Raw genomic sequence first — 288,358 nt, 5'->3', positions numbered from 1 at the left:
TTTACAAACAGTTCTCCCCCCGTCGGAGATGCTCGACAATCACCGGGTGCCAGGAAGTAATCACCAGCCAGGAAACGGTGTTTGACAGCTGAGGTCGCGAATAGCGGCATGGGTAGGGCACTCGCACGCCCCCCCTACCTGCAACTGCAAAATCATGTATATATATGTGATTTTGCGTACCCGTTCCACCCTGTAGCAGTACTTCCGCTATATGGCGGTTGGGAAGCAGTTAAAGATCCAGTAGATCTTTAGACTTGCTATTATGCCTGTCTGTCCTCTTCTCCCCTTTTACTTTAAGCCGCTATAGGTAATGCAAATACAGAACATTACCGTAATGTCACCAAAGCCCTACTAAAGCTATCTCTATATTAAATCTAATAAATTTTACTAAAACAAAGATCAATATATAGTTTAGCTTTCAATTAGCATTACTGAATATTCTACTTAATATTGTTAATTCCAAACCTATTTATAAAGAAAAATGTTGTATTGGATACCATGACCACGTAATACTGTACTCCTAAACGTAAAGGAATAGTAGGGCTCTTTTGGCCTGTATGTCACAGGGGAGAACTTTATTCTGCACTTCTGTGACCTGTATGAATATAAATGTTTTTTTTTTTTCAAAACTCGAACTTCTCTTTTAATAAGTATATGAATGGTTTATTCTGTATTTTCAGAAAAAAATGGAATTTAACCACTCTATACAAAATGAAAAAAGTAAAGTTCTGACTTTAGATATAGTTTGAGCAATGTTTTTAATAAAGGCAGTAAAGAGCAGAATTGTACATGATCAATTTGTTTTTGTGAATTATGCTACCACAGGTATTAGGCAGCAGTCTGAAGATACAGATGATATCCAGTCTAATGTTCATTATCTCAGAAAGTTCATGGAAAGATAACTCGTGTGAAAGATCTTTTGTATATTCAATACTACTGTGGAAAAGAACAGACAGTGCAGAAAGTGTGCTGCTAGCACTAAGACAGATGAATCCAATAACCTGTAACCAGATAAACAAAATAAGCCAGTGCACAAAAATCAAGCCTGTATAAGCATTCAATATTTATTTGGTTTAGGGAAGTAAAAGAAAACCATTGGAAAAATATAATATTTTTATATATGTGAATATGTCACCATTTGTCATTAATTTGGATTAAAGCAATGACCAATAATAAAATAAAAACATAAATACTGTATGCATGTGGCATAAAAAATAAAGAGATGCAGCTAAGAAAAAAAAAAATCACAAAAACTGCAGAAAGCAGAGAAGAGGGCAGACCATTCACTCAGACTCCTAAGACTAACATGCTCCTGGGGGTCACCCTCTTTTTCTTGGAGGTAGGGCGTGGTCAATTAGGAATGGATTAGGGTGTGGCTGGATAACATTGGCATGATCTGGCTATTGTGCAATATGTATACAATGATTTAATGTTTTAACACTAAATAAGAGCTAGTTGTAATTATGGACCTTAAAAGGAAAAAATACAGCAAATACAATAATAATATGATAACATAAGCAATTGCAGCACAAGCTTTATTGTATTTTTAGCGCTCACCCCCTCAAGGGCTGAGTTTTTTTTGGTCCCCCAAAGCCCTGCATGGCCAGGCAACATGCATTTTCCACATTTCACACAGAGTCAGTAGAACAGTCCTTGAGCTTGCTTTATTTTTGTTTTGATTAGGGCTCATGTACACTGCAGTACAACTGTCTATTTAGAGAGCACTGATGTCCCCTTTGGTGTACCTCCTCAGACCCCAGAGGAATCCTTCCTCTTTCACCCAGCTGTCCTGGGCAAGGGATTCCAAGATCTGCAATTAAGTAGTCCCGGATGAGAACTAGTTGGGTATTGCACCTTACCACCCTCACCCTTCTGTGGTCCAGGGAGTGTAGAAGTACTCACACTCTCCTGTCATGTAGCTTGGTGGGTTGCAGCTGCTTTTAGGCCTTATGCTGGGCTAGCTCCATTCCTGCTGACAGGATATCCTCCCTAGGAGACAGTGGTACAGTGGAGATCCTTCCATCCAGCATCAGCCTGTAGGTAGGCTCCCCTACTGGGGCCCCCTCCCAGGCTTCACACTCAAGCACCTTCTTTCAGTCCATTTTCAACATGGACACAACAACTTCCCTGCTGCACAGGCTCTGCTACACTTAAGGGTTGTTCTCAGCCACCATGCCTCCTGCCTGGGGACTGACCAAGTTCCTCTAAACAAGCAAATCTAGGCTTCCTCCCCTCCTCTGCCCCTCTTCTAGAAAGTCCTTCAAGTTTCTAGAAGGGTGGGAAGGCTCCAGAAACCTTGACCTGTAGAGCCCCCCAACCTGTACTGAGGTGACCTCTCTACCTCACTCCTAGGCTGACTCATCCCAAGCTTCCAACAAGCCTCTGACTCACAAAAATCCTATCTAGCTAAAATAGAGTGTGATACATATTTTAAAGTGGAACTAAATGTACAAAATAAAAAAATTACAAACAAGCAGGCATTTTATTGCAGAAGAGACAATAATGAAGCAGTTTCTCCCATTCAGAATCAGTATCCAAAGGACATAGTGGAACAAACAGTCTTTTCTTCAGAGCAGATACAAGTAAGAATCTGCACCAAAATTTGTTAAAATCCCTGCAATCCCAGAACAGTCTGTAGAGAAGAACCCTGATCTGCTATGTATAGCAAGGCTTTCTGCAATGATGTGTTGAGATTACATGAATAATGTGGTGACGAGCATTTCTCCCAGGTGTTGTGAAACTGAGGTGTGGCCAAATAATATTCTTTCAGTGACCGGTTCAGAGACAGAACATACTTCCCCAGCTGTATGTATGGTGTTGATTCTGCATCACCTTTACCAGTGCATCTCCAGGTGTTGGGACACCCCTGTCTTGTTGAATGAAGTTGCAGCATCTGGAAGCTTCAAGTTGGAAAAGTTTTGTTCTACATCAAAAAGGATGCCTCCCACAAAGACCAGAATGGGGGATGCAGGGGGGCACATTCCCAGGGTGCAGTGTTGTAATGTAGGGGAGCACCATGCGGTGAGCTGTGCTTTCCTCATTACATGGCTGAGAACACACATCAGGGAGGTCCCATGACATGACAAACCTGATTGGCAGACCTGGAGTGGGAATCTAGCTACATAACATGATCAGGCTTGCACAGAAAGGGGGGCGGGAAGATCAGTTTGCCATCCTTACCCTGGGCACTGTATGACCTTGTCCCAGCACTGCTATACGATATGCACCAAAACAAATATTTTTGATGGCACAATGGTTTAAAAAATAGCATGTCTCCTTCTTGCAAAATGAGCAGTAAAGTGTCCTCAGTACCTAACTTTCATTCTGGTCTTGAGTGGTAATGATGTTTACCGATGTGTACCCAATAATTGTCATATGAGCTGTATCCATACAACCAATTTATTTGTCCTGGGACTTCATATGAGCTGTGATGTCATTTCTGAAGCCACAGGAAGTGAGAGAGAGAATACATGAGTAGGGCCAGATTTAGACCTTGGGGGGGCCCGGGGCACTTCAAGTTTGGGGGCCCCTCACATACAGAGCTGGTTTACATTCTCAATGACAGTCACACATTTTTCAAAATGCATAACACAACGTCATTCTAAAGTCATGTGTGCACACACACAAAGTCATAGGAGACCTTCCTTAAATGCATAAGCGCTCTAGGTGTGGTTTGCTTCAGCTGCCAAAATTTGTTTTTAAAAATGATACAAGATACCAGCCCAGAGTAAAACATGTACAGATGATGGTTGGCAAAAATTTACTTCCCAGGATACATTTAGAGCGATACTAAAGGCTTACATTTTTTTTTTCTTAAATAACATATGTCTAAACTTACCTGCTGTGTGCAATGGTTTTGTACAGAGCAGCCTGGATCCTCCTATTTTCATGCATAGAATGCATGAAGGTAAAAAACCTTGAGGCTTTGCAAATTCTGTAAAAAAAAGTCATTTTTATGATATATTTTACATTATTTTATTATTATAAATTTGTTATGATATTATATATTTTTTATTGTTTTATATTCTTTTTGTCCCCTTCTGTCAGAGGGCCCAGGGCAATTGTCCCTTTTGCCCTCCTACATATCCGGCATCGTACATGAGGCAGAACTGTGGCACATAATCTGCAGCACAGCAGTCTGTAAATCAGCCTTTCACCACATTTTAACATGGAGGAACCCTTAAACTTTCTGGTCTCAAGGAACCCCTGCTAAAAACTACTAGATCTACAGTTTACAGTACCTTAGTGTGATGGTCACTGGTAACAATGCTCCTTACATTTGTGGTCTTTGGGAAGAATCCCCCACTTACAGATAATGTAAAAGTTCACTGTTGTCAATGGTTATTTATCTGAGAGGCATACATTGCTTATTACTCAAGGAACCCTTAGCAACCTCTGGAGGAACCCTGGTTGAGGAAGGCTGCTCTAAATTTGACTGACACCATCATACTATATGAAGCCCACGTATAGGGTGAGTGGACCACAGGAAAATGCATATTGCTTTATAAACCTATTGTCGGGTTATAACATTCTTGTAAAAGGTTTTCAGTTGTATACTTAGCCGCCTGGCTGGCATTGCCCATTAATTTTGTAGGAAAATGTGAAATATAGAATACTTCATTTATATTCTCAATTTCTTTTTGCTGTTGAATACATTTATTGAGACTTCCCATAAATAGAAATTTTCTAGTCATTTAGGCAAGTGCGAAGAGACAAATGTTGATGTGAAAAATGATGAAAAGGAATAATATGATATAATAATACTTTATAAGCTTTTCATTTGTTTTAAAAAAAATCCAATTACTATATCTCCCCTAATATGATTTGTATGGCATGTATCATCTGTTAAACAAGTGAGGATAATGATGATAATGGGACAATTTATAATCCTCAGCATCTGCCTAGCACAGACAAGCCCAACAATATAGATAGTCTTTAATATTAAATCACACAGTCCAAAATGGTTTTCCTTTGTTAAAAAAGTAATTATAATGCCAGTCCATTATGTACTATCACATGCTTTCTTCTTTGGAGATACAACAAAACTGATATTTCAGGAAGATGAACACTTGTCACACTGTGAGCAGTAATAATAGATTTCATTAAAGTTATTTGGGTTTTTGCGCATCTCAGATTTTCTGTATGACTGAGTTTAATAAACTGCCGGTTTTATTAGCAACAAAGTATAGGAGCTGTTTTAGTCTTGTGAAAAGTAATATTTGCGTTCTCTCTGCTGTTACTAATGTATTTCAGCTGGTAATATCCCAGAAGAATCGGTGCTTCCAGCTGCAGTATAAATTGCCCGGTAGGATATAACCATAGAGGGTGCAGAAGTTTCAGATTGGCATGTTAGGACTTCGCTACTCCCATGTTTTTCTCACATACTGCACATTATGAATGGTATTTCACATCTACTACATGCTCATCCCAATGGTCAAGCTTGCCAAAAGATGCTCACAGGCTATTGCCTAAGCAAGCTGGTTAAATGAAGCCTCTACAGAGAAAATGCAAAGGCTGCCATTGCTGAAATCTATCAAAAATGCTAGTTGTTTAGTAATTATACTAATCCAAATGCTTCAATACATTCTGAGTCATTGGCCCATAACAATCATATTCTGCAGATCAGTTGTATATTGCTTTTGTTTGTGGTTTGTTTCAAAGCAGTGATTCGGAAAGTATAGAGGTGAGGAACATCAAGGTAACTAGAATTTTTAGAAAGAGGTCACCAAAGATAGTGATTAAATGCCTTTCATTTTATAATTACTTTTAAAGTGTATGTCAAGGCAGAATAATTAAAAAAAACATATGCAGTACATTTCTTTTAAACATGCAAATTTCCCTATGTGTTATCCCTTTATAAACCCCGTCATTACAGAAAAATACTTGTTGATTTGCCAGAATTGTCCTCAGCTGCTAATTTCCTCTTGTGTAATGACACCACGTGCAATTTTATCTGGACTGAACCTGGTAAGCTTGATGTTAGCTCTGTCCGTTATTCTGTTGTTAAACTGCGGAATCTCAGTCTTTCTCCTTAAGGCACTAATTGTTCTGTGGTGCTAGATAAGACCTGGGAGGACTTTTTCAGAAAACCCAGGAAGTGAGTACAGAACAGATCTGAATTTCTGACAAGATCAACAGGTATTTTATGCACTTAAAGTAAAAATAAAGGTTAAATGTTAACATTTGTGGTAGAAGAGGGGATGGGGGGAATTCATACTAGGAGCTAGGAGAGGGGGAGGGGATTTGTGTTAGAAGAGGGTATTAGTGGAAAAAATTGTGCTTGGAGGGGGGATTGGGAGAGGTTGTGCTAGGAGGGGGGAAAATTGTGCTAAGAGGGGGGATTGGGATGGGTTGTGCTAGGAGGGGGGAAATTGTGCTAGGAAGGGGGATTGGGAGGGGTTGTGCTAAGAGGGGGGGATTTGAGTGGGGAGGAAGGATATGAGCTGGGAAGGGTAATTTGGAGGGGGTGGTGCTAGGAGGAGGGATTTAGGGGGATTTATTTTAGGGTGGAAAATTTGAGAGGAAAGAGGATGTGTGCTAGGAGGGGTGAAGTAGAACTACAGGTGAAGTTTTATTTTTTTGGGGGGCGGGTGTAAGTAGCTGGCCTAGGGCACAAAATAGTCTAGCACCAACCCTGGCTCTGGGTGAACATATAGAGAGAGGAAGCAGGGGGCACAATCTAATTGTAATATAAAATGTACTTATTGGAGTGAAAGACAATTGGCAACTTACACAAACAATTAAATTAGAGCTTCTGGTGGTAATCTTCAGCATAGCAGGGCACCTTGGTGCAAGCGAGCACACTAGATGGGCTGGTGGGTAACCTGTATTGCCAAGCAGACTAAGTGCAGTAAATTACAGGCAGGTACATGTAAATTAGCAACTCACATGGTACGTAAGAAATGGTACTTTAGTACTTTGTATATATCAACACAGTCAGCAGTTGGCTCTGGCATGTGGAGCATGAAGTCTCTTCTGTAAAACCTTGTTGTCCACAAGTAGGGCCAAAAACCGGATGTCATGGAGAAAACATGACATCCTTTGCTCTACCATTAGGTTTAAGTTTTACATCCAAGCACAGTTCACTAGATTTCTTACACAGTACACCACCACTCCCAACTCTCAAATTCAAAATTTGTTACTGTAAGTTCCAATGAGCCTTGTCATCCCACTGCTACATATATAAGTAGACCTGACACATGAGAAGAGGGTTTGGCTTGAGAAAGAGGCTTGGACAGCCTAGCAACATGTAGTCCTGCCCCCATGCTGTCAATTCCAGTCTAGCCTGCATCCCAAAGAAGTCCGGAGGCCATATTTTTGGTTTCTGCTTCCTCCATGACATCTGATTTTTGGCCCTATTTGTGGACATCAATGCTGCAAGTTTTACAAAACAGCCTCCGTGCTCAACATGCCACAGCCAGCTACATGTACTTAATACTGCCTTTAATTTACTGCACTTAGTCTGGTGCCCCCTGGTGTGTCTTCCTGGCTCTACAGGTTACCCACCAGCCCACCTAGTGTGTTCACTTGTATGTCTAAAATCTCTTAGATATTCTCACAATGTCCAAAATCTGATTTGTATCCTAGTGTAGACTTCTGAAAAAACCAGTGAGCCAATAGCGCAGGAAGGAAATGGCACCTTTAGGTTTCCATATTGTATTGAATTTTACAGAACATTACAATACTGCAGATTGAAAAGGAAAGGTAATTTTTAACCACTTTACGGCTAGCTCATTGTAGCTTTACTGCTACAGGGCAGCTGCTCTGTGCAGAATCACATATATATACTTGATTGTGCATTTCCGGGTAGGGGGCATGCACCCCCGCCTGGCTGTGCTGTAATTCCTCACACTGCATGCCATTTACCAGGTGGCGGCCGGTGATCAGCTCTGAGACTTATAGAACACAGCTCTGCCAGAGTAAACAACACAGATCTGTGTTCAGTGACAGGTGATCTAAATTGATTTTTTATTCCCTGAAAAGCAGGGATGCTTGACCCACCATTTCTAGTATAAAAATAAATACAAATTCCAGTATATATCATATACTTTGTAGAAGCTGAAACTTTTACACAAACATATCAATATACACTTACTGGGATTTTTTTCCCCAAAGACATGTAGCAGAATACATTTTGGTCAACATTTTATTGAGATTTCATTTTTGTTTTATGGGATATGTTTTATAGCAAAAAGGAAAAAATATTGTTTTTTTTCTTTTTTTCAAACTTGTTGGTCTTTCTATTGTATAATAAAAAATCCAGAGGTGATCAAATACCACCAAAAGAAAGCTCTATTTGTGTGAAAATTTGTTTTTATAAATTGCATTTGGGTACAGCTTTGCATGATTGCACAGTTGGCAGTTACTGTAAATGGCCTTATCATGAAAGGGGTAAAGCTTCCGCAGGGTGATGGTCAATAACATTATATTGCAATATGTCTTGTATAGCAATTGTATATGCTATATTATTTTTTTATCACCTGTATTTTTTTTCCCACAAAACTTTGAAGGTCCTAAACCATCCACGTTTAAAGCAACCACAGGCATTTCCAGGCAATTTCAGGTTTTTAGGAACATCTCAGGAGGCCTAGAACCTGAGGTAAACTGAAGTGTTAGGTTTAAATTTATTCTGTTTACTGCCGTGTAAATATTATTTAAACCCAAGAACAAAAATGTTATACTGTCACTGTTTACTAGTCTATATTTATGGCATTTCCTTTTGTTAGGCTTTTTGCTTTATTTTCACCTGGTGATCCTGCCAACAACTTCTTGTCTATGGAGGACAGAGTTGTCACCCTAAGCTGCTATACTGATTTGGATTGCTGATCCCCTGCCTCTCTCCTCATCTCCTCATCTCCATAACACAGGGAGATGGTGTCCTGTAGCCCACAGAGAGAACTGAGAATAACTGTAGGCAGAGACAAAGAGCACAGGAAGTTATCTGCTCACTAGATTTCTGATATGATCAAAAGATGTTTTTCTGAGCTCATTAAACACATTGAACAAAACACATTTTGCTGAAGCCTAGAGCCCCTGAGCAGCTGTTATGATCCGCCCGGCGGTGTCCCTAGCAGCCCACAGCGCAGAGTTCCTCAGGTCGCGGGGTCTAAGTCCCAATCTGCTATTCACCAGGGCCCCTGATGGTGGGGATGGACTTGGCGCAGACTGAGACCAGACTGAAACCAGGGGTTAATCAGGAGAAGTCAGCAGGGTGAGGTACAATGCAGAGGTTGGCAACGGAATAATCACAGGATCAGGAACAGAGCAGATAAGACCAAACGGCAATTTTGACATACCTCTGTTCTGTTTAAATAGCCCGCCCTGCGCTGTCATTGGTGCCAGGCGTGTGTCCGCGAGTGTGCATGCGCAGCCATCGGCGCAGCCGTGCTCATCCAGGTCCCGTCCCCCGCCGGCTAGAGCGTGTCGGTGTTCTGCGCATGCGCCGCCCGGCGTGATGCTGCAGAACACTCGCGCCCTGACAGCAGCTGTAAATCTTTAGGCTGTCAGCAGATCGGCTTCTACAAATTCAGCACAGTGCCAAATAATAGAGAACAACTGAGCATGAGCAGTGTATTGCCGAATTTTAGACAGTATAGATACCTTTTTTTTACATAGCTACAGTATACCTGCAAAAGGGGCCAGCATGAAGTGATCTAGCAGGACTTCATTTTCTCACTAAAGTTCCACTTTAACAAAGAAAATAAGAGAAGTTCATTGTTAGGGTTTACATACATTTTTAACTGCTGTCATCTACTTCCCAGTGGGATTTGTTGGCTCATGGCTTGTAATGACTGACAGCATATTCTGATGATGAGCTCTGATTTTTCATTTACTTGTCCTTGTGCATTGTTCTGGCTGGAGTAGTATTTACTGAATAGATGCTCTTTACTGATTAATGGACATCCGTTGTCTTTGTCAGATATTGACTGGCATTTAGTTGAAGCAGTGGCATGTTGTAGCTTTTGTGATAGAAGTATGGACAGAATAGATTTTACAGCTGTAAATATTGAAGCTAAATAATTATATTGTGTCTTTGATAAAAAAAAATAGGCTATAGCCTTTGATGGATGTTGCTATTAGGGTGGCTGTCCACTATACAACTGCTGTCAGCAAAATAGGTAACATTCTTTTCTAAAATCAGGCAGGGACAAAAAAATTGTGTCAATGGACAGATTCAAAATCTAGGTGTCTCAATGGATTTCAAGGACCGCCATATGCTGAAACCGGGGATTACCTCCAGTACACAAATTATAGGAGATCCATACTGGTTGAATTGAAATTATACAATGGTTTGTTAATTCTGGAACCAGCAATCAATTATTTCCATGAAGAATTAGACTTTCCTTTGTAAACATCGGATGGTAGATCATGTAGATCATGGGGGGGGGGGGGGGTGTATTGGGGTTAACAGTAAGATTGTAAGATTGTGAAACCTATCTGTTACTTTATCAGCTGAGGGTCTTATTAATGATACCTATTCCAAGGTCAGTTATAACACAAATAAAGTGCAGAATGGTACATTATAAACCCCATACTTACTGGGAAATTAACATAGTATGCAAAGCTCTTATTTATTCTGCTACAGTGAGCGGAGAGTGACGTGATTCATTTTCATTAGACACATTAATTATTATGCCTGATTGTGTTCTCTTAGAATAAATAAGGATAAGTGTTGTCTGAAGTGGAGCTAACTATTCCTTCGCCCACCTATGTTAAAGTTGTACGGCGTTCATTCTTCTACATAAACAAAAGCTTTGCTTACAATAAAGTGCTAAAAAAATAACTGAAGTCTTTAACAAAAATCAGTAATGTGTTCTCCGTAATGATTGTGGATTAATGAATTGCAAGGTACATTTCTGGTTGTTTAGATTTAGCTCCAACTCATGATACAGATAATTGAAAGTTTTATTAAATGTTTTAAATTAAAATGACAAGCATGTTATACTCACCTGATCTGTGCAGTGGTATTGCACAGAGTGGCCCCGAACCTCCTCTTCTGGGGTCCCCCGCAGGAACTCTTGGCTTCTCCTCTTCTGTGTCTGCCCCCCAGAAAGCACTATGGTGACAGACATGCAGGCTTGCTCCCGAACTGTAATACAATAATAATAAGTGTTGCTATTATATAAATCAGATAAAGTAATCAAAAATCATTCACAAAAATATTTTCAAAAGATAATGTATAAAAAAAGTCCTCAGCGAGTGAAAAGGGTATGAATCCCGTTGAAAAACAAATACAGTAATTTAAAACTAAATGTAAGGAAAATATTTGTCCGCAGTAAGTAAATTTAAGGTGTTAGTCCACTTCAGAAGAGAAACACTCTGCAACTTCTATCTTCCTCCATCAGTGTCACCTGCTACCACAGTGAGGATAAGATGCAGGCTTACTAGATTCAAAGACCCCCCCCCCCGCCCATTCAGAGTGGTCATAGTGCGCTCTAACTGCTCAACCTCAATGGCAACTCTCCATACCGATCCCAATACTGTTCACCAGTATCGCTCCTCTGATGTATGGTAAGCTCAGCACAAGTAAGTATATCCATGCAAAATAAGCAGATAAACCCTTCTAGTAATGTAAACAGCATACAACATTTTATGGGTATTTATTGGGCATAAAACCCTTAAAGACATAATCAGGCATGCGCATATCAGTGTATTCACCAACCCACCCGAAATATAAAAAAACCTATGCCTTTGTAAGCAGGTTGAAATGCTGGTTAGTGAGACAGATGCTGCTCAGCCAGGAGGGAAAACACAAATCCTTTTCCCGCACTTTCTGCTGGGCTCTGACTCTCTCCCTGTACTGTTAATAAAAGGTGGGAGAGCTCTGCCCAGACCAATAGAGTCTGCTGCATGGGAAAGAAGACACAAGATGTAGGAGAGTGTCCCTGTTCCTGATTTCAGAAAAACTACTACTTGCCTGTGTCCAGGAGCCTCCTGTGATGTAGGGGGATTGCTGAGACTTGCAGACCACCCTGAAGACACCACTTCTGGAGATCTCTCACTATAGACACTGCCATCATAGACTATTGCCTGTGCAGATACACTGGCACAATCACAAACCTGGGTTTGGGATTAGGAACATTCTTTATGAAATTAGTATACTGAGAGTTTTCAGTAAAGCTTTTGAAACTTTGTCCTTGCCTGGTCTGAAGCTACTAAACTGCTAGTAACCGGCACATTCTCCATTTAGTTTATATCATGGGTTGAGTTAAAGTACATTCGGATATGAAGACAGCAAGTGGTTACCAAGGGTAATGGAGGTTTAACAGTCAATACAAGCAGCCTGTCATGAAGAAGGTACCTGTGACAGGTGGGACAGCCTCTTGTAGCAAGGGAGTTGTTGTTGGAATTAACAGAGCACGCATGGAGTCAGTGATAGGTGCTCAGCAGGACTCTCAGCCCTGTCCTAGGGCATTGTTGACCATGGTTCAGTAAAGGTATCTTATGTGCTAGGCGAGTGACTCTTCCTAAGTGACTAGAGTAGCTCAGAAGAACCCACCCCGGGGTAGGGCTCCCATGTGACCCACACTTGGCACCCAACGAGGAGGGGAACATGGAGGGAGTGCCACCCAGGGGCAGACTGACAACTCATGGGGCCCCCAGGCAATAGGGGATCATGGGGCCTCTGTGTCCTTGCCCAAACTCAAAAAAGCCTATGAAAAAGGTACCAGGGGCATCTCATGGGGCCGCCTACTGACCCCGGGCCCTCGGGCAGCGCCAGAGTTTCCAAATGGTCAGTCCGCCCCTGGTGCCACCTACACCTTGAGTTCTGCTCAAGCACCAGGAAGAGATCAAATACACAAAATGAATGCAGCTCTGCGTTAATGAATGCATTATGTTTTTTTTTAAATGTAAGTACCTGAATTTGATTTGGTATCAGCCTCTTGCAATCGCTGTACAGCAGAGGTTAGACTGATAAAAGGGAGCCAGTCCATTGTTCTATATTGTAAGAGGCAAAATCAGAATGACAGATATATGAGCTCATCAGCCTACTACTTGTCTTTTCACTCTACAGCAGTTGTCTCCAAACTTTCAAAACAAAGTGCCAGTTGACTGCCCTTCAAATTTTAGGGAGGCTGGACTGTGGCCAGTGGGAAAGGAAAATGCTGTGGCATCAGTGGGAGTATACAGTGCCATAGGCTTGGTGGGCAGTTGGAGTAAAAAAAATTACATCATTGGTTTGATTGGGAGGAATAGTGCCCCATAATTGGTGTCAGTGGGAGAATTAGTTCCCCATCTCTGGTATCAATGAGAGGAATAGTACTCCATTGTTGGTGTCAGTGGGAGGAATAGTGCCCCGTCTTTGGTGCCAGTGGGAAGAATAGTGCCCCATCTTTGGTGTCAGTGTGAAGAATAGTGCCCCGTCTTTGGTGTCAGTGGAATAAAGTATAAAGGCAAACAGAGCCATATCCAGCCCATGGGTCACAGTTTGGAGGCCCCTGCTCTATAGTCACAGGCTGTGGGAGGGACATGGAAAAACAGCAGAAAAAAAAATTAGGTCTCCTATACTGCCAGACAGGGCTGTGGTGTAGGACAGAGCTGTGTAAATCTTAGAACTGGATGAGAAATACAATACTTCAGCAAATAAACCAGTTCTCATATACATTGAATCTGGTGCAGCTGATCGTTTTACCTATAAAAAATCTGCGCACGAGCCATGACGAAGAAGAAGAAGGAGAAAGAAGATTTGTATCTGAAATGGATACATTGTTGCAACCACAAGACTTTTTCATGTAAAATATAATAGCAGAGCTCTCTGCAAGGGACAGAAGTAATTACGGGGTTAAATGCTGTCCGTAGACGGGACGAAAATCGGCTGATTTTTTTACCGTTGGTGGTAACGTCGGCGGATCGAACAACCAATTTTTTTTTTTTTTTTTTTTTAAACGGACGGTTTTTTCCCCGTCTATGGCCTGCTTGGCAATAAAATCTGGAAACTGATTGGTTTCTGTACAGAGTTGAACAAGAATCTGTATTCACAATCATCCAATCATGTGCAAGGCAAAATCCTGTATTTTTTATTTTCTCTGTACATGATCAAAACAAAAAGATTTTAAAAAATATTTTACTATTTGTTAATATAATAATTAATAAGATTTTTTTCATGATGTATCTGAAAATTAGCAATATTAAAACATATGTACACAAAAATTAGGTCTCCTATACTGCAGTACACAGTATCATTGGTTTTTGTATAAAAGTGCTGGATATGATTCCAAACTAAGTATTTGTTCCTTTTTTATTTGAGAAAGAGAGAGACTCCTAGGGCAGCACAAAATCTAAATACACCACTGGCTAAGGCTGTTGGGACTTGTAGTCTCTCATCCACAGATGACTGTGAATGAGTGATGCGCATGCAAGGGGGTAGAAGATCCACCACTAGCTGTCAAAGCAGGCATCGGGGAAGAGCAGGGCCTGGTCTGATGTTACATGTTACACCCTGAATGTGGTTGTAACGTAACATGTTACGAAAGGTGAACTTATCCTTTAATGAAATGTCTGTGTGACATTTTAATAACGTTCGTTTAAAACTAAAAAAAAAAAAACATAGGTGTGAATCAGTAAAAACTCCATTTGTATTATGGAAAAAAAATCAAATAGTAAATATATTTTTCATGTGAAAGATTTGCAGTATTGTAGTGGAATTCTTTTACTCCTATTAATTTACTGGTCCGGTATTCGATATTTTTTCCAGTACACATTGGGATTGATTTTTGAAACGGATACTTTTTAGTTCAATAATTTTAATTGATTTACTCATAAAGGCAAATACTAAGAATATTCAATTGACACTCAATAAATACTATTGCATAACACAATGAACATCAGCTATATGTACACCAAATACAAACATGATTTATTGTACAGTATTGTAGCATATATATCATATAAAGCATTGAGCAAACTGCTGGCGCTATATAAATCCTGTATAATAATAATATAATAATATATCTTTTCACATACAGTTGGCATATGAACTCACGTCTAATGACTCCCAATCAAAAGTTTGTAAAACTGGTTGGAGAAAAGTCAAACGCCACAAAAAACAGAAACAAAACAAAAACAGAATAACATAGAAAACGTCAAACACATATAAGAGTACAGCGTGCGTGATGTAAAACCCTCTACATTTAGCTAGATAGGATTTTTTGGCTGGGCATGGTGACTACAGCAATTCTCAAATGTTGCAGAGCTTGGGTAGAGGTGTGCAGTGTGGGATGAAAGATTGAAGAAGGCTGGAATGTGGAGCCTGGGAGGGGACCCCAGGGAGGGAAGCCTACCTACAGGAAAGTCGCTGGAGAAGAGGTTCTCCACTGCCTCAACATCTCCTGAAGCAGGGAAGGAGCTAGCCCAGCATAAGACCTGAAGGCAGCCACCAACCCACCAAGCTAACAGGAGAGGACAATGTGAGTTCTCTTACACCCCCTGGGCTGAATAAGAGAGAGGGCATTCAGGTGCAATAGCCAAATAGCTTTTCATCTGGGACTGTTCAATCAGCAGTTCTTGGGCCCCCTTGCTCAGGGATACCCAGCTGGGCGAAGAGAAGGAATTAGTCAAAAGCTCCTGTGAATGGCTGTAAAGGGCTGGAAACAGGCATGCATAGTGGAACCCAGATGTATGCGAAATTGCAGGCGGATAGGCCAAGCCTTGCTGCTCCTATATACGAAATCGGATATAACTGCAGAAAAAATTAAACAAGAGTGCACTGTCCTAGCGCATTATCCCAGATACCAGTTTATTGAATTGTAATTAAAATATACTCAAACGAGGTGACAAATCGCATAAGATATGACAGTCACTGGATGCATGCTCCATATAGCATGTCATGGATGGCGCTTCTTTTACATCGGGGCTCTCGGTGCTATATGGAGCATGCATCCAGTGACTGTCATATGTTATGCGATTTGTCACCTCTTGTTTGTGAGTATATTTTAATTACAATTCAATAAACTGGTATTTTGTGCTCGTTTCATTTTTTCTGAAGAGAAGGAATCATCCAGGGTCTGAGGAGGAACATTAGAAAGCCTTTAGTGTTCTTCAAGTAGAGACTGTTGCTATCTACAGTTCCTGGGGCATCCCATATAACCCTAGACCCCATCCAAGTTTCACCCCTTAATGAAAACTGCAAAAGCAATCTCAAGAACTGTTTATTGATGCCAGTGTGCAGATTGTGGAAAATGCATGTTGCCTGCAGAGCATAGGGGAACCAAAATCAAATCCAGCTGCCCCTAAGGGGTAGTGCTCAGGGGTGGACTGACAACTCATGGGGCTCCCGAGCAATAGGGGATCATGAGGCCACCGTGTTCTTGTCCACACCCAAAAAGCCTATGAAAAAGCCAATGAAAGGTACCAGGGGCATCTCATGGGGCCCCCTACTGACTCTGGGCCCGAGTACTCAAATGGTCAGTCTGCCCCTGGTAGTGCTACAACTATAAGGAAGAGTTTACCAGAGACATCTAACTAGGTATCACCTATAGACCATTTCAATGCCCAGGGGTGATGTTAAAGGACTCCCATTTAGCCCAATGTTTGTGGATTTTAGTGGCTTGGTGCAAGAGATAAGCCATATATTTCTCAATCTTGTAGCATAGGGATACTTTTTTTTTTAACTTCCAATGCACTACGAATTCATTTGATTTCCATTTTCTAGTTACAGAAAGCCTGGCTGCAAATAGAATATGCAGCGTAATAGGAAGGGAATCTGCAGGGATTTTGTTCAGTTCCTATATTTAGGAGACCAAGCTCTACGTTGGGTTTTAGGATCACACCTGTGACTAATGAGAGTCATTTAAATATTGGCTTCCAGAAACTGCGAAGATGAGGGCAGGACCACAGTATATGCATCAAGATACCGTCTAATCCACAACCCCTCCAACAGGCATTGCTTGCTGAGTCAACAAAGTAAGGGCTCGTGTACACTGCAGCTGCTAAACTGAAGTTTACGAGCAGTTGTGCAGTTTTTTCAGTAGCCCCTGAACTCTCCTTTATGTTTTCCTATGTGTCCATGTACACATAGTCGTTTACAGTAGTTTACAGGCAGTTGAGGTTACAGGCACTTTTTTGAAAGCACAAAAATGGCATTCAGGAGTAGAGTTTACTCGCGTGTCAAACACCAAATACTTGTAACCGCGTGTGAACGCATTCATGCGCGTTTGCGTTTAGACGCGTTTTTAGGCTGGTCCATATCCAGATGCTGTCCAGTACCTTTTTTCTTCATCAAAAATGCATGCGAAGCGTTTTCCATGTATTCAAATGGACCTAGTACACCAGTGCAGTCAGTTCCAGGTTTCACGTGCAGGAAAAGAATGGTAGAACGTGCTGCATTGTCTCTGCACAGAACTGTACTGGAACACATCAAAACACAGCAAGAAAGCACAAGGAGTGTTGTGTGCATTGCAGAATGCATCCAGAGGCATTACAGGTATTACAGCACTATGTAGCTCCTCCCACAGTGCCAAGCATGGTTCACCAGCCACTTTTGCTACAGTTGCAACACCCATCAGAAAGTAGTGCTCTCTCTGCTTCTGCTCTCTCTGTCTCACAAAATGTCTGAAATAGTTAATTATTTACTATTTGTCAGTGCATTCTGGGTCTCCTGAGGTTATCTTTTAAAAACGCTTCTAAAGCAAACACGCATAAACACGGTAGGTAAACACGGCTAAACTGAAGTTTTTAACCTATGTTTTCTAACAGTTTCCAGAATTCAGAAAAGTTTTTCAAACGCCCCGTGTACATGAGCCCTAAGCCACTTTGCAGGGGGTCATATACCACTGCAGGTGGATTTTTTGGGATATCTCTCAATAGGTGAGACATTTTGAGTAGGCATAGCCACAGGTAATAGCACTTTTGCACTGAGAAACAGTAAAGGACACACAAAGTTCTGGTTTTTATTTAATTAATGGGTTGAACTTCCTGAAAACTAGTTTAGACTACAAAATGTTGTAAATAGTGATACAGTAAGAAAGCCATTTCTTGCTTGTGAAAGCATCTGATCACACCGATCTTGGTTTGATTAGATGCTTTTAAGGGCAAAGGAGAGATCTGGGGCCTAACAGACTCCAGATTTCTCCACCTGTCACTGCTCCAGTCATAAGGGATGCTGTTCATCCTTTGTGATAATCATACAGTGATCAGAAAAAAAATTAACGAGACAGTGTAAAAATAAATAAATAGTAAAATTAAAAATTTTTTAAAGCGCCCCATCCCCTCGTGCTTGCACACAAAGTTGAACATATACAGTCATGGCCGAAATTGTTGGCACCCTTGATATTTTTCCTGAAAATCAAGTATTTCACACAAAAAAGGTATTGCATTAACACATGTTTTGCTATACACATGTTTATTCCCTTTGTATGTATTGGAACAAATATAAAACAGAGGCAGAAAAGCAAATATGACATAATGTCACACAAAACCCCAAAAATGGGCTGGACAAAAGTATTGGCACCCTTAACTTAATATTTGGTTGCACACCCTTTGGAAAACATAACTGAAATCAGTCGCTTCCTATAACCATCAATAAGCTTCTGACACCTCTCACCCGGAATTTTGGACCACTCTTCCTTTGCAAACAGCTCCAGGTCTCTCTTATTGGAAGGACACCTTTTCCCAACAGCAATTTTAAGATCTCTCCACAGGTGTTCAATGGGATTTAGATCTGGGCTCATTGCTGGCCACTTCAGAACTCTCCAGCGCTTCTTTGCCATCCATTTCTGAGTGCTTTTTGACGTATGTTTGGGGTCATTGTCCTGCTGGAAGACCCAGGATCTTGGACGCAAACCCAGCTTTCTGACACTGGGCCCTACAGTGCGACCCAAAATCCTTTGGTAATCCTCAGATTTCATGATGCCTTGCACACAGTCAAGGCACCCAGTGCCAGAGGCAGCAAAACAACCCCAAAACATCATTGAACCTCCACCATATTTTACCGTAGGTACTGTGTTTTGTTCTTTGTAGGCCTCATTCCGTTTTCGGTAAACAGTAGAATGATGTGCTTTACCGAAAAGCTCTATCTTGGTCTCATTTGTCCACAAGACGTTTTCCCAGAAGGCTTTTGGCTTACTCAAGTACATTTTGGCAAACTGTAGTCTTGCTTTTTTATGTCTCTGTGTCAGCAGTGGGGTCCTCCTGGGTCTCCTGCCATAGCGTTTCATTTCATTTAAATGTCGACGGATAGTTCGCGCTGACACTGATGCTCCCTGAGCCTGCAGGACAGCTTGAATGTCTTTGGAACATGTTTGGGGCTGCTTATCCACCATCCGGACTATTCTGCGTTGCAATCTTTCATCAATTTTCCTCATCCGTCCACGACCAGGGAGATTAGCTACAGTGCCATGGGTTGCAAACTTCTTGATAATGTTGCGCACTGTGGACAAAGGCAAATCTAGTTCTCTGGAGATGGACTTGTAACCTTGAGATTGTTGATATTTTGCCACAATTTTGGTTCTCAGGTCCTCAGACAGTTCTCGTCTCCTCTTTCTGTTGTCCATGCTTAGTGTGGCACAGACAGACACACAATGCAAAGGTTAAGTGAACGTCTCTCCTTTTTATCTGCTTTCAGGTGTGATTTCTATATTGCCCACACCTGTTACTTGCCCCAGGTGAGTTTACAGGAGCATCACATGCTTGTAACATTCTTATTTATCCGCAGTTGTGAAAGGGTGCCAATACTTTTGTCCAGCCAATTTTTGGAGGTTTGTGTGACATTATGTCGAATTTGCTTTCTTTCCTCCCTTTTTTTGTTTTGTCCCAATACACACAAAGGGAATAAACATGTGTATAGCAAAACATGTGTTAATGCAATACGTTTCGTGAGAAATACATGATTTCCTGGAGAAATATCAAGGGTGCCAACAATTTCGGCCATGACTGTACGTAGGTCGTGCATGCATATTCAAACAGTGTTTTCAGCACACATGTGAGGTATTGCTGTGAATGGTATAATGAGAGCAATAATTCTAGCACCAGACTGCCTATGTAACTCTAAACTGGCAACCTTCAAAGGCTTTTAAAGAGTCGCCTATGGAGATTTTTAAGTATTGTAGTTTGTCACCATGTCATGGGGTGTACAATATTAAAGAGTGACATGTTAGGTATCAATTTACTCGGTCTAACATCATATTTTACCAAACAATTGGGTATTCTTTTGTGTTTGGTGTATTAAAATTCATTTAATGTGTATTTAAAAAAGAAAAAAGCTCTTAAAAAAACGGTGCACAAATAGTGTGTGACACAACAAATTGCAACACCCACCATTTCATTTTCTAGGGCCTCTAAAAAACATACTGTGTAATGTTTGATGTTTTAAACGGCTACAGCGCAGTTGTCCAGTTCTGGGAGGGCGTCATGTGACATCCTCCCAAAACATGCGCCCTGTGTAACCCCAGCACTGATTATTAGTGCCCTAATTCAGTGCAGCCCCAAAAGTGACCACCAGTGGTGTCCATCAGTGCCACCCAGCAGTGCCGCCCAGCAGTTCGCCCATCAGTTCCATAAGTCAGTGCTGCCAGTCAGTGACCATCATTGCTGCCTATCAGTGTCGGATATCAGTGCAACCTCATCAGTGACTCATCAATTCCCACCAGTGCTGCCTCATCAGTGCAGCCTATAAGTACCCATCAGTGCTGCCTATCAGTGTCCATCAGTGCTGCCTATCAGTGCAGTCACATCAATGCATATCAGTAAAGGAGAGAATTTATCTAACTGCAAAATGTTATAATAGAAACTTTTTTTCATTTATAGTGTAGAAAATAAAAAACCCAGTGGTGATTAAATACTACCAAAAGAAAGCTCTATGTATGTGAAAAAAATGATAAAAATGCCATATTGGTACAGTGCTGAATGACCGCAAAACTGTCATTCAAAGTGCAACAACACTGAAAGCTGAAAATTGGCCTGGGCAGGAAGGGGGTAAAAGTGCCCAGAAGGCAAATGGTTAAGTAATTTTCTAGACAAAAAAATGTTGATTTTTACATGTGGGAGAGAAGTGTCAGAAAAGCTTGGGGCTGAAGCAAACACAATGTTCTGTGCAGTTCTACTCTTCATCATTTGTTTTAAAAAAAAAACTACTCAGCAACATCGTATTGACAGCAGTTATGCTTCATTCCTATTATCTGTGTATGAACTGTCCACCTGGGAGTTTCTGTTCACTGGATATTTGCTGCTTACAATCACATGTACGACTCTAGAAGACACAATATACTATAGCATGCATATGGCAGTGATATATAAATGCTAAAAAAAAAAGAATAATCACATTATTGCATCTGTATCCACGGAACTATCCATCTAACATTTATCACACATTTTGTTGTAATAATGACTGTTAAAGGAACCATAGCAGTAGTTCAAACTCTATACTGGGTACTACTAGTAATAAACCTACTATTACTAGAAATTCAAATAAATAGAGAAGAAAGTAGACAGGTAGCTCAGCATGTGTCCCCTTTAGTAAGATACAACGTAGGAGCAGGGCCCTATTAATCCTTTTATTAAGTGTTCTTGCATGGCAGACCACTTACTGTCATCTCACGTATATATTCTTATTATTATAGCCGAATTTACCACCCTAACTCCTCCCACAGTTTTTACACTACATAGACAGTAATATACCGAAACGTGCGGATTGTTCCCGATTGGTGTGCTGTTACTTTGTGGAACGTTTTGCCGAATGGTTCACAAAATATCACCGTTTTTGTGGTGAAATTGGTCCCATAGGAATGAATGTCAGAATGTTCAAAACTAGAGTGGGAGCTGACAAAAGCTAGAGTGGGAGCTGAAAAATCAGGACATGATTTCTAAACTGCCATCACTCCATTTTCAAGCCCACCTACACAAATCTTATATCAAAACGTTCAGCTATCCCGGCTGCCACTAAACATGTCCACGGCTAAGCCATAGTCCTGATAGTTTTCACAAAATGACCATTTATTTGCAACTCATGCCGCCCATTGACATTCATTGAAACTCCACTCTAGCCACCTCAAATTTGAAGGGCAATTTCTAAACTGCGACTGTGCCTTCATTTTTAATATTTCAGAGACATACTATGCATCAAAATGTAGGTCTAGGTCTTGTGATTCTCACAATATAAAGCTCTTCACTGTAGGATTTATAGTTTTTAAAACTACGACCATTTGAAGATGCCAGTGAAGTGAGCAATTTGGAGCGTTTTTTTTTAACCGCTCTTCTCTGCCCTATTTCAAATCTATTTTTGAATTTATGACAGTTTGGCCAGCTTCTGGTTAAAGGTTTGGAAATAAGTTTTCTACAGTAGAGAGTATTTGAGGTGTTCCAACTAGCTACATTTATGAAAAGAAATTAGACTTTTCACAGTTACTCCATCCACTCCAACCACACAACAGTTACTCAAGCCACTCCACCCAGTTACTCCACCCACTCCAGTTGTAGACTACTGGTGGAGGCAAGAACACGTCACACAATTTCCCCAGAAATTGTAGCTTTTCTAGTTTTCTATTGTATTTTAACTCTACTGTCTCCCTTCATATTGTAAAGCGCTGAGCAAACTGTTGGCACTATATAAATCCTGTATAATAATAATAATAATAATAATAACACAAAAAAAGTTTGTCTCTTCCTGAAAAGGTACTTATTTACATGTTTCCATGCAGTAAAACTTCTGCATTTTGCTGCATTAAAATGCATTTCAAGTAGAAATCCAACTCTTTCCTATGAGGCTGGTTGACATCCATGCTCGGCAGTTTACTGTGTTTTAATTGGGGAACTTCATGATTCAATCCATACCATCATATGTGGGTTACCATACATGCTGCAATGTGCACAGAACAGTGTGAATCCAGCCTTAAACATGGTTTCCAAACTTGTATCCAAACTTGTCTTAAAGTGTTATTAAACCCACAACAGTAAAATCAATCTGTATATGCAGTAAAGCATGCTTGTTATACTCACTGTGGAACCTAAGGGGCTAATCTTTTGCACTGTGTAAAAAAGCTGTTTGATCCTGTCTTCTCTGATCCTCCCCCTTCTTCTAATGTCCCCAGTCCATCTGCTGATAGAACAGAGCCTCAGGGGCAAGCTGCACATGCTCAGTTTGATGTGTATTGCTAGAGAGGTTTTTTTTTTCTTGGGAGAGTGCATGCGAACAGCACGGGGCCAATTAGCACTGTACAGACAGAGTCGGTGGTAATGTAGCCTCATAGGACAATCAGGAGAGAATGAAAACTCCTCCTACAAGCTTTAACCAGTGCTCTGCTGGACACTGATAGAAGTCACAAGATTGCTCTAACTCCTGATGAGAAAAGGTATTTAGCAGTTTATATTTACTAAAATAATTGCACTTCCATGTTCTGTGTACTGTGGGAGACCAGATATAATGAATGCAGGGTCCTGGGTTTAGTAACACTTTAAAGTCTTAAAGGCCAAGAAAATGTTTTTTTAACCATTTCAAGTCCGGACACTTTCACCCCCTTACAGGCCAATTTTCAACTTTCAGTGCTATCACGCTTTGAATGACAATTGCGCGGTCGTACAACACTGTGCTCATATGAATTTTTTAGCATTTTTTTGAGACAGATAAAACTTTCTTTTGGTGGTATTTATTCACCACTGGGATTTTTCTTTTTTTTGTTATATAAATGAAAAAGTCCAAAAATTTTAAAGAAAAAGTGTTTTTCTTATTAAAGTTTGCAAATTAATAATCTTTCTTCATATATCTTGGACAAAATGTATTTATCTTTTTAGTAAAAAAAAAATAACCCAAATTAATTGATAACCAAAAATTCAAATTTGTAAAAAAATTTTTACATTTCTATTTTTTTTATATTCTTATTTTTTTTTTTTAAACATACTGTCACCCTAGCAGTACAGTGTCACCATATTGACATTAAACTACTTTTGGGGGGTGATGAAGATTTTTTTTTTCTTTTTTTTTTCACTGATTGCTTTTACACCCGTGAAGGCTGTAATAGCAATCATTTCTCCTTCTCTCTGGCTGCATTCCTGCAGCCATTGAGAAATACTGTGAGAGCTGTGATTGCTCACAGCTTGTCACATGGTACAAGGCTGTTTTGAATATCCTTGTACCATATGATCTATGTGATCAGCAATGATGTCAGGAAGTGACATCTTGTTTACTACTATTCATGTGATCACCGATTGGCCAATCAGTGATCACATGAATCGGGACCTCACACAGAGGTACCGTACAGCGATCTGTGTTCTGCTGTGTCCTCCTCCCAGGGAGCGCACACAGGCAATGGATGCGGGAGGGATGTTTAGAAACGCCCACCCGCATTGGCAGCGCTCCCGTCTGGCCGTTTATCTGCATGGGCCGGAAGGAAAGCAGTTAATAACAAACATGTTATATTTATCTATCAATGGTATTGCACAAAACAGCCCCAAACCGCCTCTTCTGGGATCTCCTGTTGACACTCTTGGCTTGACCTCTTCTTTGTGCTCCACCATAGGAAGCCACTTACTATGGGGGTGCACATGGGTGCTCACTCTCGAGCTGGGCTGTATGTGTTCATAGATTCACACAGCCCGGCTCAGCTCCTCCCCACTCCGCTCTCTGCTAACAGGATTTGATTGATAGCAGAAGGAGCCAATGGAGGCTACTGCCTCTCTGTTCTATGAATACAGGGAGAGAGCAGCTAGAGAATGGTACAGAGTAAGGTCTCCGGTAAGTATTGGGGGTGGGGGGGTATACAAATACTGGGACAGTTTTTACTTTAATGCAGGGAATGCATTAAGGTAAAAATGCCCTTTCTTTAGAACCACTTTAACCAATGTATAAAACATTAAATAACTGAATTGCCAATCATTTGTTGCTTTTCACTGCCCAACACCAATGTCTGTTTATTCCCCACAATTACAAAGCACATTTGCTGTCTGGGTTTATCATTTACTGTCGTTCTCTAACATGTTTCCCATTCTTCAATGAAAAATGTAAACCTCGGTAATGTTCACTGTACTTAAAATGTGACAAAGTAACATTACTCTATAAGGAATGTTCGGCACTCAACAGTAAATCAATGATTCCCTGTGGGGCCCACACTGCTCTAATGTCTGAGCTCTCTGCACACAATCCATTCAGTGGGGTTAATTTACTAAAGGAATTAAGCATGTTCACTTCGTAAAGTACAGTTGTGTTCAAAAGTTTGCATACCCTGGCGGAAATCATTAAATTTTGACATTGATATTACAAAAATGACTGATCATGCCAAAAAGCTGTCTTTTATTTAAGGATAGTGATCCTATGAAGCCATTTATTATCACATAGTTGTTTGGCTCCTTTTTAAATCATAATGATAACATAAAACACACGAATAGCGTGATCAAAAGTCTACATACCCTGTAATGTTTGGCCTTGGTAAAGACACACAGGGTGACACACAGGTTACCATGGCAATTAAAGGTTAATTTCCCACATCTGTGGCTTTTTATATTGCAGTTGGTCTCTGTATAAATAGTCAATAAGTTTGTTAGCTCTCATGTGGATGCATTGAGCAGGCTAGATACTGAGTCATGGAGAGAGGAAAAGAACTGTCAAAAGTCCAGTGTAGCAAGGTAATGGAACTTTATAAAGATGGAAAAGGATATAAAAAGATATCCACAGCTTTGAATATGTCAGTCAGTACTATTCAATCACTAAAAAGGGGAAAATCTGGAGATCTCTTGATACCAAACCAAGGTCAGGTAGACCAAGAAAGATTACAGCCATAACTTCCAAAGAATTGTTCTGGATAGAAAGAAAACCCCACAGGTAACCTCTGGAGAAATACAGGCTGCTCTGGTAAAATATGGTGTGGTTGTTTCAAGGTGCACAATACGATGATACTTTAACAAAAATTAGCTGCATGGTTGAGTTGCCAGAAAGAAGCCTTTTCTGAGCCATGCCACAAAAAGCAGAATATGTCCCACAGCACCTTGACATGTCTCACAGCTACTGACACACTGCAATCTGGAGTGACGATACCAAAATAGATCTGTTTGTAGAGGGGTCAACAAGGCCTATAGCGACAAGAATACCATCTCCATTGTGAAGCATGGTGGTGGCGTTCTAAAAGGTATGGGGAATCTTGTGAAAATGTATGGCAAGCATCAGGAAATACTGGCAGACAATTTGCATTCTTCTGCACAAAAGGTGTACATGGGATGCGCTTGGACTTTCCAGCTCAACAATGACCCTACGTACAAGGCCAATTTGACCTTCCAGTTGTTGCAGCTAAAAAGGTTAAAGTTCTGAACTGGCCATCACAGTCTCCTGACCTTAATATAATCGAGCCACGTTGGGGAGATCTCAAACCCGCATTTCATGCAAGAACAAAGACTTTGCATGAGCTGGAGGTATTTGGCCAAGACGGATGGGCAGCTATACCACCTGCAAGAATTTGGGACCTTACAAAAAACTGCACACTCTCATTGATGCTAAAGGGAGCATTACACAGTATTAGGAAGTAAGGGGATGCAGACTTTTGAACAGAGGACATTTCATTTATTTACTTGTTGCCATGTTTTGTTTTATGATTGTGCCATTCTGTTATGACCTACAGTTGAGTATGATTCCCATAAGAAATAAAAGGAATGTGTTTTGCCTGCTCACTTGTGTTTTCTTTAAAAATGGTACATACTGTATATTACCAATTCTCCAAGGGTATGTAATATTTTGAACACAACTGTAAATGTTCATTTAACCCCTTCCTGCCTAAGGGTAAAACAAATCTTAACATCTAAGCACAATTTTGCAACATGTGTTAGCAAAGCCGTACGTATCATCACAACTGCTTTCTGTATCCAGGTGGATTATACCTTGTTTTTTCAGGACAAATTGAGCTTTCAGTTGGTGGTAAATGGTAATGGATATCTCCTGATTTTTTATTATCACCAAAGGAAAACTGGCCCAAAATAGTAAAAAAAAACCCAACCCTTTAAAAAAAAAAAAAAATTAGCTGTATATTTCTTGCCACTACCATAACCTGCCACCAAAGAACAACCCAAAATAATTTTTCCTGCTCCTGACGATCGCAGCGACACCACATGTGTGTATGTTAATTGTTGTTTGTACCCATAGTACAGCCCAGAAACAATAGTGAGCAATTTGCTTTTTTATTATCCTGCCACGGACACCAATTTAAAAATTAAAAAAAAAACCTGACAAAAAAAAAACTGACCCTGACCTTGACCCAGACACTAACCCTAGCACAGACCTAGCTCAAACCTTGATCTAGGTATTTTTTGTTTAATTTTTTATTGTTATATTTATTTATTTACATTCTTGTTTTTTTTCTCTCTGAAAGGACAGAGAGAGATACAATGTATATGTATATGTCCTTCATTCAGAGAGAGAAAACAAGGGGGCGGGCTTCACAGTGACTGATTACTGTGATAGCCAATCAGAGGCTATCACAGCGATCAGGTGACTCGGAATCGGGAGTTCCGCATTCCCGATTGTTAGAACGGAACCGAGGGCTCTCAGTGACACCCAGTCTTTGTACAGGGAGTGCGTTCTCCCAGCAGAAAGACAGGTTCTCAAATTAGTGGCCCCACAGAAAAAAGCCCAGTTCTGTGAGGCCGCTAATTTGCGTGTGTTCGGCGTCAAGGGGTTAACTTAGTGAAAAATCTGTGAACCAATCACGCAAAGCCAATGGTGTAAAGAACGGCTCCAGTTTACCGTATTACATTGCATTTTTTGACAGCATTAGAACACTTTTTACAGCAACTTCAGATTTAAATGGAAAGGTTACTTTTAATAGGATTAAATTGTAAAATGGCTGGTGTGGCAATTTTATATGCTATATGATTTTTTTTATGAATTGGAATTCCCCTTTAATATGCAACTAAGCCTACAGTTCATATATACTCTAACCATATAATTATGTAGTCAACAAAATCTACTTGAAAATATCTCCTAACTGATGTAAAAACATTTAACTAAAATTGAATTAAATGTTATTTTATGGGTGTTGATGCAAGCAGGTAAAGAAGAGGGTTGGCATTGCTCTCCATAGAAAATAAAATGTTTTAGTCAATTTTCTGGCTACCACACAGAGGTATCCGAGGTTGTTTCCTATCCTACTCACATTATCAAGAATGCATTCTGTTTACTGATATTTCATATTTCTGGGAACATTCTGTGACCCTCCCATTCTCACTCACAGATTATGAGCACTTATTTTTAAGGCCTCTGCAGCAACACTTTCCTAACATTCAGATTACCTGCCTAAACATCTCCCCCCCACTCCCCCCCCGGGTAAGTGACATCACCAGGAAAACCCAACAAGGCTGGTATGGGGCCATTGATAAGGAGAGCCTGGTACTTGCAAGAGCAGGAGAGGGCCTACTACACTTCTTATAGGCTTGGTGAAGCTAGAAGAAAGGAGAGTTCCTGGGCACTGTAATATGTCTGGATGTGATAATTCTATGTTAAAGGTCAATTTTTTGCTTTGTTAGATTACACTATGCTATTAATCCAGACAAACACTTACAGTAAATACAGAAATGATATAAAAATATAAGGGAGCTGTTTTATCTTCCAAAGCAGTTGAATTTTTGTCCATCCATTCCCTAGACCCCTTCACACAGCACAGTCCAGTCTGGTAGGAGGCATCCTGTTTTTATCCCTGCTGCCCTTTACTAACTCATATAGGTCATCTCCCCACTAGGAATAAATTTTCCATGAATTGGCAAACAAACTGGCTATTTTTGGCCAGTTCGCCGCCCACACCCCCGGCCAGGAGCGGACTGACAACTCATGGGGCCCCCGGGCAATAGGGGATCATGGGGCCCCTGTGCCCTTGCCCAAATTCAAAAAAGCCTATGAAAAAGGTACCAGGGGCATCTCATGGGGCCCCCTACTGACCCCGGGCCCTCGGGCAGTACCCGAGTTTCCAAATGGTCAGTCCGCCCCTGCCCCCGGCTGATATTTGTAACCAAATCTCAGCTGAAAATCTGTCAAAATGACAGACTATTACATCTGCAAAATGACAGATCCCTGGCTGGCTTCTGTTTGTGAAAAAACTGGCTGGGGATCTATTGTTTACCAATGGTAGCACTACCTCTTCTAAATGACAGATCCCCATTCAACATCTGATTATAAACAAACTGGTTGGGGATCTGTTATTTAGCGATGGTAGCACTACATCTGCTAAATGACAGATCCCCATCAGACACCTAATTGTAAATAACATGGCTGGGGATCTGTTATTTAGTGGTGGTCACAGAAGTGTGGCTAAATGACAGATCCCTGGCTGAATTCTGTTTGTAAACAAACCGGCCCGGGATCCTGGGTAATATCATTGGCCAAATATGGTCATGACGCTCCAGTGCTATTCATGAACTATACCACATCAAATGCACTTAACATTGAGAGGGTACCTTACACAGGGTGACAAAGCCTCCACTTGCTTGAAAGGTACTTTGTTGATGGGCTACTGCCACTAAATGACAGACCCCCTGATTTGCTTACACACAGAAGCTGGCAGGAGATCTGTCATTTTGCAGCAGTAGTGCTACTGTTGATGAATTACAGGTACCTAGCCACTGTTGGAAACAATATCAGCTTTGAAGGAGTTGATCGTGCCACTGCACAACTTCTCTTGCAGGCCTAAAGCATCCCCAAATCATGTTACTTTAAGGATTTGTGGATTTTTAATGTTGTCCTTTTAAGCCGTATTAAAAGACCTCCTACCCACTAAACGGTACTTTCAAAAACATGTTTTGCATTGATTCAGGTCCCGCATGTCCAACTTTAAAAAAACATTGCAAATAAGCCTTGAAAAATACCCGAAAAAAACAACAAGATGCTTCTTACATAGATTTTATTGGGATTCGCCATTGATTTCCTGCTGGATTTGGTGAATGTCCAGCTTTTCTCAGTTTGCTTATCCCTGAATTGATGAAGAGACTTCATAGCGAATGCATAGCTGTTCAATAAAGTAAAATAAAAGTCAGATACCTCATTATCATTAGACAAAACATGAACAAACATTTATTAGGGAAGTTCTGGTGCTCCATCCAGTAAGAATATTTAACAGACCACAAATAATAAAAGTATAATTTCATTATTACATAAAGTAAAATAACACTATATATATATATATATAAACTCAGTAATGAAACTAACTGAAACTACACCCCACCCAGGTGGCTATCTTCAAGTACTATTACATATACTCATACCTTTTTTCAATATCTCCTGCAGATCTTATCTCCATCAGACAAAAGATTCTAGTGTTTTATTCTTATTATACTTGTATTTTGGCACTTACAAGCAAACTAACAAAGATGCTATTAGATTTATGCATTGTGTTGCTAAGAAAGAAGTGATGGTTTTCTTTTGCATGGAATATATAACACAGCAGGACACCTGCGCCAGAAGCCTCTGATGGAAGCAATTGTTCTCTGACACCACAGCTAGAAGATAGTTCTAGGTGCAGCACAACTACATTGCTGCTATGTGGTATGGAAGTTAGTAAATTCATGTTTCCAGCAGAGGCTTTTCAGATAAGTATTTTTCTACATAATGAATTTGCTTTTCTGGATTAGCTTGCGCTTGTCATGATTTTACAATAATAAATTGCACTCCGCAAGCATACTAATGTATTATGCTAATAATTAAATCACTAAGTGCTTTTTTATGGTTTTGTATTTATTAGCTTGGAAAACAAATGAAGGCAATTATATAAATTATGTTTATGTGTATTTTTCTTAAAAGTAAAAGATGAGATTATACGTAAAAGTTGACTGCATCAGTGAAGAAATAACTATTTCAGAAACTGAGGTTTTTTTATGTTTACACTATCAGACTAGGTTAGCAACACTAAACTCTATGAATAAAGCACAAAAAGTCAAAAGCTAACAGGAAGGGCTCCAGGGGAGTGATTGCTGGCTGTCATTTATGGAGCTAGTTGTCAGGAGTCATGGCAATAAGGCACTATGCAAACTATTGGCACTATATAAACCCTGTATAATACAGCATACCCAGCATTACCTAACAAATTTAGCAAACTATTGGCACTATATGAACCCTGTATAATATAGCATTACCTAACAAATTTAGCATAATAATATACAAGGGTTTTCAAGTCAAACCAGTACTTTTAATTGTACAGGTATAAAAAGGGATGCTAGCGTGGCAGTACTACACGCAGTAGTAAGTGGCAAGTGTGTCCTATTACGGATAGGCAGTGCACATGTCATGGGCCAGTCCAGAGACCGTTAATCAAGATGGCAGATAACAGTGTTGGTGTGTGCATGGAACAGCATGTGGTGATCAAGTATCTTGTAAACGAAGGTGTAAAACTCACGGATTTCTGAAGAAGACTTCAAGCACAGTCAGGGGTGTATTTACCACAAGGCAAACAAGGAATTTGCCTAGGGCGGCATTTTTCAGGGGGGCAGCACCACCCCCCTGGAAGAAGGGATAGAAGAGGGGACACATGCAGCTTGGGGACCAGGTGGGAACTGAGAGAAGCTGCGGGCTGCTTCTCGGGTATGTCCAGAGCTGTGAGGGTAAGTGTCTTTCTCTCTCTCACTGGGAGGGGAGTGGCCGGTGTATGGGGACGATGATAGTGGAAGGCTCTCTCGGGTGGGGTGGGGGGGGGGCAGGGGTGTTGTTGGTCAATGTCAGGCTCTCTCCGGGGGGGGGGGCAATTTTGTGTTGCCTAGAGCAGCACAAAATCTAAATACGCCACTGAGCACAGTACGGTGATGAAACCCTCAGCCACTGTAAGACATTTGAATGGTGTACATGTTCCATACGTCCCTCAGTTGCAATCTAGGCTGTGGTGGTTCCCAGCCCACAGCAGTCATTTCTGTGAACATTCAGCGCATGGAACACATAATCCTTGATGATTGATGCATGACCTGTGAGTAAATTGACAGACAAATCTTTCTGTGGGAACGGTGAACACGATGATGACATAGTGAAGCAGGCTGTTCAAGGATGGTTCAGGCGTACTGACAAATATTTCTATGCCGAAGCTTTCCAGGCATTACTGAAATGCTGGGATAAGTGTAGAAATGTAGCAGGGGAGTATGACAAAAAATAAATAAGTTTCCACTTCTTGAAATGTGTTCTTTTATTATATAAAATCAAAAGTTCTGGTTTGACTTGAATGCCCCCGTAAAAATAGGATAATATTTGGAACACAGGCCTAAATCTAAAGAAGTTTTTTTATAAAATATAAAAATATTTTTTAGTGTAAAAAAAAGTGTGAATTTTGGATATGTGAAAGACACAATATAGGATTGATTTACTTAAAGCCAATATTCTGTTTTTTTTTTTTAAAGAGTAGTGACGGAGGGGAAGCTCTACTGACTTCCATGTGTAAGCAAATATTTTTTCATTTTCCTTTTATGTGATTAGGCATTTTTTGTAAAGTGAAATTTCACCACATTATCTAAACTCTGGGAAAAATTCTCTATAAACTTGTAATGTCCCATGCAAATAGTCTATTTGCGTTTAGTAAATCAACCCCAATATGTCCATTATTCAGCTTGGTACATTAAATTTAATACCCCCTTAAATAATGTAACTTGTTTACAGATGCATGTAATGTCAATTGCAAACTTGTGCTGGAAAGCAGAGAAAACTTACCAAGATCCAACCTCCTGGTCATTAAAACTCTTCCCAAACTTCCATTAAAGGCTCCATCTCACTTGTCAGTAGCTCAGCTTCACCTGCATTTAGCAGTGGAAAGTGAACTGTCTCAATTTCACACTTTACACCCCAGTCACATCAAACCCGACTTTGAAATCAGTGAAGTCGCACGATTTCAAAGTCGGGTGAATTGCCGATTTCAGGTGCGAATTGCAAGACATCTGACACAGATATCTATGCAAATTGCCCCAAAAGTAGTACATGCACTACTTTAGAAATGACCGCTCTAATTGCAGACAATAGGGTGTGGCTTGGCATGCGATTTGCAAAACGCATGGCATGCAAATCGCAAGCCAATTCACATCAATTGTGACTGGGGTGTAAATGCCCACTTTAACATCTGATGATATCTGATAAATCAGTGGCAAAATATGTACGGTAAATGCACACATAGCTTGCAAGCACAAACCATTGCATCCATGTTGCATTCGCTTATGATGTATTTAAAAGGGAAAACATTTTTGGTAATCAGATTTAATTGAAAAAAATTAGCAAAGACTATTTAAAATAAGAGATGCAAATTAATTTCAGCCTTTAGTGAATGAGGCCAATTGGGTTACACTATTTGAGACGCTTACAAAGTAAAACAGAAGCCAAGGGTTGATGTGGAATCTGATTGGATTGTCAAGATGCATGCAAGGCATGATGTCTTTTTTTTTTTTTCAATAATGTCCATAGCAGTGTCATTTCCCATTAGGCCTGGAGATGCATTGGAGAACTTACAGATCAACTCCTACATAATGGCACCCAAGAGTTGGAATCTAAGTTTGCATTTACCCTATCCGAAATCTTAAAAACTCTATGCTCGGAGACCACAATGAACAATACTGTGAAAATAATAATTCCGAGTGACTGCAGCCCTCTAAGATACACACAGACTGGTATTTACTAGTATTACGTAACAACTTGTATAGCACTATCACTTTCTAATAAAATAACCAGTGTTTATCAAATAAAGTTCAACAAAAATCCCCAAAATTTGTGCAATCAGTTGCAGTATCTGTACACAAAATATGTGAAATAACCACCAAAACCTTCAACTGCTTAACAGCAGAACGCTTAATATCTTGAGGTCATATGAGCTTGCCCTTTATCAAGGAGTGAAGAATGGTGTACATTTAAGTGGTACAGCAAGGTCCTCTACTTCTCTATTAGCATGAGAAACTCGGCTAAATTCATACACAGTGGAGAAAAGAGGACAAGTTGCATATCCACAAGTGTGATACCACTATTATATTAAATTCCTGCTATGAACATTAATAAACTCACAAAGGATTTGTGCAAACAGTGCAAAATCAAAACCAAAATGCCCAGGCTATTATCCCTCTGATAGCACGTACTGTGATGTGTTCCAACACCAACCATGACCAATAAGCCACTTACCGGAAGCTGAGATCCTTTAATTAAAAGTGTGTCTAATATACTTATCACTCATTATATGGTAAGTTGTAAGATGCAAACTAGTAATCTTCATAATGGCTCCAGACTGTGGTAGCAAGCTCCTAGGATCCTGTAGGCCTTGTCTTCCAGCATTTTGTTGTTGCCTTCCATTGTGTTCTGTGCATATGCCCTTAGGCACAAGTAGCCACAGAAGCTCCTTCCCCGCCAGCAGCTCCTTCACTGGCAGAAAAAGTCAACGTTACCAAACAGGAATAAAAGGGCAAACTGTTTTTTTCTTATTTAATGTATTTTAATTATTTAATTAATCCCACAAAAGTTGTTTATTAAAACAATATAAAATACTGTAGCACTACCCCCTTAGGAGTTGCTGAGGTTTTGGGTCACCCTACAGTTCTGCACAGCACTGCAACACACAGTTCCACACCACTTACATTCAGGACTCAGCAACCAGTGCATTAGAGGGATTTCAACTTGGATAAGGTAATGGGTGTACAGGATGTGATTTACAGCAAAATAGTTTCTTCTGGAAATCTAGCCAGCATCTCCTGTAGTACCACCCCAGACCCTAGCTTCTCCTTATTCAGCTGTTCTACTTGAATCCTTCAGCAAGGGATCTGGTGTCTGCCATGTACAAAGTGAAACAGTCCAGGGTGGCAGGCTAATCCAGCTTCCCACTAGAGTGCCTCCTTCCCCTCTCTAGCCCAGGGGGTGCAGGTCTACTCACTCAGTCCTTCTCCTGTGTTGCTGGTGGGTCGGTGGCTGCTACCAGGCCTTTTAGCTGGGCTGCTCCTTCCCTGCTACACAGGCCATCCTCGCTCTGGGGGCCGGTGAAGGTCTGAGCTTTCCTCCTTCCAAGCTCCACTGCCTGTAGGTGAGCCCCTCTCCATCTGGGCCCCCTCCCAGGCTCCTCTCTCCAGCCTCACTCCACTTCGACCTGAACTCTACCGCTTGTGAACTGGCTTAAAGGCTGTCTTGGCCCCTTGCAAAGCCTCCTGTTGGGGATTGGCCATGATCCTCCAAGAGCATGGACTAGCCACTCCTCAGATCCACCCACTGCTTCTTGACCTTTCTCCATAGTTCTAGAGCAGGGGGAAGAGGGCTGGTCTGCAGAGCCTCTCAGCTCTGATCACAATTTGACCCCTGCTAGCTATCACACCCAGGCTTCTACTCAGCCCTAACAACTGGACTCTAGCTCCCCCTAGCTGATGAGTAGGGTGCTACATTAGAGTTACTAAAGAAGCAGAGAATATGCACATTGCAAACTGAGAAGGGAATTTACTAAGGCTGGAGCAGACAGAATATGGATCCGCTGTGCATGGCAACCAAACAGCTTCTATCTTTCATTTTCAAAGCTTAGCTGAGCAAGATGAAGCTAGAAGCTGATTGGTTTCTAAGTACAGCTGCTCCAGGTTTAGTAAATTATCCCCTAAATGTCCATTTAGCTTTGTGAATAAGGAGAAGCTTCATTCTTTTCAATTCCTTTACTCATTGTTGGATATTCAAGTTATTCTCTTAGTTAAAGTAAATATTCACTAAGCAAGGTTAATATTTTCTGCTATTTTAGTAAATGAATCCCATAGTATGATTTGTCTCACATAAAATACAGAATACAGTAAGTCCCCTATATACAAACGTGTGTTTGTGAAAGTTGTGAACTTTCAAAGATGCGAACATGTGTTCACATGTGAAATTATGTAAAGTTGGTTACACACACCCAGCAGGCTGAAAGATAAAAAAAACTGGCAGATCACCATACCAACACAAGCAACGCTGGTTCGGTGATCTCCCTCATGGTGCCTTTGTGTTCTGAAAGGAGTACTCTCCCCACCAGGACACACTGATCAGCACTCACAGACATTTTCTTCAAGCACTGATCTTTGTTGGACTTAAGCTGGATACACACTGTGGGAATATCAGTTCATCAGGAACAGGCCAACATTTGGACCATGTGTACAGTTGTCCTACTAACAGAAGCCGATCTAAGGACCAGCTTTTGTAAAACGGACATGCCGGAAAATCAGCACCTGATCCACGCTCGCAGGCAATTGCTGCAAGCGCTGATTAGTGTGCTCTGGTGGGAAGGGGGGTGGGGGACGGGAGTCCACCCTGTCATAACACAAATGCACTGTGGGAGAGATCGCTGAACTAACATCTCTTAGTTAGTATGGCAATCTCTCTGTTTTTTTTTTTCCTTCAGCCCGCTGGGTTGAACGAAAGAAAAAACTGAATGTGTGTACCTGATGTTATGAACAACTTAGATTTACGAACGCACTCCCAGAATGGAGCTTGTTTGTAAGCAGGGGACTAACTGTTATATTATTCTATTTGTATAAAATTGTATTATTATTTTCTTTGACACATATTTTGCCTCTACAGCAGCTGTCATCTACGTGAAGCTAGTGAAATGTTATTTTTCCTACTAAAATAAAGAATATATGATTTGTGAGCATGGCCATTATATGCTTCAGAAAAAATTGAACAAATATATTACATTTGGTCTCTTTTATTTAAAGTTTTCAGCCCAGCACAATATGCAATCTTTTTCTGGATGAAATAATGCCACCTTTGAGAATGAAATGATAGAAATTCAGCACCTGTGATCTAATAACACCTACAATGGAAAAACTCATTTTGATCACTAAACTTAATTTAAAAATGACATAATTGAACGAAAGAGTCGGTATATAATATGTGTTTTGCACTTATGAACACAATGTAATAGATAAATCTAATTATATTAAGAAGTACACCTATTTAAGAAAAAACTCATATAGATAAAATGTCATTGAAACTATAACATTTGTATATCTGCTGAGAAAGTTCACAATTTGCATATCTTAAAGAGGAGCTTAATAAGAAGCTGACTGCATGGAATGAGTGCAATTTCAGGAAAGGCACAACTGTTTTTATGAAAGGTTCATGTCTTACATCGCCAATTTGTGTGTGCAAACCTTTATTTTAGCATCACACAGTGGGGCAGTTTTACCCCGTATATTGCGCCAGACAAAAATAAAATCAACACAGAAGTATAAAGGATCAACATAAACAAGTTCTTGCCTGGGGAGATGGGGCTCATTGAGTTTGAGTGACAACATAAAACTTAGTTCTCAGAGCTTTTGTCAGGATCTGGACCTGGGACTACTGCGGTGTCTCGCTGTGGCTTTAATCCCTGTGGACCCGTGGACATTCCTGCTTTATGCCTTGTCTCTGTTGAACCTAGAATTATTTGCTCCTCCCATGAACTTCCATTTTAAGCCATGTCCTTACACTTCCTGTTTGTCAAATTAGTGTGCTTTCTCCAGTCGATATTTTGCTCCTTGCATACCTGATGATGTCCTTATCTTCACTACCACTCCTTATCAGTTGGCTTGTTCACTGCATTGACTGTGCTTCAGCTGGATCATGTCCAGATACTACTCGTTACCCACCTTTTGGCTTGTTCACCAGCTTTGCTTCCTCCTAATCTCATCCAGCTACTACTTGTCACTGAGCCATTTGGCATGATCCTTCATTATGCTACTGCTTGTTCCCTATCTGCTTCATCTGCTACATGACCCCCGCTTGCTCACTTCCTGTTGGATCAGTCTAGTCCAGAGGACCACAACCTGGCATTAGCATGTTGCGAAACCCAGATCCACCAACCATCAGAGCTCTAGTGAAGACCAGCTAGTGCTTTGACCCCAAGCCTCAAGTGAGCCCATGTCATCTGCTAGGGCCCACATAGAAGAAAAATATATTTTAAATATATTTTAAAAATATTCTTCCCAAATATATTGACATATATTTGAAATACTAAAATGTTGTCTGTATTCAATATATTTCAAAATCTCTCTCTCTCTCTATTATATATATATATATATATATATATATATATATATATATATATATGTTTGTTTGTTGAAATGCGTTTTTTATATATTACAAAATATAAGAAAAACATTTTTTTTTAAATTTTCAAATATACCGTATGTCTTTAAAAATTCATTTAATCTACATTTTTGGAGTGCATTTACAAATATATGTAAAAATATATGTTAAAATGACTTTTTTATATACTAAAAAAAATCTGAAAAATATATTTAAAAAATATATATTTTTCAAAATATTTTTCATATATTTTATAATATATAAAAAATGCATTTCAACATACCATCTATATATATATACATATATATATATATATATATATATATATATATAGATAGATATATTGAAATATATTTTGAAATATATTGAATATAGCCAAAATGTTAGTATTACAAATATATGTCAATATATTTGGGAAGAATATTTTAAAAAATATATTTAAAATATATTTTTCTTCCATGTGGGAGGGATCTGCTTGTGTATTCTTCCAGCTGACTACTGCATGTACCGCTCTACTGCTGGATCCACTAGCCCAAAAGTCTAATGGTAGCTTGCCTTTCCCTGTTTTTGTGCAATCAAATTGTTTTGAATCCTGATAATTTTAGCTTAACTGGCAACTTCCCTCGTTAGGCTTTTTTTGTGTGTATGAAGGAGCAGTGTTGTCACCCTAGAAAGTGCCCCTCCCGTGCAGTACAAGCCTACTTGCCAATGCACATTTAGTTTGATAGATGCTTGATTGAATACTGTTAAATGCGGATACAGCAACAGGACTGCTCCCAGCTCTACCTAGATTGGATGGCCACATTTTTAAGTACGGACATGTACCTGCAGTGTTCACAAATTGGTAGGTGAGAAACTACGAAACTCTGCATAGTGCAATGCAAACAAATAGCAAATACGCAACATTATAAGATCCTTACAAATAGCTATATTAATTATTTCATGCATACATAACTTTTTATCATGAGTTTAATTATACTTTAAATATGATATACAGTAGTGTATATACTACAGCCAAAATGCTAAGAAATTTAGATACTTTTTGTGTATATTTCCTCTGCTCCTAATGCAAAATCTTTAGTTTGATTCAAATTGCAATCTGCAATTTATGCGGTATTAAATATCTTTAAATAATATGTATCTTCTGGCCTCATTTCAATATTTTATTACGTTGTGACATATTCTTTTGCTGGAAGGAATAAATTCATTTGTCATGTTTTAATAAAACATTCAGATTCTCCAATCCAGGATATTATTTTTTATTGTATCACTGCACTGCTCCAGTTCGGGATTCTATCCTAATTTTGAGTTGGCAGCTAGATCTTATTTTTATTTTCCTAAACCAGCACCCTGTGTTTCCCTGGTAGTGGTAATAGTGGATTATGCATGTTGCTATGGAGATGAAAGAAGCACCAATCAATTTTTAAAAATGTGAGACATTCAGTTTATAATCATTCTTCTCATTCTTGGGGAAGCAAATGCATACTCTCCCTAGACGAAAGAGAAAGGTTATGTGGAAGCGGTAAGAGATCCATGAAAATAAAGCAGGACTTCGATAATATTTGTATAGGTCTGCATTTTATTTCTTTCTTGCTAGCCCTATCATGGGAATCAGCGAAGACGGATCACAAGGGGCATGATTGCGGAACTAATCAGTATTATTCTCTTTTCATTATGGAAGGGTCAGAAATGTTCCTGATGACAATCACTCAGGTAGGAGCAAATCAGTGTACAGTTTTAGTCGACTCTTCTGGAGCAAAAGTCAAATATATCTCAGTGATGAGTCCATGATAGCATACTGTGAATACAATCAACACAGAAGATTCCCTTGAAACTATCAATTTTTCCCAGGACAGTTTGGATATGCTGGACTGCTGCAACTGAAGCAGATAAGACCCACAATAATTGGCCACCATTCACTATAATTGGCCACCATTTGTGGAGATAATACATTAATTTAACTAGAGAAGCTGGTTTTAGATCTGTTATTTGGCTGTCAGTTTCCAAATCAGTATGTATTACAATCCTAAAATGTTAACAGCGAGCGCTCTGTAGGTGGATAGCAGCTAGTACACTAAAGGAAATCACACAAACCTTAAAAATACCATAAACCAAAATAAAGTGCAGCGCTAAAAAGTATAGATAATAAAATAAAATAAATGATCGATAAAATAAAATCGACAATAAAATCGACCATAAAAGTTTGTTCAAATATAAGATATAAAATCATCCACTTAATAAGATGAAATATATGGCACAAATGGATGCATAAATAAATCTTCCACACCAGCAGATCCTTCCAAAGCCTGCGACAGATAATATATGGCAAAAATGCGCACTCACCAGCTGCACATAGGAAATGCGCATATAAATCACCACATGATGGGGACTGCAGCATACAGATGGTGGGCTTCCCTCAAAGCCAAAAAGTCATCAGGTTTTTGGGTGTAGTAATGGTCTGCCAAATCCAGAGGTCTCCCTTACGATGACTGGGTGGACAGCCTGGATACAGGGCTCCCTCCTCTGAACGTGGATGTGAAGGTGATTCTGTAAATTCAATCAGCTCCTCCAAAGGAGCCAAAAAAGGGGGTGCCAAGAGTGTAGTATTTCAAACATTTATTGGAGTAACTAATAAGTAAATAAAGGGTAGAGGTACAGTACAAATGTAAATGAAATGCAGAGTACTGCAGCACTGACTCTATAGGAAAATGGCTGCCGGACCTCCTCGTGGTCACGCCGGGAGATTACATCACACGCTGTCAGCTCCTCCTGAGGCCTTTCGTGCTAAGGCACATCGTCAGAGGGGTAAGCTAACAGCTGTGTGACTGAGGTCTAGTGAATTAAATAGCGAGAATGGCGTATGCGCATTACCGCACTGCCATTTTTGCGGAGAACTCTAAACTGCGCATGCGCGCTTTCTGAAATGCCATTTTGCCATGGATCGGTTTTGAAGTAAGGTGTACCCCATGAAGCTGTGCAGAAAGTGCCGTAAGCTGCAAAGCAAAATGATGGCACTGTCCCCAGGGGAATGTTACATGGCAGTAACAATGTCTGCCACCATGAAAATGCAAAATAAGGTACAGATGTAAATCCTCATCAGCAAAATATGACGAATAGATAAATGAGGGTAAATCATAATGATTATTAAACATATTATGTTATTTATAAGAACTAATACAATAAATAACCACGGCATATAGGGCGTACAGAATTGGCAATCACCATTCCCAAGCAACCATGTTTTGGAGATCTCAGAACTGCGCATGCGTGCTTACAAAGAAGCCATTTTGCCATGGATCAATATATTACTATGAATTCAATCAAATATATGAGGCAAAAAATGACTCAGTGCCCAAGGGGACATATAACGATGAATGCTTTACGTAGCCAGGAGCAACATAAAGAGAGGGGAGGGTATATAAGAGCCTCAAGCCAGCTCCAAGATAAATGTAAAACCCCAAGGACAGAGATTATATTGTGATCTCTTTATGAAATCAGGTATAAAAATCATTATTATTATCCATGGCATCCAAGGCGCTCCGATAAGGCACAGTTTTTAAACGTTCAAAGTTGTACAAAAATTAGAATAGAATGTAAAATAAAATAAAAATACTCAATACATATAGGTCAAAATTAATCTAAAAATTCCTGTAAAATCCTTTTAGACATGTATAAAAGGATTAATATATGAGATTACAGTCATGAAAAAAGGGGGGTTAATATCACAATCATGTGTAAAAGAATTAATATATGGGATCATAAAAATAATAGTAATAGTATGAATCATAAAAATGAATAAAACTGTAAATATAACAATTCTTCATATCGATAAAAAATGTATCGACGATAAAAATGGTAAAAATAATGATAAATATGATCAAACCACTCCGGACGCAAAGTGGTATACTGAACAGACACAATTAAACATAAAAACTCTAAAACCAGAGATCAACGGCAAGTTCTAGCACAAAAGATATATCATCTAACTACTCGGACTATGGATAAAAAATTTAATAATTTAAGATTAAGATGGTATATAGACTCAAGATCATGTAAAACCACACTAGAGCCATAAAAGTAATATATGTCATTAATCAGAAACTGTTCAATTGTTAGCGATAAAACAATTGACGTCAATTTCAATGTTATGTCCCAGTGGGTGTAAAGTATCTAACTCATACACCCATCTGGTTTCAGCTTGTGATACAGCTCTCATCTTGTTCATGCCTCTCCAGTGGGGAGAAATACAATCAATGCCTAAAAACTTGAGGGAGGAGGGATCCTTATTATGAAATAACCGATAATGGTTAGAAAGGGAATATTCCCTATATCTCTAGTTGATATTAGTGACATGCTCACGTAGGCGATCACGCAATTTCCTTATTGTGCGGCCTACGTATTGCTTTTGGCATCCCTAAAATATATAAAGATCCTGTCAAACCGCCTGGACGACCAATTATTAGTGGGATCGGGTCTCTTAGCTCTAAGATCGGAGAATATATAGATTTCTTCCTTCAGCCTCTAGTCACGCAAACACCATCTTATTTGCGTGACACGAAACAAGTGCTTAATGAAGTCAGTAATATTACAATGCTTCCAAGCACCTATTTAGTAACAGCGGACGTAACCTCCCTTTATACAAATATTAATCACACAGACGGAATGGAGGCAGCAGATTTTTATCTAGCACATTATAGCACTTTATCTACTACACAGAGGCACTTTATCTTGAATCTGTTGGAATTTGCAATGAACCACAACTATTTTTGGTTCAACAAATCTTATTATTTACAAGTTAAAGGTGTTGCAATGGGGGCTAAATTTGCCCCCAGTCTGGCCAACCTATTTATGTCCCAATGGGAAGAAGACCTAATATATGCGAGGGACTGGCCAGAGCTAGTAATGTATAAAAGATATATCGATGACATCCTCCTCCTATGGAATGGAGAGGAAGATACGCTCATCAACTTTTTTTCCACTTTGAACAATAATAACCTTAATATTAATCTCACCTATACATATAGACAACAAGAAATACATTTCCTTGACCTTACTCTCATCAATTATAATGGAAAAATTGTGACCAAGTCATTCTTTAAGTCAACTGACAGGAATAATTATATTCCAACTGGAAGTTGCCATCATCCGAACTGGCTGGGTAATATCCCAAAGGGCCAGTTTATGTGTAATAGACGCAACTGCACAGATGTTGACACATATTATTCCCAAGCTGAGATTTTGAGAAAGAGGTTCTTGGAGAAAAGTTATGAGAACTCGGTTTTAGAGAATACTATCTAAATAGTTGCCCGATTAGACAGAAATCAGACGCTACAAAATACACCTAAACCGCTACAAACGAAAACTTGTCCCTTTTGTGACCACATTCTCAACCCAATTTAGACAGATTGGGAAGATTATTCATAACAATTGGGATATTCTAAAGATTAATCCCATATTAGGGAAGGTCTTACCCAACAAACCAGACATTGTCTTTCGAAAGGCAACGACAATCAGACATCAGATTGCACCTAATGTGGTAGACCCCCCGCAAAATATTACGCTTTTTAGAGCTCTCAAAAGGCTTTCACCCCTTTAACAGGTGTGTGATCTGTAAATGTAATGGTATCAGAAAACGTAGGCTAGATACATTTGAATAATTTGTTACTGGAAAATCATATAACATCAAGCAGTTTATTTCATGTGAAAGCAGATATGTAGTATACCTACTGGAGTGTCCATGCCAAAAGCAATATGTAGGCCACACAATAAGGAAATTGTGTGATCGCCTACATAAGCATGTCACTAATATCAAGAAGGGATATAGGGAACATTCCCTTTCTAACCATTATCGGTTATTTTATAATAAGGATCCCTCCTCCCTCAAGTTTGTAGGCATTGATTGTATTTCTCCCCACTGGAGAGGCATGGACAAGATGAGAGCTGTATCACAAGCCGAAACCAGATGGGTGTATGTTGTTTTATCGCTAACAATTGAACAGTTTCTGATTAATGACATATATTACTTTTATGGCTCTAGTGTGGTTTTACATGATCTTGAGTCTATATACCATCTTAATCTTAAATTATTAAATTTTTTATCCATGGTCCGAGTAGTTAGATGATATATCTTTTGTGCTAGAACTTGCCGTTAATCTCTGGTTTTAGGGTTTTTATGTTTATTGTGTCTGTTTAGTATACCACTTTGCGTCCAGAGTGGTTTGATCATATTATCATTATTTTTACCATTTTTATGGTCGATACATTTTTATCGATATGGAGAATTGTTATATTTACAATTTCATTCATTTTTATGATTCATACTATAACTATTATTTTTATGGTCCCATATATTAATTCTTTTACACATGATTGTGATATTAATCCCCCTTTTTACATGACTGTAATCTCATATATTAATCCTTTTATACATGTCTAAAAGGATTTTACAGGAATTTTTAGATTAATTTTCACCTATTTGTATTGAGTATTTTTATTTTATTTTACATTCTATTCTAATTTTTGTACAACTTTGAACGTTTAAAAACTGTGCCTTATCGGAGCGCCTTGGATGCCGTGGATAATAATAATGATTTTTATACCTGATTTCATAAAGAGATCACAATATAATCTCTGTCCTTGGGGTTTTACATTCATCTTGGAGCTGGCTGAGGCTCTTATATACCCTCCCCTCTCTATATGTTGCTCCTGGCTACGTAAAGCATTCATCGTTATATGTCCCCTTGGGCACTGAGTCATTTTTTGCCTCATATATTTGATTGAATTCATAGTAATATATTGATCCACGGCAAAATGGCTTCTTTGTAAGCACGCATGCGCAGTTCCGAGATCTCCAAAACATGGTTGCTTGGGAATGGTGATTGCCAATTCTGTACGCCCTATATGCCGTAGTTATGTATTGTATTAGTTCTTATAAACAACATAATATGTTATTTAATAATCGTTATGATTTACCCTCATTTATCTTTTCTTCATATTTTGCTGATGAGGATTTACATCCGTACCTTATTTTGCATTTTCATGGCTGTAAACATTGTTACTGCCATGTAATTTTCCCCTGGGGACAGTGCCATCATTTTTGCAGCTTTGCAGCTTATGGCACTTTCTACACAGCTTCATGGGGTACACCTTACTTCAAAACCGATCCATGGCAAAATGGCATTTCAGAAAGCGTGCATGTGCAGTTTGGAGTTCTCCACGAAAATGGCAGTGCGGTAATGCGCATGCGCCACTCTCGCTATTTAAGTCACTAGACATCAGTCACACGGCTGTTAGCTTACCCCTCTGATGATGTGCCTTAGCACGAAAGGCCTCAGGAGGAGCTGACAGCGTGTGACGTCATAAACTGCCGTGACCACAAGGAGGTCCGTCGGCCATTTTCCTATAGAGTCAGTGCTGCAGTACTCTACATTTCATTTACATTCGTACTGTACCTCTACCCTTTATTTACTTATGAGTTACTCCAATAAATGTTTGAAATACTACACTCTTGGCACCCCCTTTTTTTGGCTCCTTTGGAGGAGCTGATTGAATTTACAGAATCACCTTCACATCCACGTCCAGAGGAGGGAGCCCTGTATCCAGGCTGTCCACCCAGTCATCGTAAGGGAGACCTCTGGATTTGGCAGACCATTACTACACCCAAAAACCTGAAGACTTTTTGGCTTTGAGGGAAGCCCACCATCTGTATGCTGCATTCCTCATCATGTGGTGATTTTCTGCGCATTTCCTATGTGCAGCTGGTGAGTGCGCATTTTTGCCATTTATTATCTGTCGCAGGCTTTGGAAGGATCTGCTGGTGTGGAAGAGTTATTTATGCATCCGTTTGTGCCATATATTTCATCTTATTAAGTGGACGATTTTATATCTTATATTTGAACAAACTTTTATGGTCGATTTTATTGTCGATTTTATTTTATCAATTTATTTATTTTATTATCTTTACTTTTTAGCGCTGCGCTTTATTGTATTACAATACTATTGACTAAGATACACACATACAAGCTTTACTAATAAGAATGATCAAATTGCCAGCAACCAAAAGAATCTAATTAGAGCTCCCCTTTCATCGATCTGGTTACAAAAAAATTTGCATTAGATTGGTTGCTATGTTTTATCAGATGTTGCCTACCATCATTTTTCTTTGTTCTATGAGAGTTATATTTTGTCCAAGTTCTGGACAAAATATGCCACTTAAGAGATAATAGATACAATTCTGCTCCGTTTTAAGAGCTTTTCATTGATTTTCTTGTATCTGTACTCTGTTTTAAAACAACTCTCCTTTACTACCTGGAATCTCATGGCAAAGTGACTGTATCCTGCATTACCTGTATCTTCTATCGTTTGAATGAGAGCGATAAACACAGAGAATGAGGAAGCGTGTCAGTTATGGTCAGTAGATACAGGGCAGAAACAGCAGGTCAGTATATCCGCTTGCCCTCCAGAAGATTTTACCCCCTTCATGACCAGGCCATTTTTTTGCTATTTAGCACTTTGTAGCTTTAACTGACAATTGTGCAGTCATGCAACACTGTACCTAAATGAAATTTATATAATTTTTTTCACAGGAATAGAACTTTCTTTTGGTGGTATTTGATCACCACTAAGTTTTTTATTATATAGGTAAAATGCTACAAACCCTATCCAATAAATAAAATGTAAAAAAAAAATTTCTTCATAAAATTTAGGCCAAAATGTATTCTTTTACATATTGTTTTGGTAAAAAAAATTCCAGTAAGTGTATATTGACTGAGGAGTGTCACCATAGACTTGAATGGGAGGCTTCAAGTCCGCCTGACTTGCCATGAGGCATCAATTTTGCCGCGACGCTAAAGCTTCAGTGTGAGCAGCACTGTGTGCTGCTATGTGTAGAATTTTCATAGGCATTTGAGGAGCATTAAAAATGCTTCCCTAACGCCTGTCTTAACGCCTGCTAACAAAGCTAGTGACTGTACTAATGACACTGACTGGGAAGGGATTAACCTCTAGGAGCAATCAAAGGGTTAACTGTGTGCCTAACAGTTCTTGATGCATTCAATGTGTGCTGTTTTTACTAAGGGATGTGCTGGTTTTTATTCCCTGATTAGCAGGGAAACAAAAACGGCCACATCTCCGCTGACAGGACAGAGCTCTGTGTTGTTTACATCCACATAGCTCTGTCCTGGCTTCCTCTTTGTCAATCAGTGGGTCTTGGCCATCAATTATTAGCAGGGACCCACTGATTGGCTTGTGCTGTGACTAATCACAGCACAGCCAGGGTGGTGGGAGCACGTGTCCCCTACCTGGAAGAGCTGGATTATACATTAGATACATGATCCAGTGCAGGAGAGCCCCTCTGCCACTGTACTCCTATGTGAGGTGGCTGGCAAGCGCATATACAAAGGGTGAAGCAGTAGGTGAGTGGACACATGGAATGACACTGGGTTAGGATATGCAGGAGGATGAAGTAGCAGGGGAGCAGATAAGATGAGTGGACACGTGGGGAAGGAGCAGGTGGTGGTTCAGGCACAAATAAGATGAACAGGCACGTGTAGGGAAGGAAGAGCAGGGGAGCATATAGAAGTTTGGGCTCAAATAAGATGAGCAGGGGAGCAATCAAAGATTCAGACACAGCTGAGAGAGGTAGACACGTGTAGGGAAGGAGCAGGGGAGCAGAAAAAGATTCAACCACAGATTTGAGGAGAGAACACAAGTGAAAGATTCAGGCACATTTGAGAGAGGCAGACATATGGGGGAAAGTAGAGAACAGGTTCAGGCATAGAAGAATGGTGAGAACACAGGTGAGGAAGCAGCAGGCATGCAGACAGAGTTTCAGATACAGATAAGTAAAACAGAAGTGAAGCAGACATACATGAGGCAGCAGCAGGTGAGCAGATGGAGGTTCACGTATAGATGAGAGAAGAAGACATATGGGGAAGCAGCAGGTGAGCAGATGGAGGTTCACGTATAGATGAGAGAAGAAGACATATGGGGAAGCAGCAGGTGAGCAGACGGAGGTTCACGTACAGATGAGAGAAGAAGACATATGGGAAGCAGCAGGTGAGCAGATGGAGGTTCACGTACAGATGAGAGAAGAAGACATATGGGAAGCAGCAGGTGAGCAGACGGAGGTTCACGTACAGATGAGAGAAGAAGACATATGGGAAGCAGCAGGTGAGCAGATGGAGGTTCACGTATAGATGAGAGAAGAAGATATATGGGGAAGCAGCAGGTGAGCAGATGGAGATTCATGTATAGATGAGAGAAGAAGACATATGGGGAAGCAGCAGGTGAGCAGATGGAGGTTCACGTATAGATGAGAGAAGAAGACATATGGGGAAGCAGCAGGTGAGCAGATGGAAGTTCATGTATAGATGAGAGAAGAAGACATATTGGAAGCAGCAGGTGAGCAGATGGAGGTTCACGTATAGATGAGAGAAGAAGACATATGGGGAAGCAGCAGGTGAGCAGATGGAAGTTCACGTATAGATGAGAGAAGAAGACATATGGGGAAGCAGCATGTGAGCAGACAGAGGGTCATGTACAGCTGAAAGAACCATAAAACGTAGGGAAACAGCAGGTAAGCTGACAGAGACCTGACAACAGATAAGAGAAACACAGCAATGCTGCTGGGAAGCCAGAAGTTCAGGAAAAGTTTAGGGGATCAAACATGGGGGAAGCAGCAGATACATAAACAAGATTGGACACCAACAAAAAAAGTAGAAGAGATGACACCAAATAAAAAAATAGTTTAAAAATACGTTTAATTAGCCAAACATCTTATAATCTGAAGTAATAGTCAATGTGATTTTAAACCATAGTGTAACTTATGCTTTTTTTTTCTTCAAAATTTAGTCTAATGTAAATTTGTTAAAAGATATGTGGGCAAAAGAGTGACGTAAAATAAATATATACTACTATCTTGACATAGGAGTGGCTATATTAGTAGCATTGGGCCAGTGTGTGCATCATACCACAAATTCATCGGAAAGATTGAGATGACAGTTTACCTAGTATTGGATATAGGAATGGATGAATTGACAAATCAAGTAGCAACAAAATGAGACTGATTTACTAAGGAAGTGGAAAGATGTGTGAGAGGATTTACTTAAATTATTATTCCTATACAGGATTTAGATAGCGCCAACAGTTTGCACAGCGCTTTACAAAATAAAGGGGGACAGTATAATTACAATACAGTTCAATACAGAAGGAATAGGAGGTCCCTGCTCATGGAGCTTACCAGATAAAGGAAGCTGGAGATGGTACAAAAGGTAATAGCTGCAGGGGATGATCTGATGGAGGTGGAGGTATGGCTTTTGAGGTGGAGGTGGAGGTGGGGTAGGCTTCCCTGAATAAATAAGTTTTCAAGGATCGCCTAAAGGCAGACAGGGTAGGAGCTGACCAGACATACTGAGGTAGGGAGTTCTAGAGGATGGAAGATGTTCTGGAAAAGTCCTGGAGGCAAGCATGGGAGGAGGTAAGAAGGGAGCTAGAGAGCAGGTTGTCTTGGGAGGAGCAGAGAGGACGATTTGGGCGATAGCTGCAGATGAGGTTGGTGATATAGCTGGAGGCAATTTTGTGGACGGCTTTGTATTTTGTGGTTAATATTTAGAATTTTATATGTTGGACTTGTGGAAGCCAGTGAAGAGATTGGCAGAGAGGTGCAGCAGTCATAGATCGGTTAGTAAGGTGTATAATTATCAGGTTTTGTAAAAAGCATCTTCACATGATTGGGTATTCAGATGATCAGGAATTTACATTCCACGAAGTGGAATAGCACATTTTTTTCATTGAAGACTCAAGTCTATAGTAAATCAGCCTAATTGATGAATAGTCCCTGGTCTAACTGAATACTTAGGAACCAATGTTTAAAAAGTGTGCAATAAGAAACTGTATTTTTAGCATTAGAAGAATCCTTACTGCATTTTCTGTACAAAAAGATTTCATTGAGGAATAGGCATATGGCATGAAATCCGAATAAAATCACAATACATAGATCTTAGAAAGATCCTTGATTCATTTTCAAACCTGGGCTACAAAGTGTCAGTTTAGAAACTGGATGGTTGTTATGGGAAACATGAAAATATTTCATTTGTCTTTCTTAGAAGTTAATGTTTTATCACAAAAGATAAAAAGATCTCTCCCTGACGTACACCTGGTAATTACGAATAAGCTGTGCTAAAGGGAAGTTTGACTACAGAATACATTATGTACAGTACACTGAAAATATGGCAATGAGAGATCCAAGAAATGTCACATCCATTAATTGCTTTTATATTCTGCCTTTTAACTGAACCCCACATTATTTGTTATTCAAAAAGAATATGGAAAAATATTTAATTTATCTTTCAAATGGATATTCCTGCTGCTCCTTTATTTTATATGAATTCCTTCACCCTGATGAAGTGCTGTACCGACATTAGCTGTGTCATTTCTATGCATCGTTTCTGTGCCCAAAACCCATGAGTCAAGCATGTTCATATTATCCTTGAGAATGTCAATTTAGATTTTCTAAGAAAAAAACTGCTAACTGTAAGTTGCAATGCGTCATTATCCATCCAAATATGTTTTCCAAAGGTATGAATTTCAAAATAACATAAAATAAGATGTAAAAAATGCAAAATGCATTAAGGAAGCACTTATTTTATTTGCAATGTTTATTATACATATAATTGTTTATCGGGGGTGCAAAACCTGTGGCCTGTGGAGCCCTCTGATGTGGCCCTCGGAGTCCTCTGATGTGGCCCTTGACCTCAAACCAGGGAAGCGCACTTGTATTATCAAAGAGTGCACTACACCCATAAGGTATAATATAATTCTATGGCCAAATGCAGCTAACCTGCAGCTGCACTGCACTGCACCCGGTGTGCAGGTAAACCGCAGTGCATCATTGTGAAAGCAGCCATTGGACAGTAAAGGCTCATTTACATTTGTTGTTAAAGGACAGTAAAACCCCACAGTTTAGAGGTATTTTTATCACATCGTTCCTAACCACAGATATAAAGTAGCATCAGGGGCCGCGATGGTGACCCGGCCCCATGCTCCAGGGGGCCCTTGTGGCCTCCCTGTCACATTCTGTTTTACATTTTTTTATTTTATTGTGGCCCGTGACTGGTTACCAAACCACTTAAGTGTCCCTCACTCTTTAAAGGTTGAGAACCCCTGATCTAAGTTTTAGATGCGGTTTTTATATTTTCACATGCTTGGTCTTTTTTTTATTTTTCCAATCGTATCAAAGCTGAAATTTAGGCAGATGTCAAACTTGCAAATTAACATGATAGCAAACCCTCTTTTAGGCACTTTCAGCTGCTGATTTAATCACTCACTGAGCATATCGCTTTTTTTATCTTTTAATCCTTGCCTATCTCCCTGTTTTAGCTTGTACCATGACTGCTGTCCCAGGCATCTTGTTTCAAGATGGCTCCTTTCCCTTGCAGCACCCTATGGAGCCACCCTTGCATGCAGGGACTAGGATTCTGTCTACCCGTGTGCATCTCACTGTGTGCATCAATAGAAAGACACAGCCCTGTAGCCTAGGATGGCAAAGCATGCCCCTGCTTCCCCTCCCTTCTTCAAACTAATAAACTTGTGCTGAAGACCACACTAGACTGATTGTATTAGTCACTAGTCCTGCATGGATATTTGTGTGGGTGGGCAACAAAAAGGACGAAATGTCTTCTGGTGGATATCGCCCAATGGTGAATGAAGGTGATAGGCCCTCTTGGGGATTGGGTTGCTACCTTTTCTGTGCAACCTTTCAGTCATTGCAGCATGTAGACTTGGCTATAAAAGAAAGTGGTGTCCAGAGAATTACAAGTGCTAAAGTATGGTATGGTTCATAGACATTTATTAAAAAGTAGCAACATGTACATCAAACCAATGCATTTCAAGGGAATAGACTGCCCCTTCTTCAGGGCTGTTGGTGCATACTATTTGGTGGGAGTGATTCCCATAAATTGGGAAGTTAGATCGAGACTTTAGAAACGAGGATGGCAGAATGCCGGATGCCTATGCAACTAAAGTATCTTTTTTGGTATATATTTACAATATTAGGGATGTGGCACTTAAACACAGATTTTAATATCAAATCACTCATGTAAGAGTTATCATGGGAAAAAGGTGTCTCCACTGAAGGTTTATCACCAATCCTTGTTTCCACGACAACCCAAAAAATGTCAATATCCAATTGTCACAGGGACAGAAAGTGAGGTGAAATCTTCCGGGCAAAGACAGCAAAACAAACATTACAGGGGTGTTAACCCTTCCCTATACTATCCAAAAAACTTTAAAATATTTTTTTTGGATGGAGATACATTTAAAAAATTGTACCTGTTCCAACTTCCATACAAATTCAAATTAAGAACATACCTACAGACCCTATCGTGTTCATAACCCGGGGATTGTCTGTACTTAAAACACATGTACACCAGACTCAACATGGATTGATAAAATGGAGCAGCTATCCATGCAACCACAAACGTAATAAATATGTTGCAACACTAATAGCCTTTCCTAATGAGTATAGAGATACACTATTACCATTGAGAAATCCTTTTTTTCTGAAGAATAAAGATTGCTTATCTTTAATGTTTTTCTGTGTAGATAATACTCTTAGCTTTGACGTACAGGATTTTTGAACAGACCGTGGAGGCTTGGGAGCATGGTAGCAAATCCTAAGCATACTATTGTTCATGTCAGTGGGTATGTAGGATAAATTGGAATTAAACTCTCCATCCTTGAGAGTAATGGTTACATCAATAAACCATCACTCAGATTTTAAATGTAGCTTCAATACAATGCTAGCGATTCCTCTGTCGCCAGACTTCTTCAGGATAAATAGTAAAACGTTTCTGAGTTGCAATGATTATTACTTAAACATTACACGTTTTATCAATGAACAAAAAAAATTTGAAAAAAAATATGTTAAAAACATTGTAGAATGTGACAATACATATTTGCTCGGGTGTTTTGGTTTTCCTCTCTCCTTTTTGTGGCTTTTCGTTGCTTGATTTCTATAAATCCCATTTCTGCTGCCTTTTGCCTTATCTTTGTCTATGCTATGTTCCCTCTTTGCTTACGTACCTTTTACGTATTATCCAACTTTTGTTTCCATTTCTTTCAGAATTGCTCAGGGTTGATCCAATATCTTGAATATGTCGCTTTTTTAATCTTCATCACTGGCATGAAATCCATCTGTTTTTAAGCTCCTACAAAAATGGTAATATTTCCATTCATTAGCTTGCCCACAAAGAAATATTATTTGTTTTTTGCTGCTAAAGTATTCTATCTTTTGTTGCTGGGATAAATAAATTGAAAAACAGAGCATATTGCAGGACTTTTCTTGACCTTTCAACAAATTACACATAAAGTTTAAATTAAAATGAATCTCTTTATTAATACACACTGTATAATCACACACATTAAAATGTTCATTTTAAAAACAATGATATACATGTAGCACCAGTCAAGAATTATCACTACTCCCTTACAGGGACCAAGCCCAAATGCCAGTTTACTAAATCACTGATAAAGCAATATGCGAAACATGTCAAATGAGGCCCCCCCATTACCATTTGACCAGTAGGAGACTATCACAAGTCCTCAATAAATGGACTGTAAATGCAATACCTATGGTGATCATGTTAATTGGCATTTGGGTTTAGCCTCTGTAAGGGTGTCATGGTAATTCTTGACTGTTGCTATATATCATTTTTTTAATATGGAAATTTGAATCATGTGTGATTATATGTATTAATAATAGGCATGTGCATGCCGGAAATTTTTGTTTCCTTTCAGGTGCATTAGTTCATTGAAGAATTTTGTTTTGTCATATTTATGTTGAAGCGATTAGTTTTTGAGATACATTTTGTTATATTCACCATTTCTTTCGTATATTCGTTGGTCTGTGTGGATTAAAAAAAAATACCAGTTTTTTTTTTAAGATTGCTATATATTTCAGATGAATTAATTATTCATATATTAAAACTATTTGGAAGAAATCAATATTTTCAGATGCAAAAAATTAAATAAATGCAAAATTTGGCGGTACCAAATTTTTCAAACCTAAGAATTGCATTAGACTGTGGAACTAAACTCACTGACTGTGACAATTACAAATTCAATTAAAATCACAATTTATTTGACTCCGAATTATCAGTCTAATATTGAAAATTGAATTCAGTTCCCCATGGGCCTGATCACCTACTACCTTATTATCCAAATGAAACAAATGCATTTGTTAATTTAGTTATAACTGTTTTTTGTTTTCATTTACATTCATTACTATGTCCATTAAGAGATTCACATACAGTACATCCGAACCTCTGAAAATCACATTTTCAGATGAAAATCGGTTCATTACGAAACAAAATGCACATATCTAATTAACAAAGAGATTCATTTTTAATTCAAACTCTGTGTATAGTTTGTTAATATAGTGTTAATATGTGGTTACACCCCTTTAGCACCTGATGGATAAATGCATGCACTAGCTGTTGGGATTTGAGCACAGGGATCTCTTGTTTGTTGTATTGTTGGGTCAGTAGCCAGACCTGAACCTTGTAGCTCTCCCCATTGTGTCTTTTCCCCTATGCTAGCATTGTGTCCACAGTAGCATTTGTGTAGGCAGAGCAGAGTAGGACTGGCCATAGAGGGATTACTTTGACGCAGTTGGCCAGCTTAAGCATGTATTGCAATATGTGTGAACAAAATATCCCTATTTATTGCATAGTCTGCATGAAAGGGTATATACCAGTGTGCAGAGGGTCCTCAGAATTTCTAGTTTGTTAAGAGTTCACACCTAAAAAGTCCCACAATATGTTGTTTTTCAAGTTTTTTACTTTGGGATGCAGTATGAGTTCTGACCCTCTGGGCTACTTTTTATCTTGGCATGAATACCTGATAAGTTCAAACTGATCACATGGATCAGATATAGTAAAAAGGATAGTGAGCGCTCTCTTAAATGTCAGCAGCTAGAACACTATAGGCAACCACAATGCCTCAAAATATATCAATAATTTTAAAACAACAGAGTGCAGCGCTTAGCAAAGTAAAAAAGTCACTAAATAAATGTCCACAGTAGTTCACTGTATAAATGCGAATTCCCACGGCTCCGTCTAATAACAGAAATGCGCACTCACCGGAAACGCATGGGTTATGCGCATGTGTGATCATGCATCACAAGCAATGGGTACATCAGAGGTCAGGCAGCCAGGCATCTCCCTCACGGTGGGTCCTCACAGACTCTTAGCTCAGGTACAGGGGTCCCTTTAAGATCAGCCCGGCGTTCCTTGTGAAAGAACTTCCTCTCAGGATGGCAAGGGTGTTTATTTCTGTGGGGATGATAGCTCCAAACAGGAGCCCCAGAACACAAATGCCAAAGATAGTGTAGTATGTCCAAAGTAAATATTTATTCATTTAAAACATATAGCAGGGCAGTATGCATGTCAAACTTCATATAAACAGTAAGCAGCAATACTGACCCCTTAGTAATGATGGCCGCCGGGCCTCCTCGTGGCTCCGGCGGTGGAATGACGTCACGCTCTGCGCAGCTCCTCCTTAGGCCTTTCGTGCTAGAGGCACATCATCAGAGGGGAGGCTGCCTTTTTTATATATCTTTTATAAAACAACAATTCAGGCCAATCTCTGGCAAAAATAAGGTCCTCCTCCCAATGGGCCATAAACAAGTTTGCCAAGCTGGGGGCAAACTTTGCCCCCATTGCCACGCCTCTAATCTGCAGGTAATATTTTTTATTGAACCAAAAATAGTTCCGGAACATCGCAAATTCCAATAGGTCTAAAATGAAACCCTTCTGGGTAGTATGTAGGGAGCTGTAATGTGTCAAGAAAAAATCAGCTGCTTCCATGCCATCATTATGATTGCATATGATGATATTCGAGTATAAGGAAGCAACATCAGCTGTTACTAAAAAAGTATCAGGAGAAGTAATTATGGTGCTAACCTCATTTAAGACCTGTTTAGTGTCTTTTAAATATGCTGCAGTTTGCAAGACAAGTGGCTGGAGAAAAAAGTCCACATATTCACCAATCCTAGAACATAAAGAGCCAATGCCACTTATTATTGGCCTCCCCGGTGGTTTTACAGGGTCTTTATGGACCTTCGGCAATATGTATAGGACTGGTAGTTTGGGTGCTGTTGGACATAAGAAGGCTTTTTCTTTTTTATTTAAAATACCTTCCTTATACCCTTTATTGATGATAATTTTGAGAGAACGTTTATACTCTATTTTGGGATCCTTGAGTAAGCGAACATATGTAGTATTGTCACTCAAAATATGGTTGACCTCATTAATATAGTCCTCCTTATTGAGAACAACCACGCCACCACCCTTGTCAGCTGGTCTAATTACCAAATTATTTCTTTCTAGTAATAATTTAATAGCTTTAGCATCACCTGATCTGTCAGAAGATCTTTTATATGGTAATTCTGTTAACTCTTTCAAGACCTTATCTCTGAATAAATTCACGTATGTGTGGGTTTGTGGAGGAGGATTATAAGTAGACGCATTATGCAGGTAGGAATGGGTATATTTATCAATAGGGGCAACCTTAATGATAGGGTTACTCGCAAAATACCTTTTCAGGGATAATTGTCGTGCAAACTTGTGTATATCCATAGGTTTCAAATTTATTCAAATTTTTTGATGGGGCATATTTCAATCCTTTATCTAGCAAGTGAAGCGCTTTCTCTGTAACACTAGTTCCACTAAGGTTAAAAATACCTTGTGTCTTTACACCCTCCTTTTCTTGGGGGTGTCCATTTGTTCTCTTTCCCCCTCTCTTTCCCCTTCGGTGTCTCTTCTTTTCCGTGTGGTACTTACCCCTAAAAAAGGCTGCCGTGGATAATTTGTTGTTTGTTGGTAATGATCCGGATTATGTTGCTGGTTATAATAATAATCCGAATTAGGTGGTGCCCTAAAATTGTTGTTGTAAGGTGTGTTACTATACCTATTGTTATTGTGATTGGCTGGCCTTGACTGAGAATTAGTCTGTTTAGGTTGATGGTAAGTACCTTTATTGGGATTTTTAACCTTTTTATTGTTTCTGGGAGATGAATATTGTTTCTTATTTTGCCCTTTATACTGTTGAGGTTGGTATTGATCATAATTGTAAAGGCCAGGGGGGTAGTTATTCCCATACGGCCTATCCCGTTCATTATAAGGATGAGAGTGATGATTTCTAGATGGAGTATTAGTAGTATTTGGATACCAACGAAAATCTCGTGATCCAACATTGTCATCATGAATATTCTGTAAAGGTTCAAACCTGTTAGAGGTAGGTAGATCATAATGCTGATAATTACATTCTCCCGTATTAGATCTACTTTGATTTTTATTTGGTCCCATCAAAGGGGGTACATGATTAGGGACCAGTGGGTTAACAGGATCACTCTGTTTCTGCCAGTCAAAGACCATTTTATCAGAGTAATCCTTATAATCTCTCCCTCTGATGATGTGCCTCTAGCATGAAAGGCCTAAGGAGGAGCTGCGCAGAGCGTGACGTCATTCCACCGCCGGAGCCACGAGGAGGCCCGGCGGCCATCATTACTAAGGGGTCAGTATTGCTGCTTACTGTTTATATGAAGTTTGACATGCATACTGCCCTGCTATATGTTTTAAATGAATAAATATTTACTTTGGACATACTACACTATCTTTGGCATTTGTGTTCTGGGGCTCCTGTTTGGAGCTATCATCCCCACAGAAATAAACACCCTTGCCATCCTGAGAGGAAGTTCTTTCACAAGGAACGCCGGGCTGATCTTAAAGGGACCCCTGTACCTGAGCTAAGAGTCTGTGAGGACCCACCATGAGGGAGATGCCTGGCTGCCTGACCTCTGATGTACCCATTGCTTGTGATGCATGATCACACATGTGCATAACCCATGCGTTTCCGGTGAGTGCGCATTTCTGTTATTAGACGGAGCCGTGGGAATTCGCATTTATACAGTGAACTACTGTGGACATTTATTTAGTGACTTTTTTACTTTGCTAAGCGCTGCACTCTGTTGTTTTAAAATTATTGACATGGATCAGATATGACTGTACAGTAAATATGCCCTGAATTTGGTAATCATACAGATTGTCTAGGATACCTTGTTACTTACATCACCAACCAAAGTAAATGCAGTCTTTATAGCTGCGTATGGAGTGATAAGTTAGCATATTTATTTTGCTTGCCCCCCATAACTGATTTGCTTGAAAAATCAGATGACCTCAGCTGTACTATCAAAAGCTATAAAAAAAATTACCCAGGTTGCATGTGTATGGGGGGGGAGAGACATGTACATGCAGTGTCGAAGCGGAAAGGGGTGCTTTTTATATACAGTATTTATTTCAGGTGCTTATATAGCACCATCAATTTACGCATCGCTTTACATATACAGGTGAAACTCGAAAAATTAGAATATCGTGCAAAAGTTCATTTATTTAAGTAATGCAACTTAAAAGGTGAAACTAATATATGAAATAAACTCGAAAAATTAGAATATCGTGCAAACGTTCATTTATTTCAGTAATGCAACTTAAAAAGGTGAAATTAATATATGAGATAGACTCATTACATGCAAAGCAAGATAGTTCAAGCCGTAATATATCATAATTGTGATGATTATGGCTTACAGCTCAAGAAAACCCCAAATCCACAATCTCAGAAAATTAGAATATAGTGAAGGAGCAATATTCTCGGCTCAAAGTGTCCCATTCTAATCAGCTAATTAAGCCATAATACCTGCAAAGGGTTCCTGAGCCTTTAAATGGTCTCTCAGTCTGGTTCAGTAGGAATCACAATCATGGGAAAGACTGCTGACCTGACAGTTGTGCAGAAAACCATCATTGACACCCTCCATAAGGAGGGAAAGCCTCAAAAGGTAATTGCAAAAGAAGTTGGATGTTCCCAAAATTGTTGCATCAAAGCACATTAATAGAAAGTTATGTGGAAGGGAAAAGTGTGGAAGAAAAAGGTGCACAAGCAGCAGGGATGACCGCAGCCTGGAGAGGATTGTCAGGAAAAGGCCATTCAAAAGTGTTGGGGACTTTCACAAGGAGTGGACTGAGGCTGGAGTCAGTGCATCAAGAGCCACCACACACAGACGGATCCTGGACATGGGCTTCAAATGTCGTATTCCTCTTGTCAAGCCGCTCCTGAACAATAAACAACGTCAGAAGCGTCTTACCTGGGCTAAAGAAAAACAGACCTGGTCTGTTGCTCAGTGGTCCAAAGTCCTCTTTTCTGATGAGAGCAACTTTTACATCTCATTTGAAAACCAAGGACAGAGTTTGAAGGAAGAATAGAGAGGCACACACTGCAAGATGCTTGAAGTCCAGTGTGAAGTCTCCACAGTCTGTTGATTTGGGGAGCCATGTCATCTGCTGGTGTTGGTCCACTGTGCTTCATTAGGTCCAGGGTCAACGCAGCCGTCTACCAGGAGATTTTGGAGCACTTCATGCTTCCTTCTGCAGACGAGCTTTATGGGGATGCTGACTTCTCCAGAAGGACTTGGCACCTGCCCACACTGCCAAAAGCACCAAAACCTGGTTCAATGACCGTGGGATTACTGTGATTGGCCAGCAAACTCGCCTGACCTGAACCCCATAGAGAATCTATGGGGCATTGCCAAGAGAAAGATGATTGACATGAGACCGAACAATGCAGAAGAGCTGAAGGCCGCTATTGAAGCATCCTGGTCTTCCATAACACCTCAGCAGTGCCACAGGCTGATAGCTTCCATGCCACGCCGCATTGAGGCAGTAATTGCTACAAAAGGGGCCCAAACCAGATACTGAGTACATATGCATGCTTATACTTTTCAGTGGTCTGATATTGTTCTATGTACAATCCTTGTTTTATTGATTGCATGTAATATTCTAATTTTCTGAGATTGTGGATTTGGGGTTTTCATGAGCTGTAAGCCATAATCATCACAATTATGACAAATCACGGCTTGAACTATCTTGCTTTGCATGTAATGAGTCTATCTCATATATTAATTTCACCTTTTTAAGTTGCATTACTGAAATAAATGAACGTTTGCACGATATTAAAATTTTTCGAGTTTCACCTGTATATTGTACATTCACAACAGTTCCTAACCCTCAAGGGGCGTACAATCTAAGGTCCCTGACTTACATTCATACACATACTAGGGCCAATTTAGACAGGATCCAGCATGTCTTTGGAGTGTGGAAGAAAACCGGAGTAGCCGGAGGAAACCCACGCAGGCACAGGGAGAACGTGCAAACTCCAAGCAGGTTGTGAGGTGGCTGGGATTCAAACCAAGGACCCTAGTACTGCCAGGCGGAAGTGCTAACCATTTAGTCACTGTACTGCCCATGGAGCCATGAGCTGAGAGATGGGCCTACAGGTGACATGGTGGTAGTAATAACTCATTAGTGAGAAAAGAGGTAGATGTGCAGCTGTGAGAGGGGGATAAAAAGACCAAGAAGAGGTGAGAGCATAGAGATACAGTGCAGTGAGGTGTGGGGGGTACAGGCAAGAAGTAAGGGCAGGGGTAAGCATGCACTTGTGCAGTTGTCAAAGGAGGTTGTAGGCGCAGTAGGTGCACAGAAAGGAGGCTAATGGTGTAACGGGTCCTGAGAAGAGGGTGGGGGAAGTGCAGACACAAAGGGTGGTAAGGGAAGGGGAGCAGCAGGTGCGTTGGTTGCTGAGAGAAGCAGAGTGTTTGCATGGTGAGTGGTAAGAAGGGGGCTGCAGGTAATTTGGGTGCTGAAAGAAGGGAGTGTAGGTGTGGTGAGAGAAGGGGGCTGGTGAAGGACATATATCCGCAAGTGCAGTGGATGCTGAGGGAACGCGGGCTGCAGATACAGTGAAGTAAATATAACTGCAGGCATTGTTAGGTGATAGTGGAGGAGGGAGATTGTTGATATTGCTGGAAGGCAGCTTGTGTTTTAGTAGAGAAAGAGGATGGCTGACATTGCAAGGGGGGGGGGGGTTTGCTGACAGTATGGGAAGGGAGTGGCTGACACTGTGAAACTCTGACTGTTGTTGGACTCATGGTTAAAATGTTGTTGGACTCAGGGGCAGACTGTTGTGTGGCTCAAGGGCAGACTGTTGTTGGACTCAGGGGCAGACTGTTGTTGGACTCAGGGGTAGACTGTTGTTGGACTCAGGGGTAGACTGTTGTTGGACTCAGGAGCAGACTGTTGTTGGACTCAGGGGTAGACTGTTGTTGGACTCAGGGGCAGACTGTTGTTGGACTCAGGGGTAGACTGTTGTTTGGCTCAGGGGCAGACTGTTGTTTGGCTCAGGGGCAGACTGTTGTTTGTCTCAGGGGCAGACTGTTGTTTGGCTCAGGGGCAGACTGTTGTTTGGCTCAGGGGCAGACTGTTGTTGGACTCAGGGGCAGACTGTTGTTGGACTCAGGGGCAGACTGTTGTTGGACTCGGGCAGACTGTTGTTGGACTCAGGGGCAGACTGTTGTTGGACTCAGGAGCAGACTGTTGTTTGGCTCAGGGGCAGACTGTTGTTTGGCTCAGGAGCAGACTGTTGTGTGGCTCAGGGGCAGACTGTTGTTGGACTCAGGGGCAGACTGTTGTTGGACTCAGGGGCAGACTGTTGTTGGACTCGGGCAGACTGTTGTTGGACTCAGGGGCAGACTGTTGTTGGACTCAGGAGCAGACTGTTGTTTGGCTCAGGGGCAGACTGTTGTTTGGCTCAGGAGCAGACTGTTGTGTGGCTCAGGGGCAGACTGTTGTGTGGCTCAGGGGCAGACTGTTGTGTGGCTCAGGGGCAGACTGTTGTTGGACTCAGGGGCAGACTGTTGTTGGACTCGGGCAGACTGTTGTTGGACTCAGGGGCAGACTGTTGTTGGACTCAGGAGCAGACTGTTGTTTGGCTCAGGGGCAGACTGTTGTTTGGCTCAGGAGCAGACTGTTGTGTGGCTCAGGGGCAGACTGTTGTGTGGCTCAGGGGCAGACTGTTGTTTGGCTCAGGAGCAGACTGTTGTTTGGCTCAGGGGCAGACTGTTGTGTGGCTCAGGAGCAGACTGTTGTTTGGCTCAGGAGCAGACTGTTGTGTGGCTCAGGGGCAGACTGTTGTTTGGCTCAGGGGCAGACTGTTGTGTGACTCAGGGGCAGACTGTTGTGTGACTCAGGGGCAGACTGTTGTGTGACTCAGGGGCAGACTGTTGTGTGACTCAGGGGCAGACTATTGTTGGACTCAGGGGCAGACTGTTGTTGGACTCAGGGGCAGACTGTTGTTGGACTCAGGGGCAGACTGTTGTAGGACTCAGAGGCAATCTGTTGTGGGACTCAGTGGCAGACGGTTGAGAGACTGCTCCCGTTGTTCCTTTCAGCCTCCTGCATCCCCTACTGTTCCAATCAAGTAGCCCAAGGAAATACAGTATCTCTGGGGACTTGTAGGGGCACAGTGCAGGCCTTGAGAGAACTGCAGAGGGCTCGTGGAACCAGAAAGCCAGGCACATTTGAAGGGGTGACTGATCAGGGAGTTGCACTGGACGTTTCTTACAATCATTGGCCAATAGAGAGGAAGAAGGAACAATCCCCAAGTGGAACAAAAAAAACTCTGATCAAGGCATTATTCTCAATGGAAAGGTGAAACTGCTGAAAAAATAAAATCCTATTTGGCTTTTATATTTTAATGGAATCAAAGCGGTGAATAATGATTAATTACAATAAAAAGAAAAGTGATTGAAAATGTTATTTATGTCCTGGCTGAATTGTAATATTTCATAAATTAATAGCCATATAAAAATACATCGATTTTACATCCACTTTTGACCTTTAAATATAAATTGGCTGATAGTTTAGAACATACCTAAGTCTAAGGAAATAAGATAAATACCTTTTACATATTTGATGGCTATACTGCCCTTTTTTACATTATATAATTAGCCAAAATCACAATTTATTGAAACCTCATTGGACACTGTATAGGTCATTGGTGTCCTTCCTGCAGCCCAGGAACCACATGTGGTCTTTTGCTACTTATTGTGCTGCTCTTGGACCCTGACAAACAGAAGTCAGTTTTCCTGCTTTATTGGCCTTATAGTGCTTATTCAGGCCAGTAAATGAAAATAATTTATTGAGTTAGCATCTCCAATTTAAGTGGTTTATGTTTTTATTTTGGAACCTTACCGCTCCATTTGCAAATGTTTTTGAGAAAAGCTTGTACAGACCTTTGAGGTCATGTGAGAATCAGTGGATGATACTGATAATGGAGGACTATCCTCATTCTCACAAGATACATTTTGAGGACCTTTATTTAACTGGCTAGAGCTGAAGTGCCCAGTGATTATGCCCTCAGTACCTCAGCTGGATCAAATTCACTTGGCAGTCTACGTATGTATGTATGCTAACTTGTTCTTATTAGGATCTGTACTGGAATAAACAAAAACAAACAGCAACGTGCATGGCTATGTCAGTATAACAATTCAATTTTATAAAGTTAAAACAGCATCCACTTACATAACAAAGGATGAAATCCAGCCAAGTCATGAAGTAGCATATCAGTTCATGGGGAAGCTGTGTAACAGCAACAGGGTACTGTACTGTATAGCTCAGTAGGGACTGGAGGATGATGGCCGGAGAGAGCAGCAGGGACCAGAGCAGCTGCAACAAGAAGACAGCTGAAAGAACAGTTGGATGGTCTTTTATAGTGTGGGGGACTCTGGGACAGCATGTTTCTGGGCATAATATGATAATTTCTCAAGCCTGTTCTGTCCTGTTACCCTTGAAGAAGTCATATGGTATTGTGACGAAACTTGTAAGTGTGGAGCCTAGTGGCATCGCAATGTAAAATCGGAATTGACTGGAATAGATTCTCTGAGAGAGGTGAAGCATGATGATGGTTTTCTGATTTTATTTGAAGCTGATGGAACAAGGGTGGAGTATTAAAGCTGTACCTAATTTTAACATCTGAAAAGAAGGGGAAGTGTGATAATGCATCTGGAGATATCCTAAGGTGTGATGGTAGAGTTGGAGACACCCAGAGGAGATGACTGTAACCCCTTAAAGGGGAAAGCACACAGTGACCTATTTATTGTATAGGTCAAATAAATCAGGTTGTGGTACACCAGAGGGGTTATAAACACAAGAAGGAGACACTATTCATGGGAATGGGGTCTTTATTGAAAGGACTTTATTATATAGTAATAAGTGGACGTTGCACATGTTATACACAAAAAATTGGCTAAAGATTATTATGTACATTTATTTATGTGATCGGTAGAATTGTAATGACTGTACAGACATGTGGGATGATTTATGTTTTTATGTGCAGCACTTATTAACGTACATTCATATAATATGTAATTAAAAAACAATGTGCGCTATCAAACTAGTGAATAAGCTAATAAATAGAGTTGCTGCAATAACACTTAAAAGGTGACCCCACACTTAAAACATACATAAATAGTGTTGCACTAACCAGGGGCGAACTGACCATTCGAGCATTCGGGCTCTGCCCGAGGGCCCTGGGTCAGTAGGGGCCCCATAAAATGCCCCTGGTACCTTTCATTGGCTTTTTCGGGTGTTGGCAAGGACACAGGGGCCCCATGATTCCCTATTGCCCGGGGGCCCCATGAGTTGTCAGTCTGTCCCTGGCGCTAACACACATAAACATAATAGTTCATAAACAGATTCAAACGTGATAGTTCAATCACAATATGAAATATAAATGCTCTAGATGGCAGCAGCGATCTGATGACAGGCACCCCTTCAATGACAATATAAACAGGACACTTCACAGCTTATCTCCACATACAGAAAGAACAGAGGACATCTCCAATAGTGTAATACTGTTTTAATTCCACATAAAATAATTCCAGAGTGTCACTCACATGATAGAAGCAGTAACAGCGATTTGCAAGTCAAAACTCCGGCTCCGTAAAAATTCGGCAATGATGTCACTAGGCTCCGCCCCTACCCGTTACGCCACCAACCACGTGACTTCGTCGAACCCATATATATTTTTAGGTGGAGGAACACTAAGTCAAGGTGAAGCACTGTGTTTTTCAAATAGACTATTTATCTGGAGCACATCATAGTGATTCTTCACCATTCAAGCACCTTATTTGATTTTCACCATTCAAGCACTTTATATTTATATTTCATATTTTGATTGAACTATCACGTTTGAATCTGTTTATGGACTATTATGTTTATATGAGTTAGCGCAACATTATTTACAGTTGCAAGAAAAAGTATGTGAACCCCTTGGGATTACGTGGAGTTTTGCATGCATTGGGCATAAAATGTGCTCTGAACGTCGTCTAAGTCACAACAATAGAAGAACACAGTCTGCTGAACATAATACTACACAAACATTAGATGTTGCCATGGTTTAATTGCACATAACATGTAAACATTCACAGTGCAGGGAGGAAAAAGTATGTGAACCTTTGGACTTAACCTCCCTGGCGGTATGATTATTTCAGATTTTTGGTGCTGAAAGCGGTACCATTTTTTTGCATGGAAATATGTATTTTTTTTATTGTAGGCTGTAATTTTTAGGAAAAACTCACTGAAATCTGTCCGAACAAGAGTCTAGTAAACATCCCGGGTATGATAAAATTTGAAACACAAAATCATAAATTATAATTTAATAAATAATCATAAAAATAATATAAAAATAATAAAAAATTTAATTCAATAATATAATCAAACCAAAAACACTGAAATGTGAAATAGAGCGCCAAGTTCGCACATTGCTGAGCTCAGTCGCAAAATCGTTTTCAGTTTCTGATGACGAATTTCCCCCACGAATCATTATCACTCAATTCTGTAAGTGGTTCTGATTTACTATCGCTGTTCTCTAGCTGATCTAAACCGCTTTTGACCTAAAGGGACACTTTTTGGACGCCATGGACATTTCTCAGTTTCCAGGCAGAAAGAACAGACAAAATGCAGGCAGGGCGCAGGACAAAGCACTAGGGACAATATGTATGTGAAATTGGTTGAAACAGCAATGTTTTACTGTGTAAAATGAAAAAAAAAAAAAAGACATTTTTTAAAATTTTTAAATTTCCCGCCGCCGGCGCCCGTACGTCCCGACGTCACAGGGACAGGACACAGAAGCCGGATGCCGGCATCGGCCGGAGGAGATGGCCGGGGACGCTGCAGGGGACACATCGTGGGAGCGCAGGGTAAGGTAAGTGAAGAACACATGCCGGAGCAGCGCCGCATGGTATTCCCGAGTGTAGCTCGGGGTTACCGCTTTTGGTACTGAAATGTTACCCCGAGCTACACTCGGGAATACCGCCAAGGAGGTTAATAACTGGTTGACCCTCCTTTGGCAGCAATAACCTCAACCAAACATTTCCTGTAGTTGCAGATCAGACCTGCACAACGATCTGGAGTAATTTTGGACCACTCCTCTTCACAAAACTGTTTCAGTGTAGCAATATTCTTGGGATGTCTGGTGTGAATCGCTCTCTTAAGGTCTCTCGGGTTGAGGTCAGGACTCTGACTGGGCCACTCCAGAAGGCGTATTCTGTGCTGTTGCAGCCATTGTTTTGTTGAATTACTTGTATGCTTTGGGTCATTGTCCTGTTGCATCACCCATCCTCTGCGGAGCTTCAGTTGGCGGACAGATGGTCGTACGTTTTCCTGCAAAATGTCTTGATAAACTCTGGAATTCATTTTCCCATCAATGACAACAATCCATCCAGGCCCTGAGGCAGCAAAGCAGCCCCAAACCATGATGCTCCCTCCACCATGTTTTACAGTGGGGATGAGGTTTTGATGTTGGTGTGCTGTGCCTTTTTTTCTCCACACATAGTGTTGTGTGTTCTTCCCAAACAACTCAATCTTGGTTTCATCTGTCCACAGTATATTTTGCCAGTAGTGCTGTGGAACATCCAGGTGCTCTTTTGCAAACTTCAAACGTGCTGCAATATTCTTTTTGGACAGCAATGGCTTCCTCCGTGGTGTCCTCCCATGTACTCCATTCTTGTTTAATGTTTTCCTTATTGTAGATGTGTCAACAAAAATGTTAGCATGTGCCAGAGATTTCTGTAGGTCTTTAGCTGACACTCTGGGATTCTTCTTTACCTCATGCAGCATTCTGCGCTGTGCTCTTGCAGTCATTTTTACAGGACGATCGCGCCTAGGGAGAGTAGCAACAGTGCTAAACTTTCTCCATTTGTAGACAGTCTGTCTTACCGTGGACACATGAACATCAAGGCTTTTGGAGATACTTTTGTAACCCTTTCCAGCTTCATGCAAGTCAACAATTCTTGATCGTAGGTCTTCTGAGAGCTCTTTTCTGTGAGGCATGGTTCACATCAGGCAGTGCTTCTTGAAACCAGTAAACCCAAAACAGGTGTGTGTTTTTTAAGGGCAGGACAGCTGTCAGCAACACATCCAATATCATCACACTGATTGGAGTCAAGGTTGGCTCACTCCTGGCTCCAATTAGCTCTGGGAGAAGTCATTAAGCTAGGGCCTCACATACTTTTTCCTCCCTGCACTGTGAATGTTTACATGTTCTGTGCAATTAAACCATGGCAACATCTAATGTTTGTGTAGTATTATGTTCAGCAGACTGTGTTCTTCTATTGTTCTTCTATTGTTGTGACTTAGACGACGTTCAGAGCACATTTTATGATCAATTCATGCAAAACTCCACATAATCCCAAGGGGTTCACATACTTTTTCTTACAACTGTATGTATGTTTTACATTCATATAATATGTGCCCAGTCTCTTACTGTCCCCTGTAGCATGCCTGCAGTATTTGATGGTCTCCTGTAGCATGCCCAAGTCTTCACTTTCTAATCAATTACTATAGCATGTTTATATAGTTAGTCTTTCTGAAATAAGACAAATGTCCAGAGGAAGGCAAAAACAAACACAGCAAAGCATGATCCAATTTGCTCCTGCTGGGAAAGAATTCCTTCCTGATCCCCTGAGAGGCAATCGGATATTCCCTGGATCAACTTTACCTATAAATGCTAGTATCCAGTTATATTATGTGTATCTAGGAAAGAATCCAGGCCTTTTTAAAAGTAATCCACTGAGCCGGCCAGAATCAACTCTTGAGGGAGTCTATTCCTCATTTTCACAGCTCTTACTGTGAAGAAACCTTTCCATGTTTGAAGATTAAATCTCTTTTCCTCCAGATGTAAAGAGTGCCCCCTTGTCCTCTGTGATGACCTCAGGGTGAATAATTCCACACCGAGTTCACTATATGAACCACTGATGTATTTATACATGTTGATCATATCACCCCTTAATCTCCTCTTCTCGAGAATAAATTCAGTTCCTCTAATCTTTCCTCATAGCTGAGCTCCTCCATGCCTCTTATCAGTTTGGTTGCCCTTCTCTGTACTTTCTCCAGTTCCCCAATGTTCTTTTTGTGAATTGGTGCCCAAAACTCAACTGCATATTCCAGATGAGGTCTTACTAATGATTTGTACCGGGGTAATATGATATCTCTCTCTCTGGAGTCTATACCTCTTTTAGTATGAGAGGGTTTTGCTCGCTTTAGAAGCCGCAGCTTGGCATTGCATGTCATTATTAAGCTTGTGATCTACCAGAACTCCCAGCTCCTTCTCCACCATTGATTCCCCCAGTTGTACCCCCCCTAGTATGTCTGATGCATGCATATTCTTAGCCCCCAAGTGCAGAACCTTACATTTATCAACATTAAACCTCATTTGCCACATAGTTGCCCAATTAAACAGTGCATTGAAGTCGGCTTGTAAATTGAAAACATCCTGTAAGGACGTTACTCCACTGCACAGCTTGGTGTCAACTGCAAAGACTGCTTTCAGTCTTTAACTATCTACTGCAGCATTCCCAGTCTCTGGCAGTTTTCTATAGCATTTTACACTTTGTCTGTTACATGTGCAGCCATATTCACGAATGTCTCTTTAAATTTAGTCTGCATGCCTGTAGTCAGCTAATGTCAATTTATATTTTGTCTTATTCAGCTCCTCCTAAGCCCAGCCTGGTTGTCAGCTTTCCTTCTGTCAGTAGGTGGTACTGTCATCTTTGGCATTAGTGTGGCATCCCACTGTGGGTCTGGGTTATGAATATTCAAATCCTTTCCCAGCCAACAACTAGCAACTTCTTTGCTATTGGAGCATTATGGGAAAGGGTCTAAATATTTGGGGTAAGCTGATGCAAGCTCTCTTGCCCCCAGGCTCTGGTCTGAGAATGGTGCATGTGATGGAGGTACTTCTTTAGACCTGCCTGTATGAGAAGCCTGCATGAGAAGGCATTGAACTTAGGCCTGTAGCTGTTTTTATCAGGATACAGGATAGCATCCCAGAGAAGCAGGTAACTCTCATGGAGAAGACAGGACACAGGATAGAGTGCCAGAGAAGGATCCCACTGGAGGTCTTTTGCACTGGAACCTGTGACTAGGAGCCAATTGACTCTACTAAATAAAGATGGTTGCTGTTGTCATTGTCTATGGAAGAATTCTAAACACAGGAACACAGCCAGTGCAAGGGGCAGGCAGGAGGAGCACAGTGGCATCATGTAAGGTGGGGGGGGAGGGGGTGTGCTGCAAGGAGATTGGGGGGGGGGGGATTTGTGTTGGGAGGGGAATTCTGGGAGTGGCAGGGGAATTGTTCTCAGAGGGGAAATTTGGAAGGGGGTGGTGCTAGGAGTGGTGATGTATGATGATTTGTGTTGGGAGGGTGATGGGGGAAGAGGATTTGTGCTACAATAGATGATATTGTAGAGAGGGGAGGGGAATTGTGCTAGGAGGGATGATTGGGGGTGTTTGTGCTTGGAAGGGGATTTTTTTTGGGGGGGGGTGGCTTTGTGCTAGGAGGGGTTATTGGGGGAAAATTTGTGCTTTGAGAGGGGATTTGGAGTGAGGGGGAGAGGATGTGTACTCAAATGGGAGATTTGAGAGGTAAAGGATTTGTGCTAAAAAGGGTGATTTTTTTTGGGGGGGGAGCAATATTTGTGCTGGTGGATTTGGGGTATGGGGGTAAAGGTTTGTGCTGGGAGGAGAGATATCAGCGAGGGGGCAAATTTGTACTGGGAGGAGGGGTTATTTATGCTTAAGGGGTAAGCATGCAGATTAGTGCTCAATTTTTTTTGGGGGGGGATTGTTACTGACACATAATGCACATACATCTTGGGGGGTGGGAAGCAGTTTGGCATGTTCACCCTCGGCTCTAGATGACCTTGTCCCGGTATTGCACAGGAGTGTTGGATTCAATTTAAAGGTCCTTTTTTGACATGTAATGTACCGGAGCTCTGCTTTAATCTCTCTCATGGTGTTGTGAGTAATAAACTCCCTTTTTGCTTCACCTAAAAAGGTCTGGCACTGATCTGTTCACCTTTCCTTGATTGCCTGAGACCTACACCTCTGGTGGTGCCTCCAGGGATCTAGGGAGGGCTACATATGCAATGATGTCAGGGACCACACTTGAGGCCCCTTTTCATCAAATAAGTTGACCACCACTGGTAAGCAATCCTAGGAATAAAACAAAAAAATATGTAATATTAAAATGGATGGTCTGAAAAATTGAAAATGAAATTGTTTTTGGTTTCCAATCTACATGAAAATATTGATGGAACAGGTTATTCTAACAGGTAATATGAAATTACATAACAGTTGCATTCATAAACTCAATCCAGTATGCCTTTCATCATTCACTATTCCCATACCTTTCCATTTATTAACCTGTACTGTAGAAAAAAGAATGACTTTCAAACAAAAGCCTCTTTTTCTATTATGGCGAAATTAGCTTTGCATTCAAATGACTTTTTCAATCAGTGAATTGGCATCAAGAGGCATAAATTTCTAAATGTTTCAATAAAGCTGCCTTCATCACATAAGTGATAAAAAATGACCTTTTGGACAAATAATGAAAGAAAGTTGAATAAAAATATTGGAGGAATTCATTTCAGTTTAATTTAAGCACCTTATTCAGCCTTTTGTGATGAACGGAACCCGTTCTTAAGGAACTAAAACGATTAAATGTTTAAGGCGGGTGACAAGTGACAAGAGTTTTGAAAGAGATAGTTATAGCAAGTGATCTGGTCATTGTTTAACCAGTTTTATATATATATATATATATACATATACACTGTCTTTTTTTTTTGTAAATATTTTATTATAGTTTTTCAAAAATACCATTTCCATTTTCAAAAACTAGAAAAAAAACCCCACCTTATTATAATACTCATATTTGTCTAACAATATATCAAATTGTTGACAATGCTCCTAGTATATTTTTTTCCCCTTTCCCTTTCCCTCCCTCCTCTCCCATATCCCATGCCTCCCCAGCCCTTAAGCCCTTCCCCGCAGCCCTAATTAATTTCTTTCTACTCGTTCTAAAAGAATATTACTTTAGTATTATTTTTATCCTCCATGACTTTTTCTCTTTTTTTTTTTTATTTTTATTCCCTACTCCTTCCCTAGTACATGTATTCTAGGTATGAACTTGACCTTTTAAAATTTTCCCACTTTTCCCATCTTCTACAGAAAATCTCCATCCTGTCTTCCTCCATGTGGTATAGTTCTTCCAATTTATAAATCCTCTCCACCCTTTCTATCCAATCTTTTACACTCTGTGCTTGTTGTTTTTTCCAAAACTTAGATATTAAACCCTTCGCGGCATTCGGATAGTACACTAATCTGATTTTTTTATTTTTTTTATATTTTTTTACTGAAAGCTCAGAACTATAAAGGAGACAAATGTCTGGTTTCTTTGAAATATTAACCTCTGTTATTTCCTGTATTAAGTTTAATATGCTTCCCCAGAACTTTTGTATTTCATGACACTCCCACCACAAGTGAAACATTGTGCCTCTATTCCCACATCCCCGCCAACATAAAGGTGAATTATTTTCACTTATCCTATGCAACACTCGGTGTGATGTACCATCTTGTCAAAAATTTATAGTTCATTTCTACCTCCTTCATATTTACATTTCCATGAATTAAACTATACATTTTCTTCTGTTTTTTTTCTCGTCAATTATTACTCCTAAATCCCTCTCCCATTTTTCTATATATTGTGGCCTTATATCCCTACTTAAACCAGTGAGTATCTTATATATTTTAGAAGTCCCATGCTTCCCATCTCCTCGGGTTTCTAATAGGTGCTTAAAAGGATTCCAGTCCTCTTTTTTATTGGTTTTGGAAGATTTCCTACAAAGTGTTTCAACTGAAAATAATGCCATACATCCATTTTTGTGAAAATCTTTCTTTCTTTCCAATTCCCTAAGTGAGCATATTTCCCCTCCCTTCATTATATCTTTTAATTGTGCTTCTTTCTTCTTTATCCACATCCCCGTGATACTTCTTTGCCTGGAGGGAAAAACTTTGTGTTCGCTAGGGGCATTAACAGTGAATTCAATTCCCATCCCATCTGTTTGTGTAAAGCATCCCAAACTCTAAATACATTACGTGTAAATAAACTTGTGTTATCTACTAATCCACGGTACTGAGGAGGCAAAAAAATATTTCTACATAAATCTGTACAGCTTAATGTGCTTCTCATGTAGCATTTGTTTATCTCTAGTTAGGTTTATATTTAATATCTCTGTTTTAGTTGGATTCATTTTTAAATTTGACATCTCACCATATTCTTTTAAACATTTCATTAAGTTTGGCAGTGTTATCCTTGGGTTTCCTACATAGAACAGCATATCATCTGCATAAGCTGCCACCTTATGCTCCAACTCTCCTACCCAAATTCCATTTATGTCTATATTATTCCTTATGGTGGCCAGGGAGGACTCCAAAGACAATACATAGAACAATGGAGACAGAGGACATCGCTGTCTTGTTCTGTTCTGCATCCCCATATATTCTGACAGATCCCCATTTACCATAATTGCGGCTGAGGGTTTACTATATAATTTCCTTATCCATTCTCTCATTCTAGGGCCCACTCCCAAAACTCCCAAGGTGTCTAACATATATCCTCAATTGATTCTATCAAATGCTTTCTTAGCATCTATCGAGAGTATAAACGCAGGAGTTTCCTCCTTCCTACTTTTTTGTATGAGAAACTGAGATCTTAATCCGTTATCTCTACCCTCCCTCCCTGGGACAAACCCAACTTGGTCCATATGTATCCACTTCGGCATTAAATCTCTCAACCTGTTTGCTAATACTTTTGCATATAATTTAGTGTGTGTATTTAATAGAGATATCGGTCTATAACTTGCACAATGGGTATCTTCTTTACGTATAAGGACAACATGAGCTTGCAGGGATTCCTTCCTCATTTCCATCACCCCTCCCAGGGCATTCATATATATCCTCAAATTTTGGTATTAATATTTCTTCGTATTTCTTATAATACCTTACTGTACACCCATCAGGGCCCAGGCTCTTCCCAGCTACCGTACTTTTTAATGCTATTTGTATTTCTCCTTGTGTGATTTCTATTTCCAAAGATTTTAATTGTTCTTCACTTAGTTTCGGTAATCCCACCTTTTTTATATATGCCTGTCTTCTTTCTATTTTTCTTATCTCATCTTCTCCTTTAGTACCATGTGGCATTATATTATATAACTTATTATAATATTCTTTAAACACTTTTGCTATATCTTTAGTTGAGTATACTAGTTCTCCTTTGTCATCTCTTATTTTCTCTATAAAGTTCCTAGTTTTTTTTTCCTTTGGGCCCTCATTAAGTATTTTCCTGGACGATCTCCCCATCTATATCTTTCACTTATCATTTTATTAAAGGATCTCCTCTTATCCTCTTTCAATAAATTATTTAATTCTTCTCTTTTAAATATTATTTTTTGCATCCCCTCTTTTGTTATTTTATTTTTATGCATCTGCTCTAGATTGCCGAGTTCTCTAAGGAGTGTATTTACTTTTTCCCTTCTTTCCCTCTTCTTCTTAACTCCTATCGCTATTAGGATTCCTCTAATATAGGCCTTATGAGCTTCCCACACAGTAGCCGCCGACACTTCCTCAGAATCATTTTCCTTAAAAAAATGGATTTATTTCCTTCTTAATTTTCAAATCCATCTCTTGGTCCTGAAGAAGTGTCTCATTTAGCCCTATAATCTCCCTCCACTCTGCTCATTTCCCCATAGTAATTTTATTGTAACAGGAGCATGATCAGAAATCGCCATGGTTTCAATATTTACTTTAACTATAGACTCAATAAGTCAATGATCCAACAGTATGTGATCCAGTCTCGAGTACATCTTATGTACCTGAGAATAATATGTGTAGTCTCTATCTTTCACATGCCTAACTCTCCATGCATCTATCAGTTGACATTGATATAGCATTTTTTTTAGATTTTTCAAAGACCTACTACTTTCTCTATGTACCGATGAGGTCACATCCGTCTGTGGATCCATACAAAAATTAAAGCCTCCTGCCACAATCAAACCACCTTTTTTGAAAACCATTAATTTTCTCAGAGTGTTTTTCAAAAATATCTCCGGTTTCTTATTTGGACAATAAATGTTTGCTAGTGTGCATTCTATTTCCTGTAATCTTCCTTTCAAGAACAAAAATCTCCCTTCAGGATCTGCCCATCTTTTCTCCAACATAAACCTTATATTTGTCGCAAATCCTATTGCCACTCCCTTTGCTCGTTTAACTGGAGAATCTGCATAGAACCATTCTGGGTAATGCCTAGACTGTAACTTCACATTTGTTTCTTGTACTAGATGAGTCTCTTGTAAAAACACCACCGAGGAACATCTATGTTGAAGCTCTGTAAGGATCCTAAATCTTTTCGCAGGACTATTTAAACCTCTCCCGTTATATGTTACGAAGTGAGTCTCTTCTATTTTTCCCTTTTTATCTCCTCCTTTCATCCCTCTTCACCCTCCTCCTCTCTCTCCCTCATATCTTCCCCTTCGTTCAAAAAAGGTTTTTTTAAACTAATGTACCTCCAACTAGCCCACTTATTCTAAGGCTGCAAAAGAGTCCCAGGCTGACTATTCCCTCCCAAAAACCTTCTCCCTCCCTCCCATCCTCCCATCCCAACTCCCCACCCACCCATCCCCTACCCTCCTTCCCCCCCTCCCCTTTTATGCTACTTTCTTGCCTATAAATCATTTGTGGCCCTAACCCCACCTTTGATTCAGATTTAGAGTGAAGCTCTGACCATGTACGTCCCATCAGAATTCTACCTAAACCTCCGTGTGTCCCGCCTAACTCAGAAAAACAGGAAAAGTGAAGGAAAAAAAAAACCAAAAGAGAGACAAAAACAAAAAAAGAGAAAATAATAATAATAAATATTATAGAAAGAAAGATAAAGAGAGAGAAAAAAAAAGAAAAAACAAAACCAAAATCCTAAGAGGGAGTCAGCAATAGGTCCTATTTACCATCTCTCTATTCCCTATTCCTTCTTGACACAACCTGCCACCCCTCCTTTCCTTTAGCCCATACCTCCCCTTCTTCTACTTCCCACCCAGGAATTTCTATTTTCTGTAAATCAAGTCTCTCACAAAAGTCACTTAGGTCTTCCGGATGTCTCAATCTTGCTGAACGACCATTTTTCCATCCATTCAAACATGCCGGGAATCCCCAACTGTATCGAATATTCTGTTTTCTCATCTGTTCTAATAATGGTTTCAGAGACCTCCTTCTTTTCAATGTTTCTGCTGCTAAATCAGCAAAAATCTTTATATTTATTTATCCATATTTTATCACAGTTCTTCCTTTTATCTTCTTCCAGATCTCTTCTTTATCTCGATAATTATGAAATTGCACAATTACATCTCTCATATTTTCTTTTCTACCTTCTTGTTGATGTCTTCCTATTCTATATACTCTGTTCATTTTAAGAGTCTCCAATGTAGGTCTGTCCATTATAGTGTTAAGCATTTTCCTTATTATTCCCATTAGATCTTCTTCTTGGGAGATCTCTGGAAGGCCTCGAATCCTTAGGTTACATCTCCTATCCCTATTCTCCTGATCTTCTATTTTGTATAGCAGATTTCTTTTGTTCTTTTCTCATTTCTATCATCTTTTTTCTAACTTCTGGATAATTTGGGCATGTTTATCCACCTTTTCTTCTGCCTCCTCCACTCTGTACAATATTTACCCCAAATCTTTGTGAATTTCCGCCATTTCTTGTTTTATAGATTTCTCCAGTCTTTTAAACATTTCTGCTATTTCTGGTTAGTGGGCATCTGTGAGTTCTTATCTTGTTCTACATTTTCCATCCCCACTCCTTCTTCCTTTTGTTGACTGCTATTAGCTGTTCCTAGGGATAGTCTGGAGTTATCAGCTCAGGAAAAACGTAGGTGTTGGGAGCTGAGAGCCCTCACATCGGGCTCTCACTCCACTCCATGGTCAGGCTCCTCCTCCCAACTCCCCTATATATACTTTCTTGATTGTATTAAAATGTGTTTTTTTTTACTAATAGTTTACATCATAGATTCTTAACTCCATATACTATATTCTTTCCTGGCTGTATTGCATATCATGTGAAGGGTGCTACAGGTTTCAAAAAATCTAATACGATTTGAAGATTTATGGTCTTATGATCTCCATATATACATGACAATAATAATAATAAATATACATAGCAATTTGAAAGGGCAATCAAAGTTTTGATTCCATTATATGTGAAAACTCTAATACCTAAGGTATTTTGATCTAAGGGGATTTGATCAACCATATGATTGCAAGACAGGAGTAAATATTATCTTTTAACACCCTAATTATTTGCTGGTTGCTCTGACGTTAATGACCTATGCTTCTGAAAATACTAGTTCTCTGATAGCAGTGCTAGTCTGGTAGCTTCATAGCTTTTAGGTTGGCCATACTTGAACAAAACTCGGCCAGTTTGGCAGGGACTGGCCGAATTTCAATCAGTGTGTGACCATTCCAGCTCCACAGATTTCATTGACCAGTTCCCTACCGCACTATAGGCAAAAGACGGCTACAAAGCAGTTGGTTATTTCTGGGAGGACGTCCATGGACATCCACCCAGAACCTAACCCCCTGTGTGCCCTCTGGGGCGTGCACCACGCATGATCTGATCACGTGTCCAGGTAAAGGGACAATCAAAATGCCAGTTATCGGCAGTCCTCGCCTCAAGCTGACAGCGCGTGAGGACAGGAGAGCCAGTAAGCGGCATTTCTCAGGGAGACATCTACACTGATCAGTGTAGCCTCATCAGTACGGCCAATAGTGCCCATCATTGCTGGCTATCAATGCCTCCTCAGTGCTGGCTATCAGTGCCTCCTCAGTGCTGACTGTCTTTGTCCATCAGTGCTGGCTGTCAGTGCCCATCAGTGCTGCCTATAAGTGCCTCCTCATTAGTGCACATCAGTGAAAGAGGAAAATCACAAAACTTTATAACAGAAACTAATAAAATTTCTTGTGTTCCAAATTTTTGGTCTTTTTTCGTTTGTTCACCAAAATATAAAAACCCCAAAGGTGATTAAATACCACCAAAATAAAGCTCTATTTGTCTGAAAAAATGATACAAATTTTGTTTGTGCACCATGTTGCATGATCGAGCAATTGTCATTCAAACTGCAACAGCTCTGAAAGCTGAAATTTAGCCTGGGCAGGAAGGGGGTAAAAGTGCCTGGTAGGCAAAATGGTTAACGTGTTCAAAATGTTTATCAATCAGAGGATGCAACCATTTAGCTTCAGCCACTGATCAATGTATTCTGATAATGTCCTGAGAAGGGATAGGAGATTTGTGTGGATGAAAAAACTCACTACGTATGGCCAGAAAAAAATTAAACCAGATAAATCTTACTGCTCGAAAGTTCTTCACCAAGACTTTGCTGCAAGTACCAAATCAGTGACTCAACATATTGATACTAGAGGATCAGCAACAATCTGTCAACACAAGCCACCCCATATTTCTTTACTGGTAATTTTTGTTCTTATTTGAATTCTCCTTTATGAATAGTAGAAAGAATGTATGCAGCTGTTTAAATTGGGGTGGGGGTTAGTAAGTACCTTATAAGTAAATCTCCTTAATTTTGCTTATTTTGATTTGTGTAATCTCCCAAATTTTCAGGAAAAAAATAAACCGGAAATGACATTTCTATCTAAAATCTTTATTTGGTACACAGACATTATGAATAGAGATCCACATGAAAAAAACAAACATTTTTATTAACTTATAATGTTAAGCACGCCAGAGTCTTCATATTCTGGGATTTGTAAGAATGATGTGCTGTACCCCAGAGTATCATTAAACAGTGGAAAATATAATTTAAAGATTAAAAAGATTACGCAGCCCTGAAAGAAAGGGCATAGAATATAAACCAAGATTAAGAGTGTAGCCTGCTGATAAACTGCTCCTGCAAAAGATCGTCTCGTGAACGCTTTTTCCTGAAAAACACAAATTAAAAGCAGAATGAGATCCCAAATTCAAGTGCATACAGATATTTCATATTAATATGGATTTTATTCTAAAAAATAAAACTGACCTTCCCAAGAGTTTGGTTTCAAATGTACTAATATACTAAATATAAAGTGATAGAAAAACAAATTCACATTACCATTTGAGTACTAGCCTGGATATACCCCTTCATTACCAGGCCGATTTTCAATTTTCAGTGCTGTGATAGTTTGCCTGACAATTACTCAGTCCTACATAACTGTACCAAAATTTATTTTTTATCCTTTTTTTTTTTTAGACAGAATTTTATTTAGGTAATATTTAATAAGCACAGTTTGTATTTTTTATTTTATAAAGAAAAAAGGACCAATGACTGAAAAAAATTAGGTTCTGACTACCTTATGCATTTCTCAAGGCCCTAAAATGTCAAGACATTACAAACACCCCCTAGCTTGTTTCGTTCAGGTTAGTTTAGTTAAGACATAGAGTATACAGTACAGAATAAACACTTTACTCCTGCGCTAGGAAAGGACTCAGTAGACCCAATAGGAATGTTCTGGAATTTTCTGGAATATGCACTGCTTGCTGCCCTCAACAGACCGGGGTGGTCCGAATACACTGAATACAACTGGAGAGACAGAAAAAGGGCGCACCGACCTAGTGCATTATTATTTAAAATAATTTATTAACGAAACAAAAATAGGTATCATACTCACAATGGACATAATAACACAGCCATGTCAAACTGAACAAGATGTATGATCCAAACAACATCTGAGTCCATACGATGGAACCCTGGATGACCAACTGGCTAACGCATTTCGAAGACACAACCTCTTTCTCAGAGCCAACCTGAGGAAGAGGTTGTGTCCTCGAAACGCGTTAGACAGTCTTTAATAAATTATTTTAAATGATAATGCACTAGGTCGTGTGCCCGTTTTCTGTCTCTCCATTTGTATACAGTACAGAATAGAGTCTTACTTTGAATGTTGGTTGGCAATGGTGTTTGCCCCCTTAAATGTTGGTGGTGAGTGCTCCATGCCTGTTTTATGGTCAATGTGCCCCTGTGTGCCCACTTTTCATTGATGGTCAATGCAAGGCGTGTTACTTAAAGCGGTAGTAAACTCTGCTTTTGAAGTTGTACCTACGGGAAAGCCTATAAAAAGGCTAACCTCTAGGTGCAGTGAATATCTCCTAAACTTGCGGTGTTTAGGAGATATTCACACTGGATGCAGCCAGTGACGTTAAAAGCACATCTTCTCTGAAAGGAAGGCATACCCATGCTGTCCCTTCAGAGTTGTGTGCCGTAAACAGTGACTCCTGTGTGCATGCACGGCAGTGATGGACTGGAGCCAGCAAACTCAGGAAGACTGGGAGAAGATGGAAGACCTGGCAGCGGTGACAGCACACCACTGGAGGGCCTTCTTCCAAGGTAAGTATTTCATAATTTGCTAGTATGCAATGCATAATAGCACATTTTGTCATTGCCTTTCAGGGGATTTATTTTTTTATTTTTTTTAATGCCAAGATGTACTACCGCTTTAAGTAGGATTGGCAGCAGAGGCATAAAGGGAAGGGTTAGTTTACATTTGTGATCACTGAGATTGCCCATCACAGCAATCACTAGGCACAGATCCACTCTGGTTGTCCCTGTGCATTTTGCCTGTGATTTTTCCATGTCCAATACCATATGGAAGAAAAATATATTTGAAATATATTTTAAAAATATTCTTCCCAAATATATTGACATATATTTTATTACAAAATATATGAAAAATATTTTTAAAAGTACATTTCAAATATACTGTATGTCTTTTTTAAATATTTTAAATATATTCTTCAGACTTTTTTAAACATATAAAAAAGTCATTTTAACATATATATTATACATATATTTGTAAATGCATTCCAAAAATGTAGACTTGTATTTTTAAAAACATACACTATATTTGAAATGTACTTTTAAAAATATTTTTCATATATTTTGTAATAAAAAAGCACTTCAACATGCAGTGTGTGTATATATATATATATATATATATATATATATATATATATATATATATATAAAAAATATATTGAATATGGCCAAAATTGTAGCATTTCAAATATATGGCAATATATTTGGGACCAATATTTTTAATGTATATTGTATATTTCAAATATATTTTTCTTCCATATGGGATCAGTGCAATCACAGGCATTGTACGGGTTCAGTACACAGAGCACCAATTTTAACAGTGCTCCAGAAATAAACATCCATCCACCCATCCTTTTTGCAATGGTATATCACTGCTCTTGCCTCATATACATCATGGTCAAAGCCAAAATATATTTCTATAATACTGAAAAGCCAGGAAATGCATATGTTGACAACATGGCAATTTACAAAAATAAAGTAGAACGTTAGATCAATTACAAATTAATGATATACTAAATCTAATAACATTACAACTTATTAACTATTTGCTGAAGCCTAAATTAAAATAATTTGTAACAATGAATCACTTCAAAAATATGTTTCCCAAAGGCCCGATGCACACTATAGCATGTAGCAACTGTATTACCCTCAATACACTTGAGTTGTAAAGCGCCATGACACACAGATGTTAACTCACAGATGTATGTGTTTCCACGGTTTATCGCATTCCTATGCAGCCTAATGGGCTGCTTTATTGAAGCATGCCTTAATGCACAGTAACATTTTTCCTTTAACGAACGTTCATTAATAGAATGCATTATGTCCAACTTGTTTTCTACTGCCATACATTACTCAGGAGTCTTATGGGTTGATTTACTACAAGAGTAGAGATGGTCCACTTAGCTTAGTAAATATTGTGGAATTCAGTTAACCACTTGTCCTCCAGAGGATTTACCTTCCTTCCTTATCAGGCCATTTTTTGTGATAAGGCGCTGCGTTACTTTAACTGACAATTGTGCGGTCATACAATGCTGCACCCAAATGAAATTTATGTCCTTTTTTTCACACAAATTGAGCTTTCTTTTGGTGGTATTTGGTCCCCTGTGCATTTTTTATTTTTTGTGCTATAAACAATAAAAAGACAGACAATTTTAGGCCAAAATGTATTCTGCTATGTCTTTGCTAAAAAGAAATCCCAATATGTGTAAATTAATTGGTTTACGTGAAAGTTATACATATGGTAGTATATATACTGAAAATTTTATACTAGTAAAGGCGGCAATCAGCGACTTATAGCAGCACTGTGGGACTGCAGTGGGCATTCTGACACTGGAGAGGAACTAATTGTCACTCACATCCCCAGTGTCACTAATACAGTGATCAGTGCTAATAAAAAGCACTAACACTGTACTAATGACACTTATTGCACAGTAACATATGTACTAATGACACTGGGCAGGAAGGGGTAACATCGGGGGTGATCAAAGGGTTAACTGTGTGCTGTGCGTGTTTTACTGTGTAAACACGCTGCTTAGTATTGCTCTGCATAGCAGATTAATACAAAGCAGCGTACTGGAGCTGACGGGAGAGAGATCTGTATTGTTTGCATACAGACCTCTCCCCTGTCAGAGTTCCTCGGCGATCGTTCGGTGCTAGCAGGGAATCTCCAGTCGGGACCCGATGATCGACAGCTGTAGCCGACAAAGGCGGCGCGGGTAGTGCGCATGCCTGGCCCCTACCCGGAAAAACAAAATCACATATATATACATACATGATTTTGTGCAGTCCTGCTGCCCTGTAGCAGTAGTTCTGCTATAGGGTGGTCGGGAAGCGGTTAAACTGTAGCAGGCATCAGAGTTTTCAAATAAAATGCAGGGCTACTAACATTGTATTGTACACGGTGAGGCAAGCTTGCAACTGTGAAGAAAAAGAGGGAATACCACCAGAGGTAGGTGGGGTAGCCTTATATTAAGCTCAAAGACTCACCTACAGTAAAGGTGTGGGTGTAAACCTAGCATAATGCACATAACAAGAAATAGTAGTTGTATAGTGCAAACTACCAAAGTAGGTAATAATCACCCAGGCAATGTGGCTCTCGTGTAAAACCACATATTTATTGATCCCATTACAGGGAAAAAGAGTGATATTTGCTGACAGTGAAACACACGACCACTGAACATTTAATTAAAAACAATACAAAGGAAGCAATCCGGATTGCAATGCGTTTACTATAGGAAATGTCGCATTGGACAATAGTGAGATTATACAGCGCTGGTATGTTCCATAAGGAACAGTTGCTAAGCAAACAGGTCATAACATATAGCCATCAGTATGGAATAAATAATTTGGAATCAAAGCTCATTATAAAGCAATTGTAATCTGCAGCTAAATATATATAATGACTTGTAAAGACTAAATCGTCCCGGTTAGGTGGAGAACAAACAAATTTTCCCTTTGTAGAGCATGGAAAAAACAGTGGTCTCAAATGAAGGCCGGATATGTATCCAAAGGAATTGAGATATTTACATGGAGTTATGCAGTGTTGAAGATATGTCATAATGTCCCATGTATGATAATGGAGATCATCTTCAGTGTTGGGCCAGTGAAAGCCAAATATATATCCAGAAAGAGCATAACCATAAACATGGATTTATACAGTGTTGAAGTATGTCATACTGTCCTGATGGATACTGAAAAACAAAGTAGGCATTTCTACAACTGCTAAATATACTGTTTAATATAGTATATTATTCCACTTAAAGTCTAGTGCACAGGTGTCAAACTGGTGGCCCTCCAGCTGTTGCCAAACTACAAATCCCATGAGGCATTGCAAGATTGACAGATACAAGCATGACTTTCAAAGTCAGAGGTATGATGGGACTTGTAGTTTCGCAACAGCTGGAGGGCCACCAAATTGACATCCCTGGTCTAGGGGGTTGTATAAGATCCTCTATTACTTACATAACTCACCACTGTAGCAGGCATCAGAGTTTTCACGTAAAATGCAGGGCTACTAAAACTGGATTGTACATAGTGAAGCAAGCCTGCAACTGTGGCCTGGGGCAGTTTACAGGGAAGGCTGAGACTGACTGGTTGCACAAAAGGTTATACATACCTGCTCTGTACAATGGTATTGCACAGAAAGGTCGCTTTCATCTTCTTCTGCCAGTACGTAGTGGCACCATCTGCTCCTCCCTCTTTTGGGTGCCTCTCCACTCTCTCCTCACAAGAGTTTGACTTACAACAACAGTATCCCATGACTCCATTGTACTCAGTGTCTCCTGTGAAATTAGGAAGTCAGGGGAGGGGGGCTGGAGCCAGAGACAGTTCTGGAGGGGTGACATGGAGCCAAGTAACTGTTTAGGGACAGAGGGTGGCAGGAAAGGTAGGTGGGGAGGTACAGCATGGTGCGGGCAGTAAATGTACAGAGTCTGGTTGTATCAAATCTTGAAACTTAGAATAAAAGAGAAGTATGGGAATTTTTTTTTAATCATACCTAGTTGGATGCTGCATCTGTCCCCTGCCAGCTCTAAGGGTGATTACTAGGGGCGATCACGTGACCGCAGAACACTGAGTTTTCACTGCTGCTGCCCCCCAGCGCTCACTGGAGTTCTGGGCTGTGGAGGGGGAGTGAGCTGCTGGCTCAGGCTCTCAGTGGCTCAGCCAGGTACCGCTCCAGACTCTGGGGTGGATCTTGACCATATGGCCTGCTGTTAGCTGAAATCGGGTCACAGGAGTGCAGAACGAACTGCACTCCTGTGATCCATAGGAGACGTACAGCCAAAAGGAACTTTAACTGTACTTCTCTTTTAAGCAAAGTGCCAATGTTACAAACCCCCTAGCAGTAGAGCACTGCTTAGGGAGATAACTCACAATTAAAAGTAGTCACAGATAGGGCTAAGGAGAGCTGCTGACAGCGTCTAAATAGAGTGTAAGATGCGGCCTGGCCGATCTGGTCTTATGAGGGGTGACTTCTGACAGGTTAGCAAGTCCCTAGCCTTTCCCTCCTCATCAGGAACCTTTCCCCACAGCTAGTTGTCCTTGACAAGCAGGGTCTCTCTCCCTACACTATCCACTCGCAAAATGCGTGCCAAAACCTGGAGGCAGGGGCTTTACTAGACCCTGCTAACTCAAGATGGCCTCCCAGGTTTACATGGCTAGAGCATAGCCAACTGGAACGCTCCTCCACTTGACCCATGAAACCATAGAGAAACCATAGAGAAACCATGTTTCCCTTGGACTTCCTCTCCAGGCTGTTGTACCACTCCAGTTGAGCACCACCTACAGTGAAAACAGACTGCACCTGCCTCCAGGTAGGTGGGCATTTTTTACCTTCAGAGAATGCATTTAGGTCAAAAACCTTAAGACTTTAGTACCACTTTATCTCTGCTGAAGTCAGACTAAAATAAGATTCTGAGTGTTTTTGTTGTTTTAGGAAGTATCTTTCCTCCGAAGCAGTGACAACATTACATACTGAAGTTTTGGCTCTGGTGCAGGCTTAACAGCTACTGCTGTTTACCATACCTTTTTTAATAGAAATTCTTTAGGAAGACAGAATGGTACAATAGTATATTTCACAGTTACCATAGATTTTGTTGGCATTCTTAAAATGTATATACAGTAAATAGAAAATCAAGAATTTTGATAACGCCTATAGATTTATCTATTTACTTCCTTCCATTTTTCTGAGTAATTTAGTTAAGAAACCAGGTAGAGTCATTCTGAACAGGATGGTGTAACATTTGTAACTGAGAGAGAAGTTTCATAAATGGAAGAAACCCTAAAGCTGAACTCCACACGAATGTATCTCTGAATTCAATAATACATCATTAAATGTATTTTTTATGCAAAGTAAGTAGCTGCATTTGACTCTGACAGTCTCTTCTATAAAGCAACTCGGACTAAGGGAAAGAGAAGCAGCGCAGGGAACCAGTGAGTTGTCCTGCATTGTTGGAGCATATATTGACATATATTTGAAATGCTACAATTTTGGCCATATTCAATATATTTCAAAATATATTTCAATAAATATATACATACTGTATGTTGAAATGCGTTTTTATTATGATCTCTGAAAACCTATCTCTGCAGGGAAGCCTATCCTGCCTATCCAGCTAATAATGGAATCTTCTACTCTTCCTACCAGTCCATCCCCCACAGTTACTACCTTTTGTACCACTAGCCCCTCCCTCCTAGATGGTAAGCTCCAAGGAGCAAGGCCCTCCTATCCATCTTGTATTGAACTGTATTGTTGCTGTAATGTCTCCCTATATATTGTAAAGTGCTGTACAAACTGTTGGCACTATATAAATCCTGTATAATAATAATAATTACAAAATATGAAAAATATTCTTAAAAATGCATTTCAAATATACTGTATGTCTTTAAAAATACAAATCTACATTTTTGGAATGCATTTACAAATATATGTAAAAATATATCTTAAAATAACTTTATGTTAACAAAATCTAAAGAATATATTTAAAAAAATATATATTTTTAAAAATATTTTTTTTCACAGATGTATACAATCAAGCACCTAGGCATGCAGACTGCTTCTACAAACATTTGTGAAAGAATGGGTCGCTCTCAGGAACTCAGTGAATTCAAGCGTGGTACCGTGATAGGTTGCCACCTGTGCAATAAGTCCATCCATGAAATTTCCTTGCTACTAAATATTCCACGGTCAACTGACTGTTAGTGGTATAACAAAGTGGAAGCAACTGGACACAACAGCAATTCAGCCACAAAGTGGTAGGCCATGTAAAATGACAGAGCGGGGTCAGAGCATACTGAAGTGCACACTGTGGAAAAGTGCCAACTGTCTGCAGAATCAAAAGCTAAAGACCCCCAAGCTTTGTGTGGCCTTCAGATTAGCACAACAATAGTGCGTTGAAAGCTTCATGGAATGGGTTTCCATGGGTGAGCAGTTGCATCCATGCCTTACATCACCAAGTGCAATGCGAAGAGTCTATGCAGTAAAATCACACCGCCACTGGACTCTAGAGCAGTGGAGACATGTACTCTGGAGTGATGAATCACACTTCTCTGTTTGGCAATCCGATGGACGTGTCTGGGTTTGGTGGTTGCCAGGAGAATGGTACTTGCCTGACTGCATTGTGCAAGTGTAAAGTTTGGTGGAGGGGGGATTATGGTGTGGGTTGTTTTTCAGGGGTTGGGCTTGGTCCCTTAGTTCCAGTGAAGGGAACTCTTAAGTTGTCAGCATACCAATACATTTTGGATGATTTCATGCTCCCAACTTTGTGGGAACAGTTTGGGGATGGCCCCTTCCTGTTCCAACATGACTGAGCACCAGCGCACAAACCAAGGTCCATAAAGACATAGATGAGTGAATTTGAGGTGGAGGAATTTGACTGGCCTGCACAGGGTCCTGATCTCAACCCAGTAGAACACCTTTGGGATGAATTAGAGCGGAGACTGCAAGCCAGACCTTCTCCTCCGACATCAATGCCTGTCCTCACAAAGGCGCTTCTGGAAGAATGGTCAAACCTTTCCATAGACACCCTCCTAAACCTTGTGGACGGCCTTCCCAGAAGAGTTGAAGCTGTTTTAGCTGCAAAAGGGTGGGCCAACTCAATATTAATTCATACAGACTAAGACTGGGATGCCATTAAAGTTCATGTGCATCTAAAGGCAGGCGCCCCAATACTTTTGGCAACATAGTGTATCTTAGTTATAAAAAGCCAACAAGAGCATGTACATACAGTGTATATATATATATATATATATATATATATATGAAACATAAAAATATTGATATGGAAGAAACATATTTGAAGTTACCATAAAAATAATTACAAATGTAAATAAAAAAATTGGATCACCGTAAAGATAGGGTATTGGACCCGTATATCAGAAATACATCTAGTATTACAGTAGTTGTTATAACTTATCTCATGACATCTAAATAAAAATGTATCAATTAAGTGCCTGTATATTAGCCTTAACAGTTCTTGGGAACCCTTCCTTCCTGCTCCTTTCTATGTCTTCTGTCACTATACAAACACTCTGCACTGATTCAGGACCAATTAGACACAGCCTACTGACCACCCCTTGCAAAGGCGACAAACTGTCCTTCCTTATGGAAGTCTGGCCCTGCTCAAGATGGTCAGCATTTTGGAGGAGTAAAAAAGACTTTAAAAATTGCAGATTTTACACTCCCAGATGATCCCTCTTTCTGCCTATGTTATAACTCCTGTATCTCACTGAATACTTACAGTAGATTGATTTTTTGCCATTTTAATGCTGCCAAAACCTGCTCAAACCTTTCCCTAAAGGGGAAAAACTCACAACCCCATCCCTGTCCATGTGGGTTACAAAGTTGGAGTAAATAAACACAATGGAAAACTTAGTGCTCTCTTTACAAAACAAACATGATCTTTATTTGAAAACTTGGATCTATTAGAATGCATTGTGTTTCCAAGATGAAGGTAAATCCCTTGTTGACAGGCATGGGCTGAACATTTTTATTCTCACTGTCCTGTGGTCTCAGAGGTTTCTCCTTGTTCTTTACTTTTTAACTTTTCTATACTTTTATACTTTATACTATTTCTTTAGTTGTTTGCTTGTTTTGCATTGTTCTTCTTTTAACCACCCCCCTCCCCCAACCCACGCGCACACACACACACTTTATTCCCTGCTGTGTTCATAAATTAGAAGTTTCTTTCACTTATAATTGAAAAATCTTCTGATTCCTGAAATGCAATGCTGTTGGTTGATGTTTACTAGTGGAGGTCACAATGGAGTTATGAAACAATTCGCAGTCATTATCTTGTGGTGTTTTTGTTGCTATTTGTGATGTTTTGAATTCTTTTTTTGTTCACAAACTATTTATTGAAAAATAGATATAAATTCAGTACAAAGTATTCTGACAATGTACAAGAAAGAATATACATCAGAAACACGAATGCAAAACTTAAAAAAAAAAAAAATAGAAAACAATTTAGAAGCACAATGAGAGTATTTAAAACTGCAAGATTGTCATAACCATGCATCAGATATATGAGTTAACAGAGAATCGCCAAAAGGCACTTATCTAATAGACTGTAATATGATGAACATATAAAGAGAGGAGAAAAATCAGATTAGGGTAGAAGCATCTGACGGTGGGTAGTCCACCTGTCCCATTTAAGAGAAAACAGGTGCAACTGATTGTAAAGGAAATTTGTAAACCCTGTATAAAATTGAATTCTATTTTGTATGTTTTGCCTATGTATTTTACACTGCACTCATTGTGCACACGGCACTATTAGTGTTTTGATTATGTTTTCATTCCTTCAATTGGCAGATTTTTTGTGTTCAAAGGAACAAAATAGTGTATACCTTCTGCGCTAAGGAAGTGTACAGCAACTCAAAAAAATAAATATTAATTGAATAAATAAAATAAATGGCGGCCGCTAACACCCACACTTATTACCCAAAGTGAAAATAAGTAAATGACAAAATAATGGTGTAGCGCTCAAAAACAATGAATAAATATTATGTATATATAAATATAACATACAAAATAATAAAAACTATAATATTAATGTCTCTAGAGTGATCACTTAATAATAGCTTGATCCCTCTCGGAATCAAATAGGTGATAAACCAAAGTGCAAGAGATCTCTGATTAATCTCTCAATAGTGCCTTGATCCCTACAGGGATCCAAACGTGAAAAAAACAAAGTAAAATAGTGATAATAAATAGACCTGTGATATACTACAATAAATGTGTACACAGCTACCCCGATCCTAAATTTAGGATCAATGCCTAATCATAAAAAACAGTGAAACCAAACAAGTGATCAGGATGTTACTGATCAAACACAAACAGTGATTAAGTGATCCCAGTACTGGGGGATAAATCATACAAAATGAAGTGAACAGTGCTTCAAAAAGAATATAGAGCAGGGGTCTCTAAACGTTATAAGCAAAGGGCCAGTTTTCTGTCTTTCAGGCTTTTGGGGGCCAGACTGTGGCCAATGGGAGTAGAAAATGCCTCAACAGCAATGCCTCATCATTAATTTTAATGGAAGGAATATTGCCTTATTGTTGATATCAATGAGAAGAACTACACTGTTGATGTAAGTAGGGGGAATGGTTCTCCATCATTGGTGTCAGTTGGTGGATTAGTGCCAATGGCCAGATAAAGGCAAGAAAGAGACCACATCTGGCTCCTGATCTGCAGTTTGGAGACCACTGGTATAGAGGATCCTTTCCATTAACATGATAGCAACTCTTCTGACTCCACTACGAGACCATAAACTTTATCTCCAGCGATGTATACAGCTATACGACATGGTGTTGAACTATCTCTTGCATTAGATCAGACAGTTTAACTCAATGAATAAACTCACATGTTGAGGAAGTCAGATGAGGAAACCATTCGAATGTTCCGTTTAATGGAGGATAATCATATGTAGAAAAACGTTAATGTTGTAAGCCTCATGGAAAGATGCATACAGGTAGACAGGATACAGTGGAATGACTACAGAGAGAGGCAGGGGGGAGGGGTATACACAAGTACAGTGAGAGAAAGAGCTCAGCTTAGACAGAAGGACACAGCTTAAAGACACAGAGCAATAATAAACAAGTGATGGTCACAGAGAAATAATAATAAATCAAATAGTGTAACACAACACTGCCCATCTGAAATCTTTAGATTTCATAACTTCAATATATATATATTCGATAAGTCCAAGTCTGATGAATGTCTTGGAATCTGTAACAAGAAACATGCAACAAGCAAACAGAAACATAAGTTCAACTGGATGGCAGAACAGGTAGTAATCCAACATGGGACATCTTCAGAGAATACAAGTTCCAAGTAAATAAAACCCTGTTTAGCAGCAATGTACTCCCTGCCATGCCAATAGCATGGCAGAGTGGTTTCATAAGTCAGTCACCTGGCAAAAGGAGTACTAACTCTGCAATTGGTCAAACAAAAAGTTAGTGTTGATCCTCCCATGGTTACCTTGACCTCTACCTTGTAATCATCACTGGGCATAACTTTAGTAATAAGACCCATAGGCCATTCATTCTGACAAACTTACTTGTCCTTTAGGAGAATGAGATCTCCATCCTTGATATTAGGCTTAGATGTTTGCCACTTTTGACAACCTTGAAGATGATGAAGATACTCCTTCCTCCAGTGATGCCAAAACAGATTGGCTAGATGTTGCACCTGTTTCCATTGATGCCTGTAGATATTCTTGGAGTAAATTTCACTTGAAGTTATTGCAGCAGTTCCAATTTTTTGAGTAAAAAGCAAAGCTGGAATAAGGATCACTGGAGCATCAGGATCTGGAGATACCGGCACTAAAGGTCTTGCATTCACTATAGCAGACACTTCAGCAAGAAAGGTAGACAGTCTATTGGGTTAGTAGTAATTTAAGATTCTGCAACATGGAATCAAGAATTCTTTGTGCTACCTCTAATCATTGGTTCCCAGGATCCTCCCATGTGTGAAGTACGTCAAGGGTTAAGCAACCAAGTACATCCATTGTTGGCCAGGAAATTGTCTAATTGCAACTCTTTACATGCTCCAACAAAGTTGGTACCACAGTCGGATCTCAGTTGCTCAACTGGTCCTCTAACAGAGAAGAATATTGGGTGAGAAGCACACCCAGAAAGGAGCCTGACCATGGCTTGGTGCGGGAGCTCGATGTGAGGGCTCCTGACTCCCAAGCACCTCCAATGTACTGCCGAGAAGGGGAGAGATGTGTGGGAAGCCCTGGAGAGACTAGCCGGGGAGAGGGGGTTTTCCTGGTGGGGTGCGTGGACCGAGGACCTCTGGGAATGGCGACCATCGCGGCAGGTCTTCCTGTGCTCTTGGCCCGGCTCTGTGTGTTCCCCAGAGCTCAGTGGACGCCGGGCGATCAGGTGATCTGCAGCAAGGGAGCTCTGGGAGGCAGAGGAACCAGCTGGTGTTTCTTGGAGCAGGGGAGACGCCGGCTCTCTTCCTCCTGCACACAGGACCGTGGCAGATGGAGACACGCTGAAACGACCTGGGTGACCCCCCCTCTGCAATCCACTCATTGTGTGAAGGGAATGTCAAGTGCACTGTTCCCCAGAAGAGAGTACCTGGAGCCGCCTCGCCCCTCACTTGGAGTAAAAAAAGAGATGTCCTAAAGTGCAGGAAAGTCTATTAGAGAAGTTCAATCTCTATAAAAACCAGAGATCTCACATGGGGGAGAAGTATTCCTGTTTCGAGTGCAGGAAATTTTTTTCATGTAAGTCCTATTTTTATATATACCAGTGATAATACAAGAGGGAGTAGCCATACCTTTGTTCGAGTGCGGGAAATGTTTTTCACAGAAGTCCAGCCTGCATATATATCAGAGACCTCACATGAGGAAGATGCTATATTCCTGTTTTAAGTGCAGGAAATGTTTTCTCAGATAAGTCTAGACTTTACATATATCAGAGATCTTACACAGGTGAAAAGCCATTTATCTGCCCTGAGTGCGGGAAATACTTTTCAGTGAAGCCCAGTCTTCACACACATCAGAAATCTTACACGGAGGAGAAATTGTATACCTGTTCGGAGTGCAGAAAATGTTTTTCAGAGAAGCCCTTTTCTTCATAAAAAGCCGTATTGGGGACAAGAGGGTGAGTGAGAGCGGCAAAAGTACTGAGATTAATATATTGCATGGGAACTGAACTGTATGTATTGAACTATATGTTGAAACTGAGGAGGGGTTCACCCAGGGGGTCTTAGAGGAAAATCAGAAGGACGACAATGTAAAACAGATAAAGAGTTAGAAGAAGAGGACCCAGGTAGATGAGTCTGGGAGTGGGGGGAGAGAAAAAGGAAGAAAAGAACTGAGAGGGGGATACCCATGGAAAACAACACATTTTGATATCAAATCAAAAATAGAGCCCCCCCAAAACCAGAACTGCAGAAAATTGAAAAAGTCCCTGACAGCATGAAAAACAAAGTATCAAAAGGGAGGAGGGCCTAAGGCTTCCCAAACAGGGTTAATTAAAAAATATATATCCTCACAGGAGAAACAGACTCCAGAGAGACAACAGGGAATAAGTGTAAGAGGTGAGAGTGAAACCGGCGGGGAATGTTCCAGACTAAATCACATAAATATCCTCCTGCGCTCTTATGGTAAGCAGTAAATTAAGCTAGGAAGCAGCCAGCATCTGTCCCATACCAAACAAAGGCAATATGAATAAAATATAAAAGTTGATGCAGCGCTAAAAAAAAAACTATACCTAAATAAAATACATAACCAGAATGTATATATATGTATTTAAATGATCCAAAACCACCTGGGGATAAGCAGAAAACAGTGGCCCTTAATAGGCTGATAATAGTGGTTAAGTGCAGGGTAAAGTGTCCAAAGTTCATATATCTACAGGGGTGCAGGTGAATCACAGCACACTTCAAAAACGTGATCCCAGGCAGTCTTGCTGCAATGGCCTCTCACCTCCACTCTATGACCCTACAGGGCCACAAAGCGTACTGTAGATCACCTCGGAATCCTCCAATTCAGGGACTCTTTTGATAGGTTGGTATCACATGAACAAGGACACAATTCCTCCAGACCAGTAGGTAAACGGAAAACCCTCTCCTCCGATGTTACAACCGCTCATAGGCTCATAAATGAGGAGATAAACACAGTCCTCATAGTGTATTACCGCTTTATTTGTAAATAGGCAGCAAATATCCAAACAAGGAAAAAGGTAATCCACTTACATGGCAAACAGCTTGTATGGAGATGGCAATACAATGCTGGGTGTACAGCAGGATCAAAAAGGTGCACCAAGATGGCGTCACGCCGGAAGTGCGTCACCACGCTATTGCCGGCGACGCGTTGCGTCACGTAACTCGTGACTTCATCAGGACAGCGTGATTGGCCGGCAGCACTTCCTTATAAAGGCCAGGAACTGCACCCATCAAGACCACAGTGGGCGGTGCGATCGCGGCCATATTCTAATGGTCCAGTGTGCAGAGAACCTGTACAGCCATATTAATGTAGTCCAATGAGGACAGACCTTCTCCCATTAGGTCTAGCAATCCCAGTGAGGTAATAAACTAAAATAAACAAGCACCACAAGTCAATAACTCTTTATAATAACCGCATTAATCATAGAGAGACTCATATAAAAAAATATATATAGATGTGGAAAACCACATGCTTTAATGATGGATAAAAAAGATAAAACGAGCATATCCATATAGTAATATATAGCTTGCCCTATAAAATATCATACAAAAATTGTATGAACTAAAATATGTAAATGATAAAATATAAAATATAAAAAAATATATATTAATTAATTACTAAATTAATTAATCAATAGAAGAAAAACGCTCCTTTGTAATCCTGCATGAACTCTTTGCATCAAGTACTATAGCACACAATATATCAACATAGGAAATATTATTGGTCACTGATAAAACAGTTCAAGTCGAACTCAATATTGAGTCCCATCGGAGCAAATGTATCCATGAGAAAAATATATTTAGATTCTATCTGACTTAAAGATCTCACTTTGTGGGACCCTCTCCAATGTTTCTTGTATTTTTCAACTCCCCAGAATTTAAGACCAGAAGGGTCTTGATTATGGTGTAGCCGAAAATGATTGGATAAACAATGTTTCGGGAAACCCTTTTTTATATTCTGGACATGTTCTCTCAACCGAACCCATAAGGGTCTTTTTGTCCTTCCCACATATTGCAAGCCACATCCGCATTGGAGAACATATATGACCCCCTCCGTTCTACAAGATATAAAGTCCTTAACTTGGAAAGACCTACCATTACTAGTAGCTGCAAAGGAACTCAATCTAGTGTTCGAGCCCCTAGTGGCTCTGCAGGCATAACAGATCTTACACGGGAAAAACCCTTTTTGATCAAGAAACGTAGCCTTAGAACTTTTAGTAGGGGGGTCCAATACACTACGAACCAATTTGGACCTAAGGGAAGGAGCCTTCCTATATATAAATTTGGGTGTAGCCGGTAACAATTTTGAAAGAATGGGGTCAGTTATTAGAATCGGCCAATAACGTCTAAATACACTTTCTATCTGTTTGTAATTGCTGGTAAAGTCCAGAATAATTGCCGTATGGTCCCCCAAGTCTTCTGTCTTGGGTTTATCTACAAGGAAATCACTCCTCATCATTGTTCCCACTTCTGCGATCTTATTTTTAATCATTTCTCTAGAATAACCTTTGCTACAAAATCTCTCTTCCATAATGTTGGCTTGCTCATAATATTCCTTGATATCTGTGCAATTCCTTCTAAGTCTGACCAGCTGTCCTTTCGGGATATTCATCAGCCAAGGAGGAAAATGGCAACTATCTAGTGGAATGTAACCATTCCGATCTACTTTTTTGAAGAAAGTTTTAGTATGAAGATTATTATCCCTCACCGAGATGCACAAATCCAAGTAATTAATGGAAGTGCCACTTATTTCCCACGAGAGCTTGATGCATTTATCATTACTATTTAACTGATTTAGAAAAGACAATAAATCAGATTCCAGTCCATCCCAGATAATGATAACATCGTCAATAAACCTTTTGTAAAGGAGTAGTTGTTTAGGGGGATTCTGATACAGACTATCCCTGGGAATAGCTAACAGTGGTCAACATATGGAAGAAGTGGATATGGATAAAGTAGAAGAACAAGAGGAGAGCTCCCAGATGCCTACTAAAGCAGAAATGTTTAAAGGACTTGAAAGATCCCTAAAACAGGAATTGGCAAAATTACACAAAGACCTGGGGCAAATATTATCAAGGGTGGGGGAGACAGAAGAAAAACTAGATAAACATGCCCAAATCATACAGAAATTAGAAAAACGGGCGATGGAAATAAGAAAAGAACAAAGAAATCTGTTATATAAATTGGAAGACCAGGACAATAGGGATAGGAGATGCAATCTAAGGATACGAGGCTTTCCAGAGATCTCCCAAGGAGAAGATTTGACGCGAATAGTAATGAGAATGCTGAATACTATAATGGATAGAACTATAACAGAGCCTCTCAAAATGGAAGGAGTATATAGAATGGGAAAATACATACAAGAAGATAGAAAGGAAAAGCCAAGAGATGTAATAGTGTAATTCCATAATTTTCGGGATAAAGAAGAGCTTTGGAAGAAGATAAAAGGAAGACCAATAATAAAATATGGAGAAATAAATATACAGATCTTTGCTGATTTAGCAGCAGAAACATTAATAAGAAGGAGAACTTTGAAACCGTTATTGGTACAGATGAGAAAATAGAATGTTCGATATAGCTGGGGGTTTCCAGCTTGTTTGATCGGATGGAGAAATGGACGTTCAGCAAGACTGAGATTCCCCCGAAGATCTGAGAGACTTTTGTGAGAGACTTGATATACAGAAAATAAATAACCCTGGTCGGGAGGAAGAAGGAGAGATGTGGGTTATGGAAAATGAGAGGAGGCAGGTAGCGCTAAGGAGAAATAGAGAGTAAGAATAGTAAAGATAAATAAGAAGGGAGAGTGGGGGTTCTCTCCTTTTTTTTTCTCTCTCTCCCTCCATTGCTGCCTCTCTCATGATCTTTAAAGTTTACTAGAGTATGGCACGACACGGAGGATGAGACACGCTTATTGGGGAAAAGTTCATGGTCAGAGCTTCACCTTAAAAGCTGAATCAAACGTGGGGTTGGGACCACAAATGATTCATAGGCAAAATGTAAGCCTAAAGGGAGATGGGGGGGGGGTGCAGGAGGGTATGGGGTGGGGATAGGTAATTTAAGACTCTGCAAAATAGTGGGAGAAACATCAGTCTGGAGAAATCCTAGAGATCAAAGGGGAAGATGTGGAGGAAAGAGGAAGAGTGAAGAGATGGGGAAGATAGGAGTGGAGAGGAGAAGAATGTAAGAGATTTACTTAGTGACTTATAATATTAAAGGGTTAAATAGCCCTGGGAAGAGATTTGGGATTTTTAAAGAAATTGAACATAGATTTTCTTCAGTGTTTTTTTTTACAGGAGACACATTTGGTGCAAGAATCAAATGTGAAATTAAATTCCAGATATTATCCAATGTGGTTTTTTGCTGATTCCCCAATTAAACATTGCAAGGGAGTGGCAATAGGTTTTGCGAAAAATATAAGGTTTAAGCTGGAAGACAGATTGGTAGATCCGGAAGGGAGATTTCTGTTTCTGAAGGGAAAATTACAGGAAATAGACTGTACATTAGCAAATATTTATTGCCTGACAGTACTCAATTGTTTTTGCCCGAATAAGAAACCGGAGGTATTCCTAAAAAATACTCTGAGGAAGTTAATGGATTTCAAAAAGGCAATTTAATTGTGGCAGGTGATTTCAATCTCTGCATGGATCCTCAGATGGATATGACGTCCCCTGTGCAGAGAGATGGTAGTAGGTCTCTGAAATCCTTGAAAAAAATGATATACCAATGTCAACTTGTAGATATATGGAGAATTAAGCACATGAAGGACAGATACTATACGTTTTATTCTCATGCACATGAGATGTATTCAAGACTGGATTATATATTGCAGGACCATCGACTCATCGAGTCTCTGGTCAAAGTAAAAGTAGAAGTGATGTGAATATCGGACCATGCCCCTGTCACAATGCAATTATTATGGGGAAATGAGAAGATCAGGGAGAAATTAGGGAGGTTAAATGAGACACTTCTCCAGGATTCAGAGGTGGATCAAAGAATTAAAAAAGAAATAGGAGCAATTTTTTGAGGAAAATGATTCTGGGGAAGTGTCCGTAGCAACAGTGTGGGAGGCTCATAAGGCCTATATTAGAGGAATCCTGATAGCGATTGGAGCAAAAAAGAAGAGGGAAAGAAGGGAAAAAATAAACACGCTTCTTAGTGAACTCTGTGAGTTAGAGCAGATACATAAACAAAGTAACAAAAGAGATTATGCCAAGGGTAATAAAAGAGAAAAATTAAATACATTTATGGAAGAAGATAAGAGAAGAGTGTTCAATAAAATGATAAGTGAGAGATAGAGATGGGGAGATAGGCCAGGAAAGTATTTAATAAGGGCTCAGAGAAAAAAAAAAATCTAGGAACTATATAGAGAAAATAAGAGACCACAAAGGATAATGTATCCAACTAAAGATATAGCTAAAGTGTTTAAAGAATATTATAATAAGCTATATAATATTATCTCCCACAGCTCCATAAGTAAAGATGAAGTAGGAAAAATAGAAAAAAGACAAACATACTTAAAAAAGGCAGGATTACCAAAATTAAGTAAGGAGCAATTAAAATCCCTAGAATCAGCAATAACGCAAGAGGAAATACACTTAGCATTAAAGACCACTATAGCTGGGAAAAGTCCATGACCTGATGGATACACAGTGAGATATTATAAAAAATATAAAGAATTATTAGTACTGAGACTGAGGATATATATGAATGCATTGGGAGGAGAGATGAAAATGAGGAGGGACTCCCTACAAGCCCATGAAGTTCTCATACATAGGGAAGGTAAAGATGATACTCACTGTTCAAGTTACAGACCGATTTCCTTATTAAACACAGATACCAAACTATATGCAAAAGTTCTGGCAAACAGGTTAAAAGACCTAATGTCGGAATGGATACACATAGACTAAGTAGGCTTTGTCCCAGGGAGAGAGGGTAGAGAACGGACTGAGATCTCTGTTTCTTGTAAAAAAAAGTAGGAAAGAGAAAATCCCTGTGGTGGTACTCTCTATCAATGCTGAAAAGGCATTTGATAGAGTAGATTGGGGATATATTTTGGATACATTGGAAGTATTGGGGATGGGACATAGAATGAGAGAGTGGATAAGGAAATTATATAGTCAACCTTCTGCAGCAATCATGGTTAATGAGGAATTGTCTAAGTAATTTGGGATGCAGAACGGAACTAGACAGGGATGCATTTTGTCTCCATTGCTATACGTTTTATCATTGGAATCTCTTTTGACTACAATAAGGAATAATATAGATATAAAAGGAATTTGGATAGGAAGCACGGAGCATAAGGTGGCAGCTTATGCAGATGACATGCTGTTCTATGTGGGTAACCCAAGGAAAACATTGCCAAATTTAATGAAATCACTGAAAGAATATGGGGAGATGTCAAATTTAAAAATTAACCCAACAAAAACAGAAATTTTAAACATAAATATTCCAAATAGAAAAATAGGTAACAGGGGGGATTTCCCTTTGTTTGGAGAGAAAAAGAATTGAAATATCTAGGAATAAAATTAACTGTATCCTTCAAGAACTTGTATAAATTGAAAAATATCCCATTGTTAAATGAGATCAGGGATGAACTAAGGAAATTAGGAGGGGGAACCCTGTCATGGATAGGTCGTATAAATTTGATAAAAATGGTGATTGTTCCGCAAATGATTATATAAAGTTCAATTGATACCAATTAAACTGCCAGAGGTATACTTTAGATCAATTAAAAAATGTTAATAAGATTTATTTGGAGGAATAAAAAAACAAGAATAAGCCAGGAAATTCTATGTAGAAATAAAGAGAAAGGAGGATTGGGAGTCCCAGATTTAAAAAGATATTATAACTCGTAATAATGGCGAGAATTTTTGACTGGACATATAATGCAGAGGGGAAAAGCTGGGTTAAAATAGAAAATATACTAAGTAATACTAAATTAAGTGGAATTGTATGGTTACATCCACAATACAGATGATTAGCAAGACAGTACAAGCTTGTTCACATTTAATGTTTTAAGAGTTTGGGATGTTTTACACAAACAGATGGGATGGGAATTTAATTCATTGTTAATGCCCTTAAAGTCCACAGAGTTTTTCCCCCCGGGTAAAGAAGGTATCACAGGGAAGTGGATTAAGAAGGAAGATGTACAATTAAGGGATATAATGGTGGGGGAGGAAATATTATCACTTAAGGAATTGGAAAAAAAAGAAGTTTTTACGAGAATGGATGAGTGGCGTTATTTTTAGAGATGAGCGAAGTATTCAAAAATTCGATTCGACTGATTCGGCGAATTCGTAGAAAAATTTCGATTCGAGTCGAATATATTCGCTGTGAATTTAACTTAAAAAAGGGCGTTTCTAGGCTTCAGAGAGACTTAATATTAGTGCTGAACACTGTACCTTTAATTTAAATGCCCTTGGAGTCTGCTGGGGAAGAGAAATAATACTGTCAGGCAGTATGACATGCAGATGAGTGCCGTCGATCTTAGAATCACCGCACACTTCACTCATTTGGCCAGTCACGGGGCCAAAACCAGAGTGTGGAGCCACAGTGTGGCGGTGGAGGCAGCAGCAATGGGAGGCCATACAGCACCCTATGACAAAAATGGAAACCACCAGCAGTGTGAGGAGACCTGAAAGTGGCACATGGCAGAGTGTGGCGATAGAGACAGCAGCAATGGGAGGCCGTACAGGGACCCATGACACACTCTGGACCTGGCAGCAGCATGAGGAGGCGGTACAGGGGCCCATGGCAGATTACGGGCCTGGCAGCAGCATGAGGAGTCGGTACGGGGGCCCATGGCAGATTACAGGCCTGGCAGAAGCAATGGGAGGCCGTACAGGGACCCATGACACAATCTGGACCTGGCAGCAGCATGGGGAGGCGGTACAGGGGCCCATGACAGATTACGGGCCTGGCAGCAGCATTTGGAGTCGGTACGGGGGCCCATGACACACTCTGGACCTGGCAGCAGCATGAGGAGGCGGTACAGGGGCGCATGACAGATTACGAGCCTGGCAGCAGCAACTTGGACAGGAGGACGTTCAGTTTCTGCACCGTCTGGTGCGTGCTCGCAAACTGTTGTCTCTTGGAAACGGATTCCAAGAAAGACTGCTGACGGAATCCGTGAAGAGGAGTAGCAGGAGAAGGAGCATCTGAACGAGCGGAATATGCCAACAAGCGACAACAGGGGCCCATGACAGATTACGGGCCTGGCAGCAGCATGAGGAGTCGGTACGGGGGCCCATGGCAGATTAGGGGCCTGGCAGCAGCTATGGGAGGCCCGTAATCTGCCAGCACCCTATGACAAAAAATGGAACCCACCAGCAGTGTGAGGAGACCTGAAAGTGGCACATGGCAGAGTGTGGCGATGGAGACAGCAGCAATGGGAGGCCGTACAGGGACCCATGAGAGACTCTGGACCTGGCAGCAGCATGAGGAGGCGGTATAGGGGCCCATGGCAGATTAGGGGCCTGGCAGCAGCTATGGGAGGCCCGTAATCTGCCAGCACCCTATGACAAAAAATGGAATACACCAGCAGTGTGAGGAGACCTGAAAGTGGCACATGGCAGAGTGTGGCGATGGAGACAGCAGCAATGGGAGGCCGTACAGGGACCCATGAGAGACTCTGGACCTGGCAGCAGCATGAGGAGGCGGTATATAGGGGCCCATGGCAGATTAGGGGCCTGGCAGCAGCTATGGGAGGCCCGTAATCTGCCAGCACCGTATGTCAAAAAATTCAACACACCAGCAGTGTGTGAGGAGACCTGAAAGTGGCACATGGCAGAGTGTGGCGATGGAGACAGCAGCAATGGGAGGCCGTACAGGGACCCATGACAGACTCTGGACCTGGCAGCAGCATGAGGAGGCAGTATATAGGGGCCTATGGCAGATTAGGGGCCTGGCAGCAGCTATAGGAGGCCCGTAATCTGCCAGCACCCTATGTCAAAAAATTCTACACACCAGCAGTGTGTGAGGAGACCTGAAAGTGGCACATGGCAGAGTGTGGCGATGGAGACAGCAGCAATGGGAGGCCGTACAGGGACCCATGAGAGACTCTGGACCTGGCAGCAGCATGAGGAGGCGGTATATAGGGGCCTATGGCAGATTAGGGGCCTGGCAGCAGCTATAGGAGGCCCGTAATCTGCCAGCACCCTATGTCAAAAAATTCTACACACCAGCAGTGTGTGAGGAGACCTGAAAGTGGCACATGGCAGAGTGTGGCGATGGAGACAGCAGCAATGGGAGGCCGTACAGGGACCCATGAGAGACTCTGGACCTGGCAGCAGCATGAGGAGGCGGTATATAGGGGCCCATGGCAGATTAGGGGCCTGGCAGCAGCTATAGGAGGCCCGTAATCTGCCAGCACCCTATGTCAAAAAATTCAACACACCAGCAGTGTGTGAGGAGACCTGAAAGTGGCACATGGCAGAGTGTGGCGATGGAGACAGCAGCAATGGGAGGCCGTACAGGGACCCATGAGAGACTCTGGACTTGGCAGCAGCATGAGGAGGCGGTATATAGGGGCCCATGGCAGATTAGGGGCCTGGCAGCAGCTATAGGAGGCCCATAATCTGCCAGCACCCTATGTCAAAAAATTCAACACACCAGCAGTGTGTGAGGAGACCTCAAAGTGGCACATATTTGAGGCATGATTCATGGCGGATTTAGTCAGTTGTGTCAGGAACTGGTGGTTTGAAATCCAGACTAATCCACGCCTGATTCATTTTCACAAACGTGAGTCTCTCCACACTTTGGGTGGACAGACGTGTCCTCCGCGGAGTTACAATACCTCCTGCCGCACTAAACACGCGCTCCGATGCCACGCTACTGGCCAGGCATGACAGCCTTTCAAGGGCAAATTCAGCTAGTTGGGGCCATAGGTCAAGTTTCGTTGCCCAGTAGTCAAGGGCATTGTCTACCTCGGTTGGCAGGGTGCTGTCCAAGTAGGCCCAAGCCTGTTGTTTGAGGTCCTGCTCCAGGTCCACCTGATGCTGCTGCTGCTGCGGCTGGTTAGTAGTTTCCTCACTGCGCTGGTGAAGAAAGCTACTCATCATCGACTGCAGACTGAGTCAGCCGCTGCTGGTGGAGCTGCCACTGCTCCTACCACCCCACCCCTCCTTTGCTGCCATGGCAGCGGAACGCAAGCGCACAGGGCCCACAGTGTCTGAGGATGGACGTTGGCGCACAAAGGCAGAGACCAACTGACTACATAGGTGGTTTTTATAGTACGTTATTTTGGCCTCCCTCTCAGCAGGTGTGAAAAAGGCCACCATTTTTGAACGGTAGCGAGGGTCCAACAAGGTGGACAGCCAAAAGTCATCCCTCTGTCTGATGGTTCTTATTCGGCTGTCGCTACGCAAGCAACCGAGCATGCTATGGGCCATTTGTGCCAAGGAATGCGAGGGACTCCCTACCTCCATCTCCACAGCATACTGCCACGGTGCGTCTGGGTCCTCTGTCTCCTCCTCCTCTACCAGATGCTCCTGCTCCTCCACTCCTGTCTGCTGAGTGGAAAAACCACCCATTTCACTCAATAATTCCTGAGCACCAATGTCCTCCTCTACCTCCTCCTCTTCTTCCTGTCCTGCCCCCACAGGGTTCATGTGGCGTTGAGATCTGTGCGCCACGTCTACCGCACCCTGACCAGCCATTGTTAACAGCATTTGTTCCAGGACGTGCAACAGAGGAATGACGTCGTTCATCCCATAGTCCTGCCGACTCACGAATAGCGTGGCCTCCTCAAAGGGCCTGAGCAAGCGGCAGGTGTCACGCATGAGCTGCCAATGGCTGACATCGAAGTTACACAGGGGAGTACCTTTATCCGCTTGTAACATCAGGAAATCGGTGATGGCCTTTCGCTGTTCGTAAAGGCGGTCTACCATGTGTAGGGTTGAATTCCACCTTGTTGCAACGTCACAGATCAGGCGATGCTGTGGAATTCCGTTCTGCCGCTGCAGCTCAAGGAGGGTGTGCTTTGTGGTGTAGGAATGGCTGAAATGCATGCAAGGTTTACGTGACATTTTAAGGATGTCTTGCAGTGGGATGGTGGATTTTAGGAACCGCTTGACAACCAGATTGAACACGTGAGCCATGCATGGCGCATGGCACAACCTTCCTTGACGCAGAGCAGACACCATGTTCTTTCCGTTGTCGGTCAACATGGTTCCGATTTTCAGTTTGCGCGGAGACAGCCATCTGTTGATTTCTCTGTTCATTACACTGAGAAGTTCCTCCCCTGTGTGACTACGTTCGCCTGGACCTGGCAGCAGCATGAGGAGGCGGTATAGGGGCCCATGGCAGATTAGGGGCCTGGCAGCAGCTATGGGAGGCCCGTAATCTGCCAGCACCCTATGTCAAAAAAATTGAACACACCAGCAGTGTGTGAGGAGACCTGAAAGTGGCACATGGCAGAGTGTGGCGATGGAGACAGCAGCAATGGGAGGCCGTACAGGGACCCATGAGAGACTCTGGACTTCGCAGCAGCATGAGGAGGCGGTATAGGGGCCCATGGAAGATTAGGGGCCTGGCAGCAGCTATGGGAGGCCCGTAATCTGCCAGCACCCTATGTCAAAAAAATTGAACACACCAGCAGTGTGTGAGGAGACCTGAAAGTGGCACATGGCAGAGTGTGGCGATGGAGACAGCAGCAATGGGAGGCCGTACAGGGACCCATGAGAGACTCTGGACTTCGCAGCAGCATGAGGAGGCGGTATAGGGGCCCATGGCAGATTAGGGGCCTGGCAGCAGCTATGGGAGGCCCGTAATCTGCCAGCACCCTATGTCAAAAAAATTGAACACACCAGCAGTGTGTGAGGAGACCTGAAAGTGGCACATGGCAGAGTGTGGCGATGGAGACAGCAGCAATGGGAGGCCGTACAGGGACCCATGAGAGACTCTGGACTTCGCAGCAGCATGAGGAGGCGGTATAGGGGCCCATGGCAGATTAGGGGCCTGGCAGCAGCTATGGGAGGCCCGTAATCTGCCAGCACCCTATGTCAAAAAAATTGAACACACCAGCAGTGTGTGAGGAGACCTGAAAGTGGCACATGGCATGAGACACTGTGGACCTGGCAGCAGCATGAGGAGGCGGTACAGGGGCCCATGGCAGATTAGGGGCCTGGCAGCAGCTATGGGAGGCCCGTAATCTGCCAGCACCCTATGACAAAAAATGGAACACACCAGCAGTGTGTGAGGAGACCTGAAAGTGGCACATGGCTGAGTGTGGCGATGGAGACAACCCACCGACTGTTTTGCTCGCTGCCAAGCTGCCACCCTCTTCTCCTGATGATGCGGAAGCAATAGCCTGATGACGACGAGGCTGCCAAGTGCGATCAGCCTCATCATCATCAATTAGGGTCTCCGCCTCACTACTAGCCCCCTCGGCTGCGTGTGGGTCAGGAGACAGACCTGTCTCTAGACCGGCTACCGAGCCACTCTCCTCGCCACTACTTCTTCGCCTGGCTGCTGAAGAGGCGGATGTCTCCCCCCGTTCCTGACCGCCCTCTGTTAGCTCTTCCTCACTGTACTGGATGACACCGGGAGCACTGGCCTCTGGCTGCGAATAGTGCTGCCTCGACCCCTTCCTCTGCTGCCACGTCTGCTCGCTCCTAAAACATTGCCTCCTCTGCCACTCCTCTGCATGTTGTCTGACATACTCTTTAATTAAACGATTATGTGTCCCTGAGTAACAATTCTGTGTCCCTGAGTAACAATTCTGTGTCTGTGCGAGTAACAATTCTGTGGCCCTAAGTAACAGTTCTGTGGCCCTCAGTAACAATTCTGTGTCCCTGATTAACGTTTCTGTGGCCCCAAGTAACAGTTCTGTGGCCCTCAGTAACAATTCTGTGTCTGTGCGAGTAACAATTCTGTGTCTGTGCGAGAAACAATTCTGTGGCCCTAAGTAACAGTTCTGTGGCCCTCAGTAACAGTTCTGTTTCCCTGAGTAACAATTCTGTGTCTGTGCGAGTAAGAATTCTGTGTCTGTGCGAGTAACAATTCTGTGGCCCTAAGTAACAGTTCTGTGGCCCTCAGTAACAGTTCTGTGGCCCTGAGTAACAATTCTGTGTCTGTGCGAGTAACAATTCTGTGTCTGTGCGAGTAACAATTCTGTCTGTGCGAGTAACAATTCTGTGGCCCTAAGTAACGGTTCTGTGGCCCTCAGTAACAGTTCTGTGTCCCTGTGTAACAATTCGGTGTCTGTGCGAGTAACAATTCTGTGGCCCTAAGTAACAGTTCTGTGGCCCTCAGTAACAATTCTGTGTCCCTGATTAACGTTTCTGTGGCCCCAAGTAACAGTTCTGTGGCCCTCAGTAACAATTCTGTGTCTGTGCGAGTAACAATTCTGTGTCTGTGCGAGTAACAATTCTGTGGCCCTAAGTAACGGTTCTGTGGCCCTCAGTAACAGTTCTGTGTCCCTGTGTAACAATTCTGTGTCTGTGCGAGTAACAATTCTGTGGCCCTAAGTAACAGTTCTGTGGCCCTCAGTAACAGTTCTGTGTCTGTGCGAGTAACAATTCTGTGTCTGTGCGAGTAACAATTCTGTGGCCCTAAGTAACAGTTCTGTGGCCTTCAGTAACAATTCTGTGTCTGTGCGAGTAACAATTCTGTGTCTGTGCGAGTAACAATTCTGTGGCCCTAAGTAAAGTTTCTGTGGCCCTAAGTAACAATTCTCTGGCACTCAGTAACAATTCTGTCTGTCCCTGAGTAACAATTCTCTGGCACTCAGTAACAATTCTGTCTGTCCCTGAGTAAAAATTCTGTGGCCCTAAGTAAAGTTTCTGGGGCCCTGAGTAACAATTATCTGGCACTCAGTAACAATTCTGTCTGTCCCTGAGTAACAATTCTCTGGCACTCAGTAACAATTCTGTCTGTCCCTGAGTAAAAATTCTGTGGCCCTAATTAAAGTTTCTGTGGCCCTAAGTAACAATTCTCTGGCACTCAGTAACAATTCTGTCTGTCCCTGAGTAACAATTCTCTGGCACTCGGTAACAATTCTGTCTGTCCCTGAGTAACAATTCTCTGGCACTCAGTAACAATTCTGTCTGTCCCTGAGTAAAAATTCTGTGGCCCTAATTAAAGTTTCTGTGGCCCTAAGTAACAATTCTCTGGCACTCAGTAACAATTCTGTCTGTCCCTGAGTAACAATTCTCTGGCACTCCGTAACAATTCTGTCTGTCCCTGAGTAACAATTCTCTGGCACTCAGTAACAATTCTGTCTGTCCCTGAGTAACAATTCTCTGGCACTCCGTAACAATTCTGTCTGTCCCTGAGTAACAATTCTCTGGCACTCAGTAACAATTCTGTCTGTCCCTGAGTAAAAATTCTGTGGCCCTAAGTAAAGTTTCTGTGGCCCTGAGTAACAATTCTCTGGCACTCCGTAACAATTCTGTCTGTCCCTGAGTATGAATTCCGTGGCCCTAACTAGCGTTTCTTTGTCCCTAAGTAACAGTTCTGTGGCCCTGAGTAACAATTCTGTGTCTGTGCGAGTAACAATTCTGTGGCCCTAAGTAACAGTTCTGTGGCCCTCAGTAACAGTTCTGTGTCTGTGCGAGTAACAATTCTGTGTCTGTGCGAGTAACAATTCTGTGGCCCTAAGTAAAGTTTCTGTGGCCCTCAGTAACAGTTCTGTGTCTGTGCGAGTAACAATTCTGTGTCTGTGCGAGTAACAATTCTGTGGCCCTAAGTAAAGTTTCTGTGGCCCTAAGTAACAATTCTCTGGCACTCAGTAACAATTCTGTCTGTCCCTGAGTAACAATTCTCTGGCACTCAGTAACAATTCTGTCTGTCCCTGAGTAAAAATTCTGTGGCCCTAAGTAAAGTTTCTGTGGCCCTGAGTAACAATTCTCTGGCACTCCGTAACAATTCTGTCTGTCCCTGAGTATGAATTCCGTGGCCCTAACTAGCGTTTCTTTGTCCCTAAGTAACAGTTCTGTGGCCCTGAGTAACAATTCTGTGTCTGTGCGAGTAACAATTCTGTGGCCCTAAGTAACAGTTCTGTGGCCCTCAGTAACAGTTCTGTGTCTGTGCGAGTAACAATTCTGTGTCTGTGCGAGTAACAATTCTGTGGCCCTAAGTAAAGTTTCTGTGGCCCTCAGTAACAGTTCTGTGTCTGTGCGAGTAACAATTCTGTGTCTGTGCGAGTAACAATTCTGTGGCCCTAAGTAAAGTTTCTGTGGCCCTAAGTAACAATTCTCTGGCACTCAGTAACAATTCTGTCTGTCCCTGAGTAACAATTCTCTGGCACTCCGTAACAATTCTGTCTGTCCCTGAGTAACAATTCTCTGGCACTCAGTAACAATTCTGTCTGTCCCTGAGTAACAATTCTCTGGCACTCCGTAACAATTCTGTCTGTCCCTGAGTAACAATTCTCTGGCACTCAGTAACAATTCTGTCTGTCCCTGAGTAAAAATTCTGTGGCCCTAAGTAAAGTTTCTGTGGCCCAGAGTAACAATTCTCTGGCACTCCGTAACAATTCTGTCTGTCCCTGAGTATGAATTCTGTGGCCCTAACTAGCGTTTCTTTGTCCCTAAGTAACAGTTCTGTGGCCCTGAGTAACAATTCTGTGTCTGTGCGAGTAACAATTCTGTGGCCCTAAGTAACAGTTCTGTGGCCCTCAGTAACAGTTCTGTGTCTGTGCGAGTAACAATTCTGTGTCTGTGCGAGTAACAATTCTGTGGCCCTAAGTAACAGTTCTGTGGCCTTCAGTAACAATTCTGTGTCTGTGCGAGTAACAATTCTGTGTCTGTGCGAGTAACAATTCTGTGGCCCTAAGTAAAGTTTCTGTGGCCCTAAGTAACAATTCTCTGGCACTCAGTAACAATTCTGTCTGTCCCTGAGTAACAATTCTCTGGCACTCAGTAACAATTCTGTCTGTCCCTGAGTAAAAATTCTGTGGCCCTAAGTAAAGTTTCTGGGGCCCTGAGTAACAATTCTCTGGCACTCAGTAACAATTCTGTCTGTCCCTGAGTAACAATTCTCTGGCACTCAGTAACAATTCTGTCTGTCCCTGAGTAAAAATTCTGTGGCCCTAAGTAAAGTTTCTGTGGCCCTAAGTAACAATTCTCTGGCACTCAGTAACAATTCTGTCTGTCCCTGAGTAACAATTCTCTGGCACTCAGTAACAATTCTGTCTGTCCCTGAGTAAAAATTCTGTGGCCCTAATTAAAGTTTCTGTGGCCCTAAGTAACAATTCTCTGGCACTCAGTAACAATTCTGTCTGTCCCTGAGTAACAATTCTCTGGCACTCAGTAACAATTCTGTCTGTCCCTGAGTAACAATTCTGTGGCCCTAATAACGTTTCTGTGGCCCTGAGTAACAATTCTCTGGCACTCAGTAACAATTCTGTCTGTCCCTGAGTAACAATTCTGTGGCCCTAATAACGTTTCTGTGGCCCTAAGTAACAATTCTCTGGCACTGAGTAACAATTCTGTCTGTCCCTGATTATGAATTCTGTGGCCCTAACTAGCGTTTCTTTGTCCCTAAATAACGATTCTGTGGCCCTCATTAACAAGTCTGTGTCCCTGAGTAATGGTTCTCTGTCCCTAAGTAACTTTTCTCTGTCCCCAATTATCGTTTCTGTGGCCCTAACTCTGTCCCTGTCCCTAGTACAGAGCGGTCTGCCTCTGTTCAATAACTGCAGGCAAATGAAGAATTCCAAAATGGCCGCTATTTATAGCTCGACCATTACACAGTGCTGACTGGCTGGCTGCTGATTGGCTGATGCGATCACATGTAGTTGAGGAATGCATTATGGGTCAGCGCGCCTTGTCTGCGCGCCTTCCCAGACATCCCCGCTCCGTCGCCGCACATGTCAGCCGCCATTTTCTGAAAAATTTCGATTCGCGCGTCCGAATTAGGCTATTTTTCGGATTCGGCACGAATCGAAATTTTTCCGATATTCGACTCGAATTCCACTTCGGATACTTCGATTCGCTCATCTCTAGTTATTTTCAATTGAAACATTTTATAGGAAAGCTTCCAAAGCCTTTAAGAATAAGAGAGGATTGGAATCCTTTTGAGCACTTATTAGGTACACAGGGAGGTGGGAAACACGGAACCTCTAAAATATATAAGATTCTCACTGATATAAACGCAGATATAAGTCCTCCATATATAGAAAAATGGTAAAGAGAAAAAGGAGTAACAATAGATGCGGAAAAACAGAGGAAAATGTATAGAATAATCCACGGAAATATAAAAATGCAGGAGGTAGAAATTAATTATAAGTGTTTGGCAAGATGGTATATCACACCGAGTGTAGCACACATATTGAGTGGAGATAATTCACCTTTATGTTGGCGTGGATGTAGTGGCACAATGTATCACATTTGGTGGGAGTGTTCTAAAAAGAGTATTGGGGGAAAATAGTAAGCTTGATTCAGAAAATTACAGAGGTTGATATTCTACTAGACCCAGAGATTTGCCTTTTTCATAGTACTAAGCTTTCAGTTAAAAAATACAAAGAATCCAGGTTTATTGTACTATTTGAATGCAGCAAAGGGACTGATACCCAAGCACTGGAGGAGACAGGAGGTGCCGAAAATAAAAGACTGGGTGGATAGGGTGGATCAAATATGTAAATTGAAGGAACTTTATCATTTGAATGAAGATAAGATGGAGAATCACCATACAAGATGGAACAAATGGGAGGAATTCAAAAAGTCAAGACTAGCCTTAGAGGTTATGGGGGATTAACATAGAATAATATGGAAACATATTTTGTTCTTCTTTTATAGGGATTACGATCTCCAGAAATAAACAGGAAAATGCAGAGCAGAAGGGGTTAGGGGTTGGATGGGGGGAATGTGTGGTATATAGGTTGGGGGAGGGGGGGGGGAAGGGATGAAACAATAAAAGTTTTGATAATATGCTAAGGTTTTAATGAGTATGTTTGTATAACTTGTTTATCTGAAAAATTTATAAATATTTTAAAAAAAACAAAAAACAGAAGAATATTCATAGGGAACAGATGAAGGAAGAAGAATCCATAGACTCAAACACCTCTACATGCATCGCTTGGATGCTAAGAAAGGTAAACAATACAGCCCACCTTTTACGATTAGCAGCTCCACCACGAGTTCTCACAGTGATGACAGACCATGGACCAAAAAATGTCTGCTCCAACAAAGGTGAAGGGTGGATCTGTATTTAGGCGATCAGCTGGGAGACTCGTCATTTGTTGCTGTTGATGTCTTCCTCTTAACTTATGACACTTGACACACCTGAAGAACAGGGAGGAGATGGACCTTTTCATACCAACAACCCACAAGCCGGCTGATCTGATAGCATGTTCTGTAAACTGACGGCCTTGGTGTTGCACCCAATCATGGTGGTGACGAACCAGAAGAGTAGCAACATGATGTCGGCATGGTATGATTATAGGATTCTGTTCTTTGCTGCGTAGGTCAGATTTCCCTATATGTCCATCAACTCTCAGTAGCTGATTGCCGTCAACTACAGGGTTTAGATTGAAGAGTGAACTGTTTTTGGAATACTCAGTTCCATTTCTGATTCTTTCAAATTCCTCCTGATACACCTCTTGTGATACAATGACCTCTTCTGCGTGTGCCATATCTTCTGCTGTAGGACATCCAGAACAAAATGTGCCAGCCATGACTCTCTGATGTAGAGTTCTTTGCAAAGCAATGAGCAATGTGAATTAGGATTAGCAATAGCTCTTACAGCAGATGACCAGGCAGAAAAATGCTCAAAACAGTGTGACTGCAGTCTCTATTTTGTACTCACAGAAGTGTGGAGCAAGATGTTCACAGTTCTTATTTCCTTATCTTCAGGACTTACTAGTCCATAGGTGTCATCAGTAAGGAGTGAGGAGGAGCTATCATACAAAAACCTTGGAGGAGAAAGCCATAAGCTGTTCTGAAGAGCTGCTGAAGACACGGCTCTGGTCCCACAGTAAAACTGTTTTGTTTGGTTGCATATATAACCAAGCACTACCTTACTGTCTGTACAAAAGGTGAAAGAATCAATTATAGTGTCCATATCACTTTGTATAACTTTGGCAATTTCTACTGCTATCACAGCCGCACAGAGTTCAAGTCTTGGTATGGTATGTGTAGGTTTGGGAGTGAGTTTTGCCTTGCCTAGAACAAAACTACAGTGTGATTCTCCATTAATCCCAGAGGTCTTTAAATAGGCTACTGCAGCAATAGCTTCAATTGATGCATCAAAGAAAATATGAATCTCTCTATGGTCAGCAGTTGAAATGGAAATTGGAACACAACGTGAAATCTGAAGTTTTTCTAATGACCTCAAAGAACATCTCCAACTTTCGCACTTGTGTTGTTTCTCGCCAGGTAAAAGAGTATCCCAGTCTACGTTCTCAGTAGATAACTGTCTTAGCAGAATCTTACCTTGAATGGTAACTGGAGCAATGAAACCCAGTGGATCATAGATGTTGTTCACCACTGACAAGACTGCTCTCTTAGTGAAGGGTTTGTCACAAGTTGACACTTGGAAGGTGAATGCAAACCCAAACTTCATTATATGGGAGGCACATCTGTACCTAAATCAAGGTTTTTTAGACTAGTGGCATAGTTCTCAGAGGGAAAAGCATTCATAAGTTCCTGGCTGTTAGATATAATCTTGTGAAGGTTTGCTACAGACAGCATTTCCTTTGTTCTGGTGAGAAGATTGATTGCTTCTTTAGCAGATGGAAAGGACATAGAGGTTTCTTTCAACAAATTGGCATGCATCGGATCCAAACTCCTTTTCTCCAGCCTGAGCCATTCTCCTTATCCCGTAAGTTGCCACTGCAGGGGAAGGACTGTTACCAAAGACATGTACCTTTATTCGATATTCTATCACTTCCTTGTTGATGTCATTGTCTTTGTGCCATAGAATCCTGAGGTAGTCTCTGTTGTCTTCTTTGACAATGAACCAGTGAAACATTTGTTGAATTTTGGCCATTACTGTTATGGGCTCTTGTCTGAAGCGGATCAGGACTCATATTAGACTGTTGTTCAAGTTGGGTCCAGTAAGGAGCATGTCGTTAAGAGAAACACCTTCATGCTGAGCGCTGGAGTCAAAGACAACTCTGATTTGGTCTGGTTTGCGTGGGTGATACACGCCAAAGGATGGAAGGTACCAGCATTCTTCTCCCTCCTTTAGTGGGGGTGCAAGCTCCGCATGATCTCTATCAAATATATTTTGCATAAAGTCCACAAAGTGCCTTTGCATCGATGGTTTCCTGCTTAAGTTGCGATTTAAGGAGGAGAATCTACTGACCTGCTGCAAGTTGTTGGGCAATCTCTCTCTTGGGAGATGAAAAGGTAGGGGTGCTACCCAGTTATTGGAGTAGTTTTAAAAGAACTCATTGTCCATTACTCTGATAAATTGTCTTCCATTGAAGGAGCCAGTATATCATCTTCACTGGTTGTATTAAACACTGTAGAGCTGAGGTCGTCGTCATAGGGAGAGAAAGGGCTTGTTACCTGAGACACTATGTCGCTATTAGCAGCTGGCTATCTTCTCTCTCACCCAGTAGTGATGTGGGCATGTGGGCATGGCTCAGTAAGTGTTTCGGCCATTTGGCAGAATATTTGTCTTTAATGCTGAAACGTTGTTAGGTCTCTTCATTTTGCTTATACAGACGTTGTCTATGATGACCCAACCTAGATCTGTGCGCTGGGCAAATGGGGCATCTGGGGCTCGACTGACTTGTCTGTGTACCTTGTGAACCCTTAGAATGTCTCTTCCTAACAGAAGAAGGATCTGAGAATCTTTGTCAAGCGGTGGTATCTCACTTGCTATTACCCTCAGGTGAAGGTGATGGAAGGCAGCAGCTGGTGTAGGGATTTCTGGTTGCACTCAACAAGTTTAGGTAGGAGTAATTGCAGGTTATCTTTGAGAGGAGACACCATGAGCCCTTCTTCTAAAAACCTCTATAGTTCCTCTACAAGTACCCATGGTGTAAGGATGAGCGTCACCCTTTATTTCAAATAGATTGAACTTTTCGGATCTTGCAAGTGATCTATTGCTCTGATCATCTAAGATCGCATGCACCTTTAGAGTCTTTTCTGGTTGATTTTTGTGGTATATGTTCACCAGACATATCTTAGCACACAACTTATCACAGCGGTCTTCCCCACAAATTTCAGTGCAGGATGAAGAAATGATGGTGGAATCAGGCACTTGATCTGTATTCTCCCTGGACCTGGGAGGAGAGTTAACAGATTGTGCAGAGCTGGGCTCAAGTGGATGGAGGATTTCCACATGTTCTTCTGAGCCATACTCTATGCACTGGATGGACACATTACAGGCCTTAGAAAAATGTTCGGTAGAAGCACAACACTTGAAACATACCCCGAATGTCTTTACAAGCCTCCTTACGCTCTTCAAGAGACCTTTCCCTAAAGCCGAAGCATTTTTTGAGGTGGTGCAGCTGCTTGTGAATAGGACACTCTTGGTTAGGGTTTTTAATCCTCCTACTCTGTTTATTTGCAGCCACAATGGTGGTAGGAGTGGGGAGGATGTCAGTCTTTTTCACGGATACTGGGTCTCTACGGTTCCTATAGTTGGCCTGAAGACTGGTACTCTTAGGAAAGGATGATAAGAGACTGTACTCACCATAGGAAAAACTTGGGCCATTCTTGATCTCTGCAATGTTTCTGATGAATTCGCAGAAGAAAGGGAATAGAGGGAAAGAAACATTGTTCTGTTTTTTGTATGATTACCCTAGTGCAGACCATTGTTCTTGCAAACCATATGGAAGCTAGGAGACGATTGGGTTTACCCCTCTGGCAGTGTCCAGGTAACTGAGTCCAGGTAGTTTTGGGTCTGTCTTGGCTAGCTGAAGCTCAAGAAGAAGGTCACTCAGTTTCTGGAACTCCTTGTTGTCCTTATCAGATATCTTTGGGAAAGTTTCCAGACGCATGAACAGAGCATTTTCTATAGCTTCTGGACTGCCATAACTTTGCTCTAATCGATCCCATGCAGCTGTGAGGCCTGCTGTAGGTTTATCCATAAAAACTGATCTTAATGGCTTGACACGTGCAGGAGATAAAGGACCAAGCCATCTGATCAGCAGATAAAATTCTTCAGCAACTGTAATGCCAAGATCATTGATTGCAGTTCTGAAAGCACATTTCCAACTTCTGCAGTTTTCAGGTTGGTCATCAAAACTTGTAAGACCAGTTTTTGTGAGCTCTCTGTGAAGTATGTACCTCACAAACTCTGCTGTCTGTTGTTTCTGACTTTATGTAAAATGTTGTTGGCTGAACGGTGCTGCTTGCACTATCTTTGGAATCACTGTTATAAGACATAGGGAAATATGGTGCAACAGATGCATTTAAGCGAGTTTCTTGCTTGAAGTCAGTTGCACCAATGGTACATTTATTTAAGGCTGTACTGATGACAGGAGATTGATGACTTGTTTGCAGCTTGCTCTGATGCTCTGTGACGTATGAAGGAAGGTTAGGTAGATGGGCAGGAAAGGTGTTGGAGTGATTTTGCATGCAGGAAGTTGCTGGAACTTCTTTAACTTGATGGTTAAAAGAGGTCTCTATGTTGTCAGGAGCATTGGAGACGAGTGTACACTGCAGTGACTTATAGTTTGTAGTGCGTTTGAGGGGATCTTCCATATCCGCTATGTTAGGGGTAATGCTGTCTTTCACTTGCACCTCTGTCTGCACTGATAGCTTGTCCTAGGACCCTTAGATTTGCCATAGCTGTATCATGTTTACACTGTTTAATATTTCTATTGCTGCTCTTTGGCGTGCTGTTTCCAACTCTGCTCTTTGGGGTGCTGACTGAGTTTCCAACTCTGCTCTCTTTTTTACATATGCGGGCTGCACCTTGCTGGCTTCCACTTCAGCGTGGGCACTAATAAGTCACTCACTGAGTGTAGAGCATCTAGATTTAGAAGACTTTTTAGAATGTCTTGTAGAAATGATCTTTGAGATGCAGTGTCTTGTAGCAGCTTTATCTTTTCTTCTGCCTTTAATTTGGTTTGCTGGATAAAAAAACTGTCTCTTTCTAGATTAAGAACCTGGAAGCTGTTTAATTCCTTTAACAAATCTTCCATGTTCATACTTTGTAAAACATTATTGAACCTTTTGCTGGTAAACTGATAAAGCTCATATGAGGCAGAGAGTTGTTGGATGACGCCCTCTAGTGGCAGTACCTCATGTTCAACAGACAATGTGTTAGATTGAGCAACAACCTGTTCCCATAATAACTTCAGACTAGTTGTTAGTTCAATTCTTAAAGTTACATAATTTTCCAAGTTGATTTAACTGAGTGTTTGGGTAACACAGCTGGATCTGAGATTTGTGCTTGGTCCGCTGTGTGTGACATCTCTTCACAGGCAGAGCCCTTGTAACTCATGTTGACACAAGCAGATAATGACTGAAAGAAAAGCAAGCAGGAAAATTCTGTAGTGTTCCTGTGTGCTGTAATATGAGGCCAGACGGCCTGGGCTTAGTTATGGAGGCTTACACGTGCTCCTGCCATCTTCTTGCTTTGCAATGAGAGCAATAAATCTTGTCTGTATCAGTACTTTCACCCAAGAATCTTGTAATTAGGCTGTAACTCAGTTTTTCTACTGTTCTGACTCAACTACAAGACAATAAACTTTATCTTCAGCGATATATACAGCTATACGTGGTGTTGAATCTATCTCTTGCATCGGGTCAGACAGTTTAACTCAATGAACTCACATGTTGAGGAAGTCAGATGAGAAAAAACATTTGAATGTTCCGTTTAATGGAGGATAATCATAGGTAGAAAACCATTAATGTTGTAAGCCTCATGGAAAGATGCATATAGGTAGACAGGACACAGTGGAATGACTACAGAGAGAGGCAGGGGGGAGGGGTATACACAAGTACAGTGAGAGAAAGAGCTCAGCTTAGACAGAAGGAGACAGCCTAAAGACACAGAGCAATAAGAAACAAGTGATGATCACAGAGAAATAATAATAATTCAAATAGTGTAACGCAACACTCCCCATCTGCAATCTTTAGATTTCCTAACTTCAATATATATATATTCAAAAAGTCCAATTCTGATGAATGTCTTGGAACCTGTAACAAGAAACATGCAACAAGCAAACAGAAACATAAGTTCAACTGGATGACAGAACAGGTAGTAATCCAACATGGGACATCTTCAGAGAATACAAGTTCCAAGTAAAAAAACCCTGTTTAGCAGCAATGTACTCCCTGCCATGCCAATAGCATGGCAGAGTGGTTGCATAAGTCAGTCATCTGGCAAAAGGAGTACTAACTCTGTAATTGGTCAAACAAAAAGTTAGAGTTGATCCTCCCTTGGTTACCTTGACCTCAACCTTGTAATCATCACTGGGCATAACTTTAGTAATAAGACCCATAGGCCATTCATTCTGACAAACTTACTTGTCCTTTAGTTGAATGAGATCTCCATCCTTGAGATTAGGCTTAGATGTTTGCCACTTGTGACAACCTTTAAGATGATGAATAGACTCGTTCCTCCAGTGACACCAAAACAGATTGGCTAGATGTTGCACCTGTTTCCATTGATGCCTGTAGATATTCTTGGAGTCAATTTCTCTTGAAGATATTGCAGCAGTTCAAATTTTTTGAGTAAAAAGCAAATCTGGAGTAAGGATCACTGGAGCATCAGGATCTGGAGATATCGGCACTAAAGGTCTTGCGTTCACTATAGCAGACACTTCAACAAGCAAGGTAGGCAAAGTCTATTGGGCGAGTGGTAATTTATGATTCTGCAGCATGAAATCAAGAATTCTTCGTGCTACTCTAATCATTGGTTCCCAGGACCCTCCCATGTGTGAAGTATGTGGAGGGTTAAACAACCAAGTACATCCATTGTTGACCAGGAAATTGTCTAACTGCAACTCTTTACATGCTCCAACAAAGTTGGTACCACAGTCATATCTCAGTTGACCATAAACTTTATCTTCAGCGATATATACAGCTATACGTGGTGTTGAATCTATCTCTTGCATCGGGTCAGACAGTTTAACTCAATGAATAAACTCACATGTTGAGGAAGTCAGATGAGGAAAACCATTCGAATGTTCCGTTTAATGGAGGATAATCATAGGTAAAAAAAAAAGTTGATGTTGTAAGCCTCATGGAAAGATGCATACAGGTAGACAGGATACAGTGGAATGACTACAGAGAGAGGCAGAGGGGAGGGGTATACACAAGTACGGTGAGAGAAAGAGCTCAGCTCTCAAACAAACAGACTGCGCTAGTAAAAAAAAGGTATATATATATATATATATATATATATATATATATATATATATATATGTTTGTTATATATGATACTTGACATTTTTGGAAAAAATAAAAAATAAAGTTGCAAAAAAGTAATGGAATTTTGGATCATTGTGCTTCACTTACCATAAAACAATGAAAATTAATTTTGAACTGTAGTTTTTTGGAGGTTGTGGATCTCTATCTTATAATCTTGCACATCGTGTAGATAATATCATTATTGATTATTTTTTATGTGAATATCTATGTAGCCAAATTGGAATGATTGTCTGATATTTCAATCAGAATGTATTTAATTTGAGTTTTACAATAATACATATGCTTCAGTGAACATAATAGGTCCACCAGCATTAAAGCTATTTGTCCCCCTAGATGTATTACCCACTATAGTACTGGAGTGGATACTAGCAGGAAAACATTATATGAATACACTTATGTGGTACGTTAAATGCATTTTTTCTATACACAACTATAGTAGGCACGCATACACTCAAAGGGTTCCAGTGAGGAACAACTAATATGGCATGATTGCGTTATTGCACCAATATTTTAGCAAATCACAGAACACCATTTTTCAACATGGATATTTACAAATTTGCAAGAATGCAGGCACTCAAGGAAGTGTGGAATAATGTGTTGTCTAATCCAATGACTTCAAGATTAAAAGTGAAAAAAAGCAGCAAAGAAAGATTTGTGATTCCCCCTTTGTTCCAGAAGTTCCAACAGGTGGAACTCATTAGATTACTCAAGTGATTTTTCTAAAGCTGAATAGATGGCGGTGAGAGAACTGACAAGTGCTGGCTAAGCCCCTGTTACATCAGGTGCAACTTGGCATGCGATTTAAATTCCAGGTGACTTGCAAATCATATGCCAAGTCGTACCCTATTGTCCGCTATTAGAGCGGAGCCACACTGATTTCTAAAGTATTGCCTGCACTACTTTTGTTGCGATTTGCATAGACATCTGTATCCGATGTCTTGCAAATCGCAACTGAAATCGGCAGGTCACCTGATTTTGAAATCGTGCGACTTCAAAAATCGGCTTTGATGTAACCAGGGTGTCAGTCACAAAACCAGTCACCTCCTATTGAATTCCTAACTGATTTGCACTATGCCTTACTGACACTTAACTGCTTTAAAGTTGAAAAAAAAATGTTTATCCAAACTTCTGGGACTGCCATGGGTTTCAGTGTAGCTCCCCCCTCCTTCAGTCAGATCGATGCTCTTTGTACTCCAATTGCATTGCCTTTCACTTTTTCTGGCTCCCAGGTAAACTATCTTGACCTAAATATTTACAGACTATGCATAAGTATTGAAACCTCTTTGGAGAAAAAGCTGTACTGTAAGGAGACTGATTGTAACACCCTCCTCCGTGCCAGAAACCCACATCCTCCCTTCTCTCATTTGTGTTATTCTTTATGCATAAATGCTCAGAATAAAATGATACAATTTGCCTACCACTACGGCCAACTAACAAATGGATGAGATGGTGGTCAGGTTCAGAAAAGAACGTTATTCTTCACAACATTACCAAGTTGCAGTTGTGACCCCATGTGTTATATCTAAGATAATTGACCATGAGTTTACATGAAAAATGTAAACCTTTAAATAGGAAGAACACATGTAGTTACAGTTGCAAGAAAAAGTACGTGAACCCCTTGGGATTACGTGGAGTTTTGCATGAATTGGGCATAAAATGTGCTCTGAACGTCATCTAAGTCACAACAATAGAAGAACACAGTCTGCTGAACATAATACTACACAAACATTAGATGTTGCCATGGTTTAATTGCACTTAACATGTAAACATTCACAGTGCAGGGAGGAAAAAGTATGTGAACCTTTGGACTTAATAACTGGTTGACCCTCCTTTGGCAGCAATAACCTCAACCAAACGTTTCCTGTAGATGCAGATCAGACCTGCACAACGATCTGGAGTAATTTTGGACCACTCCTCTTCACAAAACTGTTTCAGTGTAGCAATATTCTTGGGATGTCTGGTGTGAATCGCTCTCTTAAGGTCATGCCACAGCATTTCAATTGGGTTGAGGTCAGGACTCTGACTGGGCCACTCCAGAAGGTGTATTCTGTGCTGTTGCAGCCATTGTTTTGTTGAATTACTTGTATGCTTTGGGTCATTGTCCTGTTGCATCACCCATCCTCTGCGGAGCTTCAGTTGGTGGACAGATGGTCGTACGTTTTCCTGCAAAATGTCTTGATAAACTCTGGAATTCATTTTCCCATCAATGACAACAATCCGTCCAGGCCCTGAGGCAGCAAAGCAGCCCCAAACCATGATGCTCTCTCCGCCATGTTTTACAGTGGGGATGAGGTTTTGATGTTGGTGTGCTGTGCCTTTTTTTCTCCACACAGTGTTGTGTGTTCTTCCCAAACAACTCAATCTTGGTTTCATCTGTCCACAGTATATTTTGCCAGTAGTGCTGTAGAACATCCAGGTGCTCTTTTGCAAACTTCAAACGTGTTGCAATATTCTTTTTGGACAGCAATGGTTTCCTCCGTGGTGTCCTCCCATGTACTCCATTCTTGTTTAATGTTTTCCTTATTGTAGATGTGTCAACAAAAATGTTAGCATGTGCCAGAGATTTCTGTAGGTCTTTAGCTGACACTCTGGGATTCTTCTTTACCTCATGCAGCATTCTGCGCTGTGCTCTTGCAGTCATTTTTACAAGACGACCATGCCTAGGGAGAGTAGCAACAGTGCTAAACTTTCTCCATTTGTAGACAGTCTGTCTTACCATGGACACATGAACATCAAGGCTTTTGGAGATACTTTTGTAACCCTTTCCAGCTTCATGCAAGTCAACAACAATTCTTGATCGTAGGTCTTCTGGGAGCTCTTTTCTGCGAGGCATAGTTCACATCAGACAGTGCTTCTTGAAACCAGTAAACCCAAAACAGGTGTGTGTTTTTTAAGGGCAGGACAGCTGTCAGCAACACATCCAATATCATCACACTGATTGGAGTCAAGGTTGGCTCACTCCTGGCTCCAATTAGCTCTGGGAAAAGTCATTAAGCTAGGGCCTCACATACTTTTTCCTCCCTGCACTGTGAATGTTTACATGTTATGTGCAATTAAACCATGGCAACATCTAATGTTTGTGTAGTATTATGTTCAGCAGACTGTGTTCTTCTATTGTTGTGACTTAGATGACGTTCAGAGCACATTTTATGCCCAATTCATGCAAAACTCCCCGTAATCCCAAGGGGTTCACATACTTTTTCTTGCAACTGTACAGTAAAACATTAAATATACTCAATTCCTTTAAACAACCTGCTTGGGGATGCCCTAAATCTGAACGTAAAGTGTGCACCTATAGGATGCAATACAGCACAAGTGACATTTAGAAAAAAAAAAAACATTTGCTGCTAATGGAATTTCCCTGTTTTTTTTTAATTGTTTGTTTTAATGGCAAAGAATCTTCCCCAGAACAAATACTGGACCCTTAGCTTTGATGAGGGTCTGGTATGTATTTTAAGGGGGTACCGCACTTAAAAAAAAAAAAAGCATAGAGTACCCCCAAGATCTATATCAGAATAATGATGCTGACATAAAAATGTCTACCTGCTCTGGTAATCTTCACTCGATGGATTCTGATCACAACTGACAGATCCCCAGCCAGCAGTTGAATATACACAAAGGGTGGGATGCTGGCTGATATCATTGACCACATATGAATATGGGGCCAGGGATACATCATTGGTTGCTAGGACGCAAGTGGCCACCAGCTTGCTAGTAACCAATGAGGGCCCTAAGGAAGATGGTGGCCGCTTGTGTCCTAGCAATCACTAAGGGCACTGAGTGCAAAGCTTTCACATTTAGTGACAGTAGTAATATTGCCATAGTAAAATTCTGTATTATTTTACTTTTTACGAATGCCACTATACTCTATGCAACTAAGTCCATAGGAAACATACCCTCATACATTTGTTTATACTAGCCCTGCTTCAAAGTCACTGGTTAGTAAAAATCTAAATAAAATCTCTTCTTTAGAGATGATAGATGGTACTGACATCAACCGTTAACCATGCCACCAAACAGAACTACAGTTAAAGAGAAATTATTCCCTGAAGTCTTCCAGGAGTGTTGATCTCTTGATCCTCTGTTGCACTCAGAATGGAGTAGTGATGTTGCAGTTGAGCGAAAGGAACCAGTGAGCACAGCAGAAAACCAAGAGTTTGAAACTTCTGGAAGTATTGGCTTTTGAAGAGACTTCAAGGGATAGCAGGATCAGGGGCGGACTGACCATTTGGAAACTCGGGCACTGCCCGAGGGCCCGGGGTCAGTAGGGGGCCCCATGAGATGCCCCTGGTACCTTTTTCATAGGCTTTTTTGAGTTTGGGCAAGGACACAGGGGCCCCATGATCCCCTATTGCCCGGGGGCCCCATGATCCCCTATTGCCCGGGGGCCCCTGGAGTTGTCAGTCCGCCCCTGAGCAGGATAGGTAAATATTCACTTTTTACAGGGAGAGCTTTACAAAGATTTTCAGTTGAGCAACAAAGTAACTTTAATATGACAGCATTGAGCAAAGTGCAGCTGCCAATAGCAACAAATCAGAAAAAAAAAATTCCTGTCTTCTCTAAAACAATGAAAGATAAGATCTGATAGAATACTCTTGGTCACTGTGCATTGCATATCTTCACACTGTCTGATGAAGTTTACTCCAAGGTGTTGGTAAAAGTCATAAAAATATAATGAGCAAAGTCTATTTTTATTATATACAGTAAGTCTAAAGAAGAACCTCTCCAATTGAAGCTTTTTTCATATCCCATAAATCAATGCACCTAGTGAGAATATAGCATGTCTCTGGCTGTGCTTAAAATAATATATAAATACTAGGATTAGCATATAGAAGTGCAGAGGAGTATATGTTTCCATACATTCCAGTAACACTAAAAGCACATTAACCAGAATTCCTACTGTGTATGGAAAGCAGGACACACACATAGCTATTTCTGTATTCCTGCATTCAGCTGGCACTTACTATGTCACACAGAGATGAGAAGGAGATGTAAGTGCTGTGATCACGGGTGAAATCTTACAAAATGCTGTGACATTCACAAATGTGAAGAGATCAGGTAGCTGTCAGTCTCACACGCTTAACTATGTCAGGTCAAATGCATTATTCAAAACGAGTTAACCATTTAACTAATGACACTGTCATTCACTGTAGGTTATGCTGGCCTTTCATCATGTAAAAATGACTGCAGCTACAAAAATAGTCAAAGTTAATGTAATTGAAGAATTAATCTTGAGCAGCACAAGTTAAAGAAAATGTGTAAAGTATAATCTGTACATCCATAAACATCGCAGCCTAGTGCTTCTACCACTGCACAACCAGCCATTTACATCCCAGCACACTGCACTCAAGTATATGAATGGACTTGGCTCATGGACTGCCCGTTTTTTGGAGAGTTTAAAAACTGTTTTACATGCATAAGTGCACTGCTTTGAAATGCCAGATTTGCAAAGGAAAAATGTCGCATTGCCTTGCCCATAATGATCAGTCATATTTCCACTGTTATTTTTATAATATTTCAGGTAAATTTCTGGAAAAAATATTAAAAAAATGTACTATTAAAAAGGGAAAACAAAAATCAATTCATGAATGTTTAGTGCCAAACTTCAGCATATTAAACTGTTCAAAAGCTACTGTTTTCTACCATGGTGGTGTTTGCTTAAAGGATAGCTAAACCTAAGAAAAAAAGTATCCCGCATTGCAGATCGCTAGTTCCTAATGCTAAAATTCACCCTAAATGTCTTCCTCCCACTCTCCTCTAACTCTTTTGGACATTTTTACTTTTTTGGGGGGGGGCAGGTACCTAGTTTTTCAAGCACCCGCTCCCACTCATTTCTGGTCAGACCGCCTAGGTGATTCCATCGTAAGTTTGCTCCTCCCCACCCCAAATTCAGCCTTCTGGGACATGTCACAGGGTCCCAGCAGGCTGCAGAACCATTCACACAGTGCAGAGCGGCTCGCACATATTCAGTGGGAAGCCAGCTGTGAATCCACAAGGAGTCACAGCCGGCTTCTCACACTAAAAATGCCGATATCAAGGACCTGAAGACCAGTGAAGAACCAGCCCAGGGGGGGACGGCGGTGGATCCTTGGACAAGTAAGTGTTCTTTTGTTAAAAGTCTGCAGCTACAGTATTTGTAACTGCTGACATTTATTTATTTTCAAAAAGGCCAAAGAACCTAATTAAATATGGTACTCTTTGGTTTAATATCTTCAAGTATAGAAAAATAACTATATCTTGCCAGAGCTCCAGTGTTCCTGAAACGTCCTCTGCACTGAACTGATATTTCATATAATCAATGAATAAAAAGAAACAGCAGTGAGCGCTAATCCTGAAAGCGGCTAGGCACTCTAAGCAACCAATACACTTAAAAGCAATAACATAAAAATAGTGCAGCGCTGAAAATAATGACAAAATGACAAAAAGGTAGTCCACTAAAAGTCTATGACATATAAACGTATCCAGTGTCTGATGTGGAATCAGAATAGGTGATCCGTGTGGAAATGGCTGGAAAACGCACTCACCAGAAGTAAGACACATAAACGCAGTGTGTATATAAAACTCAAGGATCTTCAATCCAGAGGGAAGTAAAGCTGATCCGGTTACAGCTGCCTGGCTGCGAGAGCTCAGCTGTTGGCTGGCCGGGAACAGGAAGAAGGTGGCCTGAGAATCGCTGGATGGTCCTCAGTGCACAGGAGGCGCTCCCCGGCACTCCTCCGATCCTCAGCATCAGGTGTCGCTCCCAGGGTTCTGCTGGGTACTCTGCATGAAGCTCGGAAGGTATTGCCGCAACACAGACCAGGAGCTTTTGCTTGCAGAACCTTGGTCTTGGAATTCTACATCTAATCGTGTTAAGGAAGATCGGTTGCTGCATCTGCGGAGGAGGGATTCACCATTCCTGTAACCGGATCAGCTTTACTTCCCTCTGGATTGAAGATCCTTGAGTTTTATATACACACTGCGTTTATGTGTCTTACTTCTGGTGAGTGCGTTTTCCAGCCATTTCCACACGGATCACCTATTCTGATTCCACATCAGACACTGGATACGTTTATATGTCATAGACTTTTAGTGGACTACCTTTTTGTCATTTTGTCATTATTTTCAGCGCTGCACTATTTTTATGTTATTTCATATAATCGGCCTGGGTAACCATGACTGCCTCCACAGATACAGTAGAGTGATGGAATGTAGCCACCCTAGGATTGGAAATGTGTTATGCACAGGCTTACCAGGTGAAAATAAAGGAACAAATTTATAAAAAAGGAATCCTATCAAGCTACCACATCTAAAGACTTGTAAGCTTACATTTATGGTTATGAGTGAGGAGAAATTATTCTGTTCTGGTCAATTTTATTTTTTGTCACTAGCAAATGGTTGCTTTATATCAGGTGTATGGGTATGATAACAATGATAAAATAATATAAAGGAATAATAATCAATAAAATGCAAGGGATAAATGTAAACCATAAATGACCACCATAAAATAGCTCTTAATCATGAAATATTAAAATATTAGGAAAAAAGTCCATAAATTAAAATGCGATTTAGAAGTCAAAAATCATGAATGGACCCCAAGGTGACGCGGTTAATCCCGATGGTATATCAGTCATCAATCAGGGTGGTGGGTGGCAACAAATAGATAAAATGCGCACTCACCGGAAGCGCAAAGGGAATGAGCAATGTATTTCCCTTTGCGCTTCCGGTGAGTGCGCTTTTTATCTATTTGTTGCCACCCACCACCCTGTCACATTTGAATTTATGGACTTTACTAATATTTTAATATTTCATGATTAAGAGCTATTTTATGATGGTCATTTATGGTTTACATTTATCTCTTGCATTTTATTGATTATTATTCCTTTATATTGTTTTATCATTGTTATCATACCCATTCAATTTTTAGCACTGCACTATTTTATACTAGTTATTACTGAAGGTTTTATGGTCTCCTTTCTGGTGCATAGCTGCTCTCCTTGTTAGTCAAGAGCTCGCTTATATATCGTCTTCTATTTTGCTTTATATCAGCCTTCTTGTAATTGCATAAGCTTTTATTTTGTGCTTCAATATTTAATATAAAGTGCATCCAATGCACTAATTTTGCAGAGCATCCCATGGTTGTTAAAACAGAAATTCTAGCACTAATTGCTTTCATAGGACGGTCTCAGTTCAATTAGAAATATAGACAGGGCCATATACAGTATGCAGCCTGTTCTATCTCTAATCATTCAGCTGTATGTGTAATCTGAGTTCCTGCTATTGTAGAGAAAAGGCTGCAAACTAGCTCTGATTGTCTCAATCCAACTGAAAATACAGAGAGGCCATATATTCTGAGCAGAGAGAAGAAGGATTTGCTCTTCCTCTGATCATTCAGTTGTACCGTATGTGTAATTTTAGTACCTGCAGTTGAGGTTTGTTCACAACCCAGGCTATTCACATCAAAGAAGTAAAGTAAGGCTGATATGGAAGAGGATGGCACATCAAAGCTCCACCCACTATCTGCAAATAGTGAATATGGCATGTTTAATGTAATATTCACATTTTCCTAAGAAAGTGGAAAAATTGTTAAAAAATTTGTAGCCTTAAAAATAATAATGAAGACATACAAAAACACTATAAATCATAGTTGTCAACATTTTAAAAAAAACTTTCAATGCACACTGTTTTGCTGCGTGTCCAGCAAACTGTTTCTTGGCAGAGAATGTACTTTATTTAGGGGTGGGGCATGCATTTCAAATGCCCTTGGTTTTACATGAGACATATCGTTAATCTAATGCTGTACTTTAATTCAAGATATATAAGAAAAATGTAGTTATAGAACTAAAGAAAAACTTAAGCACGGCAAAACACTGGTAATAACAGTAAACGTAAACTCTGATTCCGAGGTTCAAAAGAGGACTGCAGACATTTAAAATGATTAGAAATTAACATTCAGTATTACTCATCTTCAAATGCATGTGACAAGAAAGCACATAGGAATGATAAAACATTTAAAAATTAAGAAACAATCCTATTTGAATTATTTTTCACATGGGACTGAATCACAACTCAACCCTTGGAAAATCAAGATCAAAAAGGCTTAGAAATTATAGCAGTTCAGTGTTTTTCTGGAAAATATGTTCCCCTTTGTACCTTCATTTTAAGTTGTTAAGTTCTGATCTGTCTCAGGCAACCCCTGCTAAATTCATGGCTCAAGGAACCATTTGCAACCATTGGAGGAACCTCAGGGTTCTCCGGAACCCTGGTTGAGAAACCTTCTCTAAAAGGTTCATATCTGTTTATGATTGGTATTGCTAAATCTTTCACAATCGTTCCTGATCTATCTTCTTGTATTTAAAGGTCTTTTAATTTTCATAACAAGAACTGGAGAAAGACAAGAAATCGAGGCAATAGAAAACAAGATGTTCTGTCTTTTGGATCCAATCAGATTGCAGTTTTTATTCTTAACGTGACTATTATTTGAGGCAGCTGTCTTGTTAACTAAGTTCTTTTAAAGAGCGGTCAATCATTGTTCTCACCCATTCATGAACATTTTAAGCACAGGTACACAAAAATAACCTGCAAATCCTATCTCCTGAAATCCAGAAAAATCAAGTTGTACGTATAAATGTAAAAGGAATGTACGTTATGCTCTACAGTGTGAAATAGGGTGCATTATCAAATATATTCTTACAGGGTATGGTCAGGCCTCTCTGCAAGCTTCAAAGCCTCATGCATCCCTGCAGCTGACAGCTTCCGGTTGATATTTCTGTACCTGCATTGTAACAGATTGCGATATGTTGTCCTCAAGTCTCTGTTAAAAAAGGCATAAATAAAAGGGTTTATCAGAGAGTTCGCATATCCCAACCATAAAAATGTTCTCTCCATCCACAATGGAATACAGCTGCATTCTGTCCCACAGATAAAAGGTCTGGCCGTTGATAATATAAAAAAAGGTAGCCAGCATACAGTGAAAGCCCCGACAATAATCCCGAGAGTGGTAGCAGCTTTTTGTTCTCTTTTAAAAATTGAAATGTTTTTTCTGTCATTTTTCAAGAGTCTTGATAGATTGGCACATTCTTCAGATTCTTTGTACATTTTCACAACACCGTTCGCAGTGATCATCCCCTCGCTTTCCTCTGATCGCGGGAACCCCGTAAACTTGTGTTTGGCTGCGCTCCTTTTAGCGGCTTTGAATATTCTATAGTACATAAATAGCATCACCGACATGGGAATGTAAAAGGCAACAGCTGTAGAATAAATAGTGTAGCCAAAATCTTGACTGATTAAACAGACGTTGTCATCGTTGACATTCTGCGCCCATCCAAACAGAGGAGGTAATGTGATCGATGCAGATAGGAGCCAAACACACAGGATCATTTTGGCCATGCATTTCCCATTCTGTCTTACAGGATAGGTCAGAGGTCGAGTAATTCCCAGATATCTGAAAACAAACAGAAGATGTAATTTAAGTAGAAATCTAATGGATTTTATATATAAACATTTCCAAGACACAGTCTGCTGCCCATAGCAACCAGTTCAACATTTTATTTTTTAGGTTAATTTTTTATTGTTTTTTTTGGATCCTTCAATTCATTTGTGTCAGATGTGCTAGAAACAACAGGAGAATCTGATTGGTTTTCTATGAGCAGAACAGTCAGTTCTCTTAGACATTAAACCGTTAATCTTTAGTAAACAAAACCTATGCATTTCATTATAGGTATATGACCAAAGGCACAATCATTGGAGTAACGTTACATTTTGCTTCTGTTAAATACAGTGTATAGTCTTTTCAATGATTTTTAGATACGCACATGAAATCAATATGATGATATGTTTGTGCTATTCATTTTATTTCTGTATACAAGTCCTAATTAAAGATATACTGAATATGGGGCAGCCATATTTGGTCATTACATTAGCAGGCTTTGCTTCTTGATGTGGTTTTCTGCTTCTTATATTTGAAGATTATAGGTCAGCTGACTCATTAAAACCAATGTACCTCTCTAAGTGGTTGATATCTCATCTAAAAAGGTAATACAGTCGCTAACCTATTCTGATTCTAGTAGCTATCATTTCATTTATCAAAATACAGTAACAATAAAAGGGAAGAGAAAGTATTTCAAAGTGAAAGTTACTTTAGAGCATACATACAACCCATAGTAACCAATCAGCTTCTGACTTCAACTTGTTCAATTAAGCTTTGACATTAAAACCTAGAAGTTGATTGGTTACTCTGCATAGCTGCACCAGATGCTACTGCTGGTCTCTTCTGGGTACAGGGCGCACGCCCCAACCTGCCAAATCCACAGCTGGATTTTGTCAGCAGGTCCCGGCCAATGTCTCATGGCCAGTCCTGTTGATTGGTTATGTCCAATCACAGCCCAGAGCCCTGTATTGACAATCAACACAGAGCTCTGTCCAGAGGGAACAACCTTTTTGTTTCTTCTCTCTGCAAAGCAGGGAGAAGGAACAAAAAGACTTTTAGTAAAAGGTAGTACATATTAGACACATTAGCACTTGTTAGGCACACCGACCTTGATTACCCCAAGATGTGAACACCTTCCCAGCCAGTGTCATTAGTACAGGGACAGTGTATAATATTATCATTGTATTCAGTGTATTACTGTCGCTGGTGATGTCAGCGTCAGTTAGTCAGTTCCCGTCCAGTATCATTTAGTGTCAGATTGCCCGTCACACTATCACAGCCCCACTATAAATTCCAATATATATAGCACAGTTTGTAGACTTTCAAGCAAATCAATCAATATACGCTTATTGGGATTTTTTGTTTACCAAATTGTAGCAGAATACATTTTGGCCTAAACATTTTTTTTTGTTGGATATGTTTTATAGCAGAGAGCAAAAAATATTTTTTTTTCACAATTTTAGGTCTTTACTAGTTTATTTAATAAAAAAAAATTAAAAACCCAGTGGTGATCAAATACCACCAAAAGAAAGTTTTGTTTGTGTGAAAAAATGATAAAATCTTTGAGTACAGTGTTGCATGACAGCGCAATTACCAGTTAGAGTAGCTCAGTGCTAAATAGCAAAAATTGGCCTATAGGCATAAAGGGGGTAAGTCCTTCTGAGCTGCAGTGGTTAAAAGTGAATTAAAGCATTTTTGATTTGAGGTGCCCAGATACAGTGTAGTTCTGCTTTAACCCCCTGATGCCGACGTCACACAAATATGCAGCCTCACGGAACTGGGCTTTTTTCTGTGGGGCCGCATATTTGCGTACCTGTCTTTGTGCTGGGAGTGCGTCGCACTCCGCACTCCCAGCACAAAGACCACGGTGCCACTGAGAGCCCCTTTTCTTGTCTGTCTGTCCACCTGTAAGGTGAATGATGTGGCGAGTCTGTGGGTGAGACCAAACCTGATTTAAACCAGCCAAGCCTGTAGTCTCATGCTGGTGATATTGCATTTGCAACATGTGCTCCAAGCTCCCTGTTTGCCTGCCAACCTGCTAGCTTGGATTCCCTCGTTGATGACCTCAGATCGGCTATAGACTATTCTCCGAAACCTGCCTGCCTTTTGACTATGAATTTGACCCTGATTATTCTGCCAACCGCAAGTAACTGTTTGCTGTACTCAGTTTGCACCTGCCCTGGTGTGGTGGCGTGGTAGCCAGGTACTATAGTATTGTGTATAAGACCTAGGGGCAACCCAGTAGAGGTAGGCCTGCTTGCCTTATGGGAAATGGGGCTGCTATAGATGAAGAACTCAAAGTAGAACTAAAGGCAAAACATTTTTTTTCATTTTGGATAGAATAAAGGACGTGTAGTGTAATAGTTACTGGCTTACAAGAAACTAAAGCTGGCCACAGACAGTACGAGCCTGGCCAGTTCAGGTGAACCTTCTGAAATTTGAACCATGTATAGGCTGGCAGAAAGTACCAAAGCTGATCGACTGATCAGCTTATGTACAACCAGCCTGTCATATTAACATGTGATTGTTGCTAGCAGCTGGAAGAACACAATGGCTTTCATGGGAGGGAATTCCCTCATCAACACTGACCCATGGTTGCACGAAAGAAAATCGCTCCATCTATGGCTGACTTTAGTAATAGTTTTTATGTTATCAATTATGTCAGTGTACAAGTAATCACTTCTGTGTCTATCTATATACTGTACAACATATCTATGTATTCTCTGTATACTGTTGCATCTGATCTCCCTTTCCTTACTCTGGGAATGTGGCTCCAGCTGGATTTAGGCTATATACTGTATATGAATGGAAGACAAAAGACCATTTGAGCTTGCTCAGGACATTAAGTGGACATGTGCCTGAGAAAAAAAGAGGACTACTGACTCCATGAATTTGGAATGAAATGATGGGCTACCCTGGATTGAAACAATGGTGTATTTATCTGTTTTACCATCTGTAATACATCTTTATACCAAGCTAAGTAAATTCCTTTTATTATTATACTTTTAAGTTGTTTGAATTATTGCAACACATAATGTCTCTGAAAGATTAAACATAGGAACCCAAAAATGTTACCTTGGGACTGTTAAAAGTCCATCTGTGTACCATTGAGAGGATTTTTCTTTACTTCCTATTTCATAGCCAAAACAAGAAGGAATCCTTCCGAAGTGAGGTAATCTTGGTTGTCACTAGAACTATTGTCCCCATTTGAAGATTCAGGTGACAATTCAAAATTGGGAATTTTCTTTTAACTTTCAATCTCCATAATGGACAAGAAGAGAAAGAGAAAATCTCCCTAATTGGGGCAGTGGCAACTATAATAAGCTGACAGGTTCTCTAACTCCTCTCCACTCTATCCAAAATTTAAAAAAAAAGTTTTGCCTTTTGTGTTACTTTAAGCCTTGCAGTGCCAGAAGTTCAGCATTTGAAAGAAGACGTGGATCACTGGAGGAGAGCAGCTTTCTACAGAAACCATCAGCCTGCTGGATGTGGGATGTACTTCACTACAGGTAAGTTATGTGACTGCAGCTGTAGCAAAAAAAATATTTTTTTACCAAAGTTTAAAAACTACGCTCTCATCAGGTGTCTAAAACGGAAGGAGGACCCCCCACCTGGGGACAGCTAATATGCCCAGCCACTTATCAGGTGTGGTAATCTGAGAACAGGAAAGAGTGAAATGTCTATCCCTTAGGCATGTCTAGGAGTCCTAAAGATTGTGGAAAAAGGAATCAAAGGGCCCAGCAATGTAGGTAAAGATGGTCTCTTCCAAAGCATCACAAGCAGGCATGTTCCAATGGACTGGTTCACTTCAACAATGACAAAATTGTAAATTATTTTGGTGGAGCATACTTTTGGTTAAATGACTTTCACTGCTTGCTTTTTCAATGCTGATACAAGAAAATATGAAAACTCCAAGAACAAAATAAATATCCATTACATGCATGAGAAGAAAATATGCCAGATACAAAAGTTTGATTGTCTAGGCTGCATTTTTTTGTCAGTTTTCCCAGGTGAATGAACAGGCTGATCTACACAATAAGTATGTGAACATAGGAACATGCTCATGCTCATGCAATTGACAAGTGTAACAGCAGCTAATTCATCAAAGTCATGTCTGAATGAAAAGTTCATTACAATGCATATTGTCTCTTTTGTGTCCGCCTGGCAAGATGACAGGGGAGCCTAGGGAGAAGTAGAAGATATTACTGTATGCTGAATATACATGAATAGAATAGGCAATTTAGGCTGGAGCAAGAAAGTCAGATTTTTATTTAAAGGAAACCATAAAGGATGTATGAATGCATTTCTGTAGAAGGGAAATGCTAGGCTCACAATCTAACTATAATAGAATGGGGATCATTAGCACAATCAGCAACACATTTTCCACTTTTCCAGGTGAACCGTGAACATATACTCATGTGCGGAGGAATTTGTAAAAAAGTAGACATTTCCTTTGCACATGACTATAGGGTTGAAGTTAATTCAAGCTTTGCACAGTAAAGTGAAAAATGCGTAAAGTCAACTCCAGTGTAATTTAGACATGAATTTCCAACCAATCTGTATTTAAGAAAATATTGGCATAGGAACATACATTAGGCTTCCTATGTGACTTATATTAGGCTGAGCTGACTTGTGACAGATTTAGAATATACAGGTATGGCCAGATGTTTAGTTTGAATGGAGGAAAAGCTGAAACAATTGTAAAAGTGACAACACATGGTATAAAATGCAGATGCAAGTATTCTGTGACCAGATTTCCTTCCTGCCTGTTCTACATCCAAATGGATATCGATCATGTGGGAAGAGCTCTTTGCTTATGTTAAATAATGGCATATCAAATCTAAACAGCCAAACCTGTCATAGAAAAAGCAATCTGTGCTAGAAATACTGTATGCACTCTGCCACTGATGAATTGATTTTGGAGATATGCGCTTCAGAGCTTTTATCCTTATCCATCCTTCACCACTTAGTAAGTTGCTAACCTAACACAAGCATGACATATTGGGACACTGCATGCCTGTTACAGGGCAACAACTCTTTAAATTGGTCCTACAGTTAAATTTTTTTTATGTAAAATAAAAAACATGTCACCCATTACTTACCTGCTCTATGCAATATTGCACAGAGCAGCCCCATGTCTCCTCTTCTGGAGTCCCCTTCCAGTGCTGTCCATTCCTCCTCTTCTGAGTGTGCCCCCATAGCAAGCTGTGTGCTAAGGGGGCACACATGTGGGCGTGTTCCCAAGCCAGGCTGTGTGCATCCAAAGATGCACACAGTGTCGCTCGGCCATGCCTCCACACTGTCCACTAACAGGATTTGATTGACAGCAGCAGGAGCCAACAGCTCCCGCTGCTGCCTCTGTGTTCTAAGAGAGCAGGATGAGAGCATTTGCAAATGGGCAAAGTGCTGGATCTATACGTTTTGTGGGGAGGGGTACTACTACTACATACTACTACTGGATCATTTTTTACCTTGATGCAGGAAATGCATTAAGGTAAAAATGTTTTGACTTTAGTATCACTTTAAGGTAAAGAGGACTAACCTGGAAATGTACCCTCGAACATAAATCAGCAGTGGCAGCTCCCATATTTCTGTTTGATAGGCTTCCATTGTAGGTAGGTTCTGGTGAAATGGAAAAGCAGGTGTTTTTTTTGTTTTTTTAAACAAAAGATTCAAAATCAAAAAATGATAAGCAATGAATTGTTTTTTTTTTCTTTGCAGTGCCAGAGACGCTGCTGTCCATCATAACATGTTGACCAATAATGGGAAGAAAGCTTTTGACCTGCTCAGCTAAAACATGATGAGGAGGAGGACAGACGACATACTGGTCCTAAAATATTTGTAATTTTTTCCATCTATATCTGAATGTTAAAAGGTATCATGGTAGTTGTGACCAGTCTAGAGAACAAATAATAGTAGAGGTATATCCACAGAGACACTTAACCACTTTATAAGAGCTGGTCCCAATGGGAGCTAGTTGCATATTATTGCAGCCCAGCATTTAGGATGCTCAGAGCACTCTATAACCAATGAGAAATTACATGTTAGTACATGGAGGTGTCTACTAAGAAACGTAGATGCAAGTTTAATGTGTTTTTATATGCACAGGAACATTTATAGGGGTTGATTTACTAAAACTGGAGAGTGCCAGATCTGGTGCAGCTGTGCATGGTAGCCAGTTTCTAACTTTATCTTGTTCAATTAAGCTTTGACAAAAAACATGGAAGCTGTTTGGTTTAGTAAATCAACCCCTTAGTATATCCAGACCAGAGATCACATTTTTAGGATTTTCGTCAATCTAGACTTTGTCATAACTTTTGAGAAAATCTGCTTTGCCCAGCTCCCTAAATATAACTTTAGGTAACAGAGAGGCTTAAGCATATGAAAATAAAAACATATTTCTTTTTCAGTTTTGATAGTGTAGGGAAGGGTTAAACCACTGTTCTTTTTTTTTTCTTTTTGCTGTCTGTGTCTCATTAAAGAAAATTACCTTATACTTCCTGTCCTGAGGAATGAACAGGAAGTGAGAGATTATGCTTCCAATGTGATGAAAATCTTCTTACAATTGTCACAGGAACAGGCTTTCCCATCTTTTATTGTTCTGGTGGAAACTCAGAATTATGGAATTATACTTACTTTGACTTTTACACTGTAAATCTAAATTTACTACAATCTGTCCTTTTTTTCCAGAATGTGTTAGTACTAAGTTCCATTACTCAGAGCACTGCTGTGACAGCAAACCAACTTATCAATGCCACTTGTAAACACAGAAACCACTAGCAGAGGAAGTCTTCCACTACTCACTCCCTCTGCTGGGCTCTACATTAGGCCTGGGTGGACCCCCCCCAGATCTGGCCAGCATAGCCATGAGTGTGGAGCATTATGATCGCTGGCCCCACTGTGTATGTTTGTGGACAACTGAAGACAGAAGAGGTGCTGCAGCATATACAGTAAATGGATTAAGTCACCGGTCACACCGCTGCGATTTAAAATTGTGCGGTTTGTGTGCAATTTCAGCATGATTTCAGGTGCAATTTCTGAAGACTTTATTGCTACTTGTGAAGATTTTCAACAATTTCTTGCAATTTGCAGTGCGATTTCCATTATATTCTATGTATGTAAAATTGCAACAAAACTGCAGAAAAAGTAATGCAATAACTACTTTAGAAATCAAAATGTTAAGACACTGACATTCACATTCATTAGATGCAAGTTCAGGTGCAATTTCAATTCCCAAGTCGCACCTGAATGACCGGGAACTTACTGTGAGAGGGACGTGGAGGTGCTGCATGCTTTTCTAGGGAAAGAGATGGGTTTGACAGCAGGGCTGGACTCTGCCAGGGTTAAGACTCCACTCTGTGTCTTTGCCAAGCTATTGTAGAATGCCCCAGCAATAGAGTGGGAAGCATGATCCTACTTAGGACAAATCAAGCAGTTTTGACCGGTCTGACACCACATTTCAAAACTCAGGGCTCCCTCATTTCCAGAAATAATGCTAATACCAAGGCCATCGAGAGGACAAGGCTCAAGGTTATACGGCTCAACACAAGAAAAGGCAGACAGACATTCCAAACTGCAGCAGTGGTATCCCATTGGCAAGCCAACTGCCCTGATGCAAGGCACATCCCAGTCTCTCCAATCGGCCTACATTTACAGTATAACTGCTAATTTACCCCCCAAAAAAGGTAGGTCAAGATCCATTATGTTTCATGCCACACCAAAGCGGTTACATAAAAGGACCATGCGGTAAACCATCACACACTATGTGTATATAAATACAATTTTATTATGTATCAAAAATGTAAATGCAATAATTGCCAATTAAACACACAAAAAAACAGTTTTACATTAGATTTAGTTTTTTCCTGTTATCTTGTTGTTGCAGATATTCCATCTACAGGTCCCCAAGGGACCCCTTTGGTCACCATCAACAGATAATTATTTTGCAACATTGTATTTTGCGCATTGCCTGTTCCAGCCCGAAGGGGCTGCAGTTTGTGTGGGGTGGGGATGGATGTATATTTTTTTTCCTGTACCGTTTGTAAACTAAAACACTATTGGAAAGAAAAAAAAAAAACACAAAAAACAATAAAAACACCAATATCCATCACCTCACTCCAGGCAACGTTGTCTGTAACACCATTAAAATGTAAACATGACGTTGTGGTATGATCATAGCTATTATAAAGTTCTCATTGCGACAGCAACACTTCCAGTCATCTGTCAGGCTATAAATATCACCATCTGGGCTACCACAATTGGGATATATTGTTGTGGACTAAAGTGTCTATGTTAGTCCAATGACACCCCCTCACGCCCTTATCAGTTGTTCAACTATGCAGTTAGCAAGGAGACAAATATTTGGAGGTTTGAATAACGCTGCTCTATACCAGCTCCAAGAGCTTGCTTGAGTTAGGCACCGGAACTAGGAATGTAGGGGCAGGGGTGAGCACAATATATGGCTTCTAGTACAAATATCTCAGATAGCTTCCACTAATCAAAAATTCACTGACTTCACATTGCACTCTATAGTGTAGAAAAGGACGCCGCTCTAACTGCACGTGGAATCTAGTATGAAGATGGCCTCAGCCGTCGGTCCAGCCACACCCTTCCCATTGCGCTCTGCTGTGAAAGATAGTGAGATCCCCAGTGTGACAGCCAATGAGATCCTCGAGATGAAAGCCAACAATGAGATGCTTGAACATCTCACTGTCAGGCGAGGTTGAGATTTGGTATCTGGGAACAAAGATTAGGTGTTCAGCATTCAGGAGCTGTCAGCATGATGGTGTTCCTATCTACCCATTGCTGATCCTTGCTGTATTGGAATACATGCTATGCTTACAAAAACTGCTTAGTGGTTAGCACTTCTGCCTGGCAGTACCAATGTAGGACTTTTTCTAAAAGCAGTGGGCATGTGTGCAATAGCATAAATTGAGCCCCTTCGGCTATGAATTATAAAATGCGGTGAAAGCATTTTTTAATGGCACTAAATATTGGGCGTGGCTTAAAAAGATGTGGTTACATAGAGCGTGAGTTGCCTTATATAGCATAGAAAGCATCACGTACTATTGACCTCTAAATGTTGTGTCAGTTACCAATGACCTCTGCTTCACTACTGACCTCTGAACTCTGCATCACTTACTGCTGACCCCTGAATTCTACATAGTTAGTTTGGCTAAAAAAAAGACATGAGTCCATCCAGTTCCACCAAAAAGTTATAATTCTATAGCCACAGTTGATCCAGAGGAAGACAAAAAAACCCAGCAAAGCATGATCCAATTTGCTCCTGCAGTGGAAAAAATTCCTTCCTGATCCCCCGAGAGGAAATCGGATATTCCCTGGATCAACTTTACCTATAAAATGTTAGTAATGTCTAAGTCTCTTACTACTGACCCCTGAACTCTGGGTCACTTACTACTGACCCCTGAACTCTGCATCACTTGCTACTGACCTCTACATTAGTTACTACAGAGTTCAGTACCAACACAGAGTATGGAGTGCAGTAGTACGTGACCCTCTGTCTCACAGTACTAACAACTATGCTCTGCACTGCTTCCTTCTGTTTTCTTTCTCCCTGGAATCTTCACAGTACTTAGGGCACAGCATCTCTGACTCTTCTCCCTGTTCTCCTACTCACTGGTCCAGAAAGATTGGCTAAGTTACAGCTGATCAGAGAGAAGGACAACAGAGGTAAGCCAATCCCCCTCCTGTATCTCCACTGTAGTTGCAGTTGTTGCAGGCAACTGCAGTAGAAAGGCCCAGGATGGGGGTGGGTTGGGGAATGAGGCTGTGATTGGCTTATCAATCACAGTGAATCATAGCCCTGCCCCCTACTCCCTATACCATGCGCACTGTACACATTGCACACATGGATGATATGCCACTGTGTGAAGCGCAGCGTAAATAGTTGCCATTACATAAATATCTGTGTAATAAACAGGGGCGGACTGACAACTCATGGGGCGCACGGGCAATAGGGGATCATGGGGCCCCTGTGTCCTTGCCCAAAAACTCAAAAAAGCCTATGAAAAAGGTACCAGAGTCATCTCATGGGGCCCCCTACAGAAGGTAGTTGTGTTAAAATCTTTGCAATGTACATACAGTGAAGGAAATAAGTTCAGGTGTCTTTTATACAGGTAACAAAATTAGATTAGCAGCACTCCCTTTAAGAGACTGCTTCTAATCTCAGCTTGTTACCTGTATAAAAGACACCTGGTAGCCAGAAATCCTGCTGAATGATAGGGGATCAAATACGTATTTCCCTCATGAACATGCAAATCCGTGCAGAATTTGTTTGGCATGCATTTCTTTTGAATTTTTTGTTGCTATTCTGTCTCTCAGTGTTACAACCATTACCTACCATTCGATTTTTAGACTGATCATTTCTTTCTGAGTGGGCGAACATTCAAAATCAGCAGGGGATTAAATACTTATTAAATACTTATTTCCTTCCCTGTAGATCACCCAGAGGGGAAGTTTTTTTTCTCTCAACAAAGGGGGAGATACTCTAAGTTTTGGCAACATTTAGTACAAACGGACTTAGGTCCATTCTGGCTCAGTTCTAATGCTAAAGTCCCAGTTCTACTGGATAGCTCCCCAAAAAGAAAGGCCCTGCTTCTCCCTGAAGGGAAGATCACTTACATAGTTCTAGTTCCCAGCCGTAAAGACTACACCCTATCCCACACCCAAGAAAACACAATGGCACTGAACCGCTAAAACTGTAAAATCATATATTTTTTAAAATGTTGGTCATAACCTCGAAATCCAGTGCACGTGACATGAGTGTCTGGCACTGGCAACACCCATGGGAAGCATGTAGTTCAGGACCAGTGCCAGGGGACTCAAAATAGACCTGGTCTTAAATGATATTGCTATTTTTCTATCATATCTGTTACAAACTATTTACGTAACTCTGACATTGCTCTGAATGTATTACACTAGAATTTTGAGATACAATTAGTATCATGGACATTTTATTGTTTCCCACAAAGTTGAGAGCATGAAATTGTCCAAAATGTCTTGGTATGCTGACGCCTTAAGAGTTCCCTTCACTGGAACAAATCCCAATCTCTGAAAAACATTTGTCACTCCAGAGCATGTCTCCACTGCTCTAGAGTCCAGTGGCACAGTGCTTCACACCACTGCATCCAACGTTTTGCATTGCACTTGGTGATGTAAGGCTTTGATGCAGCTGTTCTGCCATGGAAACCCATTTTATAAAGCTCTCTACACACTTTTGTTGTGCTAATCTGAAGGCCACATGAAGTTTCGAGGTCTTTAGCTATTGGCCCTGCAGACGGTTGGAAACTTCTATGCACGTCATGGCTGAATTGCTGTTCCCAGTTGCTTCCACTTTGTTATAATACCACTAACAGTTGACTGTGGAATATTTAGTAGCAAGGAAATTTCACAGATGGACTTATTGCACAGGTGGCAACTTATCACAGTACCACGCTTGAATTCACTGAGCTCCTGAGAGTGACCCATTCTTTCACAATGTTTGTAGAAGCAGTCTGCATGCCTAGGTGCTTCATTTTATACACCTGTGGCTATGGAGGTGATTGTTGTAACACCTAAATACAATTATTTGGAGGGGTGTACTAATATGTTCAGCAATATAGTGTATTTACAACTCTTCCAGTTTTAGTTAAGGGAGTTTGGAGGGGCAGGTTATCAGCAGACAGGACCCCAGAATTTGTTAAAATTTGAAATGTGTTAGCTGGTACACTATGGGGTTGACTTACTAAAACTGGAGAGTGCGAAATCTGGTGCAGCTTTGCCTCAGCTTACGATTTTTCAGGGTTTTTTTGTCAAAGCTTAACTGAACAAGCTGATGTTAGAAGCTGATTGGATACTATTCACAGCTGCACAAATTTTGCACCAAAGTTTTAAAAATCAATGCCTATGGAATAGTGGACTGTATATCTTCAATGCATAGTCAGCCTTGCAATATACATGATTAAAACCTGCACTCATGTTCCAGAATTTACAAAGTAGTAGCTGTCTGGTAAAATTTTGCAGTTTTTTAATGAATGTGGCTTCAAAGTGTAAATAATATGAAGTGAGGTAAACATTTACATCTAATCAAGCACATATTTTTGACAACATCACACAATAAAATGGCTAATATAAACAGCATGAATGTAGCAATATGACATATTGATCTTGCTTAGTTTGATTTCTTTCTATGCCACATTAAGGTACATTTTGACAATAATAACCATGAAGAACAAATTATTTCCAAATTACAATTTTCTCTAGCCATTAGCAGTAGTTTCTTACTTTTGTATTTGCACAGTTTCCATGTCATTGCTGTTTCCATGGCATTGCTAAGTCCAGCAGTCTCCAGCATGCTTGAGATTTTAAATTTAGCATGTTTTCAGTTTTCAGTTTTCATTTTCTGCAATAAACCTTTAAATAAATGACTTGAGTGAATGAAAAATATTATTTATGTTTTTATAAAAGCCTGTGCCCATCAATCAGGATTCACAGAGAGAGTACAGTATATGCTGTTTTCTTTCAAACTGTCTCTTCCTTTCACTCTCTTTCTCCCTCTCTAATTCTAACTCTGTATGATCGTGTCTTCTTTGAGTAAACATGGAGGTGAGGGCATTAGGGATGAAGTAATCTTCAAGGGGTAGATTTGCCGAGAGTTTAATTTCTCTTTTCTAACTTGTTTGAGATGCACAAAAAAGTCCCACAGAATCTGACACTGACCGTGACTATAACCTCTACTCAAAAGGACCAAAAGCTACGCAGTCACTATTTTCCAGCAATTGGGTTATCTACTCACACAGCCACAGGATCATCGGCTGCCTCTTTCCACCAAGCACTCCTCAGTGAGGGAGATTCAGACTCACTCCATCATAGGACAGATGGACACAATTTCCCCAACTTCCTCCTGGCTCTCTCCAGTGAGCTTCTCCAGCCCATAACTGACTCTAGGACTGAGTTTGCTAATATGCTCCCCAGATAAGGCTTTTAGCTGGGACTTCAATATCTTCTTAGGAGCACCTCCAATAGTCCTGTCCTGGGGTCTCCTTCTGCAGAACTGTACCCAGGAACTCTGCTCCTCCTATCTCAGGCCCCAGACCTCTCCAACCACCTACTGGGCACACCTTCCCAGGGTTTGGTTGGAGTCCAATAAATCAGGCTGCTTATTCTGTTCTTCCAGCCAATACAATTCTAGAGTCCTCTAGAATACAGGGGGAAGCAATCAGAGCAGAAGCCTGTGAGAAACTAAGCAGGCCTGAATAATCAACCCCTGCTCCACTAATTAAAGAGAAGCTAACTAAATTTGCTTAACAACCTACACTACTAGGAGGATGCCAGGAACTCTGGCATCCAATGCAAAAGTGCAACCTCCCCAGCAGAAACAGATGGTGGTTGCATGTCCGCTGAACATAAATCAACGAAGAGCAGAATTCTTCTGTCACACTGACAGCTAAGCCCTTCAGATTACACTGGGTGAGTTCCTCTTCCATTGTATCAGCTAGTTCCATTGTTATTTGACAGGTTCATTGTACTCTATGTATGTGTGCTGTCAGCACCCCAAATGCACAATGGGACCGAATGTCATGATGACAGTAGAGTTCCGTTGTTTACTATGAAAGAAACACTCTCCCAGTGTAATGTAATGCAAGTGTAGCACCCTCCTTGTTTAGCTAGTGGGAGCTAGACCTTGATGGCTAGTGAGGAGCTGATTAGCAGCTCAGGTGAGATAGTCAGAGGGGTCGAACTTTGGTCAGGACTGAGAGACTCTGCAAGCCAGCCCCTACTTTGAGGCTTTTAAAGGAGGGCCTTGAAGGCAGTGGGTGGATCTGAGGAGTGGTTGACTGCATGTTTGAGGGACCGCAGCCAATCACTAACAGGAGGCTTGAAAAGAGGCTGGACTCCCTTATAAGTGTTGGAGCCTTCTCAGTAGGGGGAGGAGAGTTGGGTGGAAGGAGAGAGGAAGATGTGAGGTTGAAGTGAAAGGCTGCCAGGAGGCATAGTGGGATGGGGCCTGCTTGCAAGCCTGGAGCAGCAGAGGAGGAAAACTCAGGACACACTGGCCCCCTGAGGGAGGACCACCTAAGGCAGGGAATGAACAGCCCAGCTGATAGGCCTGGTAACAGCAGCCATTCCAAAAGCGGTACAGGGGAGGATCTGAGTGAGTACACCTGCACCCCTTAGGCAGATAGAGGAAGGAGCGCTCTGGTGGGAAAAAAATAGACCAAATGCGATTTCTCCTGCGCTCAGCCTCCAGGACCCAGGCTGATGGCAAGTGGATGGAACCAAAATCAGAAGAACGACCACCAGTGTATAAAAGGTTGTGCAGCTCCAAACAAGGCTGGGGAAGCCCGGCCAATACTGCAAAGTGAAACAAAAAACGTGAAGCGCACCAACCTTGCACATTACCTCAGTAACCAAAAATTTATTGATAAAGGAATGGTACTCAAAAACAGCGATAAAAACAGGCATGTAAGTTCTCTGGGGGACTTCAGAGACAGGGAGCCAGCACAAATCCCATCATGGGGGTAGACACTCAGTAAAGCTACCAATAATGAAGTCATAGAAGAACTTGTTCTTCTATGGTTACTGAGGTAATGCGCAAGGTTGGTGCGCTTCTCGTTTTTTGTTTCACTTTGCACTCTGGTGGGAAACCAGATTAGCCGTATGCTAGTGACTGTTATCCACATAAAGGATCAGGAGCCAGATCGTCTGCTCAGGAAAAAAGTCTCCAGAGTGCTGGGTGAAGAGGAGTTCATATACGGTCTGGGGTAGTGCAACTGGAGCTGCCGGCTAGCACTCCAACAGAGACTGTGTCAGAGAAAAGAAGCTGCACCCTTTTACCCTATCCAAGTTTAATTCCCTCAATAAAATAACATAACCAATGCTTAAGGCCTGATTTCTGTCTGTGGATAAAAGCTGTGTGGAAAACGTTAACTGGCTGGCTGTGCAGGACTATAGGGGGACCCAAATTCATCCCCCATCCCTAGGGGGTAGTGTTACACAAGAGTAGTTGTTCAAATCTCCAACCATGGCACCACCTGACTGCAGTTTGCATGTTTTTCCTGTGCCTGCTTAGGGTTCCTCCGGTTTCCTACCACACACCAAGACATGCTGGTAGGTTAAGGCTGGCCATACACTATACAATTTTCTGCCCAATGTCCTTTAGATTTACCTTCAACTATGTAGTGCAAGGGCTTGCCTAATTGGATACAACTGAAAGTGTTGTTCACATTTAACCTCCTATTATATGGTTTGATAAATCTAAAAGGAAAAATCTCAAGAAAATTGAATAATGTATGGCCAGCCTAACTGGCTCCTGTCTAAATTGGCCCTAGTATGTGTATGTAGGAATGTGAGTTAGGGACTTTAGATTGTAAGCTCCTATGTATATGATATATGTAAAGCGCTGCGTAAGTTGATGGTGCTATACAGTATATGTACCTGTAACTAGAGATGAGCGAATCGAACCAGGCGAAGTGGAATTCGTTTCGAATTTCAGGAAAAATTCGATTCGCGTCGAATCCGAATATTTGCATAATTCGGGTGCGCGAATCTGATTTTTCCCGATCAGCCGGCAAAAGTGTCCCTGCAGAGAGCTCCGCTATTTCTGACAGTTCTCTGACAGTTCCTTCACATGTACAGCGGTTGAAACATTGTATCTATTTGTTTCCATTTAGGATACAGATGTTTTTATTCGGAAATAAATAGATACAATGTTTCAACCGCTGTCAACTGCTGGAACTGTCAGAGAACTGTCAGAAATAGCGCAGCTCTCTGCAGATACACTTTTTGCTGTACTGGAATACTTCTTCTTTTAATTCTTCTTTTCATTCTTCTCATTCTTCTTTTCATTCTTCTTTTCATTCTTCTTCTCATTCTTCTTTTCATTCTTCTCATTCTTCTTTTCTTCTTCATGAAAAGAAGAATGAGAAGAAGAATGAAAAGAAGAATGAAAAGAAGAATGAGAAGAATGAAAAGAAGAATGAAAAGAAGAAGAATGAAAAGAAGAATGAGAAGAAGAATGAGAAGAAGAATGAAAAGAATGAAAAGAAGAATGAAAAGAAGAAGAAGAAGAATGAAAAGAAGAAGAAGAATGAAAAGAAGAAGAAGAAGAATCTTTTCATTCTTCTCATTCTTCTTTTCATTCTTCTTTTCATTCTTCTTCTTCTTTTCATTCTTCTTCTTCTTTTCATTCTTCTTTTCATTCTTCTTCTTTTCATTCTTCTTCTTCTTTTCATTCTTCTTTTCATTCTTCTTCTTCTTCTTTTCATTCTTCTTCTTCTTTTCATTCTTCTTTTCATTCTTCTTCTTCTTCTTTTCATTCTTCTCATTCTTCTTTTCATTCTTCATCTTCTTCTTTTCATTCTTCTTTTCATTCTTCTTCTTCCTCTTTTCATTCTTCTTCTTATTTTCATTCTTCTTTTCATTCTTCTTCTTCTTTTCATTCTTCTTCTTTTCATTCTTCTTTTCATTCTTCTCATTCTTCTTTTCATTCTTCTCATTGTTCTTTTCATTCTTCTTTTCATTCTTCTTCTCATTCTTCTTTTCATTCTTCTTCTTTTCATTCTTCTTTTCATTCTTCTCATTCTTCTTTTCTTCTTCATGAGAAGAAGAATGAAAAGAAGAATGAAAAGAAGAAGAAGAATGAAAAGAAGAATGACAAGAAGAATGAAAAGAAGAATGAGAAGAATGAAAAGAAGAATGAAAAGAAGAAGAAGAATGAAAAGAAGAATGAGAAGAAGAATGAAAAGAAGAATGAGAAGAAGAATGAGAAGAAGAATGAAAAGAAGAATGAGAAGAAGAATGAGAAGAATGAAAAGAAGAATGAGAAGAATGAAAAGAAGAATGAAAAGAAGAATGAAAAGAAGAATGAAAAGAAGAAGAATGAAAAGAATGAAAAGAAAAAGAAGAAGAATCTTTTCATTCTTCTCATTCTTCTTTTCATTCTTCTTCTTCTTCTTTTCATTCTTCTTCTTTTCATTCTTCTTTTCATTCTTCTTCTTCTTCTTTTCATTCTTCTTCTTCTTTTCATTCTTCATTTCATTCTTCTTCTTCTTTTCATTCTTCTCATTCTTCTTTTCATTCTTCTTTTCATTCTTCTTCTCATTCTTCTTCTTTTCATTCTTCTTCTTCTTTTCATTCTTCTTCTTCTTCTTTTCATTCTTCTTTTCATTCTTCTTTTCATTCTTCTTCTCATTCTTCTTCTTTTCATTCTTCTTCTTTTCATTCTTCTCATTCTTCTTTTCTTCTTCATGAAAAGAAGAATGAGAAGAAGAATGAAAAGAAGAAGAAGAATGAAAAGAAGAATGAGAAGAAGAATGAAAAGAAGAATGAGAAGAATGAAAAGAAGAATGAAGAGAAGAATGAAAAGAAGAATGAAAAGAAGAATGAAAAGAAGAATGAGAAGAAGAATGAGAAGAAGAATGAGAAGAATGAAAAGAAGAATGAGAAGAATGAAAAGAAGAATGAGAAAAATGAAAAGAAGAATGAAAAGAAGAAGAAGAATGAAAAGAAGAAGAAGAATGAAAAGAAGAAGAAGAAGAATGAAAAGAAGAAGAAGAATGAAAAGAAGAATGAAAAGAAGAAGAAGAAGAATCTTTTCATTCTTCTCATTCTTCTTTTCATTCTTCTTTTCATTCTTCTTCTTCTTTTCATTCATCTTCTTCTTTTCATTCTTCTTTTCATTCTTCTTCTTCTTCTTCTTTTCATTCTTCTTCTTCTTTTCATTCTTCTTCTTCTTCTTTTCATTCTTTTTCTTCTCATTCTTCTTTTTATTCTTCTCATTCTTCTTTTCATTCTTCTTTTCATTCTTCTTTTCATTCTTCTTCTCATTCTTCTTCTCATTCTTCTTCTTCTTTTCATTCTTCTTTTCATTCTTCTCATTCTTCTTTTCTTCTTCATGAAAAGAAGAATGAGAAGAAGAATGAAAAGAAGAATGAAAAGAAGCAGAAGAATGAAAAGAAGAATGAAAAGAAGAATGAGAAGAATGAAAAGAAGAATGAAAAGAAGAAGAAGAATGAAAAGAAGAATGAGAAGAAGAATGAAAAGAAGAAGAAGAAGAATGAAAAGAAGAAGAAGAATGAAAAGAAGAATGAAAAGAAGAAGAAGAAGAATCTTTTCATTCTTCTCATTCTTCTTTTCATTCTTCTTTTCATTCTTCTTCTTCTTCTTTTCATTCATCTTCTTCTTTTCATTCTTCTTTTCATTCTTTTTCTTTTCATTCTTCTTCTTCTTTTCATTCTTCTTCTTCTTCTTTTCATTCTTCTTTTCATTCTTCTTCTTCTTTTCATTCTTCTTCTTTTCATTCTTCTTTTCATTCTTCTTTTCATTCTTCTTCTCATTCTTCTTCTTCTTCTTTTCATTCTTCTTTTCATTCTTCTCATTCTTCTTTTCTTCTTCATGAAAAGAAGAATGAGAAGAAGAATGAAAAGAAGAAGAAGAATGAAAAGAAGAATGAAAAGAAGAATGAGAAGAATGAAAAGAAGAATGAAAAGTAGAAGAAGAATGAAAGAAGAATGAGAAGAATGAAAAGAAGAATGAAAAGAAGAAGAATGAATGAAAAGAAGAATGAAAAGAAGAATGAAAAGAAGAATGAGAAGAATGAAAAGAAGAATGAGAAGAATGAAAAGAAGAATGAAAAGAAGAAGAAGAATGAAAAGAAGAAGAAGAATGAATGAAAAGAAGAATGAAAAGAAGAAGAATGAAAAGAAGAATGAGAAGAAGAATGAAAAGAAGAATGAAAAGAAGAATGAAAAGAAGAATGAGAAGAATGAAAAGAAGAATGAGAAGAAGAATGAAAAGAAGAATGAGAAGAAGAATGAGAAGAATGAAAAGAAGAATGAGAAGAATGAAAAGAAGAATGAAAAGAAGAATGAAAAGAAGAAGAAGAATGAAAAGAAGAAGAAGAATGAAAAGAAGAAGAAGAAGAAGAATCTTTTCATTCTTCTCATTCTTCTCATTCTTCTTTTCATTCTTCTTCTTCTTCTTTTCATTCTTCTTTTCATTCTTCTTTTCATCCTACTTCTTCTTCTTCTTCTTCTTCATCCTCATCCTCATCCTCGGAAGAAGAAGAAGAGGATGAGGATGAGGATGAAGAAGAAGAAGAAGAAGTAGGATGAAAATAAGAAGAATTCCAAGCCGGCAAAAAGTGTATCTGCAGAGCTCCTCTAAGTGTATCTGCAGAATAGAGGAGCTCTGCAGATACACTTTTTGCCGGCTTGGAATTCTTCTTATTTTCATCCTACTTCTTCTTCTTCTTCTTCTTCTTCTTCTTCTTCTTCATCCTCATCCTCTTCTTCTTCTGAGGATGAGGATGAAGAAGAAGAAGTAGGATGAAAATAAGAAGAATTCCAAGCCGGCAAAAAGTGTATCTGCAGAGCTCCGCTAAGTGTATCTGCAGAGCTCCGCTAAGTGTATCTGCAGAGCTCAGCGGTTGAAACATTGTATCTATTTGTTTCCATTTATGGAAACAAATAGATACAATGTTTCAACCGCTGTATGGAGTGAATGTCAGAGAACTGTCAGATATAGGCTATTTCTGACAGTTCTTTGACATTCACTCCATACAGCGGTTGAGGAGTGAATGTCAGAGAACTGTCAGAAATAGCCTATTTCTGACAGTTCTCTGACATTCACTCCATACAGCGGTTGAAACATTGTATCTATTTGTTTCCATAAATGGAAACAAATAGATACAATGTTTCAACCGCTGAGCTCTGCAGATACACTTAGCGGAGCTCTGCAGATACACTTTTTGCCGGCTTGGAATTCTTCTTATTTTCATCCTACTTCTTCTTCTTCATCCTCATCCTCATCCTCAGAAGAAGAAGAGGATGAGGATGAAGAAGAAGAAGAAGAAGAAGTAGGATGAAAATAAGAAGAATTCCAAGCCGGCAAAAAGTGTATCTGCAGAGCTCCTCTATTCTGCAGATACACTTAGAGGAGCTCTGCAGATACACTTTTTGCCGGCTTGGAATTCTTCTTATTTTCATCCTACTTCTTCTTCTTCTTCTTCTTCTTCATCCTCATCCTCTTCTTCTTCTTCTGAGGATGAGGATGAATAAGAAGAAGAAGAAGAAGTAGGATGAAAATAAGAAGAATTCCAAGCCGGCAAAAAGTGTATCTGCAGAGCTCCTCTAAGTGTATCTGCAGAATAGAGGAGCTCTGCAGATACACTTTTTGCCGGCTTGGAATTCTTCTTATTTTCATCCTACTTCTTCTTCTTCTTCCTCTTCATCCTCATCCTCTTCTTCTTCTTCTGAGGATGAGGATGAGGATGAAGAAGAAGTAGAAGAAGTAGGATGAAAATAAGAAGAATTCCAAGCCGGCAAAAAGTGTGTCTGCAGAGCTCCGCTAAGAAATAGCGGAGCTCTGCAGATACACTTTTCGCCGGCTTGGAATTCTCCTTCTTCTCATCCTTCTTCTTCTTCTCATCCTTCTTCCTCTTCTCATCCTTCTCCTTCTTCTCATCCTTCTCCTTCTTCTCATCCTTCTCCTTCTTCTCATCCTTCTCCTTCTTCTCATCCTTCTCCTTCTTCTCATCCTTCTCCTTCTTCTCATCCTTCTCCTTCTTCTCATCCTTCTTCTTCTTCTCATCCTTCTCCTTCTTCTCATCCTTCTCCTTCTTCTCATCCTTCTTCTTCTTCTCATCCTTCTTCTTCTTCTCATCCTTCTTCTTCTCATCCTTCTCCTTCTTCTCATCCTTCTTCTTCTCATCCTTCTTCTCATCCTTCTCCTTCTTCTCATCCTTCTTCTTCTTCTCATCCTTCTCCTTCTCCTTCTTCTCATCCTTCTCCTTCTCCTTCTCCTTCCTCATCTCCAAGGGCATTTAAATTAAAGGTACAGTGTTCTGCACTAATTTAAAGGCACTCTGAAGCCTAGAAACCCTTTTTATAAGTTAAATTCGTAGCGAATAAATTCGCATCGAATCGAATTTCTTCCTCAAATTCGGCGAATCAGCCGAATTGAATTTTTGAATAATTCGCTCATCTCTACCTGTAACAATAAAATAAGGCTGTACTTCCATTCTGACTGCCCAGTACTGCAGACTTTCATATTTCAGTTAGTACTAGTTGAAATATATTTGTTTTTATGCCACTTTTTTCTTTTTTTTTTTTTTACATTTTTGCCCTGATTGCAGGAAATTTAGGATATTACATCCACATTTCTGCTAGAGCAATTGTATGTATAATTGGTGTGCTATCAAGGGAAAGGAAAGCTATTTAAATTTTTCTCATCAACGTGACCACATTTCAATAAAGCAGCTGTCAAATATGAAATGACGAGTGAAACTAAAAGCCCTGAGTTCAGTAAGCTAGCCCAGTACTGCCCACATGGCCCATAGGTACATCTACTAAATCAAAGGAGTTCATGTGACGCTTTTACATCTAGTGGCTTTTAAATATATTTTTTCTGAATCACAGTATTGTTATATCATTGTATTTTTCTGCATTTCTATTGCTAAGAGTTGTTTGTGTTACTACCGGGCTAACAAAGGCAGGAAAAGCTTTCCATTTAAATGTTATTTCCATCAACAACATAGCTACAGTTAAATAAGGCAGCTGTCAAAAATAAAGTACCAGCCATGATGTAATGTAAGGATAAGTGAAAGAGGAAAAAACAAGGCATAAAACCAGTAAATTAAAGAATTCAGGTGTTATTTTTGTTCTGGAACACATTATTTTTAGCTAAAACAAAAGTGGCCTTGTGTACTAAGAATTACAGTAAACTAAAATCTGATTAGTTGCTCTGGACAACTTTGAATACAGCATTTTACAGAATAGAATACTGAATGATGAATATAATTCTCGAGTCCAGTAACTCGCACCAATCAGTCGGAATTGTGTGATATCAACATAATGACTGTGGTCATTGAAACAGAAGGAGATGGGCAATCTTATCTTTTGGGGCTTATTCACACCACACTCGGTAAGCTGCACTGATCTGCATAGGTCAACAAGCTCAACGCAAGGGCATGTGTTCCATGTTCCCATCATACAGCTGGCTAGGCAGGTGCAAGTTATCTTTATTCATTAATTATAATAATTTATTTTTTCTTTATTTTTTACTCCACCCTGCAGGAGGAACTGGAGAAGGACTGTTTAGTAAGCCATACTGTAGCGGCTTACTTTTAAAAAAACATTTACCTGTCCCAGGATACAGTGATTTCCTCAACTGGCCTGATCTTTGCTGGTCTTTGGGTCCAGGCGTTGGCATCTTAACTCTCGGCAGCTGGCTGTGACCGCTTCCAGCTTCACAGCCAGCTACCCACTGCACATGTGCAGGCATTGAAGTGCCCCATAAATGGTCCCACAGCCACTTGGGACCTGTGATGTGTCCCAAGATGCTGTGGGGAGAGGTGGGGGAAAGCTTCTGCTCCTAGGCGATCAACTTCGGTACAACCAGCATGCCCATAGATGGCTTAAGTCTCAGCCAGTTCAGCAGGGATTGGACCCATCTATGGCCGTCTTCAGAGTGCACTAGATTGTATGCAAGGTTTGTATCTGCCTTTATGCGTCCAGTTAGTTAGTGTTGGTTCTGTCTCCTCCTAGTGGTATTGCAGACTTTGATAACTGTTTCACAGCCCTGTTTTCTCTCCCCAAAGGAAGCTCTCTCCTCATTCCTTCTCTACCAAGCTAAGATTTCTTGTTGGTTAGCAAATCGCTATAGGAGTGATTTCTTGTTATAACAAAGTTTATTATTGTATCTGAAAGTGCATTAAAAGATGCATTTTGTGTAAAACCTCAAATAAACCCACAGTGCTACATATCTAAAATAGGCACTGTTGTCAATCTAAACACTATGGATACACAACACATACCCTATTCAGCTGAGTATTTCAACACTATGGTAGAAACATACCTAAAATGTACAATATTATAATAAATTGACTGAATGTACAGAGAACAGTATGTATTTTCTGTATCTGTTATGTTTAAAATGCTGCTTTCTGCATTAACATACCTCTTAAGACCCAGTTGGTCCAGACAGTATGGTTACCTGCTGATGTGACTGGCTGCAATGTATATGGGAGAGACAAGGCAGGTTTTATCTTGAAATAAACATTACAGTGTATTAATTCAGAGAGACAATTGTCACAAATATTTGTAAATGCCATAGCACTGGAATAGGGTGCAAACGAGGAAAACAAGAGCCTAATTCAGCCTGCAGCAAACAATAGAAATTATACAGCAGAGGCTCAGCTGCAGAAACACTAATCGCAGGCCATACATGGATCAAATTCTGAACAAATTTTTTTTAGACAATCGGACATTTTGTGCATTTTGTAATCTGATTGAGCCACCATTGATTTCGGAATTCGACCAACCAAGCCTTCAATTTCACCTCATGTTGCTACAGAAAATAAATTTTTTGGCTGCAAATCTTCTTTTCTCCCATCATTTATTAGAAATTCTTTTGTCTCTCAAAGAATTTCCAACATGCCCAATCCCTGGCGTAAAAATCAGCCAATGCTGCAGCACACCAATGGTGCCAAATTCGAAAGAAAATGCTTAGTTACAATTTTCAAACGAAAATTCTTTTGGATTTCAACCCATGTAGGGCCTGCATAGGTCTAACACTTTTATAGTGCCTGAGCAAAGAATAGGCCGCAAACTGAGGCACAGTGCAGGATTTACTCTGCAGAAAACATTACCAATTTTACAGCTGAGGCCCAGCAGTGGAAACATTATATGATGTACATTTAGGGCTGGTTCACTCTACATACATTCTGGTGCATTTTTTTTCTGCATCCAAAATGCACAGAAAGTAGGTTACATGGTTGTCAATGGTATGGTTCACACCAGTGCTTGCAGTTCCAGTGTGTTTCGGTTCCATAAAAGAAAAAAAAAAAAGTAGAACATGCTGCATTTTTCCTGCACAGAACTGTATTGGAAGGTGGTAAACACATCAAAAATGAACTGGAACGCATCAAAAACCCCTGTACCCCCAAATGACCCCATAAAAGGAGGGAAAGAAAAGCATCTGGAACACAAACATCAAAAATGTACCGGAACGTGTCAAAAACAAATCAAGACCAAGAGACCAAATTGAGTTTCTATGGTGTGAACCAGCCATTAGAGCTGCTTCACACATGTGCAGTGTGGATTGAAGCTCGGGTTTCACAGCTAATTGACACAGTAGTTGTTCAGTGGTTCAGGTCAGGTTTACATCAGGTTCAATACAGGTTAAGGTCAGGATTTTATTGTGTTCACACATATGTGGTTTAGAAACGGTTCTCATAGAAGTCAATAGCCTGTAATCTGCACCTGAACTGGACCACACTGCTCAGAAATCGGACAGGACTCTTTTTCAGTCTGCACTAAATCCACACTGCCAGTGCACAGGACATATGTGAACATACATCATAGGAAGCAATGTTATTTCGCCTGTCCTGCAAATTGGATGCTGTTCAAACCGCATCCAATCCACATATATGTGATTCGGCACAAAATCAGATCATGGGAATAGGGAAGGAGAAGCAACAGGAGCTTGTGGAGGCGGCAGAGGCTGGTAATGGTAGCAGGCCAGGAGAGGTGGCAGGAGATGGTAATGGTGGCAGATCAGAAGTGGCAGGAGATGGCAATAATGGCAGTGGCAGGCCAGGATAGGTTACAGTTGCTGATAATGGTGGCAGGCTAGCATAGGTAGCAGGAGCTGGTAATTGATGCAACGGCAAGACAAGATAGGTGGCAGGCCAGCCGATGTGGTAGGAGTTGCTAATGGTGGCTGGAGCTGGTAGTCAAACAAAGGATGACAGGAGCTGGTAATGATGGCAGGTCAGGAGAAGTGGCAGGAACTGGAAATGGTGCAAGATAATTTTTTTTTTCTTTTGTGTGGGGGAGAGGGGTGGATTACAAGATACAATTCAGAGACATAGGCTGCAGGGTTATTGTAATCATTGCTGATCCAGGACTGGTTTATGTTTTAATGAAAGTGAGTCATTAACCCTTTGAGGACCGTAAGATTTTGGAACGCCAAAAGAATCAATTTTTTTGTTTTCAAAGTTTGTACACTTCAGTTGCTGTAACTAAGCCATTTCATGAAATAATTGGCAAAAAGCTAGATCCATTTGTTGTTTGTTGATAAGAACTAATATTTTGACTCAAACCAAAAAAAAAAAAATGTTTTAGGTTCTTAATCAGATGATACACGCAATTAAAAACATGGGACAAATACGTCCCTTGGTCCTCAAAGGGTTAAACAGTGTCTGACAACAGGCAGATTCAGCTCTCTATCACAAAACTGCCTGCTGTGCTGAAGGCCCTCTGAGACTAGCCACAGGGCAAATCAGAAGCTCCAATGCATACTATGTAAGCCTAAGCCAGTGGTTCATTCTGGACACCCAATACTCCATGGGGTCCTCACTTCGAACAGTGTCTGCATCAGCTCTGGACCCCATATAGCATGCAATAATATAGTTCAGGCACTATTTGTGCATGCTGCTTGGAAAATAACTTAATTGCATCTGGTGGAGGGCAGGGATGGCCTCCTGGGAAACAAAATCACAGCTGGGCACCTGCCAGTGTGCTGCAGCACAGGCAACAAACTCAGAGGGGGTCAACTGTACCAGCTGGAATGGGTGCAGTTGTAAGCAATCAGTTTTACCAAGCTAGCATTGAGACACGGGGCATGGGGGATTAGGGAACATTTTTTTTCTTTCGCTCCAGCAACTGGGGAAGAGACACTTGCCTGGTCAGGCATGCTACTGGAGATTGCAAGGCGGGGTTATGAGATTTATGGTAAGCTTCAACCTATGTTTGGCTCTATTCAGCATGGCTCCACACTGACCTTCTTCCTGCCTGATGTGCCATAAGGTAAGCCTCTTGAACCCCTTGTCAGACTTCCCTCCCTACTGCTTGAGGCTGAGGATTTTGCAGCTAATGCAGCTGGAGAACCTTGTAGAGAGTGGAGAGTAGAAAGTGAAGAATGAGGAGGTGTGCAGGCCTTTTGCTGCCCACTGGTAACATTTAGGCTCTGCTCCCACCAAGCTTTGTAATTTGCTTGTCTCCTCATGCATGTGGTACCCAAATGACTGGTAGTTTTACTATGACTGATTTGCTGCAGGTAGAGGCTGCAAACTGCAATATTGCTGGCAGCAACAGATGTGTAAAATAAATCCCAGACTGCTGAGCTATGTAGAGCTGGCCTAAGGGATAGCAGTAGTATCTACCCATGGGGCAGTCTTCTGCAAGCTGCCCCTGGATGAAATCCACCCTATGCCTCTGCCTCGCTCTTTAAATTGCAACTTTAGGACTAAAGTTACTAGAGACAAAAATCAGAGTTATGGGTTTTAATACAAGAATGAAGAGACTTCAGATAAAGCAAAAGTGGAAAGTAAATCAGCAGCAGGTCATTGTTAATCAAGGATAGTAGTCCTAACTTGTGTATGACTAACTTATTTTATCTATGAGGATAGGGGGATGCATAGAATGTTAGTTGTACAATGTGAGGCGTTTTGGGTGCAGGCTTTTCTTCCAATTCATTTTTCTTTTAAATTACAAGGCAGAGTGCTATGAACAAAAGACAGCTCCAAGAACAGATTGTCAGAAACAAGTGAATGCTGTGCTTTGAGCACTGCAAAATGTAAAAGGCCCTAAGAAAACTATAAAAAAACTATTTCCCAAAAATAAAATGGGACAGCATGCTAAGACTTCATTCACAAGGCTGACTTAATCCGCATGCTGCTAAGAATCAACATTCTCTGTGTGGTGGGTTTTAACAAGTGTTTAACAAATGTCAAGTTAGAGTTCATTTTGTGTTTTGCTTTTCTTCATTATTCATGATAAAATTTATGTCTAATGTAAGAAAAATATATGGTGTGAAATGGTCCTGAAATATCCACTTACCCTAGCTCTAAGGCATAGACTTGGCATGTGCCACTATAATAAATGGTTAATATCAGAGTTATACTATGTTATGTTTGGTTATACTATGGGAGATACCACTTAAGGGGAGAGAGAAAGTAAACACTTATATACATGCAAACAAGTATAAAACACACATTATATACACTGCATTCATAAAGTATTCAGACCCCCTTCAGTTTTTTAAATTTTGTTATGCTACAGACTGATATTGCAGTTTCTTTAAATTCATTTTTTTCTCATTAATTTACATTCAGTACAGCATAATGACAAGTGTAAACAGAATTTTAGAAATATTTGCAAAAGCTTTTTTGCAAATTCCAAGCGGGCTTTCATGTGTTTTGCACTGAGATCTCTGGAGCTCAGAGTGACCATTGGGTTCTTGGTCACCTCTCTAAGGCCCTTTTACCCTGGATTGCTCAGTTTGGCTGAGTGACCAGCTCTTGGAAGAGTTCTGGTTGTGCCAAACCTCTTCCATTTGAAAATTATGAAGGACGCTATGCTCTTGGGAATGGTCAGTGCAATAAAAACAAAAATTGTAGTCTTCCCCAGATCTGTGCCTTGCAATAATTCTGTCTTTAGCTCTGCGTGAAGTTCCTTTGACCTCATAGCGCTTTTTTTTTTTTTTTTCTTTCAAATACAGTGTGCATTGTCAGCTGTGAGGCCTTTTATAGAGAGGTGTGCACCTTTCCAAATCATGTCCAATCAATTTAATTTACTACATGTGGGCTTCAGTCAAGGTGTAGAGACATCAACATCTCAGCAACGATCAATGGAAATGGGAGGCACCTGAGCTAAATATCAAGTGTTGTTGCAAAGGGTCTAAATGCTTATGCCAATGTGACTTCAGTTTTTCCTTTTTCATAAATTTTTAAACATTTCTAAAATTCTGTTTTCACTTTGTCATTATGGGGTTCTGAGTGTAGATTAATGAGAAAAAAAATAATTTTAAACAACTGTAGCATCAGGCTGCAACATAACAAAATTGGAAAAAGTGAAGGAGGTCTGAATACTTTGTGAATGTACTGCACACTATATGATATACAGTATGTCACTGAGTGAATGCTGAAAGTGGGTGTCTGAATAGAAGACACATCACACAGTTATATAGCTCATGGATTGTGTTGGTTAATGTTTTTAACATAGGACAAATATCACATCCCCATCAAAATCCATTTTCTATCCAATATCAGTAAATTATTTCTAGTGTACATAAAAGCATCTGCCTATCTAATAAAAAGCAACTCTGATGCATTTAGAAGGAACAAATAAAAGGAAAGGTTATACAGATGCCAGTGGCAGATCAAACGGGGGTATAGTAGCAGCCAAAATACAAGTAAGGTCAAAACAGATCACACGAAGAAGCACTTGTGTGCCAAGTCAAGAAAGACATGTACTCTTTCATCTTTGTTAAAATATTATATTGTATTCTTTTATAGAATACCTGGAATATTTAAATTCTGAGTTTCCAATTTCTGACTTCACTTACCCATAATCTTGGCTTACAGACAGCAGTGATCACCATGTTGTCTTGATGCTTGCTTTGAAAACTGCCACTGATTATAGTGTTTCAATATGAGTGTTTAATGTTTTGATTAATAACTGTAAAATCTATTCTATGCATACGATGAACAATTTATAAGCAGAGTTTAACCTTTTATGAAAATCAGATGTCAAACTGATTCAGATAAAGGGAGCTGATGTTGCATATTTATTTCTAGAAAACCTACAGTATCTCACACAAGTGAGTACACACCTCACATTTTTGTAAATATTTTATTATATCTTTTCATGTGACAACACTGAAGAAATTACACTTTGCTACAATGTAAAGTAGTGAGTGTACAGCTCGTATAACAGTGTAAATTTGTTGTCCCCTCAAAATAACTCAACACACAGCCATTAATGTTTAAACCGCTGGCAACAAAAGTGAGTACACCCCTAAGTCAAAATGTCCAAATTGGGCCCAATGAGCCATATTCACTCCCCGGTGTCATGTGACTTGTTAGTGTTACAAGGTCTCAGGTGTGAATTGAGAGCATGTGTGTTAAATTTGGTGTTATCACTCTCACTCTCTCATACTGTTCACTGGAAGTTCAACATGGCACCTCATGGCAAAGAACTCTCTGAGGATCTGAAAAAAAAGAATTGTTGCTTTATATAAAGATGGCCTAGGCTATAAGAAGATTGCCAAGACCCTGAAACTGAGCTGCAGCATGGTAGCCAAGACCATACAGCAGTTTAACAAGATAGGTTCCACTCAGAACGGGCCTCACCATGGTCGACCAAAGAAGTAGAGTTCACATGCTCAGTGTCATATCCAGAGGTTGTCTTTGGGAAATAGACGTATGAGTGCTGCCAGCATTGCTGCAGAGATTGAAGGGGTGGGGGGGTCAGCCTGTCAGTGGTCAGACTATATGCCACACACTGCATCAAATTGGTGTGCATGGCTGTTGTCCCAGAAGGAAGCCTCTTCTAAAGATTATGCACAAGAAATCCTGCAAACAGTTTGCTGAAGACAAGCAGACTAAGGACATGGATTACTGGAACCATGTCCTGTGGTCTGATGACATCAAGACTGATTTGGTTCAGATGGTGTCAAGCATGTGTGGTGGCTACCAGGTGAGGAGTACAAAGACAAGTGTGTCTTGCCTACAGTCAAGCATGGTGGTGGGAGTGTCATGGTCTGGGGCTGCATTAGTGCTGCCGGCACTGGGGAGCTACAGTTCATTGAGGGAACCATGAATGTCAACATGTACTGTGACATACTGAAGCAGAGCATGATCTCCTCCCTTCAGAGACTGGGCCGCAGGGCAGTATTTCAACATAACGACCCCAAACACACCTCCAAGACGACCACTGCTTTGCTAAAGAAGCTGAGGGTAAAGGCGATAGACTGGCCAAGCATGTCTCCAGACCTAAACCCTATTGAGCATCGCATGGGTGGCAATCGCATTGCATTTTTAGATGTGTTTTGGGGTGTCATTAATTTAACATTGGCACCCGCACCTGATTGCATGAATGCCATGCAATTGCAATGCGGTGTGGGAAATGCACAGGTGTAACAGTGTTTCCCGCTCCAGATTAGTGTGAACCCGAGCTAAATCTGTCTCTTAGGCTACGTTCACACTAGGCTTGTGTGCAGGCGGCAGAGAGGCGTTTGGGAAGCGTTTTTACCGCTTCCCAAACGCCTCTGCCAATTCTGCACATTACAGCACATTGTGCTGTTCTAACGGGAGCGTTTGCGTCGCGTCGCGTTGCGTCGCGGCAAAACGGACGCCTCTGGACGAGTCAGGAGGCTTTGAAGCCTCCTATTCTCATCTATGGTGCCGCTCCGCAAACGCCCGGCCGGCGTTTGCGGTGCGGTTGCGACGCGGTTGCGGGGCGTTTGCGGAGCGGTAACACCACTCAAACTGCATTATAGGCGTTTGTGGGGCGTTATTAACGCTCGGCAAATGCCTAGCAACCGCCGCTAAACCGCGTATGCGGCGTTTGCGGAGCGTTTGCCGAGCGTTAAAAAACGCTCCGCAAACGCCGGACCAACGCTTGCCAAACGCTATAGGGTGTTTGGCAAGCGTTGGCAAAACAGCCTAGTGTGAACGAGCCCTTAATGTATGCCTCAAGTGATTGCACCTGATTAGCAGGAACAAATACTCCTTTCCAACTGTGTTAGCCCTGCATCAATTTCCAGACTACAGGCCAAAGATCTAAGTCCATTAAAATGCTTAGAAAGAAAGCAACAGTTATCTAAGCATATGAACCTGTACCGTGTACAACAGAAAATGTGAAATGTCCAGGTCCCTGGGCATGCTCAGTGCTAAAATAAAAAATACAAGTTGTAAGTAGGGTTGCCACGTCATCCCTTTAAACCAAAACACATATTATTTACACAGTTTCTGTGGCTGATTAAGGTGATAATTAAACTCACTTAGTGCCTTATCTGCATTAAATTATCCTCAAAACCTGTGTAATTAATGTGTTCGGGTTTAAAGGAATGATGTGGCAACCCTAGTTGTAAGTCCTTGGGCATGTGCAGGGTACAGAGCAGGAAATCTCACATTTGTGACGGCTGCTTCACCCAAATTGCTGACAAGCACATTCATCATCAGCATCCAAAACACATATCCAGTATTTCCCATCTATTCCAATGGCTCTAGCTCACCCCAGTGCAGCGTGTTCTTATGCAGCCCACCAAAATAGAACATGATGAATGTGTTCTGCATGGACCTACACTGGAACATGGCTAGGCACCTCCTAAACACACTGACCTGCATTCTTGCCTGCAAATTCTGTGGGTTGTTAGGAGAACGCACCTGCTGGCATCATAGCAAAGAGACTCATCCCTGCTGTCAGCAGTGATTCCCCAATGACAGCAGAATGAAAACAACATAGCCAACATGTACCAAAGGAGCATGGGCCCTTCAGTCTGCAATGGATTTGAAAAGGAGCCTTATAGCCAAAAAATAAAAAAAATGTTTAGCTTCCATCCAGAATTACTAACATGCCCTTATCTGAGCATACACACCTGCAGGGCAGCAGGAAAGGGGGGGGGGGGGGGGTGGAAGAGCGAGAACACCACACACACACACACACTCTCACTCTCTCTCTCTCTCTCTCTCTCTCTCTCTTTTTGTATGTAATGTCAGCTTGCATGCATTTTTATTAATTCACCATCAATTTACACAGCACTTTACATACATATTGTACGTTAAAATCAGGCCCTGCTTCAAGGAGCTTACAATCTAAAGTCCCGAGCTCACATTCTAGAGACAGTTTAGACAGGAGCAAAATAAACTACCAGCATGTCTTTGGAGTGTGGGAGGAAGACCGCACAGACATAGGGAGAGCAGGCAAACGTCAAAGCAGCGCTCCCTAATACCACAAAATAAATAAATATATACTTGTAATTTGTGATAAACACACACCATAAACAAAAATTTTTTTATAAAACAATTGCAGTGACCATGATCTGAATAAACAAAAAATAAAAAAATTATAAAATAAAAAATGTGGTTATTATTTTGCTCTAAAAAATAGTCCCATCAATCAATAAGTGATCCAATAATAGTGACGTAGTGACTTATAAATCATCAAATGGTGACTTTCCGGGATCCTCCAACCAGTAAAATTGTGCGCTCACCTCCTTCTATGCCTACAAAATAGGTTACACACGCTTGTGGTTTTTATTTATTTATATATTTATTTATTTTGTGGTATTAGGGAGCGCTACATTTATAAATGTATTATTAGATTGCACAGTTCGAGTTATGTGTTAAATGTTGGCGATCCATAGAAACACTTTATTGAGTATATAGTTTGGCTCGCAAGTCACACATATTTTTACACAAACTTCAAAGCAGGTAGTGCCATCGTTGGGATTTGAACCGATGACCCTAGTGCTCCTAGGTGGAAGTTCTAACCACTTTGCCACTGTGCATGTAGACTGTATCTCTGTACATGTAGACTGCATCTCTGTGGTGTGAACCAGCCCTAAGTCCCTGGACATGCTCAGTGTTACAAGCAATATATCTCAAATGGAATACCAATATGGCACTGTGTTCCTAAATCAGATTGTTTGTTGGCTATATGTATCCCAAATACAACCCCCCCCCAAAAAAAAATCAGATGGTGACACCACTATTCCAAAGTGACGCACATATTAAAAGAAAAAACCCATAAAGCAGTGATTCACTGTTTTCACCTCTGCTCCACCATGTATATTAACCTCCCTGGCAGTATTCCCGAGTGTAGCTCGGGGTAATGTTTCAGTACCACAAGCTGTAACCCCGATCTACACTCGGGCTTTCCATGCCGTGCTGCTCCGGGATCTGTTCTTCACTTACCTTGTCCTGCGCTCCCGCGATGTCCCTCCTGCAGTGTCCCCTGTAATGTCCTCTGGCAGATGTCGGCATCTGTCTTCTGGATACTGGCCCCTGCGACGTCGGGACGTACAGGGACGGAACGGCGGGAAATTTGAAAATGATAAAAAGTGACATTAACTAAATTCACTAAAATCACATAGTAAAACATTACTGTATCAAACCATTTCACATACATTTTGTCCCTACTGCTTTGTCCTGTGCCCTGCCTGCATTTTTATTGTTCTTTCTGCCTGGAAACTGAGAAATGTCCATGGCGTCCAAAAAGCGTCCCTTTAGGTCAAAAGCGGTTTTAGACCAGCTAGGGAACAGCGATAGTAAATCAGAACCACTTGCAGAATTGAGTGATAATGATTCGTGGGGAAATTCGTCATCAGACACTGAAAACGTTTTTGCATCTTTGCTCAGTGATGTGCGAACTTGGCGCTATATTTCAAATTTCAGTGTTTTTGGTTTGATTATATTCTTGAATTAAATTTATTATTATTATTTATGATTATTTATTAAATATAATTTATGATTTTATGTTTCAAATTGTAACATATCGGGGATGTTTACTAGACTCTTTTTCGGACAGATTTCAGTGAGTTATTCCTAAAAATTACAGGCCTACAATACAAAAAATACATATTTCCATGCAAAAAAATTTACCGCTTTGAGCACAGAAATATGGACATAATCAGACCGTTAGGGAGGTTAACCAATGTGATTTATCTTTGTACTTACTGTGAGTGATATTTATTACACATCTGCGGGTTGCACTTTGGAATGTATGGAATGCTTGCTTTTCCCTTACATGGCTTAATGTACATAGGGGAAAGGAAATGCAAACAGTGAATCCCTGATGGTATACCCTAGAGTTCCTGGGTGCCATTGAACAACCTGTTGCTGTGATCTGCCATATGATTCCAAGGCTGGTGATGGATGATTACTGGAAACATGCTGCTATAAGACCACCTATAATTTTGGGTCGTATCGCTTGGTAAGAGGCTGCAATTGGTGTTGGTGTGGAATTTACAAGAATTTACAAGGAGTGAAAACATTTGGCAAGATTTACAATGATGGTGAAACCCTCCTACACCTAACTACTTATTTTTGGGGATATTTACATATAGGTGGTGGACTTCCATCAGGATCTATGCCTATTGATTTATGAATTGATATTTTTTCTTTATTGGTGTGTCACTGTGGAATAGTGGTGTCACCCTATGATTTTTTTTAAAATCATTTTTATGTGTATTTATGATGTTGGGACACATATTGCATTTTTTGTGAGTAATATTATGCTCCTTTGTATTGGGATACATATAACCAAAACACATCGAATTTAGTAACACAGCGCAGCATTTGTATTCCTTTTAATTTTGCTTCAGCACTGATATTGTGTGTGGTTCGTGAAAACAGCTGTGGGAGCTTTGATTTGAATTTTTGTTAGATGCTGAACACCAAGTTCAGTTTTGCTGCCATTTAGGTAATGTATCTCAAAAAATTAGTGATAAAAAATTGTGCGCTGCCCAATGATTGAAACAATAGTGAAATAATAAGTAAATTCGAGCTGCTGAAAACTCAAAGTGTGTGTCATCACATACAAAATACAAAACCAATGTGTAGTGTTGCACTGCTCAAAAACATCCACTCTAGTGAACACTAAAGCATAACATAAACATAAATAAATCCCACAAAAGTGTATAAAACACTCAACAGTAAGAGTCCAAAAAGAAGTATCTTCAACAATATTAGTGGGAAAACATATTCCTACTGGTGAGTAAGCCCACTACCCCGATGCTGTAAGTCTTTAAATGATGTGCATCACCACGGTGCCCATAATATATAGGTGGACCCTCACCTCCATGTATTGACCTGTATGTAAGACAGGTCAAACAGGTATCCCCCCTCCTAATGGGGGTAAAGTGTATCCTCTCCTATGTAGATAATCCTCCTCTCTTTATGGCCACTGTATCCTCAAAGCTACCCCTTTATCTGTATCATTGAAACAAAAGTGTCAAACAGTGAATTTCCTGTGCTGTTAGCAATGTTGTTTGGCCCCAAAAAGATGGCCGCTCCCATTTTGTCTCTGGGAAAATGGCGGTGATGGGATATATACAGTTGCAAGAAAAAGTATGTGAACCCCTTGGGATTACATGGAGTTTTGCATAAATTGGGCATAAAATGTGCTCTGAACGTCATCTAAGTCACAACAATAGAAGAACACAGTCTGCTGAACATAATACTACACAAACATTAGATGTTGCCATGGTTTAATTACACATAACATGTAAACATTCACAGTGCAGGGAGGAAAAAGTATGTGCACCTTTGGACTTAATAACTGGTTGACCCTCCTTTGGCAGCAATAACCTCAACCAAACGTTTCCTGTAGTTGCAGTGTAGCAATATTCTTGGGATGTCTGGTGTGAATCGCTCTCTTAAGGTCATGCCACAGCATTTCAATCGGGTTGAGGTCAGGACTCTGACTGGGCCACTCCAGAAGGCGTATTCTGTGCAGTTGCAGCCATTGTATTGTTGAATTACTTGGTAAGGATAAAGCACTATGTCCACATTTCTTTTTTGCTTCATGACACTGAGGAACATCTAAGAGGAGTGAGCAGGGGATCCTGAGTAGCTGAAGGAGGGAGAGATCCCTGCAGGGATAATGAGTGTATAAGGAGAGAAGCATTGTGGAGTACATAGGAGGTATCCAACATCCATTCCATGCTGCAGCAAATTCTAGCAGGTTCCATGTATGTGAACAAAAAGTGTATTAAGCCTATCTGTCAGGCTTGTAAGGAGGCGAGCGCACATCTTCAATGATTTAAGGAGTCACGAAAAGTCACAATTGGTGTGTTTGGATCACGTCATCACAAATCCCTTTTTTTGGACTATTATTTGAATAATGAGACTTTTTTTTATTTTATTTGATTCACATCACATTTTATCTTTATTCATTTATTTATGTATGGTATATTGTTTGTTTTTTATGGATATATACTTTGAAGTCACTAATTTATAAGTTTGTTAGAGATTGGGAGCGCAACATTTTTTAGTTATAAGGTCAAACAGGTATCCCCCCTCCTAATGGGAGTAAAATGTATCCTCTCCTATGTAGATAATCCGCCTCTCTTTATGGCCACTGTATCCTCAAAGCTACCCCTTTAGCGGCATCACTGGCTCTGTGGGTAAAGCTCACAACCATATAAAGCAACCATAGTGCAGCACGTTTCTTAAAAACCTCAAGTAGTGAATTCTGGGTATTTTGGAAGGTCTCCTGAGGTTATCTTTAAAAAACGCTTCTAAACGCAAACGTTCATAAACGCTGTATGTAAATGCGGCTAAACAGATGTTTTTTAACCTACGTTTTCCAGCAGTCAGTTTCCATCATTCAGAAGTGTTTTCCAAACGTCCCGTGTACATGGAGCCTAAAAGTAGATAGTCGTGCACGGGCGTGCACCCATTCACCGACAAGGTGCTTTAGTAAATCAACCCTATTAAGACATTGTACAATTATTTGTGCCAATTGTGAATTTTGTACCCCATTTTTGCTCTATATATTATGTCAAGACCTGCATTACTGAAATGAAGAATACAGGATTCACTGAACTATTTAACAAAAAGTATTTTTAGTATCCATATATGACTTGTTTCTTTGTATCTTTATGAAAACCTAATTTGATTAATATACTTAGTCTTGTTCTGATACATTTGAATATCAGAATCATGGCAGTTATTACCCTATTGAGCAGCCCTCTTTATCAATGTCATTTACCCAGGTAATTTTCAAGCAATTTGAAGTTCTTCCCACCATCTTTTCATGCTACAATTACCTATTGTAACTGGCATTTTGCTTACCGCTGCATTGTGCTACAGTAAAAGATGATATACCCAAAGAAATAGACTTCTATAACTTAAAGTGATGCATTACTTATTTGGATGATGTTGACTATGATCTTTTCAAGGTTACTGACAAGAGCCTTGACAGCCTGTTGTAGCAAAACCAGTTTGCCCTGAAGCTAGAAACTGAAGTTTGGTTTCACTACTGACAGCTACACTCTATGTGGGGGGCCTAAATTACCCACCAAATCATAAGGCTGTGCTTTTCAATACTTTTTTTTAAACAGCCTTCAGTATATTGGTTCACATGAACCTTTATTACCTTACTAATGATAATGTGTTTTACAGCTGGTTTCACTCCAAAGAACCTTTGGTACTAAGGAAAAAAAACACCTTTTTTTTCATTTTCAGATTGAAATATACATCACCTTGTCAAGTGCAATTTTTGCTAAATAAATCATTTTTAGAATCTTATCAGAATTTTCTTTGCATGTTTTGCCAATGTCCTACAGAATTTCAAATCGAGTGCCATGGGCTCTGATCGTTTAGCCATCCAGGAAAAAGAAGCTTGGAGTATCTGGTGCAAAGAGTGCCCATGCCTATTGTTCCTTAATTATATATTCAGTGTGCTTAACAAGGTTAGCAGTTCAAATTGGGAGTGTCAGACAAGAACATTCAATTGCTTATTGCCTCTATATGTGTTCAGTGCAAGGAGAACCATATGCACAATATCACAGGCCTATAAAATAAACAATGCTAAAACCTAGGACTTTTCTTTAAAATAAATTAATTCAGTATAACCTATGTATCAGAATAGCACCTACTAAAAGGCTGATTTAGCATTTAGCGACTTATCTACCAAGGGAACAGTATAATTACCTCTGGGACTATGAGGTAGGATACAGCCATTACAAGTACATCAAAGGTCCAACAACATAACTCACAAATATTTAACCACTTGCCCTCCAGACGATTTACCCCCCTTCCTGTCCAGGCCATTTTTTGCGATACAGCGCTGTGTTACTTTAACTGACAATTGTGCGGTCATGCAATGCTGCACCGAAATTAAATGTATGGCCTTTTTTCCCCATGAATGGAGCTTTCTTTTGATGGTACTTTATCTACTCTGTTTTTATTTTTTGCGCTATAAACAAAAAAAGACCAACAATTTTGAAAAAAATATATATTTTTGACTTTTTGTTATAAAACATATCCAGTAAAAAAAATAAAAAAATACAATTTTGTCATAAATTTAGGCCAAAATGTATTCTGCTACATGTCTTTTTTTATACTAGTAATGGCGCCAATCAGCGACTTATAGCGGGACTGCGGCGCTAATACAGTGATCAATGCTAATAAACAGCACTGGCACTGTACTAATGACACTGGGTAGGAAGGGGTTAACATCTGGGGAGATCCAAGGGTTAACTGTGTGCTGTGTGTGCTTTACTATGTAAGCATGCTGCTTTGTATTGCTCTGCTATGCAGAGCCTTACAAAGCAGCATGCTGGTGCTGACAGGGGAGAGGTCTGTATTGTTTACATACAGACCTCTCCCCTGTCAGAGTGCCTCGGCGATCGCCGGGTGCCGGTGGGGAATCTTCAGATGGGACCTGGAAATTGCTAGCTGCCAATATATATATGTGATTTTGCAAACCCTGCCACCCTGTAGCAGTACTTCAGCTTTAGGGCTGAGGGGAAGCTGTTAAAGAAGGGACTTTAAAAACAGTCTGATGTCTGGACTACCCTAATTCTGCCCCAAAACCACTATATTGTGAAATGATGCAGCACCAGTGAATATGAAAAAAAAACATAAATAAATATACAGTGTTCAATGTGCCAAGCGTGAAGTCTCTCTTAAATCAAAGTCCATCTATATTCAAATAAAAAGAAGATCCTCCACCATCCTTGTAGTGTAATAAAAACACAGAGTGCCACCACCTTAATCAAATGCACACTCACCAGATCATAAGCTGTAATGTATATACAGCAGACACAAAGGAGGATCTGTGCCTTAGAAACATGCTGTGTCTGCTGTACATATTACAGCTTATGGTCTGGTGAGTGTGCATTAGATTAGGGTAGTGGCAATCAGTGTTTTCGTTAGACTACAATGATCTGCTGGATGGTGGAAAATCCTTTTTTATTTGAATACATCATCAATTCTGTCTCCACATATCACCCAAACCGTCCTTTGTGCTCCTCTCATGATCTCCTGCTCTCTAGCTCCATTGTCTCTTCCTCCTATGCTCATCTCCAGGACTTCTCCAGAGCCTCCCCCATCCTCTGGAACTCTCTACCCCAATCTATCTGACTATTGCCTACTCTGCCCACTTTTAGGTGATCTATAAAACCTTTCTCTTCAGGGAAGCCTATCCTGCCTTCAGCTAATAAGTTATCGGCATAAAGGTGATAGCAAACTCATGCAGGCTCCACCTCCGCAACATCTCCAAAATAAGTACGTTCCTAACCCAGACACTACTAAACAACTCGTTCACTCCCAAATCTTCTATTTCTCTTATCAGTCCATCCGCCACAGTTATTACCTTTTGTACCACCAGCCCCTCCCTCTTAGATTGTAAGCTCCCAGGATCAGGGCCCTCCTAACCCTCTTGTATTGAACTGTATTGTTGCTGTATTGTCTCCCTTTATATTGTAAAGCGCTGAGCAAACTGTTGGCGCTATATACATCCTTTATTATAATAATAATAGATATGGACTTTGATTTTAGAGAGACTTCACGTTTGGCACACTGTACACTGTTTATTTTTATTTTTTGTGTTTTTGTTATATTCAGTGATATTGCATCATTTCAATATATTGTAAGTTTTTAGATTTGGGTATATCAAACTTTGTTTGGCAGCAGCCACATGTGTTATCGCAGCCATACAATTTTAAAGTCCACCTTATGAATAAACCCCCCCCCATTATTTTGTTCGCAGACTTTCTCCTAACAAGATGTTTCTAAATCAGCTTCTTAAAGCGGAGTTACACCCAAAAGGGGAAGTTCCGCTTTAATGCTTTGTCCCCCACTCCCCATTAAGGATTGGCACCTTCTGAGAAGCGGGTACCCGAATTTGACAGGTACCCGCTCCCACCTCCGCTGCGATCGCCTAGGCGAGGGAGAGAAGACAGCCATGGAAACCAGCAGTGGTGAGGACACCGCTGGACCGAGGGACAGGTAAGTGGCTGTATTTTAAAAGTCAGCAGCTACAGTTTTTGCAGCTGCTGACTTTTTTTTTTCATTTGGAACTCCACTTTCACTGTAAGTGGCAATACTATAGCAGATTCAGAATAATGAAAGGACCAACTATACACTGGCGGCTCTTCAGGAAATGTAGCAGTTCAAAGCATTGCAGGCTAGCAGATCAGGCTCTTATGCTTTTCAAGCCAGCAGGCAATCACAGAAATGTACAATTAAGCACCTGCTGTTTTCGAATGTACAAGAACTGAATCTATTGCTTTCCTCTAATATTTTGAACTGCTCTAACATGTTTCCTAAAAGCAGCTGTGGTGCAGTGGATCTTTCATTCTGTGCTTCAGTCTATCAGCATTCCGATAATTTCCTGTCATCCCATCTGAAGGGTATTTCTTTCTTTATGTGATGACAAAATTTTACCCCTGCAGTGATGACATCTTCAAATGGCAATCAAAGCTTAGTTCCTGTCACCATGTGCATTCACATTCTGACATTAGGGGAGTTTTTCTTTGTAAATCAGCAGCCTACTGAGAGGCATCTGCACTGCATTTTCAGCTATGAGGGCTTTGGTGAAGTGCAAAGTAAATACAATGTATTTCCCATATTTGAGGACTACTAAGGTATACAAGACAGTCTTAGAAATACACAGTGGTATGTACAGGCTCATTACAGTGCCAACTACCTTGTCTTTTCAGTATATATTATTGTTGCCAAGGCAGGTTCTTATTAAGTAAGCCCAAATGTAAAGCTTTCACAAATAAGACTTCTATATTTTCATTCTGACCACTATGTTGCTGGCTTATTTTTTTAAATATTTGCTTATTCTGCATCTGTAGTTTTTTGTTAATGGATAATACAATACAAAAATATTAAATGAAGACAGACTATTTAAAAAAAAACAAAACAAAAAAACAGTACAAGGACAATGAATAGGAATGCCATTATCTTGAAAATACAAATGTTATTTCAATACTGGAAAGTCCACTAAAAGCTTGGAAAGTCGTTGTATGACAGTCTGCAAATACCATATCCAGCCAACAGAAGATTACAGTTGGAAGATTAGTTTTCTGTCTTCACAAAAGACACAGTGGAACGTTGTCTTAAACACAGATTGTCAATGTGTATTGTAAGTTTTCTTAGCTGAGGCTGTAGAAATTGGTAAAAATATGTTGTTAGAAACAAATCAGTTGTTTTAATAGGAATGAATCATCATGTTATTTGATGTATAATTAAATATGATTATAAACATTATTGCCTTTGAAGCGCATTTATAAATTCTGTTCTCCATATGTTTGATGTCAAGTCATTTGCATCGAATGCCTACACCAGTGTTTCTCAACCTTTTTTTCGGTCGAGGCACCCTTTACAATTATGGACAGTCACGAGGCACCCTTTAAAATTATGGACAGTCCAAATGCACCCTTTAAAATTATAGACAGTCTTGAGGCACCCCATTCTAAAATGTGAAAAACTATTCTAATAGTTTTATATAACGCAGCAACATCCACACGTGGAGGACACCCAACATTGGAGGTGAGATATTCTTCCAAAGCCAATACACTTTTGCACACTGGTACAGAGTAGTAAACAAGTGTTTCTCTTCTCACTCAGTTTTTATCCATCACTGAGCTAATGTGACCCCAGCACTGCTGGAGAGGGGCAAGGGAAGGGTCAAACTAGGATGCTGTGCAGGCAATCAATATCCTCCTTATCAGCTGATGATGTCATTGGTTTGCAGGACGCCAGTGGCTCGAAGGTTGTAATGGTGCACAATGACAACCTGTGGCTTTGTGTAACTAAAAGGCAGGTTTGTTCCACCTGCTGGCTTGTATACAAGTTTTGGGTAATTTTTAGACATTTTGCCAAGGCACTCCTGAAGAAACCTCAAGGCACCCCTGGGTGCCTGGGCACCCTGGTTGAGAAAAGCTGGCCTACATATTGGTAATATGTTGATGCAGCATACAGATCTCCATTGAGTATCTGAAATCCCCATTCTTCAGACGTAAATCCAGGTTTCAGTAACATTCTCTGTATTAATATTCTGTCTAGTGAGCCTATTGTCTAGCCAATTACATTTGTATTGGCTCAGTCCTCATTTACACACCTGGAGAGGGTAAACTGTTGACTCAATCAGGTCGCTACTGGATTTATTATGCCTTGGAAGACATGCTGATAAAGCATTTGCATTAATAAATCTTTATCCCACTGCTCCCTTTTCATATTTGTGTCATAAATGACGAATCTGCAATGCGAATTGCCAGCAAATCTATGCAGGAGGAATTTGCCTATATTTGCACCTGCTTTTTATAAACATGTCCATGTTGAAAGTGAATCCCCACTGTAAGGTTGCCATTCGTCCGTTTGCTAGGGACAGTGACTATTCTGAGGGGTCTATTCCCAGCAAACAAACATCTCTGGCCATGTTCCAGGTCTCAATGCTTGTGCTTTTTTATATCAACCTTTGCATGAATTTTGCAGTTGCCATCCTGTGTCCCCACCTGCCACCTCTAAGACCTGTAGCATAATGCCAAGGAGGAGATTCAGGGCCCTTCCCTAGGCTCTGTGCTACAGGTCTAACAGGTAACAGGTGGTAAAAGAAGGTGGAGGCTGCGTACTTCATGTATGTATTTTTACCTCTCTTTTAGAATGACTGCAAAGCATGTATTGTTAGAAGGTTACTCAGTTTTCTGCAGGGTATGTCTTGTACAATGTTGCTGTTTACATTGCATGTGACGACATCTCCAAAGGAGTGTGTTTTTCCATCAGACAGGCTTAGGCGTTTATTAAACCAAAGCACCCCTGGTTCTCTGTCCCAATTAACCCTTTGGCGACGATGCCTCATGGCCCTTTAAGGGGTGTGTGACGCTAGGAGGCAGGGTGGGGTTTAGGGTCATGTGACTGCTGTGATTGGCTGTTACAGTGGTAGCAAATGGGACCTTTCCGTGAAGCGCTGGTAAATGTGTCCGGAGCTCGCTCTCGGCACATGATTGCTTACAATGGATACAATGATATGTCTCTTCTGGGTGTTTAGGCCCAGTCACCAAGAGGTCGCATATTTGCATACCATCGGTGCGAAGGAGTTAAAGTACTCAGAGATTGGAAGTTGGGGTGCTTGGACAAATATACTCTCCATCTACACCAGAAATATGGGCACCAAAAACGACTCGGTTGCTAATAGAGACAAATCTAATTATCTTTTTTAGTCCTCATTCTATGAACAAAGGTATTATGGAATACTGAGGAAGGCATATGGCCTACTGAGAGAGTCCTACCCAGGATATAATGTGGTAATGTATGTAGGGGGTGGAGCTATGCATTTGACGTCATCCTGTGGCCGTTTTGGAGAGATGTGATGAACCCGTATATGCTTTATACTATGCATTATGGAATACCTCAGCTTGTAAGTTTTAACCATTTTAGCAGTAAAGAAACTTTTATCAGCAGTATACACTATGGGCTGTCTTTCTTGTGTTTTCGCATAAGTATTGTAAACTATATCACAGAAAAGTAACAAGTGGAGGGAAAATGCTTATTGGATCATCATTAGCCCTTAAGGGAAAAGGGAAAGTGCGTATGACTTACTGTTAGCGCAGTGGTCATTAACTGCTTTCCCGCCGCCCTATAGCAGAAATACTGCTACAAGGCAGCAGGGGTGCTCAAAATCATATATATATATATATATATATATATATATATATATGATTTTGCATTTCAAGTAGGGGGCGTACACACCCTACCCGTACCGCTATTCGCGGCCAGTGATTACTCGCCGACACCTGGTGATCGCCGAGTAATACCAATGGAGGTAGAGAACTGTATGTAAACAATACAGTTCTCTCCCATCAGCTCCAGCACACTGCTTTGTATGGCTCTGCATAGAAAACCCATACAAAGCAGTGTGCTTACGGTTGAAAGCACACATGTCTTTGGTACAAAAAAATCTCAATACTTGTATATTAATTGGTTTGTGTGAAAATTATAGTGTCTACAAACTATGGTACACTGTATGTATTGGAATTCATGTAGCTTTTGCTTTCTGACTGCCTATCACATTTCTTGAGGTGCTAAAACCCCCTGAAAATGACCCCTTTTTGGAAAGTAGACACCCCAAGGATTTTGCACAGAGGCATGTTCAGTCTATGTGTGGCAGCACCCAAATATTCTGCTTTTAAGCTTAAGGGTTTCTAAAGCATCTGTTTGCAGAACCAAGCCATCAGCTCGCTTTCTCTCCCTCATTTTCTGTGAAACATTCTATTCTAATTTAGCAAGATAACAATCTAACTTTCAGTTAGCTAAATGTAAAACCGCAAAAATGATATCCTGTATACTGCTTAGAATGCAAGTACATCAAGTGAAGAGGAAATATATGCATTGTGACGTAATTGTTGGTATATACACCATGTAAGATGATTTTGAAGACACTTAGCTTTGCAGATGTTAGTCTGGCTAGATCACCAGCTGGTTAACCACTTGCCGCCCAGCCACCGCATATAAACGGCGGCAGGGCGGCGCTCGTAGGCAAAAGCATGTTTTAAAACGGCTGCCTTCAAAACAGGTAGGGGGCGCGCGCCCGCCCTACCTGTCCCGCGGGTGTTAGCAGTGGGTCTCCGCTGCCGGGTCATGGACGGTTTTTACTGGCCGTTTTCCCGCGATGAGCGGTGATCACTGACACAGGGCAGGGCTCATTGTTTACACACAGCCTTGCTCTGTGACAGTTCGCCGACAAGCTGCAGAGGGAGAGAAGAGTTTCTCTCCCTCAATCAGCTCCCCCCTCCCTCCCCCCGTCCAGTACACACCCCCGCCCCCTAGTAAAACACTCCCCTTACACAGCAAATTCTAAAAATGTTAACCCCTTCCTCCCCAGTGACATTAGTACAGTTTCATTGGTTTTTTTTCACTGATCACTGTATTGGTGTCACTGGGAATGTCAGTGACCCCAAGTCAGTTCCCACCCCAGTGTCAAAATGTCTGCCGCAGTCCCGCCATAAGTCGCTGGTCGCCGCGATATGTCGCTGATCGGCGCCATTATTAGTTTAAATAAAAATTAAAAATCCCAGTATCTTTCCCGCCATTTGTAAACGCTATAACTTTCACGTAAACCAATTAATTTACACGTATTGGGTTTTTTTTTAGCAAAGACATGTCGCAGAATGCATTTTGGCAGAAATTTATGACTAAATTTGATTTTTGCATTTTTTTTTTACTGGACATGTTTTATAGCAAAAAGTCCAAAATATTGTTTTTTTTTCCTCAAAATTGTCAGCCTTCTTTTATAGCGCAAAAAATAAAAACCGCACAGGCGATCAAATACCACCGAAAGAAAGCTCAATTTGTGGGGAAAAAAAGGATGTAAATTTCATTTATGTACCGTATTGCATGACCGCGCAATTGTCCGTTAAACTAGCGCAGCACTGTATAGCAGAAAAATGGTGTAAATTGCAGTATCTATACCATAGTTTGTAGACACTATAACTTTCACACAAAGCAATCAATATACACTTATTGGGATTTTGTTTAGCAAAAACATGTAGCAGAATACATTTTGGCCTAAATTTATAACCAACTTTGAGTTTACTATATATTTTTTATAGCTGAAAGTAAAAAATATTGGTTTTTCTTCAAAATGTTTGGCCTTTTTTTGTTTATAGCGTGAAAAATAAAAAGCGCACAGGTGATCAAATTACACCGAAAGAAAGCTCTATTTGTGTGAAAAAAAGGACGTAAATTTCATTTGGGTGCAGCATTGCATGACCGCGCAATTATCAGTTGAATTAGTGCCGCGCCGAGTAGCAAAAAGAGGCCTGGTCATTAAGGGGGGTAAATCCTCAGGAGCTCAAGTGGTTAACAAAGCTTGTTTTCCTCAAGTTCGTGTCCGGAGTTTTACCTGGAATTCCCAAAGTTGCTATTACACATGGAACATTTTATTTTTTGCCACAAATTGTTTGACAATGTTTTTTTTTTTTTACACATAGTTGTCACTTTAATGATATATTGCATGCCATGGGTATATGTGGAATTACACCCCAAAACACATTCTTCTACTTCCCCAGAGTATAGAGATACCACAGGTGAGAGACTTTTTTCCAGCCTAGCTACATACAGACCCCCAAAATCCACTGACCACCTCCAGGCTTTCAAAGGGCATATTTCCTCATATCACTTCCCCACAAACTATCAAAGTTTTGAAGGCTCTAAAATGCCAGGATAGTACAAACACCCTCCAAATGACCCCTTTTTGGAAAGTAGACACCCCAAGAAATTTGATAAGAGGCATGGTGAGTATTTTGCAGATATCATTTTTGTCATAGTGTTTTGAAAATTAAAAAAAGAAAAGAAAAAATACATTCTTCAATTTCCAAAAACACGTGGCAACAAATGAGATCTGCAAAATGCTCACCAAGATTCTTAGCAAATACCTTGGAGTGTCTACTTTCCAAAAAGGGGTAATTTGGATGGGTTGCTTCTACTATCCTGGCATATCAGGGCCAACATTATTCACCCACTCTTGAAGACCAAGTCTTTTCTGACACTTTGGCCCTGATTTACTAAGAACAGTGTCCAACAGCAGACGCAGAACATTCAGCCAGACCCAATTAAAACCTTTCAGTGGTTAACATACAAACATCTACGGGTAGACTGAATTGTCTTTGATAAATGTCTGATCCGACTAGACTCAATTGTAGGAGCAATGCCGGATATGGTACCTAGGTGGCGCACAAGCGCGGGCTTTGTCCCGCTCACGTTTATTTGTATGCCAGATGAGAAACCTCGCAGGTGTGCTTGTTTTAATAACGTTTTATTTTTTGGGGTGGAGTTTGCTGCTATTGTTGCCTCTATTAATTTTCTTGCCTTTTTTTCTTCAAAAATGATCGCCCAACTAATGCATTTCCTAATCAATGTTACAAAGTCATACATCCTATTTTCGAATGTCAAACATCTTCAAACTTATATCCAAAATAATTTTAATGTCTAATTATAATTTCCCAATCTAATTCTATATCTTCTTTCTCTTTAACCACTTGCCATTCTGAGAATTTACCCCCTTTAACCGCATAAGGACTGGCCACAGTACATTTACTGCTGCAGGGTGGCCCCTGTGAGCAGGATCACGTAAATATACGTGATTGGTGCTCCCACAGTTTTCGTGTGCCCCCACCGACCCGCGGTTTCACAATTTGATCGAGGAATGTCCAGCCCAAGTCGAATGATCGATCCCTGTTCTATCCTATCCTTTGTTCACAGTTACACAGGTACAGGAAGTAATGAAATCTTCTCTCTCTGGGCACATTCCGTCCCAGAGAGAGAAGAATCAACACAAAAGTGAGTACAAGCACTACACAATTACAGTTAGAACACTCTAGGACACATTTAACCCCTTGATTAACCACTTCACTGGCCTGAAGTAAATTATTATAAATATATAAATGGTACGTGAAAATGAAATAAAGTAATATAAATAAATACACATAATAAGTGATAAAAATAATACAAGTGTGTTAGGTAAACTGATCCACTAGGGATCCAATGTGAGAAAAGTGAATTCCGATCCACTAGGGGATCTAATGTGATAACAATAACTTATAGTGTACACACAAATAATATACACAAAAAAAGAAAAAAGAGATAGTGTAAGCGTGAGCTGATCCACTCATGGATCCAAAGTGAAAAAAGTGACAATTCCAAACAGTAATATGTTTGAACTTCATAATAGTTCAAATGGGACTATAAGATGAGCACAGTCCAAATGGGACTAAGGACCAAAGGAACCACACAGATGTCAAGGAAAAACTCCTTAATTAATGTGAACCATCACTCTACCACAAATTAGCAAAAAACAAAAACACTTCTAAATAAACAAATTACACATATACATCATGTGACCTTAAATAAAATGCCACGTGACAACTTAAACAGAGCACGAAAGTGAAATAACACACCGTGCCACACTTAATCCAATTACCGTGCATACATTATAAACGCATGAAAAATAAAAATAAAACAAATAAATAAAATAAACGATAAAAAATACAAATTGGTGCTTAAACACCACGCTATCCAATTTATTGGGCACTCGTGTAGGTTGATAGTGGATGTGCATGACCACGATAGATATCCAAAAGCAGCTGAAATACCCGCTCACCACCTTGCTACGACCCACAAGGGTCAAAACACCTGTAGGATCACCAAACAAGATCCTCCATGCAAAACACTCCTCTGCCAATGCAAACTTCTCCCTGCGGCAATATCCCCTTCAGAAATATACGTTTAGATGGCGAAATCCTCTCCAGGTAAGTAAAGTGTGGTATTGCCACTTTCTCATTAAAAGACATAAGAAGAATCTCCAATAGTGTAATACCTCTTTAATAAGTATAAAATAGAACAGAATTCCCAATTTTTCATTCACATTTTCCAAGTAGTATACAAACAGCATATAAACCTCATGATAAACCTATATACAGCATATAAACCTCATGCTATGGGTGTACTTGCATGGGTTTTGTGTAGTAATATGGCGTCCGTGCCGGAAATGCGTCACCACGTGCCTACACATTGCGTCACGTTAGTCACGTGACTTCCTCAGGGCTAACATTAGAGGTGATGTTCGGCCTTTAAATAGGGAACTGGATGTCAATCACCTGCACAGAGGCGGACCTCCAGCAGCCATATTGGTGTAGTCCAAGGGGTAAAATACACCTATCCACCGCTCCTTTACTTAGATGCTTATCCCAGCTAATACGTGATGGATTTACCATTCATATGGGCAAAAACACTTACTAGGGGGACAAGGAACTATAACTGAAAAAAATCCAAAAACCCCCAAACGGACTTGAAAAATACATAATGTCCGTAACATCTTCTAGATTTTGAACCACTGGGTGTTCCTATATGTACTGATGTGTATGATGGCCATATTACTGGAGTCAAAAATATATATATGTATATATGCAATATATATCATAATTAGACAATGCAAAATAAAGGCCTGTCACCAGGGTCATTAGTACAGTGTACAGATTTTTTGCTGATCACTGTATTAGTGTCGCTGGCAACTTCAGATAGCGCTAGCGTCAGTTAGCGCCCCTCCCAGATAGCGTCAGATTACCCGTTAGTACACCAGTAATCACATTTAACCCCTTGATTGCCAGCAATACACTCACATACGCAACAAACGTCCATTGCTAGTATAGTGTCTGAACAGATCAATATCTTTGATCAGATCAGCACTATAACAGTGTTCCCAAAAATGCAGTGTTAGCGGGATCAGCCCTGCCACCTGCCAGCACCTGTGTTTAGTCCCTACACTTACCCCCCCCTTCTCAGTGTCAGTAGGTCACTGTCACTTGATACACTGAACACAAAACCGCAGTGTTCGCAGAATCAGGCCTGATCTCTGTTAGCACTTGTCAGTAAATTGTTTGTAGCGATTCAAGCAGTCCCTTACAGCCAGGAACTCTTTTTCTCGTGTGTCGCACTAGGTACCTATAAATTTAGTGGCCAAAATGTCCAACGAAAGGTACACTAGTGAAGAGGCCTACAGGATCTAGCTCAGAATGTGAATCCATAGACAGCAGCGGTACCCTGACAGATAGCTCAGATGATGGAAAAGAGGTCCCTGCTAAGATCAAGCATACCCGACCACATTCCCAGGTTGCTGAGATGTTACAAATGCATGATGACTCTCATATGCAGCAGAGTGCCAGAACAAGTGCAGCTCTACCTTTTGGTGAACTGGCGAGCACCAGCGGCTTAGTACGTCCTGGTCTTTCACATACCAGCACTGCAGTATCACGTGTCCGCAGCCACCAAGAATTCGCACACAGGCCTGTAGAGCTCCTAGTGTCCTTTCGGATGTGCTTGCAAATCCCGCTTTGGCAGCCCACAAATTCTGCAGCACCCGTACTTCCCTCATTCACTGCCCAACCTGGAAATTCAGGTGGAAACAGCAAATTTAAATACTCCCCTTGATTTTTTGGAGCTGATTTTCACAAATGATCTGTATGCATCGATTGTGGATCAAAGCTATTTATATGCGCAGCAGTTTATCGCCGCCAACCCAAATTCAAACCTTGCCAGACCATTCGCATGGAAACCCATTACGGTTTCCGAATTTAAAGTGTTTTTGGGCCTAACCCTCAACATGGGCATTTCTAAAAAAAAGTCAATTGCAGTTGTATTGGTCCACAGACCCAATTCATCATATGCCCATGTTCTCTGATGCCATGGTCAGGCATAGATATGAGAGTATAATGCGTTTTATGCATTTCAACAACAACACACTCTGTCGTCCTGGGGGTGACCCTGAATTTGACCGGCTCCACAAAATTCAGCCCCTCGTAAATCATCTTATTCAAAAATTTGCAGATGTCTATACTCCCCAGCAAAACATCTGTGTTGATGAGTCCCTCATTAATTTTTCTGGCAGCCTTGCAGTCAAACAAGACTACAAGGGGAGTAGTGGCAAGATAGTTTGGGACTTGGTGTCATCCTTTTTCAATATGGGGAACCACTTGTATGTAGACAATTTTTATTCACGTGTGCCACTGTTTAGACAATCTTGGATTTGGCGCATGTGGCACCATGCGACCTAATCCTTGGGGCTTCCCCCAACGGCTTGTAAATAACCGTCTTAGATAGGGGGAAAAAGTCTGCTTGAGAAACGAGGAAATGCTCACAGTGAAGTGGAAGGACAAAAGGGATGTTTTTGTCCTGTCTTCCATTCATGCAGATACGACCATCCAAATTACCATGGCAGCTGGTGTTGTTGAGAAGCCGCTCTGAGTCCACGACTATAACCTTAACACATGAGGGGTGGACTTCAACGACCAAAAAAAAATGAGTATTTTGGGGAGATTTACTTGGATATAAGAAGCCCGGGCACACTATACCAAAAAAGCATTTAAATACAACCATCGCCACCATTACTAGTAAAGAAAAAAAAAATCCAGTATATATACAGCCATTTGTAGACGCTATAACTTTCATGTAAACCAATTCATTTACACGTATTGGGATTTTTTTTTAGCAAAGACATGTAGCAGAATACATTTTGGCCAAAATTTATGACGAAGTTTGATTGTTACATTTTTTTTACTAGACATGTTTAATAGCAAAAAGTCAAAAATATTTTTTTTCTCAAAATTGTCAGTCTTTTTTTGTTTATAGCGCAAAAAAAACGCACAGGCAATCAAATACCTCTATTTGAGGGGAAAAAAGGACGTACATTTCATTTGGGTGCAGCGTTGAATGACCACGAAATTGTCAGTTAAAATAATGCAGTGCCATATCGCAAAAAATGGCCTGGTCGGGAAGGGGGATAAATCCTCTGGAGGGCAAATGGTTAACTGACTTCGGGAAAAGAAGTCCGGACACAATCACCTCCATGTGACATGGTGAGAGTAAAGCCGGCCATAGATGGTTTGAATCTTGGCCAGTTCAGAAGGGATTGGCCGAGATTCAAACTATGTATGGGCAGGCTGAATGTACTCATGTCGATCGATCAATCAACTTGGATACAATCAGCCTGTTGGATTGTACATGCAATTATAGCTAGCAGCTATCATAGCCAATAGCAGTAATCACTTTGTTCTTCCGGCAGGAACAGCTTCCTCCGCACCCCACCGGGAGAACACAATGGCTCTGTGATAGGGATTCCCCCGTTAACCACAACTGAATGAATCAAGCGATTTTCTTTCCTGGAACCTGTAGTTGCAGAAATGAAAATTGTTCCAGCTTGAGTCCTTTTGATATGGCAACCAAAGCCTTGAAAAGCAGTCTCTGTTGTCAGAGCTCAGAAATTAAATTTACTAGTTCAGCACTCTAGGGGTATGTAGTATGTCCAGAGATTGAAGGGTTAATCACAATCATATGGCTGCACAGGAGCCATAAACTTGTACTTTGTTTCTATAGTTAGTGTGGTTCCCCCACCAGCAAACCCCACGTGGTTCCCAGGTTCTTCCATTCTTCCTGGGACTGCACAGACATGCAACTGCAATTGCACAACATATTGCTGCAAACATCCAAGTGAGTGCAATCATTCTAGCAACATAGCTCACAGTTAACTCTAAACTGATGAGCAGTAAAGGCTTTAAGGTTACATTCACACCTGGGTTTGTACCAGACAAGAGTGTAGATGACAGAAAATAGATACCAGATATGTCAAGTCGTATAATTGTGTGTGCAAGAGCATGTAAATTCCCCTATTGGCAGCTCAATTGGCAAAAAAATGACTTTACTATCATTTTACTGTACCACTATGATTGAATTGAATTTCAGAGCTCTGACAACACAGCCCATTTTTCAAGCATGTGATCACAGGCATATGGACTCTTACACTCACCATGTCACACCACGGTCTAGAGTTTTAAATTTTGTATGAATTTATATTCTCTTTGCAGCCCCTCTTTTTGGGATTTAAAGTCCTTTTCAGTACCATTTTGATACCACATACATTGTGGCTGCAGCAGTAGGCAGGTACATGAACACTTGTGTATATATAGATTCACTGAGGTTGATTTACTTAAAGCAGAGCTCCACCCAAAAAGGGAAGTTCCGCTTTAAGCCTTTGTCCCCGTCGACGCGTTTCGCCCCTCCCACAGGGATGATAGGTGATAATGCCCCGTGGGAGGGGTGAAACGCTTTGACGTACTTCCAGTTCCGCTATCCTATGTCATTTTCGGTGAGTGGAAAGCACACCGGTGTGCTGCATTCCAGGGGGCCATCTTTTGTATGGGAGATTGTACACACTGTCATCTGCTGCTGGCTGTGGGATCTCTGAAAACTGCCCTGAAGTCATGCAATAAAATGCTGGTTTTTATCTTTAATAATGTGAGTGGCCTGGTATTTTATGATTGATATAGCCAGGTGTTGCAGTATTACACTAAGTTATTTTATCTCTCCTACATTACATTGAGTTTCTCTGGGAAGTGATGATGTTGAAAATTGGAGAAAAGGCTTCCTGTGGTGGAGTGGAGATCTGCATATTATAAGGATCTAGGATCCCAAAAATACCTGAAAGGCGTTTATTTCAGCTTAATCTGGTGAGTGTGGTATATACTGGTTTCAGCACCGATTTCTGGTGGAAGCACATTTTTTTTGGAATAAAGACTTTTTCTGAATATTTAAGGAGTTTTTTTTCTTTATTTTTTGTATTTATAAATTTTTTCACTTGTTATATTTTCTTCACTAATTTTGAAGTGGGACTATTTTTTACATTATTATATATTTTTATTTATTATTTTAATTTTATATATTGATTCAACACTATAACAAATTAATTTGTGCTGTTTTGTGATGTTATAATTTTTGGTGTAAGGTTACACTTATGTACGGCAGCATTTAATTTTTGTTTTCTAGTTTATTTTTATATAATTTTTTTTTTGGCGCTGGTGATTTATGTTTAGATATTTGCAATATCAATGCCACGATTTCTGCCAGGGTATGCCAAGTTTTGAGTAAAATTGTACTTTAATAGTTAGCACAGGTTTACTTTCTTTAGACTAATTAGTAACATCATGATTACTTTCACCTATGTTTTTTGTTATACAGTACACTGTTAGTGAAGAAAAATACTACAATTTTACCTTAGCACACTTGAATATCTTCATAGCAATGGCTTTTTGTATGGTATTACCTTAAGGTGATATTATTCCATTAAAAGTCCTCCAAACTTAAGACCCTTCTGAAATCTTCTGATTGACAGCTCATTTTGGAGAAGCCCAGTTCCAGCAATGATGTGCAAGACACGGAGCTGATTTTACCAGATTCTCCTGACAGCCAGACTTGGGATATATAATACATTTCTAGTCAAACATGGACTACTGCCAGATCTGGATGGCAGCAAATTTATTCAAAACATATAAAAGCAGGAAAATATATGTAACAGTCAGTCATAAAGCTCCAGGCCCTAGATACCATCGCCAAGATGTCTTGCTATAATTTTCCAAGAAGAAACATCTGAAAGTCACTTACATACTCAAAAAATGTAATAACAGAGTTCATAATAAGACTTAAAAAGGCATATATCTAGATGCTACAAAATTCAATTTGTTGTGTATTTTTATTGATGATATCTAAAACATGGTACTTGCATATAGTAGGAAAAAACGTGATACCTGAATACTATTAAATATCCTACTGAGGTCAGCGCGTTATTGGCAAAGAAGAAACACACTTGTCCAAGATTGCTAACAGTCAATATTTTATTATGATCACATTCCACATCTACTCTTGGAAGTACAGTGTATGCATTACCAATAAATATCTCAAGGTTAACCTGTGTGTTCTTTATGCAGAAACTCTAATTGAGTACCCAAAATTGATATTAAACCCCAAAACAAAAATGTAGCATATTGCAGTTTACCAGTTCTTAAATGTGGGGGCTGCATTAGGTTTTTGGGTTTTTTTTAGGCTTTTTTGGCCTTTAATTTCCTTTATTTTCACCTGCTCATCTGGCTAGTTACACACTTCTTTTCTTAAGGTGTCTCTACTCTGGACAGAGAAGCAATAGAAACACTTGTGGACAGCAACATTGTCAATCTGGGCAGAAGGTAGTGTTAGATTCACTAGGAGATTAGATGGACTTGAATAACAAATAAATCCAAATTCCCGCTAACATGTTTTAAGCAGTTACAGCAGCAGTTTGTTGTTTAGCAAAAGGTTTTACATACATTAATAAAAGCTGACAAATATAAGCACCCCTGCCAGTGTTAAATGGCTTATCTTAACTTCTAACTGCCACTTTTGCTGGACAGCTTGTTAAAGGAAATAATACTTACTGGCCAAATCAACAGGTAAACATACAGGAAAAAGATAGGGATACACCGAAACATATCGGCCGTAAATAGCCCTATCGGCATTTTGGTGCCGATAGGAGGCTGTGTGTACTGCATATGGGGGGGGGAGGGGGAGGGGGATGAGGAGCAATGTATATAAGTGAGATACCGCTTAATGTTGGGTTTTTGTTTTCTTCACTATATCTCTGAGAATGAGATGTCATTCTCTCTGCCGCTAAAGAAAACTAAGGGGCAGGGTCACCCAGTGACATTACCCAGTGACCCCGCCCCTTAGTTTCTTTTAGTGGAGGGAAGAATGACAGCTCATTCTTGGAGCTATAGTGAAGGGAAAAAAAGCCAGTAATTACATTTAAAAATTGGCAGTGACATAGGGGCAGCCAGTGAGGGCACATGAGTGTATACACTGCTCTCTCACTGTATACACTGCTCCTCTCCTGCCCTCTTCTTGCACAAACTCCCCCCCCATCACTCCTATGCTATCACAAAGGGGACTATTGGTCCCCTATGTGATAGCAATAAAATCATAAGTTAAAAAAATAAATAAAAATACACATTAAAGTTAAAAAAATAATACAACAAAATTTTAGCCTCCCCACCCCCATATACGCAGACATTTCCATTTAGTTTTTTTGGAAATGGTTTCGGCACCAGAATTTTCATTTCAGTGCACCACTAGAAAAAGATTTAAGAAAAAGAACAAATGCAGCCACCACATCTAAGAACTAGTAAGCTGCAAAATAATAAAAAATTGGGGGTTTAAAACCACTTTAATATATTTTGCAAAAAAGAAACCTACTATATTTGAAATCTCAGTTCCAACTGAAACATTGTCGTAAGATTTGTGACTTAAGAAATGTCAGGTTTTTATCCTGTCATGTTTTTATTGCCTGTGCTACAATTCTTATTGTCCCCATTGGGAAGATTTCCCGTAACTTCCAGACCCAGTGACATAATTTCAGACCTTGATACACAAGGTGTCTTGGCACAGAAAGTGAACAGGAATCCTGCTATGTTTAAAATGTTTTTATGCATTGACGTACCACCTTAGACCCAGTCTGTTTTCACAGTATTTGTAAAGAGAGAAAAAACCTCAGCGCCCAGGATTCTCTTATTCCACACACTATTCCCCGTGAGATGCTGCTGTACACAGGTTCAAAACCAAAAAACTTATTTCAACTTATACCAGCGCAAAACCCACAAAACAATAAAATACATCACCCAACCCATAAATAATAGTTACTAAATATCACAAACTTAAAATACACCGTGACACAAAAATATTAATTAAAATATTAATGGAATAAAAAATATATATAATTTGAAAAATAATAAGTCCAGTGACAAAATCCAAAAAAACAGTCCCGTGAAAAAATTATATTTTCATTGGATTCTTCCGTGCCAGTGATACCTCCACCATCCACCAGTGCAAAACCAACATTAACCGCACTCACCAGATAATGGTGAGTAAAACACCTTTCAGGGATATTAAGGGCTCCTGGACCCCCTTTACTTTGTATATGACCTCCAAATAATGCCTCCTCTAGGATATGGACACCTCCTCTGGTTACTCCTCTCACCGAATCTCCCAGAGAAAATCAGGAAGAAGAAAAGACCATAGTGTGATACCGTAATGATTTCCAATCTTAATAGAATTTTTCCAGACCACTCACATTTTAGCAGATATTAACCCGCATTTTATTGAAGCAAAACGATCTTTCTTTTATAAAAACGATCTTTCTTTCATATAAAAGGATTTCTGTATAGAGACCCCACAGCCAGGTATACAGCAGGATAACAGACCTCAGATGTTTTCACAGTATGGTCGCCTGCTGACTTGGCACAGTCCATAAGCAGTGTAACTCTTCAATAACACACTTATGTTGAATCCAACACAATTTTACTTCAGCTACCTGCAGTACAGAAGATGCTTTTCCAGTCTTTTGAAGTGTAAGAAGACAATGACTTTCCTGAGCCCTTTCTCTGTAAATGACTGACACTGACTGAGGGAACATGGAAGAAGTGGGCAGGGTCTAGCTAGGACTAAACCAAGTAGCACTAAACTGGAGGAGGGCAGGACAGAGGAAGATACCAAAATTACAATAGTAAGCAAGCAGTTATGGCCACTAGATCTCAACATACTACAAAACAATAACCTGATGCAATACAACACAAGACACAAAAATTTACATGAAACTGGGGCAGAACAAATCCCTTCAGTTGGGTTGCAGACAGCAATAAACCTCACCCTTCACCATGTCTACACCTAATCACACATTTGTTGGACTATTGTAAGAAAATAATGTAAAATGGTCCACTGCTAAAATGAGGAATGTCTAAACAAAAATTGAAAAGTAATAAAAAGTGTTTATGCTATTTTCTTATGTGTTGCCAGGAAAGCACCATGCTCCATGTTTGCAACAAGTGTTCACAGTGAGCTGTCCTAAGCTCAACAGCTCCAGAGTTATTATCTCCAGGCAGACGAAATGGCTCTGAAAGGGCCATACACACACACTTTAAATCAAAACTTAAACACATCAAGATGTTGCAGCAAGCAGACATACAGATCAGTACATTAGGTATTGCCTAGACTCGAGCAATACTGACCATCTCCTAGTTTATGTAAACTGACTGTGAAGACAAAGAGCAAGCTCCAGCAAGAGAAGCTCCTTGAAGATTTTTTCACGTCGCTGGAAGTGAGAATAGAAAGGTTGGTTGAAATATTTAGGTATATTCTCAGACAGCTACAGTATATCTAAAAGGCATTGTGAATGCACATATTATTATTAACCCTTGTAGAATATATCACTTAGTGAGTCTACGTTGTTCCTTCCATATGAAGTTGATTCCATAAATAGTTCCCTCAAAATAAATAAATTTAAAATGTAATTTTTTTCAGATTTTTTTTTAAAGTGGAGAAAAAAGATTCGTGATCTTCTAACGTATCTTTTTCTGCAGGGTTAAACGTCTACCAAAGGTCAACCATATCTCAACAAAGTATGAAGTTTAGAATGAGGTATGTAAAATTGTCTGTGACATACATAGAGGACTATGTTAAAATTTCTCCCAGAATTAGATTGTTCAGACTGAAAATGTTAATATAGCATTATGAAGGTGAGCATCGAGATGATGTGTTTAAACCTGGTCTTAGATATTCCAGGGATTTGTCTGGGCCTTCAAAAAAAAGTGGTTTTCTTTGTGCGAAGATACTAAATTTTCTACGCAAAAAAGGATTTTATGTCATGGAGTGAAAGTGCTCTATTTTGGTTAACAAAGATGCTTACAAAGTCTGGAAAAAGGTAAGAGGATGTGATCTTTCTACTGAAAGTTATTTTTTTTTTGGTTTCCAGTCAACATCCAGAATCCTAACTTCATAGCATAGTTGAGAAACATGGAACATCTAATTATTATTATTATTTATTATACAGTATTTATATAGCGCCAGAAAGGTTTGCTCAGCGCTGTACATTATAGTGGGGGACAGAACATGAGACAATACAGTAACAAAACAATACATGAGGGGTTCGAGGGCCTAATAGACAAAAGTATGTAGGCAAAGAACACAACCCTGTTACATGAAGAATTTATACACACAAAATGATTGGTAGAACCCACTAATGCTTTTTTATCATTAATATTCCTTTATACTGGCTTTTGAAGTTTACAAATTCAGTCATTTAGAAGTTGGATGATAGGTTAGGATAGCCACTGTAAAACACTATTTGATGATTAGTGCATTTTTTACAGGTATATACAAGAGACCAGAATGAGGGGCAAATGAGGAGGAAAAGGAACAGAGGAATTTTTTGAGGGAAAGTCCCTTTAAATCAGGTACAACTGGGAGCTATGGGAGTATTAAGTGCAAAAACATGGAACAGCCAGAAAACAGTTAGGCTTTCAAGTGGGCACCAAGAACCTTGGAGTAATTTGTGTATCTTTTCCAATGCGGTTGCATGCCCACCAAGGGGTTGACTACAAGGGATCACTTTAGTGCACCTGTTACACATCAGCAAAACCTAATCTCTTAATTATGCTCATTACAGGTATCATGCTATTAAACAGTTTACGATAGTGCGTGGAAGTTGGCCTTGCGTCAGCTAGAAGCATCTTCTTACCAATCACATGTCCCCCTGTGGCCCAATCCATATTTGCCGGAGATATGCTCCATTTCAATTTCCTCTTTGTGGGCCTCCAAGGGGATTCAAACTGCTTGCACCCAAGGGCCCCAGACCATTCCAGACCCTTAGGGATGAATATGATCTCCCTAATTACATGCTGTTTCGCTATTCACAGCTCTGCCACACCTTTGCGGGCTCAGTTTCCAGGCAAGTTCCCAACCATTCAAGTATTTCTTCTAGTGTATGTCATTCTGGGCTCAGATTCTACAAAATTAATCTCCATTTTCTATAACATCAGAACGGCCACCTGAATGGCATACAGGGTTAGGTTTCACTGGGATGAGGATATAGGTGCCCTAGAAGATTTATATTGGGAGAAAGTTGTAGAAAACCACAAATTGGTTTCTCCCAAGGTCTCCAACCATCTCATGCAACTATATATCATACATCGGGCATATCTTACTCCACTTAGGGTATCCAGATATCGCCCTGATCACAGCCCATTGTGCCCCTGGTGCTCAGTCGCTCCAGGCATGTTTTATCACCTGATTTGGACATGCCCAGCTATACAGGCCTTCTGGTCACAAATTATACAATTTTTACATGATTGGATGAGCTCCCCTCTCCAACTAGACCCCAAATCTTGTTTACTTGGCCGCCTTACTTAATCCGGATAAGGACAAGTATTAAAGTATTACTAAAGCCATGACCCTGCATTCACTATATCCAATCTTCGACAGTGCACAGAACAAGGAAATGCAATTATTTTAGGAAATATAAAATGCTATATACCTTTTCTCATCAGAAGTATATAGCAGTCTTGTGACTTCTCTCAGTGTCCAACCGAGCACTGGTTATTCTTGTAGGAGGAGTTTTCATTCTCCCCTAACTGTCCTATGAGGCTGCATAACCCCTGTCCCTCTGTCTGGACAGCACTGCTTGGCCCTGTGCTGATCACATGCATTCTCCAAAAAAAACCTCTCCGGCAATACACACCAAACAGAGCATGTGCAGACTTGCCACTGCTGCTTTGTGCTATGGCAGGTGGATTGGGGACAGCAAAAGAAGGGGAGGATCAGAGAAGACAGGATCAAACAGCCTTTCTACACAATGCACAGGATTAACCCCTTAAGTTGCATAGTGGTTATAACAAGCATACTTTAATGCATATACAGACTGATTTTACTGTTGTTGGTCTAGTAACACTAACCATTTTTCTTCACGAGACCCTATATAGTGCTAGCCAACTTATTGTACGTACCTGGATGCAAGCCAACCCCCCCCCCACACTCCAAGTTCTGAGCCTGGTCAGTTTATGTTACCTCTATTTTTCCCTACAATAAGCTGATGTCTGATTTATACGCTGCTCACCATAGTAAGCCTGTATGTGTATTTCTGAAGTTTTTGGTACAATGATATCTTGCCTTTTGTCCGTGGAAACAATTTAGCCAGTCCATTACCCCCCCCTTTATCCCCCCCCAGTCAACCATTTATGGTGCCTCCCTCTCCTTTTTTTCCATCTAGCACCCACTCTCACTATTATTTATGATATTCCCTTTATTGTCATTTCATAATGTTGTTATGAAAGTCTGGACTATGAAGCTATTCTGTATTCTTGATGTCTCTATTTTTGTAAATACAATGTACTGCATTATGTTGTTGTACTGCTTCTTTTTTTTTATCTTAATAAAGTTTGTTTTTTTAACATGAAACAGAACTGTGAACATGGCATTAGACAAATTAATACACTTCTCTATTCATTTGCATTACTAATTGAAAGAAAACTTTTCAAAGTCTTTGCTATTACCATAAAATATGCACAGAGAGCTAAAAATGAACATCAACTGACCTGGCAGTTCTAAAGCCATTCACTTATTTTTTTCTTTGTCTCGGTCACATGGCAGTGAACAATGACATCTGCTGTACATCTGACAGAAGAAGGGTTTGCTAATAGCTCAGTATTTATAGTGTCATTCAGCAGATAATTCCGAGCAAACAATTCTTGCACTGTAGAATAAGTATATTTATTTTTGCTTGGGATTGTATGACTGCAATCTTTTCATAATGGATATACAGATATACAATTCTTCATTGCATCACAGCTGTGTTTGTTATATACCCAGTTACAGACTGGTTTAAAGGTTGGATGCTGGAATTGTTTTTATTGCATCACTTGACAAAGGTGATTTAATGCATACAGAGTAGAAAAAAAAAATAACACAAGCTGTAATTAATATTGTTAATGAGGCTGTTTGTTCAAAAAAGCAGGCCAGCTAAGATACAATGAATGAAATATCTTAAGAAAAAAAAAGCAATCTAATACGATTATTTACTCCAACTATAAAAAGGTTTTGAGATAAGTGACGGCAGCTGGTTTGCAAGAGGTACAGAACAGATGCCATGCATACACTCCACCTGGATGATTTATTTAAACTAACGACTACACCAAATGGATCAAGCAATTATTATTTAAGTTCTATTTTTTTGTTCCTCTTGGTGTTTGTTGTTGTGGAGTATCATAGTTATATAGAATAAATAACAGTAGTGCAGCGCATAACAACAGACATAAAAACCTTAATCAGAGGATGAATTATGCTGTATGACCAGACCTTTAGAGGATGAGTTATGCTGTATGACCAGACCCACCTTTTAACCCCGGAGAGGGACCTTTGATTGACATCACCCCCTATACCATTAGAGGTGGACATCATCCAGACCAGACTAGGTTCCATTTGATGGGAGTCCTTTAAGCCAGATAATATTGTCAAACGCGCTTTTAAACAGCGCTTCTGGTGAGTTTGCATTTTTACTATATCACCGCACACCACTGGATTTATATACTTTCCTGGCTAATCACCTGCTCCCAGGTTAACCTCCTTCTGGAACCTCATCTAATCTGAAGTGACTATTATACTCATATATATAAAGAGGTAGTGCAGCGCTACACGAATGACATATAGTACAATATACACACTTGAATAACCACACAGAGATAAATAACAGTGACTATATGAGGTACTGGTAACAATAAACGTGCCCCCCTCACTCCCACTCTATATAATAGTATGTGAGGTGGGTAAATAAGTCAAATGTGAATACAGTTCACAAACAGCAAGTGGTGATGCCTGCAACGCAGTAAAACTTCATGCAAGGTGTCAGGGCTCCCAGGTATGACCAGAGATGTGTGACTGATGCAGGGAAACGCAGATTTCAGATATGTGATAAACAATACAATTTATTAACACTAACCATACAAACATAAACGCAGTGCAATACTAAACATAATACAGTGCAAACAAACCCAACCAACCACCCACAGATAACAGTACATACAAGCAAGCGTCGTCAGGCAGGCCGGGTCAATATCAATTGGGCAGGTAGGTACAGGGGGAGCAAGCAGAGAATGGTCGGGGTCACAGGCCAGGTTCAGCAGGTAGCAAGCAGCGTAGTACAGAGGGTCAGGCAGAGGGATGGTCAGGGTCACAAGCCAGAGATCAAAACAGGTAACAAGCAGCGTAGTACAGAGGGTCAGGCAGAGGGACAGAAACAGGATGCAGGACAGATACAGGGCCCAGGACAAACACAACACCAAGGCAGAGTCTGTGGGTCTGGCCATCCCTTAAATACCCCAGCATCATCAGTTCCAGGTGTTAGCTGGCTGAAAGGTTGAGTCTCTGATTGCTGGGAGCACCCGCTGGCCAGCCCTGGTACTGCAGATCAAAAGGCAGGTGAGTCCCACCATTGCTGGCCAGTCCATTCCTAACAGTACCCCCCCCCCCCAAGGAGCGGCCTCAGGACGCTCCAAACAGTCCTAGCTGGGCAAAATGTTCCACCGCCCGGGTCTGGTAACTGGCGGGATATCAAAGACTGGCACACCGGGCAGGACTCCGGGCAGCGGCACACCGGGCTGGACTCCGGGCAGAGGCACACCGGGCAGAGGCACACCGGGCAGAGGCACATCAGGCAGAGGCACATCGGGCAGGACTCCGGGCAGAGGCACATCGGGCAGGACTCCGAGCAGAGGCACACCGGGCAGAGGCACATCGAGCAGAGGCACACCGGGCAGAGGCACATCGGGCAGAGGCACATCGGGCAGGACTCCGGGCAGAGGCACATCGGGCAGAGGCACATCGGGCAGGACTCCGGGCAGAGGCACATCGGGCAGGACTCCGGGCAGAGGCACATCGGGCAGGACTCCGGGCGGAGCAGCAGGCACCGGGCCCCCGGGCGGAGCAGCAGGCACCGGGCCCCCGGGCGGAGCAGCAGGCACCGGGCCCCCGGGCGGAGCAGCAGGCGTCGGGCCCCCAGGCGGGGCGACAGGCGTCGGGCCCCCAGGCGGGGCGACAGGCGTCGGGCCCCCAGGCGGGGCGACAGGCGTCGGGCCCCCAGGCGGGGCGACAGGCATCGGGCCCCCAGGCGGGGCGACAGGCATCGGGCCCCCAGGCGGGGCGACAGGCATCGGGCCCCCAGGCGGGGCGACAGGCATCGTGCCCCCAGGCGGAGCGGCGGGCGCCGGACCCCCAGGCGGAGCGACAGGTCTCGGGCCCTCAGGCGGAGCGGCGGGCGCCGGACCCCCAGATGGAGCGACAGGTCTCGGGCCCTCAGGCGGAGCGGCGGGCGCCGGACCCCCAGGCGGAGCGACAGGTCTCGGGCCCTCAGGCGGAGCGGCGGGCGCCGGACCCCCAGGAGGAGCGACAGGTCTCGGGCCCTCAGGCAGAGCGGCGGGCACCGGACCCCCAGATGGAGCGACAGGTCTCGGGCCCTCAGGCGGAGCGGCGGGCGCCGGACCCCCAGGCGGAGCGACAGGTCTCGGGCCCTCAGGCGGAGCGGCGGGTGCCGGACCCCCAGGAGGAGCGACAGGTCTCGGGCCCTCAGGCGGAGCGGCGGGCGCCGGACCCCCAGATGGAGCGACAGGTCTCGGGCCCTCAGGCGGAGCGGCGGGCGCCGGACCCCCAGGCGGAGCGACAGGTCTCGGGCCCTCAGGCAGAGCGGCGGGCGCCGGACCCCCAGGCGGAGCGACAGGTCTCGGGCCCTCAGGCGGAGCAGCGGGCGCCGGACCCCCAGGAGGAGCGACAGGTCTCAGGCCCTCAAGCGGAGCGGCGGGCGCCGGACCCCCAGGCGGAGCGACAGGTCTCGGACCCTCAGGCGGAGTGGCGGGCGCCGGACCCCCAGGCGGAACGACAGGTCTCAGGCCCCCAGGCGGGGCGGCGGGCACCGAGTCACCAGGCACAACCGTGGGCTCCGAGTCAACTGGGATGACCGCTGGCACTGGGTCAGACATTGGATCGTCTGGCTGGACAGCGGGCATCGGGTCACCAGGCATCAGGTCATTTGGCACGACAGCGGGCACCGCGTCATCTGGCAAGGCAGTGGGCTCCGAGTCAACTGGTATGACCGCGGGCACTGGGTCAGACATTGGATCGTCTGGCTGGACAGCGGGCACTGGGTCACCAGGCATCAGGTCATTTGGCTTGACAGCGGGCACCGCGTCATCTGGCAAGGCAGTGGGCTCCGAGTCAACAGGCACGACAGTGAGCACCGGGTCATCAGGTACCGGATTGTCTGGCTCGACAGCGGGCATCGGGTCACCAGGTATGACAGCGGGCACTGGGTCACCAGGCATCAGGTCATTTGGCTCGACAGCGGGCACCGGATCAGGTACCGGATCATCTGGATCAACAGCGGGCATCGAGTCAACTGGCCTAATAGGATCGTCAGGCTGGATCAGTTCATCATGCTGGGTAGAGGCATCAGGCCGAGTAGAGGCATCAGGCCGAGTAGAGGCTTCAGGCCGAGTAGAGGCTTCAGGCCGAGTAGAGGCATCAGGCCGAGTAGAGGCATCAGGCCGAGTAGAGGCTTCAGGCCGAGTAGAGGCTTCAGGCCGAGTAGAGGCATCAGGCCGAGTAGAGGCATCAGGCCGAGTAGAGGCTTCAGGCCGAGTAGAGGCTTCAGGCCGAGTAGAGGCATCAGGCCGAGTAGAGGCATCAGGCCGAGTAGAGGCTTCAGGCCGAGTAGAGGCATCAGGCTGAAGAGAGGCATCAGGCTGCATACAGGCATCAGGCTGAAGAGAGGCATCAGGCTGAGTAGAGGCTTCAGGCTGAGTAGAGGCTTCAGGCTGAGTAGAGGCATCAGGCTGAGTAGAGGCATCAGGCTGAGTAGAGGCATCAGGCTGAGTAGAGGCATCAGGCTGAGTAGAGGCTTCAGGCTGAGTAGAGGCTTCAGGCTGAACCACGGAAGGCAGGCTCACCGGTTTGGATACTGGCAGGATGGTATTGGTTGGAAAGAATTTTCGCTTTTTTCTGGTTTTAACTACTGGAGCACTGCAAGTAAACGCAGGTCTGCAAACGAATGGAGCAGCTGGAGACAGAGAAGAACTGGAGGATGGAACAGGAGAGGGAGCGGTTGCTACAGAGGGCTCTTTTACAGGGTTAAAGGCAGGATAGGTGCAGCGAGTGGGAACAGGGTACTGACATGCGGTAGATAGCAGGGCAGGAGGAGCTGTTGGGAATGCAGGAATAGAGTTTTGAGGAAATAGATTAGAAGCAGGACGGGGTCTTTGTAAGCTGACTGAGGCTGGGTGCAACAAATCTGTCCATGTCTGCAGTATGGGTTGAACAAAGCTGAGCTTACACAAAGCCTGTCTGGTCAATGACTGTACTGCGTTTATACAATCTCTTAGTGTCTGTGGTGAACATGTGGAATAACGTTCCAGAAAGTAACCCACATCATCCTCTAATAACCACACCAGGGACTCTACCTGGTCTGCACTAAATGGTGGCAAAAATTCATCCCTGCATTCGGGGGAACCAGATGAAACCAACTCAGCACAAACCTCAATCAATGGCTGCACCTCAGAGAACTCTGTGCCCTGATCTACTAGAACATGAGCGAGCCGTATACATTCTAGCAGTTCATCCCGGGTATACTCCTTCAGAGTCTGATAAGCATACTCCCTGTCATCAAACACTAGCAGATATAAATACACAACCTCATCAAGATCCATCCTTCCCATCAACAAGCCAAGATGGCTTCCCTGTGCAGCCACTTCTGGTCAGGATTGGCCTTGGTGTAATGTCAGGGCTCCCAGGTATGACCAGAGATGTGTGACTGATGCAGGGAAACGCAGACTTCAGATATGTGATAAACAATACAATTTATTAACACTAACCATACAAACATAAACGCAGTGCAATACTAAACATAATACAGTGCAAACAAACCCAACCAACCACCCACAGATAACAGTACATACAAGCAAGCGTCGTCAGGCAGGCCGGGTCAATATCAATTGGGCAGGTAGGTACAGGGGGAGCAAGCAGAGAATGGTCGGGGTCACAGGCCAGGTTCAGCAGGTAGCAAGCAGCGTAGTACAGAGGGTCAGGCAGAGGGATGGTCAGGGTAACAAGCCAGAGATCAAAACAGGTAACAAGCAGCGTAGTACAGAGGGTCAGGCAGAGGGACAGAAACAGGATGCAGGACAGATACAGGGCCCAGGACAAACACAACACCAAGGCAGAGTCTGTGGGTCTGGCCATCCCTTAAATACCCCAGCATCATCAGTTCCAGGTGTTAGCTGGCTGAAAGGTTGAGTCTCTGATTGCTGGGAGCACCCGCTGGCCAGCCCTGGTACTGCAGATCAAAAGGCAGGTGAGTCCCACCATTGCTGGCCAGTCCATTCCTAACACAAGGTGCATAAATCAAACTCTGGTGATGGTGAGTGACAATCCTCCCCTGGCTGAATTACCCCCTCACCTTAATACAGCGACCCAAAGGGCCTTCGCGCCTTCAAGATCACAAGTGGGATCTTAACCACACATGCTGGCAGACAAGCTCCTCCAAGACTTGCATCAGATGGGGATAATACACTGGGTGCCTTGGTTCCTGACCACCACTGGATACGCCACTCATCAGGATAATGAGGAATATAGAAAACTCAGTGTAGTAATCCAGATAATCAGTGCTTTATTACAAGTGAAATAGCAGTTACATTAGATGAGCACTACCGTGCTTCCTTCCGTGATAATACAAGATTACAAGTGCTCCTCCTCACATGCATGGGTGTATTGCATGGGTGAACTAGCCTCACTAACAGGTGTACCAAGATGGCGGTTGTACCGGAAATACGTCACCGCTCGCCGGAAGCTGCGTTCTCACGTATCGACGCGTTGCGTCACCACACTTGTGACTTCCTCAGGACATCCAGGATATCCATATGAGTATGTTATTCCTTCACAGTGCATGTGTCGGAGACCTCCCAGGCTGCAGAAACAGTAAATATCTTCTAAAGCAGTGATGGCGAACCTATGGCACGCGTGCCAGAGCTGGCACGCAGAGCCATCTCAGTGGGCACGCCAGGAAGAAGAGGATGATGAGCGCACACGGACCGGCCATCCAGATCTCGTCCACACTGGACCTCCATCAAACTACATTTCCCACATGTCTCTGGGGCCAGAGTGGGCGTGGACGAGAGGAAACGGCTCCAATGCGGCTCTGGCACCAGGGGTGATGTACCCGGGGATGGGCGCGGAAGAGAGGAAGAGGCTCCCACACTGCTCCGGGGCCAGGGGCATCGTGTTCAGCATGAATGGGAATGAGCTGCTGGGTTGGAAGCCACACCGACGCTGCCAGAGGTGAGATTAACTGCTTGCAGTGTCATCCATCAGTGCCCAGCAGTGTCGCCTGTCAGTGCCCAGCAGTGTCACCCATCAGGGCTGCCCATCAGTGCCACCCATCAATGATGCCCAGCAGTGCCATCCATCAGTGCCCAGCAGTGTCGCCTGTCAGTGCTGCCCAGCAGTGCCACCTGTCAGTGCTGCCCAGCAGTGCCACATGTCAGTGCCCAGCAGTATCGCCCATCAGTGCTGCCCATCAGTGCCACCCATCAATGATGCCCAGCAGTGCCATCCATCAGTGCCCAGCAGTGTTGCCTGTCAGTGCTGCCCAGCAGTGCCGCCTGTCAGTGCTGCCCAGCAGTGCCACCTGTCAGTGCTGCCCAGCAGTGCCACCTGTCAGTGCCCAGCAGTGTCGCCCATCAGTGCTGCCCATCAGTGCCACCCATCAATGATGCCCAGCAGTGTCCAGCAGTGTCATCCATCAGTGCCCAGCAGTGTCGCCCATCAGTGTTGCCCATCAGTGCCACCCATCAATGATGCCCAGCAGTGTCCAGCAGTGTCATCCATCAGTGCCCAGCAGTGTCGCCTGTCAGCGCTGCCCAGCAGTGCCACCTGTCAGTGCTGCCCAGCAGTGCCACCTGTCAGTGCCCAGCAGTGTCGCCCATCAGTGCTGCCCATCAGTGCCACCCATCAATGATGCCCAGCAGTGCCACCGATCAGTGCCGTCTGTCAGTGCGTCCAGGTAGGCAAGTGGTTAATTGCAGTGTTGGCACTTTGAAATAAAAAAGTTGGTTTGTGTTGCAGTTTTGGGCACTCGGGCTCAAAAAGGTTCGCCATCACTGTTCTAAAGGGTGCAAATTTAGGAGATATTCTTTGTCCCTACAGGTAACCTTTGTTATAAGTTTACTTGTAGGTACAAATGTCTAAGTGATGTTTACTACCACTTTAAAGTTGTTCTAAAGTCTCAAGGTTTTTTACCTTCATGCATTCTATGTGTAAAGGTAAAAAACCCTTCTGTGTGTAGCAACGCCCCCAGCCCTCCCAACACTTACCTGAGCCCCTTACCAATCCAGCTATGTCCACAACAGCCTTAGTTCCCCGGCTCAGTTCCCTCTCCTGAAAGCGAATGAGCCAATCAAGAGAGGGAGGGAAGGGGGTCAAGCCGAGACTCTGTCCGAGAATGGACACGCAGAGCTGCGGCTCAGAAGCGTGCCTGCTTGTGTGCCCCCATAGCAAGCTGTTTGCTATGGGGCACCTGAAAGGAGGGTGGGGCCAGGAGCAATGGTGGGGGACCCAAGAAGGGGATCAGGGCTGCTCTGTGCAAAACCATCACACAAAGCAGGTAAGTATGACATGTTTTTTATTTTTAAGAAAAAAAAAAACAAGATTTTAGGATCACTTCAGTATTAACCCACTTCCCTCCACTTTTACCTTAGAACCTCTCTTTATCCCACTATTATATGTTACCATTTACTGTATTGTTTTTATCTATACCTTCCTCACCCAAAAACTGCACCCATTTGGTGTGGTACAGATGTACCCCTACCACATTCCTAAAGGTCCACCCAAATATCCCTCTTCTACTGGTAGTGGAAACTCTTAAATATAATACGGCACAACTTTACAAAATCCCTTTCAGAAAAAGCCCACCCTAAACATACTCCCTTTTATTGGTACTTGGAGTACCTCTAACATTGCCCTTCCAACCACACACTTATGGTATTCCATTTTCTCCCCTAGAGGTATCACGAGTCTATTGAGGCTCTCAGCTCTTCCTCATCTGTGTTTGCCCCCATAGCAAGCCACATGCTATGGGGCAAACCTGCAGGCTCACTCCCAAGCAGGGCTGTGTGTGTCCATAGACCTCCACTCACTCCCTCCTCACAGGATTTGATTAACAGCAGTAGAAGCCAATGGCTCCCAATATTGCCTCTGTGTCCTGTGCGCAGTGGAACACAGACCAGCGCCGCTGCAAATGAGCATAAAACTGGATCAAGATAGGACTCAGGTAAGTATATAGGAAGGTGAGGGGGCAATACAATTACTGGGACATTTTTTATCTTAAAGTAAAAATATCCTGCCTTTAGAAACACTTTAAATATGTGTTATTACATTTTAATACAATATTCATTTAATAATTTTGTTTAATTTTATAAAATAAAAATAAATTATCCAGTAGAGCAAGTATGGGGTTCCCTTAACCCAGGGCCCATGCTGGTCTCTTATACCTCTGACCATATCCTCCTCTCTTAATGGCCACATTGTTGTTCCTCGAGTAAGTTTGTCCTTGCTATGAGCCTTTTGTGATGTGTGGAAAGCAGACTAGGTGAGTTGTAGATTCTGTAGCTTCAGATTTGCCTTGAAATCTAGGGTACTCTAAAAGGTATATAGATATGCATGCAAGCATTTTTCAGTTCTGGCCTTTTTTAGAAATTCTGTGTATACAGTAGCTCTACAGAACAGACAGTACACAGTCTACATGTCTTTTTCTGCTTCACTGCAACAGGAAACAGGAAACTTTATCCAGAGTAAAGACATAGAGTTTATCATAGCTACAGCAACAAACTTATTAACACTGCCATCTACTGATTGAAGAATATATCTCTTCTGAATACTGATGTATTGCAACACCTTTAACCAGTTGCCCTCCGCCCTATAGCAAAAGTACTGCTACTGGGTGGCAGGGCTGTGCAAAATCACGAATATATGCATGATTTGCATTTCCAGGTAGGGGCTGCACACCACCCTACCCACGCTGCTATTGACGGCTATAGATCTCAATCACTGGGACCCGGCTGGCGATCCCTGGCCGGCACTCGGCGATCGTCGGGGAAAGCTGACAGGGGATAGACCTGAGTGTAAACAACACAGCTCCCTCTCCTGTCAGCATGGTCATGCTGTTTTGTATCTCTCTGCACAGCAAAGAGATACAAAATAGCATGTCTTCCTAGTAAAAGACAACACAGTGCACACAGTAAAACACACACAGCAGACAGTTAACCCTTTGATCGCCCCAGATGTTAACCCCTTCCTGCCCAGTGTCATTAGTACAGTGTCAGTGCTTTTTATTAGCACTGATCACTGTATTAGTATCACTGGGGATGTCAGTGGCAGTTAGTCAGTTCCCACCCAGTGTCAGAATTACCGTCGCAGTCCCGTAGTCCCACTATAAGTCACTGATCATTGCCACTATTACCGTATCTGATTAAAAATATCTAACTCTATATTTGACCTTTGTACTTTGAATTCCCGCCACAGTCCCACTATAAGTTGCTGATCGTCGCCACTATTACCGTATCTGATTAAAAATATCTAACTCTATATTTGACCTTTGTACTTTGAATTCCCGCCACAGTCCCACTATAAGTTGCTGATCGTCGCCACTATTACCACATCTGATTAAAAATATCTAACTCTATATTTGACCTTTGTACTTTTTCTCAGACAGAGTTGTTGGGGGGCAACATTTGTCACAAAGGAGGGGATTTACTAACACTGAAGCAAGTAAAATCTGGCGCAGCTCTGAAAAGAAACCAATCAGCTTCTAGGTTTTATTGTCAAAGCTTAATTAAACAAGCTGACGTTAGAAGCTGATTGGCTACTATGCACAGCTACCCCAGATTCTTAATGCTCCAGTTTTGGTAAATCTCCCCCATAGAGTGAGAAACATCCACAGTGCCCCTCGGTAGGGAAATTATCTCTTGTGCATGGATAAATGAAAGATGCACTCAAATAATCAGCTTGATGCATAATAAATGAACTATATCATAATTATCACAAAGTTCTAGAAAAATAGAAACATCTATTAGTTTCTCAGGATAGCAATCATAATACACTAAAGTTTCTACCAAGCAGCAACTCTGCCTGTATGGCTAACAAAAGCCAATACACATAAAGTGTAGACTGAATTATATATGGTGATATGGACATGAAAGTGAACCACAACAGATATTTGTGTTCACATTCTGTTGGTATTTACTTCAGCTATAAAAGAATATTGATTCCAACGTGCTGTACGGTTCTACAAGATTTTGACAATAACGGCTAATTCTAGACCCTGTAAGCGGTCCAGCGAAGCAGATCCAATGACTGTTTAGAAGCATTGGCGTAACAACATGTACTATGCCTTAATCAGATATTAAACACCATGTTCCAAAATAATAATAATTGCGATGAAACTATTCTTTTTGGAAGGACAAGACCACAGCTTAATCAATTTTAATGTAATTATACCAAACATAATTGTAAACAGATGAAAAAAACATATGCCACTCACAGGTGGACTGTGCTTGCAAATTTGCAGAATGTCACCAAATGGCTTAAGCCTGACATACATGGGTCAAAATCCAAAAGAATTTTCTCTTGAAAATCTTTTCTAAGAATTTTAATTTTAATTTCGCACCATTGGTGGGCCACAGCAATGTCTGATTTTTGGGTGGTCATCGAATTGAGTAATCGAGCTATTTCTAATCAATGATGGGAGAATCGTGCAAGAAATGTAATTGAAAAAGAAATGAGCATGAGCTGTGACCTGGAAAGAGAAGACAATTCTTAGCCATGAAAATTATTTTCTGTAGCAACATGAGGTGAAATTAAAGGCTTGGTTGGTCAACTTTCAAAATCAACGGTGGCACCATTGGATTACAAAATGCACAAAATTTACGATTTTCTGAATATAATTTGTTCAGGATTCGACCCATGTATGGCCTGCATTATCATAATTTTAGAACAAATGTAAGACTGCATAAAGCCCACTGATGAGGTAAGGTGACCACAATAATTTCTTTCATTTTTTTTTTTTGTGGTATTTACCTCACATTCAATATTTTACTTTGATGAATTGACTCTTTTATTATGGCATTAAATATTTCTTAAAAATGGGTCACATGACCTTCATATCGCATGTAGTAACTTTTAGGTAATTGACCCCTATGTGTGATTTGTACCCAATAGAAAAATCTTTTTTAGGAGCCTTTTTTCTCTCTATCTCTATCTCAAGGCAGTTTCTCCCATCATACAGAATACTAACTTCTTTCAGAGTAATCATATATAAGTGATGTTTAGGGGTCCGGATCACTAGTTAGCTGTCTTTGTAAAAAAAAATTTTTTTTTGCTTTTCTTCAGCAGAACCCAAACCAGTCTATAAACATCTGGTACAACACAAAGATTCTGCTCACAGCCATCCTAAATCTGTCCCACAGCACAGTTTAAAGTTCAGGGGTCCAAAAAAAGGGCACAGGAGACCGGCAGTATCTCTGCAGATAAACAGCCCAGAGCCATCTCATAACTCCGAGTTGTTTCGTACAACACCTCTTGGATACTTACTGTCTGCTTCCTGCCTTTTTCAGTCCTCTCTCATAGGCGAGTTAACTACTACAGGACCAAAATATCCGTATTCATTGTTAAAGGCTCTTTCCCATCCAAGTTCTCCGAACTTCCTGGTTCCGCCTCCCATATCAGGTGTTACTAAACCCATAACCCCGCATTCACTATATCCGGTCTCCCACAGTACACAGAACATGGAAATGCAATTATTTTAGTAAATATAAACTGCTAAATACCTTTTCTCATCAGCACTTAGAACAGTCGGGTGACTTCTATCAGTGTCCAACAGAGCACTGGTTAAAGCTTGTAGGAGGAGTTTTAATTTTCCCCTGATTCTCCTATGAGGCTGCATGACCCCTGACCTCCGTCTGGACAGCGCTGATTGGCCCTGTGCTGATCACAGTAATACACACTAAACTGAGCATGTACAGCTTGCCCCCAAGGCTCTGTGCTATCAGCAGATGGATTGTGGACAGTTGAAGAAGAGAAGGATGAGAGAAGACAGGATCAAACATCCTTTTTACACAATGCAGAGGATTAACCGCTTAGATTCCACAGTGAGTATAACAAGCATGCTTTACTGCATATACAGACTGATGTTACTTTTTTGGGTTTAGTAATACTTTAATAATCCTTGGAAAACTGTAACTCAGTGTTTCCTCTCTACCGGATCACCCTGGAACCCCTCACCCTGCACAGGTGAGAATACCTATGTACTCCAACTGCTTCTTGTTGTCCACCTTAAAAGGACCACAACACAATGACACATACTGCCCATTCAGGATCCACCCCTGGCTTCCTGTACAATATACATATATAAAAATAATTTAAAATTTGCAAACTGTATAAACCGCCGTATAGTCAGTATGCGTTAAGCCCCTTTGCCTTATGACTCCATAGTGTTTTTTTTGTTCCCTTTGAAAATAGTTATTCTTTCCTCAACCAGAATATCTAGAAACAGGTATCCAGCCTTATGTAAGATAAAAGGATGGAATGTTTTGGAAACTTAGAGACAAGATAAATGTCTGTGTTATCAATAGAACCCTTTTACATATATTTTTTCATTTTCTAATCTGTACTGACAGGATAAGTTGACATTTTCTTGTTATAAGCACAGTATACATTTGCTGTCCTTTACTGTTGAAAAAGTAGGACCACAGCAATGAAATAAAAATGCTATGATACATGGGTTTGAAATTGAATGAAAGTTAACAGATTGGTCACTTCTGAATTAAAAACCCACAAACACGTAGTAATACATGATCTGATACAATAATTTGCTGAAAAATGTATCTTCTATTTTTATTCAGTTGTTAAGAGAACATGATAATCTTTTCTTTCAAGGCCATCTAGCCTCCGTAAAAGGGTCACGAGCGAAGCTTGAAGATTTTGATGAGTACTGGCTTACTGTTGTTCCATATTTGTTCCAAGCTATCATATGCTTATGAGTTAAGTCTTTTACAATATAGTATTTCATAGCATGGTCATGTATTATGTTAGTAGAGGCACTGGGAGCTTGCATGAATGGGAATGTAAACCTACTAGAAAAATTGACGAACAAACAAATAACCTTGAAAGTCCTCTTAGGCATTATACATAGAATGTACCATTCACTATACTTCTTTATATAGCACCCACATACACGCATTTGTAAATATATGCAAACAAGAGCAATATGCAAGAACACAGTGCAGATGTCAATCACAAGGAATTGGAGAAGTGGATTCCTACTGGGTGGCATCCTAGAGATCCAATATTATAATACATAGAAGTGCCATATTCCCTAAGCTAGAAGTGAAATGGAAGAATATAACTATTCATGGACTTTATAGGCAACCCAGGGATCACAGTAATTTGTTAAAAGAATATAGATACTAAAGATAAAATTAGTTCAAACGTTTTCCATCATACAATGAAAAAAAAAAAAAAATAAATATATATATATATATATATATATATATATAGTGTGGAAAATAATTATTTGATCCCCTGCAGATTTTGTAAGTTTTCCCACTTCCAAAAAAATTAAGGGTCTATAGTTTTTATCATAGGTGTATTTTAAATTATAGAGACTGAATACCAACAAAAAATCCAGAAAAACACATAATACAAATGTTATAGATTGAGTTGCAGTTCAGTGGGTAAAATAAGTATTTGATCCCCAAGTAAAACATGACTTAGTACTTGGTGGAGAAACCCTTGTTGGCAAGTATAGAGGTAAGGCATTCATTGTAGTTGGTTACCAGGTTTGCACACATTTCAGGAGGGATTTTGGTCCACTCTTCTTTACATATCTATCTAAATCCTTAAGATTTCTTGGCTGTTGCTTGTTAATTCAAAGTTTCAGCTCCCTCCATAAATTTTCTATAGGATTAAGGTCTGGAGACTGGCTAGGCCACTCCATAACCTTAATGTGCTTCTTCTTGAGCCAATCCTTTGTAGCCTTGGTGGTGTGTTTTGGGTCATTGTCATGCTGGAAGACCTAACAATGACCCATCTTCAGTGTTCTGGCTGAGGGAAGAAGGTTCTCATCCAAGATTTTACAATACACGGCCCATTCCCTTGGCCCCTCAGTGGGGCAAAATCAGCCTGTACCTTTAGCAGAGAAACAGCCTCAAAGCATAATGTTTCCACCTCCATGCTTGGTGTTCTTAGGGTCATAGTCAGCATTTTTCTTCCTACAAACACAGTGAGTCGAGGTATTGCCAAAGAGCTCAATTTTGGTCTCATCTGACCACAGCACTTTCTCCCAATCCTTCCCTCAATTATTTAGATGTTCATTCGCAAAATTCAGACAGGCCTGTATGTGTGTCTTCTTGAAGAGAAGGGACCTTGTGGGTCCTGCAAGATTTCAATATATGATGGCGCATTGTGTCACCAATGGTTTGTTTGGTGACTTTGGTCCCAACTGCCTTGAGAATCATTCACAAGATCCTCCCATGTAGTTCTGGGCTGATCCCTCACTTTTCTCATGATTATCCTTATGCTAGGAGGCGAAATCCTGCATGGAGCTCGGGGGATGGTTATTTTGTATTTCTTCCATTTGCGAATTATTTCTCCAACAGTTTTCTTCTTCTCACCAAGCTTCTTGCTGATAGTCTTGTAGCCCATTCCAATCTTGTCCTTGACGTCCTTTGACAGCTCTTTGTCTTGCTCATGATGGAATGGGCATTTGAATGGAAGAAAGAGATTCTGTGGACAGGTGTCTGTTATACAGTACACATAACGAGTTGTCATTAGGAGCACCTTCAATTCACCTTAAATTGACAGGACTAATCTGTGTACCAAATGAGCACATAGCCAGTCTGTGGGAGCCAAAACTAGAGATGAGCGAATTATTCAAAAATTCGCTTCAGCCGATTCGCCGAATTTCAGGAAGAAATTCGATTCGATGCGAATTAATTCGCTACGAAGTTTCCTTATAAAATGGGTTTCTAGGCTTCAGAGAGCCTTTAAATTAGTGCAGAACACTGTACCTTTAATTTAATTGCCCTTGGAGATGAGGAAGGAGAAGGAGAAGGATGAGAAGAAGGAGAAGGAGAAGGATGAGAAGAAGGAGAAGGAGAAGGATGAGAAGAAGGAGAAGGAAAAGGATGAGAAGAAGGAGAAGGAGAAGGATGAGAAGAAGGAGAAGGATGAGAAGAAGGAGAAGGAGAAGGAGAAGGATGAGAAGAAGGAGAAGGAGAAGGATGAGAAGATGGAGAAGGAGAAGGATGAGAAGAAGGAGAAGGATGAGAAGATGGAGAAGGAGAAGGATGAGAAGAAGGAGAAGGAGAAGGATGAGAAGAAGGAGAAGGATGAGAAGAAGGAGAAGGAGAAGGATGAGAAGAAGGAGAAGGATGAGAAGAAGGATGAGAAGAAGGAGAAGGATGAGAAGAAGGATGAGAAGAAGGAGAAGGATGAGAAGAAGGAGAAGGAGAAGGATGAGAAGAAGGAGAAGGATGAGAAGAAGGAGAATGATGAGAAGAAGGAGAAGGAGAAGGATGAGAAGAAGGAGAAGGATGAGAAGAAGGATGAGAAGAAGGATGAGAAGAAGGAGAAGGATGAGAAGAAGGATGAGAAGAAGGAGAAGGATGAGAAGAAGGATGAGAAGAAGAAGGATGAGAAGAAGGAGAAGGATGAGAAGAAGGATGAGAAGAAGGAGAAGGATGAGAAGAAGGATGAGAAGAAGGAGAAGGATGAGAAGAAGGAGAAGGAGAAGGATGAGAAGAAGGAGAAGGAGAAGGATGAGAAGAAGGAGAAGGAGAAGGATGAGAAGAAGGAGAAGGAGAAGGATGAGAAGAAGGAGAAGGAGAAGGATGAGAAGAAGGAGAAGGATGAGAAGAAGGAGAAGGAGAAGGATGAGAAGAAGGAGAAGGATGAACCGCTGTATGGAGTGAATGTCACAGAACTGTCAGAAATAGGCTATTTCTGACAGTTCTGTGACATTCCCTCCATACAGCGGTTGAAACATTGTATCTATTTGTTTCCATAAATGGTTCACTCCATACAGCGGTTTCAACAACATTCACTCCATACAGCGGTTGAAACATTGTATCTATTTGTTTCCATAAATGGAAACAAATAGATACAATGTTTCAACCGCTGTATGGAGTGAATGTCACAGAGCTGTCAGAAATAGCGGAGCTCTGCAGATACACTGTGACATTCCCTCCATACAGCGGTTGAAACCGCTGTATGGAGTGAATGTCACAGAACTGTCAGAAATAGCCTATTTCTGACAGTTCTGTGACATTCCCTCCATACAGCGGTTGAAACATTGTATCTATTTGTTTCCATTTATGGAAACAAATAGATACAATGTTTCAACCGCTGTATGGAGTGAATGTTGTTGAAACCGCTGTATGGAGTGAATGTCACAGAACTGTCAGAAATAGCAGAGCTCTGCAGATACACTTAGCGGAGCTCTGCAGATACACTTTTTGCCGGCTTGGAATTATTCTTATTTTCATCCTACTTCTTCTTCTACTTCTTCTTCTTCTTCTTCATCCTCATCCTCATCCTCTTCTTCTTCTTCTGAGGATGAGGGTGAGGATGAAGAAGAAGAAGAAGAAGAAGAAGAAGAAGTAGGATGAAAATAAGATTAATTCCAAGCCGGCAAAAAGTGTATCTGGAGAGCTCCTCTAAGTGTATCTGCAGAATAGAGGAGCTCTGCAGATACACTTTTTGCCGGCTTGGAATTATTCTTATTTTCATCCTACTTCTTCTTCATCCTCATCCTCAGAAGAAGAAGAAGAGGATGAGGATGAAGAGGAAGAAGAAGAAGAAGTAGGATGAAAATAAGAAGAATTCCAAACCGGCAAAAAGTGTATCTGCAGAGTTCCTCTATTCTGCAGATACACTTAGAGGAGCTCTGCAGATACACTTTTTGCCGGCTTGGAATTATTCTTATTTTCATCCTACTTCTTCTTCTTCTTCTTCTTCATCCTCATCCTCTTCTTCTTCTTCTGAGGATGAGGATGAAGAAGAAGAAGAAGAAGTAGGATGAAAATAAGAATAATTCCAAGCCGGCAAAAAGTGTATCTGCAGAGCTCCTCTAAGTGTATCTGCAGAATAGAGGAGCTCTGCAGATACACTTTTTGCCGGCTTGGAATTATTCTTATTTTCATCCTACTTCTTCTTCTTCTTCTTCTTCCTCTTCATCCTCAGAAGAAGAAGAAGAGGATGAGGATGAGGATGAAGAGGAAGAAGAAGAAGAAGAAGAAGTAGGATGAAAATAAGAATAATTCCAAGCCGGCAAAAAGTGTATCTGCAGAGCTCCTCTATTCTGCAGATACACTTAGAGGAGCTCTGCAGATACACTTTTTGCCGGCTTGGAATTATTCTTATTTTCATCCTACTTCTTCTTCTTCATCCTCATCCTCTTCTTCTTCTTCTGAGGATGAGGATGAGGATGAAGAAGAAGAAGAAGAAGAAGTAGGATGAAAATAAGATTAATTCCAAGCCGGCAAAAAGTGTATCTGCAGAGCTCCTCTAAGTGTATCTGCAGAATAGAGGAGCTCTGCAGATACACTTTTTGCCAGCTTGGAATTATTCTTATTTTCATCCTACTTCTTCTTCTTCTTCTTCATCCTCATCCTCAGAAGAAGAAGAAGAGGATGAGGATGAGGATGAAGAGGAAGAAGAAGAAGAAGAAGAAGTAGGATGAAAATAAGAATAATTCCAAACCGGCAAAAAGTGTATCTGCAGAGTTCCTCTATTTCTGACAGTTCTCTGACAGCTCCTTCACATGTACAGTGGTTGAAACATCTGTTTCCGAATAAAAACATCTGTATCCTAAATGGAAACAAATAGATACAATGTTTCAACCGCTTTACATGTGAAGGAACTGTCAGAGAACTGTCAGAAATAGCGGAGCTCTCTGCAGGGACACTTTTGCCGGCTGATCGGGAAAAATCCGATTCGCGCACCCGAAGTAGGCAAATATTCGGATTCGACGCGAATCGAATTTTTCCTGAAATTCGTATCGAATTCCACTTCGCCTGGTTCGATTCGCTCATCTCTAGCCAGAACTACTGTTGGTTGGTAGAGGATCAAATATTTTTTTTACTCACTGAACCGCAACTCAATTTATAACATTTGTATCGTGTTTTTTTTCAGGATTTGTGTTTGACATTCTGTTTCTATCATTTAAAATGCACATAAATGCACACCTATGATAAAAAATTATAGATCTTTCATTTCTTTGCAAGTGAGCAAACTTACAAAATCTGAAATAATTCTTTTCCCCACTGCATATATATATAAATATACACACACATACACACATAGTGTGTGTATATATATATATATATATATATATATATATATATATATATACATAGTATACATATACATATATATATAATGAACAAAAATAACTATATTTATATGTAATATACAATAATAGCTGTATTTTCTTTAAATAAATTATTGTGATCCCTTGGATGTCTGTAAAGTTCATGAATCATTATATTCTTCTGTTTGATAGTGCAGATGTTATTGTGGGCAATAAACCAACCGACTCAGCACTGCATAGCAGCAGTGCAGTACAATGTCATCATTTCACTTGAGAGTATCATGTGGCTAGATTACATAATGGAATTGATTTACTAAAGGCAAGTAGACTGTCTACTTTGCAAGGAAATCTTCCCTTAGCTTACTGAATCTGATGAAATTTCACATTGCAACGAATACCCAATCATTTGCAAAGAAAATAAAAAAAACCTGTATTTGTGCTTGCATGTGATTGGAAAATGGAAGTCAGCAGAGCTTCATCTAATTCACTTGCAAGCAAATAGAACATTTGCCTTTAGTAAAACAACCCAAATATATGTTTATATAAAGTGTTAAAGTTGCCTAGTGCTTAGTTGAACTTTTGTTTTAAATCAGCAAAATACATTTTAAGTACATCAACGTGTGCAGATTGTTTTCTTTAGAAAGCAACTAAGCAGCTATAGCCGTGGAATTCTCTTTGAGTCAGACCTAAAGGTCTGCAATCGGCATAGCTCCTGCCCCCTGCTGAATAGACAGCTTTAGCTCTGACTCATCAAGGGAAATATCAGATCTCTGTAGAGAGACCACTGCTTCCACATACAAACTGTCCTTCTCCAGAGCATACTGCCAGGGCATAGGCATTTTTCTCTGGCAGTCTTTTGTTTATAACAGAAAAGATTATTTCCCCTTTGGCCCCAGGGACCACCTCGCTATTATTTATTAGGGGGCCTATCTATTCATACTTAGTCATTTTAACACATGTAAAGAAAATCGTTGAAAACAATACATTTTTTCATACCCTGTTGCTCATTTTCAATTTTTACAGACATGATTTCATTTTTTTATTGCCTTGTTTGTAACTTTGATCCTTTATTTGGATATTTATAATTCTCTTATTTTCGAACGACGGTTTTAATGCTATAAGTAGGCCACAAATGTTTAATTGTTTTAGCTCTTTGAACTTATTAGCAGTAGAAATACATTTTGTAATGTCTTTACACTGTATAAAATATGTTTGAAGAAATATTAATATTGTTTTGTTCCCTTTAGCCCGGGTTCACACTGAATATGACTTTGAAATCGTGGGACTTCACTTAAAGTCCCATGATTTCAAAGTTGGATGTCAGTGAGATCTCAGTAAGACATCTGTGCGACTTCATGCACAGATGTCTATGCAAGTTGAACCTGAAATAGCCAAAAGTATGCAGGAACTACTTTTCAAATCGGTGCGACTCCGATGATCGGTTCCATTGCCAATGCAATTTGAACTGTCATATTGCATGACAAGTCACATCGGTGTGAAATGGGGTTTAATGATACTACTTTTTCTTATATAGGCTTTGAAGACCACCCCTTGGCACTTGGAAATCAACTTTCTTAAAATCAGCTCCCATATGGACCACAGAAAATATCACATTGATTTACATTGATAAGGAACTATTGATTTGGCAATAACTTTGTAATTACTTATATTACCAAAAGAGTATATACAGTATATATATTGTTTTTTTCAGGACTAAAAAGGGGACAAGAAAGGAAGAGTTAATTAGGAATGATTTACCAAGAATTAAAAAGGGTTTAAAGTGGTTGTAAAGGCTTAAGGTTTTTTACCGTCATGCATTCTATGCATAAAGGTAAAAAATCTTCTGTGTGCAGCTCCCCCTACAGCCCCCCGAATACGCACCTTCTCAATCCAGCGATGTGCATGGGTGCCTCAGCTGTCCCTGGTTTCTCTCTTCTCATCGGCTGAGTCACAGCACTGGGAGCCATTGGCTCCCACCGCTGTCAATCACAGCCAGTGAGCCAATGAGGAGCTCTCTATGTATGCATAGAGAAGGGCTCAGGAGTGAGCATGCAACAGTGCCCCCATAGCAAGCAACCTGCTATTGGGAGCACTGGTTAAAGGGGAGCAGTCAGGAGCACTGGCAGGGGACCATAGAAGAAGAGGAAGGGAGATGCTCTGTGCAAAACCTTTGCACAGAGCAGATAAGTATGGCATGTTTGATTGTTTGTTTCTTTAAAACAAACCTTTAATAAATATCGCTTTAAATACATTTGTTATTATTTTACACAGGGGCTAATGCAGCAACCCCTGAGACTCAAAGTGAGGTTTTGACTGTTAAAGTAATCAGCGGGGGGGGGGGGGCACAACCAATACACCCTAGGAATATAATTACACTTTTAGGATGTACCTTGTATGCCCAAGGTCCTTAAAGAGGAGTTCTGCACCCCCCCAAAAAAATTAAACATCAGCAACTACAAATACTGTAGCTGCTGACTTTTAATATCAGGGCACTTACTTGTCCAGGCATTCAGCGGTGTCCTCACCCGAGCGGATTCTTCAATCGGTGCTGTGGAAGCGCGCTGCACTTTGTGAATGTGCCACAGTCTTCTGCAACCTGTGAAGTGGCCCAGAAGGCTTTTAGGGAAGGAGGTGGGGGCAAACTTCCAGATCAGTTCGCCATGGCAAACTTAGCCCAAAGTGGGAGTGGGTACCTGTCAAAACCAGGTACCCGCTCCCCCGCCCCCAAAAGGTGCCAAATGTGGCAGCAGAGGAGGGGAGGTGGCAGACAAGTGGAGCTTCCCCTTTTGGGTGGAACTCTGCTTTAAAGTGGAACTGCACTGAATCTGAGCACCACAATCCAAAAATGCTATTTAATTCATGTTTAATATTCAAAGCAAACACACCCATCCATCCTGTCTCCATGCTTTATTTTGCTGATAAATCATTCTGAAAAAGACCCACTGGAATTCTGGCAGTGGCCATCTTGAGCAAGGGCAGATGATTCATGCAGCATTTACTTCCTAGAATCCATCTGCCCTTTGCTCAAGCAGGCTGAGCTGAGAACCCTCCCTCCCAGCTTGAAAACTGCTGGGATGTATGACATCTTTTGCCTAGGCATGGAAAACAAGAAGTAACTTAAGAAATGTAAAAAAAAGTTTAAAACAAGTAAATATGATATACTTTCCTATCTATTTAATAATGCTAGCACTAGCAGCATAAGGATTAAAACTAGTCCATATTGATTGAGAGAGTGAAGTTCCGCTTTAAGTAGTTATTTGACTGTTTGTATTTCCAGTATTTATTGCTCACAACTACAAGCTACAAACAGAGAAATTAAAATCACAAACAGCCACAAGTAGCTGCATAACTTTTTTTTAACCTCCCATGTTGTTCAAATCAGTGGTGCCAACCTACCAGATGGAAATTTACTGGCACACCCAAATTGTACTAGCACATCCAAGTTTTTCAACATAAAAAACAAATGGCCACTGCCCCAATCTATAACTGGCCTTCACAGCAAGGAGCACATGGAAGGATGACTCATGTCAAACAATGAAAGTGAAAAATTCCCAGCTCAACTTACCGACCAGCCTACAACTAACTGAGTTGTCCTCTCTAGCAGTCAGCATTAAAATCAGGGGTTTAGTTTGCACACATTTGCAGATACATTCATAAGCTGCAGAGCCTCTTCGTGGCACCCCGATATTCTGCAGTTCCTAACTAAATTTTGAGAGCCTCCATAGTAGAAGCACATGTATTGTATTATAATGGATAGCCTGAGGGCAGGTGAGCCTGAGGGAGCCCACACCTCCTTAAGGGCTCCTTGTTGTGAAGGCCAGTTGTAGATTGGGGCAGTGACCATTTGCTTGTATTGTTGATATATTGGTGAGGGGACGCACTGGACACCTTGACTAACATAGTGCTATATGCTGGGTGTCCAGTGCACCCCTGTGCCTTTAAGGAGGAGTGGACTCCCTCAGGCTCACCTGCCCTCAATCTACCCATTTTGATACATGTGCTTCTACTATGGGGTGCTCTCAAAACGTATAGACCTAGGAACCATAGAATACTGAGGTGCCGTGAAGAGGCTCTGCAGCTTACGCATGTATTTGCAAATGTGTGCAAATAAACCCGTTTTTAATGCAAACTGTTAGGACAATTTGGTTGGTTGCAGGCTGGTTGGTAAGTTGAGCTGGGAATTTTTCTCTTTTCTTGTTTGACATCCGAGTTTTTACTGGCATTTACAAAAGTTAAAAATTACACTTTTAAGTGCACATTTCAGTAATTAGGCTATAAATAAGTACAATATGCAATTAGCAATGTGATTTAAGGTAGATATTATAATAAAAAACATATTTCTTATTTTATTTTTGATACAGTAAGTAATTAGCTCAGGGACAGGACTCAGGAGGACAAGAAATTAGAATGGGCAGGCGCACACACACACACACATGGTGTGTCACAGTAACACTGACAGCATTGTGCAGTAACCAGGTGGTCCCTTCAGTTTACTCCAGTTCAAACAACACTGACAGTCCCACTCCCAGCTTGCCTTGCTACCGTCCCGCAGACCCGCACACAAAGTTTCTGGCTCTTCTGCTCGGATCCCTTGCACCATGACATCATACGAAGTACTCGGCACTGCCTCCACCAGACCTGCCCCCTGCTGGCAGCACCCGGGAACACTGTAACAGGCACTCGGATGGTTTTGGCCGACTCCACCAAGCATCACATCCATATTTTTAACTGGCAACCTTTTCCTGTCACTGTCATTTATTGGCAGGAGAAAAGTGCCCATTTTTTTCTGGCTGCCAGTAGAAATTCTGATGGCTGGCAACACTGATTCAAATTGACTTGGCTGAAAGCTGTGATATACACAAAGTATATGCTGTATATGTATTGTTTGAATATACCATGCAAAAATAAAACCTCCAGATTTTCATGTCCTTAAATAAGAGCACAAATTGCAAGCTGTCTATTTCATCAAAGGACCATTCATCAAGAAATCAATAACTGGCATGGATTGAAATCTTAAAAATAACTATTACAACCAAAGAGTAATGTTATTGTTTATTTTATGTTTGTAGATCTATTAATTAAGCCTTTTATTTCCTCATAACATGCATATATGATGTTGTCATAGCATTTGCAAACATTAGCAGGTGCCCAGCCTCTACCCCAGAGCCAAGTGTTTATTACAGCAATTAATGCAGTTGGTGTTTAAGGTTGTCATGTGTGTCTGTGTCCCTGAAACGTACCGCATGGGTTAAATTTCTTTCTTCTGATCAGGTCAGCTCTTATTTTGGCTGTTTTACCCTAGAGGCCATCAATCCACTCAGCTGAGACACTGGGGCATTATATGAACTAACCACTTCAGTAATCTATAATTCAGAAAGTAAAAAGTTTTGTACTGTATCCCATTAAGCATACTTTATATAGTAGATACAGCAATGAAATAATGAATGAGAATCAATTATCAAGCCATGCTGGTTAAAAGCTCTCAACTCCCAAACTCACATACATTGTGGAACTTTCATTTGCTAGAAGGCAGGTACTGACTTTTTAATCATTTCATATTTCATGAAATGCCTGAAATATTATTATTAGTGAAGACATATTAAAAGTTTGGATTCAGAACAGAACATTCTAGATATAATTAAATCATGTAGAAAAAAATGTGCAATGTTTAACCTCAAAGTAGGGCCTGGGGGATCTATATCAGAATCCAAGGTTATGAAATTCACAACTTTTTGGAATTGGTTCTTACTAAAAAACCTTTTTATTTCTGAAGATTCGTATTATGAGATAAGGCCATGGACTGGTGTCTCCTGTAACAGCAAGTTTTGGCCATCTCTTCATACAGTAAATTCATACTTGAGAACTTTTGTAAATCAGAGGACTTAAGAATGGGGATAGAAGAAGAGCACAATAGGGTGTAGGGCTAACAGTGTTGTGTAGAGCACACCGTGCCGAATAGTATGTAAAGGTTGTGGCATGTGCCGAAATAGTGCCAATGGCTGTGGCCAACCATAGGGTACTGGAGTTTCCTTCCACTCTTTTAGGTGTGCAGATAATGGCAGATATGAGATCATATAGACCAGGGGTCTCCAAACTATGGTCCTCCCAGGTGTTACATAGTTACATAGATTGTAAGCTCGAAGGAGCAGGGCCCTCGAACCCCTCGTGTATCACATTGTATTGTTATTGTACTGTCGCTTGTTCTGTCCCCCTTTGTAATGTACAGCGCTAAGTGAACTGTTGGCGCTTTATAAATACTGTATAATAATAATGATAGTTAGTCTGGCCAAAAAAAGTCAAAAGTCCACCCAGTTCAACCATTAAAAAAAAAGTTATAATCCCATACCCACAGTTTATCCAGAGGAAGGCAAAAAAAAACCCCAGCAAAGCATGATCCAATTTGCTTCTGCAGGAAAAAAAATTCCTTCCAATCCCCCATTGAGCAACTACAAGTCTCGTGAGGCCTTGCAAGACTCTGACTGCCACAGGCAAGACTCCGAGAGGCAGAAGCATGATGGGACTTGTACTTCAACAACTGGAGGGCCATAGTTTGGAGACCCCTGATATATACAATCAGTGCTGCTGCCTAGATCCATGTCACCTGACCCACTGAATGCTCTCTCCAGCACCCCCCCACTCTTCATAACAGGAGTGACATTGCAGTGACTCCTGTCGGTCAGCAGGAGGCTGGAGAATGGAGCTCGGCATGTAGATACTAGGCAATGTAAGCATAAAGTTGTCATCCCCAGGTTGATGCTGGCAAGATCTCAAATGTAAACCAATTAATACTAAGAGCATATAGCATTAAGCAAACTATCCCAAGACAACGCTAACCATACCTAAAATGCAACAATATAAAACAAAAACTGCAAAATAAATTAGGTCATCAGTCCTCAAACATTCCTCTCTATTATCCACCACCAAGTGAGTGAAGGTGCATAGAAAGAAGTCCACCGCTAAAGTCCTTCTACAAATAATAGTCCTTTGTGGTAGACTTCAACTTCAGGTGTTCCACTTTGATCACCGCAGTGCTATCTGTGAATCACTCTTCCCTCCAGATACCCCACTCACCAAAAGTAATTGTTTATTTGGCATAAACAATGAATCTCCAAATGGTCACTTGATCCTCAATGTCACATTCATTCATAGGTTAACTCTAGTCACTACAACTCGCAGGGGGGAAAAAACAAATGAGCCACATAGCGTAATCCCATCTCACAATTTATTAAATCTCCAAACCCCCATTAAAATGTGCTTACAAATATATAAAAAGATTTGGCTTGTCACATTGTACACCATCAAACAAGGCATCAGTTAAACCGCATGGAGTATATGATCGGTGTCTCACTACACTTCTGCAAGCAGCATGTTGCATCACTTCCTGCTTGTGGATCATCATCATTTCTGACCAATGTACTGACATCACGTATGGTCACGCACTGACGCGTTTCGTCATCATGACTTCCTCTGAGGATGTTGAACCCAAACCAAAACCAGCGCTCTTATCCTAACAAGGTTGAGGGGAAAATAAATATTCACATGTGATTGGGACTACAGATTGTTTTATTATTTTATGAGAACATAGACAGTTAGACATTACAATATCATGGGTGATGTAATAATTGTCTATTTTTTTGGTGTTTAGAATTAGAGCACTTGGTTTTGATTTGGTTTATCTACTTATTTAAAGGGATAACGTGTTTTTCCAGCTGCTTGGGGCATCATAATTTGAACAAGTGATTTTCTTTTTCTGTGCCCTGGATAATATACCATTTTAAATAATTAACTGATCTTGTGCATAGTCAAGTTCAACAAATGTTAATGCTAATGTGAACAATATAATTTGTTTGTAAAGGACTCAAGGAGAACGTTCATGTATTTTAACAGTAAATCAGCATCATCCACTTTGTTGTTACATTCACAGAAAGAGTACAATATAAGTCTTTGTTGGAATACAGAGTTTATGTATTTTTGTGCAAGAACTACACCAACAGTATTCAGTAGAAATATATCCTCCAACCAGTAAATGGCAGTGTTTATAAGTTTGTAGCTGCATCTATGATTAAACTCTATGTCTTTTCTCTATGATTAAGTTCCTGTTTCCTGTTTGCAGAAAAGCAGCAGATAAAAACGTGTGGACTGTGCACTGTAGGGCTATATTGAGAATCTCTAATAGTCTTCTTGATGTTATGGTACTGCATGCTTCTAAGCACACTGCGACTGATCTCTCCACATAAGCAGCAGGTGATAACAATATCCTCTTAGCAGGTAGCTATCAAGTCAAAGGTGGGTTCTACTGCATCAGAAAAATAAATTTTTCCAAGCTAAATACGTTTTATCATCTGTATAATTGTTTCAATAAAAATGCTAATCAGCATCTGTATAATTTTATACAAGATGAGAATACTGTCAAAGAAGTAAATTAAACATTTTAAATGTTTTCAATATTCAATTCAGCTTTAATTTTTATGAAGAAAAAATGTGAATCATCAAAGACTTGCTTTTTTCTTTCTTTTACAGACCTCAGAAAAACTATTTTGAAACACTGAGACCTAGTGAGGCTAATTTACTAAAGAAATTGAGAATCTTCATGAAAAAAAAGTGTGAATACTACTATTTTTGCAAACTTAAAACCAATGGTAACAATTTAATTTACAGAAATATTGGTAAAAACATCGTATTCTAAACACAGATTTTTTTTTTTTACAATCAAGCAGGTTTGGTATAATCAGCATACTTTTTTTGTTAGAATTGAAGTGACTATGTGTAATGCTGTTCCAAATGATATTAAATCCGCTTTTAGGGATATGTAATAGTTGGGGCAAGACTAATTTGATCAAATTAAGGTAAAAAAAGGGTTTAGGTATTAGACTCACCTGAGCTCTCACTCGATCCAGCACTGTGCCCATCTCTGTGTTCCCACAGGCTTTGCTGTTGATTTAATTCTGTGACGTGGGAGTGTCTCACACATGTTATAAAAAATATCCAATAAACTCAACCACATGTGTGAGACTTTTTGAGAGCCTAGCTGCGTACGGGGCTTGAAAATCTATTCCCTCATTCAGGCTTTCAAAGGGCACAATTTCCTCATTTCACTTCCTAAATACCTATCACGATTTCAGAGGCACTAACATCCCCCAATAACCCCTTTTCAGAAAGTAGACACCCCAAGCTATTTGCTGAGAGGCATATTGAGTCCAAGAAAGATTGTATTTTTTGCCACAAGTTTTTGGAAACAAATTTTTTTTTTTTTTACACAAAGTTGTTACTCAAATGATATATTGCTCACACGTGCCATGGGTATATGTAGAATTACACCCGAAAATACATTTTGCTACTTCTCCCGAGCATGGGGATACCACATGTGTGAAACTTTTTGGGAGCCTAGCTGCACACAGGAGCCCGAAATTCAATGACCTCTTTGAAAGTCTGAATGTGCGTAATTTCCTCATTTCACTTACTGACTACCTCTCACAGCTTCAGAGGCTCTAAAATGCCAGGAAAGGACAACCCCCCCTCCCCCAAAATGACCCCTTTTCAGAAAGTAGACACCCCATTTTACAAAAACTTGCGGCAGAAAATAAAATCTTTCATGGACTCAACATGCCTCTCAGCAAATAGTTTGGGGTTTTTACTTTCCAAAAAGGGGTCATTGGGGGGGGGGTTGTGCTATCCTGTGCCCAACATTAAAAGCTTATGCCACACACCATTTACTCTTCTAACCACTTGAAGGCCAAGCCTTTTTTGTTCAGATGAAAAAAAATCAGTATTTTAAGCTAGAAAATTACTTTGAACCTTTAAACATTATATATTCTTTCTAAAGCAGATGCTCTACAGAATAAAATGGTGGGTGTTGTAATTTTTTATGTCACACAGTATTTGCGCAGTGGTTTTTAAAACGCAAATATTTGGGAACTAATACCTTTTTATTTTATTTTAATGCACAAAAACACAATATATTGTTTGGTAAACTATAAAAGATGATGTTATGTTGAGTAAATAGATACCAAAAGGGAGGCTACAGTACAGGTTTGTGAGTCTCTAGCCTGTCCCCAACCTTTCTCTGTCTCTATCACTTTCCCTGACAGGCGGGTGCTATTTCCCCATTCTGGCCAAAATGTGCACCAAAACCTGGAGGCAGGGACTTATAAGTACTCTGTTCACCCAAAAATGGCCACCAAAGGTCACCTGGATGTAGCATTGCCAACCGGATTACAGGGATCAGGAAACCACAGAGAAATTCGAGTTTCCCTTGACTTCCTCTCCAGGCTGTGATACCGCTCTGGTCGGTGCGACCTACAGCAGAGAAAGCAAACTGCACCTGCCTACATAATCCTAAATGTGATTGTATCCTTTAAATTTATATGACATTTTAAGTGAAATTGTGCTTTGCTATGCAGGACAATGCAGTAGGTTCACTTTGATGTGGACTTTTACATAAACTGGCCTTTCTTTCACTCCCCTACTGCTCCATTCAGTTGCTGAGACTAAAAACAAAACACAGAGCAGGTGACAAGTTGTTGGAGTTGTAGCTTGCACAGCATTGTCGCATAAAATGAATCATATGGTCCTCCATATGCAGAAGTTCCCAGTTTTATCTTCAGCTCTTGTCACTGAATAGAGCAGTGGGGGAGTAAGAAAAAGATGCTCCCATGAATATGGACAAAGCACAGGTTTAAGGTTTCGAGTCTTCATCACTGCAAGTAGTCTCTGGAATTGATTTAATAAAATTAGAGGATGCGAAATCTGTAGCTGTGCATGGTAGCCAATCGGAGAATGCAAACTCTGGTGCAGCTGTGCATGGTAGCCAGTCAGAGAGTGCAAAATCTGGTGCAGCTGTGCATGGTAGCCAATTAGAGAGTGCAAAATCTGGTGCAGCTGTGCATGGTAGCCAATCAGAGAGTGCAAAATCTGGTGCAGCTGTGCATGGTAGCCAGTCAGAGAGTGCAAAATCTGGTGCAGCTGTGCATGGTAGCCAGTCAGAGAGTGCAAAATCTGGTGCAGCTGTGCATGGTAGCCAGTCAGAGAGTGCAAAATCTGGTGCAGCTGTTCTTGGTAGCCAATCAGAGAGTGCAAAATATGGTGCAGCTGTGCATGGTAGCCAATCAGAGAGTGCAAAATCTGGTGCAGCTGTGCATGGTAGCCAATCAGAGAGTGCAAAATATGGTGCAGCTGTGCATTGTAGCCAAACAGAGTGCAAAATATGGTGCATCTGTGCATGGTAGCCAGTCAGAGAGTGAAAAATCTGGTGCAGCTGTTCTTGATAGCCAATCAGAGAGTGCAAAATATGGTGCAGCTGTGCATGGTAGCCAATCAGAGAGTGCAAAATATGGTGTAGCTGTGCATGGTAACCAGTCAGTTTCTAGCATCAGCTTGTTCGGTTAAGCTTTGAGAATAAAACCTGAAAGCCCAGGGCTTTTTCTCTGCGGGAACACAGTGAAACGCAGTTCTAGCACCTCCATCACCGAATGTATGTACTGGAAATGGGTACTGGAGTGTGCTGTAGGGTCTACTGATGCTGGCTGCAAGGGGATCTATTGTTGCTGGAGGGATCAATTTTTGTGGGTGTGTTTATTGCTGCTGGGGAAGTCTATATTGTTGTTGCTGGGGGTCTTTTATTACTGGACGTGGGCTTATTTTGCTAGGGGATCAATTGTTGATGGGGGATCTACTGTTGATGGAGGGGTCTATTACTGCCTGCTGCTGGAAGGTCCATTGATTCTGGCTGCGGGGTGATCTGTTGTTGCTGGGGGGAGTATTTTGTTGCGGGTGGTCCGTTGTTGCTAGGGGATCTATTTTTGCTGATGTGGTTCTTTTTTTACTGCTTTTCTTGTTATCATTAACAAACGCCATACAATTTACCTAGCATCACAAAATGATACTTGATCCTTTGTTCTTTCAAAGGAACGGTACTAGGAGGTGGTTATGGGGTGGAACCAAGGAATTGTGCTCTAAAGTGGGTAGAGGTGGAGACAGTGGTGTATTCAGGTTTTGTGCTGCCCTGGGCAACACAAAAATTGGACACTACCCCCCCTCCCTGGCGGAGGGAGCCTGACACCGACCAACCCCAAACACCCCCCATCCCCTGCATAGAGAGCTTGACAATGACCAACAACACCCCTGCCCCATCCCGACACCCGAGACAGCCTTCCACTAACACACACATCCCCAGCGACAGAGAGAATGACACTCACTTTTGCAGCTCTGGCCATCCCCAGGAATGACAGTCGGGCTCAAGCAGCCCACAGCCTCTCACGGATCCTACCTGTACCCCATGCCACATCTTCTGGGGGGGCAGTACTGCACCCCTAAAAAAATGCCACCCTAGGCAAATGCCTTGTTTGCCTTGTGTTAAATACGCCACTGGGTCGAGACAAGGAGTGACTCGGAAAGAGGGAGTTCCTGCACCTATTCTCTAAGCGAAAAAAACCCTGTGGAGTCCGATTGGTTTCTATACAGAGCTTCATCAGATTTTGCACTCTCCAGTTTTAGTAAATCTCCCCCTATGTATTAAACAGATGACCGAATTAAAATGTATAAATACGTTTTGTTTTTTTCAGGTCACTAAGGAAAGTGTAAGCTAATAAAAAAACTCTGTAAACCACTGCGCGCCCTTCGCTGATTTTTTCAGAAAGAAAATGGAGAGGATTCATACCCTGCAGCATGAACGTCCTCAGTTTTATTGAATGCTGGAAGAAGTCCCATAGGGTTAGTTCTTTATAGCAAAGATTTCTTCTGTTGAAGATAGATGTGATGTACGGTAGCTGCAGGGCATTAACAGAAAAACTCCAGTGACAGCAGACCTGCTACTTCAACTTTAGCCCTGATCCATCAAGAAATGAGACTTAGAAAATGTGCGACACTCTCAATGATCAGGGTAACTTTTAAACTGCTCTGTGTGGCTCTATTATTCTGACATGATTCCATTATTTCATTACAGAACATGCTCTCCTTGGAGTACTACAATAAAATGACCACTTAAAATATGTTTACGGGAAATGGAACTGGCATTGAAGCTGAGAAGGAACGGGAAAAAGCACATTTCTATCAGAGCTACTTAATATGATTGTAATAGTTAAATATAAATGTTCACTCTATTTTCTGAAAATTACATGGGCATGCTACACTCTTAGAGATCATATTTAAAAAATAATACCCAGATAGTGAAAAATATGACATTTATTTTCTTGTGTACCTTGGTATATATTGGTAAATAATGATATGTGTGCAGGTGTACTTTGTGCATGATATAATTAAAACATACAATGCACAGAGATTGGTATTTTCAGCCTACACTACATTTACAGCCTCATAATTGTCCCCCACTGTGTTCATTATTACAGGCTTTGCTCACCTCGTATTTCCAAGACAACTCACAGTTTTGTGGTTTTTTTAGCTATACACAATTGCAGATGAAATATGTGGTTTAGATTTATTATAGGGTGTCTGATTAATACGCTTGTGATCATATTTGGGATATTTTTTTTAAGAATTCATTTTTTAAAAGAGTGCTTTGTATATAATGGTGTGAACCTCCTGCGCTCCAAATACCCAAACAATATCTATCACAGAGAAGCTGCTGACATTAAATCATATACCAATGATCTCTCTATATATATAAATAAATAAAAAATGTAGCGCTACTCACAAACTAAAATACGTAAATAAGTGTATACATCCACAAATAATACAGTGACACACTGTGTACAAATCAGTGAAATACAGCAATATTGCTCATTCAGTGCCAACATAAATATTAAATCAGTGGAATCATGCATATAATACTAAATATAATACCACAAATCCGTGTAATAAAAACTATACTAAACAAACAGTGAAGGTGACTGATGATAAATATGTGTCTCCACTACTACAGATATAATGCATATACATGCAATCTATTCCCAATATAACACCAAACCAATATGTATTTCTTGAAAGTAAAAAATACACACATACATATATAAATGCAAAAACAATGTATAAATATATATACACTCACATAAATATATATATATATATATATATATATATATATAAAACAAATCAGTGAAACATAAATATGTGTAATCAATGTGCATACAAGTGAACAAAATCGGTGCAACCACACTGAATAAAGGATCAAACTCCAACGTCTGATCTGTGCTCATAAAGTCCAGTAAACATGGATAATAACACTTTATTGCATAAACGATGACACTCATGCTGATATTGTGTGACTAGTGGATTTAACTGCTGACAGAAGACAATCCGACCACCGGCTAGATAAGCCTCTCACCTTAAAACTTCGACCCTTGCGGGTCAAAGCGCCTAATGGGATCCCTCTCTCAGATCCTTCAAGCCTGCAGCCACTCCACTGATCTGCTCCCACCGCACACAAATCTCCCTCAAAAAGGTCAGCACTCAAATAATGGCTCCTCTCCAGATAGGGTCAGATACAGCGCCAGTATCTCATTTGAAACATAAAACACATACTTCCATAGTGTAATATGTTTATTTCCAATGCATAGGACAAAACACAAACAAAATGCGCACTCACATGTATCTGCAGCAATCATAGCTCAAACCTCATGCTTTTGGGTATAGTCTGTGTGCATGGGTAAACAAAAAGGTGTACTAAGATGGTGTCCACGCCGGAAGTGCGTCACTACGTCAGGCCGACGCGTTGCATCACAATCCCATGTGATTTCCTCAGGGAATTGTCGGTCTTTTTTTGTTTATAACACAAAAAAATAACGCAGAGATGATAAAATACTACAGAAAGAAAGCTCCATTTGTGGGGAAAAAAAGGACATACATGTCACATTTCATTTGGGTGCAGTGTTGCATGACCGTGCAGTTGTCAGTTATAGTAACAAAGCGCTGTATCACAAAACAATGGCCTGGTCAGGAAGGGGGGGGGGTTAATCCTCAGGAGGGCAGGTGGTTAAAATAGCCTGTTACTAAAGGCAATAGCTCTAGTTCTTACTGAGGGCCACAGCCAGGCCTATTCCTGTCTTTATATGTGCAGCCAAAGTAAGGTGACCAGGTTTTAAAATATGAAATCTAGGGATATCCTACTGGTCATGTCTACTTTTAACCGTATACACTGCATACATTTCTTGTACCCACAAAAGACTGCTAATTACTGTGCTGCAAATGACAGTCTCACAGACACACATAAACCTCAGGACAATGGATTATTTAAAAAAATTAAACTCTTCCATTGACATTCACTTTTCTGAACACACAAACCAAATTTAAGCCAAATTGTGTTGAGACAATGAACACTTGAACGCTTCGGTCTGGATCATGTAACATACAATATAATGTTAAAAAATATAATATAAAATGGTGGTGCTAATCAAAAACATATAATCATAAAGTCCAATTAATCAGAAAAGTTCCAATTATAATGTCCCAAGCAAAGTTCCCATGATCCACCATCACCAAAACACCCGAATGGTTCAGCCCCTTACCAGAAGTTCTGACCGAAACACACCAGTCAATATACGCAGCTCAAACGAGGGATGAATATTTTCAGAAATGAAACTGGCAGACCTCACCAAGATAGATTTCAATCTGCCTCTCAAAAGAACTTTACAGACCCTGAAAGAAGACTCCCATCCAGTATTTAGATGAGGAATAAGAGAAGAAGACCACTCACAGTGTAATAATTATAAAATAAAATCACCCAGTTTATTACAAGTTACTTGTACATTGTATTGGATGGTTACCAGCATTTGAACTAAATCTCCATCCAGGAAAATGGCTGCCGTCCCTCCAAAGTCTGAGTGGTCTTCTTCTCTTATTCCTCATCTAAATACTGGATGGGAGTCTTCTTTCAGGGCCTGTAAAGTTCTTTTGAGAGGAAGATTGAAATCTATCTTGGTGAGGACTGCCAGTTTCATTGCGCCGCAATGTTATATTTTTTATCATTTATATTGCCTGATATGCAAGCTGCTTTTCTTTGATTTTTATTTATATTATTTATTTATACAACCAGTGTATTTACTTAAGCTCAGGTTTTATTGATTTTATTATACAATATAATGTAAAGAGTGCGATGGTCAGGGATGGGGGGAGGCTGTTCAATAAGGGCTTCCAAGGACCCAAAATGGAATAATGACTGACAGTCAAGGACAACACTGCTCTATTCGCATTCCTTCTAAGCGCTGTCCAGTATAGATTTAAGTACAGATTTAAGTGTTCCCAGCAGTGGCCATTTCAGATGTCTGTGTTCCCAGCATGAACAGTACAGACCTCAGTGACCCCAGCAGCAAACATTTCAAATGTTCCCAGTAGTAACCAGTAAGGATCTTGGTGTCCCCAGGAGGGACCTGTTTAAATGTCAGTTTTCCCAGCAGGAACCAGTTTGACTTGATGGTTTGATAAAAACTCTTGACAGCTTCTGTACCCATAGAAGGTCATAGTATGAAATATGTTGCAGCTAAGTGGCACGTAAAAGTCTACATGAAAGCTCTTTAATTCTATGACAAGAGCATCAAAAGCATTTCATTCTCAAGCAAACCGGACACCTACTGAAAAGTGTGAAGCAGTTGATATTTCTCACTGTATATTATTTTTCCTTCTATGATTCACTTCTAGCCATTTATTATATTAGATGTAGTCATGGTTCTGCTAATGGCTAGGCAAAAAGTCACGTATGTCACTGCAACATAGCTTTTGCAAACAGTTATATAATCTCAATAGATTTGATACAGGAGATCCAACATGGCATTGTTGCTGAAGCTGTTGCAGTACTTTAAAGTGGAGCTCCACCCAAAGGGGGAATTTCCACTTTAAAGACTGGTCCCCTGCTCCCAATAAGGATTGGCACCTTTGGGAAGCAGGTACCCAAAATTTACAGTTACCCGCTCCCACTTCTGCTGCGATCGCCTAGGCAATCAGAAGTGGAAATTGACCTCCTCCCCATAGTCTTCTAGGACACAAGACAGGTCCAAGATGACTACGGGACCATTCAGAAAGCGCAGCAGGTACCTGGCTTTGAAACCACAAGCTGTAACAGCTGGGTGCCCACACTGAAGATGCCGGAGCTGGGAACACCAGGCGGCCGGTGAAACGTGCTGCGGGGGGGACTGCTGGATCGTGGACTGCTGGATCGTGGGAAAGGTAAGTGGCTGTTTTTTAAAAAGTCAACAGCTACAGTTTTTGTAGCTGCTGACTTTTATTTTTTTACAGTGTGACTGTAACTCCGCTTTAAGTCAGTGGGTCCAAAAGAGTTTGAACAAGGTTTAGACACCGGTCCCACCGCTGTGCTATAAAATCACTCAATTTGTGTGCAATTTCAGTGCGATTTCTGAAGACTTTATTGCTACTTGTGAAGATTTTCAACAATTTCTTGCAATTTTCAATGCGATTTCCATTATATTCTATGTATGTGAAATCGCAACAAAACTGCAGAAAAAGTAATTTAAGACCTCCTTCGAGAACGCCCTGTGGGTGGGGCGAAACGCGTTGACGCACTTCCGGTCTGCCGTCTTCTTGGCCTACGTCACTTCCGGTATTTGGAATGCACGCCGACTTTTGCGGTTCAAGCAGCCATTTTTGAGGTGGAAAGCTGGTCATCCTCTACAGTGATCCTTAAAGCGTGAGATCCCTATATTTACAATTTGGAAACTTGTTCCTTTGAAGCCTTTGAGGCTATTAAACAAGGCCTGTTATTTTATTGAAACATGTGAGTGTCCTTATTCTATTGATTTATATGGTATTGTGTCAGGGCTCCAGGGTGTGACCAGAGGTATGTGAACTGACACAGGGAAATGCAGGCTTCAGATATGTTATAACAATATAATTTATTAACACTAACAATACATAAATGCAGTGCAATACTAAAACATAACACAGTGCAAACGAACCAAACCACCCACAGATAACAATACATACAATGCAAGCGTCGTCAGGCAGGCCGGGTCAATAACAATCGGGCAGGTAGGAACAGGAGGAGCAGGCAGAGAGTAGTCAGGTCACGAGCCGGGTACAGCAACTAACGGGCAGGTAGGTACAGGGGGTCAGGCAGAGAATAGTCGGGGTCACAAGCCAGGGATCAAACAGGAGAAGTCAGCAGAGGTCCGGATCAGGCAGGGTCAGCAACAAATCAGTCAGACAGGGACAGGAACAGGAACAGGGATGCAGGTAACAAGATACAGGGGCCCAGGAAAAACACACACCAAGGCCCAGACTGCAGGTCTGGCCATCCCTTAAATACACCTGCATAATCAGCTTCAGGTGTTTGGCTGGCTGCAGGGTTGAGTCTCTGATTGCTGAGAGCACCCGCTGGCCAGCCCTGGTACTGCAGCCCACAAGGCAGGCGAGTCCCACCATTACTGGCAAGTCCATTCCTGACATATTGAGTGGAAGTATTACACTATGTAGCCTTTCTTTCCTTGCACATTATTGAGGATTCCATGGAGAAGTAGAGTGGAGTCGATTGCTGTATCTAAGCAGGGTGAAGGCGATTTGAGTTCCTCCTGAGGGGCTATCGGATCCCTTATATCCTATGAGGCTTATTACTCACCTCCATCTGGTGAGTGCGGTCAATATTATTTTTCACGTGGTGATTAGGTGGAAGCACATTTTGGAACATTGTCTTGAAAATCCTTTTGGGAAAATAAGGACTTATGTTTGAAATATTATATATATATTTTTGCACGGACATTTATTTATTTGTGATTATTTTTATTTATTTATTTAATTTTTGCTCTGGTTTTTGTGTTATTTATTATTGGTGGTTTTCACTGGTGCACAGTTGCATAATTGTATACTTTCTTTGATTGGCGCTGGGATTTTTTTAGTTTATACTGTATATACCGCACATCCAGCGGGCTGACAGATTAATCTGTCATAGGGACATTTGTTTTGAGCCAGCTTGGCTCAGCGCGGTATACTGTATGTACAGTATTACCACACATCCAGCCAGCTTGACCCAAACTCAAGGTTCACATTTTATACCCCACGTATAAGACGACCCACAATTTTTGGGGTATATTTTTAAGTATAAAAAGTAGTCTTATACGCCAGAAAATACTGTATATATTTTCTCGTACTGTCAAGCATTTTACTTTCATTTTCTAGATGGTCCCGCGATGTCCCTGATGAAGCAGATGTGAACTGCGCAACGTGTTGGCATACTCTAGTGGGACATGACATTGCTGATGCCTAATGATGTGATTTTAATGTTCAACACTGTATAATTACATACTACAATGTAAACATATGGTGGTTATATATTGTCCACATTTTTAATAGAATTTAATAAATTGCTTGTTTTTTAACAAATGTGTGATGTTTCAAGCACAGTGCCTTTAAAGTCCCTTAATTTTTGAAGGTTTGTTCCTTCGTTGTGTATCGTTCTGGTTTTCTGGGATGTGGCACTGTGCTCCTATTCCCTGAGATGTGGGTTGTTCAATTTTTTGAGATACAAGATGTAATCTCAGCAATAACGACACAATAATTACATTCAACATTACATAACAACAATTTACATTCTTTTAAGTAAATTGGTATATCAGTGTGTATGACCGTGTATATATTGTATAAATATTGTGCCGCCATTGGTGAGGTTATATCTTGTATCTCCTCTATATTTTCTAGCTATGTTTATGGGAAGCATATAAATCTATGAAACTACCTTTATTTGGCAGTATTGAGCCGCATGCTATATCTGCTCATTGGGTCTGTGGGCTGCAGGTAGTTACCTCCAGGTCTATTTGCTCTATTGGGACATGTAAATGCCTCTGAACATGTACCTTTGATTTATTTGGTAATGTATATTGCGTTGTATCTGATGTATATTTGCCTTGAAGGCATATCAAGGTCCTGAGGAAGCAATCTTGCGAAATGTGTTGACCTGATCAGCCTGTCACTTCTGGAGTTATGTATAATATTCCAGACAATTTTGTGTTATAGAACATATAGCCTCAACCTTTTAATGCCACTCTTTTTAATATTCTTTTAAATAAAATGTACGACTTTCAAGCAAGTGTGTCTTCCCTTGTACAAACAATCAGGAATACCCTCTAGCGAGTGGGACTTTTAGGGTCAGATCACACTACATGCATTGCAGTTGCTTTTTTTATGCATCCAAAACACACAGAAAGTAGGGTATATGGTTGTCAATAGCTCACATCAGTACTTGCAGTTCCAGTTGCAGAAAAAAAAGTAGAACATGCTGCATTTTTTCTGCACAGAACTGTACTAGAATGCGGTAAAACACCATCAAAAATGCACTGGAATACACCAGAACACACCAAAAATGCACTGGAACACACATGTCCCTATTCAAATTGAAGAAAGAGAGGGGGAAAAAATGAACAGGAATGCATAAAAAACACACTGGAACACGTCCAAAACACATCAAAAATCCACTGTAACAAGCCAAAAACGCATCTGGAACGTATCTGGACTGCATTTCTATAGTGTGAACCGGTCCCTATGGCTACATAAACAACAAAAAAAGGATTTTTCAAAATATAAAAAATACAGGAATTTTATTGATACAAAACATTAAAAATTAACGGTTAAAAGAACCACGGACATGCAAAAATGCTGCTACAAACAATATGCATTATAACATAATAGAACAGAAGATATTCAAATCTGCGTAGATAGCCCAGAGGTACAGCACACAACGCGTTTCTTCCTTAGGGGTGCTTTCTATGCATTCAGATTGTACTATAATTTAGAAAATATGCATTGCATTAACATCAGTGTATTATCACCAATCAAATATTGTGTCTTCTCTTGGTTCCAGTAAAGTCCCTTCTTTTTTCCCTTTTGGGATATTGTTTTTTTGGATATTAGATTTTGGGACGTGGTACGAATTTGGCAGCAAAAACCTTTGGAAATACCTGTATAAACATTATTAAATAAATCCCGGACTTTCCACTTCTTAATAGGTGATTTAACAGCAGTGATTGGCATTTCAAGGCTTTGGACATCTTTTTATGTCCTTTTCCATCTTTATAAAGTTCCATTACCTTGTTATGCAGGACTTTTGACAGTTCTTTTCTGATCCCCATGTCTCAGTATCTAGCCTAGTCAGTGCTTCCACTTAAGAACTAACAAACTCATTGACTATTTATACACTGACACTAATTGCAATTTAAAAAGCCACAGATGTGGGACATTACCCTCTAATTGGCATTTTAACCCGTGTGTGTCACCTTGTGTGTCTGTACCAAGGCCAAACATTCCAAGGTATGTAAACGTTTGATCATGGCCATTTGGGTGATTTCTGTTATCATTATGATTTAAAAAGGAGCCAAACAACTATTTGATAAGAAATGGGGGGGCGTGTCCAAGATGGCGACCGGACAAGCCGCCTAAACCGGAGCTCTCGGCATCCCGATCCTCATCCACCGCCATCCAGGTGATCTCCTTCGGCAGGAGTAATCGGGAGACCCGGCGTCGCTATTGGGGACACCACTGAGAGGCCCGGGACGTTCTTGGCCCTGCTCCGCTGCAGTGATCCGGTGATGCCTACTGCGGCTGAGTGAAGCCGCGATACTCGCCGGATTGCGCTCGGCTGGGTGTCGGGTGCGAGCGACGCACAGTGTCAGTGTGAGGAGGGGACTATTGGTCATCTCCCCCTCCTCACCCGGATCAGTGAAGGGAGACAGCGGATTCCTCTGTTCCCACTGAGAAGTCTCCACAGTGGAGCGGTGAGGACTGTCACGGCCCGACGAGACCGCGACCACACCCATTAAAACGCCGGGTGGGTGATAAAGAGGATTGCAGGTCCCCAGCACCTTTGTGCCAAGCACAGTGAACACTGTCCCCTGACCCATCGGGGCACCCCCCCACACGAACCTAGAGAGAAACGGCCAACAATAGGGCCCATATAATCCCCTGCAACAGTGAGCTGTGTGGCAGCTAGGCCCGACGAAGCTGACTCCTCTGCAAAGATATACTAGGGGAACACAAAGGCAATCCCTACAGCCCCTCAGGAACACAAAATTCTATGAAATCCACAGATTCAGCAATATCAATCTCTGCCTTTCTGCTCATCGCTGAGATATACACAGTCTATCCAGGAATAATTATCCCCCCCTCTTTCGCAAGTTTTGGGGGTCCCAACCCGATCCCACTGAAAATGTCTGCATAATACCTTGATCCTTGACGCACGGAGGTGGGAGTACGCAATTATAACACAGAGAGTAACCGCCAACATGGGGAAATCTGACAAGAAATCTACTACCCCTCGTTCCAGATCCCCTCGTCGTCTGAATGGCCCTGCCAATCGCAGTATCCCGGAATTATTCCGATCTCAGACTCCAGAGCACGCGGAAGCTTCTTCCCATGTATCTCCCCCACATTCGCCTCGTACAGAGACTCCTTTACAGTACATGGCTCAGGCCGCAGCTACCTCTATTAGACACTCTGAAACCTCACCATAGGGGACTTGAAAGCGGTCGCATCAGATATTAAAGGGACTCTCTCTGCGGCAATTGCTGAGTTACATATTGATTTGCAGGCAATGGCTAACAGGCTTGACGCAGTGGAAGATAAAGTAATCGCACAAGACCTAACCATTCATGATATGGCAAACAGGTTAATACGCACACTATGCATTTGAGGGAGCTTGATCGTCACATCGAAGACCTGGATAACAGGGGAAGACGACATAATTTAAGGGTGCGGGGTGTCCCTGAGGCAATCGAATCTGCCCAACTTTCCCAGGCGCTTTTAACCATCTTTAATGATATTTTGGAAAGACCACCTGAATCCCCAATTGAAATCGAACGTCTACATAGGGCTTTGCGTCCTAGAGGCAGAGACACTGATCCACCGAGAGATATAATTTGCTGTATGGTAGACTTCAGACTTAAAGAAGAAATACTACGTAGAGCTCGGGATAAACACCACTTGCGATATCATGAAACAGAAATTAAATTATTCCAGGATCTATCCCACCTCACCTTGCAACGTAGGAAAGACTTACGCCCATTACTAGATCTACTTCGCTCCAGGGGAATAGCATATCGCTGGAAATTTCCGTTTGGCCTATCAGCAACACACCTGGGGAGATCAGCTCTCATGAGATTCCCGGAAGACCTTACATTATTCTGTGAAACTCTGAATATCCCTTTACTGGACATTCCCAATTGGTCAAGTGCAACTCTTCCCTCATCACGGTCAATTGAAGACCCCATGGAGACGCAATTCTCTAGACACCCTAGAAGAGAAAGACGAAGCAGATCCCCTCACGCCTCAACCTCCCCTGTACGACGGCGGCTCATCACTGGAGATAGTTTACCAGCATCACCTGCACATCGCAAGGCACGTCACGAATGACTCTCCTCAGTTTTTTCCATCCATCTGTGTAGCATCATTCTCCCAATCGGAGGCCTCTTTATACAAGACCCAAATGAGTTTCATATTTTTCTTGTAGTCCAAGGTTCCATTCCACAGTCTATCGAAAAACACCTATGATCCCGGAGAGTGGACACTAGGGTATGTTTATTGTATCAAATCAGCATATTGCTTCTGTATACTATTTACCAGTTATATATATTTGTATATCTTAAATATACCTGCTGAAGTTATTCTCGCGCTTGGCCCCAGGGGAATATATGTGACTCTGCTAAGGGGGATGCGGGTGGTACCCCTGTTGAATTGGGAACCTACGCACCTGGTCAGGAAAGGCCTAATGTATTAACTTATTAGCTCTAACGGAAACTGAAATGTAGACCTGTTTGGGATCTAGAGATGCTGGTCTATCCACTTTTCTGGATCTACGCCTGACTCTCTGAATCTCAACATCTTATGCGTTAGATGCACTTAGATAAGACATCCATATATTCCTGCTTTTTATGTCAAAACACCAAAGTTGTGTAAAACCAACTGATCCTATTTGGAGGACACGTATTTTATATTCCTTGAGACACACTGGAGATAGCTGTTATAATCTTTCTTACTATCTCTAAAGTGACCCTATGGTATTGCTCGTGCATGATCGTAGTATACTTGGCTGTACAACTTGCCCCTAATGATTCCCAGAGTATGCTACTGCTACACGGTCTCACAGGATTCATTCTCAGTTTAGCATGCTTTCCTCCATACCCATCATTCAACCTGGATACATGTGTATGACTATCTGTGTTAAGCAGACACTATGTTAATATCCCAATCCTGCAACCTCCTCACTCTTCCTACAATATTTTTCTCCCACATAGTAACCCGAACTCCTTCACATACATCGTAGTATCTGGTATAGTACATACCTTCTACTCACTCATGGATTAGGTGGTGTTTCAGCCATGAGATATGGGACCTCCATATTTGATGTTCACATTTATGGTTCATCTCGCTGTTGTGTTAAGTTTTGACCTATACAGTTATTCGATTTGATCCATGCTCACGTATGGCCACGGATTATGAATGCCTTCTCCTTGATGGCCTGCCACGGTCTAATAGGCGTTGGGGAGTCCAGCATTCCTTAGTAGTGACCTACTGTACAGCATAAGATCACTCGGTTGGGACCAATATTTACCTTGTTTATGGAAAACGGTTCAACAGAATGAATGGCCTACAGCCTACATCCTGGAATATTCATATGTTATGTTATTGCTGTTGCCCTGCATTGTTTCGCATAAATATGGTATTCTTACTCGGAACGGATACAGTTTATGAAGACCATGTTACAATGGCACGATTGTTTGCTATGCATGATCGAAGTCATTTATAGGAATTGTCTGATTATTTCCTACATTCTGTTTAACTTGTGATCGTATAGTATCTTTGAGGTATGAGTATGCTATATTCCATTGAATAACACAGTCTTAGTGTCCATTCACATCAACATTTTATACATTCAATCTAATAGGACCTTTCCTTTAGCACATACCTCTTTCATATCGGTTCTCGTGCATTTACTCCTGTGAGCCTTACTATCGACCCTCTTGCTCATCCACAATATTTGTACTCATCCAGCTTTATACATATTATTTTACACCTACCTCCCTTTCCAAATAAGAATAGATTACCTCTCGGTATAAATTAGCTACTTCCCACATATCTCTGTGTGTCAAGGACACCTTATGTTGGACTAATTCCTTTGTATACCTCTCGTTTGAGAGAATAAGACCTCTTTATGATTTTACTGTACACTCACAATACGGCTGTCTCTGGGTTCGACACATCTCCACATGTAATTTCGTATTCCTGTATACAATTTTACATACAACCATTTCATAAGAGCTTTAATAGGAGATAGAGTAGCTGGTCTATCTCTTCTCTGGAGTTTAGTTTGTTCTGGAAGTTGAAGGAATATATATTAATACATATATATGGGTTTCTATGAGATACGCCTGACACTTCTTTTCTTCTTTGTCACACTCTTTAATTCTTCCTCCATATAATTACTATCTCTATTTCTACCTCTAGATGACCCTGTTCCCCCCCCCTTTTTTTTTTTTCTCCCCGCCACTCATTTGTTGTACTTATAGACTTTGCACAGGTTTTTCTGGTATACAACATCATGGCTATCAACCACACATCTACATGTTCAGCCCGCACGCTCTCAGTGGCCTCTCTTAACGCCAAGGGCTTAAATATACCTGAGAAACGCTCACAACTTCTAACATACATGAAAAACCTTCGAGCAGATGTGCTATTTATCCAAGAAACACACTTCCGAACGGATCACATACCTAGATTTTCAAATGCTAATTACCCAACGGCTTATCATGCAGTCAACACGGAGGTGAAAGCAAAAGGTGTTTCCATCTTACTTGCCAAACAGCTCCCATTTAAAGTTACTGAGTCTCTCGAGGACCCTGAGGGAAGGTTCCTCTTTCTCAAAGGTTCCCTTTTTAATAGGCCACTTACTTTTGCCAACATTTACAGCCCCAATACTGCACAAGTATGCTTTTTTCGTAAAATCTCCAAATTACTTGCTACGTTTCAATCAGGTATTTTGATTCTGGGAGGTGATTTTAATGTAGCTTTGAATCCGCTGGAAGACACTTCAACTGATTTTTCCTCTAAACCCTTCAAAGCGCTTAAACAGATTAAACTTGAACTTCATGACCTTCTCCTTCATGATACCTGGTGCACCCTTCACCCTACGGACAAAGACTACACCTTTTATTCCGCACCACACAAACGCCATTCCAGAATAGACTATTTTTTTCTTTCACAAAAGGACTTACATATACTAAATTCGGCCTCGATCGAGCCAATGATTCTATCTGACCATCACCCAATTATGATGACTTTACAATTCCCGGACATACCAGCCGCACCCAAAACATGGAGATTGGATCCCTTTCTTCTTACAGACTCATCCGTCACCCTCCAGATCCGTGATTCTTTGACCAACTACTTTAAAGAAAACGCATCTCCAGATACGACCCCCCTCGTACAGTGGGAGGCGCACAAATGTGTAATGCGTGGCCTTCTCATGTCCATATCCGCTTCGCGAAAACGCCTAGCTCAAGCATCTTTTACCGCCTTATTGCAAAAAGTCCGTGTACTGGAACGCACGCATAAACGCTCTAGAGCCTTGGAATCTGCAACAGAACTAGTTCAGGTGCAAAAACAACTCCAAGATGTCGTTGAAAAAAAAACCAAACGTAATTTTACTCTACAACAGAAACTTTTCTATGAACATGGAAACAAGAGTGGCAAATTTCTAGCCAGAGCCTTGCAATCTAGAAGGGCAGCTCAGCAAATCTATCAGCTCACTTCCAAGCAGGGTCGCTTATTGAAAACATCAACGATTATTGCAGCTGAATTTGAGCAATACTATTCCTCTCTCTACAATTTACCCGTACCTCCTAAACCGACAGGAGACATTAGGCCTCGTGAGGCTATTATTCAGACCTTCCTGACCAGATACATGGCAAACCCTATTTCTAGAACAAAAGCGCAAGACTTAGATGGTGCCTTGACCCTGACGGAGCTACAACAAGCCATTGCACAACTGAAACCTGGTAAAAGTCCAGGTCCTGATGGGTTTATCACTTCATACTATAAGTCTTTTAGTGACATCTTAGCACAACCATTTCTACGGGCCTATAATACTTTAGATACACCAGGGCAGTCCATGCGCCATCTCTCTGAGGCTCATATTACGATCATACCAAAAGAGAATAAAGACCAAACCTCTCCAGCGAACTACCGTCCGATCTCTCTATTAAACGTTGATCTAAAGATCGTTGCCAAAATCCTGGCCAATCGTCTATTACGCATCATAGATCCCATCATATCAACAGACCAGGTGGGCTTTGTACCAGGGAGAGAGGCTAGAGACAACACAATAAGGGCCATAAATATTCATCATTGGTTAACTCAAAAACAACAATCTGGCTTCTTTCTATCTTTAGATGCAGAGAAGGCATTTGATAGACTGGCGTGGGACTACATGGAGGCAGTTCTGATTGGACTTGGATTGCCTCCGCGTTTCCTGGCGTTTATCATGTCTCTATATACCACTCCCACAGCTAAAGTGCGAGTTAATGGTCTCCTTTTGAACTCCTTTTCGATAGGTAATGGGACTAGACAAGGATGTCCTTTATCCCCCCTCTTATTTATTCTGACACTGGAACCTTTGTTGAATTGCATCAAACAGAATGATAACATCAAGGGGATTCTGATAAAAGGCAAAATTCATAAAATAGCAGCCTTTGCTGATGACATATTACTTTTCCTAACAGACCCACATATCACTTTACCTAATCTGCTACAAGAATTCAAATTGTTCCAGTATCTGGCTAACTTCAAAATTAACTTCTCTAAATCTCAAGCCCTTAATGTCTCCTTGACCCAAGATGTGTTTAGACAAGCGAAATTGAATTTTCCTTTTACCTGGCAGTCAAAGGCGATCACGTACCTGGGTATCCAATTACCAACTCACCTAACGGAACTTTACGATAAAAACTTCTTACCCCTCTTGCGTAATATCTCCACAGACCTTCAAACTTGGAATAAACCTTGGTTCTCTTGGTTTGGTAGAGCTGCCATTCTCAAGATGAACGTGCTTCCTAGAATATTGTATCTACTGCAAACAATACCAATTAAACTACCAACTTCTTTCTTCGCATCTTATAAAACACTCTGTACCTCCTTTCTTTGGTTTAATAAACGCCCAAGAATTAGCTTTGCCCAACTCACCATGCCCAAGAACGGTGGAGGTATTGGATTGCCTGATATTGCCCGATACTACAGGGCTTGTCACCTAGCAAGGGTAGTAGATTGGACCACGACCCACAATCGTAAAGTTTGGGTTGGTTTGGAGGCAGATTTCTCGACGATACCACTTGCCCCTTCCCCTTGGCTGGAAAACTCTCATATTCCTTCGGAGTTTCGGGAACACCCTCTTATAGGTCCTACCTTAAGCTGTTGCCATCAGTTGTTCCGGAAAAAAGAACTCTCTTCCTCTCCGGGTCCTTTAACTCCGATCAAAATGAATCCAGACTTTCTGCCGGGTATGTCCCGGGCCTTCCTAGCCGGAGATAATTGTCCAGATAACCTGACGGTACATCAACTTTTCAAAGATAAGAAGTTCTTATCTAGAGAGGACATTATGAAGACATGGCCATCCCTAATATTTACGCCATGGATGTTTAGACAACTTCATCACTTTATACGAAGCTCCCCACATATGCAAGATTATTCAAGGCCACTTACTCCGTATGAGAAACTTTGCTTTACGGACGTCCCCCAGAGACATGTTATATCCAAGCTCTATTCCTATTTGGATACCGCCAATATGTCTCAACCTCGAAAGGCATGTGAGGCTTGGTCGCTCGACCTACAACTGCCATTGTCACCGGAAGATTGGGATCACATCTATGATCATATGCATACAGGTTCCATATGTGTCTCTACACAAGAAAACAACTATAAATTATATTCTAGATGGTACAGAGTTCCATCCTTGCTTCATAGATTTGATCCTGATGTTTCGGATTTGTGCTGGAGATGTCAACGGGCAAAGGGTACACTCCTACATATATGGTGGGACTGTCCGCTGCTGCTGCCCTTTTGGAGAAAAGTGCGAGACTTAGTTTCACAAGTAACCACGCATAATCTAGACTTCACCCCTGCACAATTTTAACTCCACCACTCCTCACTTCCTTTTCGGACTTATCGTAAGTCTCTTGCCTTACACATGATAAACGTGGCAAAACAATGTATCCCTGTTCACTGGCGATCAAAACAGGTTCCCACTGTGCGGGAGTGGTTTCTTAGGGTCATCAGGATTGCGGAGAAGGAGGAGCTGATTTCAGTGGCAAAAGAACACCCCGAGAGATTCAGGAAGACTTGGGCGTGTTGGAAACATTTTCAAACCACCAGTATTTATCGTCTTTATATGAATGAATGAGACGAGATCCAAAACACAAAAACCTTTTGAGTTCTCACCTCTAGAATTGCTCCACAGACTGTGTCTACCCGGACTATATCTTACATAAAGGTATAATCTAAGTTACCATAAATAATGCTCCATGATATGATTGGTTGACAGCCACTATTCATTATTTGATCCCCTCCACCCCCCCCCCCTTTTTTTTTGTTATCCCCTTCCTTCTATAATGTTACTCTTCCCACCTCTTTTCACCTGATGTGCCTTTCTCTCTTCTTTTCCTTTCTCCTTTCCTTTCCTACTTTTCTTCACACCTTTTTCTTCTACAAGTAACTACATCTTCTATGAGGGACAGAGTGCCCTTTCACATATAGGTATGATTGTCTTTCACAATAAGAACCCTACATTCCCCGGCTACGGACACAGAAGAACTGTACGCTTTCAGAGGACACATTGTACTACGCTTCATAGTCCCATTATTTGAGTAATCCCTACTCATAAGAGCAGCATCCACTATAATTCTCCAGACTACCTATCATAATCAGCACTGTTATTGGTCTAGTTCATTCATCTACTATAATGTGATCTTTTGTATCAGGGTAATTTATACTTCAAATAAACAATTTATGACCCGTCTGCGCTACGGGAGATTAAGACAGATGTTTATGCGCGGACTGTGTTCCGTATCCGTATATGACTTGTTATGCCTTTCTTATTTCAAAATAAAAACTTTTTTGGAAAAAAAAAAAAAGAAATGGCTTCATGTGATCATCATCCTTTAATAAAAGAGCATTTTTTGGCATGATCAGTCATATTTTCAATATCAATGCCAAAATTTCACAATTTCTGCCATGGTATGCAAACATTTGAGCACAACTGTACATGCGTTGATTTACAAGCACAGGAATATATATTGTTATTGAATTAGCATTATATTAGTTACAGCATGTGGAATACTCTATGATGTCTAGGATCATTTGTATTATGATGGGACTAGTGCAGCACTATTTTTGATATCAGATTAGTGCCAAAATTACTTGTGAGCTAATATGGTGAAAATCAAAAAATGTGTAATCTACTACCAAAAATAAATTATATATATAAAAATAATTAATATATATGTGAAAAACAGGTTCGCTAGCACCCTACACCAACTCATAAATAGTGTTATTAATCCTGGAGAAGATACTGAAGACTGTGGGCCTTGCCTTGACTTAATGATCAGCAGCAGCCTAAGAAGGATTTGATTTTACTAAACCTCATGTGGTGAGCCAGAAGGTACTAAAGACTTGGAGGGGATACAAGGAGGAATAGACCCCTGGAGACTTGGAGGGGATACAAGGAGGAATAGACCCCTGGAGGTGAGAAGGGGAAATCCAAATAATGAGGTGAGCGCATAATAGAGGAACAATTATCCTGAAGCCGTCTTATGTGTTGGAACAGATCCTTATATTAACATTGAAGAACTATTTATTTGAATATTATTTTGGACACTGGTTGATGTGATATATTGTTTTTTGGTTATGGGATTGGATGATTTTTTAAGTCACTAATATACTTGTTTATATTTAGGTTAATCATATAGAGCATTTGTGAATTTGTAATCACAAGTGTAGGATTTATAAATTCAAAAATACTTTTTGGTACACTAATTTATATATAATTTTTAGTACATCATTTATTTAGTAAGGGAGCGCTGCACTATGGTTTGAATATTTACTATTTTTGATATATTGATGTTTTGCACATCTAGTATGAGAGGTCATTGAGTGCACTGCAGCTGGACATCACCCATATTTCATTATATTTTTATATTCTATATCACGATATATTATGGATCACATATGGTGTGTAGCACAGTTGGGTTCAGATTCATAACAGCGCATAAGGATTGCATTTTTTGCCTTTTTTCAGCAGCACTCTTCACCTTTTAGTTGAATAATGTCTGAAAAAAAATCCTTGACAAAAGCTGTGAAAACATGCAATTCTGCTCCAAAAAAAGCTAAAAAAAAAACCACTTAAAAGGAAACACTTGGAAAAACACTTGAAAACATGATGCTTAGGTTTGAATGTAGCCTTAAGGTTTTTTTTTACTGGCGAGGCATTGAAATTCTAAGCTGTTACAACTGACTGTTCATTGGCTTGTTGCCTAATTTTAGGAATAGATCATACACTTTAATGAACTCATGAAGGCTAAAAGCAGTCTGGGAAAGTTCATTTTTTAAAAGAATCGTGGATCATCTATGCATTATGACATCAGTTTAAGAAGACCTAATGTACTGTATAATGTACTATTTATACTAGGGTTTCACTGACACCGGTATCAGTGCTGGTACGAAGCATTTACACAACTACTGCAAATGCTCCAATACCTGAAACCGATACCTTTTGCCGTGAAATTCTATCCCATACAAACTGAATGGGCTCAAATCGCACTGCAACAAATGGCATGTGATTTAAACTGAAATCGCACTACTTCAGCTGAAGTAGCACTGTGATTCCTGTCTGAATCACATGCGGTTTCCCTGCGGGTGTGATTTGCAGTGCGATTTGGTCCATTAATTTTATATGGCTCAAATTGCACTACAAATCACACTGCACCCACAGGGAAACCGCATGTGATTTGGACAGGAATCGCATCACATTCCTGTTCAAATCACATGTGATTCTTTGCAATGTCATTCGAGCCCATTCATTTTGCATGAGCTCAAATCGCACAGCATGCAAAATGAATGGGCTCGATGTATGGGCAAGTATTGAGCACAAGTATTGGCACTCGTCAATAAAAAAAGATATCGGTGCAACCCTAATTTAGGCTCCGTTCACACCAATGTGTTTTTTTAGTGCTTTTTGCAGAAACTCACTACAGTCCATTTAGCATGCTTTCCTATGGAACATGTTCACATCTATGCTTTTTTGAGCTCCTGTGTTTTTGGAAAGGGTCAGGGACTTTTCTCAAAGCAAAAAGCAGCATTTTTGCTACAATAAATTTCAATGGAGAATCTGCTGAAATGCAAGGTAGTGCATTTTTGCCGCGTTTTTGCTGCATTTTGCATTTTGCCCAGCAAAAAAAAAATTCCACTTTAAAAAAAAAAAAAAAAGAGCATCACAAAACACAGTGAAAAAGCTTTAAAAACACATCAAAAACACGTGAAGAAAACCGCAAAAAGCACTGCAAAACAGACAAAAAGCAAAGTGCATAGGTGTGAACGGAGCTTTATACCTAATATATAACCTATAATCAGGGCTTAAAAAAAGCCGCTCGCCAAATGCGAGGGGAAATCCTTGTGTGGTGAGCACAGATGGAGCAGCTCCACCTGCGTTCCAAGCCTCATTGTGAAGCCGAGTTCCAGTTTCCAACTTCTGGTTTCCGACTTCTTCTTCGGCACTGCCATTACACTGGCAGCGCCGCTGAGGGGACAGATGCAGGAGAGGTCCGCTCTCCTCCGCTGAGAGGAGACACCCGCTCTCCACCGCCACGGGGGACTCGAGGAGAGGTCCGCTCTGCCCCACCACGGGGGACATGAGGAGAGGCCCACTTTCCACTGCCTTGGGGGACACGAGGCCCGCTCTCCACCGCTTATGCCTTCAGATACAGTACGTAGTTTGTTAGTGGACTGAAATCTGACATTTTTAGGATGCTGACATGAAAGAAAGTAAATGTAACTGAGTGTCAAGCTTATATTAGATACAAATATTCTAAAGCAATATAAAGCTGTGCAGATTTTTGCTCTAGGCTTGGTTAAAGATTCTTACGAGAGAACAAAGGAAACTTTTCATAATACAGGCCATTTAAATCAACACAAACATGCATCAGGTATGACTGTTTGAACAAAAACTTCATTGTAAAGAAATAATATACCTATAGGCATCGCTTGCTAAGACTTGGGTTATAGTAATGAAAACACATTCCATAAAGCCTGCATAGCTGTTGCAGTGTCAATGTTCTAAAAGTTCCAAACAGCTTTATTTCTGGGCTTTGTCTTGTCTGTCTTGTGGTCTTTGGTGGCAGAAAATGGGTAGCTGCCATGCTGGGGAAAAGACATGACATCTTTTATTAAATTCTGATAAAATGCTAATTACCATCATGCTAATTCAGTGGCTTCAATACTTCTCTAAGGTCTCTGCTGGAGATAAAAAAATACAACATGTTTACAGTAACTACTATTCAATGTTTTTTGGCATCAAAATAAGCACTTTTTCTTATGCTATACTTCTGTAAACTAAACTTACATCTTTTAAAAGAAACTTTAGTTACTAAAGTCTCTTTTTAAAGATGCAGGAGATAAACAAAAAAAATACAAAATGTTTACTATAGGTTTAAAGCTGTAAAACTTGATATTTTGATTGCATCCTATTGCTATTGCGCTATTGATGTTATGTTTAAATTGACATAATAAAGCTATGTTATAATTGCAGTTTTTTTTATATTTTGGACTCTTTATTCTAAAGAAAAATGAAATTTCATAAGCTTTAAGGGGGCATGGCTGGGGGCGGGGTTGGGTGGCAGGCCAGGGGTGGGGTTGGAGGCGGACCTGGGCAAGGTTGGGTGGGGCAACTGGTGGAGAGTAAGGTTTGTGCCTGGCTAGTCGGTCTAGACTTGAAATTTTAAGCCCTTACCTATATATATATATAATATACTGTATACATATATATAACTAACATATGACCTGACATATCTATGTACAGTATATGCTGTTGTTTGCTACGAGCTTGGCACTGATAAAACTCTATGGACAGTACCTCCATTATTTTAACTGAACACATGAATATAGCAATATGAATATAGCAAATGAGCATTGTCAGTTCCTTTGCACTCTCCTGCATTTCGCAATTGGTTGTGTGATGTTGCCCATCACAAAGAAGGACCTTTCTATGCTTTGATTGTTGACTGCATTGCTGCAGTCCACATTCATTCAGTTGAAGAAGATATTAAGGCCACTGGCACCTCTTTGTTTTCACAAATACATAAGCCCTTCCTTCCTATAGCTAAGCTTAGAGTAGCCCAAATAGGAGCAAGGTGGTTCTTCCACCTGCTAAAGAGAGCAGGGGCGTGGCTTAGGGGAGTTGTGTGTGTCTATGGATGTACATAGCGAGGCTCAGGAGTGCTCATGCATGGTTGCTTCCTTAGCACCTAGTTCGCTGAGGAAGTACACAGAAGAAGGAGGAATGGATAGCACCAGCGGGGGGCTGCCAAAGAGGAGGAAAGGGATTGTTCTAGGCAATATCAATGCAGGTAAGCATAACCTCTATTTTATTGTAACAAAAAAAACCTTTAATATCAGATCATTTGCACTGTACTTGCCAAATGTACAATTGTACCCTTTACCCACATGGAAGAAAAATATATTTGAAATATATTTTAAAAATATTCTTCCCAAATATATTGCCATATATTTGAAAAGCTACAATTTTGCCCATATTCAATATATTTCAAAATATATTTCAATAAATATATACTGCATGTTGAAATGCGTTTTTATTTCAAAATATATGAAAAATATTTTTAAAAATATATGAAAAATATACTGTATGTCTTTAAAAATACAAATCTACATTTTTGGAATGCATTAACAAATATATGTAAAAATAAATGTTAAAATGACTTTTTTATATGTTAAAAAATATATGAAGAATATATTTTAAAAATATATTTTTAAAAATATTTTCATATATTTTATGTAATAAAAACACATTTCACCATGCAATACATGTATATATATTTATTGAAATATATTGAATATAGCCACAATTGTAGCATTTGAAATATATGGCAATATAATTGGGAAGAATATTTAAAAAATATATTTCAAATATATTTTTCTTCCATATGGGTAGAAACACAGCGTACGTTGGGTTAAATAAACCCTAACATTAGTGTAATGGACAGTCATTCTGGTTCCTGTTCAGGCTGCTCCCAGTAAACTTAGAGGCATGGGGAGCTCAGGTGGCCTAGAAATATATTTATCATAATAGTAACTAGCACTTCCAATGCCTGGGCATTTACTGGCCATACATGGATCAGAACTCGGCCAGTTAGCAGGGACTGGCTGAATTTCGATCCTTGTGTGGCCACTGTGGTTGAACAGAAGTTGATCTATCAATATGCTGGTATATTTTTCTGGTATATTATCTATAAAAATTTAGATTTTCTTTTCAAATAATTTTGTCTCAATTTTCTGGCAACTCTGGCCATTTATGGCCACATACAGTAGACAAATTTTAGGGGAAAGCTAGTGCAAGGTATGTTGAGTCAGAAGACACTATGACACTACAGCAAATGGGCTGTTCACTCTTCAAGGAAGGTTGTTCTCTTTACAATGAATAACCAATCATGTGCATTGAAAAAAACAGCATTTTTTTGCACATGTTTGGATGAAGGAAATCAGCAGAATATCACCTGATTCACTAAGATCTGGGGCAAATATCCTCTGAAAAGTGTAACTTCCCTTGCAAAGTTAACAGTTTCTTTCTTAGTTAAACAACCCTGTGGGTTCAAGGAACACAGAACCATCACTCTTTGCTGTTGTTAGTATGTACTTTAAAAGCAGGCCCTAGGTGACACCCAGAAGTCCAAGTTCAATTTTCAATACCATGAAACATGCTCAGAAAGGTGGAATTTTCCTTTAAAATGTTTTTTTCTTTTACTATGAAGGACACAGTGAATCTTGTTTCTTGTTACATTTTGTAGTATATGAACATAATTTATAGATAATGTTTATTTACAATGATTGAAGATAATGCTAGCTCTGTATACTTAGGAAATCAAGAGTTCAGGAACACTAAATATGTTTCCTTGGAAGGAATCTAATGACAGTATACACTCATGCAAGTAAACCAATTACCGCGGCAATCTATTTTCACTGCTACACACTTTATTCAGAACCTGTACCAAGTAACTACAATTAAAGTGGTTCTAAAGACAGAAGAGTTTTTTTACCTTAATGCGTTCTCTGCATTAAGGTAAAAAAAAAATCTTAATTCAGCTTCCCCCCCCTTATACTTACCTGAGCTTGATCTTAATCCGGTGACATGCACACAGGGGCAGACTGACAACTCATGGGGACCCGGGGCAATAGGGGATCATGGGGCACCTGTGTCCTTGCCCAAACTCAAAAAAGCCTATGAAAAAGGTACCAGGGGCATCTCATGGGGCCCCCTACTGACCCCGCGCCCTCGGACAGTGACCCGAGTTTCCAAATGGTCAGACAAGAGCATTGGCTCTCCCAGTCCTCTTCCTCCTCATTGGCTCAGAAGCAGCAACAGGAGCCATTGTCAATCACAGCCAGTGAGGGGGGAAGGGGGCGAGTTGTTCTGTTTTTTTTATTGGACACAGAGAAGTGGCTCAGGAGTGAATCCACATGAGTGTCCCCATAGCAAGTGAGAGGAGCCAGGAGCACCAGTGGGGGACCTTAGTAGAGGAGGATTAGGGCTGTTCTGTGCTACTATACTACTATACTATACTATACAGAGCAGGTAAGTATGACATATTTTTTATTTTAATTTTAAAAAATGTGAACATTTACAAACACTTTAATAGATAATGTTTTAGGGTTTTTTGCCCACTTTTATTTATCTAAAAGTCAGTTTCTGCCCATGCAGGGGCTGTTTAACATAGCAACAAATACAATTCTCTTTCAACCTCGTGTCTATTTTGTCGTACAGCTCTGCCTAGTCATCCTATAAGCAGAGCTGCCTCACTGTCAGCTTCCCCACTTTCCACTTCCGACAACTGATTCCTTCCGCCACCAGACTGAACCTATTATCTGCTCGCATACAAACTGCTGATTGCTTAGATTGGCATATGGGTCTGTTTAGACAGGGACGGCCTCTGTCCCTTCACCTTCTCCAACTCTCACTCTCAGAACTCAGTTTAGCTTGGCAGCCTGTGTAGACCAGGCAGACCAGGACATGCACTCCCCACTAGGGATCAAGCTTGGCCCGAAGCTGGGTTTGAACCAAAGTCAAAAGCTGTCAGTTCTGCTCACTACTGCCCAACCAACTGCGACCAGATCATTCCCCATTCTGCAGTTGCACATACATAAAGGGGAGGGGATGCTCATGACATCATTGACATCTTCAATGGGTCAATGACATTGACCTGGTATGGACCTATGGCCATACCAGGTCAATGATGTGACAAGCATCCCTGCCCTTTTTTTTTGTACAATCTGCCTTGGCCACAACTGGGTGGACTTTTGTCTTTGTTTCAGCCAGACTAACTATGTAACTATGTAACAGTTGGTTGGGCAGCAAGGGCGGAAGCGACAGCTTCCTTCCAGGATTGGTCCATACTAAGATATGGACAAAACTTGAGCTCAATCTTACTCCCCAAATGTCAGGCTTCAAACTGCTCTTGCAATACATAGGAGCCACGATTGACTAGAGAATCCTATCTTTTTTGGGCAACATTAAGTTGATTCTTGTCAGTTTCACGCCTGTTCAGGAACTCTTTCCCTGCCGAAATAGGATTTATCTACATTATTAGGCCTCATGCACACAGGATCTTTTAAAAAAGCTCCTACTCTTGGCAGAAGCGTTTTGGCAGAAGAAAATGCCTGATGCTTGTCAAACAGTCTAATGCTTTTACAAGTGTTTAGGCGTGTTACAAGTGTCAAGCGCTTGGGCGTTAATTCATTTAATTGGACAGAGTAATACTTTATTCTGGCCATTGAAATGAATTAACGCTCAAGCACTAAACATGCCCAGCGTTAACATGTGTGCAGACACGTTTACACGCTTCATGTGTTTTTTCTGCTGAAATGCTGCTGCTCCTGGATGCACTGGCCCTGGGTTTATTCCTGTTGGTAAATGCTACTGCAACTAAAAGCTTCTAAAAGTCTATGTTTACATGGGCACATAGCATAACATGGAGGGCCATTTGGAAGCAGTAAAAAAAATACCGCCTGACGCCCCTAAAAGCGGTTGCAAAAATGCCCTGTGTGCATAAGGCCTTACAGTGACAGGCATTCCCTCTGTCACAAAAGCAAATAGGACTGTAACTGATCAGAACTTTAAAAGTTACATAGTTAGTCTGGCTGAAAAAAGACAAAAGTCCATCCAGTTCAACCATTAAAAAAAAAAAAATCATTCTGTTTCTGTGACTCCTAAATATTGAAGAGAAATACAGCCAGGGGATTACAGTAGCATCATTACGTAGAAGGGTGCATGCAATAGTAACCTTTCCATTTTCATTTTTGTTGTGACAGCTACACTTTAAGATATTGGGGGTACAAAATGTGCTATATTAGCAGTTCTGTACAAGCAGGGCAACATAAAATATTCTCATTTAATTTCTCTAAATAATATTTTAAACATAAATGAGTAATTATAACAGCAATACTGCTGAGTAAACAGAAATCAGACGTTCTTGACTGATTTAAATAACTCAAGCTGTCAGATCTAAATGTAGCTGTGCAGGTCAATAGAAAGAGCAGTCTATGTAGTAAGTATAGGCAACTCATAAGCACATTTTCGGAAATGTACTCATATTTTTCAGACATCAAAATAAGCTTGATGCTTAAGCAGTGCCGGGACATGGTCATCTAGCACCCAGGATGAAGATGCTAAACTGCGCCCCTCCCCTCCAAAACATATCAGTATTATGTGTCGGCAAAATCCCCCCCCCCCAAAAAAAAATAAGCACTAATCTACGCACTAAGCATAAATTCCATTTGCATGCCAATATTCTCCCAAAACAAAAAGTCCTCCTCCTCCAAGTACAAATCCACAAATCCCCCCACTGAAATCCCCCTCTCTGGGCAAATCTTTGCCCCCCCCATCCCCCCTCCCAGCTCAAATCCTCTCTCTCCAAATCCTCCCTCTTAGCATAACCCCCCCACACACACACTCACAAATCATCCCTATTAGCACAAAACCTCCCCCCAAATCCCCCTCCCTAACATAAATTCCCCCTTCAAAAATCTCCCCTCCTAGCACAAATCCTCTCCCCTCTCCCAAATCACCCCTTCTAGCATAAATATTCCCCCCATCCAAGGGCCTTCCCTACTGACCACCAATGTAAGGGCAGTCATTCTACTCTGACCACTCAAGTAAGCAGGCCTTCTCCATTGTTCACCAATGTAAAGGGGGCCCTTCTCCACTGACCAATAATATGAGGAGGCATGCTTTGCTGACCTCCAATGTTCTGCATTTCTTTTATTTCTAATATCATTTGCTTCCTTTTCATTTTGGGATTAATACTGAAAATAATTTTCATCAACAAGACTGCACTGGATGTCAGATACTTTCAGTATTCCAGTTTTTATTTTTTTATTGCTATATCTGCAACATACTGGTCATGTTAATGTAATGTAAGCTATAGCTTATTCTTTTAAGAGATGCTATTAAATAAAATTATCATTCTGACATTTGCTAAACTGTCACAGAGAAGAGCCACACACTAGAAGCACATTAGGAAAAATATTACCCACACAATTTTAAGTAAAGAATAAAAGGAAATATTCCCCTTTGAATTGTATGTGCCAGATCCATATCTACATCTTGTAGCTGAATGGCGCACTCTGTACAATAGATTGCATAGAAAACCAAGCTGCAATGACAGGGTGACCAGATGTCCTCGATTAGCAGGGACAGTCATTGCTTTGGAAAGGGTGCCACCAAATAGAAAAATGTCAGAGATAGTATCCTTGGAAAAGTAAAGCTCTCTGACAGCACAGATGTGATACCCATGTTCGTTTTAGCAATATGTTGGGTCATGATTGTTAAAGTAGAATTCAAGTCTAGCTTGAACTAGGTTTAAAACTGCTCATCTCCCTTTCTCACTTCTATTCTAACTACTCTGTAGAAGGAAGATGCTTATACTTACCTATTCTCAGGGCACTCCGGTCTGGTCACATGATCTCCCCATCAGCTGGTTTCAGGGGGAAAAAAGAGAGCACCAATAACAGCTGGAATATCTGGGCGGTGGCATCACCGGAAAGCTTAGTATGGCACCAAGGCCGGGACAGGGGTTGAGCAGGAGGGGCAGCTGCCTTGGGCACTGTGGTATCATGTGAGGTGGGGGGGCAATGCAAGGAAAGTGGGGGAGGGGATTTGTCTTGGGAGAAGAAATTTGGGGTAAGGCAGGGTGTAGGAATTTTTCTAAGAGGGGACATTTGGGAGGGGATGCTAGCAGTGGTGCTTTGGGGGGATATGTGTTAGGACAGGGGATGGTGGATTAGTGCTAGGAGGAGGACCTACAGGGTTTGTGCTAGAAGAGGTCATATGGTAGAGGGGGGAGGGGATTTGTGCTAGAAGGGGATTTTATTTGGGGGGTGGGGGGAGAACCTGTGCCAGTAGGGATGATTGGGTTGTATTTGCGATAGGAGGGGAAATTTAGAGGGGAGGATTTGTGCTAGGAGTTGGGGTTGGATTTTTGCTGGGAGGGGGATTTGGAGTGGAGGGGAGAGAATTTGTGTTGGGAGGGGAAATTTGAGGGGTAGAGGATTTGTGTTAGGGGGGGTGATTGGGGGGAGGGTGGATGGGGTGGGGCAAATATTCCTGCTGGGGGGAGATTTCAGCAGGGGGTGGATTTCTACTAGGAGGAGGGGGAATTTATGCTTAGAATGGTAAGCATGCAGATTAATGTTTGATTTTTTTTTGGGGGGGGGGATTTTTACTGACACATTATGCCCCTGGGCGCTAAATGACCTTGTCCAATCACTGTATAGGACATCTGTTGTTGGCTGCCCTTCTCTCTCCTGAAGCAGGTTGATAGGAGCTGATCAGGTGATGTGACCAGAACTCTTTGAGAATAGGTAAGTCTATGCAGGGTAGTTAGGACAGAAGTTAGGAGGGGCTGGGTACAGTTTTAACCTTACATAGATCTAGCCTGGACTTCTACTTTATGAAGTGCTAGAAAGACTACAAGCAGCAAAGTGTTTCTGGCAAAAAAAGGCTGGCCAATAAAAGTAGAGCATGTAGAACAAGGTTAGTGACAGTCACAGTAGAGACAAGAAGTCAAAATAATGGGTCTGGCTGCACATTGGCAGAAGGTCCCTGGAGGGACAATTACATGCCAACATCATATCACACCTTGGTAATGAAGCAAAGGAAACAAGACTGTGAAAGGAAACCTGTAGCGTGAAAAAGAATGTCAGTTGGCTTCAGTAGTTTCTAAGTCATTAACCCATAACAAATATACAGATCAGATATTCTGACTTCCATAGCTGTATGCTTGTTCTCAGTCAATGACCCAGAAAGTATTGAAGACAGTAATGGCCATGCAGCTAGCATTTTCACAAAGAAGGTAACAATGTCAACCAACACATAGATTTTCCTTAAGCCTGGGTTCATACTGATGCGGTGTGAAATTTGCACCGGTTTCTGTGCGATTTCCGCACCACATCATAATTGCACCCTGTTCATGCAAACTGCTGCGGGTGTGTATGCTAAGTTAACAACACCCCGAAATCGGTGTGATGTGCAGAATCGGATCACAAGGCTGTGAATACCGATGCGGTCCGATTCTAATGTGGACAAAAAAAAGGATCCTGCACCTTTTTGGCGCAGATGCGGTGCGATTTGAGCCATACAAAATGTATGGCTCAAACTGCACCGCACAGAATTCACATGTGATTTGCACAGGAATGTGGTGTGGTTCCAGTGTGAATCACATGCGATATGCTGCACCACAGAAGTATGAACCCGGCTAAAACTAGGTATTGTTTGATCTCAACCTTCCAGCATGCCAGCAAGACTAAAAACTAATTTCCCCAAAAAGTTTCTTTTTGGAATTTCTTGTTTATATGAGAACTTAAAGCATACAGTGGTTGTAAAGGTAAAATGGTTTTTACCTTAATGCATGCTCTGCCCATCCAAATACTCACCTGAGCCCGATCTTGGTCCACCGCTGTGCATGTCTGCAGCAGCTCCGTTCTCCTCTCCCAGATCTCACAGGCTTGTCTGAGAGCAGAAAGCGATTGGTTCCTGCTGCTGTCAATCAAAACCAGTAAGCAGAGAGCGAGGCCGTGCTGGGCTGTGCCTGAATAGACGCAAGTAGCTCGGCTCGAGAACAAGCCTGATACGAGTGCCCACCATAGGAAACAGCTTCAGATGGTGGGCACTCAGCGGAGGGGGGGGCAGTAGTGCCATTGAGGGACCTGAAAAGAGGACAATTGGGGCTACTCTGTGTAAAACTACTGCACAAAGCAGGTAAATATGACATGCTTGTTAATTTATTTTGAAAAAAAGGGAAGCTTTACAATTATTTAACTCCAGGCATGAAAATTTTCATTTGAACATTCAGCTCAGTCACAAGGAAGGTGCAGGTGGTGGCATCTTAAAGCGGAGCTTCACCTAAAAGGGGAAGTTCCGCTTTAAGTACTCCTCCCCTGCCACATTTGGCATGCAATTTTTTTTTGTTGGGGAGGGGGGGTGCAGATACCTAGTTTTGACAGGTAACCTTTTCCACTTCCAGCTCAGTTTGCTCAAATTCAAACTGTACATGTTGTATTAATGCATCCATAGACCATGTTGCTGAGCCAGTAATATTTACCCACTGTTGTGTCCAGGAGTCTGGGAGGTAGAGTAGCTATAGAGTGCTTTATAAACACATTCTGAAATCCATGAATTCTCAATCACAAATTCAAACTAAATGATCTATAAATAAAATTAGCAGGACCCACAAAAGGATCGATGCAGTGGCGCATTAGTGTCACAATGTGGAATTTTCGCAACACAACATGGCTAAGCTTTTTAGATATACACCAATCAGCTGCAACATTATGATCATTGACAGGTAAGGTGAAAAATATTGATTATCTCATTACATTAGCATCTAAAAGTGGGTAAGATATATTAGGTTGTAGGTGAACATGTTGTCCCTGAAGCTGATATGTTGAATGCAGAAAAAATGAGCAAGAGTAAGGATTTGAATGACTTTGACAAGAGCCAAATTGTAATGTCTAGACAACTGGGTCAAAGCATCTCCAAAACAATAGATCTTGTGGGATGTTCCCAGTCTGCAGTGGTGAAGATTGACCAAAAGTGGCCCAAGGAAGGAAAACTAGCAAAATGGTGACAGGGCCATGGACAGCCAAGGCTAAGTGATGCGCGTGGGGAACAATGGTTGGCTCATGTAATCTGTTCCAATAGAAGGGCTACTGTAGCTCAAATTGCTGAAAAAGTTAATGTTTTCGACAGAAAGGTGTCAGAACACACAGTGCATCACAGTTTGTTGCATATGGGGCTTCGTAGCTGCAAACTGGTCAGAGTGCCCATGCTGACCTGTGTCCACAACCAAAAGCAATGGGCACTTTAGTATCAGAACTGGACCATGGATCAGTGAAAGAAGGAGGTCTGATCTGATGAATTCAAGAATGGTTTGAGGAACACAACAAAGAGTTTGAGGTGTTGATTTGGCCTCCAAATTCTCTCAGATACTTTAATTGAGTATCTGTGGGATGTGCTGCAAAGACAAGTCTGATTCATGGGGATCTCATTTCGCAACTTTCAGGACTTAAGGAACTGCTACTGATGGCTTCGTGCCAGCTACCACAGCATATATTCAGAGGTTTAGTGGAGTCCATGCTTTGATGGGTTATGATAGGTGGTAACAATGTTATGGCTGAACAATGTCATTCTTGGCCATAGTGATGAGCTTTTATGAACCCTCAGCATAAAATAACACTATTACATATTATGCTGTTTTTGGACTCCAACATACAGGTGAATCTCGAAAAATTAGAATATTGTGCAAAAGTTAATTTATTTCAGTAATGCAACTTAAAAGGTGACACTAATATATGAGATAGACTCATTACATGCAAAGCAAGATAGTTCAAGCCGTGATTTTTCATAACTGTGATGATTATGGCTTACGGCTCATGAAAACCCCAAATCCACAATCTCAGAAAATTAGAATATTGTGAAAAGGTGCAATATTCTCGGCTCAAAGTGTCCCACTCTAATCAGCTAATTAAGCCATAACACCTGCAAAGGGTTCCTGAGCCTTTAAATGGTCTCTCAGTCTGGTTCAGTAGGAATCAAAATCATGGGAAAGACTGCTGACCTAACGGTTGTCCAGAAAACCATCATTGACACCCTCCATAAGGAGGGAAAGCCTCAAAAAATAATTGCAAAAGAAGTTGGATGTTCCCAAAGTGCTGTATCAAAGCACATTAATAGAAAGTTATGTGGAAGGAAAAAGTGTGGAAAAAAAAGGTGCACAAGCAGCAGGGATGACCGCAGCCTGGAGAGGATTGTCCGGAAAAGGCCATTCAAAAGTGTTGGGGACTTTCTCAAGGAGTGGACTGAGGCTGGAGTCAGTGCATCAAGAGCCACCACACACAGACGGATCCTGGACATGGGCTTCAAATGTCGTATTCCTCTTGTCAAGCCGCTCCTGAATAACAAACAACGTCAGAAGCGTCTTACCTGGGCTAAAGAAAAACAGACCTGGTCTGTTGCTCAGTGGTCCAAAGTCCTCTTTTCTGATGAGAGCCCCCCCCTCATCCCCCGGGTTTCTCACTCCCTGCGGCTACTGCAGGAGATCTGTCAGGGTAGACTGTCCCCTGGGGCTCTGAGCTGAGACAGTATCTCTCCCACTGCCCAGAGCCAGTGCTGACACTTCCCCCCACCACCACAGATGGGAGAGGAGAGAGAAAGCTGATTCTGCCCCTCCTCCTCCTCCCGCCCTCTCCACCTGTGTCTGCCCTGCCCACACTCCCTGGCAGTCTTGTGTCTTCTCTCTCCCCTTCTTTCTTTCTTTCGGAAAAAAATAAACTATAAAATTGTAAAAAAAAAAATAAAAACCTACTGACACTATTGGCAGAACTACCAGGGTTTCAAAGGTCGCTCTTGCGACAGGGCCCTGGCGTTCCACCACCGGGCTTCAAGGAAAGAGTCCTCGGGGATGGGGCTGCTCATTCTAAAATGCCCGGGCTTTTTTTTGCCCCCGTCTGGGCCTGGTGGACATGTAAGAACTTTGTAGTCTAAATTTGCTAAGATTTAATTGGACGATTTGCACAATGAAAAGGCTTTCTCTAACCTGTTGGTGTCGACGGCACGCAAATATGAGGCCTCTCGGCAGCTGGGCCTTGATGCTGATAGGCCACATATTTACGTACCCAAAGTAAACACACATGTGTCGAGAGCGCGCACCCTGCGGGCTCCCGGCATATTTATCTGGAGGTAATAAAAGGAGTGTTTCCTAAGTATAATAAACATTTTAGTTCTCAGGAAGAACTCAAACTCAGATGAAACAAATTACTGTCCATTGTCCAATGCTATAGATCCCTTGGGTTACCTTCCCTGCTGAAGACTGTGAAAAAATGTAATTACAGTAGCAGATGTTGTATCAAGGACAAATGAAATTTCTGGGCAATTACTGTAAAAATTCTTTAATGTTATAGCATATCATCAGTCCCCAGATGCCTCTGTGAAAGAACCTACAATATCAATAGCAAGCTTCTCCCAAACAGAATCAAGAAATGGAACTGGCTGGAGCGGTGGAGTGTGTAAGAGCAGATTTGCCATGAATTTGAAAAACAATACAAGATTGAATGACAGAATTCAAAAGTGCAGTTTTCTCCCATTTGCAGCATAATGCATCTTTTGCAGGGCATGCCGGATAGTTTTCAGTGTTCAGTCATACCTGAAGCAGTACTTGCATGCATGTGCAGATCGGCATTGAGGTGTAGATCAATATCATATTGTACATTTGTATTGTATATGTGCCTTATGAGAGGCAAATTTTACATTCAGAGCCTGTATGGTGCCTGTAGTCCTGACGTAGGGTTTTCGCCTCAGTCACAGTAGTTGCACTTTGGCTTGAAATTGTAATAGCCTTTGATAGAGTTAAACACGTTCCATAAGCAATCGTTAACTAATGCAGGTTGAGTCTGTTTTTTACACTTCTAGGTCTCATCAGGTGTGTACCTACAGGGGCCTCCCCTGCCACCCCTCCTGTCCAGGTCCTGCTGCCCATGGGCTTCTGTGTACTCCCCTGGCCCCCCTCGTCGCTCAGCTCTGCTGGCATCCCCCCTCTCCTCTCCCACTGGCTACTGCGGGGGATGCTGTCAGGATGGAGAGTGAGGATGGGGCCAGCAAATATATCACTTACTCGCCCCTTTCTTTTCTGAATGGACAGAGTCAATTATTGGTACCAATCACTGACTCTGTTCATTCATAACCAAAGCATAGTAAACTGTGTTTACTACACTACAGATTGTGAATGATCGGGAAGCTCTGTGCAGAGCTATTCCTGTCCATTCATTCTGTGCTGCAGGCAACAGAGATGGAGATTGAGGGCTGTGTCCTCAATCTCCTTTCTCTGTCTCAAAAATGGAACATCAGAGATAGGTTTAGACGCCTGATATATCACCAATCCCTCCCCTCCCCCAATGTGAAAGGGTCCCACTGTGGGACTGTAATAAAGGGCTCCATGACAAGAGTAAAGGGTCCCAGGGTCAGTGGGAAGGGTCCCGGCCGGGGGTCAGGGGTTCCTTTATGGTTTCTTGCACTGGGGCCCTTGAGGATCTAGGTACACATCTGAGTTTCATTATTTTATCTCTTAGAGCACCAAACTCATAGGTGACAACCGACTCTCTGAAAGCTGCTATAAATTGTACTGTAGATCAGCCTCTCAACTGGGGTGCCGCCAGAGGTCTTCAGGTGTGCCGTCGGGAGAATGGCTGTCACTTGAGCCTGAGCTCCTGATCCCCAGCCGCAATGTACATTGGCACTGGGAGCCATCACACCGCTCAGCGAAGGGAAGAGGAGTGTCTTCTCTGCTCTCTACTCCCCCCTAGAGTGCAGTACCTGGCTGTGTGATGGAAGCTAAGGTACTGTAATTTTTCATAATGGTGTGTGTGTGTATATGTGTGTGTATATGTGTGTACATGGGTACGTGTGTGTGCGTGTATATCTATGTGTGTGTGTGTATGTACGTTTGTGTGTACGTACGTGTGTATGCCTATGTGTGTGTTTGTATGTGTGCATTTGTTTTTATATGTGTGTATATGTATTTTACTTTTAATCTCGAACCCCTATTCCTGTCCTTTCAGAACTGCTTTTTTAGAACTTTTTCATCCATGCTCAGAAGCAGAGGCATTTGACAGGTGGTAAAGAGGCAATATGTTGCCTGCTCACCACTTAGTTTAACCCCGTATAAAGCAGCATCAATCAGCACACCACAACTGCGTGCAATGCGCACACAGTCGCGTGGTGGATGTAGTTCAACCCCATTCACTTGGAGGTATACTTCCAACTGCAGCAACAGCATGTGTATACCCCTAGCTGCTGTATCTGCAGCTAAAAGGGGAGCAGTTGGGGGTGGTAAAAGCAGCTCAATTGTGTGGTTTTACCGCTCTCCAACCTCACAGTTGTACAGGCCCTTGGTTCACATCTGTGTGGCTGTATGTAGGGCAGCCCATTCATTTCAATGTGCTGCCTACCCGCAGAAATGCATGGAAAGTCATCCCCAGGGGCGGACTGACCATTTGGAAACTCGGGCACTGCCCGAGGGCCCAGGGTCAGTAGGGGGCCTCATGAGATGCCCCTGATACCTTTTTCATAGGCTTTTTTGAGTCTGGGCAAGGACACAGGGGCCCCATGATCCCCTATTGCCCGGGGGCCCCATGAGTTGTCAGTCCGCCCCTGGTCATCCTTGACCTTAGTATTAAAATTGCACCACACCAAAAACACCCCGTGTTTGCCAATGCACGGGGGTACCCCTAAAGAGCAGAGCATTTGTCTGCGTGTCAGGAATGAGCGCAATTTCACGTGCATTCCACGACACTCAGTAACGTGAACCAAGCCTTGGACAGGGGTGCCTCGTTACAGAAAATACTTTTTAAGGGCGCCCCGACTGGAAAAAGGTTGAGAAACACTGCTGTAGATTCCCCATTATGTTATCCACAGAGTCAGAATTGATATTGTTCTGCAACTATGTTTACTTCAGGCACAAAACCTTCTTTAATGCAGTAAGAACGACTGTATATTACAAGTGTCATCTGCTGCTGGTAGAGAAGAGAAAACATGCTGTCCTTCTGCTCCAACGCTCCCAGCATGCTGTCTAGCAGTAGGTGAGTCCTCTTGATTAGCAGCAGGTACTGTATGTAATTCTCAAACATACAATGTACTAATCAAAGCAGCAAAAGGCATTGTAGGCTCACCAGGGTATGGAAGAAAAGTCGCAGGCTCCTGTAGAGATGGAACAACATCCTCACCGCCAATCGTGTTGTGTCCTGTAGTCTGGGAGACAGCGCTATGGAGAGCTATATTAACTCGTTCAGGCATCCATAAGCCTAGGTTCACGATATTGATCAACTTTAAGTTGCACAGAAAGCGCGCCGCATTAACGTGCAACTCACCTGCGATTCAGTGTGGTGTGATTTCAGCCAATTCATTTTGAATGGGTTCCAATTGCACCACGTCGCACCAAAGTAGTGCATGCACCAATTTTATAAATGCATTGTAACTAGATTGCATGGTCATCTTGTACCATACCATCCGGTGCAGGCAAATGCACTACATTTGTGATCTGAGGTTGGGGTGTCATTATCACTGCACTGACACCAGCTGCAGATCACAAGGGCAGTGCAATTCTAATTGTTATTATTATTATTATACAGGATTTATATAGCGCCAACAGTTTGCGCAGCGCTTTACAATATAAGGGAGACAGTACAATTCCAATACATTTCAGTACAGAAGGAATAGGAGGGCCCGGCTCGTGGAGCTTACAATCTAAAGGAAGGGGGAGGTGATACAAAAGGTGATAGCTGTGGGGGATGATCTGGCGGAGGTGATTCAAGTACAGTTCTTAGGTGGAGGTGGGGTAGGCTTCCCTGAAGAAGTGAGTTTTCAAAAATCGCCTAAAGGCAGACAGGGTGGGGGCTGACCGGACATGCTGTGGTAGGGAGTTCCAGAGGTTGGGAGAGGCTCTGGAGATGTCCTGGAGGCGAGCATGGGAGGAGGTGATGAGGGAGCTAGAGAGGAGGATATCATGGGAGGAGCGGAGTGGGCGATTTGGGCGGTATCTGTGGATGAGGTTGGTGATGTAGCTAGGGGCAGTGTTGTGGATGGCTTTGTAATTTGTGGTTAGTATTTTGAATTTTACACGTTGGGTTAGTGGAAGCCAGTGGAGGGATTGCCAGAGAGGGGCACCAGTTGGTAAGGTGTATGAGTCTAGCAGCAGCATTCATAATAGACTGAATGGGGGATAGCCTGTGTAATGGTAGACCAGTGAGGAGGGAGTTGCAGTAATCGAGGTGGGATATAACCAAGGCGTGGATAGATTGTTTTGTGGTGTCATTGGTCAGGAAGGGGTGGATTTTGGAAATGTTCCGGAGGTTGAGGTGGCAGGATTTAGCCAGTGAGTGGATGTGGGGCCCAAAGGACAGGTCAGAGTCTAGGATTACGCCTAGCACCCTGGCATGAGAGGAAGGACCAGTGGTAGTGCTGTTGATCTTAATGGTAAAGTCATGAGTGGGGGATCGGGGAGGAGGAACTATTACAAGCTCAAGTTTTGAAAGATTGAGTTTAAGGTAGTGATGTGACATCCATGCTGATATATCCCTTAGTAGATTTGTGATATGTGAGGAGATTGAGGGGGTGAGCTGGGGAGTGGAGAGATAGATCTGGGTGTCATCAGCATAGAGGTGGTATTGGAAGCCATGGGATGTTATCAGCTGTGATTTCTATACTCTGAAAAAATTAGTTCCTGTTCCTGTTTTAGCCCTGTTTCACACTAGAACATGGTGCCCGAAACCTGCATACCGCATTCTAGTGTGAACTAAAACAGGAACTAACTGAGTATAGAAAGTATAATACATGTAACAATTGTAAACAGTGACATCTAGAGCCTGGAGGTATGACCACTACACCCTTGAATAACTAAAGGTTCCGGGGGGGCAGGAACAATTCAACTGGCTTATTGTTGTTAGTGTCCCTGCAATTTATGTATTTTGATGAAATAATGTACTGTGTTCTTACATTTTACTCATTCTAGGTATGTAACCATACAGCAGAACCATTAACAGAGTAGAGTGACAATTTGTCCTACTCTTGTAGTTATTACTTTTAAGTGTACTGGTATGGAGCAAGGAGGTGGGGAACAAGTGCCTCCTTCAAATAAAGGTGTGAATGGGTGCTGAGCTACTTGGTGAATGATCAATGGAAACATAAATGACATAAACTCAATGTACATATGTCCCTCATCCAAGTGTGAACATAACATAAAGAAACATACTGTATAAAGTGGTGCAAACAATGCCAAGTGACAGTAACAGCTGCAAAAAAAGGCTATAAAGTGCTGGTGACACAAGTGAATAAATCAATATTGCTGATGTATAAAAAAGTGACTCAGCCCCAAAAAAACAATCAAAAAATAATTAATAAGTGACTCAATCCATTTTGATTGAGTCACTTATTAATTATGTTTTAATAGATTTTTTGGGACTGAGTCACTTTTTTGTACATCAGCAATATTGATTTAAAAAAGTTTCCACTGCATTTCAGAGGTCCAAGTGCCCCCTTCATCAGAGCTAGAAAGAACATAAGATCTCCATATCGGTCTGATATTGATAAAATATTCCCTCTACTGAGTCAAAATTATAACCAAATAGTCAATCATAAAGGCAGTTGCAAACTATATATACATAAATGAGAACACGAGTGCTTACACTACAAGCCAATTTTGATTGAGTCATTTATTAATTATTTTTTGATTGATTTTTTGGGACTGAGTCACTTTTTTATGCATCAGCATTATTGATTTATTCACTTGTGTCACCAGCACTTTATAGCCTTTTTTTGTGGCTGTTACTGTCACTTGGCATTGTTTGCACCATTTTATATGTTTCTATATGTTATGTTCACACTTGGATGAGGGACATATTTACATTGAGTTTATGTCATTTATGTTTCCACTGATCATTCACTAAGTAGCATAGCACACTTTCACGCCTTTGTTTTTCACTATTTTGGAATATAGTTAGGTGTCTGCGGCCACTTAGTTTTTGGCTTTTGGGGTCATTTGGGGTAGGAAGGTAGCACAGGAGGCTCATCTCTGTACTAAGGGCCTCCTTCAGCTTTTTCACCCCAGCTAAGAACACCTTGTGCGATTATGACTTTTATACTGCAATACTAAGGCTAGTTAGTTTGCTTTGCAGGTAGGAAATATAAATGCAGCCTTGAGTATAGAGCAGGGTTTCTCAACCAGAGTTCCATGGAACACTAAGCTTCCTCTAGAGGTTGCTTGGGGTTTCTTGAGCAATGAGCAATTTTGACTTTTCCGATAAGTTCCCACTGACACCATTGATCTTTTTAGCTATCTGTATGGGGTATCTCTTCCCAATGTCCACAAGTGTAAGGAGCATTCCCCCCCAACTGGCCATCACACGAATGTATCATGAGTTGTAGATATAGTTACCTTTAGCAGGGCTGCCCTGACACAGGAAAATGTATTTCAAAGGTTCCTCTTTATGGAAAAGGTTGAGAAAGGTTGGTATAGACTATTATTTCACCACCAGATAACATTTTTCATATCCTAAAACAATGTTTGTTTTGCACAATACTGAAAGCAACATTTAGCTGAAAATTGTACAGCATAAAATGATTCAGTCTGACCAAAATGTCAGTGCATGCAGCAATCACTATTTTTCAGATGTACAGTAGGATCTAATTAAAAATAACTGCAATAAAATCAGTCTAATATTAGAATGGGTATATCATTGGAATATCGAGTGCTTAGAAGTGCGGTCATTTGTAGTAAGGAATCTACTAGATGGTAGTATAGTCTAAACAAAAATGCATATCTGACACCCATGAACAAAACAGATTCCTCTGCGTTACGTGCCTGACTAATATTCAGAGCAACACTGCTTTTTATCTCTTGGAAACCAATTTAATCATCGGGACATTTGCATTCTCATGAGCATTGCCATGCTGTCTACTTTCAAAGGTGATATGTCTGATTCTGAGAAATTTGACAGACTAAATGTGAAATAGACTGAATTGTCTGTCAAAATGTATGGATACAATAGATCCTCTTTAATTTGACTTTAGCACACAGTCAAAATTAAAGGTAAACTATTCTTCATATAAAACCTAACATAAACCAGCAGCATATAGAGATTATGAAATGATTCTACAATAATTAAAAATAATATTTATAGAAACAAAATACTGATTCTCCACTTAAATCATGTGCTATAACCTGTATGCAGTATAGTTAGCTGGACAATGATATACAGTATAGCCTAGTCTGCCAAGAGCACTATTATAGCTAAATGAGCGCCATGGGGTCAACAGCGGAGCTCACCCAGTAAGCTGAAAAAACTATAATATCATGTATCGTGGCAGCATAACATTTATGAAGGATATGTGACAATATATTGGGACACATGCTAGAACATTCTAGCTGCCAAAGATTTGTAATGCTGCACATATTTTTTGTGTTCCACCAACCTTTGTGGTCAACTCTCTAAGAGATAATTGTCACAGGAATTTTTTGCATTAAAATAACTCATGCAGTATTTATCTCTGCAGCAGACAAATGACTAAAAACGTGTTAAATACCACGTGTTAATTTTTTTTTTTGGTGTACTTAACTCCAGAAGATTTTTACCCCCCCCCCCCCCTCTTGACCAGGCTATTTTTTACAGTTCTGCACTGTGCTACCTACTGGCGATTGCACGGTCATACAATGCTACACGCTCATGAAATTTATAGATTTTTTTTACACAAATAGAGCTTTCTTTTGGCATTATTTGATCATCACTGGGTTTTTTATTTTTTGTGATATAAACAGAAAAAAAAATGATTTTTTTCCACTTTCTGCGATAAAACATATACAATAAAAAAATCATATCCAATAAAAAAACATATCTAATTTAAAAAAATGTATAAATCTAATTTCTTCATAAATTTTAGCCAAAATGTTTTCTGCTACATTTCTGGTAAAAAAAAATTGCAATAAGTGTACATTGATTGGTTTGCATGAAAGTTATAGCATCTACAAACTATGCTGGAAATTGTATTTATTTATTATTAAATACTAGTAATGGCAGCGATCAGCAGCTTATAGCTGGACTGTGACAGTACAGTGGGCAATCTGACACTAACTGACATTTTATGGGAACTGACTAACTGCCACTGACATCTCCAGTGACATTAATACAGTGATCAGTGATAACAATATACACTGACACTGTACTAATGACACTGGAAGGGAAGGGGTTAACATCTAGGGGCAATCAAAGGGTTCACTGTGTGCCTAACAATGCTTGGTGTGTTTTTCTGTGTGGTGCTTTTACTAAGGGATATGCTTTGCAGGGAAACAGGCACATCCTGGCTGACCAGACAGAGTTCTGTGTTGTTTACATTCAAAAAAGCTCTGTTTTGTTATCCATTTCGCTTATAAGTGGGTCCCAGGCAATGATTGATCATCAGTCATTGGCCAGGACCAGCTGATCAGCTTGTGCTGTAACTAATCACCCAGAAGAGCTGGATCATGTATTAGATACAGGTGAAACTCGAAAAATTAGAATATTGTGCAAAAGTTAATTTATTTCAGTAATGCAACTTAAAAGGTGAAATTAATATATGAGATAGACTCATTACATGCAAAGCAAGATAGTTCAAGCCGTGATTTGTCATAATTGTGATGATTATGGCTTACAGCTTATGAAAACCCCAAATCAACAATCTCAGAAAATTAGAATATTGTGAAAAGGTGCAATATTCTCGGCTCAAAGTGTCCCACTCTAATCAGCTAATTAAGCCATAACACCTGCAAAGGGTTCCTGAGCCTTTATATGGTCTCTCAGTCTGGTTCAGTAGGAATCACAATCAAGGGAAAGGCTGCTGACCTGACAGTTGTGCAGAAAACCATCATTGACACCCTCCATAAGGAGGGAAAGCCTCAAAAGGTAATTGCAAAAGAAGTTGAATGTTCCCAAAGTGCTGTATCAAAGCACATTAATAGAAAGTTATGTGGAAGGGAAAAGTGTGGAAGAAAAAGGTGCACAAGCAGCAGGGATGACCGCAGCCTGGAGAGGATTGTCAGGAAAAGGCCATTCAAAAGTTTTGGGGACTTTCACAAGCAGTGGACTGAGGCTGGACATGGGCTTCAAATGTCATATTCCTCTTGACAAGCCACTCCTGAACAACAAACAACGTCAGAAGCGTCTTACCTGGGCTAAAGAAAAACAGACCTGGTCTGTTGCTCAGTGGTCCAAAGTCCTCTTTTCTGATGAGAGCAACTTTTGCATCTCATTTGGAAACCAAGGACCTAGAGTATGGAGGAAGAATGGAGAGGCACACACTGCAAGATTCTTGAAGTCCAGTGTGAAGTTTCCACAGTCTGTGTTGATTTGGGGAGCCATGTCATCTGCTGGTGTTGGTCCACTGTGCTTCATTAAGTCCAGGGTCAACGCAGCCATCTACCAGGAGATTTTGGAGCACTTCATGCTTCCTTCCGCAGACGAGCTTTATGGGGATGCTGACTTCATTTTCCAGCAGGACTTGGCACCTGCCCACACTGCCAAAAGCACCAAAACCTAGTTCAATGACCGTGGGATTACTGTGCTTGATTGGCCAGCAAACTCGCCTGACCTGAACCCCATAGAGAATCTATAGGGCATTGCCAAGAGAAAGATGAGAGACATGAGACCAAACAATGCTGAGTACATATGCATGCTTATACTTTTCAGAAGTCCAATATTGTTCTATGTACAATCCTTGTTTTATTGATTGCATGTAATATTCTAATTTTCTGAGATTGTGGATTTGGGGTTTTCATGAGCTGTAAGCCATAATCATCACAATTATGACAAATCACGGCTTGAACTATCTTGCTTTGCATGTAATGAGTTTTTCTCATATATTATTTTCACCTTTTAAGTTGCATTACTGAAATAAATGAACTTTTGCACGATATTCTAATTTTTCGAGTTTCACCTGTACATGATCCAGTGCAGGGATGATACTTTGCCGCCATACATCCAATTCCACAAGCGGTTGATATGTTTTTTTCCCAATATTTTACAGTGGACCTTCGGCTGTAGTGGGAAATTTGGCATTGGTATTCCTACCATTGCTAAATGTGACAGTTCCAGCTCAGAGATGCTGATTTTCAGGGATTCAGCACCTGCCGGCGTCTTAACAGCTACTGACTTATCCCTGCCCTGCTCATTCAGCTGTAACGAGAACTGAAATTGAAGCACCACACCACTGATAAGATGTGCAGATACAACTTTATTCCATTAAAAACCAGGGGTACAATTAAAAAAAGTAGCCACTGTGTTTCAGGGGCCCAAGCGCCCTCTTCATCAGAGCTAGAAAGAACATAAGAAGATCTCCATATCGATCTGATATTGATAAAATATACCCTCCACTGGGTCAAAATTATACCCTAATAGTCAATTGTAAAAGCAGTTGCGAACTAAATATACATAAATGAGAACACGAGTGCTTACACTACAAGTCAAGGATTCTCTGGGATGTAGAAGCCACCTGCCCAGGAACCAGATCATTTACACCAACATCAATACCTTAAGATAATAATACCAGTAGACCCTACAGATCTAGTGCTATTCTTCCCACTCTCCTCAATCCGGGATTCCTGGCCACAACAGTGTTTCAAAAAATTGTGCGGGGTTTCCCCCACAATCCATACCAGGATCTTCAGGTCTGGTATGAATTTGTAGGGAAGCCAATTCCAAAAATAAAAAAAAATGGTGTAAGGTCCCCTAGACCCTTACACCCCAGAGGCATACCAGACCGTTATCCGAGCATGAAGTCTGGCAGGCTAGGAAAGAGTGAGGAACAAGCATGAGATCCCCCATTTACCTACCAGGTCACATGTCCTCAACATGGGGGGTACCTTTCCAGAGAGGGACCCCCTCTGGCAAAGCACCCTATCCCAATGTTGATGAGGACAAGGGCTTGTTCTCCACAGCCCTGGCCCAGTGGTTATGGGGGTCTGTAGATAAGGGGCTTATCAAGCCCTAGATAATAACTGAACAAAGATGGCTCTGTACTTCTGGGGGAGAGAAAGATGAAGCATTGTCAGAAGAGTAATGTAATCTCTTAGCTAATAATTACATGTAAGTAGTATGTTTAATTAGACTTAAAGCTGAACTCCAGGGAAAGGAAAAATCCCTTGTTGTGGGACTGCCCCCCCCCCCCTCTGCTTGTTTGAGTCGGGGGGGGGAGGGGCTCAGAAAGCAGTTTTACTTACCCAATTCTCTGTTCCTGCAGGCTCCTCCAGGCTGAAAGACAAGTCACCGCAGCCTCCTCTCCCTTCTGCTCCAGAGGCTGCAGGTCTTCTAATGTCACCAAATCCACCCAGAGCCCACGGCCTTGCATTGGATGGGAGGATGCATGGGGACAATCCACCGTCAGGAGTAGAAAGAGAAGAGAAGAGTGCTGACTTCTGGGGAAGCTGAGGACTGGGTACGGAAAACTGATTTTTGGTGCCCTTTAGCTGTAATCAAGAATTTAACCCTTGCAGTGTGGTAAATGTAAATATAATAAATTAGGTAAATTGTATATGTGCATTCCTGGGTTACATCAGTATGTGGTAATGGAAAGTATACTTATTAATTAGGAGGGAGCCCTCTGTTATTGATGGTGCTTGTGGAAGAGGACAGGCATGAGAGCCTCTTCACAGTACACACAAACATAGGTGTATATACAGACAAAAACAAAAACAGTGTGGACTCGACAGACCACTTGGAAGTATTTTTCTGTCATCATACTTCTATGTTTTTACACAATGCCTGTTGTTTTTTTTTATTGATTAATATCCAGGAGGTAACAGCAGACACAAGTTGGGCTCTTCTGCAGAATACAGTGATATTTAAGGTATTTGTAAACCCTCACCTTGTAAAACAAACCATTCTGTTTAAAATAGAAATGAAAGGCAAAACATTTGTGTATACACATAACAAAAAAAATTATAAATACCTTTTTTCCTTTTTTTTTTAAAGTGAGCAAATACCGTCTGTTTTCAGCTGCATAAGGAGCTGTGATAGGAGAAATAGCAGTACACTGATCTTACAAGTTCATGGCTGTGCAGGGGGATGTGTCAGCAAAATTCGGATTATTGGATACTCTCCCAGCACAGCTAGAAAACTAACCACACTGTGCTCTCCCTGCTTAGTATGGTCGGCTTTTAATAGGAAAACAGAGGCACTGGCAGGAACACAGGGGATTTCACACAAAGGACGCAATATAAAGAGAACAGGATTCTTTTTCATAAAAGTATATGTTACAACAAGCACATATCAGGAATATGAAATGTTAGATTTACATATTTTTTAACCACTTCATGTCTGGACACTTTCACCCCATTCTAGCCCAGGCCAATTTTCACACTTTAAGTGACAATTACTCAGTCATACAACACTGTACCCACATGAAATGTTTATCCTTTTTTGAGACCTATAGAGCTTTCTGTTGGTGGTATTTGATCACCACTGGATTTTTTATTTTTTGCTATATAAATTAAAAAATACAGAAAATTTGGGGGAAAAAATAATTTTGTTAATTTGCACACACAAAAAAGTATCTTTCCTAACAAATTCATTGAAGACCATGTTGTAAAAATGAATACACCCCCAATGGAAGTCTAAGAAGCAAAGCTAAATTTTAGACAACTTAGTTTTGTAAAAAGTTTGGAAATTGTTCTTGTATTCATTGAGATATTGATTGAAATCTTACTTTTCAAAAGAGGTGTAATCATTTTGCTTAGTTTTTGTTATAAAATTTTGCAAATAGATAATTTTTCTTCATAAATTTAGGCCAAACTATATTCTGCTACATCTTGGGGGTAAAAATAACCCAAAACAGTTTATATTATTTAGTTTGTATGAAAGCTATAGAGTCTGCAAACTATGGGATATATCATTGAAACTTGATCAGTTGAGATCCTAAAATGTCAGACGCTGGTATGGCGTATGGCAGTGATCAGGATGCTGGTATGGGGTATGGCAGTGATCAGGACATTAGCATGAGGTATGGCAGTGATCAGGACACTGGTATGAGGTATGGTGGTGATCAGGACATTAGCTTGAGGTATGGCAATCATAAGGACTCTGGTATGGCAGTAGCCAGGATGTTGTTAAGGGGTATAGGGATGATCAGGATGCTGGTATGGGGTATGGCTGTGATCAAGATGCTGTTATAGGGTATGGTGATGATCAAAATGCTGGTATGGGGTATGGCAGTGATCAGAACATTGGTATGGGGTATGGTGGTGATCAGGTCGCTGGTATGATGTATGAAGGTGATCAGGATCCTGATATAGTCTATGGAGGTGATCAGGATCCTGGTATGGGGTATGGAGGTGATCAGGATCCTGATATGGGGTATGGAGATGATCAGGATCCTGGTAAGGGGTATGGCAGTGATCAGGATCCTGGTAAGGTGTATGAGGGTGACCAGGATCCTGGTATGGTGTATGGAGGTGATCAGGAACCTGGTATGGTGTATGGAGGTGATCAGGATCCTGCTATGGTGTATGGAGGTGATCCGGATCCTGGTATGATGTATGGAGGTGATCAGGATCCTGATATGGTGTATGGAGGTGATCAGGATCCTGGTATGGGGTATGGAGGTGATCAGGATCCTGGTATGGTGTATGGAGGTGATCAGGATCCTGGTATGGTGTATGGAGGTGATCAGGAACCTGGTATGGTGTATGGAGGTGATGAGGATCCTGGTATGGTGTATGGAGGTGATCAGGATCCTGGTATGGGGTATGGAGGCGATCAGGATCTTGGTATGGGGTATGGAGGTGATCAGGATCTTGGTATGGGGTATGGAGGTGATCAGGATCCTGGTATGGGGTATGGAGGTGATCAGGATCTTGGTATGGTGTATGGAGATGATCAGGATCCTGGTATGGGGTAAGGCAGTGATCAGGATCCTGGTAAGGTGTATGGAGGTGATCAGGATCCTGGTAAGGTGTATGGAGGTGATAAGGGCGCTGGTATGGTGTATGGCTGTGATCAGGGCACTAGTGTGGCATATGGCAGTGACCAGGGTGTTGGTTTGGGGTATGGTGGTGACCAGGACACTGGTATGGTGGTGATCAGGACATTTGGTATGGTGTAAGGGGGTGTTTTGTGCATTATTTATTACTGATATTGTGGGGCAGAGATCAGGGACACAGGTGCACTAAACTGGGGCACTGGGGTGGCTGGCACTGCAGTGTGTGAATGCAGAAGTCGCCTGATAGGCTCCTGTACACACACTGCAGGATGACTTCTCTCTGCTCTCACACTGCTAACGATGCAGGCTGATGTACAGGAATATTAGCCCGCATCGGTGCTGCTTCCCGTCTGCTGTCTATGTAGAATGGGTGGCCAGGAAGAGGTTAAAGCTGAACTCCAGGGAAAACAAAAATCAACCCATGCAGTGAGACTTCCCTGCATTGCGAGTGTTAAATGCTTGTTTTGGTCTAGGGTAATAGAAAAGCACTTTTTCTTATCTGATTACCCAGTCCCACAGGTTTCCCCAGTGATGCTAGAATGGTCCCTGAAGCCTCTTCACCCCTACGCTCCTATGCCTACAGGTCATCTGACCTTCTCAGGTACAGTGCGAGGTACACAGCCCTGTGATCGAAGTGTGGATGCCAAGGGACAGTCCACTTGTGGAGTGGAGGGGAGTAGAGGAAAGTGCCAGCTGCTGGGAAATCAGGGCCGTATCTAGCCTCTCTGAGCTGGGGGTGCAGTAACAAAATCAGGGGGCATAATGAGAACACTGTGCAAGTCACTGACAGTATGGCATACAGTGTCACAACCTGGGAAACACTAGTATGCATTAGGCTGTCATTGGATTTGGATGATTAAACAGAGCCTTTGCCCCCTTATATCAGATGTACCTATCAGAGTCTCCATTTACATCAGGAGTCCTCATCAGAGTACCCCTTTATTTCAGATTCCCATCAGAGTACCCCCTTATATCAGGGTCCCCATCAGTTGGTTCCCATACATCACGGTCCCCATTAGAGTATCCCTTATATCAAATGTCCCAATCAGAGTGCCTCCTTACATCAGGTCTCCCAATCAGAGTGCCCCCTTACATCGGTGTCCCCATCAGAACACCCCTTACATCAGTGTCTCCATCAGAGTGCCCCCTTTCTTGGATTGTCCCCATCAGTGTGCCTCCTTACATCAACTGTCTGCATCAGACTAACATATGGATCAGTGAATGCACTCTCAGACCTGGGGGGGCATGACTAAAATCTGGGGGGGGGGGCACAGCCCCCCCCCAGCACCTCCCTAGATCCCGCCCTGTGGGGGATGAGGATCAGGTGAGTAAACCTACTTTTTCAGGTACCCTAGACCTAAATACGCAATTAACCCTTGCAGTGCAGGGGCAGCTCCACATAACGGGAGCATTTTTGTGTTCACTGCAGAAAGGATGTAAAGCTGAACACTTTTTTTTTTTCTTGTTTTAGCTGGGATTGGGTTAGAACTTTCACCATAAGTTCTAGCTTTACCCTCTCTACTATAAAAGTGTTTTGCTATTGTGTGATCCCCATATACCTCTTGTGCTGGTGTAGAAGATTCTGACCAAAAGGACCATAGACAACAATGACAAATCAGACAGTTCTAATCCATATCCTTTGTATACCAAACTAAAAATTAAGCTTTGGCTGGACTTTAAAGTGGTTCCAAAGGTTGAAGGTTTTTTTACTATACATGAAGTTAAAAATCTTTCAGTGTGCAGCTCCCCCCTAATACTTACCTGAGCCTCTGCGATCCAGCGATGCGCATGAGAGCTTCGGTTCTCAGAGGACTCTCCCTCCTCATTGGCTGGCACAGCAGCATGAGCCATTGGCTCCCTCTGCTGTCAATGACAGCCAGTGAACCAATAAGGAGAGGGGGTGGGGCCAAGCCATTGCTCTGTGTGTGAATAAACACGCAGAGCAGCGGCTCTGGAACAAGCCTGCTTGGGTGCCCCCATAGTAAGCTGCTTGCTCTGGAAGCACTAGGCAGAAGGGACTAGCCAGGAGTACTGGCAGGGGACCCAAGTAAAGGAGGATCAGGGCTGTTCTGTGCAAAACCACTGCACAGAGCAGGTAAATATGACATTTTTGTGATAGTAAATTGTCTTTACTATCACTATTAAATACATAAGAAAAGTGTTACTAACAGTGCCTTTACACTTGGGGTTGGGAAGGTAAAAAGAAGCAGTTGAGTCAAATTTGTACCCCCCCACACAACTGCCCACCCCCCAACTGCAAAGGATGTGGAGGTGTATATACTCCACAACCATGATGCTTTGTTTCATGGATGCAGCAAATATGATACCCCTGTTAAGTAAATAGGTTTTTTGCAAAACTGGTGATCTGGTGGTATGACATTTACAGGGTTAAAACAGGTGGTGAGGAGGCAACATATCACTTTCTCATCACCTGTCATGCACCACTGAAAAGGGATCCTCCATGAATTGCTTTTCAGGTGGTGGTTAGCTGTGCATCTAAACGTAGTCTAACAGGCAAGGATTTACCATGCCATGGTTTGTTTTTAGCAGTCAGTGGACTGAGCTACCCAAAGGGCGTCTGTATCTAATTATGTGCAAAACCAGATCTGTAGTTCCTAGGAAACTTTATACAAAAATATTCTTGGCCTTCCTAAACAAAAAAGACTGAATGAGTTTACCGGAGGTACATGACCTATGTGTGTAAATATTCTCCTTCCTGTTCTAGGAAAAGAAAAGATTATCTGGCTGAGACCTCCAGGAGCAGAGCACGTCTTTAGTGATCAGATCTTCCAGCTGGCCCGACAGTTTCCCCTATAGACCGCAACTGCTTTACTACATCACTTACATCTAAAAGGAACTAAAGTTGGAAAGATAAAAATAGCGAACAGAGAGGTTCTTTATTGCAAAAGAGACATTTAAACAGGTTATAAACCCCCAAGTGACTGGCCTCAGGTGATACACAGAGATGAAACAAATCCTGATACATAAGTTGTACCTGTTTATCAGCAGACTTCTCTTCTCTACAGCCATTCAAAGTCCAGAAGTTATAATTCTTGTCTGAGCGTTTAGAAAACAGGGGGCAGAGAGATGAAATTAGACTCTGTAGAGCTCAGTGAGGAGAGCTGACTGGAGGGAAGAGACACACCCCCTTCACACAGAGCTGATGCTGTCGATCATAGGCTATATGATAGGCCAGGAACCGGTACTGCTGCTCCACTACCCAGCACACCGACCTGCCCGTCTCCCTGGAGCCCTCCCTACTGGCTCAAAGCCCACCTCAGACCGCCAGCATCCAGCCACCGGCACCCAGCCGCCACCTCGGGACACCCAGCTACCAACACCCAGCTGCCCGTACCCAGCGACCCTGCCTGGGAACTGCCTCGGGCCTCCTGGACCTCTCCACGGCCTTCGACACAGTTGACCACCCCCTCCTCCTTAATAAACTACTCTCCCTTGGCATCAGAGATACCGCTCTCTCCTGATTCTCATCTTACCTATCCCGACGCTCCTTCAGCGTCACCTACAACGGTGCCTCCTCCCCCTCCCTCCCCCTCTCTGTTGGGGTCCCCCAAGGACCCCTTCTCTTCTCCATCTACACCTCCTTCCTGGGCAAACTCATACACTCCCATGGCTTCAACTATCACCTCTACGCTCACGACACTCAAATTTACCTCTCCACCCCTCTCCTCACCCCCACTTTCTCCGCCCGCATCACTCACCTCCTAAACGACATCTCAGACTGGAGGTCGCTACATTTCCTCAAGCTTAACCTCTCGAAAACCGAGCTCCTCATCTTTCCCCCTACCCACACCCCCCCCCCCCCCCATCCTATCCATCATCACCAACAACACCACTATCATTCCCGCCCCGCAAGCCAAAGTCCTTGGCGTCATTCTTGACTCGAACCTCTCCTTCCAACCTCATGTCAAATCACTTACAAAAACATGCAGGCTCCACCTCCGCAACATTGCCAAGATACGTACCTTCCTTACCCCAGACACACTAAACTACTCGTACACTCCCTGATTATCTCACGCCTTGACTACTGCAACTCCCTCCTCACCGGCCTACCCCAGTGCAAGCTCTCCCTGCTTCAGACCATCCTGAACTCAGCGGCTAGACTCATCCACCTCACCAACCGCTTCACCTCTGCCAACCCCCTCTGCCTCTCCCTCCCCTGGCTTCCGATTGCCCAACGCATCAAATTTAAACTTCTAACCCTGACCTACAAAGCCGTTCACAACACTGCCCCTGACTACCTCACCAACCTGATCTCCAAGTACCGCCCTACCCGTACCCTTCGCTCCTCACAGGACCTCCTTCTATCCTGCTCCCTGGTCTCCTCCTCCCATGCATGACTGCAAGACTTCTCCAGGTCCTCCCCCATCCTCTGGAACTCACTGCCCCAATCCATCAGACTGTCGCCTTCCCTCCTCACATTCAGGCGCTCCCTCAAAACTCATCTCTTCAGGGAAGCCTACCCCACCCTCACCTAACGGCCATTCTCCCTCATTCCTCCCACCACTTCATTCCCCTCAGCCACTTCCTACTGTACCACTACCCCCTCCCTCCTAGATTGTAAGCTCAAAAGAGTAGGGCCCTCTTACCCCTCGTACGTTGTTTGTTATTGTTGTACTGTGCCATGTATTGTCCCCCCTATATTTTACAGCGCTGAGCAAACCCTTTGGCGCTATATAAACTCGATGTAAAAATAATAATAATAATATATGCTGGAGGTTCCTCCCCTGTCACCTTTTTTATTTTGGTGTCAGGAAAACTTGTCAGAAGTGATTCATGCTGATTGTAGAAGAACAAAGCAACAGATAGAAATTACATTGAGTGCTCTTAAGTGAAGTGCTCACTATAGAGGGATATGCTTTTCTCACATTTAATGACTGAGGTTTACAACCACTTTAATTTCTCTTCTGCAATTAAATACACTTACCTGCCTGTTCACAACAACCCAGAGAATGTATGCTGAGTGGGAAGTGACATAACCTCACAACAGCCAATCAAGACAGCTGAATACCAAAACCCAGAAGAAGCCATGAAGAAGATGCTGGCGCTGGGGGGGGGGGGGGGGGGGGGGGCTGCTTGGGCATCAGACCATTGGAACAGAGTATTACTGCCCTTAGTTCTGCTTTAAAAAGGAGCACTTCTGATATAACTACTGAGGATCTATTTTCTTACTAATTGCATTCTTAGTTCACAGAATTCATATTCTTGTGTGGAAATTGGAATACTTCATTCAAAGCAAATGGTAATGGAGAAAGATCTTTGCTGCTCCTGGAATGACAGCGGTCCGAACCTGGAAAACATATAACCGTGCAGCAACAGCCCTGAAGAAGGGAGAGTCTTTTCTCCTGAAACGCTTGGCTTGATGTATTTGTCGTACTCTCAATAAATGCCTCCTAATCTACTATCAAAAGTGCATTCTTTTGGACATCAAGAGCTCCTTCTTTTCTACTATTCCAAGTATACATGTGTAACTGACCTCAAGGCCGTATCAGAAAGTCAGCAGCCCAAAACCTAAGAGGGTTTATCACCAATATTCACCATTGGGTACAACTGACAGGAGGGACATCTCCCTACCCACCCATCAACCCCCCACCTACGACCGGTGACTGATCCAGTCAGTCCAGCACAGTATTCAGCACCAAATAACAAATAAGATGACCATGTTTTACCTATTTTAGTACATACATGTGTCCAGCATCATTTTAACATCTACAATTGTAGCACATTATTAAAGGCTAAGGTCATCATTCTTAACATGTTGCATGTTATACCCATATTTAGTGTGTAATATATGACATGTTCAGCATGTACCCCCTCTCCCCCAGTCATCCCCCTCTCTGTGACAGTGGGTGGGGGATTCTCTTCCCCCCGCTGTCACAATTTAAAAACAGCCCGTTTGTGTGGGGCTCACCCTCACATGGCCTTGTCATTCATTCACAGGAAAATGTGAGTAGACTACAAGTACCATCACCCATTGTGGCTGACAGCTTGAATTTCTCAATGAACTACAAGGGCACTGGTGAGCACTCTCTTTGATCATTTATCTTCCAGCTCTGGAACGAGTAGACAGCTAACCTGACCCCCAGTTCACATCTATGCGGCCGTGCAGGATGCGTTTTACGCGGGCATGAGAGCCCATTCATTTAAATGAACTCCCGTGCCCCGTGACATGCAGGGAAGAAGTCCCTGCACTTCTTCTGAAAACACAGCCCACACAGGAACCTCGGTTCCCAGTACGGTTGTGATTTCCAGTGTGGGCAGCATGCCATTAGAACTAATTCCTCTATGCGTGTGGTGTGGCCGCACAAATTTTCGTGTGGACCTGCAGCCGCGCCAACTGCATATATGTGAACCTAGTCTGAGAGTCTGCAGGAGCCTCACAATGCAACCACAATCTGCTGATCTCGGGTGAAATGCTCTGCTGGCTCCTTAGAAAAAAAAATAAATGCACATTTTTTTACCTGCAAAAATGTGCATTTATTTATTTTTTTTTTCAAAAGCCTTGAATTAGTAAAGTATCTTGTTAGATGACTGAATAGTAAAAAATAAAACACTGATCATTTACACTGGGGGCACTTATACTGTATATAGGTGGTTGAGCCCTGATTTTACCCACCCAAGCCTCCCCTCTTGAGCTGCAATGGCAGCCAGATGAAGGTGTACACATGCCACAGCCATGATGCTTTGGTTTGCAGCCACAAAGAGGGAGATTTACTAAAACCAGAGTGTGCAAAATCTGGTACAGCCCTGCATAGAAACTAATCAGCTTCCAATTTTTATCATCAAAGCTTATTTGAACAAGCTCAAGTTAGCAGCTGATTGGCTACCATGCACAGCTGCACCAGATTCTGTGTGCACCAGTTTTAGTAAATCTCCCCCAAATTTTCCAGCAGTCCCATTCAAGAGTTGATCACGAAGCTGACTCCTTTCAAATGGGAATGGCCATGGCTGAATCGAAATTTGGCAGGTTCAGCAGGGACTGGCCGAATTTAGATCCATCTATGGCCAGCTTAACCTCTTTATGTCGGCACCTCCTGACCCTTTAAGAAGTTTCAGATGCTGGGAGGAGGGGAAGGATTTAGGGTCATGTGACCGCTTTGATTCGCTGTCACAGCGGTCACATGATCGGAAAAGGTCCCGAGGGTCCTTTCCATGAGACATCGACATATGTGTTGGGAGCATGCAGGGCATGCGCTCTCAGCACATATGTGTTTTCAAATGGTAAGCAAATGTGCGGCTGCTTGGCGTCAAGGCCCAGCCGACGAGAGGCCACATATTTGAGTACGGTCGGCATCGAGGGGTTAAGGAACCCACTACAGCTTAATTCCCATTCACACTACAATGCAAGTACACAAAAACTGGTGCATTCAGAATCTGGTGCAGCTGTACATGGGAGCCAATCTGCTTCTAACTTAAGTTTGTTCAATTACGCTTTGGCAATAAAACCTGGAAGCTGATTGGCTTCTATGCAGAACTGCAGCAGATTTTGCACTATCCAGCTTTAGCAAGCAACCCTCATAGTCCTAATCCTATAAATAGGTAGTGTTCACATCTCTGTACTGTTTTGAAGCACAATTTGAAAAATTATATATATATATCCCTATTAAGCTGATTGGTAAATGCTCCATATAACAATGCATTTTAAATGCAGAAACGTTTGACACGTGGTTAGAATCATGTGAAAACTCATTACAAATCAAACTGAAAATTGCTAATAAAACGCAGATGAATCGTAGACGTATAAGTGTGAATGGGCTCTAAGGCTCACTACATACTACATTGCTTGGACTTTGATAATTATCATAGGGTGCTGTAGCTTTCAGGGAGTAGTCAAAGATCAGAAAAAAAATTCTTCATTGGCCTTGCGGATTTTTGGGTGTTTCACATACGAAAAAATGTGTAGTGGGGAAAAAACTGACTGCAGCATACTTGGTAAGTATGTGATGCATAGATTTGTAAAAAAAATTATATATATATATATATATATATATATATATAGATATATATATACACACACACACAGTATACAGGTAAACAAACATTCAAATGAATGTATAAAAGGAACATTATTAAAAAACAATTTGCAAGTTAGACTTTTAGATTGCAAGCTCTCAAGAGTCATCCTAACCCTATTGTCTTGATATGATATGTGACTTTACTGTCTCCCTTTATTTTGTAAAGTAATGTGCAAAGTTTTGCCACTATAAAAAACCTGTATTATAATAATAATAATACATTCAGTATCTTACCTAATGTTACCTGTTTACAGCATTTCTGCATCAATTATCCTGGGAGGCAGAAGTCATACTCAACTGTCCTTATTCAACAAGACAGGTAAAATGTACAAATGTCATAAGCACGAAAAAACTCAGTTTTTCTGTGATCTGACCGGTAAACTAAAACCTGATTACCTACACTGGGTTACTGCAGACTTTGTGCAGATCACTGTCCTTTCCATTGCCCTTTTAATGGGAATCCGTCCAGGTAGAAACACAGGAGCTGTCATTGCCAACTATTTGGTGCAAGATCAAGGGCTATCCTTGGTATTCCTATTTATTGATTCATTGATCTGCAAGAAGCATGCAGCCAGTGAAGTATGAGGATACCTGGTATGCACACAACTGCATGTCATCAAATAGTGAAGGAAAGATAAGGTAGGCAGCCCTGGAAATGGATAAAACAAGTTTGTAATGCAATCCTATCCATTTATTGACAGGTTCCCTCTGATGGAAGCTTGCTTCTTCTTTAGAGTGTCATAGTTGTGTCTTCTATTTACATACAACAAAAAATACAATACACTTTCATTTATTGAGTCAGTAAAAAGTACAGCGCAAAGTGCAGTATCCCACAGCAACCATTCTGATTGCCTCCATTGACTACAGAGGAATACCATACCCAAACTCATTTGTAAGAATTATTCTGTACTTTTAGCTTAGGCATTTGCACCTACCACTCCACTGCTCAGACACTTAAAGGGTAACTCCACCTTCGTGGAAAAAAAAAATAGCAAATAAATAAAAATAAAATAATAAGATGGTGTATACAATTGCTACACAAGTCATATTGTAATTGCATATTATCAAAAACTACCTTTCCTTATCAATCTGCAGCTGCTGTAACTTTCTGGAAAATGCAATATGGCTACCTGGAAGCGTTCTGTACGCAGATTTTGTACAGAATGCCCACGGAAATATAATTCCTGCTTATGTGATTGGCTCACTGATTTTCCCAGAAGTCTGCACTAAGATTCAAATCCCCTACAAAAAAAAGTAATTTTTGGTGTGATACTCTCCAATGGAAATCATGTCCAAGGGGATGCAGATCCTGCAGCTTTCCTCATTAGATCCCTGCAGGTGCAGCAGCTGATTGATAATTATGAAATCACTCCCATACAGATTCACTCTGCACTTGGACACAGACAAACAGCCAATTATTCAGAATAACAAAAGGTAGGAATCTGCAACAGCATTTGTTAATATCCTTGCAATGTACATAGATCACCCAGAGGGGAAGTTTTTTCCTCAGCAAAAGTGGAGTCACTCTTTAAAACTCTTGAAAATCTGAAAATGATTCTATTTAGGGGGACTGCACCTGAACTGCAAGGGTTAATTGCTTGTTTAGTCTAGGGGAGAGGAGAAGCACTTTAACTTACCTGATCTTCTGCTCCCCTAGCAAATGGTGCCCCAACATGCTCCAGCACTGGGTTATCCTGCAGAGTAATCACATCCAATGCAGAACTATGGTCCCCGCATTAGTCTTGATGACATCAGGACCTTTGACAGCTGAACCGCAGGGGAGTAGATGCTGCAGGGAATGGTCTAGCTGAGCATCTGGTAAATTAATCTACCTTAACAAATCCCCTCAGGGGTGGACTGACAACTCATGGGGCCCCCAGGCAATAGGGGATCATGGGGCCCCTGTGTCTTTGCCCAAACTCAAAAAAGCCTATGAAAAAGGTGCCAGGGGCATCTCATGGGGCCCCCTACTGATCCCGGGCCCTCAGGCAGTGCCCGAGTTTCCAAATGGTCAGTCCGCCCCTGATTCCCCTAGCCCTAAACAAGCAATGAACTCTTGCAATCCCACTGCCAGGGATCATTTTTAGGTTTCCCAGAGTTGGGCTTTAAAGTGGACTTCCAAACACAACTTTCTGTTTACATTTGGATTGGGTGGATTCCGGTTGGATATGGAGTGGAGGGGAAGGTTATAACTTCTAATTTTAAAACTTCAGGTTTTATTGGCATCCCCTTTGGAGAGGATTTCCCCTCCCTTCCTCTTCCAGTGATGGGTGGTTACCTAGACAAGTGAAACACATTTAACAATAAACACTTGATTTTTTAATGCCATGGGGGAAGGTTAAAACCTCTATCGGTCATTAAATTAAAAGAAATAAAAGGAATATGAGAAACCCCCCTCCCAAAATGGAGGTTTAAATACTGAAAAAACTTCTCTCTCATCCCAAGTCTAAGCAAACGTTAAAAAGGAAAGTTTTAGGAGTTTTACCCTGGTGTCTCCTGACGTTAGTGAGGTGGTGGTGACTACACAGTGGGGTTTATTTATTAAAGCTGGAAAGAGGAAAATCAGGCTCACTTCTGCATAGAAACCAATCAGCTTCCAGGTTTTATTGCCAAAGTTTATTTGAACAAGCTGAGGTTGGAAGCTGATTGGTTTCTATACAGACGTGAGCCATAGAAATGTTTGTGTACTCTCCAGCTTTAGTAAATAAACCCCAGTGACTATAGTTGGTAGGAGACAAAGATAATGCAGATACAATACACAGGTGTACATTGGCGCAGTCTTACCTGTCGATGCTAATGACACATAAAGTCATAATAGAAGCTGTACAGCACATTACATCCATGGCAATGAAGACGTTGCAAAAGAAGTGGCCGAAAATCCATTTCCCCCCAATCAGGTCGGTGACACTGACAAAAGGCATGACAGCGATCGCCACGGACAAGTCAGCCAAAGCCAACGACACGATCAAGTAGTTAGAAGGCTGCCGAAGTTTCTTGACAAAACAGACAGAAATGACTACTAGGCAATTCCCTGCAATAGTCAGCAAAGTGATAAGAGACAGGATGGCTCCTATGACAAGCTTCTCAATGTGACCATAATTAAGGATTTGCTCCCCACACTGGGTGTCATTTTCATTTAGGAAGCTGGAGGTGGGCATAGGACTAATTGTGCTGGCATCTTGGACAATCTTCAGCAAAGGCGGGTTCAAAGATCCAGAAATCATGATGGAGGTGCTCAGGTCCTCCAAGTCTTCTATAAGATAGGACCTGATGTCACTGTTTAAGTTGCTGCTGTTGATGAGGATGACCATTGTGGTTTGTGTAGCCCATGGGTATACCCCCAATGACTGGGTCCAGCTCTTTCCAGATGCTGACAGTCAACATATAGCATGGGAGTTTAATTCTCTGCAGCTCTGTCTCCTGAGTAGGTAGAATCTACCTTTAACTGGGTAGACATGCTTGGTTCAGGGACTCACCTTTGATGTCTTCTCAAAGCCATTTTTGGTGACCACCAGCTTATGTTTAGTGCCTCCACAATCTTGGTGGTCATTCTTCAGCAGCTTGGTTCCAGCTGCTCAGCAGTTCAGTGAGCTGACCATCTAGGTGATGTTTAATTCATAAAATATATCTACAGCTGGTCATTCAAAGAAAACAGGCTTCTGTCTTTTTTTCCAAGTTCCAGAAGATAAAAGTAGTTACCCAGAGAGTTCTTACCAGTGCCTCTTTTTGAGATGCTTAAGTTTTCAGGCTGGGAAAAAAAGAATGCATTCACTTCAGGCTACACTGTGTTTGTAGTTATTTCCCACGTCCTTTCATTTCCTAGCAGCAACTCAAAGACAGAGTGTGTAGTTTCTACACTAAAGGAAAAAGCATCACATCTTCCAGTTCCATCATACTGCAGTGTAGATGAGTAAGCAAGGTTTGTCATTGTAATGGCGACATCTAGTGGACATGATGCCTACAGACAAGCTGCTACAAGACAGGTGTACACATTACTGAACTTGGAGAAATGATATTGCTGATCTCCTTATGAAAGTGATTGCTGCTTTGTTGGCGCTGGCTTCAGCACTTTTAGGCTCCATTCACACTTTGAGATTTGGAATCGTGGGCAAAATCGCCACGACACAGCCTGGGGCACACTGTCGTGTGCCGTTATCCATCAATGGCACCGCAAACGCGTGTTTTTAAAAATTGCGTGCAGCTTGTTGACTGAAAAAGGAGCGAGAGCTTCTTTTCAGGCAACAAGCGTGCATAGGGCTGCCCATTCAACTGAATTGCAACACACAGAATCGCATGAAAATCGCACTGTCAAATGGGGCCTTAGACTCTCGCCTAAAATAAGAATTTATATAAGAAAATTCAAAGTATATACAGAACTCCTAATCTGCATTCTTGATTTATGGGTTTTTCCATTAGCTTAGTGAATGTGATGAAAATTCACTGTGCAAGAAATTCCCAATCACCTGCAAGGAAGAAAAGTATTTTTGCTTGCACATGATTGGATGGTGGCAGTCAGTAGATCTTCACCTCTGAATTCCCTTGCAAAGTGAACAGCCTATTCATCTTTAGTAAACAAAAAAAATCTGGTGTCTCAAAATATATATATAATTTGGCCCAGAATGTATGCAGCCAATTAGCATTTAAATAAAAAAGATGAGAACTGGCAGGTTTATACCATCACAGGTTTCCTTTAACTGTTCTGCTGCATTGATATAAGCCATATGTCTACATCGGGGGGGGTTCACAAACGTGTGTAAATCTGACAAGCTGTCAGTTGGAAACAATCAAGTGACTGATCACTTCCACGGGTCACGACAGTGAGCCCGCCACCATGTTTCACAGGCTTGGCTGTTCCTCCTAAGAGCCCCTATAGTGGGTGCAGCTGGGTAGAGGAAACTAGATCACCAAACATCGATTTTCTGATCTCCCCTAGTTAGAAAGAACATGAAAGCAACAAGTATTACGTGACTTCCAGTTTCATGCTTTGTGCTCCATTCACTTCAGTGGGGTGTAGCTGAAACATCGGAGGTCTAATAGACCCCTAATGCCCCATTGAAGAGAACCTGTCACAACAAAATGCTATCATATAGTGGACTTTTGGCTTACAATGTGATTACAATAAAGTTTAGTGAAAACATTTTAAAAATGAAAGTTATACCCAAGAACCTAAAAAAACAAAATGTTGAACCCCACCTCCATGTACACGCACATACGATCGTAAACACACTTATTGGGGTGCCTATGTATAGAATTGTGGATTTCACTCTACAGGGTATATGATGCTGTACATGAAGTAGTGGGAGCAACGATTTTAGGTTGCCGTTAGGACAACTGGTGACCGATTTTAAAGTGCCGCTTATGAAACATTTTGGGTACCATAGTTTGTTGCCATTTCATGGGCGCATGCAATGTAAATCCTGACGTGTTGGGTATCTATGTACTCTGTGTAAATGAATCTTTATATTTTACCAATACGTTTGGTAATATATTGTGTTTGTGTGCCCTAAAAATTACTTTAGTGTATTTTTTACAGAAAATTTGCATTTGATAAACCATTTAGGGGTAATATTATGTGGCACAAAAGTTTGGATGTGCCACCATTGTTTTCATTCAGGATCTCTATTCCTAGAAAATATATATCACGTTTGGGGGTTTTATTTAATATTTAAGCCTAAAATTACTTTGTAAACAAAAACTGCTTTGGCAGCAAAAGAGTTAAAGCTTGCCACACAAAATTTGTCCCAGATTTGATCTGCCAAATAACTAAATCAATGTTATATGAGTGCTTACCTAAATGATCCATTCAAATTATAGCAGCCTGGTAAACAACAAAGTAAATTCCGTCAACCTGATATATCAAATCTGAAATAAAAAAGAACATTTACATTAAGCCTGTGTTCACACTGATGCAGTGTGGAATTTTCAGCATTTTCTGTGCAAATTCCGCACTGCATCACAATCGCACCCTGTTCATGCAAATCGCTGCGGGTGTGTATGTTAAGTTAACAACATCCCGAAACTGGTCCTCAAAACGCAGTGCGATGTGAAGAATCGGATCACATAGGTGTGAATACCCATGCAAACCGATTCTAGTGCGGACCAAAAAAAGGATCCTGCGCCTTTTTGGTTCGGATCGGGTGAAAATTGAAGCCATACAGAATGTATGGCTCAAATCGCACCGCACAGAATTTGCATGTGATTTGCACAGGAATGCGGTGCTGTTCCTGTGCGAATTACATGCGATATGCCGCACCGCACAATTAACAATAATGGCACCCAAATGCTTGTAGCATGTTTTGCAGGTGATTATAGAGTGCCAAGATGTGAACAGGGCCTGAGTCAGACTGCTTTTTTTTTTGACAGCTGCTCAAGCTGCTCTTTGGACACTGCAATCCTGGCTTTAATTAATCAGAGCCGACAATTGCTGTGTACTGGTGGTGGGGAGTTCCCAGCAGCAGGGCAGAGAGAATGAACATGCTGCACACATCCTGTGTATATTCATGACCTTTTTTTGGGGGGGGTGTAGCACGTTCAAAGTCTGGAGCTAGTTAACTAGCCATAGATTGAACAAATTTCAGCGATTCAGCAAGGATGTATCAAATTTTAATTCATGTTGGAAACTTTGTGGGTTTTTCAGAGCATGCAGTCAATTGACTACAGTGCTGTTTTGATAAAGGAGAAGTTCCGTTGTCAAGATATACAGTATTAGGGGAGGATTCCTTCATCCACCTCAAATGTGTGGATGGGGGAATCTGTTCATTTTTTTTTTTTTATTGACCAGTCAGCGGATCAGTAGATCAGTAGGTCGCAGACTACTCATGGGGCCCCTGGGCAACATGGGATCATGGAGGCCCTGTGTCCTCACCCACACTCAAACCACACCCAAAAAAGCCTATGAAAGGTACCAGGGGCATGTCATGGGGCCCCCTACTGACCCAGGGCCCTCGGGCAGTGCCCGATTACCCGAATGGTCAGCCCGCCCCTGGTAGATCAACTTCTGTTCAACCACAGCTGACACTCAAGGATTGAAAATTCAGCCACTTTCTGCTGAACCTGCGGAATTTCGATCTATATATGGCCAGCTTTAGAGTGTTTGTGCAAAGTGGAGAGCATGCAATCAGATTTTGGTCTACATGGAGTACAATAAAAGGATGCTAAGCGAGCGCTACCCTTAGCGTTAAAAAGTAAAGATTAAGCTGCTGAAACACCAAAAAGGTAACCATAAGAAAACCTCCAATACAATATATATCACAGTAAATAGGTGCAGCGCTAAAATTATTAATATATACGGCATATACTGTATGATACAATATCAGCAAGTGCAGGAGAATATCACCTAATGGTGATTATTATTAGTGACTAGATAGTTCAAAGTGATAACAACGTGTGGATCCTGAGGGATCACAATTCCAGATGTGCGGGTGTCCTGATCCAGGAGTGATAGATGATGTGATTCAAAAATGAATGAAATACGCACTCACCAGAAGTGCTTGAAATACGCAATATGAAATCCTGCGTCATCAAGCAATAAGTAGGTCATCTGTTTCCAGGTCAGGTCACACCATAAATCACCGTCCAGGCTCGTCAGCGTGCAAGATTCCCTGGTCGCGTTAGCATGTATCACCACCTGGGGTCATCATTTTGCTGTATGGGCACTGCGAATGATGGCACTCACACGGAGAGCCCAATGAGAGACCACATAGTGTGATACTGTATAAGGTACCTTTATTCCAGATAGTGGGTACAATCAATGATATAACAATAAAAAGGGTACTGACCATGTGTTCAGGATGGCCACCAGCGGTGGTCAGATGTCCAGTTGCTGTAGCCCCCCTGACGCGTTTCGTGCAAAGCACATAGTCATAGGGAGAAAGGGCTTACAGCAGGGACATCCATTGTAGTGCTATTTATATTTTTAAATGCATTAAGGCATTTAAAAATATAAATAGCACTACAATGGATGTCCCTGCTGTAAGCCCTTTCTCCCTATGACTATGTGCTTTGCACGAAACACGTCAGAGGGGCTACAGCAACTGGACATCTGACCACCGCTGGTGGCCATCCTGAACACATGGTCAGTACCCTTTTTATTGTTATATCATTGATTGTACCCACTATCTGGAATAAAGGTACCTTATACAGTATCACACTATGTGGTCTCTCATTGGGCTCTCCGTGTGAGTGCCATCATTCACAGTGCCCATACAGCAAAATGATGACCCCAGGTGGTGATACATGCTAACGCGACCAGGGAATCCTGCACGCTGACGAGCCTGGACGGTGATTTATGGTGTGACCTGACCTGGAAACAGATGACCTACTTATTGCTTGATGACGCAGGATTTCATATTGCGTATTTCAAACGCACTTCTGGTGAGTGCGTATTTCATTCATTTTTGAATCACATCATCTATCACTCCTGGATCAGGACACCCGCACATCTGGAATTGTGATCCCTCAGGATCCACACGTTGTTATCACTTTGAACTATCTAGTCACTAATAATAATCACCATTAGGTGATATTCTTCTGCACTTGCTGATATTGTATCATACAGTATATGCCGTATATATTAATAATTTTAGCGCTGCACCTATTTACTGTGATATAGATTTTGGTCTACAGTTTTCATATCAGCTAGAAAAAGTAATCTGCTTTCTTGCTGTAAGTTACGTTTTGCATATCACAAATACTCTTTGTATTACTATCTTGAATAATCCCAATACTGCTGAATAAGTGCCAAAATAAACCCAATCCTTTATAATGAAATATTCTGGGTAAAGTGGATTAAGTGTAAGGGTTATGGCATACTAATATATGTGACCCCTGAAACACATTTGCTGTAGCACCTATTACATGTATGGAATAGAACATATTGGGGTATCAGTTCATCTTTAGATTCAAACGAATAAAAAACTAATGTAGCTACCACAACTCTAGACTGGAAGACTGCATTATAGTAAACTTTTTTCTTGTGTTTAGATACACTTTGTTTGTTCCTTTTTGGCAAAAACAATTGCTCATTTGGACTGACCATTTGGAAACTCGGGCACTGCCCGAGGGCCCGGGGTCAGTAGGGGGCCCCATGAGATGCCCCTGGTACCTTTTTCATAGGCTTTTGTGAGTTTGGGCAAGGACACAGGGGCCCCATGATCCCCTATTGCCCGGGGGCCCCATGAGTTGTCAGTCCGCCCCTGCTCATTGATAGCACTGTCAATGTAGAGAAATTAATTTTTAAAAGATACAATTCATATATTGAAATGATTTGTATACAAACAAAAAAGCACATAGAAAGAAATGTAACACTAAGGTATGCTACTACATACAGGCATGTTGTTTTACTAAAACAAATCCTGTTGTTTACAGAGTTCAGGAGCTCAATCTATATTTTATTCAAAACAAAGACCATTTATCGTTTCTGATAGGCCATGAAAATTTTAAATCCTTTTTGATACTACTAATAAAATCCATTGAAAAAGAAAATGTTAAATCTTTTAATGCATTATGCCAGGAACAGGGGCAACTACTAAAATAATTACAATCAATTCTAAAGAAAACAGCAGTTTCTATATCATTCCCCAAAGCCCCTCTGACACCATCAGCCTGAAACAAGCTCCCAGGATTCTCTTCCTTTTTTCCTCTTCAGGTGGGAATACATCAATAACAAATCACTAAAATATGCAAAAATGACATTTATCTCATAAATGAATACTACCAAATATCAATCATTTCAGCCAATGGTTGCAAAAAAACACTACCAGAGACAGGATATAGTGCAAATATTTACATTTAATCTTTGCTTTAAGGGATATACATCATAGTTAATGCCTTCCTTTACAGCATCAGGTATGCTAGTCATTTGATAAATAACAGAAACAGTATTCCTCATAAAATAAAGTGAAATCTTAATTCATTGTTTAAATATCTTCAACTTCGGTCCTAAATGTTCAGCAAAGTGAAACACATGTAGGACTCTTCAGTTGACCTAAAAGATTGGGAGGTATCATTTACTCTCCTGCAGCCCAGAACTGGATGTCGCAGTATTTAGCAGAATAGTTGAATCATGACAGACTAATCTGATTGAATTTTTGACTATATCACCAAGTTTTGGAGCGGGGTGGTGCTGTGGATATAGTTTGATTTCAGCAAAGCATTTGATACTGTTCCACATAAGGATCTAATAAAAAAAAAGTTGTACAAACTAGGACTTAAAGTGGTCATAAAGGCTAAAGTTTTTTTCTTACCTTAATGCATTCTCTGCATTAAGGTAAAAATCTTCTATAATTGACTCCCCCCCTCCCATATACTTACCTGGGCCTGATCTCGATCCAGCGATGTGCCCAAGAGCACTTTCTTTCTCTGTCCTCAAAGGACTCAGAGGCAGCAGTGGGAGCCATTGGCTCCTGCTGCTGTCAGTCAAATCCAGTTAGGAGGGAGCGGGCAGGACAAACACATGCTATGTGTGTCTATAGACACACACACAGAGTGTCTCGGCAGCGAGCCCACAACGCCTGCCCCCATAGCAAGCGGTATGCTATGGGAGCAGGTGGAGAAGGGGAATATCCAAGATCACTGGCAGGGGACCCCAGAAGAGGATCAAGGCAATACCATATCACAGAGCAGGTAAGTATAAAATGTTTGTTATTTTAATTACAACAATTGCCTTTAGTAATGCTTTAACTTTGGGCAGTTCAGTGTGTGGTTGTAAATGGGATTTATGCAGAACAGTGACCAGTCACTAGTGGTGTACCATGAGGCTCTGTACTGGATCCTGTTCTATTTAATCTTTATGTAAGTGATATACCTAAAGGCTTGATGGCTAAGGTACTTTGTGTCTTTTTTGCTGATGACACAAAGGTGTGCAATAGGGATGACATTCCTTGGAGGTGTCTGTACAGAACATGACTTGGCATTGTTGAAAGATTAGTCAAAGCCATGGAAACTGCAGTTTAATTTTTCTAAGTGTAAAATAATGTACCTAGGGAAAAACAATCCCTTGACAGAGAACAATATTAAGGTATAGCACTACAAAGGGGACAGATTTGGGGGCACTTATTTCAGATGATTGCAATATTAGTAAACTGTGTGGCCAGGCAGTGGGGAAAGCGAATAGAATTGTAAGATGCATTAGTAGAGGGGTCACCAGCTGGAGGAAGGAGGTCCTGATTCCCCTATATTTAATTTAATTAGACCTCATTTAGAATACCGAGTCCAGTTCTGGAGACCTCACTTACAAAAAGATATTGATAAGATAGAACGAGTCCAGAGATGGGTAACAAAAATGGTGAAAGGTCTGGGAGATAAAAAGTATCAAAAGCGACTACAGGAACCTAACATGTACAGTCTGGAGGAAAGAAGGGAAAGGGGAGACGTGACTGAACCTTTAAATTCATTTAGGGTGTGAACAGGGGCGGACTGACCATTTGAGCACTCGGGCACTGCCCGAGGGCCCGGCATCAGTAGGGGGCCGCAAGAAATGCCCCTGGCACCTTTTTATAGGCTTTTGTGGGTGTGCTTTGAGTATGGGCAAGGACACAGGGGCCCCATGATCCCCTATTGCCCAGGGGCCCCATGAGTTGTCAGTCCGCCCCTGGGTGTGAATAAGGTTCAGAGGGAGAGCATTTTCCACATGAAGTTAAAAGAGAAGTATGTTTTTGTTTTTTAAATCATACTTACCTAGGTGGATGCAGCATCAGTCTGATGTTGCCTCTGTCTCCCGATGGCTCTAAGGGTGAAAACTGAGAGATTAAACACCACTGATCGCTCAGTTCTCCCTGCCTCTCTGAACAGAGAGCGGTGACTGACAGTCACCGCTCTCTGCTCTACTCCACAGCGCTCAGTGGAGTACTGGGCTGTGTAGGAGATGGGAGTGATTGGGTCAGGCTTTCATCGACTCACTGAGAGGCTGAGCTAGGTGTCGGTCCAGTTAGGGATCCTTCCCCCAGCCTGGACCAGCTGAGTGACATCAGCCAACAGCAGACTTTAGCCTGCTGTCAGCTGAAAATGGGTCACAGGAGTGAAGAATGAACTGCACTTCTGTGATCCACGAGCTTTAGCTGTACTTCTCCTTTAAGATCAAGGACAACGGACATGACTTCAAACTTGCAATATTAAAGTTCAAAACGAATCTTTAAAAGTATTATTTTTCCGAAAAATGAGTTTATGCTTAGAATGGACTTCCAGCAGAGGTAGTGAAACAGTTAACAGTAAGTGGATTCAAACATGCTTAGGACAGAAACATAGATCTATATTCAGACAAAAAAGTATACAAATAAAATGGGGTCGATGGATCACTTGGTTTTTCTCTGACTTCACTATGTGTCAGGGACATGTTAGCCATGGCATAGCTGAGGCTTGTAGTCGCACGCGAATGCGCAGGCCTGCAGGTGCTCGTACTGTTGTGCGTGGCCGTGCACATATGCACACAGATATGTGCATGCGCGGGCGTACGCGCACGAAAATGTGCATTGGCTAATTCATCCACTGGCCTATAAAGGTGTAGCAGCTGCACTAGCGAATTGCTGGCACTTCAATGGCAGATGGGATGCCTGGACCGACTGGCAGCAGAGCAGGCTGGTAGCAGGCAGACATCATATCTGGACTGGCTGGTGGCAGAGGAGGCTGGTAGCAGGCAGACATCACATCTGGACTGGCTGGTGGCAGAGGAGGCTGGTAGCAGGCAGACATCACATCTGGACTGGCTGGTGGCAGAGCACACTGGTGGCAGAGCAGGCTGTATCCATAGGGTGGTCTGGGAGTTGTAAATAGTCCAGAGCCCTGGGGAGATTGGTCTTTTTCCTGTTCAGATGGGCATGCGATAGGCAATGAGGAAGTGATATGTTGCCTCCTCACTGCCTAATTTAACCCTAAAATGGCTGAACCACTGCACCACAGGGCAGTTATTGCACAGCCACATACATTTAAATGTGTCCATTTGGTGGCAGTATTTGGTAGCTGCATGTTCTTCTTTAGGTGGGCATTCAGAATGTGGTAATCTGTGGCTCAACCGCCTACTTTTACTGCACCCCCGGTCCCCTGTGTAAAGAAGCCCTTAGGCACCAGCTGATTGAACTTCACAAAAAAAAACAAAGCAAAACCAATCCCTAAACAGCCACAATATTAACATTCATCTGATGTGTTCTTTGTATTTTAAAACATTTTTTTTATTATTTGATGTGAGCCTTCTACAGAACAACTATATAAAGCCTTTCAGACTAATGTTTATTTATGGGTATTGGGCTAAAAGCAAGGACTTTGATCATTACAACCTAATAATGGGCTAATGTGATAATTGGCTTCTGCATTTTATGACTTTTAACCTAATAAACAGTAAGTAGTATTACTTTTAAATATGAATAATATCCTGCCATTACATGGAACTGGTTGAGAGAACATCTAGTCTGAAATGATCTGTCTGAAGATTTCAGTTGATACTAAAAATGTGAATATAATTAGAACTGATGAACACATTGATGCTTGATGTACTGTATATATGAATAAATCGTTTTAGCTCTATAGGAACAACTAACCATTGCAGGTTTGAGTCAATCCTTGGTGAAAATGCTAAACTAGAATGCTCAAAGATGTCAAACTGGCATGTAGTTTGTTGTGGATAGTTGAAGTAAACCCTAACTCAATGACATTTAGTTTACTAAAAGACTATAGGGGTTATTTACTAAAACCAAAGAGTTCAAAATCTGGTGCAGCTCTGCAGAGAAACCAATCAACTTCCAGGTTTTATTGTCAAAGCCTAATTGAACAAGATCAAGTCATATTTTGATTAGCTACCATGCACAATAGCACCAGATTCTGAGTGCTCCAGGTTTAGAAAATCTCTTCCTAAGTATTATAATCATTACAATTTTTAATAATAAATTATCAGTGCTGCTGACTGGCTGCTGCCCCTTAGCAGCCATTTCATGTCTAAATTCATACAATTCAGGTATTTAGGAAAAGCTTTGTACTTTATGTTTTAAGTCATTGTGATTTCCTTATCCGGTTATCTTAAGGTTTTTAGCAAATCTATGTGATATTTATTCTCGTTTGTATTTTTATATACCATTGTTCTATATTCATATTTGTTACTATATATTGAAAACCTAATATTAGATCGATTCAGATATGTTTTATTATAATTTGGTCTGGAAAAACCTAATAAAATTAAATTAAAACAAAAAATGATAACTGGAAGCTGTATGTGAATGTAAATTATAGGTTCC

The 288,358-nt window shown here is 41.1% G+C and overlaps 1 protein-coding gene across 3 annotated transcripts; it reads right to left on the bottom strand.

The window, feature by feature from the left end:
- Positions 1-77,875: 77,875 nt before the first annotated feature.
- On the bottom strand, positions 77,876-278,004 carry HTR7 (5-hydroxytryptamine receptor 7). 3 transcript variants are annotated; one of them, XM_089692764.1, is made up of 3 exons: positions 276,924-278,000; positions 126,733-127,482; positions 77,876-78,168 (listed from the first exon to the last, which is right to left on the bottom strand). In XM_089692764.1, the coding sequence occupies exons 1-3, from the start codon at positions 277,448-277,450 to the stop codon at positions 78,108-78,110; spliced, it is 1,338 nt and encodes a 445-aa protein (XP_089548890.1). In that variant the 5' UTR covers positions 277,451-278,000; the 3' UTR covers positions 77,876-78,107. The 3 variants fall into 3 exon arrangements, with proteins under 3 accessions (XP_089548890.1, XP_089548892.1, XP_089548891.1); XM_089692766.1 differs by lacking the exon at positions 126,733-127,482 and having other exon boundaries at positions 276,924-278,004; XM_089692765.1 differs by lacking the exon at positions 77,876-78,168 and having other exon boundaries at positions 126,729-127,482; positions 276,924-278,001.
- Between the last annotated feature and the right edge of the window lie 10,354 nt (positions 278,005-288,358).

The sequence above is a fragment of the Staurois parvus genome, unplaced genomic scaffold, assembly GCF_062004578.1.
Source record: "Staurois parvus isolate SC_StPar_1 unplaced genomic scaffold, SC_StPar_1.0 ptg000604l, whole genome shotgun sequence".
Lineage (NCBI taxonomy): Eukaryota > Metazoa > Chordata > Amphibia > Anura > Ranidae > Staurois > Staurois parvus.
This window is presented reverse-complemented; position numbering and strand designations above follow the sequence as displayed.

Coding starts and splice junctions, on each gene's coding strand:
- HTR7 (XM_089692764.1), bottom strand. CDS start 277,450: ATGGTCATCCTCATCAACAGCAGCAACTTAAACAGTGACATCAGGTCC. Junction 127,483..276,923: donor TGTGTCATTAGCATCGACAG/GTAAGACTGCGC, acceptor GTTTGTTTTCAG/ATATCTGGGAATTACTCGAC. Junction 78,169..126,732: donor GAGAGGCCTGACCATACCCT/GTAAGAATATAT, acceptor TGTGTTTTTCAG/GAAAAAGCGTTCACGAGACG.